Source organism: Myotis myotis, unplaced genomic scaffold (assembly GCF_014108235.1).
Source record: "Myotis myotis isolate mMyoMyo1 unplaced genomic scaffold, mMyoMyo1.p scaffold_m19_p_6, whole genome shotgun sequence".
Classification (NCBI taxonomy): Eukaryota; Metazoa; Chordata; class Mammalia; order Chiroptera; family Vespertilionidae; genus Myotis; species Myotis myotis.
The window spans coordinates 34,929,071-35,206,000 of record NW_023416368.1 but is presented as its reverse complement, the minus strand read 5'-3'; the positions used below and the strand labels follow the sequence as shown (position 1 = coordinate 35,206,000).

General features: G+C 43.6%; 8 protein-coding genes and 2 pseudogenes across 24 annotated transcripts; 4 read left to right on the top strand and 6 right to left on the bottom strand.

The window, feature by feature from the left end:
• Positions 1 to 6,843: 6,843 nt before the first annotated feature.
• Positions 6,844 to 49,717, bottom strand: KIF3A (kinesin family member 3A). 3 transcript variants are annotated; one of them, XM_036313703.1, is made up of 19 exons: positions 49,545 to 49,716; positions 46,446 to 46,719; positions 39,103 to 39,247; positions 38,874 to 38,958; positions 37,912 to 38,017; positions 31,801 to 31,940; positions 31,205 to 31,402; positions 30,475 to 30,649; positions 24,950 to 25,048; positions 22,750 to 22,821; positions 20,666 to 20,674; positions 16,800 to 16,956; positions 16,216 to 16,396; positions 15,770 to 15,880; positions 15,094 to 15,219; positions 13,337 to 13,390; positions 12,918 to 12,986; positions 12,257 to 12,381; positions 6,844 to 9,792 (listed from the first exon to the last, which is right to left on the bottom strand). In XM_036313703.1, the coding sequence occupies exons 1-19, from the start codon at positions 49,548 to 49,550 to the stop codon at positions 9,744 to 9,746; spliced, it is 2,181 nt and encodes a 726-aa protein (XP_036169596.1). In that variant the 5' UTR covers positions 49,551 to 49,716; the 3' UTR covers positions 6,844 to 9,743. The 3 variants fall into 3 exon arrangements, with proteins under 3 accessions (XP_036169596.1, XP_036169597.1, XP_036169598.1); XM_036313704.1 differs by lacking the exon at positions 12,918 to 12,986 and having other exon boundaries at positions 49,545 to 49,717; XM_036313705.1 differs by lacking the exons at positions 20,666 to 20,674; positions 22,750 to 22,821 and having other exon boundaries at positions 49,545 to 49,715.
• A 6,800-nt stretch (positions 49,718 to 56,517) lies between these two features.
• SEPTIN8 (septin 8) lies at positions 56,518 to 82,733 on the bottom strand. 8 transcript variants are annotated; one of them, XM_036312410.1, is made up of 11 exons: positions 82,537 to 82,733; positions 70,697 to 70,820; positions 69,483 to 69,678; positions 69,022 to 69,208; positions 67,708 to 67,869; positions 67,104 to 67,200; positions 66,729 to 66,897; positions 66,383 to 66,515; positions 66,111 to 66,298; positions 60,427 to 60,429; positions 56,518 to 57,381 (listed from the first exon to the last, which is right to left on the bottom strand). In XM_036312410.1, exons 1-11 carry the CDS (start codon positions 82,564 to 82,566, stop codon positions 57,216 to 57,218), a joined length of 1,455 nt encoding a protein of 484 aa, XP_036168303.1. In that variant the 5' UTR covers positions 82,567 to 82,733; the 3' UTR covers positions 56,518 to 57,215. The 8 variants fall into 8 exon arrangements, with proteins under 8 accessions (XP_036168303.1, XP_036168304.1, XP_036168302.1 ...); XM_036312411.1 differs by having other exon boundaries at positions 70,697 to 70,817; XM_036312409.1 differs by lacking the exon at positions 82,537 to 82,733 and having other exon boundaries at positions 69,022 to 69,202; positions 70,697 to 70,817.
• A 28,345-nt stretch (positions 82,734 to 111,078) lies between these two features.
• Positions 111,079 to 114,628, top strand: SOWAHA (sosondowah ankyrin repeat domain family member A). The gene has a single exon (XM_036314792.1). The coding sequence runs from the start codon at positions 111,455 to 111,457 to the stop codon at positions 113,081 to 113,083; it is 1,629 nt and encodes a 542-aa protein (XP_036170685.1). The 5' UTR covers positions 111,079 to 111,454; the 3' UTR covers positions 113,084 to 114,628.
• A 4,879-nt stretch (positions 114,629 to 119,507) lies between these two features.
• SHROOM1 (shroom family member 1) lies at positions 119,508 to 129,171 on the bottom strand. Of its 3 annotated transcripts, XM_036315491.1 has the most exons (9): positions 129,065 to 129,171; positions 128,499 to 128,657; positions 124,052 to 125,054; positions 123,906 to 123,958; positions 123,455 to 123,664; positions 122,719 to 123,258; positions 122,492 to 122,618; positions 122,113 to 122,385; positions 119,508 to 122,028 (listed from the first exon to the last, which is right to left on the bottom strand). In XM_036315491.1, the coding sequence occupies exons 3-9, from the start codon at positions 125,012 to 125,014 to the stop codon at positions 121,696 to 121,698; spliced, it is 2,499 nt and encodes an 832-aa protein (XP_036171384.1). In that variant the 5' UTR covers positions 125,015 to 125,054; positions 128,499 to 128,657; positions 129,065 to 129,171; the 3' UTR covers positions 119,508 to 121,695. The 3 variants fall into 3 exon arrangements, with proteins under 3 accessions (XP_036171384.1, XP_036171383.1, XP_036171385.1); XM_036315490.1 differs by lacking the exon at positions 129,065 to 129,171 and having other exon boundaries at positions 128,499 to 128,931; XM_036315492.1 differs by lacking the exons at positions 123,455 to 123,664; positions 129,065 to 129,171 and having other exon boundaries at positions 128,499 to 128,931.
• Positions 129,172 to 147,691: 18,520 nt separating this feature from the next.
• GDF9 (growth differentiation factor 9) lies at positions 147,692 to 154,284 on the bottom strand. Of its 4 annotated transcripts, XM_036314150.1 has the most exons (4): positions 153,863 to 154,284; positions 152,786 to 152,981; positions 151,316 to 151,514; positions 147,692 to 149,034 (listed from the first exon to the last, which is right to left on the bottom strand). In XM_036314150.1, exons 2-4 carry the CDS (start codon positions 152,795 to 152,797, stop codon positions 148,076 to 148,078), a joined length of 1,170 nt encoding a protein of 389 aa, XP_036170043.1. In that variant the 5' UTR covers positions 152,798 to 152,981; positions 153,863 to 154,284; the 3' UTR covers positions 147,692 to 148,075. The 4 variants fall into 4 exon arrangements, with proteins under 4 accessions (XP_036170043.1, XP_036170045.1, XP_036170044.1 ...); XM_036314152.1 differs by lacking the exon at positions 152,786 to 152,981 and having other exon boundaries at positions 153,945 to 154,284; XM_036314151.1 differs by lacking the exon at positions 152,786 to 152,981 and having other exon boundaries at positions 153,863 to 154,283.
• Positions 154,285 to 154,370: 86 nt separating this feature from the next.
• On the top strand, positions 154,371 to 155,982 carry LOC118658647 (cytochrome b-c1 complex subunit 8). 2 transcript variants are annotated; one of them, XM_036314154.1, is made up of 3 exons: positions 154,371 to 154,510; positions 154,677 to 154,844; positions 155,780 to 155,982. In XM_036314154.1, exons 2-3 carry the CDS (start codon positions 154,691 to 154,693, stop codon positions 155,872 to 155,874), a joined length of 249 nt encoding a protein of 82 aa, XP_036170047.1. In that variant the 5' UTR covers positions 154,371 to 154,510; positions 154,677 to 154,690; the 3' UTR covers positions 155,875 to 155,982. The 2 variants fall into 2 exon arrangements, with proteins under 2 accessions (XP_036170047.1, XP_036170046.1); XM_036314153.1 differs by having other exon boundaries at positions 154,374 to 154,519.
• Positions 155,983 to 158,298: 2,316 nt separating this feature from the next.
• On the bottom strand, positions 158,299 to 158,838 carry LOC118658318 (annotated as a pseudogene).
• A 3,732-nt stretch (positions 158,839 to 162,570) lies between these two features.
• On the top strand, positions 162,571 to 163,799 carry LEAP2 (liver enriched antimicrobial peptide 2). Its single transcript, XM_036313708.1, has 3 exons — positions 162,571 to 162,880; positions 163,068 to 163,207; positions 163,513 to 163,799. The coding sequence occupies exons 1-3, from the start codon at positions 162,824 to 162,826 to the stop codon at positions 163,547 to 163,549; spliced, it is 234 nt and encodes a 77-aa protein (XP_036169601.1). The 5' UTR covers positions 162,571 to 162,823; the 3' UTR covers positions 163,550 to 163,799.
• A 1,559-nt stretch (positions 163,800 to 165,358) lies between these two features.
• AFF4 (AF4/FMR2 family member 4) lies at positions 165,359 to 259,584 on the bottom strand. Of its 2 annotated transcripts, XM_036313706.1 has the most exons (22): positions 259,023 to 259,583; positions 231,082 to 231,173; positions 230,541 to 230,667; positions 227,398 to 228,192; positions 226,276 to 226,320; positions 222,392 to 222,478; positions 200,677 to 200,713; positions 198,410 to 198,458; positions 195,880 to 195,934; positions 195,043 to 195,080; positions 194,769 to 194,931; positions 193,199 to 194,116; positions 189,009 to 189,097; positions 188,167 to 188,407; positions 184,490 to 184,584; positions 183,848 to 183,911; positions 183,596 to 183,732; positions 182,470 to 182,541; positions 181,008 to 181,101; positions 177,642 to 177,685; positions 175,938 to 176,158; positions 165,359 to 171,155 (listed from the first exon to the last, which is right to left on the bottom strand). In XM_036313706.1, exons 3-22 carry the CDS (start codon positions 230,661 to 230,663, stop codon positions 171,028 to 171,030), a joined length of 3,495 nt encoding a protein of 1,164 aa, XP_036169599.1. In that variant the 5' UTR covers positions 230,664 to 230,667; positions 231,082 to 231,173; positions 259,023 to 259,583; the 3' UTR covers positions 165,359 to 171,027. The 2 variants fall into 2 exon arrangements, with proteins under 2 accessions (XP_036169599.1, XP_036169600.1); XM_036313707.1 differs by lacking the exon at positions 231,082 to 231,173 and having other exon boundaries at positions 259,023 to 259,584.
• Positions 259,585 to 260,839: 1,255 nt separating this feature from the next.
• Positions 260,840 to 268,900, top strand: LOC118657904 (annotated as a pseudogene).
• The last annotated feature ends 8,030 nt before the right edge of the window (positions 268,901 to 276,930 follow it).

Genomic DNA, 276,930 nt, shown 5'->3' with positions numbered 1-276,930 from the left:
TCTTTGTTAAATGGCATTTAAATATATAAAATAAATATCAAATATATAAATCTTTGTTTTACTGTGGTTGCAAATATCAAAAAATTTCTATATGTGACACGGCACCAGAGTTAAGTTAGGGTTTTCCAAAATGCTGACACGCCGAGCTCAAAAGGTTCGCCATCACTGCTATAGGGGAAAGTAATTCTATCACACTACATGACTCTGCAGTGAATCGTGTTTAAAGCTCTAATAGTGTAAATTATCTTGATTCTCAAGTCTTAGAATCAACAAAGCACAGGAGAATTATGGTTATAGAACAGATTGCAAATGCTACCAACCTGACACTCTAAAAGGTATAGCTGAATATGGAGAGGTAAAAGAGGAGGGAAAGAATGAGAGGTGGGCACCTAATATCCCTAGCCCACTCAGCGACGGGGTCCATTAAGCAATACTGTCTACGGTTGATGGAATGAGAACAAGAGATTTAAGTATTTATTCAAAATTGCAAAGGTGATAGTGTGCAGCGCCAGCACGGCCAAGGATGAGCCTGAGTGAGGGCGGCTGAAAGGCTTAGAAAAGACAGACAAGAGAATGAAAGCTGGGTCTCAGTGGGACGCTGCTTCTCTGAGAGACAGCGCCAACGCCCACAGCCATGCCTTTATTTTATAGCAGATGCCACGAAGCAAAGTAAGGGCGTGATCAAGATGTTTACAACATTCTCCTGGGTTTCAGCCCTACTCAACTACATGCACCTGAACTCTATCAAGCCTACATCACTCAGGCACATGGGGCCATGTGTTTGGACCATAAGTTCAAGCTTACAACCATAGCTGTTGGCTATAATTGTGCTGGGAGGGCCCTGCCCTTTAAGCTGGCCTTGCACATGGCAATGAGAGGACTGTGCCCTCTCATCAGTCCAAGGCTTGAACCTGTCCAAAACACTGTAGCGGCTTCCCACATAATAGAAGATCTAAAAATAATCTTCTCTCTATATAAAAGCCTAAGCAACAGTTACGCCCGAATGACCGGAAAAACCTAACAACTGGTCACTATGCCGTGCACTGACCATCAGGGGGTAGACGCTCAATGCAGGAGCTGCCCTCTGGTTGTCAGTGTGCTCCCACAGGGGAAATGCTGCTCAGCGAGAAGCTGGGCTAACAGCAGCGCTACCAAGAGGTGGTGAACACGAGTGGCAAGGCACCTGGCCCCAGCTTGGGCTCCTCCCTGGCCACCTGCCACTTGCGCACTGCTGCATCCCCTGAGGAATTCCGGACTGCGAGAGGGCACAGGCCAAGCTGAGGGACACCCCGCCCGCCCTGCACAAATCCATGCACCGGGCCTCTAGTTTACTATAAAACATTTGGAACAGTAAATTAGTGAGGCAAACCCTCACTTTCCAATAAGGAAACCAACACATACTAGTATCTGAAATTGATAAATCAAAAAATAGTTGGCAAGAGTGATCATGAGTTGATTGTGGTAGCTAGAGATGGGTACATGGGGGTTAATTGTACCACCCTGCTTTTATACATGTTTGAAAGTTCTTATAAAAAGTGGGGGGGGGGGATCAATAGTGAGTGAATAAAGAGATTATTGGTATTATCATGGTAGCCAAAGAAAAACTAAATACAAAAAAGGGAAGGAGTTTGTTGGGAATGGGACTTGGGTAAGGGAGGAGGCGGATGGCTTTCTATTTTAAATCTGTGTGTGACCCTGTACACAAATGATAACATGTTTTTAAACATTAAAAAAAAACTAAAGTTAAAAAGACAGATGATCACAAACATTGGCGAAGATGTGGGAAAATCGGGGTTCTCAGGCATTGCTGGTGTGACTGGAAAATGGTACAGGCACTTTGGGAAACTGCAGCAGCTCCTCAAAAGGCTAAACTTAGTTACTACGGGACCGGCAATTCCAACCCTAGGCCTCTATCCAGGAGAATGGAGAGCACACGCCCACACACACCTCTACCCAAATGCTCACAGCAGCATTACTCATAATAACAAAAAATCAGAAACAACCCAACGGTCAATCGACGGATGAATGGACAGACAACAGGTGGTATATCCACACCACAAAATATTACCGGGCGATAATGAATGAGGTGCACGTGCTACAATGTGGGTGAACCTTGGAAACATGATGCTAAGTGGAAGAAGCCAGACACAAAAGGCCACATAGAGTACGATCCCATTTATATGAAATGTCCAGGAGAGGCAAATCCACAGAGGCAAAATGGAGAATACTGGCTGCTCATATACATCTCAATAAAGCCGTTATTTTAAAAAATTAAAGGAAGAAAATAAGTGTCAAGTCACGGAAACTTGCCTTTTGAAGACGTGTTCTCTGCAAGAATATGGATCTAAAACAGTGAATGAGCATTCTTTTCATCTTCCCTTACACGTGATAAAAATTAATACTCGTACTAAAATTATACCAACACATGTAACATCTTTTTAACTCTTTCAAAATAAGGGAACAAATCAAAAGCTTAAAGTCTCACCCTGACCACAGCCAGTTTCACCCTGCCCACATAAAATACCAGCATGCCCAGGGCAACCAGGAACTAAGTCATGGAGCCTTTAAGGCCCCACTGAAATGTGAGTTTCCCTTCTTCTTTGATTGAGGCACATTTGCATTCAATGGCTAATGTGAGCTGTAGTCTGCCACAGGATATGAGCTGTGGGCTGCAGTTTGTGTGTGAGGCCAGGGTGGTAGAGAAGGGCTGAGGGGAAGAGGTGTTCTAGATGGGCCACAGCAAGGACAGAGGCGGGCTCCAGGCAGGCCTGTCATAAGATAAGCTTCAATGGTTACGATGCAACTAACTCTCTACTTACTTCCTGACAAGTGATGCTGGGCTCTGGGTGGAAACACTCAACAATAAGCCCTTGTTTACCAAGGGAGTGAGACAACATGAATTGAGGCCACACATCAAAAGTATGAGTGAAGGAACTTTAGGATTAAGTGAAAGTTGAGATGCTTGTCATTTAAGCACATTCACTTAGGAAACTTAGCCACAGCCCATGCCTGCTTCATGTAACATGCCTCTTGCCATGGAATGGGTGACGGTGACAGCGAAGGTTGAACCCCTTCCTCCCGCTAGCAGCTACCTCCTACCTTTTACCTGTGAATATACTATATCTCTAACTGGCATTATTAGATAATAAATACCTATTGAACAAATAAGTGAAAGAAAAAAACATTTCCATTTCACTTATATGTGGAATCTAAAGAAAATAAATGAACAAAATTGAAACAGACTCATAGATACAGAGAACAAACTGAAGGGTGCCAGAGGGGAGGTGGGTGAGGGTGTGGGTGAAAAAGGTGAAGGGATTAAGAAGTACAAATTGGTAGTTACAGTCACGGAGATGGAAAGTACAGCATAGGGAATATAGTCAATAATATTGTAATAACTATGTATGTTGCCAGGTGGGTACTGGAAATATCAGGGGGATCACTTTGCAAAGTAAATGTCTGTCTCCCGCGGTTCTCAACCTGTGGGTTGCGACCCTTTCACAGGGGTCACCTAAGACCATTGGAAAACACATATATAATTACATATTGTTTTTGTGATTAATCACTATGCTAAATTATGTTCAATTTGTAACAATGAAATTGGGGCTCACCACAACATGAGGAACGGTATTAAAGGGTCACGGCATTAGGAAGGTTGAGAACCACTAAACACTATGCTGTACCCCTGAAACTAACAGAAAATAATACTGAATATAAACTGTAATTTTTAAAAAAACCATGCCACCTAATAAGAGAAAAAACAAGTTTCACTCAATCTATGGCTGACTGACGTTTACTGAGACATTCTTGGCCCAATTAGAAATGTTGGCCTCGATAAAATGCATCAGGGGCTCTCTTGCTGCTGCTATTGATGGATGTGTCCATCCGGTTAACTGGCCGTTTTCCCCCCACCTTTCCCCACATCATGTCCCTCGGCCTCTCAGGACGCCCGACCATCTAAGACTGAGGAAGCCTGCTGCAGTGTGTGCACAGCTGTCTCAGGGAACAGGGCGCCGCGGCCTCTTAGCATGCAGGGTGGGCTCCCGTTCCTACCAGCTTCCCCAGAGGTGGAGCAAGCACTTATTCTAGTCCAGTGGCTCTCAACTGTGGCTGCACATTAGAATCACCTGGGAATCTTTTTAAAATCCTGATTTCTGGGCCTCATCCTCCGGAAATTCTGTTTCTTTCTTATGGGGTGAGGCCACAACATAAGTAACAAAGAAACAGAATTTCCAGAGGATGAGGCCCAGAAATCAGGATTTTAAGAAGATTCCCAGGTGATTCTAATGTGCAGCCAAGGTTGAGAACCGCTGCTCTCGGGGCTGATTCATTGGTTCAACTTGCAGCTCATTAGGGCTCCCATTCCCAGGTGGAAACTCCTGTTCCTGTCATGCCTAGTATTTCCTGAACGGTCTCTGCCCCAAGCACTCCGACATTCTCTCTTCAGCTCTCTGAAGTGTTTATCTTCTAATGCGTCCTTCCTGGCCACTTCTTCCTAGTTCGACTTCCAGTCTCCAAGCAGTCTATCCCTTTCTTGTTTCCAATAGCCAGTGTAAGCCCAAACACAAGCATGTACTGGTGTCTTGTGTGCTGACCGCACACTGGTAACTGCTAGGCAATGTGAGTAAAGAGAAGTGAAGGTGCAGGTGTTGGTCATCGAGGTACCAGCCGAGCGCAAGAGAGCCAGCGGAGGAGGGGGAGGTTGGCTCCTCTGGCTCACAGCCAGTGCAGTCTCCAGCACACAGTGTGACATCATCTGCTCTCCCAGCGCCCCACCTAATCCTTCACCGTCTTTCCAGCAGTACTTTCTGTAAAACACAATGCGAGTGATCACTTAAAATCCCCCGTGGCTTCCCGCTGCTTACAGAAAACTCACAGCAGGAGCCTGCCTCTCCTTCCTGTTCAGGCTCCATTGTCCCACCCCTTTTGCCCAACTTACCACCGAGGCACAGGGCATCAGGATTCAGGCCTGGACTGCCTTTCTCTGCATGTTGGACTGCCTCCCACCTCTCACAGCCGTTCCCTGGAAGAACAGCCTTCTGGCCTTTTGGTCAGGCAGTGTGCTAGGCGCCGTGTTAGCTGCTAGGGAAGAATGCCACGCCTGGCAGCTCCCCCTTCACCCTCCTTTACGACAGCCCTCAACATGCGCTGTCATTCTCCATTTACGTGGCCACAGCGCAGGGTGGGTACACGGTAAATCCAGAAGACACCTGGTGACTGAGCAGCATAACTCAGGACGGAGGAGAAATCAAGGTCAGCACAGTATTTCTGTAATGACTCTGTACTTTTAGGTTGAGTTAGGCAATATCCTCTTGCTAAGATTGGTATCAACTCTGAGACACATTGTATTTACTTGTAAAGTCCCAGTTAAATTCCTTTGTACAACTGGAGAAATAAAGCCTTTGATTAAAAACTAAAATTTCCCCCACCCTCAAAACAGGGATGGGGGAGGGGAGCAGGTGTGGAAGGATGTCTGATCTGCCATATTCTTTGGTGAGGGCCCTAAACGTGTTTGGGTAAGAAAAGTGATGTTCTGATCACGTTGATAAAAGCAGCTTGAAGATCGGGTCACAGGAAGCCCAAGATAAATGCTGAGAGGAAACTGGTTCTTTTTGAAGTAGCCTCTTCATAATCATTTTCCCACACGTTTGTTCAACTTCCGAAGGAGGACTGAGTATCTGATTTGCTTTGCAAATGACACGGCTGAAGAATGCGACATTCAGATAATGTTGTAACAAATGTGTTCAGAGGGAGGGCTTGGCTGGCTGTAAGTTGTGGCTTCAGAGCCCTGTCACTGCTCCCCTAGGCACAGGCTACTGAGGTCCCTTAGGCTGATACTGGGGTTTTTGCTTTGATTTCTGGGGGTTTTCATGAGAAGATGGGATGGACAACATGTTGCTGACGCCAGGGCAGGTCTTTAATTTTATCTTCATGTTCTACACACATATTAGAGTTTTACATAAGCTAGCAGTCGGGACAAGGAAGAGAGCAAGCCCTGAAATGTCTCCTCTCCTCTGCAAAAAGCACACAAGTTCTTTGAAACTTGCCAACAAATCAGAACTTCTGGACCCCTTTGTAACGATCAGGCTCTAGCATGGTGCTTGGTAATCATTAAGTAGTTATCAAAAGAACCCATGATTAATACTAACCCAGGCAATGATATTGTTTTTGGAGATATTTTAATCTCATTAAAATTGTGAAGAGATCATGATATTGCCACCACTCAAAAATGTCTCCTTTTACCTTTTAGTGAGATACATTCTGCACACATACTTATTTACATTTCTGTTCTCAACACTAATGAAAAGAATAACAAAACTTGGATAAAAATATTTTTGGTGAAAACTAATTTTATCCATGAGAAGCACATTTAAAAATCTCTCTTCCTATTTTCTGTTAAAGACTCACACCAGCATGACAGTTTCTGGGTGTGAAATTAAATAGGTGTGTTTCTCTCTCTCCCTCTCCCTCTCTCTCTCTCTCTCTATCTCTATCTCTCTCGTTTATCTTCACCCAAGGATTTTTTTTTCATTGATTTTTAGAGAGAGTGGAAGGTAGGGGAGAGACTGAGAGAAACATCAATGTGAGAGACACACACTGATTGAATGCTTGCCACGCATGCTCTCCGACCGAGGCTGCAACCAAGGTATGTGCCCTTGACCAGAATCGAACCCGGGACCCTTTTGTCCACAGGCCGACGCGCTAACCACAGAGCTAAACTGGCTAGGGCTAAACAGGCCTCTCTTAAACACATGAAACTGAGATGCCAAGTACAAAAAACTGCCTGTTAATATCAGGATGGACATAAACACAAAATAGTTCAATAAAGAAGCAGAACGCTACTACAGGCATTATGTAAACACTTTTATTTCTTATTTAACCATGCTGCACATGTATATACAATATCAATATGTACAACTTGAACAAATACAATTTATACATAAAATACAATGGAAGTGGGGCTTTTGAAATTAATGCAACAAATTTATTGTACAATTTGTAATTTAGACCAGTATACAGTATTATAGCAATGCTACTGAAGTTATTAATGATTTAAACTAGTCAGACTACAGTGTAAGTTCAAAGGCACTAGGAAGATCTATGTTTTGTTCTAGTATTTTAAATTAAAAATAGCTAAAAAGGAAAACAAATGCATATATTAAGAAATTGGGCAGACACTGGAGTGCTTAAATGTACACCCTACCAGTTCCTTAATTCACAGCCCTGTAGGAAAGAGAGGGACATTCCTTAAGAGTCAAGGGGAAAGACATTTTAAAAAGACTATGAAGAAACAAAACCCCAAAATCATAATTTTTCTAAAAATCTTACAGATGAAGTGGCACCCCCCCCCAATCCCAAGTGACCTTAAATCTCTTGCTGCAAAAAGAAAGGTCCCCTTTTCCTAGAAAGTAGATCAAATGGATTCTATTTGTGGGGTAAACACATGGATTCAGACCTCCCTCCTTGAGTAATCTTATACTTTAATACAAGCACCTAAACAAAAATGAGGACTACGATGATATTTTAATATCCTAACTATCAGTATATATAATTACAGGGCTTATTAAAGAATATACCACAACCAATAACATTCTACCAAGGCTCCTTTTAATAAATAAATAATGCTTTTTAAAACTAAAGAGAAAAGAAAATACCCATTCAAAAACCTATTTATATGTGCCACTCATTTTAAGTCCGTCTATTTCATATAATGAGCAAGTTTGCTTATCTATATCCTTATATGAAATTAACATTGAAGTTACAAAATATTTTATTTGTGCACAAAGACACAGTAAGTGTGAAGAAACCACAGAACTGCTGCTATGATTGGAGCTAAGAGAATCGCTGTCAAGTCAGTGTCCCATGTTTTCATACGGATGAGTCAGGCCTGCCTAAATATATAATTTTGGTATTTCATAAGATGAACAACTATTGTCCATCTGGTATAATAAGTTCTAATGTAAATACTTTTAAAAAACTGCTAAGGTAGCCTATTTTTTAAAAAATTTTTAATGCTTTGACTTTTTATAGGTTTCTTTTTGTTATTATAGTGGAGTGGAATAGAAAACAATCTAACATACTGGCTTAAGTTTTCTGTGCTGTTTTAGAGCTTAATGTAAAAGCTATTCCTTTCTTATTAACTAGATAGTTAAAGGAGATAAACATGAACTTCTAAAAAGAAGAAGTATTCATCTTTTCTTTCTATTGGTAAAATTAAGATTTCCATAGAGTAATTACTAACAGTTAAATGTGCATCTACAATTGCCAAAATATTCTGCTCACACAAAGCTCTTACAAGACACGGATCTACCTCAAGTCTTCACAGTACGTAAACAGTTGCCTCACAGAGTAAAGTTATAAACGTCTATCTTACATACTACAAAGAAAACGCTACCAGTTAAATGCAATTCTTATTACCTAGAAAATATGCACCATACCCAGGGCATTCAGTACACACCTTTGTCACGTACTTTAAATTTATGGACACAGTTTTACTACCACCTCACAAGTACACCACCTTTACTCACCCCACTCTATACATGGCTTTGTAATTATAAACCATTTAACCAAGCTTCTTAAACTAACGTTAACTTAATACTAATTTATTTTAAAATTCACAAAAGATATATTAAGTGGTGTAACATAACATTAAAAAATAAAAACAAAAATTTTGTAAGCAGCCAAAAAGGAAAACACAATTCTATATGTTACAAGTTATTTTACTATAAAATAAATATTATTTTTATTTTTAGAGGAAGATGGTCTGACTGGATTTGTCAATGGAAGAAATTTAGGGAAGAATATTTCATTTAATAAACTATAAAGAAAAAACAAAATAAAGTATTTTAAAGGTAGAGGATTAAAAGCTATTTTTCTTGCTTTAGTTGTACTTTCTGGGAAATGGAGACTCAATTTTCATCACAATTTACAACTTAAAAGGAAGCATCCATTAATCACACTTCAAAATAAATTTTAAAAAATATACACATACAGCAAAGACTAGTGACCAGTATTTAGCTTAATTTCCTGCAACTGTGACTCCTTTATAATTAGGTACATACTCAATGTTTTAAGAGAACATGAAACCAGAACAAAAGTATATTTGATTTAAACTCTAAATGGCAAAAAAGGTCAAGAGAGGTACAGTTCAAACATATTTTCTACGTGTTCTTGTAAAGATTGACTGTAAATTATAAATTTTCTACAGGTCATCTAATACTTAAAATGCAATAAAGATAACACAAAAATGAGAACATATTTAAACAGGCAGGGCGGGCGTTAGGATTGAATCATTTCTTAGATACGCAGCTCAAACATTCATATATAACAGCAAAACATAGGACAATTAGAACCGCTGTCTATGTGCAAGACAGGACCTACATTTTATTCTATTTTGAACATCCAGTTATGTAAATACACAGAAGTTGAGCAAATTACTAGCAGATTTATGAATACATTTCGACAGCAACTCTCTATAGTAGGAGCTGCTCCCCCAACTTCCCTGCATAGTATAAAATGAAGAGTAATATGACTATTTGAACAATTACCAGTTGTGCAATTTCAATGTTATATTGGCATATATAGACTAAAAATTATTAGAGAAATTACTACTTCCAGTCTCACTCCATGACTTACAGCTTTCATTACTTGAAATTACACAAAAGTCTTCAGTGTTTTAATTAAATATTTTGTCCAGGCATGAGGATAGTGATATTTTTATTGAGACTTTAAGTCTGTAACATTTACTGAAGTAAAGAGTCAATTACAGTTTCAGGCTTTGCAGAACGCTTTCTGTTTGGAGAAGAGAAAAAGAAAACATGAAGACTTTCCTAAAAGACTGAAATGCAAACACTTTACATTATGTAGAAGATAAAACAAGGGGGCATAGAGTCTAGAACCAGGCCAAGGTTTGACCATGTTAAGAGATCAATTCATGCCCATTTTTTCAGGCTAGGGAAAGGTCACCAAGAATAGGTGCAAGATCATGGCACTCCACCCTCCACCCAGACAGGTGAGAAATTGAGTGGATGATAATTTCCAAAACTGGACTAGACAACACAGCCAGGCCAAGTGGCTGCATGCTTGCCAGATTGAACCTGCTGATGATCTCTTCCAGGGTAGGCTAAAGGTGCGGGTTTATTCAGAGACAACATCATCTGAGGCAATACAGTACAGATGCACATGTAGGGACTGATGTAAATGCTACATTAATGTACCATGTTTATTGCAATTTTGCTCAGCATATTGCACTATGCATTTCTAATGAGAAACATACATTGAACATTATCATGTAATATAATATCAATAAACCATTTAATGTGTATATTTGTCTGTGTTTAAGGCCATCTATTGTTTTCATAATACAGCAGGCTAATTCTGATGCACAGAGATGGTGGGTTTGGCTAATGTAATGTTGGCTCACATGTTTGTTTTGTTTTGTTCGTTTAACAAAAAGGTACATATTTTTAAATGAGTATTCTGAAAACTGTATCCAAATAACATTAAATTGTTTGTTTGCTTTAGGTCCACATCGTTCTTAAAAAGTGACTAAAAATGGAGAGATCTCATTTAAATAATTTGATTTCTGGCTTCTTCTTTGAAACAAGAGGCGTTGGAAACAATGGGCCCTCTAGTCCCAAAACTAACTAGGAGCAAGGTAGCAGCCACTCATTTCAAACAGACTACTCTCCATTTTGTCCCCTCCCCACTGCTGCCTATTTTTCACCTACACTGAAGCCAATTGTCTTACCATTTATCATCACACTTACATTGTTAGTTTTCTTACTAACTTCAGAGTTAAGAGGAAAGTATCTCTATTAAAAGTGGTAAAGTGAAAGGTCTAAAGAGATTCATGTTTCTTTGAACTGCTATGCTTCATTCATTAATGCATGGCTTCTGCTGACAGATGAAGAGTTTTTAACCCCTAGCACATAAATGCTAAAGAATGTAAAATTTGTGCACTTTTAATATGGTACTGATTCCTCCTCCTTGAGTTCAACTATCCCAAATTTATAAACGTTAGGTCATGTCTATGAGATCATGCAACAAGAAAATATTAAACCCATACAACCTCACCTTACATGTAACTCAAAAATCCAAGTGCTCAAAGCAGGGGGTATAATAAGCTTACTATTCCCTCTCATTTCAGGAGCCCCAAAGTCTCACAATCAGTTTAAATAAGCTCAACAGCACTTGATGGAGGGCAGAGGGAGAAGAATAAGCTCCAGCCTCTCACGTCCTGGTTCCCTGGGCTTATGTGGTGGCACATACAGACTACTCAACAGCCAAACCAGCCCCCAAAGGAGAAGAAAAGATGGTCAGAGAAGTTTTAATTGGTGGCTGAGGACATCAGGTGATTGGGACAATGTTTATGATAGAAAAACAAATCAGCTGAATGTAATACTTAAGAGTCTAACCAGGCAAATTAATTAGCGTCTCACTAGAAGAATTAGTGTAAGAATTAAGGAATTAAGATAGTAGATATCTTGGAAAGAACGAAATACATTAAAAATAAAATCTAGCCCTGACCAGTTTGGCTCAGTGGATAGAGCATTGGCCTGTGAACTGAAGGGTCCCAGGTTCGATTCCGGTCAAGGGCATGTACCTTGGTTGCAGGCACATTCCCAGTGGGGGGTGTGCAGGAGGCAGCTAATCGATGTTTCTAACTCTCTATCCCTCTCCCTTCCTCTCTGTAAAAAATCAATAAAAATAGATTTCAAAAAAATAAATAAATAAAAAATAAAATAAAATAAAATCTATTACTCAATACAACTAAAGACGTTGGAAGACCTTAATTCTTCAGCAAGATGTTATTTACTCAAATCATAACTAATAAGAACATTTGTGTGTGTGTCAATCCTCACCAGAGGATATTCTTTCCATTGATTTTCAGAGACTGGAAGGGGGAGGGGAGGAGGAGACAGACAAAGAGAAAGCAAAGAGAGGAGAGAGAGAGAGAAAGAGAGAGACATTGATGAGAGAGAGAGACACATCGACAGGTTGCCTCCTGCACACAGACCAACCAGGGTTGGGGATGGAACCTGAAACCGAGTATGTGCCCTTGACCAGGAATAGAGCCCGAGACCCTTCAGTGCAGGGGTGGGCACTCTAACCATTGAACAATGCAGGTCAGGGCAAGAATTGTGATATTTAAATGTATCAGCCAAAATATTTATCATCTTAACTAAATTTCCTTTAAATATATCTAATTAGCATCTCACTGCCTTGATTTCGTGGGACTCTAAGACAGTCTTACCTTCTCCCTGTCTTTGGCCTTGCTTTCCCCTTTGAAGTCCTTGGCCTCTCCAATTTCATCAGGGACTGTCGCAGGCTCTCCTCGGTGTAGGCAAGATACACGTGGGAAAGGTCCACTTCAAAGGGCTTAAGTAAAGGAAACCAGCACCAGACAAATCAGATTTGGGGGAAGATTTAAAGCCCTGAACAAACTCTAGAAAAAAGCCACAGAAGACAAGACGAAACAAGTATCTAAAGACATCTTCTTTAACTCCACTGATCTCAAATGTATTCAGCCAGGGTTGGTGAGTGAGCCCTGACACACCATAAACTCCTTAGCAGCAAAGCAGAACTGTTGCTGCTTTCCCTAAAGCTGCTATCTCCTCCTGTGGGCCCAAGACTAAGACTAGCTTTGAAAAGGACATTCTGGTTGCTAAACACATCCCCATGACCCAGAAAGGTGGTGAAAAGAGGGAGTCCAGAGAAGATTCCATGCCACTCTTTGGAGGAGGAACTCCGCCTGCCATCAAAACTGTCCTAACAACCGCCCCATCCAAGAGCCTCTACTCCCCAAAATCTACTTGTTTTAGCACATCTGACTGATTCCATGTTGATCACATAACTTAGTGACCCACAGCCCTGTAAATATTTTACACTGTAATTTTTTTTAAAAGCACTCTTACATCTTTCTCTTTTTTATCAGGAATTGGAGTTTGCTTCCTCATGTTATTTCCTGTGTAGGCAACACATTTCTTGAGGGGGGGAAAAAGAGACAGAGGAGAATTGTTTTAATTAGCCATTAATACTGTGAATTAGCAAATTATTGTGAGATCTACTGATGTTACACTCATGAAACATAATTTGAATGCTGGAACAGAAAGGGACCTGGAAGTCCTTTGGTACTATGTAGCCCTGCCCATGCCATTTCCACTGAATATTCTGTGTATTATAATATAGTTAATTAGAAAAACATCTCCACCCTACTGCAGTCTCATCTGATTCATCCTATGGACCACCTCTCCCCCCACTGGAGCCAGCAAAATTCCTAGACTACAGGTAGTACTCCACAAGGATTCCATGAAAGGATGAAGGTAATACTCACTAGCTGCCATTCTCCTATGTCTTCATTCCAATGGACATAGTTTTCAATCATTTCCTTTTAAGAGTCAAAGATAGTCTACTTTTAATATTTAATAATACTTAAAACACTGAAAAATATTCATGAAACTAAAATCTTAATAAATTATGGGGGAAATTTTGTCTCAATTATGTACTGCATGATACACTTGTTATAAATTTAAAAATATATGCTTTTAAGAAATATATGTAGATGCAATTAAACTATATAAAAATAAAAAGCAAGGAGATGAAGAACATGATTCAGAATGAAAGTTACCTTGAGTTGGAAGAGGCAAAGGGAGGGAAGAGGAAGAGGGAATCATTTGATTGGAAGTAGGTTACTATATGGTCCTAGCTTTTGTTTTGAGGTGATGAGTTCACTACAAAATAACAAATTAAATCAAAGGAGGCCTTCCAGGGCCAATAAGGAGGGTGTACCAAGAACCAAAGGTTAATTCTATACACTTGATGTTCAAAGGAAAAAATACTACGGCTTATTTTTAGACAAACTGCTTACAGCTGTATAGAGATTCAAAGTAAATTTTTAAAAAATCAATATGTTAAAGTTTACTAAAATGTACTAGAAAGATGAATATTTTGAGTAAAGAGGCTGAGCTTCTCAAATTATATTAGTATTAAGGATTAGCATCTGTCTGGAAATGGAAAATAATGACGGTTGTACAACATTATGAGTATACTTAATGTCAGTGAATTGTACTCTTAAAAATACTTAAAATGGTACATTTCATGTTATGTATATTTTACCCCCACAACCACACACAGAGAATTAGCATCCATAAGCAGGGAGAAAAAGTTCCAACAGGAGTTCTGCTTATTTTATTCATAGGATAAAGGACACTGAATGAATAAACAGCAGCTATATCTTGATTCTGACTGTGACTACATTAAGTCCTCACTTAAGGTTTTGTTCGGTTCTTAGAAGCTGTGACGTTAAGGTAAATGATGTATATAATAAAGCCAATTTTATCATAGGCTAACTGATATAAACAAGAGTTAAGTGTCTATATTTCTGGTCACAAAAACATTACCAAACTTCTAAATAAAGACCCCAAACTACTAATATTAAACACTGAAATAAATGTGATAATTATATATATATGAAAGATTAAGATCATTATTTTCCAATTGGCTCATCCAGTTCAGGGAAAAATATTCACTGGCTGTTGGAGCTTGTCCAAGCAGCTGAGAGCACGAGGTGAAAGCCAGCCCTGTTCAGGATGCCCTTCCATCACAGGGCACACCACACACACACACTCACTCAGACTGGGGCAATGTAGACATGCCATTCACTTCACGTGCACATCTTTGGGATGTGGGAGAAAACCTGAAGGCCCAGAGAAAACCCATACAAACATGAGGTAAACATGCCAACTCCATACAGACAGTGGCCCTGGCTGGGAATCAATTTTTTTATTCTTCTCATCAATGATATAACAACGATGACAGAAACAATGTTATTTAAGCACCTTCTATAAATGAATCTGGATTTCTCTAAAGGACTGAGAAGTTCTTATTTAGATACTTAGATACTCAAACAGAGTTATGTACTAAGAAAAGTTAATAGCTAAAGTGAAATGTTATGGCATTGGTTCAAGAAAATTATATCGTCAACAACTGAAATGTAAGTATTTACCACCAATTAAATGACAAATTGTATTTCCTTATTTCTTAACCCCAGCCAAGTGACCTAATATCTAGGTCAGAGAACTTTCTTCTTACCTGGTAATCCTGAGGTATAAAGTTATCAATAACAAGCATCTGAAGCCGAAGCTCCCGGCTAAGTTGTCGAATGTTCTCCAATAGACCTTCAATTTCCCTCTGATGTTCTTGTTGGAGATCAGCCATCTATGAGAAAATCAATGAAAATATTAAGGACAAACAAGATTTTAAATACAAAATAGTTCAATCTGACATAGAAACCCTGTAAGGGCTTACCCAGTTCTTTCACTAAAACAATGGACAGAATGACACTAACAATGTCTTATTTTATTGTATTTTATTCGAGAGAGAGAGAGAGAGAGAGAGAGAGAGGGAGAGAGAGAGAGAGAGAGAGAGAGAGAGAGAGAAACATCGATGTGAGAGAAACATCAACCAGTTGTCTCTTGTACGCACCCTGACAGGGAATCAAACCCACCACCTTTTGATATACAGGACGATGCTCCAACCAACTGAACCACATTGGCCAGGGCCTCACAATGTCTTTTTCACATTATTAGTTAAGGTCAGAAATTTAATTTAAGAGCTAAAATTAAAAACTGCACATCAAGGATAAATTTTTATTTCTTTAAAATTGTAAGCACACATGATTCCTTTCGGATTCTTAATCATACTTAATAAAATAATTATTTTTTTAAAATTCAGAACTACATTAGTAAGTAATTTCTAAGAGACCAACCTCTGACTTTGCAGCCATCAGCATAGTCCAAACTTTCTTTAATTTTTTGGTCTTTCCCTGTGCTTCCTCTTGCAAACTGGTATATTTTTCTTCAATATCCAAGCGTTCTTGCTATGAGAAAAATTTATAAACTTCAGAATAATTTATTCTTTAAATCACAAATTTATTTTTAAAATTTTATTGTTTAAGGTATTACAAATAGTACATATGTCTCTTCCCCCCCCCACTTACTTCCCCCCCGGCCTCCCCACCCCCACCCCGGCGCTTGCCCTCGCCTCCTCGCCCCCAGTGTCTTGCGTCTGTTGGTTGTGCATATATGCATATTTAACAAATAATATGTTTAGCAGCCATCTTCAAAGCAACCCACGGGTCTGCTGTAAAATGTTATTAAAATTATATTTAGCTTTTCTCTAGAAAAAAAATGTCAACCAGAACCAAAAAGATACCTCTTTTTCCTCCAATTCTCTTCGAAGTTGCTCTGCTCTTTTCCTCCTTTCTTCCAGTTCCATATTAGATTCTTCAAGAAGTTTCTCTTGTTCCTCAGCTTTCGCCAATAAATCAACACCACCAACAATTACCTTCTTCTCCAGTGCGGATAATTTCTCTAGCAAAGACTGATGCTCTTGTCTGTTGATTAAAATGAGAATACTCTATATTCATCAATTATCTACTATTGTACCAATATCATTTACCAAAATTTAATGAGTTTGGATGCAAAATTTCATAATAGGAATATGGTTATGCAACATCTCTATCAAATAATACCATTGGATAATTCATTACTGTATGATTTGATCTATAACTAATTCAAATTCACTTAAAATTTTTCCTCCCACAAAGAGAGGAAATAATCAAAACATGTAATTTTCAGAAATCAACATACACAATGAAACCGTCTATCCAAAAATAGCTACACTGGAGATAAAAATCAAGCTTTTAATTATTATTCAATTTTTTTCCTTATACATAAGTCCTCGGAAAAATACAATAAATTTAAAACACAAATCTACATCAATTCAGTACTACTCACTGGGCCTTAAGAAGATCCTTTTCCCGTTTCTCTAATTCAGCCCTAGCCTTGTTTCTTTCTTCTTCTTCCATGTCAAGCTTTGTTTCAAGTGCTTTTCTCTCTTCATCAATTTTTGCTTGCATTTCAACCATCTTATCAGGGGAAACTTTCTTTTTACCTGTTTGAGTCATTCAATTATCCAACAATCACTTTAGAGTCAATGTTTCAGACCAGTATACTAGTAGATTCTCTTCATTTTTAAAAAAGGTACATTCCTCAGTAATATAAGATCAAATATTAACATTTTAAGGAAATCAAATGAATAATTTATGTTCTTAGAAGAACTTTTAAACTAATTGCTAAATTCAAACTGTTTTCCAATTGTGCAATGATTAGGACAAAAGTAAGTAAAAGAGGAGCAAAACAGATGAGCAGAAAAAAAAAAGAGAAAGATTAACAGGAAAGCCAAAGCAAACAAACAAAAAAACACAGATCTGTGTGTCCCAAAATAACATATATGGTGGGAAAAGCAATATGATTATTTAGTTACTTTTTTCTGATAACCAGGTACAAAATAAAGTGGCTTCCCAAAATACTTCCCTATAATTTATTTAAATAAATAAGTAAAAGCCACATATATGTATAAAATGAACAGATAAAAATATCAGTCAGAACTTATACCAAGTAGTTTTTAGTATATATCTTCAGAGTACTTATAAAATTTTGTTTAATAAAATTACTGGAAAGTATTTTATTTCATGGTATGCTTTTAAAGGAAAAAAGTCTATACTAATTATATAATAGTTACATAATAATTAACCAGGCATTTTATAGTTGCTGAGCTGTCATGATGTCATATTTTAAATGAAAAACTAAAATAACTCATTATTATATCAAACACAGGACCCTAAATCTGTCACATTAAGTACAAATATTAACTATAAGTAGAAATATTACAAAATAATCAAGCTGGAAACACAGTTTCCAATTGATTACTTTGATTATAATTCTAGTAAGTAGAGTGCTTAATATACAAATAATAGTGTGAATAAAAGTGCTAAATTGAGTGTTATAAATATTCAATAAAAGTTTATTGAATGAGCCCTAGACTGTTTGGCTCAGTGGATAGAGTGTTGGCTCTGGGGCTGAAGGGTGCCCAGTGCGATTCGTCAAGGGAACATACCTCAGTTGTAGGCTCCACCCGGCCCTGGTTGGGGCCATGCAGGAGGCAATCAATCAACATGTCTCTCACATCGATGTTTCTCTCTCCCCCTCCCTTCCACTGCCTCTAAAAATCAATGGAAAAATATCCTCGGGTGACGATTAACAACAACAAAAGTTTATTGAAAGAATTTCAAAATCATGAGGTTGAAATGCAAAATCAAAGAGAGAAAATAAAACTAGCATATTAAGCTGCTTATGAAACTGAGTCAAAGATCTTTCATTTCTGGTAATAAATATACTTTCTTTGAAACACACTTTCCTTCAGAAAAATGATCAAACTTTTCATAGAATTGGCCTGAGGCTCTCCTGAGAGCTTTCTGTATTTTTTAACTTCTTTCCCAAGGACCACAGAAGAGTATAAACCAGAAGACTTTCTCAGTTGTTAATGTCTCCACCCAAAAGCTAACCCCTCCTCCTAAGAAGGAAAAGGAACTGAAAAATAATGATGATGGAGATAGATATTATCTGAATATATTCTTTCGGAAACCATGAGACAAAGAATCATGCATAGGCTTCAATTCTTTAGGATAAAACTATAGTAAAAAACCCAAGGGTTTAATTTAAAATATATTACCCTTCATTTCTAAATAAATATACGTCTGAAGCAAACTTAAGCCATGAAACAAATAAGTTAAATAAAAGATTAAATAAAAGCACTGATCCAAATTCATGCTCTGGTATGGTGTGATTCATTGCATTCCAAAAGTCAGGATGTAGACCTGATTCTATTGGCTTCTTTGGCACAGTCACCTGTATTGAATGTTCTGAATAACACTATTAAAAGATAATTTAGAAAAGTGATCTAATCCCTATTCCCAAAGAATTTCCTATTGATAGTACTATTTCTTAGAAATTTGAGGGGGAAAAGTGTAGGTTCAGGTATAATGTAAGTGGCATGCATAATAAATTATAGCTTCCTTTCTACCTCAGAATTTCAAATATTTAAAGAAAAAAACCCAGCAAATATGTTAAGGGGAGAAAACAACAATCCTGTATGTGTGAAGACATGGATATTAATGGTATAAAAGAAATGATCTGGTCAATATATGTACATTAATTTTTTTACGCTTCCAGGCTTCTAATTGTCAATAGTTAAAGGCATATAGTTTCCACCCTTGCCGGTTTGGCTCAGTGGAGAAGAGCATCAGCCTGCAGACTGAGGATCCCAGTATGAATCCTGTCAAGGGCACATGCCCGAGTTGCAGGCCAATCCCCAGTAGGGGGCATGCAGGAGGCAGCTGATCAATGATTCTCTCTCATCATTGATGTTTCTCTCCCCCCGCCCCCTTCCTTTCTGAAATCAATAATAATATGTTAAAAAAAACACACACACACACTAAACCACCATATAGTTTCCAAGACCATTAAGAGGCAATAGAATAAAAAGATTTTATATTTAGCCCTAACCGGTTTGGCTCAATGGATAGAGCATCGGCTTGCGGACTGAAGGGTCCCAGGTTCGATTCCAGTCAAGGGCATGTACCTTGGTTGTGGGCACATCCCCAGTAAGGGGTGTGCAGGAGGCAGCTGATCAATGTTTCTCTCTCATTGATGTTTCTAACTCTCTAACCCTCTCCCTTCCTCTCTGTAAAAAATCAATAAAATAAAGATTTTATATTTAGAAATACAAAAGCACATGCCTACTGATGAATTACTACTATAATTAAATTGCATTAGTTATTAAAAATCACTCAGGTAATATTTTCAAACTGATGTTTTAGCAACAAAGATCTTATTGTGCTCTTGTAACATTTTCACAAAAATAAGCATGTATATATAGCTAGGTTCAGTTTCAAAAATCTAGTATTTCGCAATATATTATTGCCAGAATTACTCCAATAAATCATTATATTTCTCTTCAAATAATATTTAAAGCTAAATGTAGATATGTACCAACTCTTATAACCAGGCACTTGAAAACATGAAATCACTAAAAGTCATTTTTACATTAATTTTTTAAAATTTCATTCAACAAAACCAACCAAACAAAAAAATGCTTCTAATACTGCATAACAGAATTCAGCACAAACTTTCAGATAAATATATTTTTAATTGCCCTGTGCCATGTGCTCTATCCAAAACTGTGAAGGGGGACACTGGCAAGGTACAGTTAAAGGGAAGAATCTCAGAAAAGTGTTAATTGAATTTCATTTTCACTATATGAACACCCATGGGCATAAGTAACCAAGCATCTGATTCCTCACTAAAAAAAAAAAAAAAAAATGCCTGAAATCATTTATATTTGTATTTCCAAAATTTGGCTTAATGGGTCTTAAAATTTTAGGAAAAAAGATTATGCCATCTAGTTCTGATGATACATTATTTTTGTCTCTGCTGTTAATTAGGTCTAGCACATCCTGTGTGTCTGTCACTGTCAATCTAATACTTCTGAATTGTTCTGCTAAAAAGATCTTTTGGAAATAAAAAAATGTTCCTAATATTTAAGTCAATAACAAGGGAAATAAATTTTTAAAAAATTATTTAGAAAAAAATGGAAGTTTTTTTTTTAAGCTAAAGTTGAAAGATTTTTTAAATACAAAAGGTGGATACTTACCTTGTTAAAAAATCATTAAATTTTTTTAAAAATGTAATATAGTTAAATGACAAAGTTCTTTATAGTTTAAATAATTGTACCATGGGGAGTGCAAATCAATCACACCAACCTGCTTGATCTTTCAATAAGAAGTAGTAAGCAAATCGTAGACAGGAAGCATATGCACAGAGATGAAGAGGAAAAAAAGAAAAACATTATTTCTTATGTAAAACAAAGAAAAATGTATAATAGCATTTATTTATAGTATAAGTATAGAAAAAATCAAATCACTATCAAAACTGAAAGAGCAGTTTTATGTAAAAAGTAAAGCATATTCAACACAATCAGAGATGTAATTTAAGCAAAGATAATAGGAAGATTAATTTCGTCTAATATTACAATTCAATTCAATGTCAAGAGCTCACAGACTCCCAAACTCCTGCAAATATAACAGTTCAGCACCATGTGGGTATAATAACAGTAGACATGGAATTGGGAAACTGCTAAGACCTGAGAAGTAGTCTAAAAGAGCAAAGCAGAAAATTAAGCCAATTTAAGAAGTTAAAAGCAGCAAAATTCACACTGTCCATTTTCAAAATTTCCCAATTCAATGTTCTTCCAATGTAAGGAACTGTTACAGGTGTGCCTCCCTTTAAGAAAATTCAACCCCAAATTAGATTATAGCAATTTGCAATAATGATTTAATTAACAAAAGGATTTAATGAAGAATTCTTTTAAAAAACAAGATCTCTCTCAATACATCTGATTTCCCAACTTGATTTAAGGGCAATTTTTTCAGGAAAAGAAACATACATACCAAAAACATTTATTACATAAAGTGAAGTACACCTGTAAATAACAAACTTGCATTCAATCTATTAGTGGCCCATTAAGGATAATTACAATGATTCTATAGAAGTAAATAATCAATTGATGATTCAAGCAAAGAACACCTAAATAAAAAGGCCATTCATATTTTTTAAAGGGAAAGTACATACAAGTTACACATAGCAATCATGCTGGGACAACCATCTCTGTACTTCATCAGCACACCCACATCACAAAAAAAGAACTTAATGTTATGTGCCAGGTGCACAAACCGCTTGAATTGAACAAAGTACAACTCATTTCATAATAGACTTTCATATAACTAGTCTTTAAGGATTAAGGTAAATTTTAAAACAGAAAATTAATGCCTCCCACTCAGATATTTTCTTGTATTTCAGAGTTTATAATACAAAATAATACCTCTATATGGTTTCTAAAGCAATGTCATGTATTTTATGTTATCCTCTGAAATTAACTGTTTTTGGTAAAATTTAAGAATTGTCAATAGAGAATACAATTCCTAATATTCTTGGAATTCTTTCTCTAGAAAGCTCAAGGCATAAGAACAATAATCAAATGTTTCTGCTATTGGTTTCTAAAGGTAAATATATAGATAATGCTTTAAAAGACAGTAAGCTGAAAGCTAGTACAAGAAAGCATCAATTCCCTTTTCTTCTGAAAATGAAATATAAATAATTAAGGTTTAAGAAAAAGTCTTTAGGTTTGAAATAAATCAACAGATAATGCATAAACAATTTCTTGTGGATTTGATTTCTATAATCATACATTAGAAAATTTCTTAAAATCAATCAGGTAATTTAGATATAAATGGCCATTTGATATAAAATACTAGTACTATTCAATTTATCTTCACTTGCTTCAAATTTTACTTTTTATTTATTTATTTGGGCGCTTTCACTCTTAAGCTACCCTAAGATTAAAACACCAAAGCCTAAAACCTTTATAAACAGTAAGACATGTTATAATTGGCACTGTATTTCATCCTGAGTTTTAGAAAGTCAGGATTTGTTACTACATGTCCATTATACTGACAAGGATTAGAAATTTGTCATGAAGCCATGAAACATGAAAAGGAACCGTAAGAAGTATTCTTTTATACAGCTTACTAGCTCTCTTTACATTATCTCAATTGCAAAAGCATGAATCTCTCTTCCATCGTCTTGAACATAAATTTAAGTGTATGTTTTAACAATTACAGGTTACTGGAAGCAATGAAGGGGGAGGTTATCACATGCTTTGTTTACTGGGAAGTCCAACATGTATTCTTTAGGTCATGACAGGGAGCAGTGCAGCATTCCTCAAATGAAGCCCACGGGTTATGAAAAAGCCAAAGCTCCGTTAGAGAACTTAAGAGCTACCACTCACTAGGCAAGAACTTATCCAGAGGTTTCTCTATGACAGAACATGTGGAGTCTGAACTACTGCTGCTGCTACTGCCTGGAAGACAAAGAGATGAGCCCAACGGGAACCAAAGAAAAAGGAAACAAGAAAAGGAATACATACACAGAAAAATTCAGTTCCAGAGAGAGAATTGTAAAAGACAATCAAGCTTTGTATTAAAGAACCAAAACTTACTTTCCCTCAAAACCAGTCTTGGGAGTCTAGCCAATATGCTCTACTATCAAAGCCATGCAGAATTAGAAACTGTATTCCTTTAAGCATCTACTGTGGGCAAACCCCACTATTCACCTAAAACACAGTAATTCAGAGGGTTGGAATGACAAGAATAAAAAAATCAGTAAGTCATTTGGTGACATTTAAGTTTATTTAAACTATTTAGGTTGATAAGTTAAAGGAACTGAGTTTTAAGATTTGAAGTCATGCATAATTAAACTTATAAAATGATAAATTGCCTTACATTATAGACAGGTTGGTTTGTCTCCAATTTCTTTAAAACATCACACTATTAGATATAGATATAATTATGTATGTTTTAAGGTTTCATGGTCAAACTTTGAAAAGCTCACTGAACATTTTAAAATTTCTAAGCCTGAAAGGAAGGTATTTTACTATTAAATATTTTTTTGCTATTTAAAATTTTATTTTTAATAAATCTATTATCTGCTTTAGCTTTGAATAATTTATTTTGTGAAAAACAGGTATGGTCTGGTCAGTGGGGCTCAGTTGTTAGAGCCCTGTCTTGTGCACCAAAAGGTCCTGGTTCAATTCCCTGTCAGGGTACATGCCCAGGTTGCAGGTTCAATTACTGGTCGGGAGATGTTAGGGAGGCAAGGGATTCACATTTCTGTCTCACACAGACGTTTCTCTGTTTCTTTTCTTTTCTTTTCTTTTCTTTTCTTTTCTTTTCTTTTCTTTTCTTTTCTTTTCTTTCTTTCTTTCTTTTCTTTCTCTCTCTCTCTCTCTCTCTCTCTCTCTCTCTCTCTCTCTCTCTCTCTCTCTCTCTCTCATCAATAAATAAGAAATAGGTATGCACACAAAAGTGATTCTCTAAGTCAGGGTTTGGCAAACATTTTCTGTAAAGGTACAGATAATAAGTGTTTAGATTTTGAGAGCCATACAGTCCCATGTGAAAGCAGCCAGTCATAGACAACATATAAATAAATAGGCATGGCTGTTTAATAAAATTTCATTTACAAAAACATGTGGTAGGCTGAATTTAGCCAGCAGACTATATTTTGCCAACTCCTGCTCTAAATCATGCTTTTCCTGTCTTTTGAAGTTATAAAATCTTTATCATTTGTGAATTTTGGAGTCCTGATCAAGCAGTAACGGGTTTATTTTCAGCAAGATCATTTATTTTTCAATGTTAAGTTTACTTTAATGACCCCCATCTCCCTAAAGGGTGGGTGCAGGCAACTAGGCAATGGCAAAAGATGTGCACTTGAACATCTTGCCCTGATTACGATAATTTTAATAAGACAAGCAAAATATGCACCAGCTTGAAAACAATGACCCATGTTAATGGAAGAGAGTTCCAAAATAAATAAACATTTACGGTAAAAATTTTTTAATGTAGGCCATTTAACATGTCTCTCTCTTTTGCATGTTATCCATATCTTTATCACAATAAACAATGTTAATTTGTACTTAGCAATAAATGGCACATAACAGGGTGAGAATGAAAGTACATTTTATAAAGAAAAAATCAAATTGAAAAATTAGAATCCTTATACAAATTTATTAAAAAATTCAATGACTTCGAAAGCCTAATTATGCTTGAGAAAAACTCCACATTATCCTAAGTTCCTAAAAAGTTTATTTTCATAACGTACATAAAAGTCCCCATATAAAATTGAAACCTTACGTGAAATTATAAAATAGTATAAAATAGTATATCCACTATCACTGACTTACAATTCTAAATTTTAAAATAAAAACAGAACATATGGTATTCTAATTCAGCTATAAACAGAGAAGTACAAGAGGAAAAATAATACAGAAAATAATAATAAAAAGTTAACCAGGTATATGTCATACTTCCTGTTTGACTTGCTACCGTAACTAAAAATGGCAAAATAAAAGGCATGCACTCAACTTCCTTGAGAATGTTAAGCAATCATTAAGTAGCAATCTAAGGTAATTTCTAGAACTAAAAAGAACTTACCCCTTCTTTTTTTCCTTTTCTCTCCATCTTCTCCAACCTCACCCTCTTCATCATCATCCTCTTCTGACCCACTGATATCAGAGCCTGATATTTCTTCCCCTTGAATACAAATTTATTACAATGATTTTTATTCTGCACCAGGTCATTGGCTATATAGAAAATCCCTACATCACTTATTCCATTAAGTTTTTGTTGCTCTAAACAAACCTTGCATTAAAATTCCTAAACAGCATATCAGATATGCTAACTTCAGAAATAGATATGATATACACACAGACTTTATTTTTAAATTTCCTAAAGAGTAGTTAAGTTCTTATCCATTTAAATAATAAAGTACAGTTCTAAATATATATAAAATTACATGTTACAATTATTTCAGTCTTTTAAAAATGTGATCACTTTGAGGGAGCATTTTCTCTTCAGTTTTCTGTTTAAGATTTTAAATAATTCACTCAACCTGCATATTTCTTAAGAGCCATAAACTATCATCTAACATAGTGATTCCACTTTTAGAACTACATCACAATAAATATTTCAAAAAGACTCATTTGTACAAAGATTTTGTTAACTTAAAAAAACCCAAAAATCAAATAAAAGGGAATAATCAAACTAATATTAATGAAGGTCAATACTATATTACAGTCAAAATAGTTATTTAAAAATACCACTATCGCCGAAACCGGTTTGGCTCAGTGGATAGAGCGTCGGCCTGCGGACTGAAAGGTCCCGGGTTCGATTCCGGTCAAGGGCATGTACCTGGGCTGCGGGCATATCCCCAGTGGGGGATGTGCAGGAAGCAGCTGATAGAGAGTTAGAAACATTGATGAGAGAGAAACATCTATCTCTCTCCCTTCCTCTGTAAAAAATCAATAAAATATATTTTAAAAAAAAATACCACTATCCATATATGAAATGTCTAAGAAAACAAAAGTAATTGGAACAAAAAGTAAAATATACACTAATCACAATAATATAATACTTGAACCTGTAAATAAAGGATGGAAAGAGATCACAGAGTCTTCGGAGAAGGAATTCATTAAAAAATATTTTGGCCCTAGCTGGTTTGGTTCACTGGATAGAGCGCCGGCCTGGGGACTGAAGGGTCCCAGGTTCGATTCTGGTCAAGGGCTTGTACCTTGGTTGCAGGCACATCCCCAGTAGGGGATGTGCAGGAGGCAGCTGATCGATGCTTCTCTCTCATTGATGTTTCTAACTCTCTCTCTCCCTCCCTTCCTCTCTGTAAAAAATCAATGAAATATGTATTTTTTATAAAAATGTTTTGTTCTTTGGGCCCAGAAACAATGACACCTCAGTAGCAATGAACACACCTAATACTGACATTTTGGTTTCTAAATACCATTCTCCAATGAAAGGAACCAGGGAGAAATAGCTGATTTTTAGGCTGGGATAGAGAAAATACAAAATGAGCGCAAAACACCTGTGGTGCCAGAAAATAAGGAAGTGCTAAGTAAACAAAAAAACTAATGGGAGCGTACTGAAAGGATATAGGAACAACTCTGTAGGAGTTCCTAATGGCCAAAGCTGGAACAATTTGAGCAATAAGATACATATTATTACTGTATCATAAACCACAAATGTCCATACTGACATCCTATATAATAAAGAGGTAATATGCAAATGGTCAGCAGGAGGGGAGGGCAGTGAGCTACGAGCGGCGGAGAGCTACAGGAGGGCGATGCAGCAGGCGAAGAGCAGCAGTGGGCAGGGCAGCCAGCTGAGGCAAGCAGCAGCGAGCTACTCTCGCACAGATTCGTGCACAGGGCCACTAGCATATAAATCACTGAATAAATAGTGAAGGAGAAGGGAGCGCTCTTCCATACAACAGAATTCCAAACACTAAACATCAGAAGAAATGATGGAAAGAGAGTCACCAATGACCAAATGCCACAGAGTTACTGTTTCAGGCAAGAACCCTTGATGGATGCTAAAATCAGTGGGAGAAAGTGTAAGAATCAGGAGCTTCGTATAGTCTCAAAGTGGCTCCCCACAGATGCATATTAGTTATAAAGGAGAAAATAAAGTAAGTAATAGATTTATAGTATAGAAACCTTGCAGAATAATTATCAGAGAACTACTGACAATCCCAAATTGAGGAACATTTTACAAATATATGACCAGTACTTTTCGAAAGTGTTAAGAGCATGAAAGACAAAAAGAGACTGAGGAACTGGAGACTGGATGAAATTAAAAAGACAACTAAATGCACAGTGTGATCCTAGATTAGATACTGGACTAGAGAAAAAGGGCATGAGAGGGAAAACTGTCAAAATTTAAATAAGATCTTCACATAAATGACTATTTTAAAATGAAATAAAACTGTTTTACTGGTAGGGCCTAAAATATTTTAAGATCTTTAGATTAGTTAAGTTTGTATCAATGTAAATTACCTTGTTTCATTAACTGTTCTATGATTATGTAAGACTAGAGGCCAGGTGGATGGATTCATGCACATTGAAATTAATTAGAAGAAGTATTTTAGAGGATAGGGAGGTTACTGGGAGACTGGCCTCCTGGGGAGGAACCAAGGGAAGGCTCTAAGACGTGTGAAGCAAGCTAACCTACTGGTTGGAGCGCCTGCCCCCTGGTGGTCAGTGCGTGTCATAGCGACTGGTCGAATGAGCGGTTGGACACTAAGCATATTAGGCTTTTATTATATAGGATATTAACATCAGGGGAAGCTGGGTGATGGGTATTTGGAACTTTCACTATATTTGCAAGTTTTCTATAAGTCTAAAATTATTTCAAAATAAAAAGTTAAAAAAATAATTTTTAAATATTTTTGCCTACTTTTTATTGTTCTTATGATCAATTCTATTAACCAGATTATAAACCTCTGTCAACTGTTCTACAAAAACAAATGACCTAGGAGCACAAATAAAATGAAATGTGTTAAAAATAAAATTAGCATTTCCATATGATCCAGCAATTCCAATTCTGAGTGTATGCCCAAAAAAATTGAAATCAGGACTTGAACAGGTATTTGTATACCCACATTCATAACAGCATTATCCACAACAGTCAAAAGTCAGAAGCTAACCAGTGCCCATCGACAGATAAATGAATAAACAAAATGTGGAATAGCCCTAGCGGGTGAAGCTCAGATGATTGAGCATATTTCCATGCACCAAAAGGTCTCCAGTTTGATTCCCAGTCAGGGCACATGCCCAGGTTTCGGGTTTGATCCCAGGTTGGGGTGCATACAGAAGGCAACTGATCAATGTTTCTCTCACATCAATGTTTCTCCCTCTCCCTCTCCCTCTCCCTTTAAAAAAAAATCAAAACATTTTTTTTTAAATGTGGTATATACATACAACAGAATATTATTCAGCCTTAAAAAGGAAGGAAATTCTGATACATGCTACAATATGGATGAACCTTGAGGATATCGTGCTAAATAAAATAAGCCTGACACAAAAGGACACATATTGTATGATTTTACTTATATGAGGTACCTAGAATAGTCAATTCAGAGATAGAAAGTAAAATAGTGGCTACCAGGTGCTGAGGGAGAAAAGGTGATGGGGAGTTAGTGTTTAATGGGGATGACATTTTGGGATGACTATAAAGTTAGAGATGGATGATGGTAATGGTTGCAGAACAATGTGAACTTATTTAATATACTTAAAAATAATTAAAATGGTAAATTTTATGTTATGTATATTTTTCCACAATAAATAAATGTAAATAAAGATAAGTCAGCAAAATAAAGATATACTCAACATTAACAAATCTAAGAAATTTAAAAATTTTAAAATATACTGACTATAAATACCACCTAGTGGTCACACTTAAAACACCAAATTTCATTATCCTAAGAGGCAGGTCAATTACAACTGCTTTTCCTCAATAATCTTACTCAAGTGTAATGAATCAGCACCTTCTCCAAACATTTGTGATATTGGCATCTCTTGATTTCACATCTGATCTAACCAGTTTTCCCACAGACTGAAAAGAGGCAGTTTCAAAGCCCTCTGGTGTACCTGGTATGCAAAGGAGCCCTACGCCAATTGGTGCTTAGCATGAAGGTACAGGAAGTCACTGGGCACTTAGAGATGGTAAATAACTCAACCGCATGAATAAGGTCTTCAAACTAGCTAACCTTCTAATATTATCGTTAGGAAAGAATTTACAAAAGAGAACCTCATGTTCAAATTTAAGTATGAAAGCTATGTGAAGACTATGCAGTGAATTTTACTTACAGTAAACTTGCTGATGGCTTTCTGTACTTCAAACAACAGTGACTGATATCTATCACAAGGAACTCTGGTCATAGTCATCTAAATATATGGTATAGAGAGCCACAGCAGAGGCTGAGGAGGTCCCTGGGAAGGTGAGGCGCGCTCTTCCTGCCTCACCTCTGCTCCGTCGAGGCCTTCGGGTGGGTGACCCTGCCCCGGCGCCTGCTGAGCCCTGGCACCCAGGACCCAGGGCCGAGGTGCTCTATGGGCGGGAAGGGCCCAAAAGGACAGCGCCTGAGAGCACGGATGGGCACCTTGGGCTCGATGAAATTCTATGATCTTGCTTATTTCTATCTTGGGAAGTCCTTCCCAATGTCTACCCAAGATCTGTACTGCTGACGCACCAGTTCTCTGACCCTTGGCTTGACCTGACTGATTTGAAAGGTTTTAAAGCTCTTGGAGAAGTGAACTGTGGGGGCCTCCAAGCTGCTGGCTCCCAGCCCCAGATGGGGCAGAAAAGGACTGACCCCCACAGCTGTGTGTCGGACTCCTGGTTTCTGGCAGCCCTTCATTGTACCCTTTCCCGGGCACAGCTCCCCACACCCCAGGAAGGAAGGAACTGGCCTTGATCAGGCACCTACTTGCCTGTACCAAAAAGGAGAACCTGTTTCACCAGTTGGTCTGGGTTTCCTCTAAGAAGCCTTCCTGGATTGACTGAAAGATGAGGCTAAATTCTACTCTAAGTTGGCTGCCTCCTCCACAAAGCCTTTGAGGGGGATGGAAGTGGGGAGACCCCAGCCTCCAGCCTCCAGCCCGCACAGCCCACTGCACCCAGAACCCCTGGGATAACACTTGGCTTCGCCCTTGCTCCCGTCCCATCCCATCCCGGTTCCTCCTGTGTCGTCTGAGCTAAGATTCCTCTGAGATGGAAGTCCCACCTCCTGTCTAATAAAGACTCTTGACTACTGAACAAAAATAAATAAATAAATAAATATATGGTAGAATTTGCTCTTATACAGAGACAAATAAAAATTAATTATTTAATAAGTGGTCATATAAAATCTACAAAAGGTCATTGGGATTAAGATAGAGGTTTAAATTAAGTAAAGTTTTTAAATCACATATACAAACATTATATACATTTACTTGAGCTTACTTAATATGAAAATGCTAAAGTATGTATCAAGTGAGCAAACAGAAATATTCCTTTAAATATCAATGTTAGAGGTGCAAAGAATTTTTAATAGGTGGTTTTTATTAGTACACTTAGTGGTAAAGCAACATATTTTTAGCCAACATTAAGATTAACATTTGGGGAAAAGTTACCTTCCTCAAGCTTTTTTTTCAGTTCTTCTATTTCTTTCTGAAACTGACGAAGTAAAGCATCCTTTGGATCTTCATTAATTCTAGCTTTATTTTTAATATTCTTAGCACGGTTAGCGTACCGTAATGTACTAATAGTTTCATCATAATTGTAATCTGCTGGCCCAATATTTGCACACTGTTGAATTAGGAATACAAAACAAAACATTGTAACACCTGATACAGTTAAAATTAATACCATTACGAAGATAACTAAAATAATTTCTAAGCATACTTCTACTCTCATCTTCTTGAAAAAGAGAATAAGACCCTAGCTGGTTTGGCTCAGTGGATAGAATGTCAGCCTGTGGACTGAAGGGTCCCAGATTCGATTCCTGTCAGGGGCACATGCCTGGGTTGCAGGCTTGATCCCCAGTAGGGGATGTGCAGTAGGCAGCCAATCAATGATTCTCTCTCATCATTGATGTTTCTATCTCTCTTTCCCTCTCCCTTCTTCTCTGAAATCAATAAGATATATTTTAAAAAAGAAAGAGAGAGTAAGTATAACCACATGTATTTCCAAGTAACACAGTATGGGCTTGTATACATGGTATACTAGAAAAAGAATAACCACAAAATCAAATAAAGTAAAAAAATCAATAGTTTAAAAAATGTTATGCATATCTATTATAGGGATAAACAGGAATCTAAAAGTTGCCTGATGATAACTATAATATTATCAATTAAGTCTTACCATCATGGTCTTTGAATTTCCTCCTAAGGAATCCTGAAGAAGACGAGTCAATTTAGAATTACGATAAGGCACATGAGTGCTTTTTCCATCAACCAAGGCAGAAATTACATTACCAAGGGTGGAAAGCGAAAGATTGATTTTTGTAGCTTCCTTGAGGCGCTGTCCAGTAGCTCCAGTTTTTGCCTGTCTTTCTGAACCCTAGCAATAAACAGACACAGAAATAAAGCTAAAATAAAAAATACAGAATATTGTTTCTAAAGCTTAATAAAAAGTAATTTAAAAGGAAAGAAATCTGATATAGTATCTGGAATTCACATCAGAATAATACCGGAAGAGAAGTGGGGAATGGTAGAGATGAAACAGGACTGGCCATGAACCAGTAATTGTTGAAGTGGGTGATGGTTACATGGAAGATCATTACATTATTCTATCTACTTTTGTACAGGTTCGAAATATTCCATAGTAAACAAAACACATACACAAGTTAACAACTTAAAAATCATATATAAATCACACCTTTTCACTTGAATTTTTATTTATTTATAAAATAAAAAAATTACAAGAGTTATTCTTTAAAGTAGTAGCCTATTACTTACAGCAAGATCTACAAGATGGAGCTTCCCCATCCTGACGTGCATGTTACCATCAACGCCTTTTTCACTGCATTCTATGGTAATTGTAAAGATGGCATGGGAACGGGAACTATGCTCATTCATATTAGTGGCACCAACAGAACCTTGAATAAAGGAAGGAAATTCTTAAAAAGTATAATAACAGGGAGTACCTTTAAAAATTAACTATCCAGAATGGTTTATAATACTTAATTTTACCAGAGCCAAAAATCAAACAGCCTGGCTAAACCATAAAAGCATAGATGTGTTTAGCCATTATTAGCAGTTTCTGACAATTTATGTTGATAACAAAATAATTTGTAGTATTTCTTATACTAAAGAGGTAATTTTAGGACAAAGTAATTAATTTTAACCCGAAGTATTACTGGCTACAAAAATAACTAATTTACATAAAAATACATGGTAAATAATTCAAAAAAATATTGCTGTTTCAGCTATCTCTAAAAAAACATTATGTTCTGCAAATCTAAATCACAGAAATACTTGTATACATGCATTAGATGATGCCAGGATATTCGGCGCAGCATTTCACAACAGCAAGAGATCAGAAACAACCACAGGACAGTGGTTAATCCATTACAGACTAGTCATAATATGGAGTTAAAAAAATAAGGTAGCCCTAGCCAGTTTGGCTCAGTGGATAGAGCATCAGCCTGCGGACCAAAGGGTCCCAGGTTCGATTCTGGTCAAGGGCACATGCCTACATTGTGGACTTGATCCCTAGGAGGGGGCATGTAGGAGGCAGCCAATCAATGATTCTCTCTCATTATTGATGTTTCTATGTCTCTTTCCCTCTCCCTTCCTCTCTGAAATCAATAAATATATATATATTTTTTAAAAAGGTATAACATGAAAAGATATCCATAACATATGGCTGGGAAACAAAAAGAGAGGAATACAGTGGGGCCTTGACTTACGAGTGTCCCGACTAACAAGTTTTTTTGAGATACGAGCCGTCTCTCGGCCCATTTTTTGCTTTGAGTTGCAAGCTCAAAAAAATTCGGGTTACGAGCCAGCTTCAGATACCCCACCGCTAGTTGGCGCAGCGAACGTCACAGTGATTTGACATACGAGTAATTTGAGTTATGAGCTCCGTCACAGTACGAATTAAACTCGTAAGTAAAGGCCCCACTGTATATAGTATAATCCCTCTTCTATAAAACAAAAGCATCCATTCCAAGTACTGTGTGGGTATAAATATTTTACATGAATATATTCTGTAAACAAAGAAAAAGGTGGTGTTTTGTTTTTTATAATACACATGTATTATTTTTTTCCTTAAATTCCTACGTATTTTAAAAGCATTAGGTTAATTTTACCCAATTTCAAATTATCTTCCTACTATATATTCATGCAGAATTTATCCACACAAGCTTTGATTTTAGAATTTAAACATTAAAATATAAACATTATTAATTATTAACATGGCTGTTCTGAAGTCAGATAACTGGAATGTAAATTGCACTAATACAAAAAACGAAAGCCTAGCGCAGCCTGCGTGGCTCAGTGGTTGAGTGTCAACCTATGAACCAGGATGTCACAGTTGGATTCCCGGTCAGGACACATGCTCGGGTTGCGGGTTCCATCTCCACTGTGGGGCGTGCAAGAGGCAGCCAGCCGATCAACGGTTCTCTCTCATCATTGGTGTTTCTCTCTCTCTGTCTCTCCCTCTCCCTTCCTGTCTGAAATCAATAAAAATGTATCTTTTTTAAAAAGAAAAAAAAGTAAAGCCTAAATAAGTCAGTCAGCGAAAGACAAATATCATATGATTTCACTTATATGTGAAATCTAAAGAACAAAATAAATGAACAAACAAAATTGAAACTGGTTCAGATACAGAGAGCAGACTGGTGGCTGCCAGAGGGAGGGGAGTGGGAGACTGGGAGAAAGATGAGAAGGAATTAAATACAAATTGCTAGTTACAAAATAGTCACAGGGATGTACAGCATAGGGAATATAGTCAATAATATTGTGATAACTATGTATGTGCCAGTTGGGTACTGGAAATATGGGGGGGGGCAAAGGGGAGAACTATGTAAAGTATATGATTGTCTAACCATGCGCTGTACAACTGGAAACCAATATATAATACTGAAAGTAAACTGTAATTGAAAAAAAGAAAAAGTAAAGCCTGTCAAAAGAAGGTAAAGAAAAAATTAGGGGGAAAAAAAAAAGCGAAGACTTGTGACTTCATACTACATTTTTCTATTTTCTTTTAAATCAAATTATGAATTTCTTCAAAAAACATAGAGAACTATTAAACCTTGATTTTGCTGTTCCCTTATTGAGAGATACTAGTATTTGGAATGGTTTCCCACTTTAGGTCCTCATAAGGAACACAAAATGAGCGTCTCTGAGCAGATACCTCTCTCTCTCTTTAGTATTATTTCCATGGGATGTATTTTCCAAACTGGAATTACCAGGTAAAGAGTAGAAATCGTTTTATAGCTATGTGGTATCAAATCACACTATAGCAGTATTTTCCAATTTGGATGAAGAGAGAACATGTAATTTGAAAAAATCTTATTAATACCTATTGTTTTTACAATATAAGTAAAACAAGCTATTTATGATTGTAATTTTTCTGCATATCTGGTTATAAAAACCAAGAAATGCAACAGACATGCTGTTAAATGTGACCTATGTTGAGCTTTACAATCCCTGGGAGAGAAGAGCTTGCAGCAGAGAAGTAGGCTCAATGCTCCAAACAGTGACATGTCATAACGGAAATAAAACAAAAAACATTTCCATAGCTTTAATTTTTATCCAGTATTTATTTGGAATAAAAAAATTTGTTTTTATGCTTTTCAAGAGGATATGAAAAAATGTATCCTATAAATATGACTGCATGTGTATAAACTCATGTATATGTAAGAATATTTAATGCAGTATTGCTCAGAAAAAAGATTGAAAACAACCCAAAAGTCCATCAGTAAAAGATTAGATAAATTATGTAGATTCATGCAATGAAATACTACATCATTCTTTTAAAAATGCTTATATATGTACTAGAGCCCCAATGCTCGAATTGGTGCACGGGTGGGGTCCAGCTGGCCTGCCCCATTGGGGCCAACTGGGCTGGGCTGGCTGGGGGAGGAGCCTCGGGCGGTTGGCAGGGCTGGCCCCGCCTCCTGGTCAAACTCCCAGTTGAGGGGACAATTTCCATATTAGCCTTTTATTATATAGGATAAGTATGAGTTAATGTGAAATGATCTCTAAGATAATATTGTTAAGTGAATAAAGTAAGAGGACAAGCTCTCTTTAAAAACACATAGACTACATCAGAAAGGGTACATTAGAAACTAACAGAAGTTGCCACCAGGAATGGGAACCAGGTGACTGAGACACAAGGGTAGGAGAGAGACTTGTTTTTCAGTGAATACTTTTGTGCCTTTTGAATTTTACCTTATATGTATGAATTACTTATTCAAAAATATAATTTTTAAGAAAAGGAATTTGGTGTAAAGGCTGAAAACACTGCTCTACAAAAATATTAACCAATTTACAAGGATGCCCACATGTAAATATACTGAAATAATTTAAATTTGCATTTTAGTTGCTAGGCAGGCTGTTTGTGAGATGACTTATTTTCTTAAGTATAAAATTAACTATTTCTATACTATGACCATCTGTAAAAAATGGAATTAAGTTTATATTTGTATTGATTCTTTTATTTATAATAGCGTCTTTTATTGTCCCATATTCCTCTTCTGCTATTTCCCTCTTGATAGTTATTTTACTATATTTCAATATGATAAAGTTTATATTTTTATGTTGGAACTTTTGTGCTAAACATTTGTACTAAATATTCAATTCTTGGACTCTATTTATTAAGAGTATTTTCCTCTCTGCTATCTTAGGTTTTCAAATCCCTTTATCTTTATTTCATTTTATTAAACTAATTCTCAGGTACTTAATGGGAGCTTTTGGTCACTACTATAAATGAAATCTTATGTTAAAAATTTTTTAAATTAAATAAGCAGTACATGAACATATTCCTGGGACAAAAAATTTTAAAGTATATTTTTAAAAAGCAATGAAAGCTCCCAACATCCCTTTTTTCCAATCTTACTTCCCCTTTCCTAAAAGTAACCCCTATTAAATGTCCTTTCATTTCTATTTTACATGCACACATGTGAACATACAGACACACACACATACACACACACACTATCCAAACACATAGTTTAATAATTTGGCTTTTTTACAAATATATTAATGGGATGATGTAGTAATACTATTCTGAAATTTGCTGTTCACTTAATAATACATATATCTTGAAAATATTCCAGGTCTCTACAAGGAGATTAAACTCACTGTGATTTTTCTCAGAGCTTCATTATAGTCTACAGTATTTTTGTACCATAATTTATATAACCAATGTTTTGTTTATAGTTATTTAGATTGTGTCAAACTTTTTATCACAAATAATGTCTCAATAGAAATTTGTTATACTTAAATATATTTTTCTAGAATATATATCTAGAATTAGAAACACTATGTCAAAAGAAATACATTTTTTAAAATTTCAACAGTTACTGTTATACTGCCCTTCAAAAAACCGTACTATTTTATAATCTCATCACCAGTACAGCCTCACCAACCTGTATAACCCTTCATCCAAACTGATGGGTAAAATATCTCCCACTGTTGTTTTAATATCCATTTTCCTAATTATTTGTGAAGTTGCTACAAAGTAAGTGCTCAATAAATGTTACCAAATATTAACATCCTTTCACATGCGTATTGCTGTGTACAGTTCTGTGAATAACATATTTGTACATATCGTTTGCTCATTTTCCTGTTAAAATTTGGTCTTTTTCTACGACTTGGTTTTTAAGAATGCAATTGATTTTTTAAATATGTTTTTATTGATTTCGGAGAATAAGGGATAGGGAGAGAAAATCAGAAACATCAATGATGGGAGAGAATCATTGATCGGCTGTCCCCTGTACACCCCACACTGGGGATCAAGCCGGCAATCCAGGCATGTGCCCTGAGCGGGAATCAACCATGACCTCCTGGTTCATAGGTTGACATTCAACCACTGAGCCATGCTGGCTGGCTGGGCTGCAACTGATTTTTTAAATATTTGTTTAATTTCCTTGATTTTTAGTCTAGTCATAAAAAACTTTGAAACGTGTTTACTTCCTATGTTCTAATCTTTCATCTCTAATCTTTAATTGCTATTAGCAACATCACCAGTATGAGGCCTGGGGCATCTGTGTATTAAATATTGCTAAAGTTCTTTATTATTTAGACAAAACCTGAAACAATTACTAAAAAAAATACCACTTTGGTTTGATTTCTGGTGAAAACATATGCCAGGGTTGGGCCCGATCCCCAGTGTGGGGCACGCAGGAGGCAGCTGATCAATGATTCTCTCTCATCTTTGATGTTTCTATCTCTCTCTCCCACTCCCTTCCTCTCTGAAATGAATAAAAATATACATTTTTAAAATACCACTTTAATTTTGTTTTGCTTTTCCTGTCATTAAAAGGGTGGCAGTATAATGCCTGGTTATACTGATTCATGGTTAGATTAAAATATTCATTCTGCCACTTATTAAGTAGTATATAACCTTGGACAAGCTATTTAAAGTAAGTCTTGGTTTCCTCAATCATAAAATAGGAATTTAATACTGTCATAGTCTACTGTGAAGATTAAAAGAGACCATTCTGGACACATATGTAATACCCTTTGTATTACTTTAAGCAATAAAAAAAAAAAAAGAAAAAAAAAAAAAGAGACCATTCTAATAAATCACTTAGAACAAGCACTTCCTACATTGTAAGTGCTCAATAAATGTTACCAAATATTACTGTAGCTAACAAATAAACAGTTATATAAAATATAGCACCAGTACTAAGAAACAAAATTTTGGTCAGCACAGAAAGTAATTTGTGATATCTTTCATCCATATGTGCTCTCTACCTAGTAAATAATCAAAGAGAAAGGATTTTCAAGAAACTTAAAAATCCAGTCTTTGTGGAACAAAATGTCACACCAGTTTTTGCTTCTAAACCAGCCTACTCAACACATAAATGTTTAATCAAAATTATGAATTACACTTACGATTTTTGTGGCCCAGTGTCATAATTCTATCCATATCATCAGCATTATTTACCACATAAGCTGATAAATCTTTGATATAAACTCCCACATCAGGTCTTTCTTTAACCTAAGAAAAATAATCATAAGACTTAACACATATTCCAAAATTCTTTCACATCTATTCATTGAACATCTATGTGTTATTTATTGAACATTGAACATCCACTACATATAATGTGTAAATAAATGTGTTACTTAACACAATTATTTATTAAACATCTGTGAGACACTGCTTGATATTGAGTATACAGTGATAAAGAAGGTAGACAGTCTCTACACTTGTGGAATTGAAAATCTATAGGGAGAACATACAAATAATTACACACAAAAATTATTTTATTTCCATTGTGATAATGCCATGAATTAAAAAAGTATAAGACAATATAAGAATACATTAGCCGGAACCGGTTTGGCTCAGTGGATAGAGCGTCAGCCTGCGGACTGAAGGGTCCCGGGTTCGATTCTGGTCAAGGGCATGTACCTGGGTTGTGGGCACATCCCCAGTAGGGGGTTTGCAGGAGGCAGCTGATCGATGTTTCTCTCTCATCGATGTTTCTAACTCTCTATCTCTCTCCCTTCCTCTCTGTAAAAAAATCAATAAAATATATTTAAAAAAAAAAAAAAAGAATACATTAGAGAGACTTATGCTGGTGAAGCAGGGACAGAATAAGTTTCCCTAAGATGATGTAAGCTAAGACTTAAAGAAACAGGAAGTAGCCAATCTGGGTTGGGGTAGGAGGAAAAGAATAAATGTAAGGATTCTGAAATAAGAATAAAGTAGGCTGGAAAGAATAGGAAGCAGGACAGGGGTGGGAGTAGGATAGGGTGGCGAGAGTGTAGGATATCTGGCTATAGAGGTAGGCAGAGATAAGGTGAAGCTATTACTGGTCTTTGGGAAGCACTCCAATTTCAATTATCCTTACCTCTAGCCTCTGTGTTTGATCCTTGCCCAAGAGGTCACGAACCTCTTCATTATATATTTCCAAGTAAGACACTCGGACCAAAAACCTATAAACAAAACATCACTTTAAAAACATAAAACAGTGAAATATTTATAAGAACAGTTTTAAAGTGTGTTTATGAAATTTGTACCTATATGCCTTTCTTAAGTTTGTACTTCTTAATATTGGAAAAATAAAAGAATTATTTTACCTTGTATCACCCTCTGCTTTTGCAATATGACCAAATATATGAGCAAATGAATTTGGAATGATTCCTCTCAGTTCAGGAACAGCTCGAACACCTTCCATAGTAAAAGTTTTGCCTGTTCCAGTTTGTCCATATGCAAAAATAGTCCCTGAAAATAAAGAGAATCAATGTCTTTTTAGAGTATAAGTCTGTAGAACAACAGCTCTTGAAATTAATTCCTTTGACACTGTGATGCAATTTCTTCTCTGAATTCTAGTACAAGTTTCACTTTTATTGACAATAATTACAATATGTATGTACTCTATGCCTCATGAGCAAAGCACTATTAAAGTACTACAGTCAGTGAGATATTTCTAATTATTAATAAAAAGAACTCCAAACCATAAATGTAAAATCTTACATTTAAAAACATTTCTTGTAATGTGTACAGTAATTACGTAATATGGAAATTAAGTTGGAAAAGATAGTGTAATTACAGCAAAAGAATACAGGTTCTAGATCAGAAAGACCTCAGTGTGAATCACATATCTGCCACTTTTTATCCACTTGACCTTAAGCAAGTTTCTATCCAGACATAGTCTCCTCAAAGGTAAAATGGGAATAAAAATTTAGCTACTCTACATTAATAGTGAGGACCAAATGAAACACTTCAAGTGACCAACATGACGTCTGGTAGGGTACAAGTAAATGGTAGTTATTTTCTTCATAATCCTAAAGTAACTGCATCCCAGAACAAAGCTCATAAATATTCATAGAAATGAAAAAATGTCTAAGACCCAAGGTAAAATTCACAGTCTAGCATCAAACAAAAAAACTGCCAAGCTTGCAAAAAAGCAAAAATATATGACTCATAATTAAGAAATCAATCAACAATCAAAACCAACTCAGAACTGACAGTAATGTTAGAATTAGCAGACAAGGACATTAAAACTGTTATAAAAATTGTATTCTGTATGTTAAAAAGTTCAGTGGAAACTTTGGAAGAACTTGGATGGAAGACATAACAAGATCAAAATCAAACCTCGAGAGATGAAATCTACAATGTGTGAGATGAAAAACACAATGACAGGGTTAATGGTAGAGCAGACATTGCAAAAGAAAACATACAAAAAACCCATCATAAAGAAAGAGAAAAATTTTTGAAAAAAACCAGTAAGTTGTGGGACAATTTCAAGTAGTCTAATATATACATCAGTGTAGTCCCCCAAATAGTAGAGAGAGGGGAGAGAAAAAATGCTTTAAGAAATAATGTCTTAAATTTCTCCAAATTTGATGAAAACTACAATCCTACAAGTCCAAGGAACTTAATGAACTGTAAGCACAGAAGCATGAAGAAAAACATACCAAAAAAAAAGGAAAAACATATCAAGACACATCATAATCAATTGCTCTAAGAAGAAAATGTCAAAACAACCAGAGAAAAGAAAGACATTATATATAGAAGAACCAAGATAAGAATGAAAGCAGATTTCTGGTCATAAAAAAAATACGAATGAGAAGACTACAGTAATATCGTTCAAGTATTAAAAGAAGAAACTAAGAACCTATACTATATCTGAAAATACTTTCAAAAATAAAAACAAAATGAATACTTTTTTAGACTATAAATGCAGAAGAATTCATCACAGTAGACCTCCCCTCTAAGAAATGCTAAAGGAAGTTCTACAATGCAGAAGGAAAGTGAAACTAGATGGAAATGTGAATCTACATAAAGCAATAAAGAGTACCAGAAATGGTAACTACATGGCTTAAATAAATATGTAAGATTTTTCTCTCATTATTTAAATCTCTTTAAAAGGTAACTGATGATTTAAACAAATGTAATAACAATGTGGATTGGAGTTTATAACATGTAGAAGTAAAATATATGACAACAATAGCACAAAGCCTAGGAGGACAGAAACGGGAGTATAGTGTAAAATGTTTATATTATACATAAACTTGCATATCACTTGAAGATAAACTGTGATATATTAAATATTTATACTATGAACGTTAAAGCAAACACTAAAATACAACAAAGATGTATTGATGGAATAATAAACATAATTAATCCAAAAGAAGGCATAAAAAGAGGAAGAGGTGAACAAAGAACAAAGGGGACAAAAATAAATAGCAAGATGATAGATTTACACCTACCCATATAATCATATTAAATGTATCTATTAAAGAAAATGAACCTGTAGTTAAAAGCCTTCTCACCAAAATAAAACCCCACAAGACAAACAAAAACTCCAGGCCCAGTCAACTTAACTGGTGAATTCTTAGGGAAGATATAATACTAACTCTAGACCAGTGGTTCTCAACTTAGGCTGCACATTAGAATCACCTGGGAATTTTTTTAAAATCCTGATTTGTGGGCCTCATCCTCCAGAAATTCTGTTTCTTTATTATGGGGTGGGGCCACAACATTAGTAACAAAGAAACAGAATTTCCGGAGGATGAGGCCCAAAATTCAGGATTTTAAAAAGATTCCCAGGTGATTCTAATGTGCAGCCAAGGTTGAGAACCACTGCTCTAGACAATTTTTTTTCAGATAATTAAAAAGGAGGGAATATTTCCCAACTCATTCTATGAAATTAGAACTATCCTGATAACAAAACCCTATAAAGACATTACAGGAAAACTATACACTTATGTTCCTCATGAAGAGAGATGCAAAAAATGTAAACAAAATTTTAGGGAATCAAATCTAACAATATATAAAAGGATAATACGCTATGACCAGGTGGCATGGCTGGTTTCATATTTTAAAATCAATCAATGCAATTGACCATATTAACAGACTTTTTTAAAAGATCATTTAAATAAGTGCAGAAAAAATTGCATTTGACAAAATATACCAGTGATAGCAAACCTATGACACGCGTGTCAGAAGTGACACGCGAACTCATTTTTTTGGTTGATTTTTCTTTGTTAAATGGCATTTAAATATATAAAATAAATATAAAAAATACAAGTCCTTGTTTTACTATGGTTGCAAATATCAAAAATTTTCTATATGTGGCACGGCACCAGAGTTAAATTAGGGTTTTTCAAAATGTTGACACGCCAAGCTCAAAAGGTTCGCCAACACTGAAATATACATTCCTGAAAAAACTCTCAGCAAACTAAGAACGGAGGGAAACATCCTCAATCTGATAAAGGATGTCTATGAAAAATCTACAAATAGAAATAAGCCAATCAGAGAAAGCTAAATATCACATGATCTCACTCATATGTGGAATATAATGATCAACATAATTTGATGAACAAGAATAGATCCAGCCCTAACCGGTTTGGCTCAGTGGCTAGAACGTCAGCCTGCGGACTGAAAGGTCCCAGGTTCAATTCCGGTCAAGGGCATGTACCTTGGTTGTGGACACATCCCCGGTAGGAGGTGTGCAGGAGGCAGCTGATCAATGTTTCTCTCTCATTGATGTTTCTAACTCTCTAACCATCTCTCTTCCTCTCTGTAAAAAATCAATAAAATATATTTAAAAAAAAAAAAAAAAAAAATAGATCCAGAGACAAATGGGGGGTGGGGGGGAGTGTTAGAGAACAATCAAAGGACTTGTATGCATGCATATTAGCATAACCAATAAACACAGACACTGGGACAGTGGGGGCTTGCCCTGGGTGGGAATGGCTGGAGTGGCGAGGGGGAGCGTCAACTGGGGAAAAAGGAGACCTATGTAAAACTTTAGACTAGTGGTTCTCAACCTTCTGGCCCTTTAAATACAGTTCCTCATGTTGTGACCCAACCATAAAATTATTTTTGTTGCTACTTCATAACTGTAATGTTGCTACTTTTATGAATCATAATGTAAATATCTGATATGCAGGATGGTCTTAGGCGACCCCTGTGAAAGGGTCATTCGACCGCCAAAAGGGTCGCGACCCATAGGTTGAGAACCACTGCTTTAGACGATAAAACAAAACAAAAAAGAAAGAAAAACATCTACAAATCACATCATATTTACAACAATGAATGCTTTCTCTCTAAGATCAGGAACAAGACAAAATGTCCACTATCACCACTACTACACTGTACTGTAGGTTCTAGCCAGTGCAATTCAGGTAACAGAAAGAAATTATGAAACTATAGTGCAATTCAAGTAATAAAAGAATAGGGAAGAGCCGTGACTGGTTTGGCTCAGTGGATAGGGCATCGGCCTGCGGACTGAAGGATCCCGGGTTTGATTCTAGTCAAGGGCATGTACTTTGGTTGCGGACACATCCCCAGTGGGAGGTGTGCAGGAGGCAGCTGATTGATGTTTCTCTCTCATCGATATTTCTAACTCTCTATTCCTCTCCCTTCCTCTCTGTAAAAAATCAATAAAATATATTTTTAAAAAAAGAATAGGAAAGAAATTGGTTGAACTATCTTTATTTGCAAACAACATGCTCTTGTGTCTGTAGAATATCCTAAGGAATTTACATAAATATAATAAAATAATAATAGTAATGATAGTCTACTAGAAATAATAAGTTTAGCAAGGTTGCAGTATACAATAGTTTTTAAAAAATAAACTGCAAAATACAATGAGATACCACTTCATAATATTAGCATGGCTACAATAAAAAAGACAAATAACAAGTTTTGTCAAAGATGTGGAGAAATTAGGAACCTCATACATTGTTGGTGGGTACATAAATGGTGCAGCCACTATGGAAAAGTCTGGCAGTTAACTTTTTGACCCAGCAATTCCACTCCAGGTAACATATACATAAAAGAACTGAAAACATGTTCACACAAAAACTTGTACAAGAATGTTCATAGTAATATTCTTCATAATAGCCAAAAAATGAAAATAATTGTTCATCAACTGATAAATGAATATACAAAATATACTATATCCGTACAATGGAATATTATTTTGCCATAAAAAGAATGAAGTACTGATACATACAATAAGGATGAACACTGAAAACATGCTAAGGAGTCAGACACAAAAGACGATGTAGTGTGTGATTCTATTTATATGAAATGCCCAGAACAGGCAAACTCATACACACAGAAAGTAATAAGTTGTTGCAGAGTAGGAGAGAGCAGAATTAGATGTAACTACTAATACGGATAAAAGTTTCTTTTTTGGGGGGTAATGAAAATGTCTGGAAACTGATAATGGTAACAATTGCACAACACTATGAAGGTGCTGAAAACCTGACTTGTACACTGTAAAGTGGTTAAAGTAGTAAATTTTATGTTATTTGAATTGTTATCTCAATAAAAAAAAAACCCTACTAAAATAATCAAGTGCATTTCTATACATTCACAATGCATAATTCCAAAAATGAAATTATAAGAACAGTTCTATTCACAAAAGTATCAAAAAAATAATTAAAAACAAATTTATTAAAACTATAAAAATACTGATATAAGAAATTAAACAAGACATAATAAATGGACAAATATATCATGTTCCTGGACCAGAAGACTACAACATTGTCAGAATAACAATTCAACAAAATCCCAGGTTACTTTGGTAGAATTTGACAAGGTGATCCTAAAATTTATATGAAAATGCAAAGGACACCAGAAAAAACACACAATAATTTTGAAAAAGAATAAAGTTAGAGATCATATATTACCTAATTTCAAAACATTATAAAGCTGCAGTAATCAAAAGAGGATATACGTGGAATAGAATAGACAATCCAACATAAGCCCACACATTTGTGGTCCCTTCATTTTTACCAAAAGAACCAAGTTAGTTCCAAAGGAAAGGATGGCCTTTTCAACAAATGGTGCTGGAACAACTGGATATCCACAGGCAAGAAGGAAAAAAATAGGGAAAGAACTAGACTCTTACTTCACATCACATACAAAAACTCAAAATGGATGACAGACCTAAATGTAAGACCTAAAATGTTTACAACTTGTAGATAAAAACATAGGAGAATCTCACTCACAGGGAAGGAAGAGCCAGGGTCCTTTCTCCAGCCTATAATACCCACATGAGCTGCTCTGCCCATTTACCGCTCTGACCTTGTCTAACACACTTGGGTTTGTTCACTTGATGCCAAATCCTCTGGCCTCTTCTCATTCCTGGAACACACCAAGCACATTTCTGCTTATGGGGCTTTGTGCTTGTTTGTTCCTCTGCTTAGAATGTACTTCTCTCAGCTATCCACGTGGGTAGATTCCTACTTTCTTCGGCTCTGCTTTTATGGCACTTGGTTGAGCGTCGACCTATGAACCAGGAGGTCACAGTTCGATCCCCAGTCAGGGCACATGCCCGGGTTGTGGGCTCGATCCCCAGTGTGGGGCGTGCAGAAGGCAGCCCATCAATGATTCTCTCTCACCACTGATGTTTCTATCTCTCTCTCCCTCTCCCTTCTTCTCTGAAATCAATAAAAATATTTAAAAAAAAAAAAGAAATGAAGGATACACTAACTGATCTGAAGAACAAACAAACAAGCAGAACTGAAACAGACTCACTGATACTCACAGAGAACTAAACAGACTCACAGAGAACATTTTGACAGTTGCCAGATGGACAGGGGGTTAAGGGGATAGGTGAAAAAAGGGATTAAGAAGTACAAATTGGTTGTTACAGAATAGTCACGGGTATGTATAAAATACAGCATAGGGAATATAGTCAATAATATTCTAATAACTATGTATGATGTCACTGGGTACTAAATTTATGAGGGTGATCACTTAGTAAGTTATGTAATGTCTAATCATTGGGGCGCACACCTGAAGCTAACATAATAATGTATGTCAACTGTAATTGAAAAATAAAAAAATTTTAATGGGAAAAAATTGGCCAAACAAGTTGTTACTACTCTCCCAATTAATTATAATACAGACTTCATAAAAATAAAATAAATATACATTAACCATACAACCCAGCAATTCCACTCCTAGGTATCTACCCAAGAAAAACCTTAAAATGTATCTGTACAAAGCCTTAAAAGGAATGCTCATAGCAGCATTTTATATAATAGCCAAAAAATTGGAATCCAGATTTCCATCAAAGATCATAAAAGGTGATATATTCAGCAATAAAAAAGAGCCAAACTACTGATAGATGCTACAACATGAATGACCCTCAAAAAAAGTATGCCAAATAAAAGAAAATAGATAAGAAAGATGACAGTGTAGGGTTTGATTTATATGACATTCTGAGTAAAGGTGAAACCATAAATAGAAAGCAAGTCAATTGCTACCTGGGGGTGGGACTGTAAATGAATATAAAGGAACTTTTGGGGGTGATAAATTGAATTGTGTGCTAGTTTCACAACTGTATGTGTTCACTACAACTCATCAAACTATAATTGCAATAAGTGAATTTATGGGTTACTAATAATACCAAAATAAAGTTGTTTTTAAAGAAAGAACTATACAAAGTACTCACCATTGTAGCCTTCAAGAACAGAATCAATAATAGGCCTTGCAGTTAAGTTATAAACATCAAGTTGTTTACTCTCTGGTCCAAAAACTGTATCAAAAGTAAATGTCTTTGGAGGTTCATTGGAAGAATCGGTCTTATGTACAGTGATAGTTCCCCTCATTTCATCCACACTGACAGCCTGTCTGTAGCACATGGACTTCTCTCTCTCATTGAGGGGTCGGCACCTCACAACCACCTTCACATTATCACAGCTTTCTGGCTTCTCTGACTTATTGATCTGGTGGAGAAAATATTTACATGAAAAGAACATTTACATTTACCTTCAACAGATTAAGTTTAAAATTTGAAAAAGGTGACTATGCCATCTCAGTGCCTTGCACATGTAAGTACTCCATAAACATCTGTTAAATGCAGTTCAACATCTTACAGCTAATAGAAAAAGTGTACTTAAAAATGTGAAAAAGAAAAGTTTCTTTTACAATACAAATGAGCGGAGGGAAAATAAACTTTACATTTATAGTAAATGCTACTCAAGCAGAAATGAATCAGTATGTTATTGTCATTCTGCACAAAAGTCCCGGAATTCCTGAGTTTCCTACCTGTAGGAAACACATGTGAACAAAATGAACAACTTTAATCATCAAGAATATAGTAGGTAGCAGGTCTTCTGTTCTCCTGAGACTTTTATTTTTTTATAATGAATTAGTAAAATGTTTTTTATCATATAATACATCCATATATAGTCTATTTTCTTTATAGAAGACGACAATAAATGAAAGACAAAAGGGGGAAAATGGCAGCAGAGAAAAATGTTTTAGTATGACTACTATTTGATACTCTTCGATGCACTAGAGAAGCAATCTACTTAAAACTCTTCAATGGTTTCCCACAAATCTTAGGATAAAAATAAAAATCCTTGCCGAAACCGGTTTGGCTCAGTGGATAGAGCATCGGCCTTTAGACTGAAAAGTCCCAGGTTTGATTCCGGTCAAGGGCATGTATCTGGGTTGCGGGCATATCCCCAGTAGGAGATGTGCAGGAGGCAGCTTATCGATGTTTCTCTCTCATCGATGTTTCTAACTCTCTATTTCTCTCCCTTCCTCTCTGTAAAAAATCAATAAAATATATTTTTTAAAAATCCTTAAGGTAAGATCTGGCTCTGGCCCATGTCTACCTCTCCTATCTTCTTTCACAAGTTACCGTGCTTGGCTCTCTTAGCCACAGCCACAGTGGCTTTCTTTTAGGCCTTTTATTGTCACCATGGTCCCTCTCACCACAGACCTTTTTACGTGTAGTTCCTTCTGTCTAGAACATCCCTCACTCCCCTCTTCATTTATACTGCAGGTCTCAGCTCAAAAGTCACTTCACCTGGGCAGACTTCTGAGTAGGTCAAATCCTTGTACAGGCATACCTCAGCGATACTGCAAGTTCAATACCAAACCACAATAATAAATGGAGTAATGTAATAAAGAGAGTAATGCAATAGGAGTCATCATCTTTTTGCTGGTGGAAGGTCTTGCCTTCAATTTGTAAAAACACAAAACATCTGTGAAACGCAATAAACAGCAATAACACAAGGCATGCCTGTGTAGGCCCTGAGAGCACTTCTCACTTTTGCATCCGGTTACAATTACACTTTTGATTACTCATTATTTAATTAGTGTCTGTTTTTCTCTGCCTACACCAGAGGTTGCAAACAGGTCGTCAAGGGGCTGAATTCAACCCACAGATGTCTTTTGTTTGGCTCATAGTATATTTAAAAAATCTCTCGGCCCGGCCAGTGTGGCTCAGTGGTTGAGAGTCAACCTATGAACCAGGAGGTCACGGTTCAATGTCCAGTCCATGCCAGGTCCATTGTGGAGTGTGCAGGAGGCAGCCGATCAATGATTCTCTCTCATCATTGATATTTCTATCTCTCCCTCTCCTTTCCTTTCTGAAACTAATAAAAATATTAATTTTTATTTCGTTGCTAAAAGTTAAAAATTGAAAAATTTCACAAAATAACAATTACAGATTCTCTTGAAAAAAAAAAAATAGATGATCTGACATCTGTAAGCCAGCATTCCTACATAGCAACACTTAATCAATCAGAACCTACTTCTATTGTATGCCACCAACTGACTTCATTAATGTTAAGTGGCTTGTCTCTATAAACATGTATGGTTTTGACCTCCGCCCAAGAAGACAAGCTTCTCTCTTTCCAAGGTCAAGAACCAGGCTGGTTTTGCTCAATATCGCATCTCTGGTGCCCACCATGTGGTTGGTGCCCAATATTTATTCAACGGATTGATAAACAATTTGAAAGCAACAAGGAACAAATATTGAGTATTTAATGCTAAGTGGCAAGCACTGTCCTTTATTTCTCCTGAGCAGTATCTTATTTCATCCTGATAACAACCCCATGAGGAAAAGTAAAATTATGTGGGAACTAAGGGCTCAGAAAGATTAAATTGTCCAAGGCCTCGTAACAATCAAATAACCGGCCATGGCTCAGGTGTTCTGATCCTATACTGGACTACGGTCACCCCTTTCCTAAGTGCACAAGACAAGGGTACCACCCCCCACCCCCTCACACACAAAGACACCTAGGGGTTACATTCTTGCACTGTAAGCCAAGGCGCCCCAAGAGAAATGACAGCTCGATTCAGGGGCCTGGAGTAGGGGCAGGCAGCCCTCGCTCTGCTGCCTTCCGGAGCCTGGCTCCGCGGTGGAGATCCTATGGTGTGCGGAGCATCCAAAACCGACTCTCTGTGGCCGCTCCCAGATGCCCAACCCAGCGGGCAGAGCTGAAAGCCAGAGCGCATCCTCTGGCACAGCGCCTCCATTCCAGCAGCGCAGGCCCCGCGGGATGCAGCAGCGACAAAGGTAGCAGAGCTGGCCCCGGTCCCTCCCAAGGGCAGGAGGAGGCCCGCGCAGCCCAGGCCCACCCACCAGGCTCCCCAACCGCCCGGGACCCGGGACCCGGGACCTGGGGCTGGGCCGGGCCTGCCCCGCCCCACCCCGGCCGCCCGCCAGCCTGCTCCGCGCCTCCATGGCAACGGCCGCACCCCCGGGCCAGGCCGCGGAGCTGAAGAACCACAGCGGCTGAGCCATTCTCCTCACCGGCATTGTGGCTCTCTCCCCTGCCCGTGGACGTCCGGCCCAGGGTGCAGTCCAACGACGCGGGGTTCCCGGGACCGGCTGGCCGAAGATGACTGAAAAACCGCCTTGGCGCTCCCGAGACTGCGGCTCCGGGCGAGAGTGCGCTGTGCGCAGGCGCACCCCGGGCTCGCCCCGCCCGATTCCCTGGCCTCGGGCTTCCTCCGCCGCTTGAATTACGCCTGCGCAGAGGCTTTCCAGTCCGTCTCCTAGGACGCCAGACAGACTGCGCCTGCGCAATGCGGCCATTCCGCAGCGCTACAATTCTGGCTCGTTTCGGGGCGGGGATGGCTGGCTGTCACTAGTTGGGAAAAGGAGGCGTTTCCAACCCAAGCCCCATCTTCTGGCTCTTGCAATACTCCAATATTTAAAAAAACACTAGCAGCCCTGGCCGGTTTGGCCCAGTGTTTGGAGCGTCGGCCCGCAGACCGAAGGGTCGTGGGTTCAATTCCCGATAAAGGGCACGTACCTCGGTTGCAATTCCCGGCCCCCTGTTCACATCTCTCTCTCTCTCTCTCTCTCTCTCTCTCTCTCTCTCTCTCTCTCTCTCTCTCTCTCTCTTCTCTCTTTCTTCTCTCTCTCTCTCTTCTCTCTCTTTCTTCTCTGTCTCTCTCTCTCTCTCTCTCTCTGTCTCTCTCTCTCTCTCTCCTCTCTCTCGATCAATGGGAGGAATATCCTCTGGTGAGGATTTTTTTAAAAAACACGAAAAGAAAAACCCCAATAGCAATTGTACATTGTGCCCCCATCTGAAGAGCTAAAGACTTTAGATACATTACTGCGATTGATTGATGACTTGTTTATGATCTCTCACCATTAGAAGGTGAGGTCGTGAGGTGTTTTGTCAACATCCTCACTAGTATCTCCAAAACTTAGAATGGGACCTAGAATAGGACCTGGCACAGGGTAGGTTTTCAATATATTTTTATTAACGAATTAATGATCCACCTATCATCTTTCTTATTTGAACCTCTCCCCTGAACACCACTCCCCTTGGATATGTAATAGGCATTTCAAATTTATTGTGTCCAAAATTGAAAGGTTGACTTCCATCCCTCCCCGAGTATGCATCCCTACCACTCCTACCTGCCTCCCACCAAACGTCAGAGAACTTACCTCATCACAAATGTAACCAGAATTCTGACAGTTGTTTGGGTCAAAACCAGTCTCTTTCTCTCATGCCCAATATCCAGAGCTTGTTGTCTGTATCTTCAAAGGTAGAACCAGAGTCTGACCATCTTTCACCACTGGCACCATTGCTCATCTGTATTGCTACAACGGCTCAGAAACTGCTTTCCTTGCATGCATTCTTATCCCCTCTTAGTCTGTTTTCAACACAGGAGCCAGAGCGATAATCTTAAAACATGAATCAGATAGTGTCTTTCCTCTGTTCAAAACCTGTCAATGACTTTCCATCTCACAGTGTAAATGTTACAAACCTTCTTCCCATGTCCTACAATCTTCCCCTTGCTCAGTGTCTGCACCAGTCCCACCTGGCCTCCTTGATTCATGTCATCACAGGCATGCTTTGCTTCTACCTTAGAATACAAGGGCTTTTGCACTTGCAGTAGGAACTAATAAAAATAGCTATGAAGCATTATATTTCGTGCCAGTGTACTGTTCTAATTACTTTACTTTCTTTTAAAAAATTAATTTAATTCACATAATAACCTTTTGAACTAGGTATACTGGTTATTTTTAAAGAAAATGGGAATAGCTATTTTACAGATAAAGAAACTGAGGCACAGCGCCAAGTAAGTAATTTGTCCAAGGTTATACATACGGGCAGCGACAAAGCTCAGATCCAAACGGAGGCCCTGAAAAGCTCTCCCCCTGGATATCTGCCTGACCCCGTAACCTCCTTCAGAATATCTGCTCACACATCACCTCAGTGAGCCCTACTACCATCTATTTTAAAATTCCAACCTTCCACTCCAGTCTTATCTCCCCTTCCGGCTCTTCCCATAGTACTTACATCATCTGACACACTATATATATATCTCCAGCTTTATTGAGAATATCATCACATATCACATAATTCATCTATTTAAATTGTACAACTCCATAGTTTATGCTATATAGAGAGTTGTGCAACCATAACCACAATCAATTTTAAACATTTCCATCACCCTAAAAAGAAACTCTATACTCATAGCAGTTACCCTCACTTGCCCTGCCCCCCTCACCAACATCCCAGCCCTAGGCAAATACCAATCTACTTTCTGTCTATAAATTTGCCTATTCTGGATATTTCATATAAGTGATATTATAGAGTTTGTGGCCTTTTATGAATGGCTTCTACCACTTAGAATGTTTTCAAGCTCCGTCCCTATTGTAGCATGTATCAGTCATTATTTTTTAAAAAGTACATTTTATTGATTTTTTTACAGAGAGGAAGGGAGAGGGATAGAGAGTTAGAAACATCAATGAGAGAAACATCGATCAGCTGCCTCCTGCACGCCCCCTACTGGGAATGTGCCCGCAACCAAGGTACATGCCTTTGATCGGAATCGAACCCGGGACCCTTCAGTCCGCAGGCCAATGCTCTATCCACTGAGCCAAACTGGTTAGGGCTCAGTCATTATTTTTTATGGCTGAATAATATTCCATTGTATGGATATACCATTGTGTGAATAGGCCACAATTTATCTGATTCAACTATTGATGAACATTTGGGTTGTATCAGTTTGGGGCTATTACAAATAGTGCTGCTCTGAACATTAGCGGGTGTCTTTTGTGCACACATGTGCATCTCTGTTGGGCATATCCTTGGGAGTGAGACTGTGCGGCTTCCATGTATTCTCTGTATTTCCGGACTACAGTCTACGCGGGCATGTCTATTTTATTCATTGTTATGGCCCAGCGCCTAAGATACTGTAGGTGTTAAATAAATATTGCTCAACGGGAAACTGGGATGCATGAATGAACGATTTTGTAAGGGAGATCATCGCTTTTTGTGGGGGCGGGGGGGGGGGAGAGAGGTGGTCGAGGCTCTGGGAGGTCAAGTCGCTTGCACGAGGTCACACTATGAGTCAGAACTCCTCGCAAGCCTGTCTAAGGAAAGAAGCAGGTATGTGGCCGGCGTCCTTCTCCCGGGCCCGCGGGGTCACCAGCTGCCCCATCCCGGCTGGAGACAGCGTGGGGCAGGGGCTTCGGGCGGGAAGAGGCGCGCCCGGTCCGGCCGGGTCCCCGGTGGGCGTCCCTCGCCGCAGGAGCCCGTGCCAAGGAGGGGCGGGCTCCGCACCCGCCGCGCCAGGTGAGGCTGCGCTGGGCCCGCTGAGCCCGCCTGCCCCGGGCAGCCAGGGCGCCGCGTGATAAAAGGCCGGGGCAGCCGCTCCGGACCGAGGACTCGCGCTCGCGATGGCTTCGGGCGCACGGTCCCCGCCGTCGGAGGAGCCGCCGGACGGGCGTCCGATCTCATTGGCCGCTAGGCTCCGTCCCCCGCCGCCTCGGAGAAGGAAGGTTCCCCGCGCCGTCCAGGGGGAGGCCCGGGGGGCGGGCTGCGCGGACCCCGCGAGCCGCAGGCCCCGCCGCCGCCCCCACGGCACCGCCGGAGTCCCCGCGCTCGCTGCGGCTGAGCGACTCGGTGGGCCCCCGGAGCGAGCGCCGGCTGGTCGCCCACCTCCACCTGGCCCTGGGCCTGTGGCGGGGCGGCCACCCCCAGGTCCCGGTCCCCGCGACGGGGCCCTCCCGGGAGCACGCGCATCCCCCGCTTCACGCGCGCTCGGGACGCGGCCGGCCCCACCTGCACCCGCGCTCAGGTGAGCCGCGCCCGGGAGGCCGGGCAGAGCCCCGGGTGGTCCCCGCACGAGGCCCGAGGCGGGACTCACTGGTTCTCTCCCTGGGGGTTGCCCAGCGAGTAGAGTAGGTGCTTGAACGGCCTGTGGGTGGGGAGCTCTGCCCCGGACGGGAACCGGGCGCGGGGAGGGGCCGCAACGCTGGGCCGCAGGGAGGCGCTTCCCCCTCCACGATTTTTTCTCCTTCTTTTCTTTATTGATTAAGTTATCACATATGTGTCCTTATCTCATTAAGGCGAAGGGGCTGCTCACCTTAAGCAGGCGGCTCCTGCCACAGGTGGGCGGGCCCAGCCGCCACCCACCTTCCCTGCCATCCCCATCCCCGCTTTGAGCCGGTGGAGCTCCGTGGCGCTTTGCAGGAAGTCGTGCTGCAGCTCGGGAGGCTGCGGGACTTCTTCCCCTTCTCCCACACCACTTCCAACCTGGCGCTCACCACCTGCCGCCGCCTCCTGGCTTCAGTGACGGTAGGGAGCCCTGGGAGGGATGGTGAGGGGACCTCCCCATGCTGGGCTCTAAGTACCTGGCTGCAAGAGGGAGGCCTAGCATCCGACCCTCTCCGCACCCGCCTGTGCCTGCGGCTTAGTGCTGTGTGCTCGTCAGGGGGGCTTGGAGTCGGGAGGACCTCGCTGAGAAGGGACCTGCTGTGCCATAAGGTCGGCTGTGCTTGTCTGGACCTGTCCAGCTCGGCCGAGCCAGGATGGGGCTTCGGGTTCCCTGAGAAGGTGTCCATTCCCCCTTCCAGTCAGTCCCCTAGTGAGGAAAGGAGGACTGACTAGGCATCGGTCCTTACTGATACCAGGAGCAATGCCACTGGTCAAATCTAAAGCTGCCACTAACTTGTTTATGGAGGAATACAATCAGTCTTTTAAAAAGGAGGTTGGGGGTGGGGGCTTAATTTCTTTAAAAAAAAAAATCACAAGTGCTTCACAGTTTGTTTCTGACATCCATCTTCTACTCACTGGTTTGTTCCACACTGCACATAAGGGAGAGCTTACTCCCCATTGTCACCATCACCTGCTGGAGACTCGCTGCGAAGGCCAGTGAAGAAGAGGAGGTACGCACCCTGGAGTCCACTCTGGACCGCGCTTGGAGGCCTCAGGGTGTAACACTGGAGCACTCAAGTTTCCTGTGTACTTGGGAGTGGTGGGCATTTTGCTTTTGTTTTAAATATATTTTATTGATTACAGAGAGGGAAACGTCAGTGATGAGAGAGAATTATTGATCGGCTTTTCCTGCAGGCTCCACACTGGGGATGGAGCCTGCGACCCCAGGCATATGCCCTGACCAGGAATCAAACTGTGACTTCCTGGTTCATAGGTCGGTGCTCAACCACTGAGCCACACCAGCTGGGCAATGGTGGACATTTTGAAAAAGTTATTAACTCCCCACGATATCTGCTGTCCTTTTTAAAAAAATATTTTATTTATTTATTTTTAGGTGCCCTCAACGAGAATCGAACGGGTGACCTTTTGGTGCACAGAACGATGCTCAATCAACTGAGCCACACTGGCCAGGGCTCTGCTGTCCTTCTTAGGCTTGTCGGACTCTGGGAGCCCACAAATGGAGAATCAGAACAGCTTCATCTCCTGGCCCCGCAAACCTGAGCTCCTGGCAAATAGATCTTGCCTCATTGGTTGATGCCAGATGCCACCTCCCACTAAGCAGAGGCATCTGCTGTTGAGCTAAGAAAATGGCCTCACAAACCATGTGGCCTAATGTCCACGCCTGGACACTACATCTAAGAAAGGTGCTTGAGACAATAAGATGTGACTGTGCCCATGAAACTGGTCCTCAGGGACTCTTGGGCCCCTTTGGAGAGGAGCAGGGGTGGAGGAGAAGCCTCCACAAGAGCTCCAGGCTTGCTTCACTTCTACCAGAAGATCCTCTCCCAATGCCCTTCCCAGACCTCCCTCCCTCCCCTTTGGGTATACTGGCACCACTGCCACTTCCACCGGGTCTCCCTTAGCTGATCTCAGGGTCTGAGGGGATAGAAGTCACTTGTGTCCAGTTCCAAACCTTCAATGAAAATACTTTTAATTTTTGTTTAATATAATTTATGCCCCCAAAAGTTACTCTGCCCAACTAAAAATCAAGTAAGTGACCTTTAAAAGAAAGATTTCTAAAGGTTATAGTAATACTTTATCTAAAAAATCAAAACCAAGTCTTTAATGTACTTGGTACTTGAATGTTTACATAGAGACAAGCCTTATTAGTCCGGGGGGGAGGGAGGGGGGATCAAAGTCTTTCCAAAACTGAACTGCCTTAAAACAAGGCTAAGGGGAATGTGTTTGCAGCTATGGTGTTGCCAAAACTGAGGCTGTCTGGTGCAAACCACGGAACTCAAAAGCCTACTTTTTCTCTCTACCACAAGCAATCCTGGTAGGGCTCAGGAACAGGTCCTGGAGAGCTTTGGGTGAGTTCCTACCGCTGAACAGAGAAGATGGCATAGCCCCTGTCTCCAAAGCACCTTTGGGTGTGAGCTGAAGTGCAGGTGGGACTCAAAAGCTGTTTGCAGGGGGTGACCATGTGATATTCACTACACGTTGTAACAGCTACCGAGGGACTGGACAATCTAGATCTGGGTTGGGTTTTCCCTCAGAAGTATTTTCTGTCAGGTCACTTGAAGACAGTTCTATTTGGCTCACGGATGTCCAGCCCCATGGATAAGAAAACAAAAGCTACCATGCCGTGTTACAGGGCTTTGGCCTCTTTATTGTCTTTTTACAGTTAATTCCACGCATAAAGGACTTCATCGAGTACTGTGGCTCTGACTATACCCCAAGTGAGGTGCTAAGGATGGAGCTGGCTATTTTGGACAAACTGCACTGGGATCTCTGTATTGGGACGCCGCTGGACTTCTTGAACATCGTGAGTACAGGGAGTTTGCAGAGTCTACCCTAGACTCATCTGTGCCTTTGGAACAGCTCACAACAAAGGACGGCCAAGCACACGCGTGCACACGTCCTTGCACATGCACCACAAAAAGGTGACCCACAAGGCTCATGACACATGGAGCAGTGAAAATGTATCTTAAATCCAACACGGTTCCACCAGACTTCCACTTCTAAAGGACATTAGAGTAACTTTACAAAGAGTTTTAGACGGCACTATTATGGTGAGTTTCTCTTAAATACACATTGCAAAAATATTTAACTTTCCATTCTATGAATACTGTACATAAAAAGCTGTCTGCTCTTGTTACACTTTACACACATTCACTTAGCTGTCTTGATTCACCTACACACAATCCTTATTGAGGCTTTAGACCATATTGATCTGGCACTTAAAAATATCATATTAGTCGGTATTTGTGTTAGTTAGGGAGTGATGGTCCTCTTCAAGGATATGATTCTGTTAGTAAGGCAAAATTATGCAGTGTGGAAATGTCATGGGGTTTTGGTTTGTTATGAGGCATGAAGATTATATCACCAAGGGCTGTTTCATTATGAAAACTGGCCACTGTTGCCAAGTTGCAGTTTCTTCTCATATCAGGCAGATACACGTAACTTTTCTGCTACTTTTCAGCATTGAAACATTGTTATCTGGGTACTTTGGGCCTCTTAAGGCCACGTGAGAAAGCAGACTGCCTTTTCTCTCCAAGGTTGAAACTCAGCTTGACCACAGAATGGGCATGAAGCCTCGAGCTCCTTGTGGGGCCGTGAATGGAAGTGAAAGGGACTGGGCAACATTTGATGCTCCCTGATGAAAATTTAAGTTGTTTGCACTTTTGGTCATTGATATATGAAAAGTATGGGGTTTTCTGTTCTAACATTAAAAACCACAATCTCCAGTTCCACGCCCTGGTGGTCGTGGGCTGGCCCCACGTGGTGGAGCTGCTGCCTCAGAGGAATCCTTCCCTCCACGTCGCGTCCCTGACCAAGCAGCCGCAGCACTGCATGGCGGGCCACCAACTGCTGCAGTTCAAGGGCTCCACACTGGCCTTGGTCATCATCACCTTAGAGTTGGAGAGGCTCATGCCCGACTGGTGTGCTCCTATATCTGATCTGCTAAAGAAAGCACAGGTAGACATCAACTTTGCCCCCAGACCAAGCTCTCAGTTTTGTTCCCTGAGCTGCCACGCTCTGTCTCCAAAAGGGGACCCATGGCCCTGCTTGGCCCTCGGCCCAAGATGCTCTGGCCATGATGACTCTGTGAAGAGTCTGCCGGAGGGTGAGGCTCTCCGCACTCTGCATGCCGTCTGGACGTGGGTATGGGATACACGCTCTCCTCACTGGGCCAGTTGGTGGGTTTCTCTGACGGTGAGAAAAGCTTTATCTCGGTGGCAGCCCTTGTAGCCAAGAGGAGGGGGGCCATGGTGTCCAGTTCAGAAGGAAGCAACCCAGAGCTTAATACTGAGGAGTGTACATTTCAGACCTCTCACCATCTATATGAGTCTATGATCCCAGGCACTGGCGGGGGGGGGAGGGGGGCGGGCGCGGGTGTCAGAATCTCTCAGGATGGACAGAGTAGGGTGGAATGGATAGTTAGACTCATGACAGTTTTACTGGGGTTGGAGATGGGTGTCCCTGAGGTGGTAAGGTTAATGTGCTTAAGTTTTGTGATTGGACCCCTTTCTGAAATTGCTCCCTGCTAACATCTGGACGCTCACCGCTCATTCCTTAGACTGTAAAGTGGTTCCGCACCAAGATGACCACTCTGTTTTAATTACAGGTCGGCACTGAGCAGTCTGTCCACTGCAGGATATTGGTAAAGCTGCAGCTGACAAGTGTTTAGTCCTCCTCCTGCACAGACAACTTTTTCTTTCACCTGCCGGCCTGCGCTCCTACCCCAGTGCCCTTCAGAGCATAATGGCAACCTCTGTTGGCCGCCTCTGAATTCTAGGCTGTATGGATTTTGTAACAAGAAAGGGAACAAGTCCTAGAAGAACAACTGAGAAAAAAGTTCCTGGGTCCTTAGAAGAAAATAAAGGGAAAAAAGGTTGGGGTCACTAGAGATAAGGACCTTTTCCCAGGGAGAATGAATGAGCGCTTATGCTGCAGCTTGGTTTTCCTTCCCCAGCAAAGGCTGGTATCAGCCCCAAGCGAGCTGGAGTATGAAGCCAGAGGAAGGCCTTGCTCAGGGCTGAAGGGCTGGGCTGGTTGTTTTTCGTTTTGTTTTGTGTGTTTTTTGTTTTAGGGCCAGGCTGGTTTTGACTGATCAGGTTTTGCTGCTCTACCCCCCAGAGCTGGCCCAGGTCCTTCCGGCCTCCCAGGCTCATAGCAAGCACATGTGCAGCACCTCAAGCCCCAGCCAGCCTGCCTGCCACTGCAAAAATAGGACAGTCCCTCCAGATACAGTTACCCTGATATGGCCATGACTTATGTCTTCTCTTCCCAAGGACTGTATTATAAAGTACGCTTTGTTTAATGTATGATAATTTGATCAAGCTTTAAGAATATTTGCCCTTACTCTTAAGCAATGTCGTTGATCGGCATAACTAGAGAAATTTTTACGCTGAAGAATATTACAAGGTGTGACCCCTGTGATGGGAGGTGCAGCTCCAAGAGCTTTTGTTGAGATGAGCAGGTTCTGAGGCCGAGCCTGCTCCAACCACAGTGCTGCCAGAGGAGGAAGAGGAGGAGGAGGAGGTGATTGGCATGGCTGTGAGGGAGACGCCAGCTGCCTCTCTGAAGCTGGGACACTATAGAGCCATTTTTTAAGCAGTGGAGTCCAGCTGGCAGAGATGCCAGCTGGAGCTGTGTAAGTAGTGTTGGGATGTGAATGACTGAGCCACACATTTAGAGGTGGTTTGTGAAGTCTTTCCAATGTGAACAGTTTTTGTAAATGTGCTAAGCCATGGGATGTATGACCTGCTACTGGGTGCAAAGTGCTCAAGGCCCAGATCGTCTATAATAGTTGTCTGCACTGTAGTCAGTACCAATCCTGACCTTTTCTTGAAAAAATGTGCTTGTTGGAGCTTTTGTTAAAATAAACTTTAAGTCCTTGCAACCCTGTCTGAATATTTTACATATAGTGGGTACCATGCACTTAGACTTGCTAGAGTCAGGCACCGTTGGAATACCATCTCCTGGGCCCCATCAATAATTGTCCTCAGCACAGATGGAGATGCCAGGAGCAGCATGTAGCTCATGGTCACACCTCTCATCAGTGGCCAAGACTGTCCTCTGCCTCCTCCCCTCCACTGTCAGTGGGCACCGCAGTGGGTGGAGTGGGGCTCACCATGAGCGCCCACACCAGCTCAGGCTACCTTTGACTTTGGGGAACTGGTGGGAGGTATCTGGACCTCTTAGATGGGTAGCTCTGGATGTAAGCTGAGTCCTTAGAGTGAATCCAACTCTGAATTTCAAAAGAGAAGGTAGATCTGTGAAGCCCAGTATTGGGCTAAAGGACAGCCTTGTGGCTCCATCTTTCTGTAAATAAAATTCCTCTTCTTTGGGGAAGCAAACTTCTATATTGCCTAAGTACCATTTATAAGTTAAAAATTTTTTTTTGATGCTATTCAATATTGAGCTGGGGTCCCATCTACTCTCCTCTAACATTTCCTTCTTTTCTTTCTTTCTCTCCCTCTCTCTCTCTCTTTTTTTTTAAATTAGGAACTCATATTCCACCTCAGATCAGAGATTGGGAATCATTGTGGTGGGAGAAATATGGACACAATCCATCTTCCTTTTTTCACCCAACACAGAAGGACTGTGGCTGCAGAAAATGGAGAGGGGAGAAGGCTCAGACGGGCTAAGGGAAGTGCAGGGTTGGTGGGCATCATGTACCTATCTTAAACTTGTCCAAATATTTCTTCCCTCTAATGGGTGAGCCGAGTTGTACAGTGCTGTCCCCTTCACCAACAAGGCCCTTCTCCCCTGGCTTCGAGGAGAATCTGTCATTCAAATCTCGGTGAAGACTTTCCTCCCTGCTCCTTGCCTCCCGGGGGTGGAGTTGAGCTGTACCTTCATTAGGGGTGTCTGCATACCAGTCTCCCTGCTGGGCTGTCAGCTCCCCAGACTTTAGTCCCAACCTCATTTTGGTCTTCACAGAGATTAGTCTAGTGCCCAACAGAGAAAACTCAACAAACGGACCCATGCGCTTGTCATCACTTCCTTCAACCACAAAACTACCTTCCTTAACCAAATATCTGCCTGCCTACCACGGCATCCCACCTCTACAAAACCATCTCAGGCCCATCCACCCACACTCAGACTGAACACTTTCATACTGGCTGCATTTCCACTGTTCTCCCAGCATTCATAAGGTTGCCAAAGAGCAGCTACAGCTCACGAATTAAGGGTATAGGTTACCAATACTCCAATCCCAATACCTCCAAGTTATTAGCTGTGTGACCTTGGGTAATTAATTAACCTCTCTGTGCTTAGGTATGAAATGGGGGAAATGGTACTTAGTCATAAAATTATAAGTTTAGAGGGATTAATGCATGTCATGTACTTTGGAGCAACGCCTGGCACACAATAAGAACTCAGGTATTAGCGGTCCCATGTCAAGCCTCTTCCACAAGGGTGTAAACTCTTCAAGGGCAGGGTTTGCCTTCTTCGTGTCCTGCATAATCCCTGTCATTCCTATAGAAGCTGATCCACCCCACAACGTTCACAGAAAAGACAAGCTGTATTTTACCACAGTGGTAGCAGATTAATAGGCTAGAAAACTTGTTAAATCAGAAAAGCTACAGCCCAAAAAAGACACCACAAAAAAAAAACTCAAAATAAATGCAAAATTTAATGGGGGGAGAAAACAAGTACAAAGTGAATGGAAAGGAACAAAAACAGTCAATGAATGAAGGAGTAAATGAATTGACAAGGGGAGCGTTTTAGAAAAGCATGTTAACGTAACAGACTAGCAAGCCACACTTCCCTCAGGCCCCTTATCCAGTAATGTGAGCCCCACTTAACAGGGAACCCACACAGAGGCATGAAAACATCCATGCAGTCAGTCTGCACCATTACAAACCACCTAGGCTCCGGTTCCCCATAACTGGGGTGACCAGACTTCCCGGTTTGCCTGAGATAGTTCTGGCTTACGCCTGTTGAGCTGGAATAATTAACAGCATCTCCTTTCACTCTGAAACCTCTCCGTTTGGACAATAAATTATATGGTGATTCTCCCCCAAACCAACTTGATTCTTGAAAGACAAATGCCAGCATGATCCCACTGACAGCCCAAATAATGCCAATCAATGATACTGAGAAACAAGAGGAGAGGGAAACAGACTCTGCGGGCAGGGGCCACATTCCATGAGGGGTAGCCAGTTAAATAATGGCAAGTTTTAAACTCACCTTGTGCACCAAGGATTAATTTGGTCTCAGCTAATGATGACAAAATTCCAAACACACAGCGCAGGGAAAGAAGTGTAGTGAGGTTCGCCAAAGCTAATGAAACCTGTGGAGGCAGCTCAGACCCCAGAAAGTGCAATTGGAACCAGCCACCATCTGGCCTTCCAGCATGCCCCGGGAGTGGCCCGCCGGCCATGGTGAATGGGTGGCAGAATCTGCCCACTCGAGTCCCCAAATGGGCTCATAAACCAGGAGTCCTCATTTCTTATAAAACGAGTGAATCCACTGGGTCATCGAGGATGAGTCCTCAGAAATACATTAGCTGACAGCGGCTATATCTTCAGGTCATACTTCTGCCCAAGTTATACTTTCACATACTGACTCTAAAGACAAGCCACATCTGCCTTAGATATGCTAACTTTGCCTGTTTGGATACCCACATGATCACAACCAGAGGTGGATGTCCTGGGAGGCTAATGAAGCCCAGTCCTCAAGGCCCCGTACCTAATTGTGTGTTCATGTTCTTCTTGAAGAAGGCTTCTCCAATAGTTCAGGTTCCTACCCCTTCAAAATCTGGATCCACCATGGTCATGGCATAACACTGGGAGAACTTACACTTTGAGCACCAATAACACCTGCTCTGCTCCTGGCACGTGGAGCCCCTCAGGTGCAAAGGCTGCCTTTTTCTGGCCATGCCTCAGTGGACACAGGTGGCTCACCCCTCCTCCCCACTCTGAATGGAGCACCATCTCAGAAGGGCAGGAGGAAGCCAAGACATGGTCCTGCAAATCAATAAAGCAGGCAATGGGGGGCTCAGGGGGAGGAAGAGGACATGAAAAACAAACTATCAACCCCAAATCAATCAGCACGGCTGCCGAAGCTTCCAGCCCGGGAGTGCACTAGGCTGATGTCCTCGAGAGGTGGGCTGCGTGTTACTCTGGAGCCCGTGCCCAGCACAGTGCTTCATCAACATTCAACAGAATCCTTCCCTCCTTTCATTCATTTCTTGTCTCCCATTTTATCAGCCATATTGTCAACCCTGATCCTCTGGGTGGCTTGCCAACCAACAGGAACATAGAAGAATCAATGATGCTAGTACTTTCTTAAAACAACCCCCTTAAGAATGCAGCTGAAAGGGAAAAGCTCTTTGCTGGTAGTTTTTTCTTAAACTGTCCACAGACATCAGACACCTTCATCTTTTGCCCTGTGACTCAGCCAGGAAAAAAGGAAAGAAGGACCTTGAGATAAAAAACCTCTTCCCGGCTGAGCACTTTGTGCCTTAGGAACACGCAGGACTGGTTTGGGAGTCTTAGTCCGAATAAAATACACTTAACACACACGGAGTTGGTCCCTGTTTACAGGTAGCACCTCAGGGGCACAGACAAGGGCTTGGGGCTGCTGTTCCATTTACATTCACAGTGAAAACTCTGGACGTGGTCTTGTTCATGTTCCACTTTCATCCGTAAAGAAATTCCAAACACCGTCATTACAGGATGTTTATTACCACCTCTCCCTATATATTATAGGGATACTTTTACATAAAAAAAGGCTGAGATATTTTTAGTTTTTAAAAATCGGGGTATCTGTGTTACGTATGAAAATAATGGGAGAGGGTATTATTTGTCTTTACGCTTGTGACAAAATAAAAATTTAGAAGTGTTTTAAAAGTTGTTATTGAAATTAAACTCTAGGTTAGAAAAATTAAAACAAAGTGAATCGGGCAAATTTTTGCAGCATGTATACCACACCACACGGCCACACCTAAGGCACCACATGAGTTGCCATCTTGACGCTGAACAATTAGGCCGAGCATCGCCTTTGCTACAGCGGCACATAACTGCTCCGTCAAGGAATAGTGACACTGTAAATGGAAGACCAGCCACTGGCTCTGAAAAAAATAAACCTCGTCAGTTTGGGATTCCAGCATTCGTATGGCTTTGTCATGTTTGCATAGAGAGGGGGGTGGCCTGCCAGGCCCAGACAGCCTGGGGCGGGGGTGGGGACAGAGCAAGGCTGTAAACACTGGAGTCTGTACCGGCTCCCAGTCCGTCCTCACACCATGTTATGGGAGAAGGGTCACAAGGTGTAACTCAAGCAACTTAACACATGAAAGTCTAAAGTCCGCTCTTGACATGTAAGTCTGTGCGTGCGTTAACTGAAAAATAAAAATAAAACAAACAGAACAAAAACAGACACATTAAAAGATACGCAGACGACCAAATCAAACAGAATCAAAAGACAGCAAGATGGACACTGGGAAAGGGCAGTCAGTTTGGCATTTTGTCACGAGTAAAGCAGAGAATTCGCTTCAGTTTGTGTAGTCCCAGGCTGAGGGTCAAGATCTGATTGGGAAATAATTTTGCAAAATATGGATTAAAATTTAAAGAATAAATACAACCAATCAAAGCCATTTAACTAAATGGTCATAAGTGCCCCCTCCCTCCCCCACAAAGGCACTCCTGACTCACCCCGCTCCCCTGACCAGGGCGGGAGGGAAGGGTGCTCCCAGCCACCCCACCTATACCACTCCTGGCCTCCACAAGGCCAGCCCGGGAGGAGAGCTCTCTCTCCCAGAGGCCAAACTGACTGAAGCTTTCTGGCATGTCCAGTAAACAGAAAAGACTTGTTTTTCAGGCCCAGGCCACACGGGATAAGCAAGGACCTGGCACCAGTGTCCAGCCCCCACCCTGAGAGCTGTGCCGGTCCCATGCAGGCAGCCTGCGCCCACTCACTGGTCCTCAGACCCTGACCTGGCCACAGGTCCTTGTCTTCGTTTCTGAGTGGTTTCTCCATCGCTTATTTTCTAGGGGGACTCTGCCTGACTTTTCTCTATGGCCTGGGCCACGCTGGCAGGGAGCGGGACAAAGTCACTTTGGGTGTCAGCACCTGAGTCATAGACCTGTGTACCCCCTTCCAGGAAAAAACAGATTTCTGAGCCACTAGCTTGTAATCCACACAGATTCCAATTAACAGAGTCCCCACACCCATCAAGCCAAGAGCTGGACAGGGAATGAGGGCTGCAAGCAAAAGCCAAGCAGAGGGGAAATCCATGTGGCTGAGGGGAGTGTGGGGCTGTGTGCTCCCTGGGGCCAGGCAGGGGCTCATGAGTCCCAGCAGTTGGGATGGGACCACCAGTCAGCCGGATGGGGGAGGCAATGGAAGAGAGGAGGGTCCGTTCCAATGCAGAGAGCAGGCCTTAGGAATGAGAACTGGCACCCAATTCCTAAATGCCTGGCTTTGTCCCCCTCGTCTCCCCCAGGGAGAAACTCTCCCAGTTTCATTTCCTTAGATGTGTCTGTGCTTCTGTGCATGCGTGTCTGGGGATGGGGTGTATTGGCAGGTATGTGCCTGAGCCTGTGTATGTGATGAGGCAGGAGAGAAAGATAGTGTACGCGTACATGTATGTGTGTTCATGGGGGCGTGTTTTGGGGAATGTAATAAAGCTATGCACTGCATGGCCTTCATCATGGGGCTCCACTGCCACCAAGAAAGGAAGGGCCTGGTACACACACTCCCAAACATTTCAGGAGGAAACAGGATACCTGCTTAGTTCCTAGGTTGGCAAGGAAGGAAGGTGCCTGACACAGGCCAGGGGCTGGGAGATGCAGGGATGGGCGAGATCCCCACAGTGTGATGTGGTGGGGGGCACTGAGTGAAGTGAGTGGGGGAGGGAGATTCCCAGGAGCCAGGGCATCTGGACTCCAACTGAAAGGGTGGAAACAGGCCATGAAAAAAAAAAATACCAAGGAAAGGGGGCTCCGAGATGCCTGCACCTGGCCAACCTGTTGACTGACTCCTGGAGGCTGGGAAAAGTCCCCTCGCCATCCCCCCTTCTTCTTTCTCTCTGAGTCTACTCTCAGGAGAAAGACCTCCAGCCTCTACTTGAGGGGCGGCCCCTTCCCCACCCGGGAGCTTCTGTCCTTCCTTCAGCCAGGAAGTGATCATGGGGTTCAGGGGGGTCAGTGCTGGCTGGGATCAAGTCTCCGCTGTTCTCAGTCACCACCTGCCAGCCAGGGGTGGGGGAAGGGGAAAGCACCACAGCTGTCCAAGCAGAAACCACAGGAGCTTTTGGAATCTGTCAGGAAATGCTGACCTTCCCAGGCCCTGTCTTCTGGCCTGAAAGACCTGCCCTGAGACCCCTACACACTCTCTGGGGCCACTCCCTGCCTGTGTGGCCCAGCCTTCACCACCCCAGCTCTGTGGAGGCTGCAGGAAAATGAGACGAGGGAGGGAGGGAGGGAGGGGAGGAGGGAGAGAGAAAGAGAGACATTTGTGCAAGAGTGCGCAAATACCTGATATCTTGAGATATCGAGATCACTAGTGAAAAAGAAAGGTGAGCAAGAAGGAGGTGAAAGGGCAAGTGGAAATGAGAGGGAAATGGTAAAACAAGCAAGAGTAAGTGAGAATGAAAGTCAGCGTGAAGGAGCGGAGGGAGGGACAGGGTGCGAGCCCAGGAGAGAGCGAGAGCCAGGGCAGCGCAGGGGGCCCACACCTACTTCTTGTCCTTGTCCTTCCGCAGAGGCTGCTGCAAGGCGGTGTGCAAGGCCTGAGGCCGCAGGGCCTCCAGGGCGGCCCGCCTGCGGTGGAAGGCGTTGGTCTCCTCCTCCAGCTCCCGGCGCTTCCCCTCCACCTTGCGTTTCTCCTCCTGGTGGACCCGCTTGAGGTGCTCAAACTTCTCGTGGAGCTGGAGCAGAAGCGGGGAGTCGGGCGTCCGTGTGGGCCGCCCAGCCAGGCCCGGCCTCACCCCGGAACCCAGCCCGACACTCACCTCCCTTTCCTTTTCCTTCAGCTCCAGCTCTGTCTCCTTCACTTTGTTGACGAACATCTGCCTCATCTCCTCCTCCTTCCTCTGCAGCTCACTCAGGAACTCCTTCCTTTTGGCCTCGTATGTTTCCTGCAGGCTGTGGAGACCCAGAGAAAAGAGACCGGGGTGGGATTAAAGCGGGGTGGGGCGGCAGAGCCCGAGAAGCCGAATCATGTGAGCGCTGGGGGCGGGAGGGTGCGGGATCCCGACAGCCTCACTCCCTGGCTCACGAGACCCCAGAAGCAGATGCCAGCACGGCAAGTGTGGCTGAGGCTGGGAAGACAGGTCCGCTCTGTGTTCAGGACGTCACCTGAAGGGCTGGCTGTCCCCATCGCTGTCCTGGAAGCCCATCTCCTCCAACTTGCAGCGCCGGTAGAGCTCGTAGTGCCGACTGTGGGTCTGCTCGCGGAGGTCCTCCATGTTCACCCGGATCAGCATCTCCCGCAGCTTCACAAAGTCGCAGTGATTCTCGTTCTCCACTGCAAGCAGAGGGCACACGGGCGTCAGGCTGGCACGTGGATGGGCACAGGAGGACAGGGCACAGGACAGCAGCAGACTCCAGAGGCAGGACAGGCAACAGGGGGGCACAGGGAGGGCACAGGACGGGGGCTACAGGCAGCAGGCAGGACAGGGGACTAAGTTTGGGCCCCCAGCTGGGGATGTGCTCTCCCCCCACAACACTCACCCTGCACCACTCCCCACGGGTACTGCCGTGCTCGGACCAGCTTGTTCCCCACCTTCACCTCCTCGGTGCTGCCCACCACGGCGAAGGGCAGGTGTGCCTGGAAAGGGGCCCAAGGACATGTGAGCTGAACAAGGTCTGGCCAGATGCTCACTTTCCGGCTATCTTTTTTATAAGTATCCTGGGACCTCCAAACAAGGGACCGGGCTAAACCCACAAACCTCCTTCCTCGTGTTCTAGGGTGTTCTTTCAGCCCTTGGGCTCCCCAGGGGCCATTAGAAGCTCCCTCAGAGGGCTGTGGGCCTTGCTCTTCCTTAAGTTCCCAGCACTGGCATCCTGCCTGCTCACTCCTACAGGTTTCAGGTCCCCACCCTGACTCCCTATCTTGTGAAACTCAACTCTGGGGAAGCCCCAGTACCAGCCCAATACCCAACTCCTCCTGTCCCTTGTCCACAGGACTTGGCCAGCTCCCAGATGCCCACCCACCTCTCCTGGAGAAGGAGAGGCTGAAATCCTGGGGAAGAAGTCCCCCAGGGCTGTGTCCGAGATCTGTGCTGCCTGCAGGCCCTCTGGCCCCACAGTCCTGAGGCCCTTGCCCAACACTCACATTCATGACTGCATTAATCTCTGCAACTGCCTCGTCATCAGTGGGAAACTGGTAGATCTGGACCCCATTGCTGACCAACTCGCCCATGATCTTGATCTTGAACTTGTGGAGCTCACTCTTGGAGATGGTGTCAGCCTTGGCAATGATGGGAATAATGTTAACCTGCCAGGATCAGGCGAGAGGGGGCAGCATGTTAGTTATTCCCTGACTGTGGACAGCCCTGCGCAGGCCACAACCCTGGGCAGAGGGCAGGAAGCAAGAGAGATAGAGCTGCTCCATGGGGAGGCCCGGCCTGCACCCAGCCACCTGGGGCCATACTGATGGGTTGTAGCAGCACTTCTTAGAGCCCCTATTCCCCCAAACCCACCCCCAAATTAGTCTCCTGGGCATACTCAGCTTTGACCCAGAGTTCTCTAAAGGTCTTAACGGGCCTGGGACATGATACAAGCAGCGGTGGAGGGCTGAGCTCCCACCTAAGCAGGTAAGATGACCCATCAGCAGTAGCCACAGGAAGACCTCAAAATCTCGAGGGCTACAGTTACCCCATTTTCACAGTGAAAATGAACTCCTGAGATGGGAGGGCAGTCACGTTGCTGACAGTGGACGTCTTCAAGGGCCAAAGCCCTTCCCATCGTCCCCATGAAGCTGCCCTCTTAGTCCTCACTCAATTCTGGGCCTTAACTCTCCTCTCCCGAGTGGGCTCAGGAGACCCAAGGGAAATCCATGGCAGGAAAGACAGGGGAAGTGAAGGGAACAGAGGAACTAGGAGTTGAGAGAGAGGAAATGAGCAGAGAATTGGGATGCTCTGGGGAGAGGGTCAGAGGGTCGAGGACGGAGAGGAGGCCAGGAGCCAGCAGGCTGAGAATAAGAATTTAGCCGGCATATAAGCATAACCAATGGACACAAACACGAGGGGAGTAAGGGCCTGTGCTGGGGGGCAGGAGCGGATGGGGAGAGGTCAATGGGGAGAAAGGGGGACATATATAATACTTTCAACAATAAAGAATTTAAATTAAAAAAAAAAAAAAGGAATTCAGCTGGAAGGAAGGGGCTGAGGGCCAGACCCGGGGGACAGAGCTCTGGAGAAAAAACCCAAAGCAGGGTGTGCCCACCGGAGGAGTAGGGACAAAGAGAAAAGAGAGAGGACCGAGTCAAGGGGGCTATCTGCTGCAGGCCTCCAAGCCGCAGAGCCCTGGGGACTGTGATGGACAGTCACACGGCAGCCGGCACACCCAACCCCAGCGGAGGACTGTGGAGCCCAGGGAACAAGTTGGGGGGCGGGGGCGGGGGCGGGGGGCCAGTGGTGAAGCACACCTTGCTGTCTAGCTTCTTCATGGTCACCAGATCCAGGGACTTGAGGGAGTGGCCGGTGGGCGTGATGAAGTAGAGGCACACGTGGATCCTCGTGTCATGGTAGTCGAAGAGCGAGCGGCGGATCTTCAGCTCCTCCTGCAGGTAATTTTCAAACTGCGCATCGATGTAGTCGACGATGGGCCTGTAACTACAGACAGCTCCATCACCTAGGAGGCAGGCAGCTGAGCCTCACCGCGGGGGCTTGGAGCTCCGTCTGGACCCCTTCTCCTGATTCTTAAAGGGTCCCCAGGACTTCCGCGATTCCCCGACAGGCCCTCCCCTGGCCCCCGTGGGGTGTGGGGCTTGGTTATTCACATGGGGACAGATGGCAGTGAGGAGTGCTCGGGCAGAGGGTTAGAGCCACGGCCAACAAGGGTGGGACAGGGGATGAGGTTGGGGGAGCCGCCCTTCCCGCCTCTTGCCTCTCATCCTTATTGATCTGATCCCCGAAGCCCACAGCATCCACGATGGTCAGCTTGAGGTGCACGTTGCTCTCTTGGAGGTCGTAGGTCTGGGGCCGCAGGCGCACACATTCCTCGTGGTGACTGGCTTCCTCGGTCTCGAAGGTCGTGTTGAAGAGCGTGTTCATCAGTGTGGACTTGCCGATGCCGGTCTCCCCTGGGAGTGGGCGGTGGAGGGGAAGGGAGGTCAGAGGCCGGAACTGGGGCTGCCCCTGGCTGTTGGCTAGGCTGGGTGGGGCTCAGGCATCCTCAGCCTCCACAGAAGAGAAAGGGGCTGGCCTCCCACTGCATCCCTCACTGACCCTGTCCCCAGGAACCATCCCTTCTCCGTGGCCTCAGAAATAACGTGTGGAAGGAAGAGTCATAGGCTGACGTGGACATGACATGTGGCTGTGCGGAATGTAAGATGTTTCCTCAGGGAGGGGGAGAGGCAGAGCCAGGCAGCTGTGACGCTGCTGGACACTGACCTTTGCTGGCCTCAAGGGGACCCAGTCACCTGTTCTGCATGCCATCCCTTCCAGAGCCAGGATGGTCCTGGGGCCAGCAGGGCCTGGGTCTGAAGCCCAAGGAGACTTGGCCCGGCTGCTCTGGGCGGCCCCCGCACCGTTGGCTTTAAGTGGGGTTGAGGAAAGCTGCTTCCCAAGGGGCACCCACAGCCCGGCAGATGCTAAGGCTTAGGCACCCGTGATCTGGCCGAGCGCTTTGTGCCTCTGGGAGTTCCCATGCCCGGAGGCGCGTGGCCTCCCCCAGAGCCTCCCCGTTTGGGGCTGTACTTGTTCAGATGTGTGTGGGAGCTCTCAGTGCATGATGCTAGGATGGGGGAGAGTCTTGTTCGCCATGGAGTCCTAGACACATAGTGGGAACAAGTCAATGTGTTTTAAGTAAACAAACCACCTAAATCTCTGTGATAAATACTCCGTTTACAAAGCACCTTCACATGCCCAATCCTGTTTACTCTTCAAGGCAACTCTGAGTCAGGCCTGGGCTCCAACTCTGTCCTTGATCGTGGCAGAGGCACCAACCAAAACCTCATTCTGAACTCCCAAAGTGTGACTCTGCCTGGGAGGTCCCCTTGCAGCTCAACAGGTGGCCAGGGCAGCAGTACCCATCTCCCAGAAGGCCCTCGTCTGTCCTCTGTCTGAGGCTGCCCCCTGGCCAGACCATGATACACTTACCCACACAGAGGATGTTGAAGCTGAAGCCCTGAGTGACCGACTTGCTGACCAGCTGGTCGGGGAGGCTGTCGAAGCCCACATGGCCGCCCAGGGAGAGGCTCCGGGGCTCTGGCTCTGCGTTCTGCTGAGAGAGAAACAGAGCGAGGCAGTGAGCCCACTGGGGACGTGGGGACAAGCTGGGTGAGGATAAACCTGAGTTAGAACCCCCATCTGAATTCTCAGCAAATCTCAGGACACAACACAAGTACACCAGAGCTCCGATTCCAGGCCAGGTTCCCACAGAGAGAGCCCAAGGGTCCTCAAGGCCCCTGAATCCGTCTCAGAAAAGGCCCTTAAACCCATGGTTCTGCTCCACCTGGGCTGGCAAGGGATGCTGGGGCCTAGGGCATCTCCTAGCTACTGCCTCTGAGGGCTTACCCGTCCTTCTGCCCAGAAGGAGGCCCCAGAAGGTCCCTGATTCTTAAATAAAGATTTTAGCCGTAACCGGTTTGGCTCAGTAGACAGAGCATCGGCCTGCGGACTGAAAGGTCCCAGGTTCGATTCTGGCTAAGGGCATGTATCTTGGTTGCGGGCACATTCCCAGTGGGGCGTGTGCAGGAGGCAGTGATCGGTGTTTCTCTCTCATCGATGTTTCTGACTCTCTATCCCTCTCCCTTCCTCTCTGTAAAAAATCAATAAAATATATTATTTAAAAAAAAATAAAGGCCGTAACCGGTTTGGCTCAGTGGATAGAGCGTCGGCCTGCGGACTGAAGGGTCCCAGTTTCAATTCCGGTCAAGGGCATGTACCTTGGTTGCGGGCACATCCCTGGCGGGAGGTGTGCAGGAGGCAGCTGATCGATGTTTCTCTCTCATCGATGTTTCTAGCTCTCTATCTCTCTCCCTTCCTCTCTGTAAAAAATCAATAAAATATATTTTAAAAAAGAAAAAAAAAAAGATTTTAAGAGGCCAAGACTGAAGAGTATTATGTTCTTGGGGTCCCCTCTCAGACCTTCTAGACCAGCGGTTCTCAACCTTCCTAATGCCGCGACCCTTTAATACAGTTCCTCATGTTGTGGTCACCCCCAAGTTCATTGTTACAAATTGAACATAGTTAAAGCATAGTGATTATCACAAAAACAATATGTAATTATATATGTGTTTTCCGATGGTCTTAGGCCACCCCTGTGAAAGGGTCGTTCGACCCCCAAAGGGGTCGCGACCCACAGGTTAAGAACTGCTGTTCTAGACCCTCCTACTCAAGTAGGACTAAAGCAGAGGCAGGTCTGGCTCTAACCCTCACTCAAGCTCCATGTAGGGACCTCTACGTACACCCCTTGTTTCTGATACACCCAAGTGTGGAATGCACACATGGGCCCTGCTAAAGGGGCTGGTGCTCACTCGGACCCACCACGGGATCTCAGAGCCAGTCTCCAAGGCATCATGGCCCTGAGGCCTCCTCCTCTTGCCTCAGTGGGGTTCTCTAGGGACCCTCAGGCTCTGGTTCATGCCACCCTCTCCCCCCACCTCACCTCTGGTTGTTTAGGAAAAGATTCGGATGAGAATGTGGAGACCTGGCCTTAGCAGAGAGGCAGGCGGCAGGTCCCAAGTAGCCTGGGGCCACGAGAGCAGGCCCACACACTGTAAAAAGAAACCACCACAACCCAAAGCAGAGAGTCAAGGTCAGACTCCAATTCGCATGGCTACCCTGGGAATGGGGGCAAATGCTGTCTCCCGAGAGGAAATTCCCAGGCTCAGCCTTCCTGGGTTTGGCCCCTCTGGAGGGCAGGCCCCAGGCAGCTCCATGGTGGGCAGAAACACGCCTCCTCCATGCCCAGCCGCCCTGCCCTGACTGCCCGCTTCAAAGAACAAGACAGGAAAGGGCAGTGGTCGGAGTCCCATCCTGCCATCCTGCCATCCTGCCCACAACACTAGAGGGGAGGAAACAGGCCCAACTGAGAGCAGCCCCAGGCGCTACTGATTAGGACAATGGCAGCCCTTATGCAAAGCAGATACAGGCACAGTGGCAGAGGGGCCCTGGCTCCCTGCCCTCCCGCAGAGGGGTGGCCCCAGCACCTGAGCTCTCCCTGACCTCTCTGCAGCCCAACCTGTTGCCTCAGCCAGAAGCCTTCCAACCATTCTTTCCTCTCAACCAGAACCCCCTGGCACTCACACCAACCTTCTCTTCTCCACTAATTATGTCCCCCCACCCCCCAATCTCACCCCAGCTAAGTCACTGTAGCCCTGCATCGATGACTCCCAAGTGTGTGTGTTGCCAGCCCAAACCCATGTGGCCCCCTCTGGGCAGTTATACTGTCCTCTCTAAAAGTCAGGGTTACCCCTAAACCTGCTCTCTCCAATGACCCTTTCTCAACTGGCCTCTATTCTTGTAGCTGGCCCTTTTCCCTATCCCCTGTCCCCAGTGACCATGTCACAACCTCCCCACTCAAGCCCAGGTCCCCAAACATAACCCAACAAAGAGGCCCCAAGGCAGATTCCCATCACTAGTGCCCACATCAAATACAGTAAATGGAGCATGGGATGTGCTGGGTCAGGACCAAACCCCCTAGCATGGCATTCCGGCCCTTCACACAGTCTGAAGCCTTTCTCATGAGCTCAGTTCCGCCCAGCTGGTTACCTCTGAGTTCACTTTCCAAACTCGGCCCCTTCCCTAGGCTCCAGAGTTCACTCTACCTTTTCCCTGGCACGTGCTCTGACCTGGCCCCTAAGAACTTACATTCCTGACCCCTCGCTTGGCAGTGACACCATTTCCTTGCACTGTTAGCTGTCCTTTTTCTGTTGTTGTTAATGCATCCTGGTTCTCCATCTCTTCAATAAACTCCTTGAACTTGGCTGCAGGCTGGGGGAGTCAGGTTTTCCATCCTCCCCCCCCCCCACTATGCCCAGCATGCTAGACAACCCGACCATTTATAAATTAGACAACGCAGTCCTCAACCGCTACAACATGAGGGCTGTCTGCCCACCTCACACCGAGCTGCACTATCTAGTCTCTGTTCTACCTGCTCGTGGCAGCCTGAGGGTCGAATGGAGGACAGAACAGTTCGTCTAGAGCTTTTTTCTTTTCAGGCGAGACTGAAGGCGTGCTGTGCTTGCAGTATTTATTCATCCTTTCATTCCAAGGGTGACACAATCAGGATGCAATCCAACATCCTATAGTCTGCCGTCAAAACTCCCGGTCATGTGTCTGGGAACCACAGGTGTGCGCATACACTCTGAGGCAGAGTGCCTGCACAGAACCAGAGGCCACCCTGTTCCTGGGTGTCCCCTCATTCTCACAGTTCCAGGCTCCAGACGCTAAAAGCAAGGCAGTTACCACATGAGCCATCTCTCCACGCTCAGCAAGCCTGGCTGTCCTCACTCACATAGCGTAGTTCCCTCTGGGGACGCATGTGGAGTGCAGGGAGGTCTTCATCCCCAACTTGTCCCGGCTGCACCCTGTCACTCCAGGGCCCACAGCCCTGGGGCAATCAATGCCTGCCCAGGCGCCTCAGGGACCATGGGAGTGCCCATCTCCAGAGCCTGCATGTACACACACACACACACACACACACACACACACACAGAAGAATGGCCACTGGCCCTGACGGAGACTGAGTGCTAATCCCTGGTTTCAGAAGACCGATCTGACCTCCCTGCTCGGTAATTCGCTAATGCCAACCTCCCTGATCCTATATTTGGCATCAATAACATCTGATCCAAGGTGCCCCGCTTGTTCTGACACCCCAGGTGTCTCTGCTGACCTTTGTGGGATCCCAGTCTAGGAGGAGCCAGCAGCTTCCAATGCGTCACTGGCACATCTCAGCTGGCACAACTCAGAAAGAACCTTCATGTCCCCCACTGGCTACCTGGCTATCAGCCCTGCACTCTGGCAGGTAAGACCAGTTCCAACTCTGGGGGTGGGGCCTAATAGTCCTGAGCTAATCAGCATAATTCTACAATTGGTTCAGGAACAGGCACATGACCCAAGTTCATGACCATCTTGTGACCACTAGAGGAGCTAGCCTAAAGCTGAAGCCCACTCAGAGGATGGCTGATTCCAGAAAATCCCAGAGGAGAGAGCCAGTGTCTTCCCTCCCTGTGGGCATGTCCCTTGACCCCTGGCCATATCTCCCCTTTACTGCTTAAGCTAGCTGAGTAGGGCTATCTATGTCTTACAACTGAAAGCATCTTGACTGCTACAGTCTCCAAATGAAACTCTTTGAATGGCGAAGGATGGGGGGCGGGCAGAGTGTGAAAAGTAAAATGTCTCAGGGTTTACAACCAAAAGAAGAAACATCAAATGATGACACCACCACCTCGCTGAGGACCACTTGTGAAAATAAGCCAAGCGATCTTACAGTCTCCTACACAGTCCACTCCATCCTGTGTGGCAAACACTTACTATCCCCATTTATAGGTAAGGAAACTGAGGTACACAGAAGCTGGAGAACTAGTCAGGGCAGAGCAGGGGTGTGAGAGCAGCCAAGCCCTTGCCACAAACCACTCGGCGATACTGACTCTCCCAACTCATTCATTCAGTCACTCAACACACGCTCACTAGGCACACCCGCCGTGTGCCAAACTCCAGGATGGCTGCCAATGAAAAGATGAGGACAGCGGATTCTTGACCTCAGAGGCCCAATCTAAGTCAGTCTAAACTCAAAAGGCTATAGAGGCCACACAGGTGATGTAAATGGGTGAAAGGGAACCGTACAGTAAAAACAACATCAGCTAACAGTTATCGAGTGCTTACCATGCATGACTCTAATCTCTTTTAGTCCATACATCGGCCCGATGAGGTAGGCTGCAATATTATCACTATTGTACAGATGAGACCATTGAGCCACCAAGAGATTAAGCAATTTTCCCAAGACCACACTGCTCAGAAAGGTGCAGCCAGGATCTGAATGGACCCACACCTCCAGCCACATAACTCCACTGCTGACATAGCAGAGTGTGGGGTCCCCCAGGGAAAGGTGGGAACAGTGGGGAACGGCAGAGCCTCTGCTCAGTCCACACCGGCCATGATTCTGCAACTCCAGCCAAATGTGGGAATGCAGACCTTGTATTGCCATATCTTCCAATTTTTCATGAGAATCCAGATATCTAGATTTTTTTAAAAAACTAATATGACTTTTAGGCCCTCTTAGTTTTTTTTTTTTTAAATATATTTTATTGATTTTTTACAGAGAGGAAGGGAAAGGGATAGTTAGAAACATCAATGAGAGAGAAACATCGATCAGCTGCCTCCTGCACACCTCCTACTGGGGATGTGCCCGCAACCAAGGTACATACCCTTGACCGGAATCGAACCTGGGACCCTTCAGTCCTCAGGCCGACACTCTATCCACTGAGCCAAACCGGTTAGGGCCAGAAATCTAGATTTTTAAGTGGAACCTCTAATTTTTATTTTATTATAGTTTCGTTTTTTAATTTATTTAAATTCTTTATTGTTTAAAGAATTACATAAGTCTCCTCCCCCCCCCATTAACCTCTCCCCAGCTGCTCCCTCCCCCTCTAATTTTTAAATTAGTTGAAAACTAATACAAATTGAGAATACCATGAGAGCACAACACAGCATGTCTGGGGGTTGTACCTGGCCCATGGCCTGACAGTCTGCAACCTCATCTACCTGGTCTCGTAGGGAGGGACAATATACTCCGTCTCCCTGCGTGGGGCATGGAGACCCACAGGAGACTGCTCCACGGGAGGAACCTTTGGGCTGGACAACTGAGCTTGGCTCCAAGGAGAGGCGGAGCCAGCTGCTTCTGCCACTTTCACACACCCAGCTCCCCGGGGTGCTGGCTCAGGGGGCTCCAACTGTCTCCGCAAAGCTCCAGGACAGAGAGCTGGCAGCGCAGTGGGAAACCCCACTGGGCCATTATCCCCTCTCTAATCACTCACAAGCTTTTGGCTCCCAGGCCAGGCTCCAGGCTTCTATGTCATCATTTCTTTGGCACATCAAAGACAACAACCAAAATAATAACTGCCCGGGCCAGCTGCGTTCCTCCGTGCCCGGCCGTCCAGAACGAAGTGGAGAATGGCATTTTGTTCTGCAGCCCAATGGATAACTAGGACATCCTTTTCCTAACCAGGAAGTGCTCTGTCTGGGCCTCCGGAGCAGCCCGAATCACCAGCGAGAGAAGCTGCCTCTTGTACCAAGAAGAGAAGTAGAATGCGGGGAGAAGCCATGTCTCACAGCTTGCCCACACAAAAACAGGTTTTTACGCAGAAGGAACTGGAAATCTGCTGAATGTCTGAACCGACAGGATCAAGGAAGCTGTGAGTGAATAAATACCTCGGAGATCAAACCTCCCAAACTAGACTGGTTGTTGGGGTGGGAGAAGAGGTGCCACCGCACCGTAAGTGTCCTTGGCCCCTGAATCCAGGACAAAGAGCAGCCCCTACCCCAGGCCTTCCACAGAGGTTTCTTCTCTGGTGCCTTGGACTTCTCTCCACCCCCATCCCCCAGGCTCCCATGCTTGGCACCCACTGGCCTGAGCACCCTGCCAGGCAGGCAGGAAGTCCACTCCCAGGAGAGCTATCAAGTCCTGCAATGGACCCAGGAGTCACTCTGCCACTGGGAGCTTCTCCACTCATGTTTCTGGCACAAACCACCGACCCCCCACTCCAGCTACTCTTAGCAGCCTGGGCCGTAAATAGCCAGAGCAGAGGCCTCTGGCCAGAACCCATGGTCACAGCACAACTGTCCTTGAGTCTGATAGGAATCCTAGGAATTTTCCCAGGAAAGGCTTAGGCTCTGGTCCCAGGATTCCACAGCCAGCCACTAAGCTGAGGTCAAAGGTTACGGGAAATAACCAAGGGGATATATGTGGGAGGAGTCAGGGTGAAAATGCTGCTAACCTGGCCCAGGAAAGAAGAACAGAGACAGGATATACCTGTCCCAAAGCAAGAGGCCACCTGGGAACCAAAAATGTCAACGAGTAGGGATCAACCTTCATGGCGCCAACACAGACAGCCAGGGCTGCGGCTTAGTAATTTGGGGTGGCTTGTTTCACATTTCTCATTTCAAAATCAGGTTTCTAAGAAGCCAAGAGCACAGTTATTGGTTTCTGGGTCCACCCACCCCACGCTAGGCCAAGGACACACTCACATTCCTGGGCTTTGCTGTGTGGCCTGAGAGGGAGTGATCCATCCCACCAGGGAGCTGGGGGGGGGGGGGGGGAGGAGGGGGGTGCTTTGGGCCTTGGAAGGTACTGGAACCCCAGACAATCGTACTTTCCTACCTGGCTCAGGGACTCCAGTGGCAGCCCTCAAGGCCTTGCAGCAGGGAAAGCCACAAGTGGTCCGGACATTGCTGGAAGGGGGCATCTGTGCTCCACAGTGAATGGGATCCCACCCTTGGAAAGGGGAATGGGGGCAGCAAAGGTGACCCTGACACCTCCAACCCCAGGATGGATGCTGGTGCTGGGAGGGGACAGAGGAATGCATGGGCACCAATATGGGCCAGCGGCAGCTCAGGTCAGCACTGCTATACTTCTCTATTGCTTGCCCCATTCACCCCAGCACCAGACAGAGTGTTAGACTAACACCCAGGCCCCACAGTCTGGTCTAATAAGTGCACTTGGGTCCATGTCCACAGCCCCTCCTGAACCCTAGGCTCCAGGTTCCCCAAGCCCAGGAGACCCCTCACAGAGTAGCCACTTCCTGAAATCTGAAATAGGCCCTTATTCCCTTCTCCCCTGGTTCTGTCCCTCTAATGACGCCTCCAGGATAGGGACCAAGGACCACCTGGAAGCCATATGTTTTGAGGAAGAGAAGATCTAATTTGGCCCAAGACCACTCAGGGCAACTGATGTTACAGTGAAGATGCCCCTTGCGCTGTACTCCACCACCTCTTCCCAGCCATGGTTCCTCACACAAGCCATGAGGAAGCACATGGCTCCAGCAAAAAACACCCCAGCTCTATCACAAGGGCATGCTGACCTTGGGAGGCATCCTTTCCCCAGGCAGATGTGTCTCTCTCCTGCCTGCACAGCTCCACATCTGGTTGTCTGGCAAAGCTCATGCCCTGGGGGCCATGCCTGGGGATCCTGTTCCCTAGCTAGCAGCACAGAGGCAGGAAGGCTGACCTGGCTACAAGGGACACACGGAGGCCAGCCAGCCCTCGGGCCCTTTGCTCTGTCATCCTGCAGCTACTTGCTTCCAGTAGCTGGACTCAAGCCACAGAGGAATTCATGGTAGGTACCGCCCCAAATAGGCACCTTCACCTAGCCCACCCTGAGGGCTCAAAACTCAGAGGGGCCCACCCTCTCTGCCATCTCAAGGGATACCAGTGTGGGCTTGGGTCTCAGTCTCAAACTTGTCAATGACCAGTCTGCATCCTTACCAACTACAGGCTGCTGGTATCAACGAGGTGATGGACACAAAGCCTCCAGTGCCCTCCCTGCCATTCAACTTTTGACAAACATCAGGCCCTGCGGTCCCAGCCTCAATCCATTCTCCCATCGCCTTGGCATTGTGATCAGTCTCCTTCTTGCTACCCTCCCTGTTCCTAGCCTGGTTGGTTCCTTGTCATGTGCTCCTTTGGGTCACAAATGCCTCCCACCAGCCTCCCTGCTCTGACCCGTCAAGATCCCAGGCAGAACTTACTAACATGAGCACCCATAGCATGGCACCATGCCCATGAGGGAGGGAGGGCAGGACAGACCCACTTCCCAGGGGAAGGTGGGGCTCATGTATGACCCCTCAACACCATCAGGCACTGAGAGCTACACAGACGTCTCTTGCTCAGCTCTCATTTCTCCTTTGGGACAGCTCAGCAAGGTAACTGGCCATTTTTACAGGACAAGGAGATACCACTCTGTGACAGAGTCCCATGTGGGTGAGAAGGCTGCCTCCCACTGTCCCTTCCCCCCAGCTCTAGCTTCAGGGAGGGAATAGGCACTCCCTAGATAGTCTGCTTCTTGGGGAAGTGTCAAGATTACAGGGGTGACAACAGGAAGTGACAGATGGTGCTGGGGATAGAGCTGAGATGGGAGGGGGGAGTGACGGGCTGGGAGGAATGCCAGGTGTGAGGCTGCCATACTGCAGCTTCTTCCCTCTCCCTCTCATATCTCTACTTGCCCCTACCCTACCACCACCTCCCACCCTTCCAACCCCACCCTGAAGCCTCCCTCACCATAGTGTGGGAACCTGCCCCATGAGATTCTAACAGGAGATGGCCCTCAAAGGCAAGACAGGGTAAGCCCTGGGACTGGGACCCAGTAAGGAGGAGGAGCAGAGCAAGAGTGGATAGAAATCTGATTGCCTAAGGAAGGCTAGAGGCAACGGAAATCTTCTGATGGCTGTCTCAGGCGCACTAGTCCAGGAGATATTGACTGTAACCGCGGCTGATCTAGGGTTGAGCAGGACCAAGCCAACATGTAAAGGCTGCTGAGCCTGTGGTGTTTACATCACGCCATGTGGGGGACGGGAACTCAGCACTCATTGGCCGCAAAGTACAACTCTGCATGCTCATCTAAGCTCCAAGTTAGGAGTTCCCAGCCCTCCAGGGCTGATCTGACCACTGACCCAGCCTGAAAGGCAGTATAGACCTACCAAAGCTCAATTAGATCAGAGCCTCATGGCCACTGCTTAACACCAAAGTCAGCCCTGGGGCTGGAGAGACACCTAAGCATATTTCTGAACATGCCATAGACTGCAATTAACCTTCAATGAACTCTGAAGAATATTGGTAGGGTTGTGCCCATTTTACAGCAAGATAAAGGAAGAAATTATTTTCCCAGGATGACAAGCCAGGAGAGGTGAGTGGAGTCCAGACTCCTAAATTCAGTCCCAAACCCCACCCAAGGTCTCCACTTAAATTCAACCCTCTCCAAGTCCTCCCAGGAGTCTGATGGCCCAGAGTGCAGAGGGCATGGATGGCATCCATCCATCCAGCTGAACCTGGCACAGTCACCCAGTCCCCAGAGCTCATACTGTACACCCTCACCAGAGCCAGTCCCCTCTCTGTGCCTCAGCTCACCATGGGGGTAACACCCAAGCTCCTCCCAGAGAGCAAACCTAGGAATCTGAAGGAAAGGGCCTTTCCAGCCTCTCAGCCCAACCCCTGAGGACAATCTCTGGACAGGCAGTGATGGGAGCCCCTCGGAAGGGTGCCATATAACAGCCAACGCGTTCTCTGCTGCCTTCTTACACAGGGCCAGTCTTCACACCCACATGGGCTCTGGGTATCATTTCTCATGTATTGTGACTTACCATGTGCCAGACATTGCTCTGAGCACCTCACCTGGATCCTCTCATTGGATCCTCACAATAACCCTCTTAGGGACGTAATATTTTCATCCTATTATTCAGATGAAAACACTGGGGGGTTAAATAACTTGCCCGACATGGCCAGCAAGTCAGGTGGTCCGACTTTGGTTACTCTACATACCACTCCCACCTGCAAGACCAACTGTTGGAGCAACCTCTGGCCACAGACAGACAAGCCTCAGACATAACTTTCTGGTCAGCTGGGCAGAGAATGCACACAGACTCACACTCCCAGGTCTCCGGCCTCCCGCTAACCCGCAGGTCTGCTAGGACCCAGGCACTGCCCTCCTTGGGGACATAAATTCTGATGTGCAGTGCAGAGGTAAGGAGAATCTCGGATTTATCCAACCTCTGACTCTCTCCTCCTGTACCTACACTTACTTAACTGACACAGTGCCCTCCCCAGTGGAAACAAAACACCCCGGTCTAGAAGTTATGAAACCAAGAGCTCCTGCTTTAGTTATGCCTATTTCCAAAGTAGACCAACAAATGTATTTTCAGGTTAAAGGGAAAATTTACATAGATAAATTCAGATGACTGTATTTATAGCCGTAATTACATAAGTCCTGGCTCCCTTATTTAGCCCTAGGACCGATTCCTTATCAGTCACATATTCAGCATTCCCCCTACTCTCTCCCCACAACCGCCCAGGGCTCTCCCTCCCCCTGCTCCTGCCACCAGGGCTCACAGGCAGGCAAGAGGACACAGCTTCCTCCACTGTCACAGCCCAGCCTCCCAGACACACCCAGATCCTGCCTAGACACCAGGGCACATGCAGACACAACCCCCAGAAGGGCCCCTTCCCCCAGCCCCCGCTGAATTAGAAAAACCTTTCGGAAGTTGGCCATTGGAAGGCTCAGGCCCAGAGCCCCCTGGGGAGCCCTGAGTCCTGCAGAAAGCATACCCGAACTGGGGCCCAGACAAACACCCACTGGGCCGAGTCTGGAACCGCTCCAGTTCCTGGGGAACGGCAGCCTCAGACCAGACCACTGAGCCCGATCCTGCCTGGAATCGCACCCAGGATTCCGCCGCTTGTTGTGGGGTGGGGGTGTGGAGGGGGGAGGAAAAGCAGGCGCAGGGTCTTCAGGACCCGGTCTGCCACTGCCCTGAGCTCGTTTGGGGTCCCCCTGGGATCCCTAGGGCTTCATCCTCACTGGTGGTGCCCATCCAACAGCACCTGCGAGGCCAAGATTCTCCCCAGCAGCGCAGAGAGAAATGCCGAGGCAAATGGGGTTGCGGAGTATCGGGGAGCCCCCCTCCCGCCCCCGGGGTCCCGGTCTGCACTCGCACCTGGCCGGAGCCAGGCGGGTGGGTACAGGCTCCTTCCCGCGAAAGGGGCCTGCCTCTCCTGCGCCCCAGGAGGGCGACCCTGCCAGCTGCCTGGCGAGGAGCCCCCGCCGACGCCCCAGGACCCCCGGCTGACGCTGCGGAGAGCCCGCTCCGGTGCCCCCAAGCCCGCGGGGCGTCGAGGCCCGCCGCGCGGCGCTGACAGCCCGGCTCGCGCCCGGGCAGCTGCAGGGCGGCCCCTCCTCGCGCCCCGCGCCCCCGGCCCCCGCGCGCGCCGCGGCCCAGCCCGGCCCTCACCGAGAAGCGCTCCAGGTCCGTGGCCGCCATGGCGAGCTCCGCGGGGGCGGGCGGGCGGGAAGAGCAGCCGGGCCGCGACGGGGACGAGCCGGCTGCGGGACGCGCTCCGCCCGGCGGCTGCGGCTGAATGGATCCAATATGGCCACTTCCTGGAAACTCCCCTCGGCGGCGGCGGCGGCGGCGGCGAGAGCAGCGGAGCCGCCCCCACCCCGCCCGCGGGACCGGCCCCCCCGCCCGGCCCCGCCAAGAGCGCAGCCCGAGCCCTGCCGCTGGGACGCCGGGGGTCTCCGCGGCGAGGCGGGAGGTGCAGGCTGCGCGGGCTGCTGGGACTTGTAGTCTGCGAGTTGGGGGGCCGGAGAGGGCAGTGCTGGGGGGCCAGTGCCCGCCGGCCTGCCGCGTGTCCCTGGGCCGAGCCCGTGGGAGTGCTGCGCCCGCGCCCTAGGAAGCCGGTTCCGTGGGAGGAGAGTGGGGTGCTGCGTGCGCCCCAGGGGTCTCCCCCACCAAGCCGCCTTCACCACGTCGGAGCCTGCAAAGGCACTGGGACACCAGCCAACGTGTCGGTGCGCTGGCTGCGCCGCCTCCGCCTCAAGCCGGTGCCCTGACCCCCACCTGATGCTCCGGTCGAAGCCAGGGCGGGACCCAGGGCGGGACCCGCGCGTCCGGCCCGGCGGCCTTCCTGGGCCAGGCACCAGCCTTCAGCGCCTTGCGCAATGGGAATGCGCGGGAGGCGCAGTTCAGGCCCGGGATTGGAGCAATAGAGAAGGCGAGCTCGATGGTCAAGACATCAGATGGCAAGTGGCCATCACCCTACCTGCCCCCAAGGGCTTAGCCTTAGGGCAACGTCTTAATGGAGTCTGGGCAAAGAGGACCACCGCTCCCATGCGTGTGCATTCTCTGCTAATCTCACTACCCAAATCGTGCACAAAACTCAGAAAGCTAACACCGCTGCCCAGGCGGAAGTTGTCAGGGGGCTCTCATCCTTTTCGCCGACTATCCCTGTGACATCCAGCTCCCAAGCCTCGGAAACCCACCTTTTCTTTTCTCTTCCCTCTGCTTTTCTGTTCAGCCTTTGAGAACGTGGCCAGCCCTGCCTCCTGTTCCTTGTCCGGCCTCATTCACCACACACACACACACACACACACACACACACACACACACCTGGCTCCCCAATATCTTCCTGAGAAACAACTGGCCTGCCCTCCTATTCAGAAAGTGTGCTGGCTGGAGATGCCTGAAGACCACATCTGCACTCGGCACACCTGGCTTTCAGAGGGTGTCCTGGTCCTTCCGCCGGCTGGTGTTTCCACCAGCTTTCAGGCAGTTGGCCTTCTCACCCTGAAATGGCTTTCCTCTCCCTTCTCTCCCAGGCAACCAAAGCTGGTCCCTCAGGTGAACTCACATCCCCCTGGGCCTTTCTGACTCTGTTTTCATTTCGTTCCCCTCGAAATCATGGTGTTCCACGTGCTGCATTATGTATCTGCAAAAAATGGGCAGAGCAGTGGGGAAGGGAGCTGGACTTACGGCAAACCACCTGGGTTGGAATCCTGTCTCCATCCCTTGCTAGCTTTTAACCGTAGCAGTTTAGTTAAGGGTGCCTCCCTTTCCTCCTCCCCAAAATGAGAATAATTATAGTACTTATGTCAGAGGATTAAATGAGATAAAATAAGTAAAGGGCTTAAAACTATACTTGAAATAAAATGTTTAATAAAACCTCCCTCTCTAGACTACACAGGCCTTACTGTTGAGTTGACCATCTCAGGCCCTATCTTTTGTTTCCTTTTCTTTTCATATAACTGGTAAGGAATCTGTCCCAATTGCCATTTTCTGCATCACAAAGCCCTGGGATTTGCCCTAAAGTATCTTTAAAATGGTCTTTTTTACCCCTAGTTGGGCATATTTCAAAATATCTGCTCCTAGCAGCCCAGCTGATGGCCATGAGAACTAAACACTCAGATTACAGCTGACTTCCTTCCATAGGCTATGTTCACTTTACCACGATAATTTATACCTACTCCCCAAACCCCAAATTTCTTTTTATTTCCCTTCTTTTTCCTCTTTTTCTCCTCCTTCTTCCTCCCCCTCCTCCTGCCTCTTCTACCTTTTCCTCTCCCCCCCTACTCCCTCTCCCATTCAATACTACTGCTGATCAGAGCTACTGAAGGAGTATATCACCTGTGGGGACCTAAAGGTAAACGCAACAATCATTTTGCATGAGTCAAAGTGTTATTTCTTATGGCATCATTTCTAAGTGTCCCTTATACACCCAGGAGAAGGTCGCAGATGATACATACACGCCCAGAGTGGTCCCACAGTTAAATAACTACATGTATGGAATGCTGAGTTCCACACAGAAGAAGATTTCCGTAGAAGGCCTCAGAGATTTTGATAAGCTGCTATGCAGTATCACTGTGTTACAGTGGAAGGGAATATGCAGCTCTCCTCAAACTTAGCTGATCACTCCTCTGACCCCACCCCATACACACCCAGCACTCACTGAGCTTGAATATGACAGGCTTCACTGTTGTTTGTCTTTTACTTTTGGTTATAGTTTCTTTTCATACAAAAGTTTAAAATGTTGATGTAATATTTTTCTGTTATTTCCTTTATGGTTTTCCCTATAATGCCACTTAAATAAAATAAAATAAAATAAAATAAAAAACCTTTCCCCTATCTCAAACTCATAAAGATATTCTCTTCGTATTTTCTTATAAACATTAAAAACATTTTTGTCACATTCAGGTCCATCAGTGATTTGTTTATGTGTGTGCCAAGCCAATCGTTCCATTTTCCCCAGCGATCTACAACGCAAATAGTACCACAGACTAAATTTCTAACATGTGTGGCAGTCTGTAGATGTTTTAGGACTATGTCCATTTGCCTCAAAAAGACAGAAATGCCTTTTTTTCTCATGTTACCCAGACAGGTAGTCCAGGGCATGTGACATTCTACACACACCTTCTATATTGCTTTGCTTTAAAGGGGCTTGACCTCTTGGTCCCATAGAATGACTTTTGCATTCCAAGCAGCAGGAGGAAATAACGGTAATGAAGAGAAAATGAGTAAACACTCTCCAATGATTCCAGAAGCTGCCACATGGCATGTCTGCTTACATCCTCTTGGCCAGGGCTGGGAAATGGGTCTTCATTCTAGCCATCATGTGTGCAGCTAAGAATTCCATACGATGTGAGCAGGGTCACCGTTGAGAGATAGCAGCAATCTCTGCCAAATCTGTTTCTGGACTATGTATCTGTTCCAATGAGATGCCTGAAAACATTTTTTCTAATATTTAAAAATTTTTGTTCATTTATTGGAATATTAAAATATTTAAAAATGACAAGCAAGAAAATATAACCAGCTGTATGCCACCTTTGAGAATCAACTACAGAATGACTATTCTATTTTATTTTTAAATCATAAAAGAAAGCTTTCTAGGCTTGTTTGCAGATCGGAGGAAATTTCATTAGGGATATTTTTATAAGAATTGGACCATAATACATATGCTATTTCAATAAAAAGTATTAAATTTACTTTTACTTGAATTTAAAAGAAGTTGAAGTGAAACTGAAGGAAGAGTTGAACTTCAAATAATGTGTCTTGACCACAAGAGATATTACTTCCTAAAAGATACCTCTGAGGTTAAACAGAAATTGTGAAAAACATTAAGAGATTGGAGTCATTTTTTAAAATATATTTTATTGACTTCAGAGAGGAAAAGAGAGGGAGAGAGAGATAGAAACATCAATGATGAGAATGATTGGTCAGTTGCCTCCTGTACGCCCCCCTACTGGGGATTGAGCCTGAAACCCAGGCATGTGCCCTGATGGAAATTGAACCGGGACCTACTGGTTCATAGGTGCTCAACCACTGAGCCACACAGGCCAGGCTGGAGTCATTTTTTAATTACACATTTCAATTATGTGCGTGTATTATTAGCTCCCATGATTCTTCCCATCTTTCCATCTCCTTTGACCCTGCCTCCTGACTTTTATTTCTTATACTATCTATAATAATAAAAGCATAAAATGCTAATTAGACCGGACGGCCTTCCGGATGAAGCCAGGGCTGCGAGGGAAGCCCGGGTCCTGGGTGCCAGAGGGAAGTTGGTGCCAGCAGCCAGGGGAAGGAAGGAAGGCCTACTCTTGTACGAATTTCATGCATCGGGCCTCTAGTTATCTTTATATTATCCAGGTTAATGATAGTCATTTTATGTTCTGTAAAAACATAATTGCATAGTTATGCAATTGCATTGTAATAATGGGGAAAATGGAATAAGCATTACTAAGAGAGTCACTTAAACATTAATCAGGCCCTGGCCAGTGTGGCTCAATACACCAGAAGGAGTGTTGTCCTGTACACCAGAAGGTGGCAGGTTTGATTCCCTGTCAGGGCACATACCCAGGTTGCAGGTTCTCTCTCTCTCTCTCTCTCTCTCTCTCTCTCTCTCTCTCTCTCTCTCTCTCTCTTTCCCCCTCTTCCCCCCACCCCCTTCCTCTCCCTGGAAATCAATGGAAACGTGTCCTTGGGTAAGGATTTTTTAAAAATTGAGTCAGGAGGCTGTTAGGTTACTGGGGCCTTGGCAGCCTATGCATGGATTGTGCCTCAGTGGCTAAACTGTTGTTAAACTCAGCTCAAGGCTGAGTCATAAACACTCTGGAACTGCTGCATGGACACTTATGAACTTTACATCCTTCTTGTAGTTTTCACTTCCCTCGTTTGCATATCGGAACTAACCAATCCCTGTTAACCTAGTCAGCAACCCCCATTTGCATGAAATAATTACACTTTGTGATTTTTGCCTTTATAAAACCAACCCTTCTTTGTTCTCTCCCCAGAGCAGTTTGGATTGTTACCTATATCTGTGTCTCCTGGGCTGCACCTTATTTTTGCTCAAATAACTGCTTTTTATTCGTTATTACAGCCTAAACTTTTTGGGTGACACTTGGAATACAGTGTAGATTCAAATGACTTCAATACTCTCCACTGGTCTTTTGATCGAGGCTTCCCCATTGGCAAGTGGTTTCAATTCATCTCTTAATAGACTGAATTTCATTCTTAAGCTGTTTTTTGTTTTTGTTTTTGTTTTTTCAAGAAGGGTTTTGGTTATTAAAGAATGTCTTTCTGTTGCCATTACACTAGGACCACCTTGACTGCATGCAGTATTTTTTTATCTCAATTTCTTTCCCGTTGAATGTGGTAGGTTTAGCTCCTTTTTCTTCTGGGAAGAGGCCTGAGGCCAGCCTGAACTTCCCCCTCATGGGTGACTTTTGCCCCTGCTTGTATTCCTAAAGACGTCGCTCTTCTTCTTCTTAACTAAGGGATGCCTTGGTGTTAAACATTTTGAGTCAAGCTTGTCTGGGACATTACATGTCTCTCAATCTGCAGTGTTAGTCTCTCTTTTTTCTGCATTAGACATGCTCTTTTGTCTCTATTTTTGATTTCTCTTCTTTAGGGATAAAATACTCCTTATATGGGGTCATCTTCGCCCGCGTTCCGTTCCTATTCATTCTGATTTCTTACATCTCTTTACCTTGTTTACATGCCCCGACTCAGTAATTTGAGTCTCAGTGGGTCAGTTCTCTTTCCTATTAGTCCTAATGCATTTATTTGTTCTGTAATCATATTTTTTGTTCTCAATGTGTTTCCTTTCCATCAATTTCCTTCCTTTATCATCCAACCTGTCAGCTTCCAATTTATTAAATTCATGTTCTTATTAAGTCATTTTATATGTGAAGCAGTGGTGAAGATTTTCCTTTTGTGGGGTGGTGGTGGGGGTGGTGGTGGGTGGAGCCCTTGTCTTTTTCCTACTGTCTTCCCTCTATTTATTTCCCTCTGATAATTTGCTGCCGTGTGTTTGCACCCATTGCTTGTCATCTTGGCTTGGTCGCTCTGTCCAGAACTTTTTGATGCTGCTGTAACATGATAGGAGAGGGGGGCGTACTGACCATCTCCCCACTGTTGGAGACCAGTGTGTTTTTCCCTTGCAGCAAAGTGAGAGGCTGGGTATTTGGATTCTGTACACTCTTTGGTCGTCTGGAGGGAGGAGGGGAGGGGAGAGCTCAGCAGGAGCAGAGTGCAGTCTCTGCTGGAATCGCGAGCGAGCGCCTGTCCGAGGGTTCTGATTCGTGTCCTGCACAGGCTCGTGCCACCCGACTGGGGCTGGAGAGGAGGACACTATCCCCAAGGAAGGGGGGTAACCCAGGCTTTAGCTCCGTTTCTCAAGCCGGAGTGTTGCTCTGGATTCTTTATTTCCATCGGCTGAGTCAGTGCAGTCGATCATGTTCCCTGCTTCCCCTATTCCTCCCCACGCTCATTTCAACGCTGCTCATTCAGAAGAGGAAGAATATAAGGGCACAACTCACATCTGTTTCCTTTCCTAGTCGGGCGCTAGGGAAATGTTCAGGATTTTGTCAATGTCTGGGCGTCGAGGACAGGGTGGGGAGCGGAGATATGCTGTGCCACTCCTCACCCCCCAAAGCCTTTTGGATCTTTCTTCGGGGGCCAAGTTTGAAGTTTATTGCATTGGTTGCTCACAGTACGTTTCCCCTGTGTCTTATCTACGTATTTCCTCTATTTTGTTGGGAATTAAGAAAGAGCAGCTCTGGGGGACGCTTGAACTCACGGCCTGGGTTGGGTGCTCGCTGTCTCTGCTTTCATGCCTGGCCTGTATCAACGCCTGTGAAACCATACAGAGCAGGAGCAGACCCGCGGAGTCTGCTCGGTCCTAGGCCTGGGTCACACGTCCCTGAGATGCTCCAGCCAGGCAGGCAATCCTGCCCATCTGGCGAGATTTAGGGGTTCCAGTGACATGGCGGCCCTGCCAGGCTGAGGCTGAGCCCAGCATCCTGGTCTGGTGGAAAGCTGTTCCAGAGAGAAGCAACCATTGTCTGACTCCTCCTCCAGGACATCTGGCCAGAGTCTGCACCAAGACTGTATGTGGAGCCCTGGGGGGGCGGGGACAGCCAGCAGAAAGCAGCCTCCCTGGCCTCCCGGTTTCTGCCTGTCCCGCCTCAGAGTTCCACAGCAGATACTGCGTGGATGGGCTGGGAAGCCTGTCAAAACTTCGTCCTTGCTGCCTTCCGCCAGAGCACCTGGCATGGACGCCCGGTACACAGAGCACTAGAGATGGCTCGGGAAGTCCTGGGGATGAGAATCTTTGCCTGTTTTCTCAGAAGAGGCTCCTTTAACACGCAGATCCCTGGGTCCCCTGGGAGAGCCCCGAGACCAGACTTCCCAGGGACACATCCAGGTTTTGTGGGGCCTGGAGTTTATAGAATCTGGAAGGCTTTCTTTGAGAAAAAGAATACACAATTATACATACAAGATTAGGGATGGAAGTAATTAGTCCTTCAGGATGAGAAAAGAACAGGACCAGGAAGGGACTCCATGCCAGGGAAAACGTGAGCTTCCTCTGTTGCAGGATGCCCTCAGGTAATGGGCCACAGAGATGCTCACGGGTCCTGGTCCTGGAGTCTACAGGGCCTCCTGAGGCAACCCCTGTGGTCCAGAGCTGCCGGCTGGGGAGGGAACCCCACTCCAAACCTGGCGGTGGGCTCGAGGACAGGGGTGGACACCAACTTTACAAGGGACTCCATGGGACTTGTCAGAAGCTCTTGCTCATGGCTCTGCCCCATCCCCAACAGGCACATTGACACCTGGGCCTCCCTGAGGTGGGAGCGTTTCTGCTCCTCCAAAGTAGTTGTGACCAAAAAGAATTCTCTGGAAAAAGTAGGTCAACTGCCCGGTAACCAGAGAGCTCTGCTCTGAGTGGAGAGGCCAGGTGATGTGCAGCTGGCTGGCCAGCCCATTTCAGCATGGCCTCCATCCCTGCAGCCATGGACAGGTGGGACACAAGCAGGTGAGAGGAAGCCCCACATGGCAACACATGAGGCAGAGACGGGGATGTTAACACGTTGTGCTTTGGGGGTAAATGTGACCTCCAAAGAGCATGAGCTGAGTGAAGAGAGAAAAAATGCTCATGTTGGCAGAGCCAATAGGAAAAGAGACAGTTAACTGAGGAGAAGCCAATGGGCAAGGCCAGGCTTCAAGTGGGCAGGGCCTGGTCTTCAAACGGGGCCCAGAGGGGGTCTGGGAAGAGTGGGCAGCGGAGGGGCCCGGCTGGGGGTGCGGGCTCTACCCCTCCCCAACGGCTCCATTCCATCTGCTTTATATATTAGGCTTTCATTTCAACCAAGGTTCTTCTGCAGCTAAAAATAAGTCTGAAAACCACATCTCTGCGGGGAATTTATTCAGACAGACAAAACGGGTCTGGAAAAGGCTGCTGCTGGGAGGAATCCAGGGAAACCACTGAGTTGGAGTCAAGATGGCCGAGAGGTAGAGTTTTACCTGGAACCACGGGGTAGGGAGATTGGAAGAAGAAACTCAGGGGAGCTGAGAGAAATTATTCTAACGTGAATTAGGAGCAGAATAAAAGTAAATTGTCACTACAGGGCGTGCGCGTGTGCGCGCGCGCACGCGCACACACACACACACACACAAACACGCGCGCGGATGGGGCCAGCTGACCGACGAATGAACAGAGAACTAAGAACCTGACCAATGTATACAACCCAATCTAGATGAATGAATGCACACACACCAAGGCCCATAACTCCCCTGTTTGGTTCACACTACTGGTTTGCTAAGTATTCCTCCTCTGCTTGGGGTAGGTGGGGATGTACGTGGGGGAGGGGAGAACAAGCCAGAAACCTTTAGGAAAGCAGGCAAAGGTCTGAGCAGACAGGCCTCCATTCCTTGATGTGGGACAGAGCTTGGGCCCTGTTGGTCCAGGACCTGGCGAGGTACAGGATACTGGACCGGCACAGGCAGGATGGTGTGGTAGTCAGAATAACGACCTCCCAAGATGTCCTCGTCCTAATCCCCAGAACCGGCAGACATGTTCCCTTACACAGCAAAAGGGATTTTGCAGATGTGGTTAAGTTAAGAATCTTGAGATGGAGAAATTATCCAGGGGACCCAGTGGAAACACACAAGTCTTCATACGAGGGAAGCCGGAGTGGCAGAGAAGAGAATGTGACAACGGAAGCAGAGCCCAGTGATGCAGGCACAAGGCAAGTGATTCAAAAATAAGAACTGGAGCCCTGGCCAGTGCAGTTGGTTGAGAGTCAGCCTGTGCCCCAAGAGAGGTCGCATGCAGGCTTGCAGCCTCAATCCCAGTGGGGGGTGGGGGAGGGTGCAAGAGGCAGCCAATCATTGTTTCTCTCTCATCATTGATGTTTCTGTCTCTCTCTTCCTCTCCCTCTCTCTCTCTAAAATCAAAGAAAACATGTTCTTAAGAAGAAAGAAAAAAAGGAAGGAAGGAAGGAAGGAAGGAAGGAAGGAAGGAAGGAAGGAAGGAAGGAAGGAAGGAAGGAAGGAAATGGTGAGGTACAGTGTTCTACCCCACAGCCTGCAGAAGATGGCAGGCCTGCCAGCACCTTCATGTTAGCCCTGTGTTGGACTGCTGACCTCCAGAACTGGAAGAGAACAAGTCTGTGTTGTTTAAAGCTACAGAGTATGTGGTAATTTGTTACAAACAGATGGCATCGTGTCAATGTGGTGCTCTCTGAACTCTCCGTACAGATTCAAACTCCAGGCCACCACTCGCCAGCCGAGTGACTTCAGGTAAGCTGCCTGATATTCTGTGCCTCAGTCCCTCACATGCAAAGTGAGGATAATCACCACTTCCACCGTATACGGTTATTGTGGGAATGAACCATTTCTGACACAGAATGAACTTTCAAGAAATGTCAGCTGTTATTATTATTATTTATTATTATTATTATTATTATTAAATCATCATCATAAGATTCTTTTCTCCGTCCTGCTCTCACTTTCCCAACTCTGGACTTAGAAACGAAGCTTAATCAGAAGAGGAAGCATGACTTGAAACCACAGATGTAAGGCTGGACACCAGCATTACTCGCTCACTTATTCAACCAGCTATTTGTTGGGTGTCGATGACATGCCAGCCATTGTTTCAGTGATGAAGCGATAGGAAGGGAGGAAGGGAGGAAGGAGGACAAAGGACTTTTTCCTCGCATTGCTCTTGTCTTTTATCAAGGAGGAAAATCTTTCCCAGATGTCCCCTAAAATCTTCCCCTGGGGTCTCATTGACCAGAAATGAGTCTTAGACCACATAGAAGTTTCGGGATTGCCAAAGGTTGGCCCAGGCTAATGTAATGTGTGTTGCCTATATTATGGGGAATATTTAGATTTGCTGTAGAAGGCAAGAAAAATGAAAAACAGGCAAAATGTCTATGACGTGTTAAGTATTGATAGTAAGTTGGTAACTTGCGAGACATGCTAGACTAGAACAAATGAAACATATGGACGTGGAGTCTAGATAAAAATGATACAGGAAGGAAGACAAGAGTGTTACCTGTAGATGGAAAGGGACGGATAACCCAAGTTATAAGGTAAAGGCCATGCTAATTCCAGATTGACAGCTGTCACCCTCAAATCAGCCACCTTGGTGACCCCCATTATGGTCCCATTCTGGCCCCTCGTGTGCTCTTCTCTAGCTGTCCATAGGGTCACCCCCGTGCCGTGGCTGTAGCCGGGGCACTTGCCCTGTGTTCTTCCATAGAGTGTGTGTTGGCTCCAGGCAGCATCTGTTTGTTGAGCCTCTTTGTTCTGTCTCGGTTCTGGTTCTCATAATCACACTGTCAGGGTGATGGGGGTGGAGGGGGGGGGGGGGTGAGAGAGGGAGGAGGAAAGGGAGGGAAGAAAGAACACAGATTTCAGCCAGGGTGCTCCTTCCACACTTGCACACCTTACCCTACGTGGGTTCACCTACCCCAATTATTTCCCCTTGCTTCTCACTGCAAGCTTTAAATTACAACATTAAGTAGGGCAATCTTAAACTGGCCTATGAGTCCTTCAGCACATGACCTCTGGCCGGCTGGCTCAGTCAAGTACTTGGAAGTTTACAGATAATTTCCCACACAACAAACAATAATGATTCGGCCCCTAAGCGGGGCACATTGCTAGAAAGAAGAAGAGAATGGCTGTGGGTAGGTGCCTGAAGTCGGATGAGTTCACTTAGCCTGCTCTTCTGACTACAGGTCAGATACGTTGAGTTCATTTCAGGTAAGAGTTCATTTTTCTGATAACTTGCAGATGTGGGGCCATTAGAATTTGTTTCATCTGTGAAGTCCCTCTTGGAGGGAAGGGAAAGGACAGGCTCACTTCTCAGGATCCTGCTGGACCAGGCTATTACGATAATAAAAGTTCTTGGACTGACGAAACACTGAGGCCATTTGGTCATTCACGCCACCAAGATTCATCGAGCACTTACCGTGTGCCATGGGCATGGGGATGATAAGGCATGGTCACCGCCCCTCAAACTTCAGGGGTCAACAGGAAAGCAACCATAAATGTTATTAATTATGCCCGGCTCATATTGCTCAACGGTTGAGTGCCGACCTGTGACCCAGGAGATCACGGTTCGATTCCAGTCAGGGCCCATGCCTCAGTTGCAGGTTCCATCCCCAGCAGGAGGCAGCTAATCATGACTCTCTCTTATCATTGATGTTTCTATCCTCTTTGAAATCAAGAAAAATATATTTTAAAAAATTTAAAAATATATTATTAATTATAATCATTTACTTGTCTACTCACCCCCCTTTAAGAACCTTCCCTCAGCAAAGCAACATGTGTTGGGAGTCAAATAGAAGGGCCCGTGCCCCAGCAATACTTAGCACAAGTCCTGAGCCAACTTGTGCCAGCAACCTGCTCCAGCCTTCACTGCCCGCCTCCACCTGCTCCCCTCACATCTGCCTCCTTCACCGGGCCTGCCCGTGTGCCCTGGACTTTGGTTCTCTATGGGCCTCCAGAACCCCGTGTCCTGACGAGCACTCTCCTAGGCTCAGCAACCCCACCGGTCCTGCTGGTGGAGCCTGATGGCTCAACCTGGCTTCTGACCTCCCAGTATGTGCCCTGTCCTGGCAGCTCCTGTACCCCCAGCCCAGGCTTCCTAGTGGGACTCGCCACACTCCCTGCCTGGGATCCAGGGGAGGGAGAGGCAGCAGAGGCTTCCCTGGGGGTGACATTTGGACTGAGGCTAACGCACTAATTTGCTCTGGTCACAGCGGCTACCAGCACAAAGGATGAGCCCACCCAAGGCAAGAACACTCTCTAGGAATGAAGCCAGGGCCTCGGGGAGCTACACGAACTCCTCCAGGCCTCCGCTGGGAGGATGACAGCAGGTCAACTCGCAGTACAAAACCCCATCTGCTTTCCCGGCACGCTCCTGCAGGCCGGCGCTGTGTGAGAGAAAAATACCACCAGCCCCGCTGCCTGACAGCATGACCTCCTGACGGAGCCTTGCTCAGCAGACAGAGCAGAGCCGAGCCGCTTGGAAATCCTGCACTGGCTCCTAATCACCACCCTGTCCCATTCCCATGGCAGCTGCTCCAGAGTAGTCACTCCCCCGACTCCATCCCTCTTCACTCTCAGCTGAGGCCTGGGCCTCCTTTTCACAAATAAAATCCGTCCACTCAGCCAGCAAGCATTAACTGAAGGCCTACTGTGTGCTAGAGCCAAGGGGATAGATACATCAGGCCTGGTTCCTGCCCTCACAGTCTAGCAGAGGGTCCGAAAAGTACCGACAGGAGAGCTGTGGGGCAAACAGGCCACACTGTCACTGAAGCTGCTGGGCGTGGGTCAGCTTCTAAAGCCCTTAACCCCACCGTCCACCACTCACCCAGCCCAACACGGTGTCCGAGAGTGCCGCCTGGACCACCCTCCCTCTGGGCTCCGAGAAAGTCGTCCCCCAACTCTTCCCCAGGGCATTTCCTTCCTTTTCTCATAACTTAAATCTCTCCCTCCCTCCTTCCCCTACCCTCTTATCTGGCCAATATCCTCAAGTCTCCTCCATCTAAAAAGCCTTTCTTTTTCTTCTTTTTTTTTAAATATATTTTTATTGATTTCAGAGAGGAAGGGAGAGGGGGAGAGAGATAGAAACATCAATGATGAGAATCATTGATTGGCTGCCTCTAGCACGTCCCTACTGGGGATCGAGCTCACAACCCAGGCATGTGCCCTTGACCAGAATGGAACCTGGGACTCTTCAGTCCACAGGCTGACGCTTTATCCACTGAGCCAAACCGGCTAGGGCTAAAAAGCCTTTCTTGACCCCCTTCCCTCTTGTGCCCCCTCCTTATCTCTCTCTCCCTCCCTTTCCTGTCTGACTTCTTGAAAGAGCAGTCTACTTTTTAACTCACTCATGTGTCGTGTCTTTAACAATCTGTCCTTTGTCTCCACAGCTCCAAGGAAATTGTTCTTGTTGACATCGCCTCTTAATGGATCAACCTAGTGGCTTCTTTTTAAAACTGCTTCTATCTGCCCACCCTGCCCTAGGCTCCTGTTACTTTCTCTGTGATTTGTGTGTACTCATGGAGAGAAAGAGCGACATATCTCAAAAGGACATAAAAAGAAGGGGACACCCCTGCCCCAGCCTCCCACTCCACTCCCTGGGTGGATGCGTATCTTTTAAAATATTTATCCAGAAATAAACAAAGTAGAATTCATGCAGAGTTTGGATTTCAAAATTTGTTAGAGCACGAAAAACTACAACTCATTCTACAGGCTCCGTCCCACCACCTGATTTCCCGGGTGGGTCTGGCTCCAGGCCCCACCTGGTGAGGAGTATTTTTAGCTCTTGGATAACAAGATCACAGGAGCCCAACTCCAGGATATCTCCACTGTGACTGAGTCTCTGAATTTACGTTCTGCTCTGGTCCACAGAAATGCCTATCGTGTTTGAGTGTACCGCTGACTTCTGAATGTTCTCCTTCTGTGCTTTGTCTATCAGTGCCTTGGGCCTTCAGAGCATGAACTTTCAATGGCAATTCTCTTGCTCAGTGAGTGATTCTGTTGAAGCACGGTCAGCTCCTGTTAGTCCCATGCTCATAAGCCTGCAATGGCTCCCACCTCCCACAGAGTAAAAAACCTCAGTTCTCATCATAGCCTGCAAGGTTGTACATGATAGGAGCCCTCTGACCTCTCTCCACTCGTCACACTGACTCCTTGCCATCCCTGAGCACTCCTGGCCCATGCCTTTCCCTTCCTGGCACGCTCCTCCCCCAGATATCCACATGGCTTGCTTCCTCACTCTGCGTCTTTTCTCAAAAGTCATCTTCTCAGTGTGGCCTTCCCTGGGCCACCCTGTATGACACTGCAACTCTCCTACACTTCCTATGCCTCTTCCCGGCTTTGTTTTTCTCTTTAGCACTTGTCACCTTCTAACACACTGTGTATTTCATTTCCCTTATTTGTCATCTGTGTTCGCCACTGTAATGTGAGCTCCATGAGGACAGGGGTTAGAGGCTGTCTGGCTCACTAATGAATCCCCAGTGCCTGGACACTCAGTAGGTACTCCATTAATATTGGTTGCATGAATCAAGTTGCTGGGTTCATTTAGCAAATACCATAGCCTGCACTTTGATTCTTGTCAGTACCTACAGCTCTTCTCATTCATGCTCCAAAGGAATGGCCATGTCACAATTTAGCCATTTCCCTATGTCCTTATTTCTTAACACTCTTTCCTCCCCCGGCTTTCCTGCCTCTCCATGCACGCCTTCCTTTTTCCCTCCATGCCTTATTCCTTCACCTGCCCCTACAGGACTGGGATTCCCCAGGCTCATACTGCCCCTTCCTGCCCTTCTATACCTCCTCCCTAGACGGGCTCACCCGCACCCTCATGTCCTCCACCATCCAGAAGTTCATAACTCCCATAGCTCCGGCCCCGACGTCTCTCTTGAGCTCTAGATCCTCATTTGCAGCTACCTCCCTGGTGACCCACCACTTAACTTGTCCAAACTCAGCTTGAACCTTTCCTTTCTTCAATCTTTCTACCTCAGCAAACAGCAACCCTGTTTTCCTCTTCTCATAAGACAGACACTGTGGAATTATCTTTGAATACTCATATTCCCTCATCACTACATGACTAGTAAAGGTCACCAAATCCTGATTGTGTCCTCAGAGACAACCAGGCTCTCTTCTCCGCCCTCCTGCCACTGCCCTAGTCCAGGGCCCTCTCATCTCCTGTGGACTCCAGCAATAGTGTTCTCATCAGTCTCCATGACATAGCTCTCTGCAGCTCATCACCCACATTGCCCCCCGCATGGACTGGTGGCTGCTCGCTGAGACGTCTTTGAAGCAGGACGATAGCCCTGAACAAGGAAGATGAGATCCCGATGTCCAGGAGCTCCGAGTCTGAAAACAGAGACTGAACAAGCAATGGCGGGAGATGGAGACGCGTGGCGACAGGGAAAGCACAGAATGTGAGGGAACAAGTAAAAGGGGACCTGACTTAGTGGAGGATCAGAGACGCTTCCTCGAGGAAGAGGCACAGACTGGAAGATGAGCAGAGAGTCGGTGTGGGTGGAGGTAGAGAAGGAGAAAAGTTCCAAGATGAAGAAATTGAATTTAGAGAAAATAAGACCCATTCCAGGAACTGAGAAGAGCTGCAGGGCAGGGGAGAGTGCTGAGGGGCAAGGCCGAGATTCCCAGTTCACATTTACCTCCTCTCTTTTCAAGATTCCTTTACAAAGATTGTCAGGGAAAATTTTAAAGTACCTTTACTCACAGAGGGGTTGCATCCCCTGTCCAGACACCCCTCCCAGGCCCTGGACTCCTAAGGCCACAAAAGCCATGGAGGCATCAAGACAGGAGCTAAAAGCCCGAGGCCAATCGATCTCTTGTATACGGAATACTTTTCCCCCATCCACCTTCCCAAGCAAATGTGGATCAAGTTAATTTAAAAAGACCCACACCTAGACATGTCATAGTGGGATTTCAGAATGGTAAAGACCAGATCCTAAAAGCTCCCCTAAACTGAAAAGAAAAAAAAGGCCACATACAAGAAAAACGTTTGAATGGCACTATACTTCTCATTAGCAACATTGCTTGCTTAGCAGAAAACAGAGCAATGTCTTCAAAGTTTTCAGGGAAAACTGTTTTCAACCCAGAACTCTCTACACCAAGCCAGGCTGTCAATTCAGTATAAGGGAGACTAAGGAAATGTTCATACATTTATCTCATGTTGGGTGTGGGCGAAAGGAGATACAGGATCTAGGAGGTTAAGTAAAAACCCTTAGTCTTCAACATGATTCAGATGCTTAGCACAAATGTATGATGTATTTCCCCTTTAAAAAATGTGTATCTAGCCCAGTCGGCATGGCTCAGTGGTTGAACATCCACCTATGAATGAGGAGGAGATGGTTTGATTCCCCGTCAGGACACATGCTGGGTTGTGGGCTTAATCCCCAGGAGAGGCGTGCAGGAGGCAGCCGATAAGAAATTCTCTCTCATCATTGATGTTTCTATCTCTCTCTCCCACTTCCTTCCTCTCTGAAATCAATAAAAATATATTTTTAAAAAATGTATTTCTAGCCAAAACCGGTTTGGCTCAGTGGATAGAGCATCGGCTTGAGGACTGAAAGGTCCCAGGTTCGATTCCGGTCAAGGGCATGTACCTGGGTTTCGGGCACATCCCCAGTGGAGGGTGTGCAGGAGGCAGCTGATCGATGTTTCTCTCTCATCGATGTTTCTAACTCTCTATCTCTCTCCCTTCATCTCTGTAAAAAATCAATAAAATATATTTTAAAAAAAATGTATTTCTAGTTGTCTACTGAAAAGGCCTAGACAAATGATCAAACCAGTATTGAGACATGGTTTATCCCAAGTTCATTATATTACTTTGTCTCCTTTTATACGTGTCTGAGGTCTTTCATAATAAAAAGGGTAAAAAAAAAATAAATTACCCTCTAAGCATCTTTTCTTAGGCAGTTACTTGATAGCATGCTTCAGCAATTGCCAAGAGAAGGGATAGATAGGACATTCAGACACAGTTCATCCAACCCAGGAGAGCAGTAAGGGGAGTGCCCGGAGGCATGCTGGGAGCAGTGCAGCACGCCTGGACAGCCACCAGGACAGACTGACCTGAGGGCTCTTGGAGAGAGCTGGGACCTGGGAGAGGAGGGAAGTCAATAGAAGAGATAGTATGAGTGATGGCTTCAGAAACTCACAGAATGCAAAAGAAGGAGAAGGAGAAGAGAAAGGAAGTTACACTCTCAGACTTTTTTAAAAAAAAGTAGATGAAAAGGCAGGGGTCAAAGGTGCATCAAACTGAAACACAGCACGGAGGTGAACTGCAGTGAACACCTATGGAAAGTTTCACTATGGTTAAATGGAATGCAAACATCATCAAACTGCATAATGTGTACGTCAAGGTGCGGGCAAGGAGTGGTTGGGGTGTGGAGGGTGAATGGCTGGATGGGAGCTCTAACATTCCCTTCTTACAAAGTGGTAAGTCAGTGGTCTGCCCAAGATTGAGGAAGCAAGACATTAAGGTTTAAGTATATATTTTGTGGTTTCCAAACAGACCTGAGGAGGAACTAGGAATACTCCGAGGCTGGATAAGAGAGATAAAAGGCAATAAAAGCCAACTGGACCCTTATTTATTGCACTAGGATATTCAAGATTGATAAGTCAAGAAACTCCAGTATAAGCATAATACTGGGATGTGGAGGCAACCAGCAGCAGCGCCCAAACCCAAAAGTGGTTCTGCAGGGAGAAAGACTGCGGATGGGGAATGTCAGGGCACGACTGCTTTCCGTATAAGCTCCTCTGTGCTTGTGTTGTTGTTTTTTATCCGAAGCCAAATTATAGAGGGTCTTGTGAGCCATTTAAAATAGAGTTTCACACAGACAGTGATATGAGTAGATCCATGTTCTAAATGGATCACTGGCTGCAGGTAAGAATGGAGGGGAGGCAGTCACACTGGGACAAGAAGATTGGGTGTGAAGGGGGGGCGGGCAGGGAAGGACCACGGCAGATGTCCAGGCTGGAGATGATGATGGCCTGGCGCAGGAATGGAGAGAGCTGGATGGATTCAGGAGGCAATGAAGAGGGTGAGGAAGAATCACGCCCGGAGCGCAGGTCCCTGCCAGCCAGGTGGGTGCTGATCCCTTCCAGGAGCTGCAGCCCCTGCGGGAGAAGGGGGCGGGGGGCTGGGAAAGACAGCCCGTTGAGTTTGGACATGTTTCGTTTGAGTCATCAGGGATGTGTGTGGCCCTTAATAGCCTGGCACCACCCACCTCCTCCAACCTGTTTCTGCACTTACTCCCATCCTCACTCCTGTCTCTCATGACCCTGAACTTCTTGCTGTTCTACAAACCCATTATGTGCCTTTGCTCGTGCCGATGCCTCTGCCAGAAGCCTCTCCCCGTCCTCCTCAGTCATTACTCACCTTGAATATCTTGTCTCAGAAGTTTCCAGTCTCCCAGGGAGAAGTGCTGCCTCCTCTGGGCTCCCCAGCACACAACACATCTCTGTCTAGTCCTAAGCACACCCTCCCATAGCTCTGTTGCTGCGTCCATCTTCCCCACCAGGTGATTGCTTTATAGTCTACTACAGAGGACGGGAACAGTCACCTATGGTTCTTTACACTGGAAGTCTGAGATATTTCATCTTGTCTGTCAACTCTTTCGGCCTGGGGATGACTACCTGTAATGCCCTGTTTCGGATGGTTCCAGGGAGATGCAGGCAGTGCAGGTGGTGGTGGGTTCTGGGAAAGTGAGCCTGTCATGGGTGGAGTAGGAGTCAGGGACCTGCAATTCAGAGAATGAACTAACAAGAAACACTCCCCCCCCCCCCCCCCCCACCAGGCGGAGTACAAGTGCTGGCTGACCTGCCATCTCATCGCATCAAATACCTGCTAGAATGAGGAGCCTGCCTCTGGGTCTAGACACCTTTACACCAGTGGTTCCCAACCTTTTTTTTGACCAGGCCCCACCTAAGCATCTCAAAAATCCTGATGCCCCCTTCCCGTGACATATAATTCTTATTATTCAAGAAAGTGAACTCCTATTCATGTGGAGGAAGCCTAAAAGGCCATTAACTTGGTCTAAACAAGCTTCCAAAGAACATGGCATCCATGAAAGAGAAAAATAAAAAAAACGAAAGGACAGTTGAAGTACTGAGGAAGAAATCACTAAGAAATTGTTAAAAAATAATCTATAATAATAAAAGTGTAACATGCTAATTAGACCAGATAGCCGAACGACCTTCCGGACATCATTCTGGATGTCTTTCCTAATGAAGCTGCGGCGGCGGGGGCCAAGGCAGAGGCGGTTAGGGGCGATGAGGCAGGCAAGCAGAGTGGTTAGGGGCAATGAGGCAGGCAGGCAGAGTGGTTAGGGGTGATCAGGCAGGCACACAAGCAGTTAGGGGAGATCAGGCAGGCAGGCAGAGTGGTTAGGGGCGATCAGGCAGGCAGGCAATTGGTTAGGCAAGTAGGCGAGTGGTTAGGGGCAATGAGGCAAGCAGGCAGAGTGGTTAGGGGCGATCAGGCAGGCAGGTAGGCGAGTGGTTATGAGCCAGTGGTCCCATATTGTGAGAGGGATGTCCGACTGCCAGTTTAGGCCCAATCCCGTAGGGGGGTCCTGGATTACAAGAGGGTGCAGGCTGGGTTGAGGGACACCCACCCTGTGCACAAATTTTGTGCACTGGGCTTCTAGTAATAATATGAAATATGAAAAAATAGCAAATTAAGTTTCAAATCATACAATAGAGAACTGAAATGCATAAAGTTACTATATTTATATACTGTATATGAGGCCCCTAGAACCATAAGAAATGCAAAAATTTCACTGTTAATAACTCATTCTAGAATTGCTCCCCTTAAAAATCAAATTGCCCCCCTGAGGGGCATGTGCCCCATATTGGGAACCACTGCGTTATACCATCAGGGGACTTTTGCTCCTGAAATTTGGCCTACACATCAGGACTCTCCACCACAGTCACACCACGGGTTTGAGTTGAGCTATGCCTGATCTTCACAGCCCTGGGCCATCTAGTCCTAGGACCTCAGGAAAGCCACTTCAGGATGGAATCCTCCAGTTTGGTGAGATTTGGATAAATCCCCCAACATTCTTCATTACTTTCCTATATCTACCTTAACAAATTACCACAAACTGGGTAGCTTAAAACAACAGGAATTTGTTCTCTCAGAGTTCTGGAGGCCGGAAGTCCAAAATCAAGGTGTCAGCTGACCAAGGGCCCAGAAGAGAACCCTTCCTTGCTCTTTGGTTTCTGGTGGCTCCAGGGCCTCTCGGCTACCTCGGCAGCATTGCTCCAGTCTCTGCCTCCATCTTCACATGGCGCTCTCCCTTTCTGTGTCTTATCCTCTCCTGTTTCTCAGAAGGACACCTGTCATCGGATTTATCACCCACCTGGATCCTCCAAGCTGGGTTCATCTTAAGACCCTTAATGTAACTATATCTGCAAAGATCCTTTTTCTAGGTAAGGTCACATTCTCGACATAGAGATATCTTTGGGGGGGGGGGGGGCACCATTCAACCCACTACACCTTCTGGAGCAAAATGGTAATAGGACACGGGATTTGTTACCTTTGAGACATAAATAATTCCTCTTAGTGGAGACATAAGCACTGCCCTTTAAAAATTTAGACTGGACTACCACGAAGAAGCAGCAGGAAAAAACCCCAGCCCTAACCAACAACATTAGCATGATTGTCTTGGTCTTTGCTGTCACAGACACACAGAAGGCTCTGTGCAGACTGTGGTCGTATTGTCTCTCCCCTGGAAAGTTTCTAAGGCCCAGTTATGTTGAGCTCAAAGGACATTAGGACATTGTGACATTTTGACAAAATTTTCCAGTTAAAAAAGAAAGGATTATTTTGCCCAGTAAATTCTGTCATCATTGTGAAAGAAGAGGAAGATTGGGGAAGGAAGAAGAGAGGAAGGAACAGGGTGCCACACATCATGAGCCACCCTGCAGCCTCTATCCTCTTTCCAATAAGACAGAAGCCCTCGATGGTTTGTCTTTTAGACACGGTGGGGGGGGGGGGGGGGAGCCTTTCCTCTTGCGAGCGCCACAAGCACCTCTGTATTTTTGTTCCTTGCTCTTCCTCCAGCCATTCTATCTGGAACTGATGTCCTGCAGGACTTAGCGCAGATGTTTGCGTTGCTAACTGTGCTATGCTCACTTCCATTCAATCCACATCTAAGAAGGTAACCAGGAGTTTACATCCAGAAAAGCGGAGAAAAGCAGCCCTCTCCATGGCCACACTCCTGGCTTTAAAAATTCTCGAACTACGTACCCTTATTGTAACATAACCAAGTTGTTCACTGACTCAGATGAGAGGTGTGTAGACAGAAAACTCTGACCCTGTTTTATTTTTTATCTTTTTGGGGTTTTTTTCCTGTTTCTTATATTTTTTATGACCCCATTTTAAAAAAGAACCAAGTGGTGAGACTCACTATCATGTGACAAATTGTTACTATTTTATCATTATCAATAGTTGCTGAACATACTGCATAACTATTGAAGGTATTGACAACAGTGCCCTGTGACCCCATTCTAAAAAAAGAAAACTCAAAGCTATGAAAGTCATTCTTATGTAACAAGTTGCCATTTCATCATTATCAATCTTTACTGAACATTTAGAACAATATCCCAACTGATGAGGACACAGCACCTTGCTCCTGGGAGCTCGAGCCACCTTGGGGATAGGTACCTGAGAAGAGACCTACATTATCCCTGTTTTCCTTTTGAACTGCTAGTATTTCAATGAAGCTAAGACAAGTAAGTCAAACCAGTACTGTTAGGGACTTCTTCCCCAGGCCCCACCACCTCAGAGGCAGAATTCATCCTCCTGTTTCTTGCTCATTGTTCAATGTCACAAATGATTACTGAGGGCTGTTCCTAAAACTGTTTGCTATTTACTAGGCTGATAGTCTCAACCAGCAAGCAAGTGCTTATCTTCTGAGACTAGCCTTTTGGCTGCCTGCCCACCTCATTCGTTCCCCCAGTTACCCCAACTTCAGCTTGACTCCTCCCCCAACCCATCCCATCTAAAAGGGAGGATCTCAATCTACATTCATACAACTTTCAGTCTCTTTCAGTCTTTTAGTCTAACTTATTTTAAATAATTTTATTTTGAGCTCTCTGTTAATGAACTCTAAGAACTATTGACTAGGAAGCTGGAGAATTGATGTGTAAGGACTATTTCTACTTTTACCCATGTTACTAAACAGAAGGCAAGCTAAACCTACAAGTATACTAGTATAAGAGTTTAGGGAAGAGTTGAGCTATTTCTTAGCTGTCTATCTGTAAAGCCAGATGCTGTTGGTGGAACTCTATTTCCAGACATTCAGTGCTGTCATCTCCAAGCCCAGCTGAGTGGAATACCCAAATGGGTTCCTGATTTGTCCATCTTGCCCCAAGCAGGTGCTCCACTCTACAATGAAAGGAATGGTTAAAATAGGACTTTGCAGGCCTTTCAAACTAAGCTCTCCTAATTTAGATACCGACCAATGTGAAAGGAAAATGGAGCCCCAAAATGTCCCTCGCGGGGCAGAAGAAAAAAAACTTTTAAGTCAAAACTCACCTATAAGAACAAAGCATGCGTCACTGAGGGCAGCAAAGGGCAAGGTCTGCTCCTGATCTCCCAGCCAGGACACAGCCTTCCGAGTCTTTGCGGACCAGGCCTACTGGTTCCCTGCCTAACAGCCAAGCAAGTCTGAGGAATCAGATCAGCGGCCTGAAAAGTCAACCACAGACACAAAAACTCAGTTTACAACAGAGGCCAAGGATCTGACATTTGTCACTGAGGCTTAGAAATAAACTCCCTTTGACCTCAGAAAAGACTGGGCTTAAAAAGTCGCAGGCATGAGAAAGAAAAGGCCCGTCTTGTTCCCCTACGCTGGTTAGCAGGAGCAAACATGATTCCTTCCAGAAGTCCTGACTGCAAAACTTGGTTATCTGGGCAAAGTCCCTTTACTGCCACTCTGAGGAAGCCACCCCACCTCATGTCCCTGAAGCTCCTGCCTACTGGGACCCCTGACACTCATGGTGATACTTCGGTGAGACACCAGGGGGCAGAGGAGCCAGACTGTGGTGGACGAAGCCTAATGGAAGAGAGCAACTCATGCTGTCTGAGAGGACAAGACATGACAAGCACCCACAGAAAACATCCACTACGGCTCCCTGTGGGGCTCACAGGGTAGTGTGGGTTGGAATAGGCACTGCAATATAACATAATATAACTTAATATAACATAGCATAATATAATATAATGCAGGTTATGGATGGTTTTTGATTTTATATTTATTTAATAATGTGATTTTTAAAAATATGAAGTGCTTTCTATCCTGACTGCCTCCAAATTTAAGATACTGAACTAGGAACAAATGGCCTCCTACTTGTGTTCACCTATATTCAAGACACATTGCAGACTTTCATCCTTGATAGAAATAGACATTAAAAAATATTTTTATTGATTTCAGAGAGGAAGGGAGAGGGAGCGGGAGAGAGAGAAACATCAATGATGATGGAGAATCATTGATTGGCTGCCTCGTGCACACCCCCACTGGGGATTGAGCCTGCAAATAAGGCATGTGCCCTGACCTGGAAATGACCTGGGACCTCCTGGTTCATAGGTCAATGCTCAACCACTGAGACACGCCAGCTGGGCTAGAAATATACATTTTGTATTTGATTTTCCCAGTGTTTCCGGGCAAACGGCTGGTCACTGGAAGAACTGATTCCATGGCCTCAATGACAGCAGGGTACCGAAAATTAAAAGCCGCCTGAGGAACTCAATGTCATTGGCATCCTTGCTCTAATGTTTGCTCAAACTATATATAGACCCATCACTGAAAACGCTAAAGCAGAGTATGTCCAGATGCCCACGTACAAAGGTTTAAGCTAAATTTCGACTTGAGGAGTTCCCCCTTATATTTGTTAACAGTCAGAACATTGATTTTAAGTGATCGGTGGCCTAATTTTACACAGTAAATGAGCACAAGCTTTGGAATCAGCCTGGGGTCCAAGTTTGGGTTCAGCCAATTAACTGTGACCTTGGGCATGATTCTTTGTATAGCTCAGGGCCTGGAGCCGGTTAAGCACTGTCAATGAACTTGCTTGTACCAGCAATTCCTGTTCAATCAGTACTTAATCCCTCGTCTATTCTTAGTGATCACAGTCAAAATGAGTTCACATAAATCAATAATGATCTTGAACCGGGGACGCTTCTCCCTCCTCCCAGTGGAGAGAGGAGGCAGGAACAAAATTCCAACTTGATTGAGGCTCCACTACCAATGAGGTCATGGAAACTATTTTTCCAAGGGAACCGGCAATTAGTCCCAAAAAGGCTAAGAAAAGAAAATATAAAAAGTGGCTATTGAAATGAAAATTGCAATGAAGGAAATGTGACTGTGAAAATGAAAACAGGCAATATAATACAAGTTCTGTTTCTGAACTGTCTTTGGCAGCCATCGCTGTCTTTCTGCCCTCACTGCCCTAGCGTGATGACCCTCAGCAGCTCTCCCAGGGAGCCTGCCATCAGCTCCTGCAGGGCCCCCCCTTCCATTCACACCAGCATTGGCACAGCAGGCAGTAAAGAAGCACGGGTGATGAAACAATGTGCAGTCCCATTCCATCTGTGTAGACTGCATATGTGGCTGTGTTTATATCTCTGGATGTATACAGGAAACCTCCCACAGTAAACCACAAATATTAAGAGTGGTTTTCATCCCAGCTAGTTTGGCTCAGTGGATAGAGCATGGTCCTGCGAACTGAAGGTCCCAGGTTCAATTCCGGTCAAGGGCACAAGCCTGGGTTTCGGGCTCAATCCCCAGTGGGAGCATGCAAGAGGCAGCCAATCAATGATTCTCTCTCATCATTGATGTTTCTATTTCTCTCTCCCTCTTCCTTCCTCTCTGAAATCAATAAAAATATATATATACATATTTAAAAAGACATAAATTGCATGGAAATTTTTATGCATAGAAACTTCCATTCCTCTTCTTTTTTAAAAAAAACACATGAGAATTATTTGATTCGTTTTTTTAAAATATATTTTTATTGATTTCAGAGAAGAAAGGAGAGGGAGAAATAGAAACATCAGTAATGAGAGAGAATCATTGATTGGCCGCTGCCTTCTGCTCAATCCCCACATGTCCCCCATGGGGCAAGTGCCCTGACTGGAAATTGAACTGTAACCTCCTGGATCATAGGTCGACCCTCAGCCACTGAGCGACGCCGGCTATTCTTATGGAAGGTAGCCATAGTGGATGATAAAATTATTCAAATGCTGATAGAAACTACAAACACCACCCCATCCACAAGTGCACTGCTTTTTGAAAACAGTAACAGTGTTCAACAATGTTAATAATTCCATCGTCTTGTGTTTCTGTATAAAGATTTAGGAACAGGATGGATATGAGAGAGGATTCTCTACTGATGGGCTATCCACTCCCTTCCTCCATAGAAGGGGAATCAGAGGCGAAAGCCACTGCAGTTTTGAGCAAGCCACAGGCTGTGTGCATGTCAGGAGTGGGCAGCAAGACAGCTCAGCAGCCATGGGGGAGCCTGGATCCATCATGAGGACAAACCAGCCTTCTCTGGTGAGTACAGATTTCCTATCAGCAGCCAGACTTTCCATTGTATATTTTTCCTTTTGTGAAACCTCGGGAAATTAGTAGACTGTTGCTGTTAAATCAAGAAAGTGTCTTAACGCCATTTCTTAGGTGATAACGTTTAAGTAATGTTCAAAGTCTTGTACTTTTTTGTACATAAAACTTCCTTGGGTTAATAGGCCTGATGTATTTGTTTGTTTTGTCCTGGCTTTGTGTTTTATTGGTTGATTTTTTTTTTTTTTTTTTTTTTGAAAGAGAGGAGAGTGAGATCAATTGGTTGCCTCCCATTGCAGGGACTGAATCCAGAACCGAGATATGTGTCCTGACCGGGAATGGAACCCACAAACTTCGGTGTGTAGGACCATGCTCCACCAACCGGACCACATCAGCCAGGGTGGTTTTGCTTTGTATTTTTTGTTGTTATTATTTTAAATATATATTTGTATTGATTTCAGAGAGGAAGGGAGAGGGAGAGTGTTGGCCCAGGTTCCATTCCAGTCACGGGCACATGCCCAGATTGCGGGCTCGACCCCCAGTAGGGCTAGCAGAAGGCAGCCAATCAATGATTCTCTTTCATAATTGATGTTTCTATCTCTCATTCTCCCTTCCTCTCTGAAATCAATAAAATATGTATTTTTTTTAAAAAAAAGAAACATTTGACAAATTACCCCACCTATTTTTACCTCTGTAGACCTATTTGTGTAATTAAAATTAAGTATAAACGTTTAATTTCACAGAAAACTTCACTATGTATTACAGTAGTTTTAAACATATGCTGAATAGATCTAGTAAATGAATGTCACCTTGAGCATTGGCCTGTAGGCCTTAAAACGGCTGCAGAAAGTCAGTCCAGGGGACAATAGCCCAATTACCTCCCGTGATGCAGTGTGATCACATGCTAATCATTCTCTGAACACTGTTGACCAGCAGTGACTTTTGGATTTAAATATGAAGACTATAGTTGTAGACATGTAATATTTATTTATGTTGGTAAAATTGCTACAGTGTTTTTTCCAACCTTTGGCTTATTCACTAAAATTTGTTAAAAATAACAGTGGCCCAGTCTGCGTGGCTCAGTGGTCGACTTGTGAACCAGGAGGTCACGGTTCGGTTCCCAGTTTGGGGCCTGGGTTGTGGGCTTTATCCCCAGTGTAGGGTGTGCAGGAGGCAGCTGATCAATGATTCTCTCTCATCATTGATGTTTCTATCTCTCTCTCTCCTTCTCCCTTCCTCTCTGAAATCAATAAAAATATATTTTTTAAAAAATCATTTGTAGCCGAAACCGGTTTGGCTCAGTGGATAGAGCGTCGGCTTGCGGACTGAAGCGTCCCAGGTTCGATTCCGGTCAGGGGCATGTACCTGGGTTGCGGGCACATCCCCAGTAGGAGATGTGCAGGAGGCAGCTGATCGATGTTCCTCTCTCATCGATGTTTCTAACTCTCTATCTCTCTCCCTTCTTCTCTGTGAAAAATCAATAAAATATATTTAAAAAAAAAAAAAAAATCATTTGTAAAGAATATTGTCATTGGGGAAAATACCCGCAATAAAATATAACGTGAGGGGAAAACAATTAATCATGCATTCTGGAAATCACATGCATTCTAAAGACTGAAATGGGCTTTGGGGATTAGAGAAAGGGGGATCTTTCTCATGTTACTGTTCTCTTTTTCTTTTCAACAAGTAGTAATAATAGTGGCTACACTACTGACAATAATCGGAATGTCTACTGGGGGCCAAGCATTGTTTTATGTTTATTTTCTCACTTACTCTTCACAACAGCCTAATGAGGTAAGCACTATACTATTAGTCACCCCCCTTTACAGATAAGAAAACTGAGGTCAAGCAAGTAGCTTAAGGTAGAGCTAGGATTCAAGTGTGGAATTTTGACTCCAGAGTCTTCCTCTCTCTAATTATAGTACTAAGGCATGGTGCCTCTGGTTTTATTTGTAGTATTCTTTTTTTTAAAATATAGTTTGATTTTTTTACAGAGAGGAAGGGAGAGAGAATGAGAAACATCGATGAGAGAGAAACATCAATCAGCTGCCTCCTGCACATGTCCCACTGGGGATGTGCCCGCAACTAAGGTACATGCCCTTGACCGGAATCGAACCTGGGACCCTTCAGTCCACAGGCTGACACTCTATCCACTGAGCCAAACCAGTGCTGGCTACTTGTAGTATTCTATTTGTAAATTAAGAAATTGACCCCACCTTTGCCCTGTTGGTTCCTTCTTCTGCCACCTAACTAGTGAACTTCCCCATCACTTCAAGTCCTTGCTTAATTGCAACCTGCCCCTCCTCTGTTTTACTCCGTTGTTTCCATAGTATTTGTCTCGCATATTATACAATTTCCAGATTCATCATATGACTTCTGTTCCCCAGCCCCACCACCACGTGAGCTGCACTAGGTCAGGGGTTTTATCTGTCTTGCTAACTGAGGTATCACAACCCGAAAAGGTGCTGGCACATACAAGGTGCTCAACAAAGATTTGTGGATTAAATGAAGTTTTTAAAACGCAGCATATTTTCAATTTCACATTCTTACTTTAAAGCATAAACATGTATATACGTATATGGGGAGAATAAAAATATTTCAAAATGTTAATGGTGATTTCGAGGGATATTTTTTACTCAGTATGTTTTCCTGTGGTTTTATTCCCCAAAATCCGATGTGAAAATGTATTATTTCTTCATCAGAAAATTGCTTTTTTAAAAAACATCTCCTCTAAACCTCGTGTAACATACATTGCCACGCACAGCGAATTGTCTTTGCTGCCAATTGCATGAAGCCAGTATGAATGCCATTCGACTACTGGAGAGCACTGATGGTCTTTGAAGAAAGGGCTGCTTTTAAATCATCGCCCGGCATTTTGTGGTAAATATTCCTTAAAGGAATAAAATCCTAAGCTCCCTGTGGGTCGACTGCGGCATTCCTGGGAAACACACCACCTAGCAACCGGAGACGAGCGGCCGCAGGGCCCTGCGCCTTTAATTTCTGGGGTGTGTGTATGGAATTGGGGGGCGGGGGGGGGGAGCGGTGGTGGAGAATTTCCGCTCCCTGGTGGCAGCTGTCACCTGTAAAGCGAGCACCAAACGCGGGGGATGGAGCCCGGCGCCCATTGGACAGAATATAAAGGCAGAAACCTACCCGAAGACGCGGGGCGCGGCGGGGCGGCGGTGGCGGGCGCGCGCGGGGGCCCCCAGCGCCTGTCTCCCGGAGACACCCGGGCTCTGCGGCGCGGGCGTGGGCGTGGGCGTGACCGCGATCCAGCTTCGGGGCGCGCCCGTTCGGCCTCGGTGGACACGGGCCGGTGAGCCCGGCGAGGCGGACCTGACTCCCGGAACCCCGACTCCCGGAACCCCGGCTCCGGCGCGTCCAGCAGGCGCCGCGACGCCCACCTGCCGCAGCCACCGGGAACCGCGGCCGCCGGACGAGGGCAGCCAGGCTTCCCGGCCGGGCGGGGACCGGCCATGGCGCTCGCCGCGGCCGCGGCCGCTGCCGCTGCGGCCGCCGGGGTGAGCCCGGCGGCGGTGCTGGGCTTCCTGCACGAGCACGGCGGGAAGGTGCGCAGCTCCGAGCTGCTGAGCCGCTTCAAGCCGCTGCTGGACGCGGGCGACCCGCGCGGTCGCGCCGCCCGCAGGGACCGCTTCAAGCAGCTCGTCAACGACGTGGCGGTGGTGAAGGAGCTCGACGGCGTCAAGTTCGTGGTGCTGAGGAAGAAGCTGCGGCCCCGGGAGGCGCCGGAGCCCCCGCCCTCCAGCGCCCCCGAGCCCGAGAGCACGTCCATCCCACCGGTGGGCACCGCTGCCTCGGGGGCTTCCACCGCCGGCTGCGCGGAGGCCAAGGATGGAGCCCCCGAGGACCCGGACCCGCCGTCAGCGCCCCCGAACACGCCGACTGGGGAGCTGTGGCTAAGCCCCGCGACCCCGCAGTCCGGGGGGCCCTTGGAGCCGGCCCAGCCCTCCGAGGGCCTCTCTGCAGACGTGGCCCCACCGGCTAGGGCACCGTCCGAGGCGGCCTCGCCCCACGCAGAGCCCCCAGACCTGGCACCCGGGCCCGGGGCGACGCCAGGGCCGCCGCCACCGCCTCGGCGCGCGCCTCCCCAGAAGCCCTGCATGTTGCCGGTGCGCTGTGTCCCGGGCCCCGCCGCGTTCCGGATCCGAGCCGAAGAGCAGGGCCTGCGCCGGCAGCTGTCGGAGGAGCCGAGCCCGCGGAGCTCCCCGCTGCTGCGGCGGCGGCTGTCGGTGGAGGAGTCTGGCCTGGGCCCCGGCCGCTCCCCGCACCTGCGGCGCCTGTCCCGCGCCGGCCCGCGCCTGCTGAGCCCCGACACGGAGGAGGTGCCCTTCGCGCCGCCGCCGTCGGCCGTGCCCCTGGAGCCGGCCGAGCACGAGTGGCTGGTGCGGGCGGCCGCCGGCCGCTGGAACCACCAGCTGCACGGCCTCCTGCTGCGCGATCGCGGCCTGGCCGCCAAGCGCGACTTCATGTCTGGGTTCACGGCCCTGCATTGGGCCGCCAAGAGCGGCGACCGCGAGATGGTGCTGCAGCTGGTGGAGGTGGCGCGGCTCGGGGGCGCGCCGGTCGACGTGAACGCGCGCTCGCACGGCGGCTACACGGCCCTGCACCTGGCGGCTCTGCACGGCCGCGAGGATGTGGCGGTGCTGCTGGTGGGCCTGGGCGCGCAGGTGCACGTGCGCGACCACAGCGGGCGGCGGGCCCACCAGTACCTGCGGCCGGGCGCCTCGTATGCGCTGCGCCGGCTACTTGGCGACCCTGGCCTGCAAGGCTCTTCAGAACCCGATGGGACCGGTGGTGTGAATGGCAGCCTTGTGGTCCGGCGCCCGGTGCAGATGGCCGCCACCATCCTCAGTTCCACCACCAGCGCGTTTCTGGGCGTCCTGGCCGACGACCTGATGCTCCAGGACCTGGCTCGAGGCTTGAAGAAGTCGGGCTCCTTCAGCAAGTTCTTGGGTGCCTCGCCCATCGCTCCTCGTAAAAAGACAAAGACCCGCAGTGGCCTGCCGGCCTTTTCAGAAATCTCTCGGGGATCCATTCCAGGGCCTTTCGCTGGTCTCATGCCCAGCCTGCCCCCCACAACCTGACAGTCCTGAGGCTACTGCGCTGACCTAATCCGGCCTGCCCCTCCGGCTAAGCCTGCGCATGACCGCGGCCCAACACCTTCGGCTCCATCTGGTTTCCAACTTTGTCCACCACAGCGTTTTACCCCGGTGGGCTTATGCCTCCAGCTTCTGTCTGTAGCTTGACCTGCCTTCAGAGATGGGATTCCTGGTCTCAGTGGGAGCTTCCTATGAAAAATGCCAGAAGGCAGGCTTAAACTATGGAGGAGACTTGAAATTTAGGATCAAAGGTTAAGGGGCAGCAGCTGGTCTGGTCCCTTCACGAGTTAACCCAGTGCCTCTGCATCTACACATTCCCAAGCCAGAACACGTTGCAAGGGTCTCTAAGTGTTGTGTGAGGGGGGGTGGTTTGTCAGCTGTCAGATACTGGTGATTTTGTAATTTGATGCTTTTAGCCCGTTTTTTAAATTGAAATGAGGTGAAACAATTTTCATAATAACCTTTTGAAATTATATTTTTTCCATTTTTAGGCAAAATGCTTACACATTGTTGATCTTTGGTAAAGATTTTGGAATTCTATTTAAAAACGTAATTACCGAGATCTAAAGGAAATTAGTCCCAACCAACAAAAATCTTAAACGTTTATCTACCTCGTTTTAGGCAATCAAGAGTTCAGAGAGTCTTGAACACAGAATATGACCATTGCATATGTAATTAATTTCACTTGTACTGTGAATGCTAAATATTAGGAAGCAAGTGTGTCTTGGGAGTAAAGGTGATTTACTAATAAGAAAAGAGACTTTTGGACAAATACTTTTAATTTGTGGTTATCTTTATGGTGAAATAAACACATGTGTTTGGCACTGGTGGGTGGCTATTTTGATTTGGCATGAATATTTAATTAAATGTGATTTATGTGAATTGCCCTGTTTTACCATATTTCTCATTCTGTGGTTTTTAAAATCTGGCTGAGACTTTCAGTGCAGTAGGTGACTATTCAAAGTTGGGCTGCCATTCAAAATATATATATATATATATATATATATATATATATCAGAAAAATAACTGGTTAAATAGTAATGAATACAATTAAGGACCAACTATTTTACATGAAAGTTCTGTAAAAATAGAAAGTACGTGACATCCATTTCTGAAAGCACCTGAGGAAGCAAACAACTTAATCCAAAATAACAAATGTGAAGTCTGTTCAGTAACCTCAGGGCAGTGACTTGATGTCTCTGGACCTTTGCTCCTTTCTATAACTGAGGTTGGTAGGTATAGCCAAGATCTCCCAGGTTCAAGACAGTGTCATTATAACGGCTTTTTTGGTTTGTCTTAAAGATGTGGAATCTATTTGCTCAACCTTTTTTATATCATATGGTGGTAATACTCTGCTTTTGCAAATTGTGTTTGCATGTCACTAGTTGTATCAAATAGCTTTTGTGGCACAAGGTGGGGCTCCTCTCCCACACAGACATATTTCAGTGAGGCTTCTGAAATTATTTAAGGCAGTCCTTCGTGGAATGTTTTGATTTAAGCAATGAAATAAACAGTCTCCTATTTTCTTTCTGCTTGTGTGATGATGTACTTCCCTTAAACCGTTTACAGCTCTTCCCACTGTAGTTTTCTTTCCTTCTCCTTTTATCTACTTAATCTCTCCCTTTTCTCCTCATCCTTCTTCTGCCACTTTATCATTGAAAGAGTTTGAATTGCTCTGCAAAATAAAAGGAGTCAACCCCACATGGTTATGGTAGCCAAAACTGTAGATAAATGTAAGCTCTGATCTGCCCTTCCTACCTTCCTTGCAAGAACTCTAGCTAAGCTGCATAAATTATTTTTAAATGCAGATGAAATCTACCTCTGCAGGAAAATTGTGGGAGGCGGTAATTATAGCAATCTGAGTGGCTGAAGGTCTAGAAGGCAATAAAATATTAGAGATTTTCCATGGTCAAAGAGAGGCTTGAGTGGACTAAAATAGGGTAGCAAAGGTCACAAACACAACTATGACCCACCTTGAGAAAGATAAAAATCTAAACCCGCAGGGTAGTAATAATAATAACTAATGTTTATTGCACACTCACATTAGAGGAGGGTTACTCAAACTGCCAGGAGAATCTTCATGTTTCAAAAGAGTGTGCTGCAATCTCTCTAAACGAGGTAAAACAGCCCTAGCTGGTTTGGCTCAGTGAATAGAGCTTTGGCCTTCGGACGGACGGACGGACGGAAGGATCCCAGGTTCAATTCTGGTCAAGGGCACATGCCGAGGTTGCGGACTTGATATCCAGTAGGGAGCATGCAGCAGGTAGCCAATCAATGATTCTCATCATTGATGTCTCTATTTTTCTCTCCTTCTCCCCTCCTCTCTGAAACCAATAAAAATATATTTAAAAATAAATAAAAATAAATGAGGTAAAACATTTGACAAGAGTTTCAGATCACTAAGCCTAAAACTCCGGTGTTAGACACCACTCCTTTTCCTTGCAGGCCAACACTTTCTGAAATGATAAGGTAAATCATTAGGAAATTATGGTTTGACGTGCCTATGGAACGTTTTCAAGAACTATATATTGCCTAGCAAGGAGGTACACTGGCGGAAGGGTATTTCCAGCGGACACACACAAAAATAATTGTGTATAAGTTAAGGCAATGTAGCTGGTGAGAATTACTAGAGGGAAGAGAATCACTCCTTTTAAAAGGGAGAATTGTTGATGGAGATGCATGTGAGTCACATCCAGAGCAAGCTTTTTAATAAAGTTTTTATTTCTTTTATAGAAGGTTGGAGGTTGTCTTTGAGCATGCCTCACCTAACCAATGGAGACCAGGGTGAGGGCAATACACATAAGGCCTGTGTTTATTACGTGCCAGGGACAGCGCTAAACACTTTGCGGACACTAACTGCAACCTTAAAGGTGTGTGCTATTAGTATGCGTTTTTAAAGTGAGGACCTAGAGAAGTTGCAAGTGGCTTGTTCAGGCCCCACAGCCAGGTAAGTATCAGTGGGCTGGCAGCTGTGCTTTTCCCATTACAATATCCTCTTGCAGAAAAGCAAGGTGGCCTCAATCTCAGCTCTTTACCCATTTAGTGACCTTAGGAAAGTCACCCAATTTTCCAAGCTCCATGTCCCTTTTCTGTGGGACATAAGACTGGCAGTATCTACCCTACCAGCTATAGTGGGAGGAGCATAGGAAATGAGAGGGTAGAGTCCTTTGGGAACTACAAACCAACCTGAAATATTACCAGGGTGCCAAGCTGGTCCCACGGGGATATCTAGCGGCACTCCCAAATAGCTCTGATTGGTGGCTGTGCGTCACATGATCACCACTGTTTGCCCTGTTAGTGATTGTACACATAAATAACAATCAAGCCCCGGCCAGCTTGCTTAGTGGTTAGAGCAGGGGTCCTCAAACTTTTCAAACGGGGCCAGTTCACTGTCCCTCAGACCATTGAAGGGCCGGACTATAGTTTAAAAAAAAAACTATGAACAAATTCCTATGCACACTGCGCATGTCTTATTTTGAAGTAAAAAAACAAAACGGGAACAAATACAATATTTGTATTTGCATGTGGCCCGCGGGCCATAGTTTGAGGACCCCTGGGTTAGAGTGTCAGCCTGAAAACTGGAGGGTCTTGGGGTTCGATTCCCGGTCAAGGGCACATACCTGAATTGCAGGTTTGTCCCCAATCCTGGTCAGGTCATATGCGGGAGGCAACCAATTGATATGTTTTTCTCACATCAATGCTTATCTCTCTCTCTCCCCCACCCCTACTCTTTCCCTCCCTTCCACTCTCTCTAAAAAGCAAAGGAAAAAATCCTCTGGTTAGAAATAACAAAAATAAATAAATACCAATGGACTTTGTTAGAAAAAATGTATTCCACAAAAGGGAACTTATTCCATACTCTCTATGTAATATTGATTTAATTAAGAGACATAACAATGTCTTTCTTAATTCATATTTCTCTAGAATCCCTACCCCAACCTTCCAGAACTAGACAATTGTCATTCAGCCCTCAACACACAGTCATAAAGCTAGGCACAACTAGTGTTATTGTTATATTGTAAATCAGCGAGCTGAACATAAGACACCTTAAGAAGCCAAATTAATTAGGAGTCTTTATTATGCCTTCGGGCTCAGAGGAATATTGTTTCCAGAGTCTGAGCAAAAAACATGGAGGAAGCTTTCCCTTTTTATATTTTCTAGGTCTCTGTATCCCAAATATGGAATGAGACTTCCGGACCTTTCGTAGGCTTTAAAAAAAATAAATAAAGGAAGCCCTGTGTGCTGGGATGGGAGGACAGTGGGCTTAGTCCAGGGGTGGGCAAACTTTTTGACTCGAGGGCCACAATGGGTTCTTAAACTGGACCGGAGGGCCGGAACAAAAGCATGGATGGAGTGTTTGTGTGAACTAATATAAATTCAAAGTAAACGTCATTCCATAAAAGGGTACGGTCTTTTTTTTTTAGTCACGGCTGGCTTAGTAACTATCTTGCAGGGAGCTTATGGCCTTGAGCACAGCACAATTCAGATATAACCAGAAGATACCTGGCATGGGAAGAACCAGACCCTTACTTTAGCAGAGATTCGAGCAAGCATGTTTAAAGAAGCCAAAATAGCAAAATTAATGAACAGAACAAGGGACCATCTGTTTTTTGTGGAAAATTTTAAACGGCAGATTTTACAACATAGAGGCCACTGGAACAAGATGGCCCACGCTTCACTGTAGGCAGTTAGACATGAGCAGAGCAGGGACGATGGGCCAGGTACAGGTCACCAGGGCAGAAAGCCCTGGGTGCCTGCAAGGGGCAAAACTGGGAAAACAAGAACCTCACCCCAGGGTAACATTTCCACCCTAGCATATTGCTGGTCCTGTGGTTTAGACTACCCCCCAGACCTTTTCCTCCTTAAAGATAACATCTAGGCATCAGTTGTATTTCAGCTCCAGGCCCCAAATAGCAGCAAAACCAGACAGGCGACTCCATGGCTGCCTCAGGACCAGCTGCATTGACTAATGACCCCCTGCCCTGGGCCCAGACCAAGCAGTGGAGACTGTGACCCTGAAAGAACACACCGGAAAAGCGGACGGACATTCTATTGAGACCCTCCCCTGAGCTTCCCACCCGACAGAGTGAGATAAATACCCTCAACACAAAGGACCCAGCCTGTGCTCTCCCTCTGAGGAGCACCCACCCCCCATTCCCTTTCCCACCTTCTCCCCCCACAGGCATGCTAAACTCTAATCTCCTACATTCTAAAGAACCCCATGAGGCTGGGACCAGGGAGCAATGGGCAGTGGCAGCTCCTCCCAGGCTATTCCCTGAACCTGTCCCCAGGCCCCCTTTTCTCTGACTTCCCAGAGAGCTATGGCAGCCGGCCTAGGCTCTCCTGTTGCTTCTTTGTTAAGCCCTTCCTTGTCTTACTGTCTCCAGCTTTAATAAATGTTCCCTCAGAGTCACCTGGACTCATGCTGTGAAATACCCCCTCCCCCCAGCACACTACTGCTGGTCCCCTTTCCAGTAACACCAGGACATGCATTCTCCCCTCGTTTGGGCCTTTCCCTTTAATAAATTATTTGACCTTTTAAAATGTTTGCATAAATAAACAAACTCTATTCCTCTCCAGGTAGCTCTTTGCCTTCAACCTCTGCCCTGGCCTCACCATTCCAGAACTGCCACACCTCTGGACTTGAACCTTGAAGCAGAAGTAGCCTCAGGTGTGGCTACAGGGAAGTGGAAAGAAGGGGAAGGAGAAGGAGGGGGAGGGAGGGAGGGGGAGAGAGAGAGAGAAAGAGAGAGAGAGGCGACAGACCTCTCCAGCGTGGGGGTGGGGGGGGGGGGGGGGGGGAGGAAGTGCTCCTAGTAGGAAGTTGATGCCGATTGAAATTTCAAAGACATGGGGTAAGCACCTGTTGTGATAATGACACTGCAGGGTCGTAGAGAAGATTGCGTTATAACAATTGCCTCCCACCGCCCCCACACTCCCCGTTCACCTCCCCTCTCTGCGGTTCTCAACCACAATTGATCTAAATCCCCTTTTAAACTTCTGATTTACAAGCAAGGATTCCCGAGGTTTTCGCCAGCCGCTCGCCGAGGTACGTGGCGTGCGGAGCCGGCTGTGCAAGGCAGATTGGCACCGCTTTGGGGCACGCGAACACTGCTTCCCTATTCCGTTTCCAATCTGCAGTCTGAAGGTAAAAGTACACGAATAACACCCATATTAGGAGCAGCAGCGAGAGCGGGAGGAGGCGAGCCGGGGAGGCGATCGCTGGGCTGCCTGTTGCTCAGCAACAATCCCAGCTGCAGCCGCCCTGGCAGAGCCCGGAGGCACCACGGCGGGCAGCGGGGGTGGAGGCGGGGGCGGGAAGGCTGGGGGGCGGGGGGGCGGGAAGGGTGGGAAGTGGGCAACGTCAAGGGGTGGGACCAGAAGCCCTCACAGACCTAAGAGACCCTGTTCCACCCTGGGGGACTTTTTTTTTATACTGATACTCGAGATCAAAACCCCCGGCTTCCCTCCTCTTCACTTCTCATTAACCAACAGCTAAGGAAAGCGAGACAGCCTTCCCAAGGGCTGCCGGGCCAGAACTGCTTTCCGACAGAAGCAAAATAGCCTAACCCCAGCCTCCAGGCCCAGCAGGGACGCTGCTCCCCCGCGGCTGGCCCAGGGGCCTGGGAGCTGGGAGGCTGCAGGTGGTCCAGTGAGGGTAGCAGCTTCCATCGCAAGGAGAACAGTGCCCTCTGCTGGCAGCGTCCTGGGGGTGAAAGTCACCCGGCTCCTGGCCCTTCAAGGCTGGGTTTGTGATACCAACACTGCGCACCCATGGTGAGCTCATTCTTGCTCTCTGAAAGAATAACGGTGTGGGCGGGAGAATAACTGGGGCAGGAGGGAGACGGGGACAACATGAAAAGCCGGGCGCTGTTGGTGTCCACCTACTTTGGTGGCTCCCCCGATCTGTAGGGAAAAACAGAGAAGCCTTGTACTGCCCCATGGGGAACCGCAACACAGAACCAAAGTGCAATTTAACTGGACAATGGCAGACGCTGCTCCCCAGGCCCATTCCACCCATTCCGGCCATTCCGGCCTGGGAGTGCTTTCTCTGAAATACTCAATTTCCACTGGTCTAACGGACCCTTTAAGTGTGTTTCTAAGAATGTCACAATGGGATAGTGCAATGGGGCCTGTACAGGGCAAAAGACAGAAATAAGCAGATCCCATCCAGAACGCGTCTAGAAGCCAGCTGCCCTGCTAGGCTGAGCCGGGGCTCCGCAGTGTTCAAAGCATAATGTTAGAACCCGCAACTGCCTCTGCAGGAGCCCCATATGTTTTTTATAAAAAGGCACAATGTGAGCTTTGTTCTGTGCTCAATAGCGCCACTGTTGTCACTAAGGCTTCTGCTATGAATGCCACCATTTAAAATGCCCACCCAGTTGCACTTTGTGACAATAGGCATCAGAAAACAAGCCCAGCAGCAGCGATTTCTCACTTTGGGGTCCGTGGCTTTAAATACACATGCTTTCTAATGTGCCCGGCTTCCAAAAATACACAGAGTTTGCATGAACCATGCTCTGAATCTCCCTGGTGTTTGCAGCTACAAAGGCTGAAGCAGACTTTCACAGGTGTATTTGAGAACCTAACACCGATTCTGGGTACACTGGGCCGATGCTCACATGGAGGAGAGTGCCTGTCCTGTTTCAGCCCCTCCAACCCCAGCCCACCCCCAAGTCCGAGTCTCTAGCACACAGATGAGCTGCCTCCCCGGGGCCTCAGCTCTCACAGGTAGGTCTCCAGGTCTCCCCATGCCTCACCTTCTGCTCCCACCCCTAACTGCCTCCTCAAGCCTGGCTGACCCAGGGGAGTCTCCGTAGGAGAGTGGGATAAAGTCAATGTTGATAACATAATTGGAAGAGGAAGAAAGCTCTTGGAATGAATGTCCCCAAATTTCCAAGTGTACTGGGCATTTGTCAGGGTTCTTAGGCAGCAAAACATTGGAAAACATGGGGGACTTTAAGCCATATCCATGGAGTCTTGAAGGGAGGCAGTACCCCACTTCCACGACTGAGGTTGGGGACTTGGGTAAAACCAGCAAAGGAGACCTGACTCAGGCAGTCAGGCCTCGGCTTTGGTAGTGATACCGTTACCAGAACAGTTAGGGTTTACTGGCCCCTCCTGTTTTCAAACCTGGTTCTCGTCTTCCTGATTCTCAGACCTCCCTGATATCCTCCAACAATTCCCTCTTCTGCTCTGGTCAGGTAAGGGGCTGTCTGTAATCAGTCAATAAGACCCTTCCCCCAAGCCATGCTCAGCTGGCGTCACACTTCTCACATCCATGTTTATTGAGGAGAAAAAGGCTGTTTTGCATCTTAAGTTGAGACTCTGACTTGTCTCCTCACCCTCCACCCAACCCTGACCAAGCCCATCTCTCATCACAGAAAGGGGGAATACTGCAGTTTGTAAAATCCATAAGTTAATTACCACATAATCACACGGCTTGGGTGAGGCCACATGACAATACTCTGAAGTATCCTGGGAGGGCCTGGCTGGGTCACCCCCACCCCACGGGAAAAGCACCGAATAAACCAGCGTCACCCCCGGCCTCGTGAGCGAAAGGCAGGGGCCAAGCTCCCCACCGCCACCGCTGACAACTAAATAAGCAGAGGGGAGAAGGGAGGTTTATCCGGAGGACGGGTCCCGGGGGAAGAGGCCAGCCTGGGAGATGGGGGTTGGTGGCCTAGGCCGCTCCTGACGGCCTCCAGTTGGTCCTGAAGGAGCCGGACCCGCTCGTCCAAGCTGCGCTGCTGGGCCAAGACGGCGGCCTTGCCGGCCAGGAGGGCGCAGTAGGCGCGCAGCTCCCCGGCAGGCAGCGCCCGCACCAACACTTCCCGGAGGGCCCGCTCGCGCCGCGCCACGTGCTCCTTCAGCTCCCTGGCGTCCTCCTGCTGCCGCTGCAGGAGCCCGAGGCGCTGCAACAGAGAGGCCTGGGGCCGCAGGCAGAGGGTACGGTGAGCGGGGCAAGTGCGCTTCGCCTGCCCCCTGCTCTCCCGCAGCCTGAACCCCTTTACCTGCTCCTCGGGGTCGCCGTGTGCTCCCGTTCGAGCCAGGGCACGGCGCACGCGAGCCAGGCGACTGCCCAGTAGCAGCAGGAGGCCAAGCACACGCTCTAGGTCGGCCATGAACCGGCTGAACCGCTCTAGCTCGCGGGGTGCACAGGCCTGGCCTACCGCGGCCTCCAGCGCAGCCCCACGCCTGGCCCAGGTCTGGGCTGTCCCCTGCAGCTGCTCCTGCTCCGCTTGAAGGCTCCGCAGCATCTTTTGCAGGAGGTCCGCGAGCTCCACCTGCAGGGAAGGCGTGGCTACTGAAGGCTGCGGCCAGGCCGGGACATCTCAGGCCGAACTCAGGTCTCTTGTCCCACCCAGCTTCCAGCCACCCCACCACACTCACTTTCTTAGCTTGGATGCTGCTGTTTGGCTCAGGCAGACCCTGGCTACATGGCATTTCAGACACAGGGGGAGGGGTAAGGTTTTCAGGCCTTGCTTCCTCCTGAGAAGTTGGCAGGACCTGGGTGGAACTAGATAGATGGGACACGGGGATAAAGGGAGCTCCCTGGGTTGTCCTGCCCCAGACTGCAGGGGCTTAGAATCCCTGAGTCCCCGGTGCCCCTCACTCACCCTGGCTCAGAAATACCAGCAGCCTCCTCTCCAGCCTTGCCACCGGCTGGTCTCATTGCAGCCCAGACCTCAGCTAAAGGAATCAGCCCATCCAGCAGATCCAGAGGTGGCTCTGGGCTGGGATAGGATGTGAGAGTGTCACTCAGAGAGGGATCCAGTCTGGCAAGCTCCTGAACCAGCTGCTCCAGGCGTGGATTTGGCCATGTCGGCTTAGAATCAGGCTGGACAGGGCCCCAAGCCCAGGCAGTGTCATCGGGAGGCCCTTGGGTGTCACTGCCTGGAGGTCCCAGGGCATCGACTGGGAGAGGTTTGAGGGAGTCACGCTCTACAGCTGCAGGGAAGTCTGTCGTCAGCAGTCCAGTGCAGTCGTGGGTTGGGACATCACCATTTGCAGGCCCAGGGGAACCACAGCATGTGGGCCAGCAGTCACCTGTCCCTGCAGTCTCTAGGCACTCAAGCAGGGGGTGCTCTGGGGAAACTGTAGCCCTGCCAGGCCTTTGGCCCAAGCCAGCTCCATGTTGTGGGTCAGAAGCATGGACACTGGAAATGGAAGAAACACTGAATCAGAAAAAGTTATGGCTGAAGACCAGTGGTGGTCTCCAAGGGACACCTGCCACCACCCCATCACCCAGACTCCCAGGCTCCAGCTAGGGGCGGGTTCCCGGTCCCTCTGGCCTTGTGTAGCTATGTATGCGAAGGGATGTCTCACTCTGCTTAGAAGCGAGAGAGAATTCACCTGGCTGGGAGCCGGGGCGGGGCATGGGAGTCTGGAGGTGCTCTCATTCTGACCAGCGGGACTTCTTCCAGGAAGACATCATCATCAGGAAGGGAAGGGAGCCGGGCACACACAATGTGGGTCTCTGGGACTCTGAGCTCACAGTCAATGGGCCTGCTCTGGGGACCCTCTGCAGGACACACCACTGCAGCTTCCTTCTGAGTCAGGAACCTGGAGGCAGAGACCCCACAGTGACCAGGAAGGAAACTCTGGGTCTGCACCAGAGAGACAGTAAAGTGTTGGGGATGGGGATTGGCTGAGGTGGTGAGAGGGGGGCGGGGGAGTTGGGGATTTGGTTTGCTAAATACAAGAGCCCCCGAGGCTCAGACTGAGGGTAGGTGGGAGGCCTTCTCTTTTCTGGGGCAAGAGCTATGAGAGCTGCTTCCTCCCAAGAGTGATCCATGTCTCTCACCTGGTATGTGTGGTCTGAAACAAGGGTCTGGGTTCTGCTCCTTGAGGAACAGCCTGGAAAGGCAAACAGGTTAGATGTCATGTGGCTCAAGTTTTCGGTCTCCCAGCTGTGCCCCACCCCGAGCCTGCAGCCCTTCTCTTCCCTACCTGGAGGATGGGCACGGCCCCTCCTGGGCCTCCCCAGGCACCCAAAGCTTCCCCTGCCGCGCTCTGACTCCGAGCAGGCCTGTAGACGTCGTCGTGGAGCTTCAAGGACAGGGGTTCGCGGTCCTCTGTGCCTCTCAGCCACCTGATCTGGTGACCTTCAAACGCCGCCACCGCCTGATGCTGCAATCCCTGGGTCTCACGCCTGGCGAAGCCAAAGCCGGAGCAGGCCCCACCCGAGCATTCCCCCGCCATCCCGACGCCCCGACCCAGGCCATCCAGCTTCCCTGGCTCCGAGAAGCACCACTGCTGCGGCTGGTTGGCGAGGCGGCCCGGGCCGGCTGTTCCAGGCGCGGGAGCCCCTGAGCGCGCCGGCTCCCCTTCCCCGCCCGGGTGGCCGAGCGAGGCGGAGCGCGGGTGCGCCGCCGGGGGCCGCCCGGGGGTCGCGGGCCGCAGGCGGGCGGGCAGACTCATGCGGAGCTCCTTGCGCTGGAAGGACGTCTCCCGGAGGACTCGCCGCTGAGCGCCTTGCAGCCGCTGTCGGTAGGCGGCCCTCGAGGCCGGCGGGCTGGGCGGTTCGGCGGCCCGCGCTGCGGCCTCCGCCTCGGCCGCCAGCGCGAACAGCAGCGGGGTGGCCTGCCTGCTGAGCGGCCCCGGCGCCCCCTGGACCTGCGGGGCGCGCAGCCCGTTGCGCGCGGCGGCCGCGGGCCGGGGCTGCGGGGAGGCGCGCAGGGCGGCGGCGGCCGAGGTGGGGGCCGGGCCGCCCCACACCACGCGCACGTAGTCCCAGTCTAGGTAGGGAAGAAGATCGGGCTCCGGAGACGGCGTGCGCGGCTCGGCGCCGCCCGAGGCTGCGGAGAAGGAGCTGTAGGCCGAGTCGGCGCGCACCGACAGCCGCCGCAGGTCCAGGCTGCGCGTGGATGAGGCGGGGGAGACGCGGTCGCCCCCAGGACCCAGGGCCTCCATGGCTGCGCGGGTGAGCGCTGGCCAGCTAGCTCCGTAGGGCCTGGAAGAACATAGATGGTGCGTGATGGGGCTCCGGGTGCTTACCAGTCCCCTCTCTAGTCACACTGTCTCAAGAGCTGGCATTACCTCCAGGTTAAGAATGGCATGGGCAACCCTAGCTGGTTTGGCTCAGTGGGTAAAGCCTTGGCCTTCGGACTCAAGGGTCCCGGGTTCCATCCTGGTCAAGGGCACATGCAGGGGGGGGGGGGTTGCAGGCTCCATCCCCAGTGGGGGGCTGGGGGAGGCAGCGGAGCAGTGATTCTCTCTCATCATTGATGTTTCTGTCTCTGTCTCTCCCTCTCCCTTCCTCTCTGGAGAAAGAAAAAGAAGAATGGCGTGGGCAGTAGGCCCAACGCTAGGAAGCAACTCTGGAGGTTGAGGGTCTCAGCCCAGGGAAAGGAATTGGCCCCTGGCCCATTCCCTGCAGGGGCGCTCCTGGCTGGTACCTCCGGGAGCCCTGAGAATGCACCCATGCTTCTTCCCTCCCCGCCCTGCCCCACCCGCCAGCTTCCTGGCACTTTGTTAGCTTCTCCGAGTGCTCTTTCCCTGATAAACAATGGTCAAGAATGTTCTGGGGGACAAGAAAGAGACTGGAAGGCCCAGGTCAGGTGGCAGGGCAACTTCACAGCCGTCCTCCCTCCCCCCTGCCAGTTATGTTCCAGGTGCTTTATATAAATATTTATCTTGCTCTTCCCAACTGCTCTCTGCATTTTACAGATGAAGACACTGAGGTTCTAAGGGGGAAATCATTTGCCCAGGGGCACACAGCTGGTAAGAGGCCGAGCCCTGCCTGGAATCTGGGCCTGCCTCCAAGCTTACTGCATCCAGATCAATTTCCTAGAAGCAAACCCTGCTGAAAGCCAGTTCCCCCCACCCCCCGGCTGCCTGAAGCCTCCAACACAGCCCAGACTCCAGACTCCACGGTGGGAAAGTTCCCCCACCTTCCCTCAAACCACTGGCAGATTCCCTGCTTCTGGAGACTGCCTTGTGTCTAGTAATGACAGGCTCACCCCCTCTTGTCCTGCTATTCTTGTACCTCCAAGGGGGCTCAGCTTAGAGGTCTCCCGGCCGTTTGGGATCTCAGTGTCCTGACCTCCGCCCACTGCGGCACTCATCACCCTGTGCTGTAACTGTTGGCTTGCCTGTGCTTCCTTCTTCCCATCCCCACCCGGCGCCTCCTAAGACAGGCGCTGTGTACACATCTCTGGACCCCCAAACCCAGCATGGAATCGATGTTAAGGAAACATTTGTTGAATGGCAAGGTAAGGAGCCAACTTGTAAGGAGTAGAGGGAGGCGAAGGAAGAGGGCTCCTCTGCTTCTGTTCCCTCTTCTTTCCTCCCTAGCACTCTTTTCTGGGGCACACTGGGTGAGGCAGTTGCCACCATGGACACTGACCAGGTTACTCATGCTTTATGAGGAACCCGAAAAGCAGGCAAGCACAGCTTGGAGCAGAACTGGCCAGAAATCTATACCTCCCAGTGCTGGCGTAGAGGGGGTGGGGGGGGGGGGGCTATGCCTTGGTCAGGGGTAAAAGCAGCTTTGAGTCTTGGGAAACTGGGGCTCCTTATGGGCTATGGACTTGGAGGGAGGGCTTGCCTTCCCTGAGCTGCTTGGTGGGGAGTGCAGAAGAGGGTGGCCCCCATCTGGTGTAGGAACTGGAAAGGCAAGCTCATCTGAGCCTCCTAGACACTATTTGGAGCTCAGGCTCACTCTCCTACCCCCCCTCCCTGAGACCCCAGGTGCTACAGAATGCCGGTCAGGGTCAGGAGGGAGGTTAGTGGTGGGAGGATATGCTGTTTCCTACCAGGGAGTTGCAATACCTGCAATAATCCCAGGAGGGGTTCTCAGCTGACATCTCAGGACCAGACCATCTTGATGTCACTCACCTGCAGGCATCGTGATGCCCACTCAGGCCAGCCCTGCAGGCTGGGCTTCACACTCAGGAGTGGGGACCTCTTCTGCAAAGGGTTTCCACTCTCTGGACTTCAGGAAGACAAGCAGCTACTCTGAGCAGCAGCCCTGCCCTGGGAGGACAGTCGCCTCCTCTAGGAAACCCATCCTCGCTGCCCAGACACTAGCCCTCTCTCTTCCTACCCTTTGGGCCCAGCTTGGGAGCACCCTGGCTCATGCCACCCCTGCCTGCCCATGTTGGCTTGCTGAATCTACAGGCATGGTGACTGTTCAAATACAAAGATGTTTCCTCAACAAAGGCCTTGAAAATTCTTATTTGTGAATCACTTTGTTGACAAACTCTGAGTTCACTAAATAAAAACAGCTTGACTGGATAATAGAAATGTGGGTACAGATCTATTTTCTTATTGCTCTTAACTTGTGTCAAGGATGCTTTTGCAGTGGTGGCCCCACAGGCTGATACCCATGCAGGACGCTCACACCTTTGCAGAACCTGCTATGCCAGGAGGGTCCAGCTCCTTTTGTGTGTTTTGGGGCCTCAGCACAAAGAGTAAGGACTCCTCACACATGTCTGGCTGCAGGGAGCCTCTTGCAGTCCCTGTGGCTGGAGGTGGCCCAGCTCAGGAGCCCCTGCATCAGTGTTAGTGTGAGTTGTGGGCTGGGCTGCAGAGCCAGTGCCTGCAGCAAAGTCCAGGAGCTGTAGCTCAAAGAGCTCTTCCGCCAAGCCTCGCCAGAGCAGGGGAGCCGCATGGACTCCCCGCTAGAAAACCCCCAGACTGGGGTCCTGTGGCGGGTGGAGGAGGCATTTGCAATGTACTTATCACCTAAACAAACGAGCAAGAGAGGAAGGAGAGAAAGACCACTTCAGCATGCAGAGCTGGGGGCCTGGAAGATGCAGGTGCCAAGCTCAGAAAGGAGAAAGCTGAGATGGGGGTTGGCCAAGGGGTCCAGTGCTCATTCGGTTTGAGGCCTGCGGGCTTTAAAGTGTTTGTGGCAAGTCTGGCAGTTGAGAAGTTGGGATATGGGTCAGAACCTCAGTGGAGAGGTTGGGCCAGGCCAGCAGGCTGACCCAGGTTTTTAGTTAGAGGTTGTTGGGGAAATAAACGAAGACAGCTTCCAGGGGGTAAAACCATACCAAGCCCATGGGAGCAGATCCAGATCAGGTGACCAGAAAGGCGGACAGGCTCACATGACCAACAATGGTCAGGATTAAGTGGTACCTCTCTCAACGACCACCTCACCTCGGACCTTGGAGAGGTCTTCCCCCAGTACTAGGCTCACGGAGTGTCACCGAGGGGACACTCCTGCAAGGCAGTCTCCCTGCCAGGCTGAGTTTCTGGGTCCCAGGCATGGTCTTGCATTCAAGCACCCCAGAGTAGGTCTGGCCTGGCAGTCATTCTGGGAAGTCCCAGGGCTCTCCCAGTCCCCAGCGCCCCTCCCCCACTCTCCCCGAGACTCGCCCCGCGCGGCGCAGGAAATGCGGGATGCTGCGGACCCCTGGAGGAGGCGGCGGGGTGTGGTCGGATCACATACCTGAGTCTTCAAGCTCTGAGAGTCCAGACACGCGAGAGAGGAGAGGCACGGGCCTGCGACCGCAGGGGGCGGCAGAGTCACGTGGCGTGGCGGCAGAGCGGGGTCCCCGGGACGCCGGGGCGGCAGATGGCCGCGGGCCGGCTCCTGTCGCGGCCTTTCCTGTTGAATTCGCCGTCAGGGAGGGATGGCTCAGAGCGCAAGCGGGGGGCAGCGCGATCGTGGACGGGAGAAACCTAGACTTTCCCGCGGCGCCGCGGCCGAGGGGCGGGAGCGGGGGGTGGTGGAGTGAGACGCTCTGGGGGCTTTGGCCACCAGATTGCCCCCGCCGCTCCGATCGGCCGGTCTCGCCCCCGCCCCCCAGCCTTCTGCGAAGAGCACGACTCGCAGGGCCCCCCTGGACTCGCGCGACCCACACCTCCTTATCCAAGGCGCACCGGCTGCTCCGCGGCCCGCAGACACCCCGCCCCGCCCCCGCCCCTTCCCGCCGTGGGGTCCCCCACCCGCCTTCTCCCGGGAAGCGCGTGGCGGACCCGGCCGCGCGATCGGCCGCCCGGACTCCCGCGGACCTGAGCTCCAGCCGGAGTGGTGCTGGGCGCCCGCGGCGCGCGGTGACCTCAGAGCGCGGGCTCGGGCTCCGGCTCCGGCTCCGGACCCCACCTCCAGGCTCCGGCCGCCGCGGGGGAGGCGCCACGTCCGGCCACCGGGGCGGGAGCGCTGAGCGGCGGCGCTGCCCCGGGAGCTGCCCGCCCCTTCGTAGGTCCGAGTAGTGGCCTAGCCCCAGGCCCGGGGGATGGACGCTAGTTCCCCGTCTGGCCTCTTGCTCTGGGCTGTGTCATATACGGTTTCCAGTGGTTTATTGTAAAGGGCTTGTAAAAACATTTCTTCCCATAGGTATTTTTTCAGGAGATTCTGCACCTTATTTTTTTAAATCCTCATCTGAGAATACATCTTCACCAATTTCAAAGAAAGCGGAAGGGGCGGGCGGGGGGGGGGGGAGAAGGAAAAGAATAAGGGAGAGGGAGAAACATTGATTGGCTGCCTCCCATATGCACCCCAATCAAACCCTCAATCTAGGTATGTGCCCTGATAGGGAAGAAAATCCGCAACCCTTGGGGGTACCCGACAATGCTCCAACCAACTGAGCCACCAGCCAGGGTTGATTTTTTTTGTTTGAAATTATATCTTGGGGCTCATTCAATATCAGTTCATAGAACTGTATCATTCTTTTTAACAGGTGCAGTTATTTATTGCATGGACACAGATTGAGTTATTTCACCCAATCCCCTATTGATGGGCATTTAGGTTAATCTAGTCTTTTTCTATTACTAATTCTGGAATGAATATCCTTGGTCACTATTTTGCTCACATTTGTAGGATAAATTCCTAAAAGATGAATTGGAAGTGAATTCTTCAGTGTCAGCCACCCCAGCTGCCACCATATATGGATCTAAGAAGAACTAGCCTTTCCTCAAGTTCTGGCCCTCAAAATCATAAGCAAAATCATTGTAAATGTGCAAGCCTCTTAGTTTTGGAGTAATTTGTTACACAGTAACAGAGTAGGTAAATTTCCAATTTGGTTGATATTATCAAATTTCATACAAAGAAGTTTACCAATTACATTTCCATTAGTATATGAGAATGCCTATTTTCCTACATCCTCATTAACACAGTACATTATCAAACTTTTTAAAAAATATATTTTATTGATTTTTTACAGAGAGGAAGGGGGAGAGATAGTTAGAAACATCGATGAGAGAGAAACATCGATCAGCTGCCTCCTGCACATCTCCCACTGGGGATGTGCCCGCAACCTAGGTACACGCCCTTGGCCGGAATCAAACCCGGGACCCTTTAGTCTGCAGGCCGATGCTCTATCCACTGAGCCAAACCGGTTTCGGCCATTATCAAACTTTTGATCTCTGAAATCTGAAAGGTTAAAATAGTATCTCACTGTTTTAATTTCCTTTTTAAAAAATAAATGAAGATTTCCAGGGGGAGAACCAAGATGGCGGCATAGGTTCACGCCGGAGTTTGCTGCCTTGAACAACTACTTCAAAAGTGAAACCAAAAAACGGAAGGGACATCACCCAGAACCACAGGAACGCTGGCTGAGTGGAAGTCCTACAACTAGGAGGAAAGAGAAACGCATACGGACACTCAGAGGAGGCGCAGTGCTGAAGTCAAATTCTGAGGTGCGGAGTGTGCGGAGCGGGCTGGCAGGGGAGGGCACGGTTGTCGTTTTCAATCGGGAGGGAGTCGCAGACTCTGAGCTCCAGATACAGGCGAGTCTTTAGGGACCCAGACTCAAACGGGAGAAACGGGACTGTCTGGCTTCAGTCAGAGCGAGTGCAGCTTTCTCTCTGAGCTTTGCAGCGGGTGCTGGGACTCAGAGAGGCAGAGCCCCTGGGGACAGGACTGAGAGCCGCCATAACTGCTCTCTCCGGCCCACCCTGTTGATCCCGTGCGACCCGCCCCGCCCAAGCCCTGCACAGAGGCATTTGCCGGATAGCCTCAGGCAAATGCCAGATGAGCACCTCCCTAGAGGACAGAAGTTCTCTCACTGCAGACACAGCTGATTCTCATAGCCACTTGGCCTGGAGGTCAAACCCTCCCTGGAATTAGCTACAACAATCAAGATTTAACTATAAGACTGCAAACAAAGACCACTAGGGGGTGCACCAAGGAAGCATAACAAAATGCGGAGACAAAGAAACAGGACAAAATTGTCAATGGAAGATATAGAGTTCAGAACCACACTTTTAAGGTCTCTCAAGAACTGTTTAGAAGCCGCCGATAAACTTAATGAGATCTACAAGAAAACTAATGAGACCCTCGATCTTATATTGGGGAACCAACTAGAAATTAAGCATACACGGACTGAAATAACGAATATTATACAGACTCCCGACAGCAGACCAGAGCAGCGCAAGAATCAAGTCAATGATTTGAAATGCGAGGAAGCAAAAAACACCCAACCGGAAAAGCAAAATGAAAAAAGAATCCAAAAATGCGAGGATAGTGTAAGGAGCCTCTGGGACAGCTTCAAGCGTACCAACATCAGAATTATAGGGGTGCCAGAAGATGAGAGAGAGCAAGATATTGAAAACCTATTTGAAGAAATAATGACAGAAAACTTCCCCCACCTGGTGAAAGAAATGGACTTACAGGTCCAAGAAGCGCGGAGAACCCCAAACAAAAGGAATCCAAAGAGGACCACACCAAGACACATCATCATTAAAATGCCAAGAGCAAAAGATAAAGAGAGAATCTTAAAAACAGCAAGAGAAAGAAACTCGGTTACCTACAAGGGAATACCCATACGACTGTCAGCTGATTTCTCAACAGAAACTTTGCAGGCCAGAAGGGAGTGGCAAGAAATATTCAAAGTGATGAATAGCAAGAACCTACAACCAAGATTACTTTATCCAGCAAAGCTATCATTCAGAATTGAAGGTCAGATAAAGAGCTTCACAGATAAGGAAAAGCTAAAGAAGTTCATCACCACCAAACCAGGATTATATGAAATGCTGAAAGGTATCCTTTAAGAAGAGGAAGAGGAAGAAAAAGGTAAAGATACAAATTATGAACAACAAATATGCATCTATCAACAAGTGAATCTAAGAATCAAGTGAATAAATAATCTGATGAACAGAATGAACTGTTGATTATAATAGAATCAGGGACATAGAAAGGGAATGGACTGACTATTCTTCGGGGGGAAAGGGGTGTGGGAGATTCGGGAAGAGACTGGACAAAAATTGTGCACCTATGGATGAGGACAGTGGGTGGGGAGTGAGGGCGGAGGGTGGGGCGGGAACTGGGAGGAGGGGAGTTATGGGGGGAAAAAAAAGGAACAAATGTAATAATCTGAACAATAAAGATTTAATTTAAAAAAAATAAATAAATAAAATAAAATGAATTCAGCCCTGATTCCTCCTATTGGAGAATGACATTAGAAACCAAAAAATAAATAAATAAATAAATAAATAAATAAATAAATAAAGCCGAGGCCGGTTTGGCTCAGTGGATAGAGCGTTGGCCTGTGGACTGAAGGGTCCCGGGTTCGATTCCGGTCAAGGGCATGTGCCTTGGTTGCGGGCATATCCCCAGTGGGAGATGTGCAGGAGTTGGCTGATCGATGTTTCTCTCTCATCGATGTTTCTAACTCTCTATCTCTCTCCCTTCCTCTCTGTAAAAAGTCAATAAAATATATTTTAAAAAATAAATAAATAAATGAAATTGCACATCATTTTGTACATTTAAAAGCAATTTGTATTACCTTCTGTGATCTCTCCATTTCCTCTGCTCATTTTTCTATTGGATTATTAGTCTTTTTCTTATTGATTTGTAAAATCTCTTTATATATTAAGGCAATTAACATTTTTTTCCTACTTGTGGCAAATATCTTCCCAAGTTTATGCCTTTTAAAAGTACATATGTTTTTATTGATTTCAGAGAGGAAGGGAGAGGGAGAGAGAGATAGAAACATCAATGATGAGAGAGAATCATTGATCGGCTGCCTCCTGCCATTCTGATGGGGAATCGAACTGTAACCTCCTGGTTCATAGGTCGACAATCAACCACTGAGCCACGCTGGCCAGACACCAGGTTTATGTCTTTTGAGTTTGTCTGTGGTAGCAGTGAATCTATAATCCATGGTTGAAGTAGATGAATCTCTCTTTTAGATAGCAGCTACTTAGCTGTCTTGATTCAGAGATGGTCATGTATTGGTTAAAGTACATTAGAGGCAGAAATCTCTCAATGCAATCATTTCTGTTTTTAGAAATACAACAAAGCATGAATCATTGCTTATACACAAATGTCTACTTAAATTGTTAAATGTTCCCTTGGGGCAAGTTTGTTTGCTTTTTAATTATGCACTGAATTCACCACATTCGTCCTAAGAAAGGGCTTTACAGAAAGGCAGCCACAGAGGAAAGCACAGGGAACATGGAGCTCACCCTCTCTGTAGGGGCTTCTGACAGGCAAGATCTGTAGGGGAGGTTGAATAGGGACTGGTTGTCCCAGGGATTGAAACAAAGTTCCCTTTCAGATCAGTAGTTCCTGGAAAGGAATGTTGGGCGGTCACCCTCCTATTGGGTACACATATATCACCTTTTCCCTACAGACACTGGGTGATACCCCTGCCTCTGTTTTGCTTTGGTCATAATAACTCAGCTTTTCTCCTCCAGCCTCTGGCCACAAGGCCCAGGCCCAGGCCCATTCCCTCCTCCCGGTCTACTTGCATTCAGATGTTACCTACCCATCTTAGACGAGAGGATAAATGAGATAGATGGATACAGGCTCTCTCCTGCCTACTCCTATGGACCCAGGACAGATAAGTGGTAGTTAGGTGAGCTTTTCTTTGTTATTCTGGTCTCCTGGTACCCAAATGAAAAGTGTCTCTATGCTTTATTTTGGTCTGAAAGCATATAAATTAACTCAGATTCTGAACTAGACTCCCACCCCCCAACACACACACACACACACACACACACACACACACACACACACACACACCATTGTCCAGAGAGGGCAACAGCTGGCTCAAGGCCCGGAATGAACAGACTGCCCCTTCATTGTTCAGGCCTGTGCATATGGTCTCCAAAATGCCCTGCTCCTAAAAGTGCCCTTCCGTTTGAGCTAAACCTCCCAGGTCTCTGTTTGCTAAGGAGTCACCTACTTAGCCTTTTCAGTGGGAGAACAATTCAATTCTAGAGCTCCAGGCCCAGGGCTGTGCAAAGAAGCTGTGTACTAGACGTGGGGCCGAACTGGCTCACAGCATGCCACGTGCACGTGGGATGAATTTTTTGGCCATTGGCTCTGGAAACAAATAATGCATGTCCTTAATGTTCACCTAGAAAACCTTGGTGATTTTAACCGACCTGTCTGGTCAGGTACTCACATGGAGGAGACTTTGTTCTACAACCTCTGGGTGCGTATGTCTGGTATCCATCATGGTCTGTTTGTTTTTAGGACCCTGCCTAAATGTGACCCCCCCCCCCCCCCCCCCACACACACACACACGCACGCACACACACAATCTAGCTGGCAGTTCTTTGGACTTCAGGGAAGCATCAAGATAAATTAAAATAACAACAAAATAGAAAGTTACTTCTAAAAGAATTATTTGTTGATTTTTAGGGAGAGGGAGAGAAACATCGATTTGTTGTTCCACTTATTAATGCACTCATTGGTTGAATCTTGTATGTGCCCTGACCGGGGATCAAACCCACAACCTTGGCATATCAGGATGGTGCACTAATCAACTGAGCTACCCAACAAGGGCCTTAGAAAATTACTTTTGACTTCCCTAGCAAAGCACATGACAAGAGGAAAGCAGGCTATGTATATTAGCTGGGTGACACCAATGGAATTTGGGGGCAAAGAGCAGCTAGTAGCAATTGCCTGGAAGGGGCAGAGATGGATTCACACAACCTTGTTGGCCATCCTGTCACTTCTCACCATGGAACCGTATCCTGGGGAAAGGGAAACCAGCGTATGGAGAGAGTATGAGCCCAACACCTGGCAGGCCTAAGTGTGAATGCCGGTAGCTGCGGGACCCTGGAGAAAGCCCGCCCTTCCTGAACCTCCATCGCCCCATGGGTAAAGCCGCCAGGGTACGACTGCATGCTCGCCAGGTAGTCACACGTATTCAGCTCCTGGGAGGCCATCCGTAAATGAGGTCAGTTATTATCATTCCTCACCTCAGCATCCCCTGTGGGGAATATAATCTTGACTAAATCTCAGCCCCATTTTATCTCTAAGGATTGCCTTGCATACCAGGGATCTCCCACGAGTGTTGTCCCTGCTGTTGGTAGTCCTGCTCCTAAACTCAGCTCACTCCTCCCACAGACAGGGTGCAGTGGTCATCTGAACACTTCCTTGGGGGGTGGGGAGCTCCCATACTGTGTGGGAGAGATAGGGCCTTCCTCGCACGTTGAAGGTCAGCACAGCCCCCGAGCAGGTGTGAGGCCTAGACTTGATGCTTCTGCCAGGGACTGGCATTCTCAAGTGAGGGGCACAGGGGCAGGGCCAGGTGAGACAGTATCAAGTCCTTACCTCAGTGGTGCTCCTAACATGTGTCCTGCTCTTGCTGCCCAGCCTCCTGCCTATTTTCATAGCCTAGTCCTGCTGCCTTCTAGTCCAGCCGTGGGCAAACTACGGCCCGCGGGCCGGATCCGGCCCGTTTGAAATGAATAAAACTAAAAAAAAAAAAAAGACCGTACCCTTTTATGTAATGATGTTTACTTTGAATTTATATTAGTTCACACAAACACTCCATCCATGCTTTTGTTCCAGCCCTCCGGTCCAGTTTAAGAACCCATTGTGGCCCTCGAGTCAAAAAGTTTGCCCACCCCTGTTCTAGTCAGTTCTGTGAACCGCCAGACCTCCTTCCAATACATTCCTTTTGGAGTGACTCAGGCACAGCTGATTGCTGTTATTTAAAGCTAAGAAGTTTCATATATAGAACCTATTCATATTGAGATGGCAGTGTTAGGCAGGAGGGAAATCTAGCCAGATTTGGGTTCCAGAGCTACTCTTCCTTAGAGGAAGCAACCGCCAGGCCAGAGGGCAAGAGAGCTCTCCCATAGCTGCCCTGACTTGGATGCGGCTGGCTACCCTCGAACAAGTCTTACGCAGTCTCAAAACCAGCGACGCAGGAAACAGGATAAAGCAGTGCAGGGGAACACAAGGAGGCAAGTTCCTGGTTCAAAGTCAGAAACATTGCTGTGAAAACAAAAACAAGATTTCCTTAGCTAAACATAAAATCAAACGTTAGACAATTTAGAGATTGGTTGCTTTTTCCTATTCCTGCACCAAAGAGGGTTGGCCGGTTCTACCTGGTTTTTTCACACCAGCATTGGCCAAGAGACTCAGCGGGGGTTCAGGCCAAGGTGGGCCGGCCTGCCTGGAGACCCAGAAGCAGAGGCTCCTACCCATAGCTAGCTGCCCCTCGGAGAGGTTGGCCATACGCTGAAGTTGCCTCTTTCTTCCCTCTCCCACTAGCAGATGTCCTTAGCAAAGGACCCATCGTGGTCCTGTTACACAACCCTGAGCCAAGGATCACCTCCTCGGGGAAGCCTTTCTTGATCTCCCCGGGCAGAGTTTATTTGTTCCCCGTTCTGCCTAGTGCTACACACTGTACAATATACGGTTATTTACTGTTCTCTGTGCCCCATTAGACACACTGTGAGCTCCTGAAGGACAGGACCAAACCTGGCGTACCAGGCTCAGGACTCCCATCAGTGCTGTTGAGTGAGGGCAGGTGGAGCCCTGAGCTCCGGGGAACAGCTGTGCATTCCTCCAGTCTGTGAGTTCACCGTTGATAGCAACATTCTAAGGATGGCCTTGGTCTCCCTGTGCCAGTGATGTGTGTATGTGTGTGGGGCGGGGGGGGGGGGGGGGGGGCGGTAAGAGGGAGTCTATACGAACAGCATTCTAGACACCAAGTGGCCCTCCTACAGAAGTGCTGTGTAAGAGGAATCATGTAATCAGCAAGCAATTATTGCGTGTCCATGTGCCAGTCTCCCCACAGCTTAAGATGAGAGACAAAGGACACATATCCTAAAGGCCAAGAGTTGCAGGGAAATCAGCAGCACCCTTCCCTTCCTGCTGCTGCTGGCAGCAGTCGCCCTGGAGGGCCTGGTGGCTCTGCCCATGGTCAGACTCCTGTCAGCCTTCACCGGGAAAACAAGTTTAGAGCAATATTAGATCCTGCACTGCTCATCTCCTCCAGGTCTCTACAGTTCTTTTTTCACTTTCTCCTTCGGGTGGTTTTAACGAAAAGGTGTGACTTACCATGCTAGAAGGGGCTACTCTCTTTTCAGAAGAGATGGCTTCAGTCACTTCCCGGGGTACAGCAAACAGAGGCCTGGGGAACTGCTGCCATGGATGCGAGCAAGGATTTCCAAGAGGGTTCATCTGGATTTCCAAATCCTCAGCTTTGGTTCTGAGGAGTAATCGTCTTTATTAGCGATGGCCGTAGGTTCTAGTTCATAGTCTGTGACCACGGGTTCTTTTCAAAAGGCTTGTAAGTGCTAGAAAAGAACTGAAAGCAAAGTCAGCATTGCCCAGTGAGGCTCGGTTGGCTGGGTGTTGTCCTGTGCACCAAGATGTTGCTGGTTCAATCCCCAGGCAGGGCACATGCCTGGTTTGTGGGCTCAGTCCCCGGTAGTGGGTATGTAGGAGGCAGCCGGGTGATGTTCTGCTCTTACATCAGTGTTTCTCTCCCTCTCTCCCTCTCCCTTCCTCTCTCTAAAAATCAAGAAAAAATCTTTAAAAAAACACACAACAAAGTCAAACTGCAACCTTCTTATCTTTCTAGAGCAGTGACTGCTTTATTTAAATTAGATTCAACTTAATATGCTATACAGCTTACAGCTCAACAATAAAAAGGCAAATAATCTATTTTTAATGGTCAAGGGAACTAGAATAGACATTTCTCCTATGAAGATGTACAAATGGCCAATAAGCACATGAGAAGATACTCAATATCAAATGCAAATCAAAACCATAATGGGGGGGGGGTTGTGTGGGGAGAGATTAACCAAAGAACGTATATGAATACTAGTATATGCATAGCCCATGGACACAGACAATAGTACGGAGAAGGCCTGGGGTGGGGTGGAAGCCGGGTTAAGGGGGGAAGAGAGGGACGTGGGGGACATGTGTAATACTCTCAACAATAAAAATTTTAAATTTTAAAAATAAAAACCACAATAATTGGGGGGTGGTGAGCACACAGTACAATATTCAGATGATATATTATAGAATTGTCCATCTGAAACCTATATATAATTTTGTTAACCAATATCACCCAATAAAGTCAATAAAAAACCATAATGAGATACTACTTTACACCCACTTGCATATCTATAATAAAAAGGCAGACAGTGTTTGTAAGGATGTAGAGGAACCAATCTTCATGCACCCCTGGCGGGAATGTAAAATGGAGCAGCTGCTTTGGAAACAGTTTGTCAGTTCATCAAACAATTAAACTGAGTTGTCATGTGACCTAACCATTCCACTCTTAGGTAAATAACCAAGAGAACTGAAAACATATGTTCATGCAAAACTTGTAAGTGCATGCGTATAGCACCGTTATTCATAATGGCCAGAAAGTGGAAACAACCCACATGGCCATCAACAGATGAATAAACAAAATGTCACATTTCCATACTATGGAATATTATTCAGTCATAAAAAGAAATTAAGTGCAGAGGGGGAGAGGATAAATGATGATGGAAAAAATAAAATAAATTCTTAAAAAATTAAATACTGATACATGCTACTACAACCTGGACGAATCTTGAAACCAGACAAAAAGACCACATGTCATATGATTTGATTTATATGAAATGTTCAGAATCAGCAAATCCATAGAGACAGAAAGCAGGTTAGTAGTTGCCAGGGGCTGGGAGAAGGGGGAATGGGGAGTGAGTAACTGGCATGAAGTTTCTTTTTGGGATGATGGAAATGTTCTAGAATTAGATAGTGGTACACAACTTTGTGATCTGTGCTAAAAATTACTAAATAATCAATGTTTCTCTCTCACACTCTATCTCCCTCTCTCCCTTCTTTCCTTCCTTCCACTCTCTCTAAAAATTAATGAAAAAAAATATCCCCGGGTGAAGATTAACAAAACAAAACAAACAAAAATTACTAAATACTGAAGATCACTAAGTTGTACATTTTTAAATGGTAAATGTAATGGTGTGCCTTTCTCTCTCTGTGTGTGTATGATGGAGACACATGCTGACATTGGCCCATTCTTGAAGATCTTCACATACAAAGCAAGAGGTGGCCTCCAAGGACTCTAATCAGCCTGACATTCTAAGTGTATGTTTCTAAATGCAGAAAGACAGCTCACGTAACCTCACGCTCATTTACTCATTAGCTTAGAGCACCATGTGCCCACAGACCTAAAAGCATCTTTCAAGCCACATGATCTGTTTTACCTGTGAGCCGTATTTTTCTGATATGCACATGGGTCACACGACTTTTGAAAAATTATTGAGCTCTGGCCTGTGTGGCTCAGTTGGTCTGAACATCATCCCATGCACTGGAGGGTTGTGGGTTCAATTCCCAGTCGGGGCACATACCTAGGTTTTAGGTTCGATCCCCAGTTGGGGCATGTTTGGGAGACAACCGATAGATGTATCTCTCTTTTTTTTTTTTTTTTTTTAATATATTTTATTGATTTTTTTACAGAGAGGAAGGGAGAGATAGTTAGAAACATCGATGAGAGAGAATCATCGACCAGCTGCCTCCTGCACATCTCCTACTGGGGATGTGCCCACAACCCAGGTACATGCCCTTGACCGGAATCGAACCCGGGACCTTTCAGTCCGCAGGCCGACGCTCTATCCACTGAGCCAAACCGGTTTTGGCAGATGTATCTCTCTTATGCTGATATTTCTTTCTCTCTCTCTCTCTCTCTCTCTCTCTCTCTCTCTCCCTCCCTCCCTCCCTCTTCCTCCCTCTAAAATCAATTTTAAAAAAATTACTATTGAGGGTGAATTTATGTCTACTAATTATTTTAAAAATAACATTCTTTAGCAGCAATGCAAATGGAGTCCATTCAAAGGTATATAGCATAGTGCTACCTGTTAACCAATTTCGATCTGACTTGAAATCATAAGTAGAACACATAAATTACTCTCAGGACCCATCATGTCAAGACATAGCCAATCCTGACACCACCTGTGTATCTACATGGTAGTTCTCAACTTCATGGGTGTAATTGTGTGAAAGATAAAGAATTTGGGCAGAATTGGGCTGTGCCTTCCTGGTGGCAGAGTTCTCTGTTCTATCAGTTCCTTCCACCTGAGTGAGCAGATAATCTGCAGCGCCCCCGAGAACTACACTCCGAAGGCAGCGACCGCGTATTACAGGCTGTTTCACTTCCATCCCAGTCTGCGCCTCACTCCTCCAGCGCGAGCCGGTTTGTCTTACCATCAGCGGCGCCACGTGCTCGGACAGCGCAATAGTGGGAAAGAGTGCGGTGGAGTGCCGCTGCTCAAAAGAGAAAGCTGCCGCGCCGGGGAGGGGCCGGGTCAGATGAAGTAATAAATATATAATGTGTGCCCTTTAGCAGTGTCGCGAGCGCTGCCTGGGGGGGGGGGGGGGCAATATCAGGGTGAAGTTTAGAGCGAACTCATATGAGGAAGAGACATTTATGCTGTCCAGCAGGAGTATAATGTAAGCCACACATGAAGTTTTAAATTAGAGACTATATTACATATGTAGTCTCCAATGTACCAGAATATGACTTCAACATGTAATCAATATGACAAAATGAGATCTTTTATTCTTTTTTTCATACTCAGCCTTTGAGATCTGGTGTATGTTATATTTTACATTCACAGCTTTGACCCAGTTTTAGAGAGAGGAAGGGAGAGAGTTTTGACCAGCCACATTTTACATGCTCTATCGCCACTTGTAACTAGCGGCTACTGTATTGGAGAGCACAGCTTCAGAGAATCTTCGTTAAGGTAATCATTATGAAAGCAGCACTTACTGAATCTATTTGCTAGACTTTGTTCTAAGCTCTTTACATGTATTAACTCACTTAATCCTCACAACAACCCTAAGAAATAGATTCTATTGTCAGCCCCATTTTACAGATGAGGACACTCACTTGCCCAAAGTTACAGACAGGGTGGTTCCTGAGCTCATGCTTTTAGTTATTCTGTTCCTTAGGTCAGTGGTGGCGAACCTTTTGAGCTCGGCGTGTCAGCATTTTGAAAAACCCTAACTTAACTCTGGTGCCGTGTCACATATAGGAATTTTTTGATATTTGCAACCATAGTAAAACAAAGATTTATATTTTTGATACTTATTTTATATATTTAAATGCCATTTAACAAAGAAAAATCAACCAAAAAAACGAGTTCGCGTGTCAGAGGTGTCACAGGTTCGCCATCACTGCCTTAGGCTGTGCCTACAGTTTCTCTCTAGTATGATCTCGATGAGTGGTAATAAGCCAATGCTGCTCCACTGGGGATTTCCCCCCACCTCATTTGCATGTAGTTTTGTTGCAAAAGGATCCAAGTGAGCTGAAGCCACGAACCCTTTAGATCCAGGAAGCAGTCGCTGTGTGGCATCAACTCACCTCTCCGAGATCCCTTAACCTCCACGACCCTGCTCTAGCCCTTTACAAATATTTCACAAACTGGTAATGTCAAGGGCATGAACACAATGAAAACCTGTGCTCCTGGTCACTTCTTCTCGAATCATGCAATGATTTGCAAAGTTCACAGCACACACTTTCCTGGCAAATGATGCAATGGAAGCTGGGCACATTAACCTTTATTTTGACTTTAATAAACTGTTAAGCCTGTTTATCCCTTTTCTAAAGGTAACAACTGAACTCAGTTTTCCTACATTGAGGCAAAACTTCAGGTTACTTATTGGCAAGCAGTTTGGTCCTGCTAGTTAAGACTATCTAATGAGGTACTTTTTTATGTTAAATGTGGTATGCAATCCAGACCCTGGATGTGCTCCTGCCTTAGATAGTTCTACCTTTCTTACCCCAGACTGACTGGGCAAGGATGACACGGAGAAGTTAAGGAAGCTATCAAACAGAGAGCATGTTGAAAGTTCTTTGAGATCACAAACGGTTACAATTTGCTATAGGCTTTTCTTACCCATTTTCTCTAAGCAGAGGTTTGAACAAGGACTTTCCATGGTGCTATTAGCAGTACCTCTTTTTGACTTGGAGAACTGAACATAAATTTATCTCTACTTCCTCCCATTAACATTAGAACAAGTGAATATCAAATATACCCATAGGGGCAAAGAACAGGTGATGAGAGCATAGACTCCTGGGAAAGCTCAGGAAATGAAGATGCCATGTACCCTGGGAGGCAGCGGTGCCAGCTAGGACTGTCAGTGGGTATTGGCTGAGTCTGTCGATGAAACCATTGTACCCCAATGTACACCCCCCCATCTCAAGCCACCGGGTGACCACCCCTCCCCCAGCCCAGCAGGAGACTAGTGGTTGTTTCTGTGGAGAAGTTGAACAGACAAGTGAACTCCAGGTGTGGTGGAGGTTGGGGGCTAAGAGGTGCAATACTGAGGTCGAAAGGGATTGATTAAGGCAAAGCGCACAGCTCCTGTACTGCTGAGCTCTAAGACCACCAGCAGCTAAGTGTGTATCTTTGTCCCCTCCTCCTCCCACCAGAAGATTGGATAATAGTTCTGTGGAGAAACCTATAGATACTGATAGAAACCTCAAACCAAAGAGCCTGTTAATTAATACATCCCACCCCCTCACGCACAGCTTCCAACAGCTTTGTAGGCCTTACACGTTTAGATGGACAACGAAAGATAATTGAGAAGAGCCTCCAACATGAAAGGCAACGACCAGAAACAAAACAGAAAAGAACAAACAGAACAAAGAAATGTGATGGCTCAGTGATTGAGCATGAACCTATGAACCAAGAGATTACCAGTTCGATGCCTCGGTTGTGGATTCAATCCCCAGTAGGGGATGTGCAGAAAGCAGCCAATCGATGTTTCTCTCTCCCTTCCTCTCTCTAAAAAAAAAAAAAAAATCAATAAAAACATTAAAAAAATAAAAATGATGATTAAGAAGCACCTCACGTAGGTGGAAATATGAAACCGGGAAATGAGATGTGTTATCCTTTCCTTTCACCATAAGAACCTGAGTTTCTTCTCTTAGTAGAAGGTGGCCGTTCTACAACCTCAGAGGCACAGGCCAAGGAACAGAGAAGAGCCACAAAAAGAAATCCCAAGTTCACTTCTCTGCATCCCCATCCCCATGTCATCGTCCACGACAGCATCATCTCTTAACTGGACCACGAGAAGAGCCCCCGAAAACAGTCTCCCTGTTTCAGACTAGTCTCTACCAAACAACTCTACAAAGAACACTCAGAGTGACCTTAAAAAATATCCAATCATTTCAGGCCCCTGATTCAACATTTTCAGTGGCTTCCTATTGATCTTGGCATAAAATCCAATCCCCTCACACTGGCCAATAAGGCCTTGTATCATCTTGTCTGTCTGCTTCTTCAACTTCATCTCCTCCCGCCCCACTTGCCATTCCGCTTATTCCTTCTCCTTTCCCACTTGCCAGTCATACCCAGGACTTTCTGATGTCAGACGACGAGTTTGTTCTGCCGAGAGGCCCCTGTACATGGCTGCTCATGTTGTTGACTTGTTCATTGTCTCTCCCCGCACTGGAACATGAGCTCCATGACAGCAAGTGCCTGTCTCCCTTATTTGTCACTATTACACCAGCCTCTAGCGCAGCAGCTCTCAACCTTCTGGCCCTTTAAATACAGTTCCTCATGTTGTGACCCAACCATAAAATTATTTTCATTGCTACTTCATAACTGTAATGTCGCTACTGTTATGAGTCGTAATGTAAATATCTGATATGCAGGATGGTCTCAGGCGACCCCTGTGAAAGGGTCGTTAGACCGCCAAAGGGGTCGCGACCCACAGGTTGAGAACCACTGCTCTAGAGGAATACCTGGCATGTAGTATGTGCCCAATAAACATTTATTGAATAAATAAATTTGTAGTTTCAAAGACTCCAAGTTTCCAGGGTAGAGGTGAAGTGGTAGAAGATGAAAAATACTGAACCATTAATTTCATCAGGAGATATCAAAACTTTATGGATGTTAAGATCAGCATTTCCCGTGACCCAACTGAGTTTCGATGTGAAAAATTCTTATCTATTGTATCAATGTCAGTAAAGAGTATGCTATGCTTTTGCACGATGTTATCATTGAGGGGACTGGATAAAGGCTACACGAGAGCTATTATTTCTTACAATTGTATGTGAATCTGCAGTTATCTTAAAACATTTAATTAAAAAATTCTAATCTAAAGGTAAAATAATTTAGTATTTATTCAGCCTGCTTATATAGTACTCACCCCAAAATGTATTCCTCCACAGAATACTCTGTGATGACAGATGCTCACGGACAGAACTTAGGCTACCAAAGGAGGCACCATTTCTGGGAGGCGCTATCTCTTTCCTGGAGCCGAGAACATTAGACTCTGTTCTTAACCTCACACGGCACCTGGCCCATAGTCAGTGTTCAATAAATATTTATTCAGTGAGCTAATTATTTCTGAGAAAGCCAAAATGGCATCCAGGTACAGCCTGTGAACTGCCCATCATAGCATTCCAACCTGGCAAGACACCAGCACCAAAGGCAGGTCTATAAATAACTCTGTAAACCACTCACAAAGCATTTAAGATGTCCAAAACGTACAGTTGATCTTGTTCGCACATATCTAATCACTCAATTCTCCCATGAATACCACATTACACAGTAAGGTAGGACAGGAATACTGTTAGGCCACCTATAAAAATCGTTTTTTCTGTTTTTAAGAAAATATATTTCTTTATTGATTTCAGAGAGGAAGGGAAGAGGGAGAGAAAGAAACATAAATGATGAGAATCATTGATCAGCTGCCTCCTGCACGCCCCCTACTGGGGACCAAACCCAAAACCCGGCATGTGCTCTTGGCTGGAATAGAACCCGGGACCTTCAGTCTGCAGGCTGGTGCTCTATCCACTGCGCCGAACTGGCTAGGGCTATAAAATCATTTTTTAAATGGATACTGAAATAGTCCTGGTCTAATTAACCATGGCCCCTTCCAAAAACTGAGCAGTAAATCAGTGGTTTGGGGACAGTTACACGTGGAGAACCTATCTGACGTGTCAGTTCTGGTAAAGGATGAAGAATCAATCTCCTGGTTGTGGCTGTTTTTCCTTCTAATTAGACAACAGTTAATGGACAGAAGAGCATACTTTTCTATTGTATCAACCCATTCAGCCAACCTCTATACTTAAGGCATGTTTCCGGGACTAACATCCTCTAAAAGAATATTTACATGTTAACATTCCACTTCACTTATTAGAAGTTACAATCACGCCAAAGTTACAAATTATCACTGACTAAGGTTTGACATAAACTAAGTTCTTCTATCCGAGCACTTTTCTTTTCTCACTTATGTAACCAGGAATACTTCCTCCATGAAAGAGCAACTGTGTTTCCCCCCAGACTGTCTACACTGAGCTCTAAACAAAGTCCAAGCGGCTACTGCGCTTGAAACCGATTAGTAAAACACAAAGTATTCAGCGTAACACAGGAGTTGATTTAAACCGATAAAAAGCAGGAAACTCAGAGCTGAAGGTAAAACCAGCTCCTGACATGCCCCATTGTTCCCTGGCACACTAAGACACTCAGCACATTAGGTGGCCTCGTATCTCATCTGGACTAAATACCAAAGCTGAATGCATCTATTTAAGGCAGATGTGGCCTCATCCTTAAATTTCCAGATTTAAATCACTGCTGTCCTTTGTCATTTATTTTCTAAAGTGGCAGCTTTTGTAAGAGTAACCCAAGAAAAAGGTTTTATATGGAGGAGGCAGTTGGAAGACTGGTATATGCTCCTCAATTGTGTAGAAGAGAATCTTTGAAGTTTAAATTTAGCAGCCACATCAGCCCTGAATATTAACACTGTCTTATGAATGAGAGAAACTAGATTTACAAATAAAACCTTAAAAAAGTTATTCAAGCTAATTTTTAAGTAAATCCATTTTAGAACTTACTTGTAAGGATGAACTATTTTTTCTGTTCCTAATTCTGGCACTGACCGTGATATTTAATGTCCATCAGAACTACCTCTAGATTGCAGAGCACATTCCACACTCCGTCACAGAACGAAGCCATGAAAAAAAAAAACCAAAAAAAACAAACAACAAAACAAAGTTCTGTTTCAGAGAAACAAAAATTAAATTACTTGAAGGTAACTGAGGAACTATAAGGAATTCCTTGAGTTTATATTTCATGTGGTCCATTTGAAAACAGCCATATCTAAGGGAGACTTACTTTCAAATAAGTTCAGTTGTACGTTGCCACCCTTACTCATGGCCTTTCCATTCTAGGTATGTTTTATTCCTAAGAATGACAGAAGTAACCCCTGAAAAACCATTTATCTCTTAGGCTTGCAGCCTCCTTTACCAAAGAATAATAATGCCTTCAAAGCTACACAACAAGATGGTAAAGTTATTTGGAAACTGGGCCACCTAAAATTTCTCCCTCCGTTTCAGTACCTCTTTTCCGAAATGTTTTCAAGGGGAAAAAAACATGAGCAGAAAACAGAGCATTTATGTCAGTATGTGCAGGTTTGTAATGTGTATGCATGACAGCACCAGGCAACAACTCCAAAATAAAATAAACAATTCCATTCATAACATCAAAAGGAATAAAATTCTTAGAAATAAATTTAACAAAAGATGCAAAACTTACTCAAAAACTACAAAACATTTTTGAGGAAGAAAAAAAAAGACCTAAATAAAGGGGAAAACATCCCATATTCATGGATAGCATTAAGATGGCAATACTCCCCAATCTGATCTGCAGATTCAACACCATTATATCAAAATCCAAGCTGACTTCTTTAGTCAGACATTATGCACTAAGAAAACATCATTTACAAGAATGGTTAAATACTTCTTGTACCTAGGAATTACTTCTGGTTTGTAGATGAAGGTTTTAGAAACTCTGAAACAGAAATCAACTGCATCAGCCCTCCATGCCCGTAGGACTCTCTTAAGGTAAATTGATTGAAAACCCACATATAAGCCCTCATATCCAAACAAGGCCCCCTCTGTAATATAACCTCCACACTGCCAGCTTGGATCAGTGGAACAGTCCAAAGTCCACCTGAAAAAAATATGCGGGGGTGCAGTGATGGGAGCTAAGGGAAACTGGAAACAAACAAACAAAAAATGCTCCTTGACTTCCTCCCATAGCGTCAGAGATCTAAATACATAAAGAAGAAAATGCATTTTAAAAATCTTTAACCCTGCAATTTCTTGGGAAAAAATCTGCAAGGCAATTTCCTTTAAATAAATGGAACAAATATTATATTGTTTGATGTGAATCAATTTATACAAGTCATCTAACGAGCAGAATTAGTATATTGTGTACCAGTCACATTAATGCAATAGAAATGTTGCATACACTCCAGACCTAGTGAACCTCACTTCATCAGGATGTAGGTAAAGAAGTTAGCCTCTCTTTTACTCTGAAAGAGATCAAAGGTTGAGCCAAGACGAACTTTCAGACATGCTTCCTCTGCCTCCCAAATCACCATATAAAAGCAACCTTTATTTAATAAACACACATATAGAAAATTTATGCCACTGACAGGAATTTATTCTTCCATTAAATAAGACTACAACAATCTGAATTGTCTACTTAGAGCTGCAATCCCATTCAAAATTAATGCTCTTTAAGTTTTTAACATTAAAAAAAAGACTTATGAAAAGAAAAAAATAACTGCTTAGGGGGGGAAAAATGGAAAGTCCACCAAAATAATTACACTCATTTACATTTGTGAATAAAAAAGGCAGATGTCCCTTTACACTGACTGGTACCACAGAATGTGCTAATCTACACAGACTCCTCCTTATACAAGACACGCTGCATTATATTTAGAGATTCGACACATGAAGGCACAGCTGGGCGCAGGGCATTCACCTTGCCAAAGAGGCCCAAGGTTTTCATTTAGAGGATCATCTGTTAACGACAGGTGCACTGAGTGGCTATCATATCTTCATATTCTTTATAAGCTATTGAGCCATCAGGCTCAATGGTCAGCACACTCAAAGGGCTGTATTTGCCAGGCACACACGATGGTCTTGGCACTGAGGAGTCAAGCTGCTTCTCATAGATGATGTTCTGCACCATGGTGTGAACTGGAGAGCCATACCGATGCCCAACTGCCCTTGGACAGTCCCCTTTACAGTACCGGGGGTTATATCTGTGCGGGGCCACAATCCAGTTGTCCCACTTCAGCTGACTAAAGCTAAGTCTAAAGTCATGGAGCTCACACTCGTTTTGGGGGAAAAGGAACTGTTTGAAGTATTCACTCAGGTTGAAAGAAGCTGGAACCAGAGGCTTCTTCAATCCTGAGCTGACAGTTTCCTGTCCTCTCCGGTGACGGGGAGATCTCACTCCCTTCGCAGCCTCTTCTCCTATAGGACAGGCAGGCAGACCTCCCTGGTCAGGAACCTGTGAAGGGCTCCCTTTAGAGTGGAGGGAATACCACCTGTGATGAGCCTGCGCACTGGTGTCGTTCAGGTACAGAAGCAGTGAGGGGCGTGCCAGGTTGAGGCGACTGTCCTGTGCTGAGGGGTGCTGCCGCTGGTCTTTCACGCATGTCAAGGTCACAGACATGTGAACACTTCTCTTGTCGGAGGCCACTAGAGGCTGCAGCAGGGCAGTCACATCAACCTCAACCCATTTGTATTTCTTTTTTAATTCAAACTGTGGCTTAAAGGTAACGGAGTGTGGAGCTCTAGGGGGTGTCTTGCTGGAACCAGGCGCTGGCTCTTTCAGCACCAGGTGGCACACACAGTTAGCAGCGGAGGGGAAAGAAACTGAGGTGTTCAAAGTATATAGCAAGACTGACTTGAGTAGGCGTTCCACAGCAGTAACTCGATCCAGGTTAAACAGCAGGTCCACTGACGGCACGGCTCCTGGGGAGAAAAAAGTCACCAATCGTGCCTGAATACGCTCCAACAGAACAGGAAGTCAAATCAAGGAATTAGTACTTTTGAATGTGCCTTCTCCCTTCTCTTTTCCCATTTCCTCAAACCTCAAAAAATGGAAAAATGGGGAGGAGGGGGAGGGCGTATACAGAAAATACAGGTAATTGGGGCTATAAGTAATTCCCAGCAATTACAAGTGCATATTTTCTCACCAGAAAGTCAAAACAGCTTTGGTGGTGAATTGAAATAACAGGGAATTATAAGACAGTTTAATTTTTAGAATCTTAATAATTTGTTCCAAACAGAGGACGATAAATAAGGAAAATACTATTTTTCTCTTGGGGAGTCTCTAGAGGGAAAACTAATAAAAAAATACTAGGTTTGCCGAAACCGGTTTGGCTCAATGGACAGAGCATTGGCCTGCGGACTGAAGGGTCCCAGGTTCGATTCCAGTCGGGGGCATGTACCTGGGTTGCGGGCGCATCCCCAGTGGGGAGTGTGCAGGAGGCAGCTGATCGATGTTTCTCTCTCATCGATGTTTCTAACTCTCTATCTCTCTCTCTTCCTCTCTGTAAAAAATCAATAAAATATATTAAAAAAAAAAATACTAGGTTTGGCCCTAGCCGGTTTGGCTCAATGGATAGAGCATCAGCCCGCCGACTGAAGGGTCCTGGCTTCGATTCTAGTCAAGGGCACGTACCCTGGTTGCAGTTTTCCTGGCCCTGGTCTAGGTGCATGCAGGAGGCAACCAATGGATTTTTTTTCTCTCTCTCTTCCACTCTCTTTAAAAATCAATGTAAAATTTCCTCAGGTGAGGATTAACAAAAAAGCAAAACAAAATAAAAAGCCCCACTAGGTTTGTTAAGCAGACATTCTAAGCCAGTGACGGCGAACCTATGACACACGTGTCAGAGGTGATACGCGAACTCATTTTTTTGGTTGATTTTTCTTTGTTAAATGGCACTTAAATATATAAAATAAATATCAAAAATATAAATCTTTGTTTTCCTATGGTTGCAAATATCAAAAAAATTCTTTATGTGACACAGCACCAGAGTTAAGTTAGGGTTTTTCAAAATGCTGACACGCCGAGCTCAAAAGGTTCGCCATCACTGTTCTAAGCCTTAATGCAGTGGTTCTCAACCTTGGCTGCACATTAGAATCACCTGGAAATCTTTTTAAAATCCTGATTTCTGGGCCTCATCCTCCAGAAATTCTGTTTCTTTGTTACTAATGTTGTGGCCCCACCCCATAACAAAGAAACAGAATTTCTGGAGGATGAGGCCCAGAAATCAGGATTTTAAAAAGATTCCCAGGTGATTCTAATGTGCAGCCAAGGTTGAGAACCACTGCCTTAATCAGGGGTCCTCAAACTACGGCCCGCGGGCCACATGCGGCCCACCGAAATCATTTATCCAGCCCGCCGGGTGTTTTTGCTGCCGCTGCCTGTTGCTTAGCAGCCGACTAGTTTTTTTTTTAAACTATAGTCCGGCCCTCCAACGGCCCTCCAACCGTCTGAGGAACAGTGAACTGGCCCCCTGTTTAAAAAGTTTGAGGACCCCTGGACTTAATGGATGGCGTCAATAAAGAAAGCTTAATTATCTAAGTTAATTTGGAACACTTGAGATAGACAACAAATAAATAATCCCAAACCACCAAAATAAAATAGGACAGCAAGAAAGGAGGGTTTGAAACAGCCACCTCTGGCCTTTTGGGTTAAAACCATGACCTAGTGAATGTAGATTTTTTAAAGCATTGCTCCTTTCATACACATTCACCAAAGTGCTGAGTCAAACTGATGACTGTTCTTGTGAGGACCTACTATTCCACATCGGCACTTACGCTTTCCTCTCACAGAAAGCAACAAACAAGGGGAAAACAGCATGTGTGACAAAGCATACCAATAGCTATGAGGTATCTTAGGCACATTTTCAGGCCAGTATTGGAGAATGGAAAGAATAAGCAACTGGAAGTCAAAATACCGGGTTTCCAGTTTGATTTTGTGACCTTCTCCAGCAGCACTTTCCTCAGCCTTCAGAGCCATTACGTCTCTTCTAGCTCTAACATTCTAACATATCAGCCCCCCTAAACCCACGAGGGCACTGGAAGAAACAGCAAGACCAAGTACCAGATTTGTTTGAATTTGGAAACTGAGTATCATGAGAAGTAAAATGCAATTCAAGAAGCAAGGCCCCGCTCTTTCTGTAACTGAAGTGCAGCCCGGTCTCTCATCTTCCCTCCCCCCATTGACCAATCTGCTCCCACACACCTGTCATCTGGTCCACAGAAGCCTGCTTGTCGTGCTGGACATGAGGGGTGAAGAGCCGAACGGTGTTGTAGAGGTGACTTCTGTTGGATTTAGGGATCCCCTCCTTGGTAGCACAGGCCTTATAGAGCCTCTTCATGTAGCGCAAAGCTCTGGAGTCTGGCTGCAGCCTAGGGACCCCACCTTGCCCATCACACAGAACCTTGAAGAGAGGGGAAAGGAGGCCAGATCTGTCCCTCCCATCTAGAGGCTGCAGCAAGGACCAAGGCTCAGCCTCAGGTTCCAATTCAGCACTGGCTGCAATCTGAGCCTCTCCCCTAGAAGCCAGAGAACCAAGGCTACTAGGAAAACACAGCCAGGAAAGGCAGCCAAACCATAAAAAGAACGTGCTGGGAAGCGCCATGGCTTGGAAGAACTAGCAAGGAACCCAGCCATACCAGTCTTCTTCCTAAAAGCCAGGAAGAACCTAGGTTGATCTCTTAAATCAATTTTAGGTGTGTAGGCGGGTAAGGTCACTTCTGTAATCAGACCTCAAGGATGCCTAGCTGAAGATAATTTTTATCAGCTGTATGTCAAACAGCTGATAACATCCTACTTTTATCCTCATTAGACACGGATTTATTTGGGTGTTTTTTGTTTGTTTTGCTTTCCTCTTCCTTTCTTCTGGCATTTATTTAAAAACCTCTTGCCCTGACCGGTTTGGCTCAGCAGATAGAGCGTTGGCCTGCGGACTCAAGGGTCTCAGGTTCGATTCCGGTCAAGGGCATGTACCTTGGTTGCGGGCACATCCCCAGTAGGAAGTGTGCAGGAGGCAGCTGGTCGATGTTTCTCTCTCATCGATGTTTCTAACTCTCTATCCCTCTTCCTTCCTCTCTGTAAAAAATCAATAAAATATATATTATTAAAAAAAAAAAAAACCTCTTAAAGTTATTGTTGTACGAATGCACCAGCTATGTAGCTGAAAGGCTAAGAGAAATTGAGAAATTATCTTAAAATAATCCCCCCCCCCTTTTTTTTAAAGCGATTCGGGTTCTTAAAATGTTCCTTAGGTGCTTGCTGAAACTTCCAATGCACGTGAAAAAACTAATTATTCATGATGATACAAAGATCTGTTGATATGCAATTTATGGTATTAGTTTACTCTTCCTGCCTCTCCCACTTTCAGGTGCTTAGGATAATTATTTATCACAGTTGATTTGGAGGGTGAGAGAAAGTCCCAGCTGGTATTGGAATTCTAGAGAGCAGAGAACTGTTAGGCTGCCCACATCTTCCAGGCGGCTTCCATAGAATATGCACTTGGAAGACAGCACCATGCTTAAAAAAGGAGGACGTCACCTTTAACCTTGACTCATTTTTAGATATAATGTCCTGATGTCTTTGCTCTGTCTGCACATTCATCGGTACATATTTTGGTTGAAAGGTTTAGAAATGTTTGCAGGTGCTAGAAAATACATGGAAGTTTTATGCACTCACTGTTTCATTCATCACTCAAATGGTGGTAGAATTTCCGAGGCCCTAGCTTATTATGGTTCTTAGCTGTTATGTCCTTGCCTTGGAGCTGAGACCGGGCTAGTGGTCACGTTTTGGGAAAATGAGACAAAGGTGCGCCACGAGTAGCCGAAATGAGGGGCTATCCAGCCGTAGTCCGGCCCGTTTGAAATGAATAAAACTAAAAAAAAAAAAAAAGACCGTACCCTTTTATGTAATGACGTTTACTTTGAATTTATATTAGTTCACACAAACACTCCATCCATGCTTTTGTTCCGGCCCTCCGGTCCAGTTTAAGAACCCATTGTGGCCCTCGAGTCAAAAAGTGTGCCCACCCCTGGTCCAGTGCCACTCCTAAGGAGACTCTGTGCTGGCCAAAAGGCAAACACAGCCCTAACCGGTTTGGCTCAGGGCGTCGGCCTGCGGACTGAAAGGTCCCAGGTTCGATTCCAGTCAAGGCCATGTACCTTGGTTGCGGGCACATCCCCAGTAGGGGGTGTGCAGGAGGCAGCTGATCGATGTTTCTAACTCTCTACCCTCTCCTTTCCTCTCTGTAAAAAGTCAATAAAATATATTTTTTTAAAAAGGCAAACACATTCCTGGTACAGGATGCAAAACCAGTCCGTGCAGTATTCAGGATGACAACACGGAGGTGTGTTTGCAAATGTAAGTTCCTTGCCTGCCAAGCCTCCCTAGCGTGTGGCTAGGCAGCAGGGTTATAAAACGCACCCAAACGGTTGAACGAGGCCTTGGTCTATATATTGACCACATGGCCAGCAATCCCATGAACAGAACATTTGCAACACCGCAGCCAGAAGCCAGACGGCTGCACAGGGAGCGGCATCCGCCAGTAGAAAGCACCTCCCAAACACACGGCAACGCCTCTCAGCCAACGTCCCTCGCCTCTCCTCCAGGAAAGCGGAGGGGAGGATGTGGGCATCGCCATCGTGCCCCACGCCCTACCCCCGCCAGACCTTCTCGGGGTGGAGGGAACGGTGTGTGTGTGGTGGGGTGGGGGGCCTGTGCTGGATGCCCTAGGGGTGGCCCCCCCTTCCCTCTTACCACCACTTAACAGCCCTCGATCAATTGCTTGACAACTATTGGGGGCCCTGTGGCAGCATCTCCGGAATGTTTTTATTCTAACCCAGGAAAGTCTACATCCTGCCAGCAGATTCTCAGGCGGCGGTGGCCGAGAGGAGCCGGGATCTGAGTCCCGGGTTTGGTGCTGGGGCCGAGCCGGTGTCCGCTGCGACGCCAGGCGGCGTGGGGCCGCGTTCGCTGCCGCGCGGCGGCTCCATCGGCCTCGGGGCGCTCTCCACCGGTGCAGGGCGGGCGGGCAGGTCGGCGCGCGGCCGGCGCGGCCCTCCAGATCTCCTGCCCCTTTCTCGTCACCTCCTGGTTCTCCCGGGCACCCAGCCGCTTCCTGCGGCTCCACCCAAGGCGGAGCGCAAAGGGGAAGCGTCAGCGCACGGGGGGCGCCCCGAGGCCCGCACTAGGGTCACACGCCCGACCCCGGCCCAGGCCCCGCCCACCCGCCGGCACCCGGCCAGGCCACTTCTCTCCAGAACGAAGGGGGAGACAGAGGCTCCTCCCGAGACAGCGGGAAAATGGTACTCCCCGGAAGTGACTTCAAGGCCTCCTAGACCGGCTTCCGGTCCTGCCGGAAGTGGCGGACGGAGACCGGTGGATCCCGCGACTGTGGAGGGCGAGGTGACCCCGGTGCGGGAGTGGGGCCCGGTGGCGGGGTCCTGGTGGCCGCTGGGAGGGTGGGGGCGCCGCCTGGGCGGGGGAGGACGAGGAGCGCCGGGAGGGCCTGCGGGGTGCGGGTGGCGCGGCCCGAGACTGAGCCCGGCGCCTGTCCCCCTCGGCCCCGCAGGCGCCGCCGCCACCATGGGCCGCGAGTTTGGGAAGCTGACCCGGGTGCGGCACGTGATCACCTACAGCTTGTCGCCCTTCGAGCAGCGCGCCTTCCCGCACTACTTCAGCAAGGGCATCCCCAACGTGCTGCGCCGCATCCAGGCCTCCATCCTGCGCGTCGCGCCGCGTGAGTGCCCCGGCCCGGGCGGGGGGCGGCGGGCGGGGGGCGGACTCCGAGCCCGGCGGGAACGCCCGCGGTCGGCAGGCGCCCCGCAACTCGCCATGCACACCCGTTCTTCTCATTGAAAATACCGCAAGGCCCCTGAACTGTCATGTCCTCGTCTCCTGTTACGGACGAGGAACCTAAGTCACAGAGAACTTGAATGGGCGGCCCAAGGTCACTAGTGTGACTCCGTCTTCCTCTGAGGTCACTTCGCCCGCTACTTGCTTGGCGGCAACTGCTTTGCGTTACAGTGAAGCAGATAGGATAGTTGCACAACATCGCGAGTTTGGTTAAATGGTGAAGTTTATGCTGTTAATTTTATTGATTTTTTACAGAGAGGAAGGGAGAGGGATAGAGAGCTAGAAACATCGATGAGAGAGAAACATCGATCAGCTGCCTCCTGCACACCCCCCGCTGGGGATGTGCCTGCAACCAAGGTACATGCCCTTGACCGGAATCGAACCTGGGACCCTTGAGTCCGCAGGCCGACGCTCTATCCACTGAGCCAAACCGGTCAGGGCAGACCCTTTTCTTTTGGTCACTTATCAAATGGGTATGTAATGTCACCCTTCTTCTGTTTAAATCCGCACCTGATGATGTGTTCGTTGGTTTTTAGGGAGGGAGAGAAGGAAATACCGATGTGGGCAACATCGGTCGGTTGCCTCCTATAGGTGACCCGACCGGGACTCCGACCGCACCCTTTGGGGGTTCGGGGACTGCGCCCGCCTCCCGATCCGCCGGCCAGGGCTGGCGTCACCCTGCTGGGCCGTCTGGTTTAAAAGGGTTTGTTGGAAACTAGAAACAGGAGGGCAGAATCTGTTGTGATGCAGAAAAGAGGATGGGGACTCCGTTGTCTCATATGTGCTCACTGCTTTTTCTCTCGCTTTTGATTTTTAAAGCATTTGTCGCATTTTATCTTGTCTACACATGGGGGACTGAGGAGTTTGAGAAATCCAGGAGGAAGAATCCAGCCACCTATGAAAATGACCAATGAGCAGCTCATCTGGAGGATGGTTCCTGGTCTCTGAAAGACCCTTCTCTGGGAGAGGAGTCTGCAGTGTGTAGTGTCTTGAGGACACAATAAACTTCTTATGGGCTGCCATGTTGTGATTTTGCATTTTTGTGAGCAGAGTCCTTGGTGTGACTTGCTAACCTTCAAGTTAATGAACTCCCTTCCCCAGAAGAGCCCTGACCCGTTTGGGCTAGTCTGGGAATTCGGTGAAGGAGTGGGGCTCACCCCTTGTTCTACAGTATGATCTCCAAGAAAGTAGCTGCAGCTACTCTCGCAGGCTGGCCAGCTGTGGGTGGCATGGACTGTGGGGAGTGTTGGTTCCCCTCCCTCTGATCCTCTAACAATAATAAAACCTGACTATGTTGTAATTTCTGTGTCAGGCACTCTTCTTAGTCCTTTACACAAATGAGCTTTTAAACCTCACAACTACCTTTGAAATATTATTACACTCATTTTGCAGATGAGGACACAGGCACAGGGAGGGTTAACAATTTGGCCAAAATTATATAGATAGTGAAATGGTGGAGTCTGGCATTATAGTTTATGTTCTTAAAGTTACACTGTACTGCCTTTTCTCCTAAGGCAGGCCTTCCATAGTTAGCCTGAGGGGAAGTCAGCTATAAAAGGAGGGGTGAGGTGACCCCTTGACCTCTAGAGCTGGGGCAACACCCTGGCTATTTGTACCAGATTGCTCACAGTGGTTATTAACCATATATGCCCCATAAAGCCTAAAATATTTACTCTCTGGCCTTTTATGGAAAAAGTTTACTCCTGGAGCCTTTGAATATATATTTTGGTAGAAAGTTTTATTTTTTTATTTATTTATTTTTTTAAAATATATTTTATTGATTTTTTACAGAGAGGAAGGGAGAGAGACAGAGAGTTAGAAACATCGATGAGAGAGAAACATCGATCAGCTGCCTCCTGCACATCTCCTACTGGGGATGTGCCCGCAACCCAGGTACATGCCCCTGACCGGAATCGAACCTGGGACCCTTCAGTCCGCAGGCCGACGCTCCATCCACTGAGCCAAACCGGTTTCGGCGAAAGTTTTATTTTTTTAACAAAATGTACTAAATATATTCATCACTGGGGCCAAACCGGCGACAACTGAAATAAACAACAAATATGACACCACAGCTAAAGATGGAGTCCTATACAGAAATAAGTCAAGGACAGAAAATCTGAGGAAAAAGGAAAAAGTACAGGTCCTGGCCAGGTAGCTCAATCGGTTAGAGCAGCAGTTCACATCCTGTGGGTGGCGACCCCTTTGGGAGTTGAATGACCCTTTCACAGGGGTCACCTAAGACCATTGGAAAACACGTATATAATTACATATTGTTTTTGTGATTAATCACTATGCTTTATGTTCAATTTGTAACAAAATACATCCTGTATATCAGATATTTACATTACGATTCATAACAAAAATTAGTTCTGAAGTAGCAACGAAAATAATTTTATGGTTGGGGGGTTGCCACAACATGAGGAATTATTAAAGGGTTGTGGCATTAGGAAGGTTGAGAACCACTGGGTTAGAGTAAGCATGTCAAACTCAAAGGCTAACACGGGCCAAATAAACAAGGTTTAAGTTTATGTGGGCTGCAAAAAAAATACAAGCTTCAATTTTCATAGAAACGTAGGTTTATTTCAATAGAGATGCTGAATACAAAGGGCTGAAATGAGTAATCATTAACAAAATAATACATTTTAATAAAAATATATATTTTTTAAAGACATCTTTATTGATTTCAGAGAGGAAGGGAGAGGGAGATAGAAACATCAATGATGAGAGAATCATGGATCAGCTGCCTCCTGCACTCCCCACACTGGGGATCAAGCCCACAACCCGGGCACGTTCCCTTGACTGAAATTGAACCCAGGACCCTTCAGTCCACAGGCCGACACTCTATCCACTGAGCCAAACCAGCCAGGGCAAAATATTTTTTCTTGAAATTAACTTAGCAGACATTGAATAACTGCACAAATTAATAAGCATAACGCAAATAAACCTATTCTCCGGAAGCAAAATATTTCCTGTTGCGCATACCAAACAAGTCAGTACAAGACTAATGACGTGGCAATCAGCTGCTAAAACATTCCCAGCTAATATTAGTGAAGTAAAATGGTGTGCCTGCGCATAAGGTGCGTAAGGGAAATGAATGCAACATGATTATACTAATCAGTCATTAGCAAACCTAGCTCAATAATTATGTATAACAGGATGTTGTAAAAATTGAGGTTTCTATTAAAATGTTTCTTGCATACCATTATATTGGCTGGACCGCAAAAATATTCATTGTGGGCTGCATGCAGCCTGCAGGCTGTGAGTTTGACATGCTTGGCTTAGAGCATCCTCCCGATATACCAGGGTTGTGGGTTCTATCCTCGGTCAGGGCACATACAAGAATCAACCAGTGAATGCATGAATAAGTGGAATAACATGAATGTTTCTCTAAAATCAATAAAATATTTACAATAATGTTTATTTTAGAAAGCACAAGGAGAGAGACTGGACAGCCAGCTCAGGGCTCTTGACTGGAGACCTGCTTTGCATAGGTTTCTTGCAGGCACTTACAGACTGTGAGGTTTTTCCAGAGCTTGGCCATATGTGTGTTCAACAGGCTGTCCATGTTGGGTTCTCCTAGCAGGCTCTGGACGGGGAGCAGGATGGTCCTGATGTCGTACAGGGCAGACCACAGATCCTTCGGGACGTCCAGGCAGATGTTACCCTGGGTGTCCGCATCAGCATGGTAGCAGGGATAGGAACTTTGCCACAGGTTGGCCACTGGGGAGCTCTAGGGAGAGCTGGTACCTCATGTCTTCATAGACTGTGCCAGCTGCTCCATGGCTGGTCCTCACCCATTTGAAAAGGTGGTCTGATTCAGGGAAGGCAGAAATTCCTTTGTTGCCAGACATCATGGGGTCATCAGCTCCTGTAACCTCCACACCATGCACCTCTTGCCCACGGGGCCCTCCACTGGGCTCACTCCTTCGCCGCAGCAGCGAAGCTGGCAGCAGCTGGGTTGCGGTTCTGGGAAGTGCTGGGAGGGACACAGGAACTCGGAGACCACCACTGTAACTCTAAAAGGAATCTTTTTCCTTCCGACAGCAGTTAGTGTGGTAAGGGTTGGCAGTTTTATGCTTATGCTTCCCTGCTCCGCTTCTAGAAATTTCCTAAGTACACTTGTTGCTGATCCAGAACGGCAACTTTCACTGCAGTTCAGCTTCTCTCTCAGGCTGCATCTTTCCTTCTTATTCTCATGATTGTTCTTGCCTTTTAGGAACCAAAGTTAAAATACTTCCAAATCTAAAAATAAAAAATTGGTAAGGTAAGCTGCATTCATTGTGAGGCAGGATAAGGAGGAATGGCTGAGTGACAGACTTGGGCCCATACCCTTTTACTGTTGCTTCCTTCCTGTGATATAGGCAAGAAAACTGCATTCCTGAGCTTTGAACTTGCTGCCCATAAAACAGATGTGTTAATAATTTTCCTGTTTGGCTCTTTGTCCAAATTTATTCTCAGGGCTTGCCTGAGATGTAACATATTTGGGTTGTGGACTTTTTTGAGAATGATGAGAGCTGTGGACCTGAAGATGTAAATATACCCATCCATAACTTTGCATCGTTTCAACAGATGCATGCACCAGGGGAGGACCACTGCCGTTCATGAATCTCTCTCCCTCTCTGGTTTTAGCCCCAAGCTTCCTAGGGGAGATGGCCACCCTTTCCCACCTTCTGGGCTTCATTTTTTAAAAATATGTTTTTATTTTAGAGAGAGGAAAGGAGAGGGAGAAGAGAAACATCAATGAGAGAAACAATTGGCTGCTTCCTGCACGCCCCTACCAGGTATGGAGCCTGCAACCTGGGCATATGCCCCTACTGAGAATCAAACTGGCAACCTCTGGGTGCATGGGACGATGCTCAACCAAGTGAGCCACACCAGTCAAGGCATTCTTGGCTTCATTTTACCCTAAGACTTTCTTTGACTCCTTTGGAGGTACCAGCTCAAATCAAGCTTGCCCTTTCCCAGCACTGAGCCTGTTGGTCTGAATCCTTTTTATCTCAGGAGTACCCTAAGAAGCCCTTGCTGTAAGCCCTATGTAGGCTGAGCTTCTGCTTTTAGATAAAGCTGTGAAAGGCTGCTTTTAAGCCCGTCTCTTATTAAAGAGCTGCCTCTCTAAACTTGGAGGCACAAAGCTCTGCAGCAGGGCGCTGGGGTGGTGGTGGCTGAATGTGGTGAGTTGTCATAGCTCAGTGCTCCTGTACATGATTTGGGATCTGGGATCATTTTAAGGACTACTTGTAGAAATCCATAAAGAAAAGGAAAACTTGGGTAAAGTATCTTAAGGAAGAGGAACCACTACTGTGGGCCTCAGTATCTATAACCCACCCACCTGTCCCCTCCAGCCTTCGTGCAGCTCCTTCACCTGCCGCTGGGGGCACAGCCAGTTAGTTGTTCATTTTGCCCTTCTTTCCCCCAGCAGTGCTCCTACCCCCAACAAAGGCATTCATTTCTGGGCAGCAGAATGGGAACTCTTCAGTTGGCCAACAACAGTCCTGGAGATACAGGTTTGCCTAGTGCAGGCACAGAACTCTGCCAATTCCAGCCAGCAAAAAAGCGAATACATTTTGACCCTTTGTTGAAATTTCACCTAGAAAAGTTTTTCTGTTTCAGGAAAGTCGTTTTTTATTAGGCCCCTCCTGCTCGGGGACAGCACAAAAGTTTCCAGTTACTGTTAAGGCCTAATGATCTCTCCTCCTAAGATGTTCAAACATCTGTTTGTGTCCTACACCCTCTTCCTCGTTTCATCCCAGGCGCCTACCTCCAAAGCAGGAAATCCCTGGGAGCTGTGTTCAGAGTTATCCATGCTATAAACGATCAATGCTTCAGTCTCAATTTCTTCTTGTAAATTAATCACACGAACCCCCAAATGTCAGTGCCTGAGAGGCCTCAGGGATCTCCTCCCATCTCATGGACAGAACAAGAGACTAAAGCCCAAAGAGGGGCTGGGCTGGCCTGTGGTCCGTTACCCTACCGAGACCCCACTCCTGCCTCCCAGCCAAGCACTCTTCTTACAGCTGAAATTGTTAGAGGCTGCTTAAGCCTTTCCCTGGAGGGAGGAACATGTAGTTATGTACTTTATTCAGCGAAATACTTGATTGCAGGGAGCCTGTGACATTTAAAAATTTTTTAAATTTTTTAATTTGATTTTGCTTGGAGTACAGGAAGGCAGAAATGGAGGATTAGGAGAAAGTACCCATCTTTGGAATGAGCAGGTTCCAAATCCCATTTGGCACATCACTCCAGGCTGATAAAGGGGAGCCTGGCACTGAGTCCACAGACCCGACTGGCTCTAGGACATCACGTTGCTCAGTCTTTTGCTTATCTAATCACATTTGTTCTTACCCAATGTTCACTAGGTCACCACGTAGCCTCTTCCCCACCCTACAAAGTTCCTAGTTAAGCCCCTACCTGAGGTCACCCAGAGTAAAGGGAAGGAGCAGCTAACTGGTCACAAACTCGCAGAACTGGTTAGCTGAGTTTAGCAGAGATCTGCTTCTCAGTGTTTCTGAAAGTACAAGCAGTGGTGTCTCCTTCTAGGCCTGGAACCAGGACAGACAGCTGTGGTCACAGCCTGCCCCACCCAGCTTTGAGGTCCACCATACCACCCTCCGCTCCCTTGGCAAGAGGATTGGCGACCTTCTGTTTCACCTTCAGCTGTGCCGCATCTCCTCCTCTTTTCCTCGGAGAACAGGAAGGTTCTTACCAAATATCCAACCTCTGAAGATGAGAAGGGCCTTGGAAACAGATACCAGCAAACTTTTCACAAAGACACCAGGCAGAGAAGAAATCTTATTGCATTTGTCTTGTTGGCTAACCTTTCTAGGTCTCATGTAAATCTAAAGTCCTACCAATCTCTTTACTCAGAATTCACATCTTGGCCCCCAAATGTATTAAAATGCCCATGTCATTTAATGAATACCCATAGCTACTCATGGTTGCCCCGAGAAGCCAGCAGCAGTTCCTACTTTGGGCTTTGGAGACAGCTCAGCTTAGACCTGCTTCCCTGAGGCTGCAAGAAGGACATGCTCTTTAGGAGGCCCCAGTGGCCTCTTGGGAGGGAAGTCCATAACTCAAGGCTTTGCAGTGTGATTTATCACCACCACACAAGTTTAGGAGCCCTCGCTCCCAACTCATTCACAGAATAAACAAGACATCAACCTATACTCATTCATTCGAGTCACCTGTGGTTCGCATAAGTCCCACATCAGTCCTGATGGCCTTACCCCCAGGCGAGGGCAGGTAGACAAGATTTTGAACTTTCCATAGCTGGGTCTCTATTCTTCCGGGAAGATGATCTGGAGCAGAGAATTAGGGTGACAGTCAATCTACATAAATGAGGGACTGCGGCACTGTAGACCCTGCTTGCCAAAGCATCCTCCCACAGTAGGGAGATGGGGGCATTATCCAATTGCCTATAACACAATAGCTCAGTGCCTCTTTCCTAGACAAGACTGAAAGGGGTCAGCGCTATTTCTGAAGACCTCATTATTAGAATTCTATTTTGATATAAATGATCTCACTGAGCTATTTCGGAATCAAAATATGGCTAGGTGCCTGGCCTCCCTCAATGTCTTCACGTGGCTTTCACAGGGAAGGGTAGTGCTGACTTTTGCTAAAATGGGTGAAAGGGTCCAAGCAGCCAACATAATCACTCAAAGTCCAGATGAGAGATCAGTAAATACAACGTGCCTGAAAGGCAGGCCTTGAGCACATTCCTCTGGTAGACATTAACTTATTAAATCGATCCTGATTGCAACAATAAACTTTGCCCCCATCCCACCTGGCATCCATAAACGAGGCACATTTCAGTCTATAAAGGTGGGAACTGTCCCTGGCTTTCAGGCTCCAACACTCCGTGTCAAGATGTGGCACCTTAAACTCTTTGCAGTGCTCATGATCTGCCTGTTACTGTTGGGCCAGGTAAGGATACGAATGTGGGCGTGCAGGGACGGTGGCACTGTAAGCAGAGCCCAAGATCCAGACTCCATCCTGAGGAATGATTCTTCTGCACTCAGTCTGCAGCATCCTGGGAATGACAATTCCTCCAAGATGTTCAGCAGGGTGTCAACCCTTCCACACCTGAGGTGAATTTGTCTTTGCCCCACAGATAGATGGCTCCCCAATATCGGAACTGAGTTCAGCAAAGAGAAGGCTGCGGAGAATGACACCATTTTGGAGAGGGGTTTCCCTCAGGCCCATTGGAGCCTCTTGCCGGGATGATTCCGAGTGCATCACCAGGCTATGCAGGTACGCCACAAACTTGGGAGCAGGGCTGAGCCAAAGAGGCCTGGGAAGCTGGGCAGAGATCAGCACAATCACAGACCTAAGAATAAAGTTGGGATGGAGGACTTGAGGCTGGGAGCTCCTTGGCGAATCCCTCAGGAGTTAAGAGCCAAGGACAGTTACACAGGTGCCATGAAAGAGCGGTGCCTTTCCTCTCTGCAGTCCTCCCTGAGCTTGGATAGCTCAAACCAGAGGAAGGAAACAGAATTGGCTCTGGGCACTGCTATCTTTATTCTTTATCTTAAAAACCACCTTTTGTTTTCCCTTAGAAAGAGACGCTGTTCCCTAAGTGTGGCCCAGGAATGATGGACATACCAGGGAAAAAGAGGAACAGCACTCACCTACAATGCTCCGTTCTATGGAATATTGATTGACTGCATATTGGCTGGAGACACTTTAGGGAAGCAATCTTGTGTTTTTAATATTTAAAGACAGATTATGCTTTAAATTCGTCTCCGTTTCTTCTTAGAATGTTATTTAGATGAGCATAACTAAACTTGTCAATTTAGAGTTTATTTTTCTATGTATATTATTAAAGGTCTCAAATTTGAAAATTTGGCAGTCTGAAATTTAAGCCTTTGAGTGGAAGAAGGGTCACTTTGTATACTCTAGAAAAAATACCCCAGCATTGCCTAATAATCATGTGTTGTTACTGTTCACACTTGATCTTAACCAAAAAGCTGAGAAGTGATGATGTGTTACTTCTCAACCCTGAAAGTTAACAGTGAGTAGCAACAGAAGTAGTGAGAGTTAACCTTTTTTCAAGAAATAAAGAACATGCCTTGGCCAGCGTGGCTCATTGGTTGAGTGTCAACCATGCACTAAAAGGTCACAATTCCTGGTCAGGGCATATGCCCAGGTTGCAGGTTCGATCCCCAGTTGGGGTGCATGCAAGAGACAGCGAGTGATGTTGTTCTCTCACACTGATGTTTCTTTCTCTCCCTCTAAAAAACACAAAAACAAATAAAAAACCCCAAAATGAACAAGGTGGCAAGCTACAGGCACCAGATTAGTAATAGCTATGTGATCAGCAAGTTCCCAAGCTGTGGTCCTGGATCCTAGCCCTTCATTCCCTGTACAAGAACTCTTCAGTAAGGTGCCAAAAATGGGCAATGCTGGCACTGGCTACCTGATGATGTGCCCAAGTTTGTGACTGAACAGAAGGCAGAAATGAAAGAAAATCTAGCTAAATCCTATATAATAAAAGGCTAATATGCAAATAGACTGAACGGTGGAACAATCAAACAACCGGTCACTATGACATGCGCTGACCACCAAGGAGTGTGCGTGGAACATGGCAGGCATTGGCTGTGACGGGATGGTGAGGCAGGTAAGTGAGGGTGCCAGACCAAGGTGGGGTACAGTCACTGTCATCGGGGAGTGCCTCTGGTGGTTACTGAAAATTCTTTGCGCCCATGTGCCGCAATCCCACCCAGCACTCTCACCTGCTGCTGGCACCGGCCCCGCTTGCACTGCAGCAAGCGCCAAAGCTGCCACTCATACTTGGCACCAGTCCTGATTGCTTGGGGCTATCAGCGGGTGGAAGTGGCGCGGCCCTGATCGCCCCTGAGGGCTTCTCCACCTCCCCCTGCTCCTGAGGGGTGATTGGGGCAGCAGCTGCCGCTCTCACCCACTGATAGGGCTGGCCCCCTCCCACCCACTGCTGGCACTGGCCCCAATCACTCGATGCTGTTAGCGGGTGCAAGCCAGGCCGGTGCCATCAGCAAGTGGGAGCTGCGGCAGTGGAAGCAGGACTGCCAGCAGATAGGGGATCAGGGGCCTGGCAAGGGTGCGGAGGATGGGCCAAGACCAGCCCCTATGCCCACTGCAGCCTCGTGGCCCACAGTTCCTTTCAAGGTGCATGAATTCGTGCACTGAGCCGCTAGTAAAACAATAAAAGTCCAAGGCACAGAAACAGCAAAAAGGGTTTGTCTGAGATTTCTGTTAGTGCAAGGTGAATTCTGATCTATGCAAAGGGACCCATGGCTAGCAAAAGTGCAGAATTTCTGTAATGAGAAAATGAGACCTGGACTAATAGAACCAGACTTTTAAAGAAAAGTAGTACTGGGCCCTAAAACACAAAACAGAAATTACATATAAAGGGTAAACTGAGAATTGACAGTTTATAAACTTTAATACAGAAAATCTATTTGATATTTATTAAACTTAGTTTCTCCAGCTATGGTTTGGCATTATACAAAGCATCTTAATGACACAGTAGAGTTAAAAAGATCTTTACAAATTGAAATGTGATACCCTTGTCTCCAAATATTTTAATTGCCATAAATTTGTTTAAAAATACACATTAAACGCATGTTTGACACTCTAAACTTTCTATAATCTCAATACCACAAAATACATATAATATACTATACAGATGTGGAAAAATCTAGTTAGTATATAATACTTTGCTCACCATTAACAGCTTTATTATGTGAAATGCACATACTGACTTAGAAATCCTAGCTTTTGAACCCCAAAGTACCTCTGAAATTTTGACATATTGCAACAAATAAAAATCACAGTATATAATTGAAATTTTGGTTGAAAATGTCAGATGCCTAAATATTTTGGATAAAAGAAATGTAAAACAAAGATCTGGTTCATGTACAAAACAACGGCATCCAACAGACACTAACAGTACCTTTCTGTAGAATCAACAAGCCTTCTAATTTTATCAGCGGCAACACCTCCCCTCCAAAACCCTCCCTGGATATCAAACCATTATTAGCCAAATAATTTTAATTTCAAATAAGATAAAAGGACTTTCAATAAATATATAAGCATTTCTATCCTCCATATATAAAATTTCTTAAAACCATTCTAACGGAGGCTAGAGGCTAGATAGAATTTTTCCTAACTGTGCTTACCACCCCACATCTGGTCAACAGTGGTGCCTTTTCAGGCACTGCCACTTGGGCCAGCTCTGTTGGTGAGCCCCACCCTAACCCAACCCCAGTACTGTTGAATGCTCATGTCAATGATTTGCCAGGTGTGTGCATAAAACTGTAAAACAGGGACACTTCTTGAACAGCTATAACAAACTCAACAGTATGAATAATTATGGCATTGATTTGAAAGGCAGCATTTCCAAAGAGATATTTTCCTAGAGAGAAATATAAGCAGGTAGAAAATTCCAATGGTTAAAAGCTGAAAAGAAACTCCACGTGGAAGCAGATAGAGGTCAAAACTCAATTATTTCTAGAATTTCTGGGAGTTCCAGCCCCCACTCCCTCCCCGCTTTGCTCATTTAGAGAGCTCTTTTGTTTCTTTTTAAGAATGGCAATGGCAATTTACGCTTAGCTGAGCAATGGTGGCAAGGAGAGGTCAGTGGCAACATTCCCGAAAGTCAACTTCCATTACAAGATGATGATTTAGGCTGCTATTTTATGATGCTGAAGATCTACAAGACTTGGTTCAGATTTGATTCTGATGCCTTATTCTGTGACCAAATCTATCAAAAAGAAGAGACTTAAATATCATTTCCTTTCCCTTTTCTGGAGACAGTAAGTTCTTTTTAATTAACCACAGGGTTCGACTGAATAGAATCAGCACCTGCTTTACCAACTATTAATAACTTGCTTCCTGTCACTTACCAGCTTGGTTCTAGGGTCCAGGGTGTCTAAAGTGAATTTCTCCTTCAGTGAGTATGTGAAAGATATACTCACAAACATGACCAATTTGGTCTCTCGTCACTACATATTCCAAGTCATTCCATATTTCTCTCTTCTATTTATCTTATGGAATAGCAACCTTAAATGTGCAATATTATTTATTATTGGAAAAAAATCAGCCTCTCCAACACATTGATATATGACCTGAAATGAAATCTGTGTTCCACATTAATTAGGGAACACGAGTTATAGGAGTCTATATGGATTTGAAATGCTTTCCCAATTTTCTTAGGTTTTGTTGTTTTTAAAAAAACATCACCACAATCTGCCTAAAATCAGTCATTCCAAGTAGATGTTCCTGAGACCCAGAAGCAAACTACTATAATTCAAAATACATGAGGCCATTCTGTCCAATTAGCAACTGGAAAATTAAAATCCTTCCCACCCTGTAAGAGCCCTATTATACTACAAAGGGCTCTATATATTTTAAAAGTTAATTTACTACAAATCATAGTAATTAAGTTTTAAGATCTAAAAGGAATACACATTGCACCCTTGAACATTATTCAAGGTGTCAACAAGAAAGTGTCTTAGATCAATTTAATAAATAATGTGGAAATAGTTGCACTAAGCTAAAATACTAAACACACAATTTTTGACAAACTAAGTTCATGTTTTCATACATACATACATACATATATATAAAGTGTGTATGTGTACATAGTTTTAAAATCCAAAGTTGCAGACCCTCACACCTAAAAGAGTGCACAGCTACCTCTCCTCTGCACACAGGCATCTCGGACTGGAGAGACCACTGGCCGCTCTGAAACTCTATGGAGTCAAAACATTAATTTAGAACAGGTGCCTTTTGCAAGCACTTGCTTCACAATGCAAGCTCATTCAAAAAAAAGGTAACTTCGCAAAGTTTCTGTCATAAAACACGAAATGATGCTATCTGAGCTGATTAAACCTTTCTTTACTCAAAAGAAACAACAATGAAAAACAACAACAGTGAATCTAATAAAGTCACAAGTGTATCAAAGTGCAGCCCAGATGCCTAAGGAGCCATCAGTGCGAAAGCTCCTCAGCGCACAGGCGTGTATGGACAAGTACACACGTTACTCTACATTGCTTTTTACTTTGGAGAATTAAATTAGTGATGGTCAACCTTCTCCACTCTTCAGCAACTATAATTGTAAATTTATTGGAAGTACTCATTACTTTTAAAGTCAGTTCTTGGCTACTTGCCCAGAAAAAGGTGGCACTGAGGCAAGAAGCGGGCAAAATGCTCTCCAGCAAGACTGGGCCTAGGCTGGACTGTAGAAGTTTGAGAATCAGCTGGAGGGAAGTGCTCCCCATAGCCCAACCCAGACTGACCAAGGCTATTATGCAACAACTTCATCCACTGCAATCTGCTGGTTGGTTGCCTACAGAGAGTCCAATGGTATAGGCTGCTAACTCATACAAGTGTGGTCACAAAGAGCAGTCAACAGAGTAGTTTTTAAATAGTTGCTATTTCTAGAATTAACTATATATTAAGTACAAGTTTCAGACTACTAAGTAAGTTTTTAGTCACTTGTCAAATACCGTTTTAAATGGTTGGAGAACACTGAAGACACCTACTGAGGAAGGAGGAATGGTCACCTGTAAAGGAGTCCGAAGTATGTGCTGGAGCAGATGAAGACGCAGACAGAACTTCTGAGGTGGGCTCAGGAGAGGAGTGGTGTTTCCAGAGAACATTACCTTAAAGATTCAATTCTTTAGGATAGGATTTTGATCCACTGCCCATTACTACCTGGTGGGAAAAACCCACCACAGTGAAAAGCTTGACAAACTCACTCTCCCAGAATTGACACAGTTTTTAGAGAAAGAGTATCTTAGAGCAGCACCATAAAACATGCAGGAAACTCTGCTTTAACCAAACGCTGGTGTGACCCTAGAAACGCTCCTGCTGCCTCTCAGGACACAGAAGAGATTAGAACATACTGGAACTCAGAGGTGCCCACAGGCCCCTATTGCTGACTATCTAAAAGCTCAGAGGATACCTTTTCCATTTCTAGGACATCACTGCAAATAAAGGAATCAGGGTCAGAGAAGTCAGAAGGTCAGGACCTATGTCTACTGGATTAACAGTGGCAAAGTTTCCCACTGAATAACTACCATGCTCACTGAGACGTTGTCCTCTTAAAGAAAACTGTTCCTAAAATATTAAGATATCAGAGGCAATTTCTCCAAGGGAAAAAGGTGGTCAACGCAATTTATAGATATCATTCTTCAAGGATGTGCAGAAACAACTTGAGGTACAAAACAGTTAAGCAGCTCTAGAAATATGAAGCCACAGGACAATGAAAGTTCTCTAGCTTCAGAAATAAGTGTAAAAGAGACTCGAAAACAGAATTCACTGCACCACTGGGCTTGGAGATTTTCTATCCCTTCTTTCCCATTTCAAGCCTTAGCAATTATCTATAAATATCAGGATAATCCTTTTTTTCTGACTGGGTGGATTCATTTTTAGAATGGGGAGAAGGACAAACTATTTTTTGAAACAGCATTACCCAATAGGTTTGACTAAGTCATGTACAAAAGCATTAGCTTTTCTGAAATAATTAATCCTTTATGTGACCCTAAAGGTGTAAAAGAAGAGAGAATTTAACATGGTTACTGCAGGTGATCAACCATATGGGTGATCTGGTCCTAGTATAAAACTTCATCTGTAAACAGTCCAGAGTCTTCATTTAAAGGTAAGATTTAAGGCACACCAGACATGATAGGGGCACTAAAACAAGATAGAGGAAATATTTCTCACCTTTGACTCTTATATGCACCTTATAGGAAAAGGTACAACTCTTATAGAGCTGGCTTCTTAAGCAATACCCCTACTCCCCACCCCTTCCCAAGAGCTCACATTGAACCAAGTTAGGTACTTTTCTAGTGTGAATTTTCTGATCCTATCAGAAACATATATAATTGAAGAGGGCCTTCATAATACAAAGGGACTAATTACAAAACAGGTTTAAAAGGAGAAATTCATCATCTCTACATCAGGCATTAGAACTCTAAGTTGTATAACAAAAGCACAGACACCAAAGCTCTAGCCCATTCCTGTATCAGTCACTGCATGCTCCTATCAGAGCATCACAATCTAGTGTGGAAGAATATTTATATAAGAATTCCGAGAGAGATTTTACCCTTTAAATATCATTAATGAAAAAGATATAGGCAGCAACTTTCAGGAGTTGGATCATCCTTTGCTCAACAGTAACTTACACTATTTAAATTTTAATAATTAGCACAAAAAAACAAAAAAACCCACCACCACCACCACATGGTTTTAGTAAAATCCATAAAGTTCAAGATTGTCCTTTTATAAAACCCTTCATTTGATATGCTTCTCCTAGAAAGTCTGCCTGCCCTCTTCTGTAATGCATTAAATGCAAGTTGTAGTCACCTTGTGATTATTAGTGTTATCAACACATGTTCACAGTTCTTGAAATAATGCATACCAAATCAGACATATTTTACACCCATGTAGAATGCTATCTTCTCATATTTAAGTGATTTTCATATGTAGAATATCCTTAATATTAAGTATAAATTCTGCATTAATAAAATTGTAGTTAATATTTGAAATATTATCAGGTAGTAGGTATAGAAAGAACATGTCCATATTTTAGATGAACCAACTGTTACTCTTAGAAGAGCGACCACAAAAAGACATTAATTGGTAACAAAGCTCCCAAAGTATATAAATAAAAATGCCTACATTACATTTATGCTAAATATTTAACAGGATAAATTTATAGGCAGAAATAATGAAGTTTTAAACTAGCCCCAATGTGGGATCTTAAATTAAAAAAATTAAAATAAATAAAATTTCGATTACTTAAGAATTGCAATTGGAATTTCAATCTTATTAATAAAGATCACCGAAACCATCTTATCAATATGCTGCAGATTTAAAAGCATTTAAATAATTTTTCATATTGGGAATATTGACAGGGTCAACTGGCATGATGGCTTTGGGCTATAAAAAACAATAACACATGAACAAGGGAGGAGAACACCATTCCTCATTCTTAGTGTTGACTAGGTGGCATGTTATGGCAGTTTTCCTTCATGATGTAACACAGTGTTGTGGAGAGAATCAGAGGCAACAAGAATGTGTTCAGTTCAAGATATCAACTTGGCATCCTGGCGAAGCCAGTGCAGTCCCTGCCGGGTGTAACGAACTAGGTCTGTCATGATGCTTGCGTTAAAGATGAGAGGGCCCATTACTTTATCCAGTTCAGCAAAGAATTCTAGAAAATGAAAAACACTCATTAAATGATGTACATTGCTTTAAAATTTTTAGTCTAGACTGTAAAATAGTATTCATATGAAGTAAAAAAACACACCCTCTTAACACATTGTATGCGGGAAACGTATTTATACGTTTTACGTATTTATACATTCTACCAGTGTAGTAGAGCATGGGACACGTATTAATATGTTTTTTATAGACTAGCGGTAGAATGCGGGTAACGTATAAATACGTAAACTAAAGTTATCGTAATTTTACTGAATGTTGCCATTTGTGCAAAAAATTAGCAAAAATGGCCCGCGCCACCTGTTAGCGCGCGATAAAAAACTACCCGCAAACAATGTGTTAAACTAAAATAACTCTCCGTGTCTTAGAACAAGCCATCCCATAGTCTCAAGTTATATTTCCCCTAAGTCACAAAATATTTCAAAGAACTATATGATCAGGAATTAAGTGTTATATAAGTAAGCAGAATTTCACTGATGGAAATTATAAATTGTTAGTATGCAGTAAACATTATTAAAATAGAGACCTAGTACCACAATGTGCTATTATTACTCAAAAACAATCTCTGTGTACTGTTTTTGTATAAGAAGCATGTTTCCCGGTAAGAGCTCCTGTGAAGCTTATTTATTTTTATTTTTATTTTGTTAATCCTCACCCAAGGAAATTTTTCCATTGATTTTTAGAGAGAGTGGAAGGGAGGGGGAGAGGCAGAGAGAGAGATAAATACCAATGTCACATTGATTGGCTGCCTCCTAGACCAGGGCCGAGGATCAAGCCTGCAACCGAGGTACGTGCCCTTGACTGGAATCAAACCCGGAATCCTTCAGTCCGAAGGCTGATGCTCTATCTACTGAGCCAAACTGGCTAGGGCGCCACGTAAGGTTTAGACACTTTTGACAGCCTGTATCCAACCTTTCTGCTGTAATCATATGCCATGCAACATCCCATGTTATAGACAGTAGTTTAAAAATATAAGGGACAGAAATAAAAGAATTCTTCCTAAGTGAACAAATACAGGCTGATGTACATGTGAGGTGGGTGTAGAGAGGAGGAGAGTAAAACAGTATCCTAACATTTGATCCCAATGCAATTTTGGGAGAAGATAAAGGGATGTAGGACTCAGACAACAAAGACAGTTGATATACATGCACAGAAAAAGGGGTCATTCTCACGATAAAGCTCTCAGCCTACTTAAATAAGGCAAGAAGTAATTAAATAGTTGAGAAGAAAAGGGTCCTCTTTATAGAATTCCAGCTAATTAATGTAGCAGGAATATCAGAACAGAAAATTCCTGATGCATTTTAATAAATATAAGTAGTGATCATGAATGAGTGCTAAAAGCATGAAGTTAAAGATTAATAGGGAATCTTACATTAAACTGAGTCAGGCTGATACCATATAAATGAATCAATAGTCAGATCTTATTATCACTAGAAAAGAGATAATCATTGCACACCTTATACTATGATGTAATAGAAAATCTAGAGTGCCAACTATGAAACATTCTTATCTAAAATAATAAACTCAAAATAAAATAATAAACTCAAGTCTAACTAATCAAGCCTCAAGATATAACTATCAGCCCTGGCCAATGTGTTGAGCATCATTGGTTGAGCATCATCCTATGTAGGTCGCAGGTTCAATTCCCTGTGAGGGTACATAGCCAGGTTGTGGATTTGATCCCCGCTTAGGGCACATGCAGGAGGCAACTGATCGATGTTTCTCTCACACCGATGTTTCTCACTCACTATCTCTCCTACTCCCTTCCACTCTCTTTAAAATCAATGTGAACATATCCTTGGGTGAGGATTAGGAAAAAGAAAAAAAACAGATGTAACTATCAGTATGAAGGAAATAAAGGGGACAGAGAAGAGCAAACTAAATGATACCATAAGAAAGCAATCAGTCAAATCCAGAATATGATATAGTCTATGGCCCAGTTTCTCCTTGACATCAATGACATGACCAAAAACCAAAACAAAATACTTGAGACTGATCAATGAATGTTTAGATCCTGCCTAAACCAAATCCCATTGTTAAAAAAGGGGCATATTTGAGATAACAGAAAAATCTGATGGTAGACTAGATAGATGATGATTTAAAGTAATTATTATTAATTTGGGTGGCTGTGATAAAGGCATGGTGATCATGTTTTTGAAAAGTCTATCACCTAAAGATATATATCAAAGTATTTAGGTGCAATGTCATAACTGGATATGCCAGAAACCAATTCCAGCATGACAGCAGGGCTGCATCTGGGAATGGCTGAGGGCATTTCCCCAAACCTGAAAAGGGATTATTGCTTGGCTGCCAGACAGCTAAAGGGCATCTTAATCTACATGTTATTGCCTCCTACTGGCCAAACACCTGAACAGCTGTAGGCTAATTCCCCCATTCTGACAATGGACTCTGTATGAAACCCTGACCTTTTGAAGTGTATATCTCTGCCTCACCTCAGGACAATTTGTATTAATAAAAAGCATGGGGTCCTGAGACAAGGAGACCTTTTAGACCTTAGACTTTAAGAACTTAGACCTTAGATCTTAGTTTCCTTTAAGCTAAGCTCCTCTGACTCCCAAATGCCTTTCAAAATTATGCTTGTCTCTGGACTCTTGATACTGGAACAAGAACCCCGGCATGGGTATTTGCTTTAAAATACTCCAGGAAAAGAATGAGTGGCAAGGAAAGATGGAACATGGTTAGCAAAATGTTGTGTTGTTGAAGCTGTTTCCTTTAGTCCGGCGGTTCTCAACCTGTGGGTCGCGAGCCCTTTGGGGGTTGAACGACCTTTTCACAGGGGTCGCCCATCGGAAAACACATATATAATTACATATTGTTTTTGTGATTAATCACTATGCTTTAATTATGTTCAATTTGTAACAATGAAATTGGGGGTCACCACAACATGAGGAACTGTATTAAAGGGTTGCGGCATTAGGAAGGTTGAGAACCACTGCTTTAGTCAATGGTGGAAAACTACCATGCAAAAAGGGGAAAAAGGAAGAAAAGAAAAGGAAGAAAGAGGCTACAAACTCACATCAGGGAGAAGAACAGAAAGTAAAGCTGGGGTGCCAGCCGGCATGGCTCAGTGGTTGAGTGTTGACCTAAGAACAGGAGGTCACGGTTCGATTACCGGCCAGGGCACATGCCTGGGTTACGGGTTCAATCCCATGCAGAAGGCAGCCGATCCATCATTGATGTTTCTATCTCTCTCTCCCTCTCCCTTCCTCTCTGAAATCAATAAAAATATATTTTTTTAAAAAAGTAAAGTAGGGGTGTGACTGAAAAATTTCAGATTTGTAACCTTTCCTGAGCAGTACTGACAATATTTAAAATATTAGAAACACATTAAAAACACAACTTTGTTAAATATTGAGGTTCCCCTTCCATTGATCTGTCACACCCCTCTTTAGGGATAGGAATCTTTCATTTTCATCTGATTATCTGTTCATACTATCAGTATTCAAATGTACGTTGTGACAAAAGGACACCTGATTGACTACTTTAGTATTTCTTTTTTTAAAAAAATATATTTTATTGATTTTTTTTACAGAGAGGAAGGAAGAGGGATAGAGAGTTAGAAACATCGATGAGAGAGAAACATCGATCAACTGCCTCCCACACACCCCCTACTGGGGATGTGCCCGCAACCAAGGTACATGCCCTTGACCAGAATCAAACCTGGGACCCTTCAGTCCGCAGGCCGACACTCTTATCCACTGAGCCAACCGGTTACGGCTCTTTTTCTTTTTCTTTTCTTTTTTAATATATTTTTATTGATTTCAGAAAGGAAGGGAGAGGGAGAGAGAGACAGAAACACCAATGATGAGAGAGAATCATTCATTGGCTGCCTCCTGCATGCCCCCTACTGGGGATTGAGCCTGCAACCTGGGCATGTGCCCTTCACTTGAACCCGATGCTCTATCCAATGAGCCAAACCCGCTAGGGCTACTTTAGTGTTTCTTTACAAAGGATCTATCTGAATAGATGCCACACACACATACATACTAATAAAATCTACTAAAATAACATGGTATTTATATAGTACTTTTTCTTAAGGTCTTTAAATTCTTTATAATTCTCATTGTTTTTAATTTGGGAGATAAACTTGAAGTGCAAGCCTCAAATGATCTAATATTATAAAATGCTAGATGCCCTGGCTGGGTTGCTCAATAGTTAGAGTGTCGGCCCAAGCACCAAGGGTCTTAGATTCAATTCCCAGTCAAAGGCACATAACCTGGGTTGCAGGTTCAGTCTCTGCCCTGATCGGGGCTCGTGCAGGAGGCAACCAATCGATGCGTCTCTCTCTCAATGTTTCTTTCTCTCCCCTCCACCCCCCTCTACACTCTCTCCAAAAAAAAAAAGGGGGAAAAATATCCTCATGTGAAGATTGAAAATTAAATTCAAAAGAAATGCTAGAAATCTATTCTTTTTGTAGTCTCTTTCATCACATGAAGTTTCTTACAATATACCTAAAAATCTAATACAAACATGCTTTCTTATAATATCCAATATGTATACGTTGTCTGGATGTGATCCTATCCTATAGCTAATTTTACTGTTAATCATCCTAGAACAGAACATCCTGTTTTATTACTTTTATAGTACGAACAACATTTAATATATCAGAACAAAGGCAAACTGGTTATCATTAACTCTACACTAATAAACTAGATGATAAACTAAAAATGCAGACCAGACACTTACTTAACTGGGCCATAAAAGTTCCTTTTAACAATTCCACCCCTCAAAGTTTCTCCAGAGACCATCCTACCTTTTTGTTCTTTGGAAAGCTGCTCAGCTTGGTCCCAAATTTCTGTGGCATAGAGGAAATTAGATGTAACCTGAACATAGCTGGCTGCCATCTGGTGGATCCTGTGTGGAATGGTCACTGAAGAACCACTTGCTGAAGCACTACTGGCCCCAGAAGAATAATTTCCTGAATTGCCTGGCGACAGCTTTGGAGAAACAGGGGAAGGCATCCCAACAGCTTTGCTACACATAAAGAAACAGGAAATTTATTCATATGGTTATAGTGAACATGACAAAATCAATGTAATACGGGCTTTTAGGAAGAGCCCATATGAAGGTTTTTAAAATTTAAAGATTCTTTCAAACTTGAAGGGTTCCCAGGGAAGTATAATTTCTTTTAAATAAGTACTTCACTCACTAAAGACCACTGTGAATTATCATTTTATCTGGATGCTTTGTTTTAATAAATGGCAACAGAACAAGAGATGGGAAAGAAATGCTAGTACTATAGTTCATAAGTTAGATTGCCTCACTCCCAGTCCGACACTTTCAATGGGATTATATATTTAGGTACTTTTCAAACTGTTTTGTGAAAAGTTGGGTGGAATGAATAATTTAGCACCCAAAAGAAAAAAATTGCAGTAGTAAATGGGAACATCTTATTTTTAATTCCATAATTTCTGGTACTTTTGTAGTTTAACCAAGTTATTCAGAGCTGACAAAGAGACAGCTTTCCTAATCAACTGTAATCATCTCAAGATTCTGTCAATTAAATATTTTTTAGAAAACACATGTTGAAAGCTGGCAGGTTCATTTTAGTACTAAAATTTGTGAAAATGCCCAAGATCATAAATAAAAAAAGAAAAGTCAAACAAAAGTTGGAGGTGGTGGTGGGGGGAGCTATTTGTTAAGAATATTTTTATCTAGCCCTGGTGTGGCTCAGTTAGTTGAACATCATTCCGAAACCAATAGGTTGTGGTTCAATTCCCGATTCAGGGCACATATTTGGGTTGTAGGTTCATTCCCCAATTGGGGCACACCCCATATAGAAGACAACAGATAGATGTTTCTCTCTCATCTTGATTCTCTCAGATTGATGTTTCTCTCTCTCCCTTCCCCTCTCTCTCAAATAGATAAAAACATATCCTCAGGTGAGAACTTTAAAAAATTGTTTAAAAAAAAGAAAAATTTTTACCTGCACTTTTGGCACTATAATTTGGTTACGATAATACATAAGGGCAGAGATAAAATGTCAATTAACACAAACATACTAAGTGAATAAACTTATCCCCAAAAAAGATGATTTATATATTTTTCCCCTTTTGGGGGGAGAGTGGGATAAAGTGATGTGGAGGTGGAGGAGAAACCACAATCATGCCTCGATTATTAAATTCTGGCATTGTTGAGAATTTAGTAAAGATAAACCCACTGTGATATAAACCCAAGTAGTTACAGAAATCAACCTGTGAGAAGAGTTAAAGTGCTGTAAAATAACTCAGATTTCTGCAGGTGAAATGTCCCCTCCTCTCTAATCTTTGTAAGATTATGTTTATTATCTTATTTCAATTTATAAAAAAGATAAAATATTTAAAAATACTTAGAGATAGTTTTCATTTTTTAAAAGGTTGTCATCTTATCATTTTTGGAAATTAGACCCTAACCATTCCACTTTTATATAAAAATAAACTTGTCACAAATAATATTTTATAGAATAAAATAGACCTACCTTCCCAAGCCAGGTGATGGTGCTTGAGAATTATTATAAGAATTCTGTGGAGAAAATAAAATGTACTTAACAAAAATTTAAAAAACAACAACACTACTTATAAAGTACTAAATATATTCAAGCACTGGGCCAGAACTGATCTTAAGAAGCCTTGGAGAAAACTAGGCTTAAGAGAACCAAGATGGCGGCATAGGTTAACGCCGGAGTTTGCTGCTTTGAACAACTACTTTAAAAGTGAAACTAAAGACGGAAGGGACATCACCCAAAACCACAGGACCGCTGGCTGAGTGGAAGTCCTACAACTAGGAGGAAAGAGAAACGCATACGGACACTCAGAGGAGGCGCAGTGCTGAAGTCAAATTCTGAGGTGCGGAGTGTGCGAAGCGGGCTGGCAGCGGAGGGCACGGTTGGCGTTTTCAATTGGGAGGGAGTCGCAGACTCTGAGCTCCAGATACAGGCGAGTCTTTAGGAACCCAGACTCAAGCAGGAGAAGCGGGACTGTCTGGCTTCGGTCAGAGCGAGTGCAGCTTTCTCTCTGAGCTTTGCAGTGGGTGCTGCGACTCAGAGAGGCAGAGCCCCTGGGGACAGGACTGAGAGCCGCCATAACTGCTCTCTCCGGCCCACCCTGTTGATCCTGTGCGACCTGCCCCGCCCAAGCCCTGCACAGAGGCATTTGCCGGATAGCCTCAGGCAAAGGCTAGATTAGTACCTCCCTAGAGGACAGAAGTTCTCTCACTGCTGACACAGCTGATTCTCATAGCCACTTGGCCTGGAGGTCAAACCCTCCCTGGTATTAGCTACAACAATCAAGATTTAACAATAAGACTGCGAACAAAGACCACTAGGGGGTGCACCAAGGAAGCATAACAAAATGCGGAGACAAAGAAACAGGACAAAATTGTCAATGGAGGATATAGAGTTCAGAACCACACTTTTAAGGTCTCTCAAGAACTGTTTAGAAGCCGCCGATAAACTTAATGAGATCTACAAGAAAACTAATGAGACCCTCGATCTTATATTGGGGAACCAACTAGAAATTAAGCATACACGGACTGAAATAACGAATATTATACAGACTCCCGACAGCAGACCAGAGGAGCGCAAGAATCAAGTCAATGATTTGAAATGCGAGGAAGCAAAAAACACCTAACCGGAAAAGCAAAATGAAAAAAGAATCCAAAAATGCGAGGATAGTGTAAGGAGCCTCTGGGACAGCATCAAGCGTACCAACATCAGAATTATAGGGGTGCCAGAAGATGAGAGAGAGAGCAAGATATTGAAAACCTATTTGAAGAAATAATGACAGAAAACTTCCCCCACCTGGTGAAAGAAATGGACTTACAGGTCCAAGAAGCGCGGAGAACCCCAAACAAAAGGAATCCAAAGAGGACCACACCAAGACACATCATCATTAAAATGCCAAGAGCAAAAGATAAAGAGAGAATCTTAAAAACAGCAAGAGAAAGAAACTCGGTTACCTACAAGGGAATACCCATACGACTGTCAGTGGATTTCTCAACAGAAACTTTGCAGGCCAGAAGGGAGTGGCAAGAAATATTCAAAGTGATGAATACCAAGAACCTACAACCAAGATTACTTTATCCAGCAAAGCTATCTTTCAGAATTGAAGGTCAGATAAAGAGCTTCACAGATAAGGAAAAGCTAAAGGAGTTCATCACCACCAAACCAGGATTATATGAAATGCTGAAAGGTATCCTTTAAGAAGAGGAAGAGGAAGAAAAAGGTAAAGATACAAATTATGAACAACAAATATGCATCTATCAACAAGTGAATCTAAGAATCAAATGAATAAATAATCTGATGAACAGAATGAACTGGTGATTATAATAGAATCAGGGACATAGAAAGGGAATGGACTGACTATTCTTGGGGGGGAAAGGGGTGTGGGAGATGCGGGAAGAGACTGGACAAAAATCATGCACCTATGGATGAGGACAGTGGGTGGGAGTGAGGGCGGAGGGTGGGGCGGGAACTGGGAGCAGGGGAGTTATGGGGGGGAAAAAAGAGGAACAAATGTAATAATCTGAACAACAAAGATTTAATTAAAAAAAAAATAAAAAATTAAAAATTAAAAATTAAAAAAAAAAAAAAAAAGAAGCCTTGGAAATTAAAAACCAAAATGTGTGTGTGTGTTGCCGGGGTCCAACCCCAGCAGGTCCAGGGGTTCCCAAAGGCGTAGACGGAGTCGGCGAAGAAGGAAGGACACGGAGACAGTGTTCAGTTGATCAGCAGCCTAGCCAGGATCTCCAGCCAAGTTCTGGTCTGGATCTCCAGAGAGGTTCTGCTGTTTATTGTCTTGTTACATCCGTATTTATACCAGTTGATTTTAATCCTGTCAATTTCTATTACAAAGGTTAGGACGTTTCTTATCTCCATTCCAGGGAGTAAAGATTATGTAGCTTAAGCATGATTGTAGTTAAAGTGATTAACTACCCGCCTGGCACTTAGTTAAGGAGTTTCATCCCCTCCCTAACTTCAGGGAAAAATCCCTACCTGGGGAAACAACCTTTCTCGGAGAGGTGACCTTGGTTAAAACACACAGCGCTAAGGGGAGCAAACATATTAAGAACAGTATGCTATATACGCCAGGTCCCTTGAAACATATGCTGTGCAGATGTTTCTATCCTGCAGCGACTGTGTCAAGCAGCAAGGATGGACCGGCTTCCGGCAGTGTGTGTGTAAATGTCAATAGAAAGAAGTTATAGGTAAGAGCTGGAGTGTTCTGCAGGACTTACGTGAGACACAACGAACGAGTAAGAGACTGACAAAGAAGAAGGGAGAAGGGAGTCATTACACATGCAAAGGCTGCAGAAAAGATAATGTATGAGACCCATAAAGTTAACCTGGAGCACAGGTTTAGATGAGGAACAAGAGAGAGAAAGATCTTGAGGACCTTATACGTCAGGTAAAAAACTTGGGCTTGATCCTGTAGGCAATGGTAAGCTACTGAAGGGTTCCAAATCATAATTAGGGCAGAATTTGAGGAAGATTTATGTGTTTCTAGTAAAGGAAATAACGAAGACATTTTAGAAAACTATAAGTCGTCTAAGGAAAGATGGTAGTAAAAACAAGAGACCATTTTACAAGTATAAATTAGGTTTCATGATAAAAATAGGCTACATCTAATGAAATGTTAAGAGCTACTGAATAATGCTACATAGGTTCTACAATCAGATATATGTGCATTTAAAAACTTACAAGAAACCTCAAACTTATTTGGAAGTTCCCAAACAGTAGCTCCTCCCTTGCCATGGCAGGTAAAACATGAGGGCACTTCTGGAGTAGGGATAGAAGACTATAAATTTTGTCTCCTGGCAAATGGACCCTCCTCTTTGGCACACTTACCTTCAGGTGCTCTGTCAATGTCTTTGAGTACTTCAGAGCATTTTCCTTCTTCAGTTTGAATAGCCTCAGGTACAGCAGAGACTGGCATCTCAGGCTAATCAATGGAAAAGGGCAGTTTATTTACAGGACAATACACTCTGGCCTCATCTGTACAAGTTTTGAATCATGTGCAAGAGTATAGAATTGGCTCATATGAGCAGACCAAGGCATAAAGTCAACAGCACTAACTCTTAGGCAAAACCAAAAGATAGTTTTGACACATGCCCTCGAGAGGAGAAGGAAGGGAAAGATACCTAGGGCTAGCTTCCTATTTGCTGACATTCAAAAATTAAAACCTCACCCACAGGACCCAACATGTCATTGTAACATATGCACTTAAAAATTGAGGGGCAGACTCAATAGATCAAATTCTAAGTAATCTAAAATTAAACAACAAAAACTAGGAAACTCAACTATAAATATTACAACTCTGAGGAAATACATATAAGCCTTAACATGGCTTCAGTCACTTTCACTTCTCACTGGTCTTCTTTTTGTTTGTTTGTTAATCCTCACCCAAGGATAGTTTTCCATTGATTTTTAGAGAGTAGAAGGGAGGGGGAGAGACAGAAAGAGAGAAACATCAATGTGAGAGAGACATATCAATTAGTTGCCTCCCACATGTGCCCCGAACAAGGGCCAGGGAATCGAGCCTGCAACCAAGGTATATGCCCTTGACTGGAATCAAACCCAGGATCCTTCAGTTGCAGGCCTACATTCTATCCCCTGAGTGAAACCAGCTAAGGCTCACTGGTCTTCTTTTGCTTCTTCTATAGTTTCCAGTTTCTTTCCACTATTCAGCCCTTACATATGTTCCCTCTACCTAAAGACTAGGTCTCCCTATACTCTATTCTTTCCATTACATATACTTTTCTTTCAAACTACTTAATTCATATAGTTGTGATTATCTGATTAATGTCTGTCTCCTCACAGTAGACAGACACTATGATAAAGAGGACCATGTCAGTTCCATACACAGCTACATTCCCAGCTGTTAAACATAGTGCCAGATAAATAACTATAACAAATGAACTGCTACATCTCCCTGAAATAAAAGCAAACAAACCACTTTCTTTATTCTGAGAAAACTAAACATTTGCTTCCCGAGGAAAGGTATATGTGAATGGAGAGAGAGGATATAAAAAAAAAAGAGCCTGGAAAAGTAACCATTTAAGACAATTAGAGTTCGTATTAATCCCACTCTCCCAAGACTTTTATCAAGAGGGCAATGGATCAGAGACTGACAACTATTAAAACCTTTCAATAGGAATATTGAGTTATTTTCTACCTTACCCATCAAGAATAGATTTATGACTGGGTTATAGAATGTTGATTCAAGGATAATTTTCAGAAGCACATACACAGCACAGTCTACTAGAGAGCTGCCTGACATTCAGCAGAGGTTAGAATACACAACACTTACCAAAGTACTGTGAGTCTTTTATCTGCAGCTGTAGCATCTGGTGCCAAGTAATTCTTTAGCTTCATAGTGTATCTGTGAGTTAAAATAACAAACAAGTGACACAGTATTTTAACTTAATCTTCTGACTACCTTAGTCCTTAAAACATTAGACTCTAACCTACATAAAGGCAAAAATACCCATTGAAGTATCTAATTCTCCTTATCCAAGGACAATAAAGGATTAAGCATCTTCCTTAGCTCTATTATATATAGTCATGCTGCTTAACGACAGGGATATGTTCATGTTGTTAGGCGATTTCATCATGTGGGAACACCACAGTGCTCACTTACACAAACCTAGATAGTATAGCCTACCACAGACCTAGGCTACATGGTGTAGCCTATTGTTCCTAGGCTACAAGTCTGTACAGCAGCATGTTACTGTACAAAATAACACAAGATTAAATCAAGTGCAAGAGAAAACAATGCAATCAAAAGATGGGGTAAACATAAGACATATAACACGTCATACTGTTTGTTTTACAGTAAATTTTTTTTAATGTAAGTAGAACGAGTATACTTTAAAATAACGATAAGAAGTAAACACATAAACCAGTAACATTGCCATCATTAAGTAATATGTATATGGTATACTTTTATACAAGATGGGCAAGTGCAGTAGGTTTGCTTACACCAGCATCACTATAAACAAATAAGGCATTGTGCTGTGACATTATCACAGATGCACAATGCTAGGTGATAAAAACTTTTCAGTCCCATTATAATCTTTTTTTTTTAAAATATATTTTATTGATTTTTTTACAGAGAGAAAGGGAGAGAGAGAGTTAGAAACATCGATGAGAGAGAAACATCGATCAGCTGCCTCCTGCACATCTCCTACTGGGGATGTGCCCACAACCCAGGTACATGCATGCCCTTGACCGGAATCGAACCTGGGACCTTTCAGTCCGCAGGCCGACGCTCTATCCACTGAGCCAAACCGGTTTCGGCCCCATTATAATCTTATGTGGTCTATCACTGACCAAAATGTTGGTATGCAGTGCATGACTGTATAGTTATATCAACCCCTTCCTAGATAGACCAGAGAAATAATATTGCCAATGATATGGCAAGTTTTCCCACTTACTTGATGAGCTCCACTGTCTCCGAATACATAGGAAATGGGGATTTGGATTCCTGAGCATTTTTCTCTAATGCATTCCCACATTCAATGAAAGATACCACAGCATCAAGATAGTATACAGCTTTCTCAAACCTGTCAGACTGAAGAAAGAAGAAAAAAATAATGAGAGCAGCACTGATGTGGCATGGAAACAAACAAGTGAAGATTTAATTAAATCTAATTAAATATATAAATGTGAAGAGAATGTTTACATACCAATGCATCTGCATTATGCTTTAGCTTTTTTGCTTCTTGTAAATAATGGTCTGCTGAATAACTTCTGCAATGTAAATTTTTATTGTAAATAATGTGGTAAATTTTTCATAAGATGGCAATAGTTCATTTAAATCTCTAGCATCCCTCAGTTTTCATGTCCTCAAGAAAATGAGCAATTACTAAAACATTTGATTCACTATTTTCCTGATGTTTACACTGAGCATAAATAGTATTGGCCAACTCATGGCAAAACAGAAATCAAGCTCCCTAATATTAACTTACCCAAGTTGTTTGAGAACTTTAGAGTAAATAAAAGATTAAATACGAGAAATAATCTCTTATCAAAATGGAGGGGAAAACCCAACATTATTCTTACATATTTAAGAAAGCCCTTATTTTAAACAGTCATATCAGCAGCAATAAGGTTCTACCAGAAGACACATCATTCACATTCCCAACTAGAGTCATAGAGTTAACTCAGAGGAACAATACTTGGGGCTAGTGGGTGCCTTTCAAATTAAAAGCCAATTATTCTGTAGATCACAGTATGAATTCTTCTAGTCAATGACAGAAATTAAAATGAATTTCTTATATGCTGACTGGCCTGATTTCTTGCATAAAAAAAATCTTAATTTATCTCACCTGTCATCAAAGGTAAGCTTTGTTCTCCGAGGCTTTGAAGCTTCAGGATTTGGTGTAGATGTCGGACAGTTAGAGGAGCTATTTGAAGCCTTTTCCTGACCAAAAAAATATATAACTTATGTTTTAAATTGTGAGGAGATTGGACAGCTTTTAGATTTATAGTGCCTAACTTCAGATTTATTGAAGGAAAACTGAAGGAAAATTAAAAAAAAAAAATTTTTCCAGATATTTCAACACTTTCTTTTTTTCTTTTTTTTATATTTTTTATTGATTTTTTTTACAGAGAGGAAGGGAGAGAGATAGAGAGTTAGAAACATCGATGAGAGAGAAACATCGATCAGCTGCCTCCTGCACATCTCCCACTGGAGAAGTGCCCACAACCCAGGTACATGCCCTTGACCGGAATCGAACCTGGGACCTCTCAGTCCGCAAGCCGACGTTCTATCCACTGAGCCAAACCGGTTTCGGCAACACTTTCTTATGTAAAAATTATGTGTGTGTGATATATAAAATCGCTGTATGGTGACGGATGCTAACTAGACTTACTGTAGTTATCATTTAAAAAAATACACATGTATCAAATCATCTAAAACTGATATAATATTATGTATAAAACATATGTAAATTAAAAAAATGATAAAACTATAAGAAATAGACAAATCCTATATATTTGTAGAAATAACATAAGTAAAACACAACTCTCTCAGTAAACAATAACAGAACTGGTAAAATATCAATCAGCATAGAAAAGGTTTGAAAACATGATTAATCTAATTAAATTATATAGATCCCTGTCCCCAATATATGTAGATGCTTCTTTTTAACCTCTAGAGTGCTGGGGAGCGCGATCGCGCTCCTCCTGTCTTTCACCAAAAGTGCCGGGAGCGCTATCAAAGCTTCGAAATGGTGTCCAGTTCTAAATTTGCTTTTATTAGTGATGATGATATTGCTAAATATGTCAATGTAGTAAAGGTTTCCTTAAGTTTTTGAATATGTAACTTCATTTCTTGTGATTCATAATTTTTTTCCTAAACTGCTGTAAAATCAGCAAAAATGCCTTGGCAATTTTAGCATAGTTCCTAGGATACTGGTTGGCACTCAAAGGGTTAAGCAAATATTTAATATTAGAAAAATCTTCCATGTACTTTAGAAATATAAAGCAAATCTTAACAAATTTTAAGACTGCTACCCTGCAGATCACTCTCCAGTTCCAATGCAATTAAGGTAGAAGGACTAAACAAAGGATAACTAGAAAATCTCTGTATGTTTGGAAATTGAGTAATGTACTTTTAAGTAACTCTTTGATCTAAGATGAAATCACAATGGAAATTATAAAACATTTTAAATTATGTTATAAAAACATTATATACCAAAACTTGTGCAATGCAGCTAAAGCAGTATTTAAAAGGAAATATATAGTCTAACTGCTCATATTGGGGGGGGCTTAAAATTAATTTAAAATTAATGAAATATTCATCTCTAAAAGTTAGTAAAAAGAATAATAAAACAAACAAAAAGAATAAAAAAGGAAATTATATAGATAAGAGTATGGTGTGACTCAGTGGTTGAGCATCGACCCATGAGCCAAGAAGTCCCCAGTTTGATTTCTGGTCAGGGCACATGCCTGGATTGCAGTCTCCATTCCCAATAGCCCCGGGGGCCTGCGAGAGGCAATCAATTAATGTTTCTCTCTCATCAGTTTCTATCTCTCTTTCCCTCTCCCTTCCTCTCTCTCTAAAATCAATTAAAAAACATTTTTTAAAAAAGAGTATAAATTAATGAAATAGAAAACAAAATAAATTACAGAGCATCAACAAAAACAAAGGCTATTTTTTGAAAAGACAAGTAAAATTGATAAGCTTCTGATGAGACTGATCAAGGGAAAAAGAGAGATGGCACACAGCTAATATTAAGAGCATGAGAGGAACATAAGTAGGGATGTTACAGATATTAAAAACATAAGGAGACACAATTGAATAGCTATTTGTCATTTAAAAAATTTGATATGAGCAAAAAAATCTAGAAAAAAACAAAATAAAAATTATATGAAATCTTGGTCTGTCATATTAATTTTTCTTTAGTTGATATAAGAAATAGCATGTTTTCTAACTAAATTAAAGATTTTCCTTTCATAAATCTATACGTAATTGTTTAAACTGGAAATTGCCAAGACCAACAGTAATTTTAACAAATGCCATAAGATCTTAAAATTAAAGTGATCAGAGCCTCTATTTTATAGTTTGTCGATAACAACAGAGTACCAAATATCCCCATTTGATCCAACAAATATTTCTTGATTACCCAGTAAGTTCAACACTGGATAAAACACAAAACAAATAAGATACAAATCCCTGCTTTCAAGAAGCTAATGAACCAATAAGGAAGAGATACAGGCAGTGAGTTTTACCTATGAGATTAACAGAAGCCAAATGAGCAGGCAAGCTATTGAGTAAGTGCTTAAAAATAAAAAAATAAAAGATAATAGTTTTCACGAAATAAGCATATAGGCCTCAAATCCTACAATTAAAGGAGAAGAAAACAGAGAAAGAGCCAAAAAGCAGGTTAGTAGAGATCTAGAGCGGTGAAGGAAGCCAACAGGACACTCAAGTTCCAGAGGATACTAGGACCAACTCTAAACTACTACAGAAAGGTGTCCAGCTAGAGATGTCTGTAAATTTCCATTTGAGACACTTTGTTCACAATTAAAATTACCTCAATTTAAAAGACTTAATTACTACATTTAGTGAATAGGACTAACTGCTTTCATCTAATTTTCAACTCTCAAACCTTTGCTACTTAAGTTACAAATAATCCAGTGAATTATATTCTTAAAAATATAGGTATTTTCTTAATTTTGTCATAGAGTTTGCTCCTGGATCAGAACAATTTAGAAAGCAATGCAAATAAAGATTTTTATTTATTGCATTGAGGGTGATAGATCAAAGAAGCTTTTTCAAAACTGCACTAATTTCCATCCACATACATTAAGAATAGTCCCCTACATACGATCAGGATTTAGAAATAATTCCAGTGTTAGCTCAAAGAATGTTTTTCTTCTTCACAAATCAAAGCCAAATGGTTGCTTTGTCATTTTATGTAATATGACTTGCTTATGAAATCCAATTTTTAAAAATCTGGCCCTAACTGGTTTGGCTCAGTGGATAGAGCATCAGCCTGCAGACTGAAAGGTCCCAGGTTCGATTCCGGTCAAGGGCATGTACCTTGGTTGCAGGCACATTTCCAGTAGGAGGTGTGCAGGAGGCAGTTGATCGATGTTTCTCTCTCATCGATGTTTCTAACTCTCTATCCCTCTCCCTTCCTCTCTGTAAAAAAAAAAATCAATAGAAAAAAAAAAAATCTGAAGCCAATTTCAAACCATAGAGAAGCAATTGGAACTATTTATAATTCAATCATAATCAACTGTTCTCCCATAACCAACTCTTCCAATTATGGTTTTCTATCTTAATTACTAGGCATGTAGCCAGCTAACTTGCTGCTTTCATGGTCTTAGATCACTGCATTAGTTTATTATCAAGAACATGACATTTTAAGATTAAAAATGCACAGATTTAGAAATTTAATGAGATGTTTACAAAATTTTCAAAGTACAGCGTCACCTTGGAGAAGTCACATGGCAATGAAATTGATTTTCAAGACTAAGGCCCCCAGTTTCTTACCTTGGCCTCCTTAGAGCTACTGGAAGTCTTCCCTTCAGTTTTCTTCTGTTTTGACGTGGAGGAACTGTTTTTGCTGCTGCCACTATTCTCCTTGTTGCTGTTATTACTTGACTTTAAGGAAGAAGACTGACTAATGGTCCTCTTCCGAGAGCCATGCTCCGTTTTTGGATCTTTTGAAGGAACAGGCCCAGCAGGAGAAGGCAACAGATCTTTTTCTTTTGCCACACTCTGTTTAGATGACCTGCCAAACCAAACAAATGCCCTCATTTCTCCACACAGTCATAGGGGCAATGGAGTTTTTTCATCTCTCTTTGCTTTCAAGACAAATTTGCTGTTACCTATGATATAACTAGGACATATGGTTTTTGCAAAACAAATCTGTAAAGTTCATAATTGCGTGCATCTTGTCAGGCTTTCCCCTGCCATGGTTATACACCAATGCCTAACCCTTGGCCTGCCACACAACAAGTATTCATAAATACTAGTTGAATAACAACAAAAAGATGATGGTGAATGAAGATATTAATGCTCATAAATTAGCAATTAGTCTCTTGCAAGTTACAGATAAACTTATCTAGCCAGAAAGTTGTAAAGCTTTATTTTCTTACTGTACTCACCCCTAACTCCACCAAAACAAAAGCAGAGAAAAAAGGGACTAAACCTTAAATGCTTTCCAACCCTGTTAGCTAAAAGCAAAAGCCCCCACTATTTGGTGTATGTTATGTGTATACATGTATATGATATATACTTGCTAAAAGGAACATTCTAAGATAATGTTAGGAAGCCCAACAGAAAATTACAAACATATAGTAACACACATGTAACATGTTTTAGGTACATACTCTCTGTTGCTGGGTGGCTTGTGGCCTGCTAAGTTCTTTTCCTCTGTTTTGGGTTTCTTGCTGTCATTGGCTCGGTTATCATCTTCATTCTGGATGAAAACAGAAAGAGTTGCTAGGTTTGAACTTTATAAATTCCAGAACCAGTCATCCCCAAACAGTTTATCCCTGAAAAACTTCAGTAAGAGGACAAATGTGAAATAAAAGAATTCATTTAAACAATGCTTAGTGAAGAAGGTTTTAAGGCTGAGTAGAAGTCTCCTATTTTAGATAAACAGAGCCCAAATATTAAAACAAATTTCCTGTAGTCTTTTGGGGTGGGGGGAGGGTGTGTGAAATTAAAATTAAGATATAATTCACATACCATAAAATTCAATCTTTGAAAGGACACAGTTCAATGGCTTTTATTATATTCACAGAGTTGTACAACCAGGACAACAACCAATTTTAGACCATTTTCATCATCTTAAAAAAGTCACCCTATACCCATTAGTAGTCACTCCCTATTGTCTCCACCTCCAGACACTAGCAATCATTTATCTATACATTTTGTCTTTATGAATTTGCATATTCTAGACAGTTCATATAAATGAAACCATATACCGGTGCCATTTTGTATCTGGCTCCCTTAGCATAACATTTTTATTTTATTTTTATTTATTTTTAAATATATTTTTATTGATTTGAGAGAGGAAGGGGGAGAAAGGGTGAGCTAGAAACATCAATGATGAGAGAGAATAATAATAATAATAACTGATTGGCTGCCTTCTCCACAGCCCTACTGGGGATCAAGCCCACAACCGGGGCATGTGCCCTGACCTGGAATCGAACCAGCAACCCTTTGGTACACAGGACAACACCCTGAGCCACAGTGGCCAGGGCTGACTTACAAGTATTGATATAGAAAACTTGGGAGGAATATGTAAAAGTGAGATTTAAGGGAGGGGAGGAGATATGGGATACTCCTTTAGAGGAAGGGGGTATTTTCTTGTAAATAATACAGCTTTAAGCAAAAGAGTAAAAAAGGCTGATGTGGCTCAGTTGACTGAGTGTCCTCCCATACACCAAAAGGTTTCCAGTTCATCCAATTCCTTATCTGGGCACATACTCAGGTTTTGAGTTCAGTCCCGTCAGCATGCATATGGGAAGCAACTGATGGATGTTACTCTCCCTCTTTCTCTCTCTCCCTTCTCCTTTTTCTCTCTCTAAAATCAATAAAAACATATTTTAAAAAAGAATAAAAAGGACCTTCATTTTCTCTACTATATTTTAAACATTTGAAAATCTTATAAAGAACATGTATTATGTGCTAAGCATAAAAGGACCATATTTTTATTCAATATATTAGCTTTCTAAAAAGTAAAGCCTATCATATACAAGCTCTTATTTCATGTAATTCTATGAATTAAACCCATAATCATATCTAACAATTCAAGGCTATGGACTATAGAGGCCAGTAGCCCTAAACAGCTTACTAGTTGAATAAAGCTTCCCTACACTACAATAAGGGAAATCATTAGCTATACCGTAGTACTGAAATTCAAGTTTTCTAGAAATTCAAATTTTAAAATATCTTCACCTTATGAAGATACAAAAAAAGGAGACACAAGTATTATTCTAATTTGTCCAAATATATCTCATCATGCACATAGTACTGTGGTTTTTAGAAAAAAAAATAAAAATCTCTAACTCACTTCATTTTAAGAAAATGCAGGGGGTAGGGGAGGCCAGGGGAAGTTCAATGGGGGGGAAAAAGGAGACATACGTACTACTATTTGTAATACTTTAAACAATAAAATAAAATTTAAAAAAATATAAAATTATTTTAAAAAATTAAAAATTGAATGTTGGATACGGGAGAAAAAAAGAAAACGCTGTATTCTTCCTATCCTCCTACATGAAATTCTCAAAGTCAAGTGCGAATGGAGTATTGTTCTGAGACCATCTGGTACCTATCTGTTCACCTGTTCACGCTTTCAGTCTTTTATAATCATACTAGAGGCCCGATGCACAAAAATTTGTGTACTCGGGGGGGAGGGGGAGTCCCTCAACCCGGCCTTGCCCTCTCACAGTCTGGGACCCCTCAGGGGATGACCACCTGCTGGCTTAGGCCTGCTCCCCAGGGGATTGGGCCTAAGATGGCAATCAGACATCCCTCCGGCAGCCCGGAAGCCCTCAGGGGATGTCCACTTGCCAGCGGGGAGCAGGCCTAAACTGCCGTCGGACATCCTTAGCGCTGCTGAGGAGGCAGGAGGGGCTCCCACCACCACCACTGTACTGGCAGCCATCAGCCTGGCTGTGGCTGAGCAGAGCTCCTCCCATGTGAGCTCGCCCTGACCACCAGAGGGCAGCTCCTGCATTCAGCGTCTGCCCCCTGGTGGTCAGTGTGTGTCATAGTGACCAGTCATTCCCAGTCTTTCTGCTGTTAGGGTCAGTTTGCATATTACCCTTTTACTATATAGGATAGAGGCCTGGTGCATGGGTGGGGGCCGGCTGGTTTGCCCTGAAGGGTGTCCTGGATCAGGGTGGGGGTCCCGCTTGGGTGCCTGGCCAGCCTGGATGAGGGGGGATGATGGCTGTTTGCAGCTGGTCACACCCCCTTCAGGGTGGGGGTCCCCACTGAGGTGCCTGGCCAGTCTGGGTGAGGGGCTGAGGGCAGTTTTCAGGCTGGCGGGTGACTGAAGCTCCCAACCTCTCTTTTTCTTTTTTATTCTGGGATTTATTTACCTTCTATGGCTGTCACTGGAGCTGAGAGCCGGCTTTAGCTCTGAGGCTCAGCTCCAGCTCTGAGACCTCAGCTGCTGAAAGCAGGTATCTGGGCTTTGTTTAGCTTCTATAATTGAAACACTGTTGCAACTCAAGCTCTGAGGCCCGGCTGGCTGAAAGCAGGTTTCTGGGGATTGTTTAGCTTCTATAATTGCAACATAGTTGCTTAGAGTGCAGCTCAGAGCTGGGCGGTGGCAGGCGGGGAACCTTGGCTTCCTCCATCACTGGAGCAAGCAAGCCTCCTGTTCGCTTCAGCTATGTGGCTGCCGGCCGCCATCTTGGTTGGCAGTTATTTTGCATATTGCCCCGATTAGCCAATGGGAAGCATGTCGGAGGAACGGTTAATTACCATGTTTGTCTATTATTAGATAGGATTCACATCTATGTTCAGGAAATTACACTATTCTTCAAAACAGATTATTAAAATTTACTTTCCTCTAAAAATTCCTAACTAGAACTGAAAAATTCCTCACAAGAACTGAAAAGATTAGGCTGTTTTTCTCAAAGAACCTCCATTAAATATGTAAGTTGTTCAACTCTCTATATGTCTATTATATGTCTACTAGAGGCCCGATGCACGAAATTTGTGCAACAGTAGGCCTTTTTTCCCTGGCTGTGGGCACTGGCTTCCCTCTGGCACCTGGGACCCAGGCTTCCCTCCCAGCACCGACTTCGTCTGGAAGGACATCCAGTCTAATTAGCATATTGTGCTTTTATTATTATAGATTATCCTCCCATTATATATCTATTATATATCTATTATCCTCCAATCATAGACATTGTGAGCTTTCACATTTCCTGGGTCTAAAAAAAGCTGACCTTAAATATATACACCAAGCTTCATTTCTAAATCCAAATTATCTTGGAAGTATTTAGAGAGCTATGTGCCAGCAGAAGTTTTAGTTCTGAACTTGCAGATATGGGTGTTTGAAAAGAGAAAAGAGCTGGGCAGAGTTATGTACAATGGATTGGTGAAATTCTTAAGGATGTGTCAAAATCGGTGAGACAATTTTTTAGCTGGAATTAGTAATTTAAAAGATGCAACTTAGTTTGCGTATAAAAGAGAAGTGTGACAACCTCGAGAATACATATCCCAACTAAAGACATTTCAAACCAAAATCTGAAGGACCCTGTGAAGGCGTTTACAATCTCTGCTTCTCTCTCACCTCTACACTGTCCAGCACACTCTCTGGACAGAAGCACTGGCTCATTTCTGACCTAATTAGAAACTATGCTGCTTTACAAAAGGAGACAGGCAGAGGTACAGTGGTCTTTAGAAGACTGTTCTATCTGAAGCCACAACTGGGCCTTGGGTTAACCTCTATTTCTCTCATAGCTATGACTCAACTAGTTATTTTTGGCTGAGATTTCCACTGCATTTCAGATTTTGATGTTGAAAAATAAAAACAACAAAACTCTTTACAAACCTTATGTTTCCTCTTGCCTTTATTGGAAACTTTTTCTGAGGCTTGTTTCTGAGCCTCTCTTGTGTGCTTCTCTGGCACATTTTTCTTTTCCCCCTTCGGTGGCTCTGTTTCTTTGTAAGGCTTTCCTGGTATTCTAGTCAAGAGATTCAGGTCAATCTTCACAATAAGTGGATACCTATCATCAGGCTCACTGAGGGGTGAAAGAAGTTCCTTCTCTTCCATAGGAGAGAACATTCGTTGCCGAAAAAAGCTATCTTCTTCCTCCACTGAGGAAGGTTTAACGGGAGTCCTATTACTCTCAGGGTACTTAGGAGTTTGTGAGGAAGGAGGAAGGCTCTCGCTTTCATCTGAATCTGAGGATGAGGTATCTGTTTCTATGATTTCCCTTGACTTCTGGGAAGATTTACTTGTTGACTTGTATTTCTTTTTCTCTGCTGAAGGGCGAGGGGAAGATTTGGACTCCTTTTTTATGTTGGGTTTCCTTGAGCCTTTGGTGGCTGCTTTGTGTCTGCTGGAGGGCATGCTGGTAGCCATGTCTACGGGAGTTTCACTTTCTATCTTCAAGCCTCCTCGGGGCTCTTCAGCAGCTGTCTTCTCGGTCTTTTTGGGTTGTTTTTTGCCTACAGTTCTCCTCTGTGTTGTACTGTCACTCTGTGCAGGAGACTTCTGCCTCCCACGCCCACTTTCTGATCCCTTTTGAGCAGTTTTAGAGTCTCGTCCAGGAGTAGCAGAACTTGTTTCTTTAGACCCACCTGGGTCAGTGTAGCTATTCCCAGTGCCCTGTTCTCGGCCTTCCTTTTTATAGCCTTGAGATGATGGGATATTACTGTCCACAGAAGAAGCTGGTGACACTTTATGTGGGTTCACTTTATTCAACCAGTTATCAAGTTGCCATTTGTTTGTTGGTGGTGGTTCAGGCTGAAAAACAGAGAAATAAGTATGCTTTTTTTCTACACTGAAGCTTTCTCCCTCCTTTACAATCTCAGGAAGAGGAAAAACACAATGCCTAATGCCTCAAAGGTTATTTGTTTTTTCATAGTTCTGTGTGAACCAAGGTATAGGGCTGAATATTGCCTATCACACCTAAATACTTGAATGAGAAGATATAAGCTGAATTATTAAGTATTCCTATCAGGAATCCATCTTTAAAGGCAAAATTTTAAAAGATCATATAGTAACCAGAAAGTAAACAAATGATGTAGGTACCAACAGAGATTTTTAATCACATTATATCAACCTACAATAAAATTATACTATAAGAGTCTTTTTATCTACAATGACTACAATAACATAAATTAACATGTTAAGACACAAAAATAAAGACCAAACCAAAAAAATCCAATATTTTCATGACCTGAAATATGACCTCAAGTAGTTCCTAACTAGACCAAATGTTTGTTCAAATAAAAAGAAAAATGAAGTACCTAGTTTTCCTACAAGATAGTTCAATTTCTTTTTGTCAAAATATGTAACCTACTTTCCGTCACCTTTTATATTTGAGTCAGGTTTCAACAGGCATCACCAGGGGCTTTGAGAGGGCCTATGGAAAATACCCCTGCCTCCCTCTCACCTCAGGAGATGCACTCTGAGATGGCTCATTTGCCTCACTGTCACTGGAACTACTTTCACTCTCTGAGTCAGATCCAGAGCTGCTTTCAGATCCACTGTGGCTGCTAGAATCATCCCTGGAGTTATCTGCTCCTTCACTATTATGGTGTGAAGGTTCAGAGTTACTAAAAGAGATAAAACACATAAATGACCAAACATTTCTTTTCCTTTTTACAATGACAACAGGAAAACATTCAAATCTGACAACCAATTTTAAGAAATAAAAGAATGCCTACCTTCCTGGTGTACTCCTTGGCATTGTCTTGTCACAATCCTAAAATTAAAACATGAGAAGAAATCCATGAATGAAAAAAATGGCACTCCATCTACTTAATATGAACAATATCTGAACGTTTCATAAAAAAAAACTGGTTGCTCTAATGTATGCATCAATGTTTACTTAACACAACATACTGTTTTAAGTTAAAGAATAACTAATTACAGTGGGTCCTTGACTTACGAGTGTCCCGACTAAGGAGTTTTTTGAGATACCAGCTGTCTCTCTGCTGATTTTTTGCATTGAGTTGACAGAGTAATTTGATTTAACGAGCTCTTTAACGAGCTCAGTCTCGGAACAAATTAAACTCAATTAAACTCGTAAGTCAAGGCCCCACTGTACCAGGATAAGAGGAAAAGCTTTGTTAACAGTTCTGATCAGCAATCTCATGCTTCATGAGTATGTTCTGATCCCTGATAAGTATTAAGAAAAAGCCAAGTTTTTGCCCTGGCCGGGTGGTTCCGTTTGTTGGAATGTGGTCTCACACACCAAAAGGTTTCAGATTTGATTCCTGGTCAGAGCACATGCCTAGGTTTCAGGTTTGATCCCAGGTTGGGGAGCGTATGGGAAGGCAATGGATGGATGTTTCTCCCTCTAAAATTATTAAAAATATATCCTTGGGAGAGAATTAAACAGCAACAAAATTTTTTTAATGGAGGTGTAAAGACAGAGCAGAAAAGTATAACATTCCAAGGTTAGAAAGCAGAATGTATTCTTAAATTAGAATTCTTATTAAAAAAAACAATGAAAACAAATACTGTATGAGACTGGCAAAATCATGTAGTAGTAGACACACCTGTTCCCCATCACTGTCTTCACTGCTGCTTAGCTTTAAGTCATCTTTTAACATACTAAAGGGAAAAGGCAAGAGGGTTATTATTTTTTGAACAGTTTATCATGGCATACCAGAGTATTAAATATCTACTAAGAATTCTACAAATAATCACTGTGGTAGCCAAATAGTCAATTGAAAAACAAAGAAAAGAATCAGTAAGTCTTATTCTTTCTGGTTTGGTTCATATTCAGAGTAATAATTGAGAAATAAGTAATTTAAAATTTCAGAAACTCCAACTTTTCCAAAAGTAATATATTCATTTTTCTTTTCTAATTAAATCAAAGCCACCTTCTAGAAACTCTTATACTCACTTTTGTTGACTCTAATTTTTCTCTAATTGCATATACACACACACATTATTTATTAAAACAAATTATCATATTCATACCCAACAGTCCACTAGAGAGATATAGCTACTAAAAAGAAGGAAGATAAAATAGAAGCACCAGCAATTCTCTTTCATTGTCCATAATGTTCCATAAAGAGATTTGTACAATTGGGTAATTGTGTAAACCAGAACACAAAAGTCAAAGTTCTAGTTCATAAATGCTTCACTATGAAAGATGAGTGTCCTGTATAAGAAGTAACGATTATGGGTAAGAAACTTGGCTATACCATAAAAATGACCATGTATATGTTAAAAATAAACTCTAGGTTCCAAATCTTCCTTGATCAAAATTCAAATAAATTTAGAAAACAAACAGACATATTTTTTCTTAAGGCCATAACATCAAAATTAAAATCTGAGCCCAGTTGGCATAATTCAGTGGTTGAGCATTGACCTATGAACCAGGTCACGGTTTGATTCCCAGTCAGGGCACATGACCGGGTTGCAGGCTTGATCCCTAGTGTGAGGTGTGCAATAGTTAGCTGATCTATGATTCTCATCATTGATGTTTCTATCTCTCTCCCTCTCTCTTCCTCTCTGAAATCAATATATTAAAAAAAAATTAAAACGTGAGAAAACTCCTTGTCTTTTTACAGAAGAGGAAAAATTAATACAAAGATTAGGGAGAACTACAACTGGAAAAAAGTTTTAATTTTTCATTACTAGTAGTTCCATTACTTTTCTTAAAATTTTATGGCAGTCTCCAATCAGTGGGAGAAAAATTTTTTACTCTAATAACTACTTACACTTTCCCCTCAAAGCTTAACCTGAGTTTCTAAATCTGACCCCAAATTCTGATTATCACATAAAAAAATAGAAACAAAGTTAGCAGATGATAATAGAATTAAGTGTTTTAAGACTGGCCCAATTAAATGGGACAGAAAAAAAGTTTTCTTTTGGACAAGGGCTTAGTGCATTTCTATGACTGATTTCCTCTAAGCAAATAACTTACTTTGAATTCTCCTCAGCCTTTTATAATTTAATAATGCAGCTCAATGAACCTATTCACATGTGAATATGTCATAGTTTTTACCAGACTACTCAAGGTCACGCTTGCTTTTCCCTCAGTAACCCAAAGTGACATGCACATATATGGTAAGCCCCCATTAGTTCTTTGCATATAAAAAGGTATGATAAATAGGAATATAATTTGAATTCTTCAGCAGTGAGGTGGGACTTGTTGCATTCATATATTTTCATTCTCACTCAAGTCTCATCATGGTCATCTGAAGAGGCTGAGATTATTAATATAAATTGTGGTTATGGCATAGAGCTGACACTATTTCTGGCCAAAGTTTCTTTAGAACTTTTTTTTATTCACACAAATGACTTGTAGTCTCAGGAATTCATTTTTTTCAATTTAAATTCTTTATTGTTTAAAGTAGTACGTAAGTCACCTTTCCCCCCCATTGACCTCTACCCAGCCACTCCCATCCCCCAGCACATGCCCTCACCCCGCTACTATCTGCGTCTATTGGAGGAGTTCATTCTGGAATTTATTATCACCTAATACACTACCCTATTAAATTTTGATGTTTTCTCCAGGTTCTGCCTACAAAATGAAAGTAGGGAAACTTAACAGTTCAAACTACGTTGTTTTAATATTCTACATTTAGAGGTTAAATGGAGGGCCTACTAAGAAGAATCCTGTCTTTTTTAATGTCTTCTTTATTAAAAACAAATTATCAGCACACACTCAGCACAATACACATATGCCTAAGAGATGGAAATAAAATCTGTAATCTCAGAGGTGATTAGAGCAGAGGTAAGCAAACTATGGCCCACAAACCAAATCCAGACCACCACCTGTTTATAAAGAAAGGTTTATAGAATGCAGCCATGGACTATGTTCATAAACACCCATGATCTGTGGCAACTTTCATGCTATGATGGCAGAGTTGAATAGCTGACATGGAGACCATCTGGACCTTAAAACCTAAATGCCTAAATATTTCACTCTCTGGCCCTTTACATAAAAGTTTGCCAAACCCTGCCTTAAAAGATTAAGTACATATTTCTAAGTATTGTTCTAAATATCCAGATACTACATGCAGACGTTTAGCAAAAAAGACAAACATTAAACTTATTAAGCAATAAACTTACGATTTAGACTGATGCCCATTTGAGGTTTTAGAAGAAGGATTATATCTTTCTAGAATAAAAAGAAGGCAAAAATCAGCAACTGAACTAGGGCTATTTAGATTATAAAGTATCAAAATACCCTCAAGGAAATATAAATCAAAATAACAAGATATAATTCTTCATTCATCAAATTTGTAACACTTTAAAGTCCAATAATATGAGATACTAGTGGAAATAGGCATGCTCATATGCTGTTGGTAGAACTATAAACTCATGCAATCTTTTTGGAGGGTAATCTGGTAATATTATCTAATCAATACTGTTAAATGCACATATCCACTGACTTAGCAATTATGATAAAAGAAATTTACCTTGCACGTATATCTGGAGGAATACATAAACATAAACACATACATGGATGTTTATTACAGTATAGTTTGTAACAGCAAAATCTGGAAACAAATGTCCCTCAAGAAGGGACTAGTTAAACAAATTATGGTACTTTCATACAATATAAACACAATTTTAATGCTAAAAAGAATGAACTAGAGCTTTATACTGATACAAAAACAGCTCTAAAATAAATTAAGTGAACAACACAGATGATAAAGAGTAGGTGCAGCTTATGATCCCATTTGCCAATAGTTAGCTTTGGGGAGAGACAATGGGGGTTGGGGGTAGAACTAAGAATGAGATATTCTTAAAAGATTTTAAGAGAGAAAATGTAAATTCTCTGCTCTATTTTCTATATAATCACAATGTCAGGTCCCTTTTTCCTATAACTACAGCTTTAACACTGAAGAAATAGATACATAAACTTTGTTAACATTAAAAGGGATATTCTTCTAGTTTTGACTTTAAGATCACTAAAGATAACACAATAAGTATCAAAAGTTCCATATTTTTAGCTCCCAAAATAGCTTATGACTAGTATAAATCTATCTTACTTAAGAAGGTATTGCTCTTGACAAAAAGAATCTTTGTTTTGTTACAGAACTATATAATGAAGCCTAGACATGTGCTACAGTTCGTGACTTTACCCTAACCTTATCACCAGCCATCAGATCTTGGGACCATGCTTGAATTCCCGAAGGCAGGGGTGGGCAACCTCTGGCACGCGTGCCAAACATGGCACTCCAGTAACTTTTGCTGGCCTGCGAAACCCTCTCTTAAAATCTTGTTTATAATTTTTTTCTTAATATCGACTTTTTTATTTTTCAGATAAATTCAGTGTGGGTGCATCTTAGATAAATAAATAATTTTACATAACAAGTTATCTTAAAGACCATAGACATGGATTGACGAGAGAGGGGAAGAGCAATTTCTATGCCTCTGCCTTAACTCTCCCTGCCTTCCTAATCCGACCAGTGTTTTGGTTTCATCCACATACGCTTGTGAATCTTTGTTCTCAGTGATGAATTTTGTTAAGTTTCGTAATAGGAGTAGCCTGACGGATGAAAGTAGTAGCTCGTGCATATCTCTGAAGGTCACGAAATATAAACCTGATGTAAAATCTCTGTCATCAGTGATGCAGCAGCAAAAGTCCCACTGATAATATCAAACGGAGCCATAAAGTTTTCTGTCAGACTATCAGTGTACCTGTATACATTAAAAAATAAATGTATTTTTCATTATCATATACTGTGTTTTTGTTGCTCGAATGAATTTTATTATTTCTTCAAGGTTCTTCACATACGAACACTTTAAGAGATATCAAGTAGGCGTAACATGTTCTCAAAAAATTAGGGTTGGCACGCAGAAGAATTTTGAGTCAGAGATTTCGCTGGTTTTGGCACGCACTCACAAAAAGGTTGCCCACCCCTGCCCTAAGGCTATCTTCCTCTCAAGTTCCTCTGAGAGGCCAAGAAAAAGTAGGTGGAGGGGGACTGTGTAGCAGACCGCAGACTTTATTCCCAGACAAAAAGAATGAATAAAAATACAAATAGAAGAGCCATTATAAGCTACAGTGACCCTATGGAATTTTGCTATCATAGAACCAAGTATCTTCATGAAGAAAATGGAAAGACAGAATGGCTCTTGGTTTTATAAGGTGCCAATCAAATTGAATTCATGAACTTTGTAGTTCAAGTACTTAGTAATAAAAAGTTTTGATCTCCAATGAGCCATAATGCTTCATTTTTTTAAGCATATCAAGATTCAGTTGAACCCATTACTAATCATCAGATGATAAAATTGGGATAAGATATGCAAAAAATTATTAAAGCAATATATGCTGTACCATGAGAAAGGAAAAGTTCAAGAAAACCAAAAGTAAAAGAAATACTCACTTTGTTCTCCAGGGCCAAAGTTGGATTGCTGAGTCTCCTATAATAAATGGGATATAAATTATATAGTAACATTATATGAAAAAGTTTCGTTAAGTGAAAAATGCTTCAAATTAAATTATTCAATTCCAGCTAATTCAATGAAAAAGTATGAATACATAAAAGAAACACAAAAGAATTTAATGATTCCACCTGATCAGCCTCAGCAATTTTGTAGTCAATAATGAACTTGCCCAGAGCTTAATACAGAAAGCAACCTAATAAGTGTTTCTTTAGCATTCATTTCTTTTCAGCAGCATCCATGATACCCATATCCTAATTTAGAGGTCTGGAAAAGCAAATGATTTAAATTTAAGATTCTTGATCTTAAGAAAGTGTTTATTTCTTTTTCTTTTTAAAAAGGTAATACCAAAGACTGTATACTAGGGTGAAAATAGCTATACAACCTATACAATCTCAAAATATACCACTTTTACAGACTAAAACACCCTACATGGTATTCCCATGTAATTTTACTCCCTTCCCCTCTCTGCTTCCAGAATCTTACAATTAGCAACTTGAAGAAACTGTCACATACTTATTTATATGCCCTATACTCACATAGTACCAAGTACTCAGGATGCACCAGTAAAAAGGAAGCCAAAATGTCACTGTCATTGAAACATGAGTTTCCAAACTCAACTTTCACGATCAGAATAGCTGTCTCACATGTGTAAATTATCCATTTTTCTAGATTAAGTCTGGGGTACACCATATAGTGCTGAAATCACATAAACATCCCTAAATGCCTATTTAAAATAAGCACAATTGCCCGGCTGGTGTGGCTAAGTGGTTGAACATCAACTTATGAACCAGGAGATCACAGCTCGATTCCTGGTTGGAGCACACAGGTTGTGGGCTCAATCCCCAATAGGGGGGTGTGTAGGAGGCAGCTGATCAGTGATTCTCTCTCATCATTGATGTTTCTATATCTCTCTCTGCCTCCCTGCCTATCTCTGAAATCAATAAAAACATATCTTTAAAAAAAATAAATTAAATAAGCACAATCTTCCTTTAATGACATAATTATCTGTGAAATAAAAATCTAAATGGTATGAAACCTAAAATATAGTTTTGCTATTAAAAAAAAGTTATAAACCTACATCTGTGGTCAACTTAGTCAAGAAGGGTACCAAGACCACCTAATAGTGAAAGAAGAATCTTTTCAACAAATGGTACTGGGACAACTGAACAGTCATATGCAAAAGAATGAAGTAGGATGCTTACTTCAGATAAAATTTTTAAAAAATAAATTAAATCAAAGATCTAAATTTAAAAGCTAAAACTACAAAACTCTTAGAAGATAATGTAGTGCCAAATCTTAATGGCTTTAGATTTGGCAAAGAATTCTTATACATGATACCAAAAGCACAAGACACAAACCAGATAAATTAGACTTCATCAAAATTAAGAACTTTTGTGCTTCAAAAGACACTATCAAGAAAGTACAAGACAACTCACAGAATGGGGAGAAAAGATTTGCAAATCATATTATCTGATGAGACTGACATCTACAATATATAGAGCTCTTACCATTTAATGGTAAAAATACAAATAATCTAACTCTCTTGGGTCCTCACTTCCGAGATGACCAAGAATAGAAGGAACAACAGTCATGCCAAAAAAGGACACAGGCATGTGCAGCCTATTCATGGCATTAACTGCACCTGATACATGCCTAAGGACCAGGCCATTAAGAAGTTCGTCATTCAGTCAGGATGACTCAGCAGTTGAGCATCAACCTATGAAACAAGAGGTCATGGTTCGATTCCCAGTCAGGGAATATGCCCGAGTGGTGGGCTTGATCTCCACTGTGGGTGTGCAGGAGGGAGCTGATCAATGATTCTCTATCACAGATGTACTCTCTCTCTCTTCCTCTCTGAAATCAAAAATATATTTAAAAAATTAATTAAATTTAAAAGAAGTTAGTCATTCAAAATACAGTAGAGGCCATAGCTGTTAGGGACATTTCCAAAGCGAATGTCTTTGATGCCTAGTAGTATGTGCTTCCCAAGCTGTATGTAAAACTACATTACTGTGTGAATTATGCCATTCACAGCAAGGTAATCAGGAATCAGTCTCATGAAACCCAGAAGAACCAAACACCCTCACCCCAATTTAGACTTGCGAGTGCTGCCCCGCGACCTCCACCAAGGCCCACATATGGAGCTAAGCCCTTAAGGAATAAAGAAAAGTTATCTAGGAAAAAATAAAATGGAAATTATATGTATAAAAAAAAAAAAAAAGGACAACTCAATTGAAAAATGGGCAAAGGATCTGAATATGTATTTCCCCAAGAAAGATACACAGATGGCCAGTAAGCACATGAAAAGATGTTGTTTGACATCATTTCTCATCAGGAGAAATACAAATCAAACCCACAATGCGATAGATACCACTTCATACTCAGTAGGATGACTAGAATAATAAAGACAGATAAGTGTTGTCAAGGATATGGAGAAATTGAAAGCCTAGTGGGAATGTAAAACGGTGTAGCTAGCTGCTTTGGGAAACATTCTGGCAGTTCCTTAAATGATTAAATATAGAGTTACTATATGAACAAGCAAAATGAAAACATGACCACGCAAAAGCTTGTACCCAAATGTTTACAGTAACATTATTCATAATAGCCTAAAGCTTGAAACAACCCAGATGTCCTTCAACTGATGAATGTATACAAATCGTGATATATATTATACAATAAAATATTATTTGGCCATAAAAAGGAATGAAGTACTGATACAAGTTACAACTTGGAAGAACCTTGAAAACATTTTGCTAGGTGAAAGAATCCAGGTGCAAAAGACCACATATGGTATAATTCCATTTATATGAAATGTCCAGAAAAGGAAAATCTTGAGGTAGAGTAGATTAGTGCTTGTGTAGGGCTGGCAGGGGACAGAAGAAAAGGAGGTAATAGCTAAAGAGTAGAGAATTTTTTTTTAATTAAATCTTTATTGTTCAGATTATTACATTTGTTCCTCTTTTTTTCCCCCCATTAACTCCCCTCCTCCCAGTTCCCGCCCCACCCTCCGCCCTCACTCCCCACCCACTGTCCTCTTCCATAGGTGCACGATTTTTGTCCAGTCTCTTTCCGCATCTCCCACACCCCTTTCCCCCCCAAGAATAGTCAGTCCATTCCCTTTCTATGTCCCTGATTCTATTATGATCACCAGATTATTTATTCACTTGATTCTTAGATTCACTTGTTGATAGATGCATATTTGTTGTTCATAATTTGTATCTTTACCTTTTTCTTCTTCTTCCTGTTCTTAAAGGATACCTTTCAGCATTTCATATAATACTGGTTTGGTGGTGATGAACTCCTTTAGTTTTTCCTTATCTGTGAAGCTCTTTATCTGACCTTCAATTCTGAATGACAGCTTTGCTGGATAAAGTAATCTTGGTTGTAGGTTCTTGGTATTCATCACTTTGAATATTTCTTGCCACTCCCTTCTGGCCTGCAAAGTTTCTGTTGAGAAATCAGCTGACAGTCGTATGGGTATTCCCTTGTAGGTAACTGGGTTTCTTTCTCTTGCTGCTTTTAAGATTCTCTCTTTGTCTTTTGCTCTTGGCATTTTAATTATGATGTGTCTTGGTGTGGTCCTCTTTGGATTCCTTTTGTTTGGGGTTCTCTGCGCTTCCTGGACCTGTAAGTCTATTTCTTTCACCAGGTGGGGGAAGTTTTCTGTCATTATTTCTTCAAATAGGTTTTCAATATCTTGCTCTCTCTCATCTTCTGGCACCCCTATAATTCTGATGTTAGTACGCTTGAAGCTGTCCCAGAGGCTCCTTACACTATCTTCGTATTTTCGGATTCTTTTTTCATTTTGCTTTTCCAGTTGGGTGTTTTTTGCTTCTTTGTGTTTTGAATCTTTGACTTGATTCTTGTGCTCCTCTGGTCTGCTGTTGGGTGTCTGTATAATATTCTTTATTTCAGTCAGTGTATGCTTAATTTCTAGTTGGTTCTTTATCATAACATCGAGGGTCTCATTAGATTTCTTGAGGATCTCACTACATTTATCGGCAGTCTCACCAGTCTTTTCGAGGGCCTTACTAAGTTTATCGGCAGCTTCTAGACAGTTCTTGAGAGACCTTAAAAGTGTGGTTTTGAGCTCTATATCTTCCATTTCTGACATTTGCGTCCTGTTTCTTTGTCTCCGCATTTTTTATCTTTTCTTGGTGCACCCCCTAGTGGTCTTTGTGCGCAGTCTTGTAGTTAAGCCTTGATTGTTGTCGGTAATACCAGGGGTGATTTGGCCTCCAGGCTAACTGGCTATGAGAGTCCAGAATTTCTTTTTTGGGTGATGAAAATGTTCTGAAATTGTAGTGATGGCTGTAGCACATGTCTATAAATATACTCAAAACCATTTAATTGTATACTTCAAACGGGCGAATTGTATGGTATGTGAATTATATCTCAATAAAGTTATAAAAACTTATAAATAAAGCAGTGTCCAGAAGGTTACTCCTGTGAACTGCGTCAAAAATGAAAAGAATTGTCCAACCAGTGTGGCTAAGTGGTTGAGTGTTAACCTATGAACCAGGAGGTCACAGTTCAATTCAATTCCTAGTTAGGGCACAAGCCCAGGTTGTGGACTTGGTCCCTGGAGATGTGCATGCAGGAGGCAGCTGATCAATGATTTTCTCTCACCATTGATGTTTCTATCTCTCCTTCTCACTTCCTCTCTGAAATCAATAAAAATATACATTTTAAAAAATGAAAAGAATCCTCCATTCCCTTGAACTGTTAATTTACCTAAGTGGTCTAAAAATTAATAGCCCAAGCTTTTAAGTAATTTCTGACTCCTTTTCCTCACGACCCACAATAGCTAATCAGTTACCAAGTGCTACTAGATTCTATCTTCAAAACATCTACTAAGTGTAACACTATCTCCTCTCCATGCAAAGATTTCATTCAGGTCCTCATCTACAATGGCTACCTAATGCATCTACCTGACTCCAGTCTGTCTTCTTTTCTTCTTCAGTCAACTACAGCCTCTAGCTAACCTTTCTAAAGTTCAAGTCTTTGTATGTGACATCATTACTCTCCTATTTTTCCTTTTATTTTTTAATTTTTTTTATTTTTCCTTTTTTAAAAAATTGATTTGAGGGACGGAGAGGAGAGAGGGAGGGAGGTAAGGAGGGAGGGAGGGAGGAGGGGGAAAGGAAGGGAGGGAGGGAAGATCTGTTGCTCCACTCATTCATGCATTTACCGGTGGATTCCTGCACATGCCCTGACCAGGGATAGAACTCGCAACCCTGACACATAGGGATGAGGTTTCACCCGAGCCACCCAGCCAAGGCTCTCCTATTTTTCATAGAGCCTCTAATGCAAAGGTGAGGAATCTATTCTTTGCCAAGGGCCATTTGGATATTTATAACATCATCTGCAAGCCATACAAAATTATCAACTTAAAAATTAGCCTGCTGTATTTGGTCAAACATTTAATTAACTCACCCCTAATGCCTTGGCAGGTCCAGATCAAATGATTTCGTGGGCCTTATACGGTCTGCAGGCAGGATGTTCCCCACCCCTGCTCTAATGGATGAAACACAAACTCTCTGGCACGACATTCACTCACATCTAAGTACTGGAAAAATAGAATGATAAGCAAAAACAAACAAGGGCCTTGTCCTCATGGAGCTTAACACCCATCTGAATGTCAATGACTATCTTTGCAACTACTCATGAAAATATAGGTAAATTAGAAATTATGAAAGCATAAGGAAGGGCAAATACAAACACATTATTAGTCCAGAAGGAAGAGTGGTGAGAAATGAGACTCAAGACCCGAGAAGCTGGATTATATAGCTTGTAGATGTTACAGATCATATTGAAGATTTGTGGGTGTGCATTTTCTAATAAGCAGAAGAATTATACAATGACAAATGCATGCTGTGAAGATCAGTCTTGCTATTAAGAAGTGGAGAATAGCTTTGGAAAAACTAGAATTAAGTAATGATATTAGGAGATTACTCCAGTGGTCCAAGTAGATGATTACAACTTAAACAAATTGGTATTCAAGCTTTTTTGTTCATGCACTCCCCATCACTAAGAAATTTTTGCATTTTTATCTCCAAAATATGTACAGTTGATCCTTGAATAACATGGGTTTGAAGTATATGCATCCACTTAATAGGCAGATTGAAAAAAAATCCTCATATAAGGATCAACTGTACATTTTATTATTAATTTTGATATATATAACTAAAATATTGAAATTTTAAAGGGCTCAGAAAAAAAGAATAAATAATATTTTAGATTAACTTTAAAATTATACTTATTAATGGCAATAATACTTTTCCTACACACACAAATAGTACTTCAAAGGTGTAACACTAACATTGGCTTATTGAGGGGTGGAGGTAGGTAGATAGGTAAAAGAGGATAAAAGGTGGATAAATGGCGATTGATGGAAGGAGACCTGACTTTGGGTGTTGAACACACAATACAATGATGTATTATAGAAACCCACACTTGAAACCTGTAGGAAGCGGCTATAGGGTTAAGCCTCGGACAGGCTTGACCTTATGACTCTCCCCAGATCTTATCTGGGTAGTTAATGGGCTGAGGGAGATGTAGCAAGTGCTGCAAAAACAAGTGAAACTCACAAGAACATTAAAACTAAGGTGACCACTACCTTGTTTACCTCTGGCTATAAAAAAAGGGCTCAGCTTGCTGTCTGGATCTCTCTCTGTGGCCTCAGCCAGGCACAGGAAAATCCACCAGACCCAGCTTATTCTCTTTGTCTGTCTTTTCTACATCCTTCACCGCCGCCCCTCAGGCTCACCAAACCCTTGGCTGTGCTGGCCGGGCACAGAAACCTATGTAATTTTATTAATCAATGTAACTTTAATAAACATTTTTTATTATTATTATTAGTTAAGGTATTACAAATGTGTCCTCATCCCCCCATTTTAATAAACATTTTTAAATGGCTTATTTTGATGTTTGGCTTCATTGGATATTGCAAAGACACTGTACACAAATAAAAGAATTGCAAAAGTAAAATAAACTAATTGCTACACTTACTAAGTCATGATACCAAATTTCAATCTTATACCTTAATTATGCAAAAGTTTCTATTGAAATTAAGCATCAGATTACCAATGTTTACTGATATAAATACTTTTAGAGAAAATAAAAAGATTCCATTTTAATATTTTTAGCAAATAGGTTCAAAATCCACTGAAATTAGAAAATTACGTTTCCAAGTCTTGAAAGTTTGCACATATGAAGTCATAATAGTTTCTGTCAACAATAAAAAATATATAGTAATGACATTCATTGTTAAAACATCATCTCTACCCTGAAAGGACAAGAGGGTTTATTATTTTTTAAAAATGTTATGAAAAGATTTAGCATATTTGGGACTTCTGTGTGAGGGAAAGAAGAGAAAGGGGGGTAGAAGGGGGAGGCAGGGAAGGTAGGGAGAGGGAGAAGGGGAGAGAAAAAGAGAGAGAGGTGTTAACTCATTTTTAAGTGAGATAACTAGGGTAAAAAATAACCAGTGAACTTCTTCCACTTCTAAAAAATATTCAGAAGTGTCACATAGATTCTCCATGAAAAAAGGAGACAGGAGTGGGGAGGAAGGAAAAGAAATTATACTTTAGGATTTGTTTTTCTAATATATTTGATTTCAGAGGGGAAGGGAGGAGAGAGATAGAAACATTAATGAGAGAAAAATCACTGACCAGCTGCCACTTGCATGGCCCCTACTGGTGATCAATCCTGCAACCTGAACATATGCCATTCATAGGTGGATGCTAAATCTCTAAGCCATGCGGGCCGGGCTATTTTTCTGTTTTATCTTTCCTTGAGTGGTGCACAAAATAGTACCTGGCTCTTCAAGTATTTTATAACTGAAAAAAAATCTAACAAATATCATAAAGAGACTAACATAAGCACCTGTATTGCCATCCATTATAGCTAACTGTACACTGCATAATTTATTTCAATATATGTGTCCTGAAGCTTCAGCTCTGCTTTTTTTTTTTTTAATATATTTTATTTTTTACAGAGAGGAAGGGAGAGGGATAGAGAGTTAGAAACATCAATGAGAGAGAAACATCGATCAGCTGCCTCCTGCACACCTCCCACTGGGGATGTGCCCGCAACCAAGGTACATGCCCTTGACTGGAATTGAACGTAGGGCCTTTCAGTCTGCAGGCTGATGCTCTATCCACTGAACCAAACCGTTAGGGCTCAGCTCTGCTTATTAAGCTTCTTTCAATAGTTTCCTGACAAAGAAATGCATTTTAATATATTCTGTTTTCTCTCTGAACATGATTTCAGTCATTTTCACAGAAGCAGAAAGACCAAATTTTTGGACAAAGGTATAGACAGTGGCTCTCAACCTTCCTAATGCCGCCACCCTTTAATTCAGTTCCTCATGTTGTGGTGACCCCCAACCATAAAATTATTTTCGTTGCTACTTCATAACTGTAATTTTGCTACTGTAAACAATATGTAATTATATATGTGTTTTCCGATGGTCTTTAGGCGACCCCTGTGAAAGGGTCATTCGACCCCCAAAGGGATCGCGACCCACAGGTTGAGAACTGCTGGTATAGAACATTGGGGGCAACCTCAAAAGAGATTTTAATAAAATTTTACTAAACTTTGATGTATAAGAACAGAACTGAATTATCACATAACTCAAAATATTACTGAGTATAAATTGTGATGCCTGCATAATTTCATTACAATTTTGTAAGTACATTATACACAAAAAGCAAGGTTAGAGATATAAATGCATATTCATATTGATAATGTAGGTCTGTTTATGGCATACTTGTTTCTGCTTTGTACCATAGCAGATAAAGAGTTCATAGTAGGAGAAAGAAAATAAAAACGCTGCCATTTTCTTGTTTGCATTTTTCATTCAATTGTTTCACTGTAGTTATTTTTTAAGCCATGTGTGCATTAGTGAAGACTATTGAATTAAGACCAGTTAATGTAATTTGTAAATAATCTTAACCAAGCCACACTTAAAATTGCAATATGCCACAGCTAATAGCAAATGAATGTGAGCAATTCTATCAACTTTTCCATATTGAGAAGGCCTAAACTCTTGGAATACCTCACATGCCAGAAATAACACAACACATACTAAACACTTTGTGAGTTGCAGATAAAACATTATTTAGGAAGAAAATTATAACACTAAAAGCATATATTAGAAAGTGAGAAAGATCTCAAATCAATGACGTTAGTTTCTGCTTTAAGAATTTTTTTTAATACAGCACACTGAACCAAAAGAAAACAAAACAAAAAGGTGATAAATATCAGAGTGGAAATCAATGCAATAAAAGAGAAAAACAATGGAGATAAAAAAATAAAAGTTTTTAAAGATCTATAAAACTGACAAATCCCTAACCAGAGGAAAAAGAGAGAAGAAATAAATTACCAATAACCAGAATAAGAAATATAAAAAGTATAAGGGAATATTTTAAAAACCTACACCAATAAATTTGATGTCTTTGACAATCAGTAGATAAAATGGACAAATTCCTTGAAAGACAGAAACTACCAAAGCACATTCAAGGAGAAGGAGATAACGTGACTAGCTCTACATCTATCAAATAAATGTAATTTTTACTTAAAAACTGTCCTACGAAGAAAGCTCAACAGTCAAAGGGTTTCACTGGTGAATTTTAATAAATGGTCAAGGAAGAAGTAATATCAATTTTATACAAACTATTCCAGAAAATTGAGGAGAAAGTTATGTCCCAACTCACTCTATGACATCAGAATTACTCTGATACCAAAACCAGACACAGATATAACTACAACAAATTACAGACCAATATCCCTCAGGAATACAGATATAAAAATTCTTTTAAAAAAAAGTTTTTGAAAATCAAATTCAAAACTACATAAGGCAGAGTGAAGTTTTTTAACCAGAAATGTAATATTGATTTAAAATTTTTAAATAACTGAGGTAGCTCACGTTACAGATCAAAAATGGGAAACTCCTGCCCTAGCTGGTTTGGCTTAGTGGATAGAGCGTTGACCTGCGGACTAAAGGGTCACAGGTTCAATTCTGGTCAAGGGCTTGATCCCCAGGGGGAGCGTGCAGGAGGCAGCCAATCAATGATTTTCTTTCATCATTGATGTTTCTATCTCTCTCTCCCTCTTTCTTCCTCTCTGAAATTAAATATTTTAAAAAATGGGAAAATCCTTTTATGTCAATAGAGTCAACAAAACATTCAACAGACTCCAAAATTCATTCTTTTTAAAAAATAAGTTTTTATTGATTTTCAGAGAGAGGGAGGGAGAGGGATAGACAGAAACATCCATGACAGAGAATCATCTATTGGCTGCTTCCAACACGCCCCCTACTGGGGATCAAGCCGGAACCTGAGCATGTGCCCTGACCAGGAATTAATTATTCAACAAAGAACAAGTGTTGGCAAGAATGTGGAGAAAAGGGAAACATCATGCACTGTTGGTGGGAATGCAGATCCATACAGCCACTATGAAAAACAGTATGTAGGTCCTAAAAAATTTTTTAAATGGGACTGCCTTATGATCCAGCAATTCCACTTCTGGGTATATATCTGAAGAAACCAAAACACTAACTGGAAAGAGTACATGTACCCCTATGTTCATTACAGTTTTATTTACAGCCAAGATATGAAAGCAACCCAAGTGCCCATCAATAGACAAGTGGATATAAAAGCTGTGGTACGTATATAACAATGGAATATTACTCGGGCATATGAAAGAATGAAATCTCAGCATTTTTGAGAGCATGGATGGACCCAGAGAGCATTATGCTAAGTGAAATAAATCAGACATTGAAAGACAAATACATTGAAAGACATTGAAGTACAATATGGTAGTCAGTGGGTGCAATATGGTAGTAAAGTACAGCATAGGGAATATAGTCAATAATAGTGTAATAACTATGTAGATGGGCATATGAAATTCCAAGAGATCACTTTTTAAAGTGTATGATTGTCTAACCACTATGCTATACATCTAAAACTAATCTACACTAATAAAAAAAGAAAGATGCAAATCGACCATACCGTCACAACACCCCACAGCCAATCAGGAGTGAGTATGTAAATTAACACAACAAAGATGGCGGGTTAATCTGCATATGCAGGTGCCGAGTGGCCGGGGGCAGGGCGGCCACTTGCGTGCACGCCGGCACCAAGCGGCCTGGGTCCCGGGGACAGGCGTCCTCGGGACCCAGGCTGCTCTGAGCCTGTAGGCCCGCACATAGGCCCGTAGGGCCCAGGGTCCCAGAACGACCCCTGCCACTCTGGGCCTACGTGCGCAGGCGCTGAACAGCTGGGGGTGGGACAGGAACGTCCCCTGCAGTGAGTGAGCAGACAACAGGGCCCTGCTTGCCCCTGGCCGTGGCAGCAAGGGGCAAGCAGTCCCTCGCAGTGAGCGAGCTGACAGCAGGGACCTGCTTGCCCCTCGCTGTGGCATCAAGGGGCAAAGCAGTTCCCCACAGGGCCCCCACAAAGAGCAGACACCAGGGCCTGTGGTGGCATCAAGCAGGCAGGTCCGCAGAGAGCGGAGAACCACAGAAAGCAGGCCTAAGCCGTCAGTAGGACATCGCCTGAGAGCTCCCAGATTGGAGAGGGTGCAGGTCGGGCTGAGGGACCCTCCCCTCCCCCCATGCACCGGAATTTCGTGCACCGGACCCCTAGTATAAAATAATACTGAATGTAAACTACAATTGAAAAATAAAAAAGGAAAATACAATTTTTTTTTAAATATAGGAAATAATGTATTGTGAGGTTTATGACATACAATTAAGTAGCATGTATGATAAAAGCACAGGTAATAAAAGGAGGAAATTCAAGTTATACTGTTGTAAGGCATTAGGCTATATGTGAAATGACGCATTACTGAAAAGTAACTGTGGGTAATGTGGCCATGCAGCCTAGGGTACTGGATAGTAATTGCGATATGGTAAACCATAGAGCGATCACACAAAACAGTTCTGGAAAGCTCACATTTTCTGATTTCAAACTTACTACAAAGATGTAGTAATCAAGACAACAGTATTGGCATATAGACAAACAGATCAATGAAACAAAATTGAGAGTCCACAAAAACACACATTATGGTCAACTGATTATCCACAAGAGTGTAAAGATAATTCAATGGGGAAAGAATAGTGTTTTCAGCAAATGGTGGAGAGACAACTGGACATGCCCATGTAAAAGAATGAAGTTGGATCCCTGACACTAAACACTAAAACTAACTCAAAATGGATCGAAGACCTAAATGTAAGATTTAAAACTATAAAACTCTTAGAAGAAAATATGTGTAAATATTTGTTACCTTGGATCATACAATGGTTTCTTAGCTCTGACACCAAAAACACAAACAAAAAATTGATAAACTGGACTTCATCAAAATTAAAAATTTTTGTGCTTTAAAGAATATCATCAAGAAAGTAAAAAAAAAAAAAAAAAAAAAAAAAAGGAGAAAAGAAAGTAAAAATATCCCAAAGCATGGGAGAAAAACTTTGCAAATCATATGTATGATAAGGGACTGACTCTAAAATATATAAAGAAAAAAATTAAATAAATAAATATGTATATAAAGAACTCCTACAACTTAATAATAAAAAGACAACCCAATTTAAAAATCAGCAAAATATCTGGATACATCTCCAAATAAGATATACAAAGGGCAATAAGGCCATGAAAATACTTTCAGCATCATTAACCATCAGAGAAATAAATATTAATACCACAGTGACATACCAATTCTCACCTACTAAAATAGCTATAATCAAAAAGAAAGTAACAAGCTAGCTGGCCAGGATGTGGAGAAATTCAAACTCTCATCAACTGCTGGTGGGTTATGTAAAATGGACCAGCCACTTTGGAAAAATATCAGACAGTTCCTCATATATTAAACACAGAGTTACCATATGACCTAGCATTTCTACTCCCGGGTATATAAACAAGGGAATTAAAAACATGTCTACAAAAATACTTACGGCAGTATTTGCCTTAGTAGCAAAAAACTGAAAACAACCCAAATGTCAATTGAACAGTTAAACAAAATATGATATAGCCATACAATAAAATATACTCAGCCATAAAAAGAATGAAGTACTGACACATGCTATAACATACATGAGCCTTGAAAATATCATGCTAGGTGAAAGATCCAGTCACAAGACTATATATTGTATGATCTCATTTACATAAAATACCCAGAATAGATGAATCTATAGAACTATAATTTAAGATTAGTGGTTGCCTAGGGTTGGGGGATGAAGAATGGTTGTAGGCTATCGAAGGGTAACTGCTAACTCCCTTTAGTAGGGTTTCTTTTTGGGGTGATGAAAATGTTCTGAAATAATTGTCTTGATGGTTGCACAACTCTGAATATACTAAAAAACAGTAAATGGGACATCTTAAATGGATGAACTGCCCTCCTGCAGTGGTTGAGCACCGACCTATGAACCAGGAGGTCACTTTTTGATTCCCGGTTAGGGCACATGCCCAGATTGCAGGCTTGATCCCCAGCAGGGGGGTGTGCAGGAGGCAGGCGATCAATGATTCTCATCATTGATGTTTCTATCTCTCCCTCTCCCTTCCTCTTTGAAATCAATAAAAATATATTTAAATGGATGAACTGAATGGCATGTATACTGTATCTCAATAAAACTGTTATCCTCAAAAAAGAAAAAGTAGGAATTAACTATAACTATGAACTTATATTCAAAATCTTCTAATAAACTCAAGCTGTAATTTTATAATTAAAAGGAGGCATAGCTATTAAATAACACAAGAAATAGAAGAAAGCTGTAGTATCTATATGAATATTAAAATAGACTTTGAAAGACAGAACTTAGAAGACAGAACCTACACAGAACCTACACAGAACCTAGAGACAGAAGAACTTCGCTGGAGAGAACATGGCAAAAGATCCTGGACAGAAGCTGGAGACAGAACCTAGAGACAGAACCTAGCGAGAGAACATGGCAAAAGATCCTGGACAGAAACTGGCCACAGAACCTAGAGACAGAACCTAGCGAGAGAACCTGGCTACAGAACCTGGATAGAACATGGCAAGAGAACCTGACTAGAACATGGCTACAGAACCTGGCTGGAGAACCTAGCAAGAGAACATGGACACAGAACCTGGCTGGAGAACCTGGAGAACCTGGCTGGAGAACCTAGCAAGAGAACATGGACACAGAACCTGGCTGGAGACCCTAACCAGAACTTTGCTGGAGATCCTGACCAGAACTTCGCTGGAGATCCAGACCAGAACTTGGCTGGAGATCCTGGCTGGGCTGCTGATCAACTGAACGCTGTCTCCGTGTCATTCCTTCTTCGCCGACTCCGTCCACACCTTTGGGGACCCCTGGACCTGCTGGGGTTGGACCCCAGCAATACATTGTAAAGTTTCTTTGTGAGGGACATCCTTAATTAGCTGAATATCATAAAGCAAATCCACCCCCCCCCAAAAAAAAATAAAGTAGACTTTGAAACAAGCATTAATACCAAATATAAAGAGGCACATCTCATAATGTAAAAAAAGGATCAATTCATCAGAAAGACACAGCAATTCTAAATGTTACGTACTACTTGACAAAGCTGCAAAATACATGAACTAAAAACAGACAAAACAGAAAGAGGAAACAGATCAGCAAAAACAGATGAAGATGTCAACACTCTCCTAGCAGTAAAGAGTAGACAATAGTTAAATATAGATTACTTTATCTGATATATATAACCATATTGTATCTAGTGCACATGAAACAGTCACCAAGAAAGATCATATACTTGGCCATACACATTTAAATTTAAAAGGACTGAAATTATACAGCATATATTGTCTGAAAAGAATGTAAATAAATTATAAATCAATGAATAAAATGGTATCTGGAAAATTCTTAAGTATTTGAAAATAAAACCACATATTTCTGAATAACCCATGGGACAGAAAAGTCACAAAGGAAATATTTTGCAATGAATAATTAAAACGTAATATATCATAATTTGTGAGATACAACTAAAGCAGACCAGGAAAATTGGTAGTTTTAAATACTTAAAACAAGAAATGTTTACAATCTATGATCTAAGTTTCCACCTTAAGAAGTTAGAAGTGGCTCTCCCTCCTGGAGCATGCCCTTCCCCCGACCCCCCAGGCATGTTACCATTAGCTTCCAAACTCCCAAACTCCAAGGGCCCTGCCTTTACCTCCATAATTTGTCTCCTAAGCCCATTTCTTCTAGAAATTACATCTTCTACCTCTGCAATTTACCAAATAAAGGTTCTCTTACAGTTTGGGTCTTGGCTCTGAATTCTTTCCTAGTCAGAACTCAATTACCAAGGTTGCTGAAGCCAGGTTTGGTCTGACCCCACCAGTTCCTGTCGCTCTGCACGGTTCCTGTTGCACTGCACGTAACATAATGGTGTCTACTTGGATTGTTCTTACAGTGACTCAGATGGTTTCATCACTGTTGTATTTCAGCTCCAGGCCCAGATAAGCAACAAAACCAGCAACTGCTGACGTTAGGACCAGCTACTTTGAATAATTAACTCTTGACCTGGTGGCGGCCAATCAATCAGTGGAGACCACAACCCTGTAAAGACACACCTGGAAAGCTGCTTAATAGTCTATTAAGATCGTCCCTTAGAACAGTGGTTCTCAACCTTGGCTGCACATTAGAATCACCTGGGAATCTTTTTAAAATCCTGATTTCTGGGCCTCATCCTCCAGAAATTCTGTTTCTTTGTTATGGGGTGGGGCCACAACATTAGTAACAAAGAAACAATTTCCGGGGGATGAGGCCCAGAAATCAGGATTTTAAAAAGATTTCCAGGTGATTCTAATGTGCAGCCAAGGTTGAGAACCACTGCCTTAGGACTGCCTATAAAATCTTGACCCTTAAAACCTTTAGGAGGACCCAGTGAGCTCTCTTACCCACTCCACTCTCCCTCCCTGAGGCGCGTTACCATTAACTTCCTCACTCTCAAGCTTCAAGGGCCCTTCTTTTACCTCCATACTCATTTTCTAAGCCCATTTCTTCTAGAAATTACTTATTTTACCTCTGTGATTTACCAAAAAAAAGTCCTCCTAAAAAAAGTTAAAAGAAAAACAAAACCCATCATAAGTAGAAAGAATCACCATAAAAGCAAAATAAAAGAAATAGAAAACTGAAAGAACCTAAGATGATTCTTGGAAATGATTGATAAAAACTGATAAACCTCTAGCTAGAACAAGGGTGGGCAAACTTTTTGACTCGAGGGCCACAATGGGTTCTTAAACTGGACCGGAGGGCCGGAACAAAAGCATGGATGGAGTGTTTGTGTGAACTAATATAAATTCAAAGTAAACATCATTACATAAAAGGGTACAGTCTTTTTTTTTTTTTTTTAGTTTTATTCATTTCAAACGGTCCGGATCCGGCCCACGGGCTGTAGTTTGCCCACGGCTGAGCTAGAATGATCAAAGAAAACAGAAAGAGAGAAAATACAAATCACTAATATCAGGGGGGAAAAGGACTTCACTACAGATCCCATAGGCACTTAAAGAATAAATAAGTAAATGAATAAATAAATAAATAAATAAATAAAAAATAAATATATACACCCTAATATGCAAATAGACCAAATGGCAGAACAACCAAACAACCAGTAGCTATGACGTGAACTGACCACCCGGGGGCGCACATGGAACATTGCGGGCATCGGCCATGGGGGGATGGTGGAGCAGGTGAGCAGGGGTGCCAGACCAAGGTGGGGTGCCAGTCGCTGTCATCAGGGCGAGCCTCTGGTGGTTACTGAAAATTCTTTGTTCCCACATGCTGCAGTCCCACCCGGTGTTCGCACCTGCTGCCGGTGCCCGTCCCGATCACTAGACACTGTCAGTGGTTGCCCTGAGGGCTTCTCCTCTTCCCCCTGCTCCTAAAGGGCAGTGGCCGCTGCTCGCACCCATTGCTGGCACCGGCCCCAATTGCTCCGCACCGTCAGTGGGTGTAAGTGGGGCAGCACTGTCAGCATGTGGGAGCGGCAGCAGCAGGAGTGGGGCTGCTGGCAGACAGGGGACCAAGGGGTCGCGATAGGAGGGGCTGGGTGGGGGCACAGAGGACAGGCTGAGATCCACCTCTGTGCCCACCACAGCCTCATGGCCCACAGTTCCTTTCAAGGTGTGCGAATTACTGCACTGGGCCGCTAGTCATCATATCTAATAAAGTGGGAATATGCTAATTGACCCTCACACCATCACAAAGATGGCAGTGCCCACAGCCAATAGGAGGGAATATGCTAATTGACTGCTACTCCCTCAAAGATGGCAGTGCCACAGTCACAAGATGGTGGCACCCAGTCTCCTCAGCCCTGCCATGCGCCTGCCTCCAGAGTCTCCCAGTCCCCTCAAACCCCCCAGCCGCCAAGGTCTGACCCGAGGCATAGGCAAGCCTTGGATGGTGGCTGCCCAGCTGACCAGGGCCAACCCGAGGTGCAGGCAAGCGTCGGATAGCAGCTGCCCAGCCGCCTAGGGCCAGCCTGAGGCTCAGGTAACCAGGGCCAGCCAAGGCTTGCGCTGCCAGCAGTGGCAGAAGTAGAGGTGTGATGGGGCGTTGCCTTCCCCTGATCGCCAGGTCACCTCCCACCACTGAGGGCTCCCAGACTGTGAGGGGGGCAGGCCAGGCTGAGAGACCCCCCTCTTCGGTGCATGAATTTTCATGCACCGGGCCTCTAGTTATCAATAAATCTATGCCAATAAATTTGACTACTTAGGTAAAATAAAATTACCAAAACTCACATAAGGAAAAAAATCTGAATAGTTCTATATCTAACAAAAAAATTGAATTTGTAATTTATAAACTTCCAATAAAGAACTCTCCAGGTCAAGATAGTATCACTGTCGAACTATATTAAACATTCAAGGAAGAATTAATAATATTCCAAAATCTATTTAAGTAAAGATAAGGGAATACTTCCTTGCTCCTTTTAGGAAGCCAGTACTACCCTGATACCAAAACCAAAGACATTATAAGAAAAAAAAAACTACAAACATCTCCAACCCTGCCACCACCACCACACACCTAAAAGACAAATGATTTGAACTGACACTTCAAAAAAAAAGAATGGTTAATTCACTCGTGAAAAGAAGTTCAACATCATTCATCATCAGGGTAATACAAATTAAAACAAAAATGAGATATCTCTACATGCCCAGTAAAATGGTTAAACAGACTGACAATACCATATGTAGGCAAGGATGGAGAACAAAAACTACCATAACTGCTGGGGAATGGATGTGGGGAAAAATAGGTGTGTGATACGATCACTTTTGAAAATAGTTTTCAGTTTAGTATTAATTTAACATGCAATCATCAGATGACCCAGTAATTCTATTTTTTACCATATGACCCAGTATTTATCCATACAAAGAGTTGTAAATGAATGTTTATACTTAATTCTTAATAGCCCAAATCTGGAAAATGCTCAATTGTTTACCAAGAAGTGAATGGATAAGTTTTAGTATTTTCATACAACAGAAATAAAAAGTCAAAAATATAAAGGAACAAATCACTGATATATTCAAGAACATGGAAGCATTCCAAAAGTATATGCTGACCAAAAGTAGGTAACCCTATATACAAAATAAGTAAACAATGAATGGATTCCATTTAAATGAAATTCTAGAAACAGCAAAACTTATCTATAATTACATAAAACAAATCAGCAATTGTGTGGGGCCAGTTGTAGGAGTGAAGTGGACTGCAAAGGAACATGAGCGAACTTTGGGGGTGATGGAAATGTTCTAATTATTTTTCTTAAATATATTTTTATCGATTTCAGAGATGAAGGAAGAAAAAGAGAGGGAGATAGAAACTTCAGTGATGAGAGAGAATCATTGATCGGTTGCCACCTGGAAGCCCCCCACTGGGGATGGAGCCCAAAACCCAGGCATGTGCCCTGACCAGAATCAAACCGGGACCTCCTCGCTCATAGGTCTATGCTCAACCACTGAGTCACACAAGCCAGGCTTATTCTTGATTAGGGTGGTGGTTACAAAGGTGCATACATCTATCCAAACTCAAACTGTATATTAAAAACATGTGCAGATTTTTATGTAAAAGCTGATTTAAAAAGTAAAAGAGTGGCCCTAGCCAGTCTTGCTCAGTGGAGAGAGCATCAGTCTGTGGACTGAAGGATTCCAGTCAAGGGCACATGGCCAGGTTGCGGGCTTAGTCCCTGGTAAGAGGCATGTAGAAGGCAGCCAATCAATGATTCACTCTCATCATTGATGTTTCTCTCTCTCCCTCTCCTTTTATCTCTGAAATCAATCAATAAATATATATGTACACACAGATATATATGTGTGTGTGTGTATATAGAAAGAGAGAGAAAGAGAGAGAGAGAGAGAGAGAGAGAGAGAGAGAGAGAATCTTTCTTAAAAAAAAAAAAAAAAAAAAAAAAAGGAAAAAGAGTGCCCTGGCTCTAGCCAGTTTTGCTCAGTGAATACAGCAATGGCCTGCGGACCAAAGGGTCCCAGGTTCAATTTCAGTCCAGGGCACATACCACGGTTGCAGACCCCTCCCTGACCCGGGCACATGCAGGAGGCAACCAATCAATGTGTTTCTCTCACATCGATGTTTCTCTCCAGTCTTTCCCTCTCCCACTCTCTCTAAAAGATCAATGGGAAAATATCCTCCGGTGAGGATTATCAAAGAAAAAAAAAAGAGTGCCCTGACATTCAGTGGTTAGAATGTCAGCTCTCAGACCCAAAGATTGTGGGTTAGATTCCCGGTCAAGATTCCCTAGCCCCAGGAGAGGCATGTGTGGGAAGAAACCAATCTATGTGTCTGTCTCACATCAATGTTTCTCTCTCTCTCTCTCTCTCTCTCTCTCTCTCTCTCTCTCTCTTTCCCTCTCTTCGCTCCCTTACACTCTCTCTAGAAATCAATGGGAAAAATATCCTTGAGTGAAGATTAAAAAAAAAAGAGTGGTATGGCACATATATGGGCAGAAAGTTATATCTCTATGTAACATCATTCACAAAAATAAACTGGGCTAAATATAAACATAGAAAACAAAATTGCAATCACATTAAAAGAAAAATAAGAGGATATATTTATAATTCTAGGGAATGAATAGTGTTCTTTAAAAAGACATTAACAAGCAAAAGCTATAAGAAAGGTATATTTATTCATCAAAATTAAAACTTCTAGACCATAAAACTTAAAAGGACTCTGGGAAATACATCTGCAACATGTAGTAAAAGGAAATATTAGATTCCATAATTCAAACAAAACAACATAAAATAAAAAAAGAAATACTCCTAAAACTCAACATAGGTGAAAGATGCAACCCTAAGGGTAGAGGATGTGGGCAAATTCATCCATACAGAAATCAAATGGATGACAAATTTATAAAGATGAACTTTACTAGCAATCTAGGAAACGGAATGTCATTTTTCACCCAAAAGACTGGTGGTTAAAGTAACAAATGGGAGTGTGCATATGAGGAAAAATAGGGAATACAAGTGGGAGCACTGACTGATACAATCACTTCAGAGGGAATTTGAGAGTATATATTAATCATATACTTTCAATACTCAGTAATTCTACTTCTTGCTTTTTATCCAAAAGAAACTTCCATGCACAAAGATATCCACTATAGCAGTGGTTCTCAACCTTCTGGCCCTTTAAATACAGTTCCTCATGTTGTGACCCAACCATAAAATAATTTTCGTTGCTACTTCATAACTGTAATGTTGCTACTGTTATGAATCGTAATGTAAATATCTGATATGCAGGATGGTCTTAGGCGACCCCTGCGAAAGGGTCTTTCAACCGCCAAAGGGGTCGTGACCCACAGGTTGAGAACTGCTGCACTATAGCAATGTTTATAGAAATGAAAACTTCCCAACAACTTAAATAATAAAGGGAAATGGCTAAATAATAAGGTACATTTACACTATGGATGCAATTTTAAAAAGTGAAATACATCTATATGTAACATATTATCTATTTATAATCTATAGATAATACATATGTGTAATAACAAGGAAAAGTCTCTAAGACCTATTTCTGAGTGATTAAAAATACAAAGCAGTAATTCTGTAAAGAAATAATGAGAAAATGCTTATATGTAATATGATTACTAATATGCATGTGAATGCATATGAAAAGTCTTACAAAGCTATGTATGAAAGGAGCTCGAATGAGATGGAGGAGGCAGAACTGAGGAAGGCTATTATTAGAAGTCCTAATGAAACTATACTAGGAGAATGTATTCTTGTATAATTTGTATAAGTTAGATTTTAGTCGAGCTTGGGATTTTTGTCTGAGGAGCCTTTTTCCATACAACATAAATATGGTTTCTATGTCGTTTAGAAAGGAGTTTCTCAGACAATAGTTTAAGAAGACCTTACCGCCTGTAGCCTAGAATACCAAAAGAGTTTGCCAACAAACTTAATAGTTTCTTCCTCATATTGCCTTCAAAGCCTTTCAAGTACCTCTTAATTTAAATCACTCTTGATTCTACTATCTGGTTTTATTTCTTCATAGCAGTTATCACTAGCTGAACTTATCTGTTTATTCTCGTTTATTGTCTGACTCCCACTAGAATGGGAATGGCAAGACAATTTTGAATTCATATGATTTTAGTCAAGCCATTTAGAGTTTTCTTACAGTATCAAAGATACATTTTATTTACTTACCTTAGTTGGAAAAGGAAATTTGGAAGGTTCTGTTTTGCATGGTGTATGAATAGCCGTTAGAGGGGGAGGCCATGAATGCGTCATCTCCTGAAATGTAATTATTACAGTTTGTTTTCAACCAGGTCAAGGATAAAAATTACACAGCTAAAATCCAGATCTGTATTATAAAATGCTGGTTTCATGATTGTTCCTCCAAAGGTATACATATGTAATCAATAAATATTAATTAAGCACAACTGTGTGCAAGGCACTATCAGGTAGGTAATATGAAAATAAATAATATACACTCTCTGGCGTCAAGGAGCTTGGAATTAAGATGATATAACCTTGTGAATAGTTACAGAAATTAGCCCTGTAGTCAAATGCAAGGCACACAAGTAAAATGCTGCTGAGGAAGAGCTTGCTGCGGGAGTGGGAGGAAGGGGGTAATAATAAAAGTGGCTAACATTGTGTACCTGTAATGAGCCAGACATTTTGCTAAGTGTTTTACATGTCTATTACTCATATAGTGCTCACAATCACATTATGAGGTAGATACCATTATTATCCTAAGTCTATGTAGGATGAAATTGAAGTACAAAGATTAAGTTATTTATTCAAGATCACACATTTAGTAAGTAATGAACACAGAATTTCATCCTAGGATGTCTGGCCACAGAGCCTATTCATTGATAGGAAATATTGGTCAGGAAAATCAGAAAAGAGATATCAAAAGCACATGAGCAAGAAGACAAACAAGCAAGGCCATAAGTCTGATTTTGTTCAATACCTGCTGTCTAATCATATGCCAAGTATGTCCAAGTGGAGGTTTGGATAAGATCACAATGTGAATGTTAGGGGACCAGGGGAGAGAGAGGAATCAGACATGGAATAAGGAGGGAGTGTTTTATTCTGGCATTTAGCTCAAACTAAACCATCAGCTATACAGAGAAAATATAACGGTGGTATAAGTTTTAAGAATATAGCTTATACCCACATAGTTATGTAAAGACACATGTTCAAGCAGCTCACACTAAAAAAATGGAAGCAACCTAAATGTCCAATAACACAGGAATAATTAAATAAATTACCAGACATCAATACAATGGAACACCAAGCAGACAGTAAAATGAGAAATTTAAGTACTGACATGAAATGATGTCCACAGTATATTTCTAAGTAACAAACACAAATCATAGTCTATGTCCTATTAAATGTTTATATATGAAAAAAATCTCTGGAAGATAGTTAACAATAGCTACCTTAGGACAACAGAATGACAGAAGGGACAAAAGACAAGGGAATTTGATACAGTCTTTACTACTTGAACCTCTAGAATCACCACCTGCCCTGTAATTGCTCTTTACCTTCTTACAATGCTTTATTTTTTAATAGCATTTCACTTACTGAAATATTATATAATTGATTTCTTATATCCTGCTCTAGAATGTCAGCTCAAAGGATGCAACAGTATCATTATTATCACCACTGTATCCCCAGTGTTTGATACATAGTAGGTGTTCAATCAGTAAGACTTGAATTAATAAATCCTTTTTTTATAGTGAACACATATTGCTTTTAGATTACATTTTTTTTCTTTAAGTTTGTTCCTAGAAACAAACAGCATGACTACAAATATCAAGAAAACATGAAGGAAATTCAGACCTGAAGTTCCTTGCCCACTGCACATAGGGAAGGGGAAAGAAAACAGAAAATCATATACTCCAGGTTTTCAAGTGTTGGCATTTTATACCTCAACTACCAAAATATCCTCAATAGAAAATCCACCATCAAATGACTGAGCACTTATTACACCCAAGGCCATATGCCACCCTGAATATATAAAAATGCAGAATGACTTGTCAATAATATGAAAGGAATAATTAAATATAAAATATCTAAGATTTCTTCTAGGTATTAGAATGCCATACATTTTTGAGGATTTGGGGAAAGGATATATGCTCCCTTAGACTTTGGCAACTGAAAAATGAACGCTATGTGAGAAGCAAAGGAAAAAGCTTATTACTGTGGTCTCTGTTGGTCTGATAAAGGGGGAAGAAGAATTTCATTAGGATTCTAATAAAAAACAAGAAACTATATATAACTTAAGAGGAAGGAGAGACACATTCCATGAAAGTTTTCTTTAAAAAAGGTAAAAGAAAGAGAATATGTATGGCTTAGGGAAACCAGTTTGGTTAATCTGTAGTGGGAGAGGTTAGGACTGGCCTATGGAAGGTCTGGAATGTTAAATTTGGGCACTATTCTTTGTATGGGCCTTAGAGAGCCACTGAAAATTTCTAGGAAGTATATTAATTTATGAAGATAAAAGGATTGAGGCAAAGAACCTGGTAGCAATACAGAAGACAGATGAGCAGGGAGACTGAAGGCAGAAAGGCAGAGTGAGGACTGTACATTGCAATTATTGAAGCTCAAGGTGGCAGAAATGAAAATAAAGGAAATGAACATTTTCAATGAATTTTCAAAGTCTACATGTAGCTTGTGATTAAACAGAACATGAGAGAAAGAAATGAGAGGTTATTAGAATGCTATACTTATAAGCATGGGAGAATGGTGGTACTATTAATGGAAGGAAATCTAATAAATTTAGACATGTTGCATCTGAAGCAGGGAGAAATCTAAATGGAGAACCCGCTAAAAAAAACAATTAAGAAACATAAACCAAAACCTAAAGGAGACCAACGCAGAAGAGAAAGACTGAATAGCTGTCTAATATATAAAGCCAAAAAAAAGGAGAAAAGGACAACTAAATGAGCAAAATGAAGAGGAGAGGCTAGAAAATGCACCCATACTTAAAAGGTACGAGAGGACACAGGGTTCCCCAAAGGCAGAGAATGAGAGACAAGAAAAGTGTATGGGAAATAAAAACAATGAAGCATAACAACAGTCAAGGAAGAAAAAAATAAAAATTCTTTAAAACAGCTGAAAGAGCAGAGAACTCAAATGAAGTCCCCAATGACATTACAGAACAGATTCAGCAAAATGATAGAGATAAAAGAGAGATTATAGTGGACTAAAGGAAAGAAAGAGGGAATAAAGTGAAAGTGACCAATGCAAGTAATCTTTCAAAAGTATCCATATTGAAATGCTACTATAGACATAAAAATTTAGGAGCTTTTGCAAAAAGTACAAGTAATATGATTCTGACGGTTTTTCTCTACTGAGTCAAAAGCAGTCATTTTGTCACTCATAAGTATGAGTGACAAATAACTTTATATTTTTCAAAAGCTTTAAAATATCTTTCTGATACTTAGGTTAGAAATAATTTTTAAATGTAATTATTCAGGTGACCAGCTTGTCAAAAAATTCAAATATTTATATACAAAATATACCATGATACTGAGATACATCACTGGACTTCCTCTTTTTCTTTTCTCCATGGAGAAATACAGTTTTTGGTCATATGTCACTTTTAAACATTCTATTAAACACTCAAAATATGCAGTATTCAGAGGAGGTCTCTCAGTGTAGGATTTGATCAGTGTGTACAGATGAATTACAAAGCAAGCTATTTTCAATGTGATGGTTTGACTGATAACTATCGAGTTTTTTTAGTACTTCAAATTATTAACAGATAAACCAAAAAAGTACAGTTATATTTGGTTCCTTCCTCTTTTTAAGGCCAACAGTTAAGACTGAAATTTGTTTTACTTAAAAACAAAAACTGCTCTTTGAGGACAAATAGTAAACAAACCAAGTGATTTAGAACCTAAGTATGAATATAAGCATAATAAATAGAGTCAATTATTTTTTATGGACATAATCAAATCACACATGTGCAATCTGTTGCTTCAGATCCTTTGTGAAATAGAGGGGTAAATAGGGTAGGAGAGTGGCAGAGCGTAATAAGAGAGCTGAGCCTATTAAAAAGAAAACATACAACTTACTTTAAGAATTTCATCCACACAGCTCACATCACCAGAAGCAGATGCCTTAGGAAAGAAGAAATACACATTAGATTTGAAGTCATTACTATTAGAATTTTATCATTTATTGTACAAATTCAATAACATTATTAGAAACAAACCTTAAAGAAGTACTTTTGCTCCCTCTACTCCACATAAGAACACTTATTAGAATACTTGGACTACTTTTCTTAAATACAAAATTTCTCAAAAACTAAAAATATCTTAATCACCAAACTGTACACGACTTTAAAAACATTTTAGTTTTCAAAAACTTTAGAATATCTTTCTCATACTTAGATTAGAAATTATTTTTAAATGTAATTTTTCAGATAAACAATTTGCCAAAAAAATTTAAAACTCTAAGGATCATATTGTTTGAAGAAAGAACAAATTACCACTTTTTTTCTCTCCAGAGGAGTAATTAGAATGGCAACTGTCAAGAACAATGAATTTTTTAAGGCTACAGGAAAAATTTTTGAATGTTCCCGACATAGCATTTTACCTATACCTGACCCCCACCCCACTGTTTTAAGCTATGAGCTGTCATTTTTAGCTACAAACATTATCTTTATTTTTCTTTCTTTTTTATCCTCACCCAAGGTTATGTTTATTGATTTGAGGGAGAGAAGAGAGAGAGAAAGGAAGAGAGGGAGAGAGAAGGGAGAATAGGGGGAGAGGGGGAGAAAGAGAGAGAAACATCAATGTGAGAGAGATTTGTGTGCCCCGATCAGGGATAGAACCTCCCATTTAGGTATGTGCCCTGACCAGGAATGGAACTCACAACCTTTTGGTGTATGGGAAGATACTCTAACCAACCAGGCCACCTGGCCAGTAGGAAATCTAAAATATTCATAGATCATACTTTTATTCTATAACCAACTCATCATTTTAATGTTTGAAACATGAATGATATTTTCTCTACTGCACAAGAGGGCGAAGCTAACAGCTCTATGGATCTACTTGGAAGTCAATCACAAGTCTTCTTTTAAACTTTTACATTCCTTACTATTAAAACAAAGAAACAGTTCAAGTTCAACCATAATGTCATGGTAAACTGTTTCACAAAGTCACAATGTTAAAAGCTCTAAATGTGTGACTTACATCCAGTGGTTGGGAAGGTATTTTCAGCTTGGTGAGATGTGCTTTGCTGCTAGACTTCAATTCAGCCATGCTGTTGCCATGGGATTGACTGCTGTAGTGCTCAGAGGACAGCTTTGGTTCCATGGACTCCTGTCCGTCCATAGGCCGTACATAGGCAGTGGGTTTCTGTAACATTGAACTGGACTTTGACATCAATGAAGGTGGGAAAGACTGATTTGAGTGCTGCCCACTTGAAAAAGGTACACGGGAAGGAGAATCCCAGTTTGCATCAGGGTCCCGAGGTGATTTGGAACGCTGATGTTCCTTGCTATGGTGATCATTCCCGTGAGACCTGGAATGACTGGAGCTTAATGAAGAAACAGCCTGGGGTTTTCCAGGGCTGGAAGAGCGTGATTTGGAGTGTTCTGATCCATGCTGGCCTTTTTTCCGGCTACTGCTCCCACTACTGCTATATGAATCACGGTCATGCCGCTGGCTACTACTATTAGTGCCACCACTGCCACCTGCACTGGTCCGCTGGCTACTGTGTCCACTCTGTAAGCCTGAGGACCGTTTCTGAGACTGAGAAGTGCTGGGTGCAGGTCCTACAGGAGTCCATTTGCTACTCTGATGAGAGCTCCCATGTCTCTGTTCAAAGAAATTTGGGTTAGATTTTTCATCTGCTGTCGGTGGTGCTGCAGGCTTGGGAATTGCAACAAGCTTTGGTATAGATCTGTCTCCTATGAAATCCTTCATTTCATCGTAGTTTCCAAGCATACTCTGAATACGACTTGATAGCTTATCTTCTTTACTAGTCTACAAAGAAATGTAAAATATAATTATACAATTAGCATAACTTGAAATAAGAGATGCTTCTAAAGTGACTTTCCAAACTTCAAATGGAAAGGGTCTTTCATCATATCTTAAGGTTAACAACTCAAAGCAAACTCCAAATATATAACTTTTAAGTGAAAACAATGCACTGAAAGTGAAAAACATTCATGCTAACACACTAATATATTCTATAGGACACTGAGAAGTATATATAATAGGTTCAAGGAGGGGAAAAATACAAGTTTCACCAATAAATATACTGACACAGTACTGAAAATTTTTTCAAGAACAGGAAAAGTAATCTGCCTTTATGTAATTAAATTCCAGGTCATCAGATTAGTCATACACTGGCAGTCTAGAAAAACATTATATTCCTAATAATTCAAAAATTCAGTGAAACAAGTTATACCCAACTACTGTTTTTTAAATTTTAATTCCTCTGTTACTTTGACTCATCAAATTAAGAAAAGTACCAGCAACAAATTAAGCATAGAAAATCCACTGGTAAAAGTTTTAAATTCTCCCCAATAAATTTAATTTAAATGAATAAATAAGTAAGTTTTAAATCCTAACTACTAATTCTGACCAATAAATGCTCCACTATTTGAAGTCAATAGTACATACTTTAAACTTCAAGAATTATTCTTGGATAATAAGAAAGTCCAAGATATATCCAAGCTTTAGGACTCTTTCACATTCATACACAAGGAAGAAAGAAAGTCTACCAATTACATCACTAGTATTTTATTTTGTGGTTGGCATGAATCAATAAGGACTTCAAATCTTTGAAAATCAGTATGATCCCTACTAAACAAGAGAGTTAAATATACAGCAACTTATAGACAATATCAAGATTAGAAATAAAATCCAATTCATTATAGCGTAATTACAAAATAAATGGTAGTATGATTTTCATTACTAATTCAAATCTCAGGTTTTGTGTTATACTCATATAAATCATGTCAGTGTAACTGCCTTTATTAGAAAATCCTTAAAAGCTCTGAATGCATGGCTTTTATAGATCTCATATAATTTCCATAAACATTAAATGTTCTAAGGGTAAATCCAGGATATGCTGTTACATTTATTTATTTATTTGTTTATTTTTATTTTTTGCTGTTACATTTATATTTCATCAGAAAAAAGTCTAACACACTTCTCAATCTCATACTATGACAATAATGGTCATTTCTGCTGCTATACATTATATTATAGCTATTATATAAAATATGTCATTAAAATGTAAAAATAGTTCAAATGAAACCCAAAGCCAAATCAAATATTAGTGGCCACTACAGCTACATTAGAGTCATCAGAAGTGGTACCATTCAGTGTTTTATGTCATCCCAAATCAAGCACAATGGTAGTTATAAAAATAGCAATTGGTTCCATTTATTGAACAACTCTGACAATATGCTTTACTCTAAATCTGATATTGTTAATTAAGCATTAATACATTAGAAAGAATCAGAGAATTTAGTATGTGACAATAGCAAAAGAAACAGATTGATACTGAAAATACATTTATTCAAACATACTAATAAGTCACTGAAACTTAGTTAACCAAGTAACGGAATAGGCAGAAACAAAGAATCTATAAAATATACTCATTTTGATTGATGTTATACCCAAAGAACCTAGGAAACAGCAGACAATGAAGATTGATTCACAAAATTTTAACTTAATTTAAGGCTTAAAAAGGTGAAACACCTGCCCAAAGTTAGTAGTAGAGCCAGGAATACAGACATGAATGTTTGAGCTAATCCAGATCACATTTTCAAAATTATAGGATAGCAATTGGGGGGGAGATGGGCAATGACAATGACTTTAGGGCCCTCATAATACTCCATTTATTGATCTAGATAGTGATTATTATTAGGTTGTTCATGCTATGAAAATTCTTTTAGCTGTAACACAATTTGTATACTTTTCTGTATGCATGTTATACTCCAATAAAAGTACCCCAACAAATTACATTCCACTCAGAGGAAATGGTATACATGGTAACTCTTACCTAATACAAAAATTCAAGCTTAAACATTTTAAAAACAAAAATGTCATAGTATCACCCTAGCCGGTTTGGCTCAGTGAATAGAGCATCAGCCTGCGGACTGAAAGATCCCAGGTTCAATTCCGGTCAAGGGCACATGCCCAGGTTGCGGGCTTGATCCTCAGTGGGGAGCATGCAGGAGGCAGCCGATCAATGATTCTCTCATCATTGATGTTTTTCTCTCTCTCTCCCTCTCCCTTCCTCTCTGATTAAAAAATAATAATAAATTTTTTAAAATGTCATAGTATTGGGGGAAAACATTCAGAGAAGGACAACTTACAACTTTGTATGGCTCAGCAAAGAGAGGAGAGCTAGGTGGGAAGGCGTCTTCACCCTGCTGAATTTCCTGATTCCGCCTTTCCCGTTCTTTCATACGCAGCACATTCCGGTCTTCACGGTTCATGTTGCTATGGGGAAAAAACACAATCTTTATATCACAAAAAGGAAAAGGAAAAATTAAAACTTCTCTACTGATTTTGTCAGTTTAATGCTTCAAACGTAGATTCCCTTTCACCTTCCAAATAATAATAGGCATTAGTGCTGAAGCTGGGTTTTGGCAATGATTTTATCAATTAATACCACCCCATTGAAACACTTAACCTTATCAACTTTTAAAGTATTCTGCTAGCTAAAAGTCAGCTAAAACTTACACATTCAGAGGGAAGGTAATACTTAAACCCAAATCCTTAATGTTTCCTATAAGCCTTCCATGGCTTCCTCTTCAGAACTCTTAACTATTCTGTCATTAGAGGCATACAACCCACTCCCACCTACCACCCTCTCTCCCCAAGGTCCAGTGCTTGTCTCTACTTTACATCTACCTTATCTTGATTTCTTTTTGTCCCAAACACAGCTTCCTTGGTGTCCATCCTTATGGCAGTTTGACCTCAGCTTTGCTGTTGCTCTAGATTCCCTAAAAAACGACATTTCTGCTCTAAATACATTAATATTTCAATTAACACCTCAATAAATGGCAAAACTGAGGCTTTCAGCAATAGAATCTAAAATTAACTTGGGTTAGTAACAGTAGTTGAAATTGTGTTGGAAAAGAAAAAGACTTTTATGGTGAAGGGAAAAACAAGGGTGTCATTTCTATAATCATGACAGTACGGTGTCTTTTCACTAAGAATAGACTAAGGAAAATAGTTTATTTATAGCAGCAGGGATTTTGGTTAAATAGATAATGAAAAAGGTTTTCAAACCCTGGGACAAGGAATTACCAGGGACTCTGCAACACTCTTCCCTGGAGTTAGATTAAACCACCTGTCCTAGTTTTACTTATTTTTTAATTTTTATTGATTTCAGAGAGGAAGGGAGAGGGAGAGAGAGAAAGAAACATCAATGATGAGAGAGAATCACTTGACTGGCTGCCTCCTGCATGTCCCCTACTGGGGATCAAGCCCAAAACCCAGGCATGTGCAGCACTGACTGGTATCGAACCCAGGACCCTTCACTCCACAGACCAATGTGCTATGCACTGAGTCAAATCAGCTAGGGCTGTCCTGGTTTTGATTTAAAAAAAAAAAAAAAAAAAAAGTCCTGTTGGAAGCCAAAGGTAAAAATCAAGTTATACTATGTGCAGGATTTTTAGACTTATGATTTATAAATCAAACCTAATCGGAAAATTAAAGTCCATAAAGATTGGGGGAAATTTAATTGTAAAATTAGAGTGGACATACTCTTGAGGACTTGGTTAGAACAATACAATATTCAAAGATAAACCTTTCTGATTTGCATAATTAGTACCTTACATTTAATATTTTTAAAAGTATTCTAAGTGTTCCAAATGTATATTTAAGTTGTTTCTTATTTGTACAATTTTCTAATAAACTTAGAAAAGAATATAAGTTTTTCGAGGTATGGAAATAGTGTGTGCTTTGTTCGGTCTCCCTAGTATTTAGCACCATACAGAACCACAAAAAGTGTATGATAAATACCATGCAACATCTACACTTCAGTATTCAGAGAATAAAACCAAAGACCATATATTATCCTCCAGCTCACTTGAAACAACTAATAATTGTATATCACTAACAATCAAGTTTCAAATACTTGTAGACCTCTTAACCTATGGTGCTGGAACATACAAAGTTATTTGTATCTGAGAATTTAAGGGGCATGTTAACTAATGATTTCCTTACATTTTATAAATTCAATTCCTGAAAGATCAGAGAACAGAAATGCTTTCTTTAAACTATGATTTAATTTTATATATTCAACAGCACTGAAATAATCATGCAAGAAATACTTGTACATTTATGGCAAAAATGGGTACGATTTCCTAAATAAAATCCCTCCTATAGTTAAAAAAATCTTTGTTTTCTTTTCTTAAACAATGAAAGTCATCCAACTGAATATTTCCTCTTTTAACAAAATGCCAAGAAGCTCAGAACTGCCCAGCCGGTGTGGCTCAGTGGCTGAGCACTGACCTATGAACCAGGAGGTTATGGTTCAATCCCCAGTGTGGGGCATGCAGGAGGCAACCAATCAATGATTCTCTCATCATTGATGTTTCTATCTCTCTCTCCCTCTCCCTTAACTCTCTGAAATCAATAAAAATACATATTTTAAAAAAATATTTAAAAGAACTAATATCCCAGTTGTAGTTCTTCTTTTCTATTTTTTTTCTGATTTGACTTATTTTCACATCTAATTTATAGCCTCCATTTTTTCTCTCCTGTATTTTCACATCAATATCTCTGCCTAAGGTAAAATAAAGTTTTCCAAAAGCAATCATTCCAGTAATCTGAGCTCTCCTAAAAGTAACATAAAATTTAAATGAGTTAATTTAAAATATATCTTTGCAGTACAAAAACTATTTTATCGCATATCCCTCAGGATACATGCCAACTATTGTACTAAAATAGGATTGTTGTTGTTTTTTAATTAGCAAATTGCTATATCACAACAAAACCTATGGGACTTCTAGATAAAAGAATTTTGAAAAGAAAACTTGTCAGGCACAGGCACGCAGGTGGGAAGATTGCTGGGTTCAGAACTGTGGAACCTCTGGAGTATTACATCAGATTTTTAAAAGAGAATTCTCATCCTGATGGAAGAGAACTAGGCGAATTGAGAACCACAACTGTCAACATGAGTTCAGTTAGTACTGCAGATGGTTCTGTTTCAGTGAAGCTGGAAAATACTACAGAAATTTTCAGTATTTGCAGCACTACAAACAGATGCCCCTGATAAAGGGTATGCTATTCCTAATGTGGATCTACTACCTCTGTGTTCGAGATTTCGATCTGGACCTCCTCAAATCAAAGTGGTGGTTTAGTTATAAGCAAGGACTATTTGATAAGCTACATGGAGAGTGACAACCTTGCTAGTAAAAATTCTCAAACATAAAACATCTAGTAATCAAAAACCAACACAGGCAATTCTCTCTTAATTAACTTCTTAAATATCATAACAAAGTAATGTAAGTTCTAAACTTCAATTGAATTATAGTTGAGGTTCCAATTTAGAAAATGGGACAATTAAGGATAACTGACTTTTATTTCTGGTTATATAACACTAGTGGCCCAGTGCACGAATTCATGCACATTGAAAGGAAACTAATTAGAAGAAATATTTTAATATCACTATTCGCCCTTTTTCTATAATAGAAGTGTCAACCAAATTCACGATCAACAATGACAGATCGAAATACACGTGTGCAACTGGCACCAGCGAGAGCTTTATATGTATTGTGTATGCGTGAGTCAACTTAGCCTTTTATAGATAGAGAATAAACTTGCTTAATTAGACCTGCTTTCTGATGTAGCCAAACTTTTTCCAACCCAGTGAAGCACCCCAACTTCTCTTTCAGGTAATTGTCAGCAACACAGCAGTAAATATCAACAAGAAGCAGGTTATTATTGTAAATCATGCAGGGAGAACAAAGGACTTCAAATATTTTACAAAGGGTAAAATATCTAACTGCAGCAGTTTGACTATATACTGCACAGTGAGAAAACCTGAAGTCATTTTCAAGGTCCACCATTTCTTACTTCTTTTCAGTTGGGTCAAGTTTCTAAGCTTTCTAAATCTCCGTTTTCTGGCTAATGAAAAGAAAATAGGATTCCACTGAGTCTCCTATCTATCTACTCCAGGACTTCTGTGAGGATCAAATGAGATGAAGCACGGGAAAATGCTTCATAGACATTTGGTTAAAGTGTGAAATGTTCGAACTCAAGATGGCGGTGGAATAGGCAGACGCATCCCAAGGCTTGTCCCGGAGCAAATAGAATGAGCAGCTGAAACTAGTAACACCCACCCCGAATTGGTAAAGTATACTCAGCTGGTGAGACAGTTTGCAGCTGGGAAGGGCAGAATTCCCCTGGAAAGCAGACACGTGAGCAGCACGCTCTTGTCCAAGGAAGCATCAGCCCCGTGAGCAGCCTGCCTCAGGCCTAAGAGCAGCAGCCTCATGTGGCCTGCCCCTGTCCAAGGAGCAGCAGCTGTGTGAACGGCCAGCTTCCCCGTCCGAGGAGCAACAACCATGTAAGCAGTCCGACCTGTCCGAGAAGCAGCAGTCACACGAGCAGTCTACCTACATCTGAGGAGCAGCAGCCCTGCGCAGCCCGCCCCCATCCGAGGAGCAGCAGCTGTGCAAGCATCTTGCCCTCGTCTAAGCAGCAGCAGCCGCACGAGCAGCCTGCCCAATCCGAGGAACAGCAGCTGTGTGAGCAGCCTGCCCCCCATCTGAGGAGCAGCAGTTCTGCAAGCAGCTGGTCCCCATTCGAGGAGCAGCAGCAGCCCACCCCGGTCCGAGGAGCAGCAGCCACACGAGCAGACCGCCCACGTCCGAGGAGCGGCAGCCCTGCATAGCACTCACCGGTCTGAGGAGCAGAGCCACACACAGCCTGCACCTGTCCGACGAGCAGCAGCCGGGTGAGTGGCCCGTCCCCGTCCAAGGAGGAGCAGCCACACGTGCAGCTCACTCCTGTCCAAAGAGCAGCAGCCGCGCAAGCAGCCCACCCCAGTCTGAAGAGCAGCAGACTTGCAATCAACCTGTCCACGTCCAAGGAGCAGTAGCCCCACAAGCAGCCCACCACATCAGAGGAACAACATCAGCGTGCAGCCAGCCCCCCATTCAAGGAACAGCAGCCACGTGAGCAGTCCGCCCCAGTTCAAGGAGTAGCAGCTGTGTGTGTAGCCTGCCCCCATCCAAGGAACCGCAGCCTCGTGATCAGCACACCCTCTGTCTGAGGAACAGCAGCTGTGTGTGAAGCCTCCCCCCACCAGCCAGAGAAGCCACCATAGCTGTGAACAGCACCCACCAGAGGAGCTGCTGCCAACTGAGGAGCAGCTGCTACCACAACTGCCCGGTGAGCAACCACAGCCCGAGGAGCCACTGCCACCCAAGGAGCAGCCCTGAATGACTCAACATCTAGATATGTCGGTGAGATCAAACATGGGTAGACAAAGAAACCCTCAAAGGAAAGAAAAGGAGGACTCGCCAGAAAAGCAGCTAAGTGAAACAGAGGCATGCAACATGACAGAAAAAGAATTCACATTAAGGGTCTTAGAATGCATAAACCAGATGGAAAAATCAAAAACTTATGCAAGAATCAAGAAGAAATGGATGAAAAAATCAACAACTTATGTAAGAATCAAAAAGAAATGGATGAAAAAATCAATAAATTATGTAAGAAGAAATGAAGAGTGATATAGCTGCAATAAAAAACACCACTGAAAGTTTCAACAGTAGACTAGGAGAAGCGGAGGACCGAATTAGCGAATTAGAAGACAGGGAAGCAAAACACACCCAAACTGAACTGCAATTGGAGAAAAAAATTAAAAAACAGGAGAAGAGCCTAAGGGAGCTATGGGACAACATGAAACGAAACAATATACGAATAATAGGGGTGCCAGAACAACAGAAAGAGGAACAAGGGTTAGAAAACCTATTTGAAGAAACAATATCAGAAAACTTCCCTGAGGTGGGGAAAAAAAAAGTCACACAAGCCCAAAGTGTGAAATGTTTCCACCTGGCTATAAAGCAAGTCATCTTCCTGGGCTGAAGAAACTGCAAGGAGGCTGGTCGTCACTAGGGAGAGGAAGCCGGGCGTTGCTACATGATGTCATTATCCGGACGGTTAGACACTTAGCATATTAGCCTTTTATATATATAGACTAGAGGCCCGGTGCACAAAAATTTGTGCACTCGGGGGGAAGGGGGGGTCCCGCAGCCCGGCCTGTGCCCTCTCGCAGTCTGGGACCCCTTGGGAGATAACGGCCTGCTGGCTTAGGCCTGCTCCCGGGTGGCAGAGGGCAGACCTAATCCCTAGGTGCAGCCCCTGGTCGGGCTCAGAGCTGGGCCGATTGGGGAATTGGGGTGCCGCCCCCTGTCATGCACAGAGCAGGGCGGATTGGGAGGTTGCGATGCCACCCTCAGTCACACTCAGGGTAGGGCCGATTGGGGGGCTGGGGCACCGCCCCCTGTCACACTCAAGGCAGGGTCGATGGGGAGGTTGCGACGCCACCCCCTGTCACGCACAGAGCAGGGCCAATCAGGGGGTTGGGGCACTTCCCCCTGTCACGCACAGAGCAGGGCTGAACAGGGGGTTGGGGAGCCCCCCCCGTCACGCACAGAGCCGGGTCAATCAGGGGGTTGGGGAGCTCCCCCGTCACGCACAGAGCAGGGCCCATCAGGGGCTTGGGGCGCCGCCACTGTCACACTCAGGGCAGGGCCGATGGGGAGGTTATGGCTCTACCCCATCACACACAGAGTAGGGCCCGTGGGGTGGGGGGGTTGGGGCGCCGCCCTCTATCATCCACAGAGCAGGGCAGATCAGGGGTTGGGGCACCGCCACTGTCACACTCAGGGCAGGGCCAATGGGGAGGTTATGGCTCTACCCCGTCACACACAGAGCATGGCCTGTGGGGTGGGGGGGTTGGGGCACCGCACCCTGTCACACACACAGCCGCAGGGCAATCAGGAGGTTGGGGAGCTCCCCCCTATCAGGCACAGAGCAGGGCCGATCAGGGGGTTGGGGCGCCTTCCCCTGTCACGAACAGAGCAGGGCCGATAGGGAGGTTGTGGCCCCGCCCCCTGTCACACACAGAGCCACAGGGCGATCAGGGGGTTTGGACGCTGCCCCCTGTCATGCTGATCCCGGTGCCGGGAGACCTCGCGGCTCCGCTGATCCCGGTGCTGGGAGGCATATTACCCTTTTACTATATAGAATAGAGGCCTGGTGCATAGGTGGGGGCTGGCTGGTTTGCCCTGAAGGGTGTCCCGGATCAGGGTGGAGGTCCCCACTGGCGTGCCTGGCCAGCCTGGATGAGGGGATGATGGCTGTTTGCAGCTGGTCACACACCCTTCAGGGTGGCGGTCCCCACTGGGGTGCCTGGCCAGTCTGGGTGAGGGGCTGAGGGCTGTTTTCAGGCTGGGACTGAAGCTCCCAACTGCTCCTTTTTTTCTTTTTTTTTCTTTTTATTCTGAGCCAGCTTTAGCTCTGAGGCTCCAGCTCTTAGGCCTCCGCTCCTGAGAGCAGGTATCTGGTTTGTTTAGGTTCTACAATCGAAACTCTGTATCAACTCCAGGTCTGAGATCCCAGCTAGCTGAAAGCTGGTTTCTGGGGTTTTGTTTAGCTTGTACTTTTGTAACTATGTTTCAAACTGCCAGCTCAGAGGCCTGCAGCGGCAGGTGGGGAACGTTGGAGTCCTCCGTCACTGAAGCAAGCAAGCCTCATGTTCAGTTTAAGCTGCCTGGCTGCCGGCCGCCATCTTGGCTGGCAGTTAATTTGCATATCGCCCTGATTAGCCAATGGGAAGGGTAGTGGTCGTACGCCAATTACCATGTTTCTCTTTTATTAGATAGGATGGGAGATGGCGACGCAACCACAAAACGATGTACGTCGAGTCCAACATAACCCGAGGAGTGTCTGTATACAAGATTAAAGTGTAAAACAAAATGACTGCAAATGGGCACAAATCATTTTGGGGTGATGAAAATGTTCTACAATTAAAAGTGTGGTGTTAAGTTGCATTACTCTATAAACTGATTAAAAATCATTGAATTATACACTTAAAACAAGTGCACTTTATGGGCTGCAAATTATATCTCAATCAAGCTGTGTTTTTTTTTAACGGAATATTATCAACCTGAAAAGGATCCTTGATTACTACCATTTGTTAACTCTTCCTCTACATCCTGACCTTCCTGATGGGCTTCACACCAGTACATTCCCTTAAATAAGTGTAATGCTCCCCACTTTCTGCTTAAACCACCTGTTTCCCTATCAGAAACAACTGGGGGGGAAAGAAAACTGAGGTCTCACATCCTCCTCTTATACAATAAAAGCCTTAGATGAAAATTGTCCCTTCGACCAGGAGTTTGACCGCTTGCTATGATGTGCACTGACCACCGGGGACGGCGCAGAACATGGCGGGTTTCGGCGATGCAGAGCTGACAGCGGACGACAGTGGAGGCACTGCCAGCCCTGATGGGCCCTGATGACAGCAGGACTGTGGCGGGATAGTGAAGTGGGTGAGCGGGCGGTGCCAGGCCAAGGCAGATGCGGGCGGGGGCCCAATCGCCCCATCGATGGCACCACAGATGGCAACCAGCGGTGGCAGCAGGGGGTGGGGCTGCCACCCAGCTCTCAGGCACTGAGGGAGCCGGGTGGGGGCCCAGCCCCAACCAATCGCCCCACAGGTGGTGACCATCGGCCAGCAGGCCCTGATTGCCTAATTGGGGTTGGGCCCTGGGCTGGGATGGGGAACTGGGGGTGGGTGGTGGCGACCAACCTCCTGCAGCGCCCAGGGGGACACGGATGACAGAGACAGAAGTGTGGTGGAAAGGTGGGGTGTCTGCAGAGCTCGCTCTCACTCCCCCTGCTACTCTCCCTGGGACACCAGAGCTCACGCAGTGGGGAAGCTCCCAAGCTCAGGTGCCAGGCGCCCGTGAGGAGCCCGCCCCACACCGGCATGGCCTCTTCCAGGTGAGCCGGGCTGCAGCTGCCAGGACAGCAAGCGCCGGTTGGGCTCCCCGTGGGTTTGCGTAGGAGCCAGTCTAGAGTGCACTGCCCACCCGGCTTCCATGCAGTGCTGCTGGGTGGCCCAGAGGCCCACACTGCGCCCTGGCCCATAATGTCTGGCCGTGCTCACCGCATCTCCAGGTGTGGACTCGGGCGCCATGACTCAGGCAGAGGGAGGTGCGCGGGGCCTGGGGGCCCAGAGGTCAGCTGGGACCTGCCCTTCCATGCCAGACACTCGTGCTTTGATTGGCAGCCAGGCCTAGGGACTGCACCTGTGCACGGATTTTGTGCACCGGGTCTCTAGTTTAAATAATATGGTGCTATTCAAAAGATAAAAGATACGGATGGAACAAATATTAGAGTCTATCAGGATCTCATACAATGAATTTGAACAACACTATAATAAACTAAACCTAACAGTTAAGTATAGAACACTCCACTCATCAACAGCGGAATATACATTCTTCTCAAGTGCACGTGTAACATTCTCCAGGAAAAATTATTTGCTAGGCCCTAAAACAAGTCTAAATAAGTTTAAAAGGATTGAAATCATACAAAGTATGTTCTCAGATCACAATGGGATAAAATTAGAAAAGAAGAAAAATTGGGAAATTCACAAATATGTGGAAATTAAACTATATACTCCTAAATAACCAACTGATCAAAGAAAAAATCACAAGGGAAATTAGAAAGTCCTATCAAATAATAAAAACAAAACCCTATACTGAACCTTATCAGATCAATTAAAGCAGTAAAGAAAAACTTCCTATTAATAAAAGCCTAGTATGCTAAGTGTCCAGTCAGCCATTCAACCAAAGTGTAATATGCTAATGATATGCTAAGGCCACTCAACCGCTAGCTATGACGTGCACTGACCACCAGGGAACAGATGCTTCTACCGGTAGATTAGCTTGCTGCTGGGGTCCAGCAGATCGGAACTGAGTGAAATGGGCCAGACATGCCCTTGAGCCCTCCCATGGTCCCTCCCCAGCTGGCCAACCCCCTGCATCCCTCCTCAGTCCCAATCAGGCACCGGTGGGGTTCCTCAGCTTAGCCTATGCCCTCTCGCAACCCGGGATCCCTCGGGGGATGTCAGAGAGCAGTTTCAGCCCGATCCCGCAGGCCAGGCCAAGGGACCCCACTGGTACACGAATGCATGCACCAGGCCTCTAGTATAACTACTAGTATAAACACTGATATTAAACAAGGGGAAAGATTTGAAATAATAAAGATTAGAATAGAAATAAGTAAAATAAATAGAAATAAATAAATAAAAGAGAAACTATATAAAAACCTAAGCGACCGGCCAAGTGGCCAGTACCCATAATGTGCAATGACCACCAGGGGACAGACGCTCAATGCACAGACATGGAAACATGGAACAGACTGATGAATCTCAGAGGGAAGGGAGGAGGGGGAGGGCGGGAAGAGATTAACCAAAGATCTGATATGCATACTAGAGCCCTGGTGCACAAATTTGTGCATCAGTGGGATCCCTCAGCCTGGCCTGCAGGGATTGGTGGAAACCGATTCTCCGACATCCCCCAAGGGGTCCCAGATTGTGAGAAGGCGCAGGCCAGGCTGAGGGATCAGGACCTCTAATAGAAAAATAATAGAGAAAATAAACAAAACCAAAAATTGGTTCTTAGAAAAGACAAGAAAATTGACAAACCTTTAGTTACAATGACCAAGGAAGACTCAAATTACTGGGAACAACACTACCAACCTTACAGAAATAAAATTGGTTATAAGGGAATACAATTAAAAAAAAAACTTGTACACCAACAAGTTAAATAATCGAGATGAACAGAATTCCTAAAAACACACAAAATCATGTAATTTTAAATTTTAAAACAGTTTAAAGTGGTGTTCAGAGCCTGTTAAGAAGGTTTTCTTCAATGAGAAAGTCTGAAGAGGTCACAAGGCAGGGAAACAAAAATGTACATCTGGAAATCAAAACCAATAGTGAAACATCAGGTCCCAATACATGATTTTGCACAGAAAGACCTTTGCCCCAAAGTTTGTCATGAGACTTCTATGGCCTTCAGATTTAAAATGATGTAGTAAGAAACATGAAAGCAAAGGTAATTCCACACTATTTTTGCTTTTTTCATCATCTTTATATTATTTCAATTTCTCATAATCATGTTTCATAATCGCTCTCAACTAGGCCCTCAAAGTTTCCCAGAAAGTTTACTATCTTTTTCTTATTTCTCACAAGTATTTCATGGAGTCTATGACTCTCCCTCCTAATTTCCATTCCAAAAATGACTTGTCTTACTAGACAAAGATTAAAAACAAGACTAAAAATCAGAGAGAAATTGAGATATGTTGGTTAGATCATTTCTTTCTGCTGGTGGACACCACCGAGTAAGCAACGTTGAAGTCTCCCCTCCCAAAGTCATCATGTTTAAGTCATTCTTCCAAAGAGCTGGAACAGCTGGGGAAGCTCTTTATTAGAGGTTTGAACTTTGAAACAACAGATGGGAGTCTGAGGAGCCATCCTGAGCAAGAGGGAACACTCACTATGTGGTTATGAGTGACCCAAACACCAAGCACTCCAGAGGCTTTGGGTTTATCACGTGTGCCACTGTGGAGGAGGTGGCTGCAGCCATGAATACAAGGCCACACAAAGTGGATGGAAGTGCTGTGAAACCAGAGAGGGCTGTCTTAAAAGAAGATTCTCAAAGACATGGTGCCCACTTAACCGTGAAAAAGACTTGTCGGTGGTAATAAAGAAGACACTGAAGAACATCACCTAAGACAGTGGTTCTCAACCTTCTGGCCCTTTAAATACAGTTCCTCATGTTGTGACCCAACCATAAAATTATTTTTGTTGCTACTTCATAACTGTAATGTTGCTACTGTTATGAATCGTAATGTAAATATCTGGTATGCAGGATGGTCTTAGGTGACCCCTGTGAAAGGGTCGTTCGACCGCCAAAGGGGTCGCGACCCACAGGTTGAGAACCGCTGACCTAAGAGATTATTTTGAACAGTATGTGAAAAGCAAAGTGGCTGAAATCATGACTGATTGAGGCAAAAAAAGAGAGGCTTTGCTTTTGTAATCTTTGATGACCATGCCTCTGTAGACAAGACTGTCATTCAGAAATACCATACTGTATCGGGGGGTGGGGAGGAAGAGAACATATGTAATACTTTCAACAATAAAGATTTAATATTTTTAAAAGAAATACCATACTGTGAATAGCCACAACTGTGAAGTAAGGAAAGTCCTATTTAAGCAAGAGGTTTTGGTGGAAATGACTACTTTGATCATGGAGGAAACTTCAGTGGTCAAGATGGCTTTGGTAGTAGCCATGGTGGTGGTGGATATGGTGGCAGTGGGCATGGCTACAATGGTTTTGGTAATGATGGAAGCAATTTTGGAGGTGACATAAGCTACAATGATTTTGGCAATTACAACAATCACAAATTTTGGACCTATGAGAGGAGTAAACTTTGGAGGCAGAAGCTCTGGCCCCTATGGTAGTGGAGGCCAATACTTTGCCAAACCATAAAACTACGATGGCATGGCAGTTCCAGCAGCAGCAGTAGCTATATGGCAGTGGCAGGAGGTTTTAATTACTTCCAGGAAACAAAGCTTAGCAGGAGAGGAAAGCCAGAAAAGTGATAGGGAAGCTACAGGTTACAACAGATTTGTGAACTCAGCCTAGCACAATGGTGGCAGGATCTAGCTGCTACAAAGACATCCTATATAATAAAAGGCTAATATGCAAATTGACTGAGTGACGAAATGACCAATTGCTATGATGCGCACTGACCACAAGGGGGCAGATGCTCAATGCAGGAGCTGCCGCCTGGTGGTCAGTACACTCCTACAGGGGGAGCGCCACTCAGTCAGAAGCCCTGAGCCGGTGGCAGCACTAAGGATGCCCAGGGGAGCAGGCCTAAGCTGTCAGTTGGACATTCCCTGAGGGCTACTGGACTGCAAGAGGGCGCAGGTGAGGCTGAGGGACTCCCCCCACACTCAAGTGCACGAATTTCATGCACCAGGCCTCTAGTGATTTAGGTAATACTCATGTGAATGTGTAAAAAAAAACTTGAGGACTGTATTTGTGACTAACTGTATAACAGGTTATTTTACTTTCTGTTCTGTGGAAAGTGAAAAGAATTCCAACAAAGGTTTTTAATGTAGATTTTTTTTGTACCCATGCTGTTGACTACTAAATATAATAGTCTGATCATGACATTGAATAAATGTATCTTTTAAAAAAAAGAAAGAAATCCTCTCATCAACCAACCATCTACTTTCAAAGCACTAGCATCTGCATCCATTCTCTTCTTTCCCCTCATTATAAAAGTATCTTTTTCTATCAAAGAATAAGTATGCCCATTTTGCTCTTTTCCTAGACCTTACTGACTCCTCTCCAGCAACTTCAACTTCAGCCTCTCTAATGAATCCTTTCTATCAGCATTCAAACATATTCTTTTTAAAAAGAAAGCCTTGACCCTGTATTTCTCACCAGCTACCACTCACGCTATCTTCTCTATTCTTGTTCATGGCTTCTCAAGAGGATTCTTGGTGATTCTTCACTTCCTCTGAAATCATTCATTTTATAAAAAGTCCCCCCCAAAAAGGTGAAAGGAACAAAATGGTGAGCACTTGAGTTACCCACAAACCATCTTAGAAAATATGGCACTGCCATTAGAGTGGAAGTCTCCTGTGTACCCTTCCATAAGTACCTTTGTCCTTTTACTGTATATATGTGCATCCCTAAATAAGACATTGAATTGTTTTGTATGTTTTTCAACTGCTAAAATGGTATACTCTAAAGATTCTGAGCCTTTTTAATTCTCAGCATTATATTATGAGGTTAACTCATGTTCATTTATTTTCACTGTGAATCCACACAATTAACTTATCCATTCTCCAGTAGATAGATATTTAGGTAGTTTCCCATTTCTCTGCTACTACAAACAATGCTGTAATGATCACTTTTATACATATCTCTTTGTACCAATGAGTGAGAGTTTTTCTAGAATAGACACCTACAGATGGAATTGCTAGGTTGCAGGGTAGGAGCATCTTCAATTTTAGTAGATATAGACAAACTGTTTTCCAAAATGGATCCAATCACTATTCAACACTCTACTATTTTCAACTTCCTACACTCCACCCCTTTGCCAAGATCTCTAGTGATTTGCGAGTTGCTAAAGCCAACAGACATTCTATCATTTTAGTTGACCTACCATTCAACACATTCAGCCACTGAGTTCCTTAATACAGTACTTCTGAGTTCTATAACCCTGGTCTTCCCAATTTTCCCAGTAATTCTGGCTCCTCCCCTTCAACCTATCAGACTTCTTAAAAGTTGATGCTCCTCTGTACTCAGCCATGGGTCTTATTCTGATTCAGTCTACATTCTCTCCCACAATTTCATTGCTTGAAATACCATCTATATGCCTAGAATCCAAATACCTAAATAGTCTCCACATCAGATCTTTCTCTTCTGAGATACAGACCACATATCTAAGGACGTTGATCATGTTCTTTGAGGAATCTCAATCTTATTACATCCAAAAACTGATTTCTTGATCTGTTTTCCCCTGCCTCTACCAACTCCTAATCCAGTGATCCTCTCCTACCAAGCAACTGCTCTTGGTGAATCCTCCCTTCAACCTCTCTCCATATCCAATCCATAATTACAGCCTCCAACATATATTTTTAATTAATCTGTTCACTTCTTTCTCCACAGCCATTGTTCAAAACAAGCCATCATTTTATCTCCAACTTGGGAATGCTACAGCCTTCTAATTAAGGCTCCTAGTTCCCCTGGTCTCTCTCTACTCCACATTTCTTACTACAGCCAAAGTGATGTCTTTAAAACACAAACCAGATCATGTCATCAAACCCCTGCTTTAAATTTTTAAATAAGCTTTCCACTTATCTTAGGATAAGCCTTCAGGTCCTTAACATGGCTACAGAGCCCTGACCTGACTTTCTACCTGATCTGATTCCTGCCCATTTCATCAGATTCAAATTATACCTTACAACTCTTCCCTCCCAGCTCCCCACCAGGGGCCTTGTAGGGGGCTTCTTGAACTTGTGATGCTCTTTCTGGCTTCAGAAAATTGATGCATACATTCCCTTTTCCTTCAGAATACTTGATCACAATTAAGTATATATTTATTTTTATGTCCATTAATATTTCCTCTCTCACTAAACAATAATCAGGGAATGTGTTTGTTTTGTTCAGCATTGCATATCTATACAATAACCTAGTAGACAATCACCTGAATGAGTAAACTAATGAATTTCACAGCATGGTTAGAAAGAAGACATTATCGCACTTACTAGAAAATAATACACAGAGATCATGGTATTATTTACCTAATATCACGAAATACTAATATTTCAAAATAGAAATAATCAGTACTTCATATTACATTAAAATCAGACACCATCTGCAACAAATTTTAATTGAGCACTGTAACATTTGCATTTAATGATTTCAGATAGGCCAGAACTGAAATATTTACTTGTCAAGCTCTACAACTCTTTTCCTTTAACTATAATTCAATTCACTTCCTCCATGAAGCTTCTTGGATAAAGCAAAACTTTATTTCCTCATCTTAGAAGCCAAATAGTATCATTAAGTAGTGCTTATTATGTAGTTAAGCAGTTATTCCATTGTTCAATAAATAATTTGAAACAGTATTTGCCAGACTGATTACTGATAAACTGGTATGTTCTTTTAAAAATACTAGACAATGTAAAACCTCAATTCAAGAAATGTTTATTACATACACAAATGCTCACACTTAAGGGTAAGTCTAAGAATATATGAATATTCATATTACATGTAACCAGCTGCCTCCCTTTAGACAATGTTTCTCTCAGTAATACTAAATACTCTTTCCTCTTGTTGTCCTACAATTATATACCATGTACCTATTTCAGAACCAAAACCAAATCAAATTATACTTCTTTCATTAATATTTAGAAATGTGTAAACCAAATTTAACTAGTGTAAACTTACCTCAAAAATTGTTGCTACCATACCCTAAAAGCATATGAACAAAAAAAAAATCAGAGAAGCCTATATTTACCTTCAAAGATAAATAAATGAGTATAGAAAATGGTTAAAAGTAAAAATTTACAGTTCTTTTTATAGAAAAAAATCAATCTTTTGATTCAGAGTATTTTAAAGCATACAAATATCTAAAACCCAAAAAGGCATCTTATTGGAAACTTCTGTAATGTATGCACTAGTAATTACTTTTACATCTTTATAAAACAGAGCTAAGAGATTCTTTTTTTTTTTTTTCGCTGTTCTGTCTTCTTTACTATGATCTTCATTTTCTTTTTTTTTCTTTTTCTTTTTTTTTTTTTTATTGCTTAAAGTATTACAAAGGGTATTACATATGTGTCCATTTTATCCCCCCCGCCCTAGACAGTCCCCTAGCCTCCCCTATCCCCCAATGTCTTATGTCCACTGGTTATGCTTATATGCATGCATACAAGTCCTTTAGTTGATCTCTTACTCCCCTACCTTCTGCCCCGCAACCCTCCCCGGCCTTCCTGCTGCAGTTTGACAATCTGTTTGAGGCAGCTCTGCCTCTGTATCTATTATTGTTCAAAAGTTTATAATGGTCTCTATTATCCATGAATGAGTGAGATCATGTGGTATTTTTCCTTCATTGACTGGCTTATTTCACTTAGCATAATGCTCTCCAGTTCCATCCATGACGTTGCAAATGGTAAGAGTTCCTTCCTTTTTAGAGCAGCATAGTATTCCATCGTGTAGATGTACCACAGTTTTCTAATCCATTCATCTACTGATGGGCACTTAGGCTGTTTCCAGATCAGAGCTAAGAGATTCTTATGCAATAAAAGGATTTCAAGCTGTGTACAGTTCAATTCTTACCTATTTTTATAAAGCCTTCAGATTTTATCTGAGCCTGAAAATAACCTACATACATTCAGATCCAGATTTTTACTCAAATTGGCCTCTCTTAGTAGTCCCTTACTTCTCCCCATTTCTAAATTCATCTATTTCAAAGCTAACCACATATACCTTCTTCCAAAAAACCCTCCAAGCTTCCTCTGACTTTTTACTATAATGTTAATAAAAATATGTAAATATAAAATTAGGTATGCACTCATTATGTTTATAGCTCTTACATAACAGTAAAACTAAAACAACTTTAAAATCTAAATATAAAACAAAATTTTAAGTAACATGAATGTAACAGATTGTGTTGGTTTACAGAAACCATACCAATGACTATTCAATCCTGGAAATATGTAGTCTCAAATCTGGTTCTATATTTTTAAACCACTTCTATAACTTGACTTCAATAATACTAATACAGAAAATGCTTATAAATATGTTATACAAAATGGACTTAATAACTGTGCTTATTTGTTAGTTTGGGAAATACAACTTTATACACCAGACCAACTAGTAGTCCTTAAATGTCCACTTTAAAGAGGTCTCACTTGCTAACTCTGGCAATCTTGTTCATTTGTGTTTCCTACCTTATCAAAATCTACATTAAATATATATAAAGTATATAAACCACTGCTGAAGTTGGAAACACAACACCTACACTGCAAACTGTTTTGTGTTCATTAATTACAAAGATGGGGTCCACCAGAAACATCTCAAGGTGAAAATATGACACCACCTACTATGCCAGAGTTCTTTCAGATTTGGCCTGCCAATACTAACACATACTATGACATGGTCCAATTTTACTCTCCAACTTTCCCTTCTGAGCCATTCACTGCAGTATCATCTTAGTACAAGGGACTATAGCTTGGCACAAACACAATAGTAAACAAAATCTAAACACAGCAACAAACTCCCAAGCGAGTATTTGGCTATAAAGCAGTCCTTCAGAAGTTAACATAAAACTCATTAATGTCTAAGTATCCCCGAGTAGAAGAATACTACAGAAAATGGAACACTACTAAGGAGTTTAAAGTAACAAAATCAGATTTGCAGTTTCGAGGGAAAAATCATTCTGGTACAGGATATATAGTAGATCAGACTGGCAATAAGGAAACAAGTGAGAAGATTGTTGCAATAATCCAGGTGAGAGTTGAAAGCTTTGAATTAAGGCAGCAAATGCAGAGAAAGGGTTTGGATTCAAAGATGTTAAGGAAGTAGAATCTTGGGAAAGCCAGGTGTGAGAAGTAAAATAGAGGAGTCAAGGACAACTTGCATGTTTCTAGGAAAAGTGATGATAGTGGTACATTCTCCAAGACAAGAAAAAGAGCAGAATTGGAGGTGAGGGGATTGAGAAGTGGCAGAATAGTTAATCTGTACATAATGAATACTTATAGGGACTATCTGACCAGCTTCTAGCTTCACTTCACCCCAGATTTTCTGGAAATTCTCCCCCCCCATTTACATAGTTGTACTAAAGGCAACCATGTTACAATGTAACCGATAGTGTAATCCTCCTTTCGGGGTATAGAAGACCCCTCAAGTCTGATTCCCTAACTAAAGCTAGGCTAATGCCCAAATCCCACCTGTTTGTATATGTGTATTTGTATTTGTGTGTATACATGTATGTGTATTCTACAATAAAACAAAAACCCGTAACAACTACCACGGTAAATAGGGACATTATAACTAACTGTTCAACCCTAAGGCAATCCTCAGACCCAAATGTCCACTAAGACCCATTTGATCTGCTAAAACAGGAGTTAACAAACTTTTTAAAAGCCTCCTAGTGAATATTTTAGGCTTTGTAGGCCATACAGTCACAACTACTTAACTCTGCCTTTGCAGCAGCAAAAGCAGCTACAGATAACATATAAACAAATAGATGTATTTATGAACATTGAAATTTGAGCTTCCAAAAAAATTTGCATTTCCTATAATTTTCACATGCCACAAAATATTCTTTTGATTTCCCCCACCATTTAAAAATGTAAAACCATTCTTAGCTCACAGGCCATACAAAAGCACACAGCACTATGTCGACTAACCATAGTCTGCTGACCCTTGTAGTAGGCGACATAGATGTGTCCTCCCCTAACACTACTACCAAATGTCCTCTTAGTGGTAATCTTAACCTAAGACAAAAATCTTCCTAGTGGACAGAACTGAAAAATCTTCATTTGGCTAAAAAACTCACTCCATTTTCAAGGAAGACAACAAATGAAGGCCCCTATAATTTGCTGGTTCTATCATTTACCTTATACCATAGCTGTCCACCAAGATATGATGTAAGTTTTGCAACAATATCTTCCTCTGCCCTCCTCTCATAAGAGTTTTAGTTATTTTGTTTCCCAACCACTGTGTATCAGTTATGTTAAGGATGATTAAATTTAGTTTTTAGCCAAATTTTCAGACATGTGACAAAGCATATCTAGGCCTGATTAACAAGAGATCTCACCTTTAGAACCTGAACTCGGAGAACAATGACCTATGGGTGCTGTAGCCAGATGTGAATTTGGGTAGTCTCCATAAAAGAGATAAGGTTGTTTGCTGATATATATAAATTATGTTTATAAAATATTTAATATATATAAGGGGAAAAGTAGGACTGAATAGCCACGGGATGAATGAGGTGGCCCAACTAAGTTTATCTCTTCTTTTTTATTATTGATTTTAGAGAGAGAAGGAGGGAAGGAGGGAGGGAGGGAGGGAGAGAACATTATTGATTTGTTCTACTTATTTATGTATTCACTGATTGATTCTTGTATGTGCCCTCACCAGGGATGGAACCCACAACCTTGGTGTTATCAGGATGACGCTCTAATCAACTGAGCCTATCCAGCCAGGGCCCCAAATATTTTTTGTTTGTTTGCTTTTTAATATATTTTTATTGATTTCAGAGGGGAAGGGAGAAGGAGAGGGAGAGATAGAAACATCAATGATGAGAGAGAATCATTGATCGGCTGCCTCCTGCATGCCCATTGCGCCAGCAACCCTGACATGTGTCCTTGACCGGAATCGAACCCGAGATCTTAGTCCGCAGGCCAACACCCTATCCACTGAGCCAAACCAGCTAGGGCCCAACTATGTTTTAAGAGTACCCTTTAGCCGAAACCGGTTTGGCTCAGTGGATAGAGCGTCGGCTTGCGGACTGAAAGGTCCCAGGTTCGATTCCGGTCAAGGGCATGTACCTGGGTTGCGGGCACATCCCCAGTAGGAGGTGTGCAGGAGGCAGCTGATCGATGTTCCTCTCTCATCGATGTTTCTAACTCTCTATCTCTCTCCCTTCCTCTCTGTGAAAAATCAATAAAATATATTTAAAAAAAAAAAAAAAAAGAGTACCCTTTACTGCACTTCTCTCTGGGATAGTGCAGCCAGAGCACCTTAATACAATGTAGCCCCTCAGCCAAAGTTATGGTCTAGAGGTGGACACATAATCTAATGAGTCCCCTTTCCTAGCTAGGATTTGGGATTGAGACTCAGGTCAGTCTCTCTCTGTTAGCAGAAGATACAAGATTTCAAATTCAGAAGATATTAATTAGTAAGTGTTAAAATTGGTCTGCAGCAAGAGAACTAGCTGAATATGCAAAGAGCCCCTTGATCCAGCTGTTCCTGAGTTCTATCTTCCGCCTTTCTTGGAATTTGTGGGATACCTAATATGTTCCCAATAAATTCTTTTGGCTTAAGGTAAGTATATGCTACTTCCCTAAATAAAACAAAGTGCCTATTAGACAAACTAAAGGGGGATATTCAGTTGGATGAAAGAGTTCTGGTGCCCACAAAACACTTAGAGTGAAGAAGGAATGACAAGGCTAAAATCCAGAATACCAATCTCAAAGGATTACCAAGAATTAAAACTCTGCAAAAAAGCAGTTAGCAGGTAGAAAGGTAGTAAATGAACAGTCATCAAAGTAAGGAAGAAAACAATACCAAGGAAAAATGATTAACTATCAAGTACAAAAAGAGATGGTAAGCAATGATTACACAAGTTGGCAATATAAAAGACACAAGTGGCCTTGGTAAGAGCAATTTCACTGGCATGGTAGGAGGAGAAGTCAAGCTGAAGGTGCACACTACCTATAAAGTATTCTTGCCATTAAAAAAGTGTCAAGCATGATAGTCTAGCCCAGGGGTGGGCAAACTTTTTGACTGGAGGGCCACAATGGGTTCTTAAACTGGACCGGAGGGCCGGAACAAAAGCATGGATGGAGTGTTTGTGTGAACTAATATAAATTCAAAGTAAACATCATTACATAAAAGGGTACGGTCTTTTTTTTTTTTTTTCAAATGGGCCAGATCCGGCCCGCGGGCCGGAGTTTGCCCACGGCTGGTCTAGCCAGTGTGCTAAGTGGTTAGAGCCTCAGTCAGAGCACTTGGGTTCCATTCCTGGTCAAGAGCGTGTACCTCAGTTGCAGGTTTGATCCCTGGCCCTAGTCGGGGCAAGTTCGGGAGGCAACCAATCAATGTAGCTCTCTCACATCTCTCTCTCTCTCTTCTTCCCCATCCATCCCTTTTTTCCACTCTCTCTAAAAAGCAATGGAGAAAATAGCCTCAGGTGAGGAGGAAAAAAAATTTCAAGCCTGAATCAAATCAAGCTCCTAAATGTAACTACTAAAGGAAAAATAGGGGCAAAGGAACATCTATAATAATAAAAGCGTAATATACTAATTAGACCGGACAGCCGGACGACCTTCCAGACAAAGCCGGGGCTGCAAGGGCCAAGCCCCTTGCATGAATTTCGTGCATCAGGCCTCTAGATAAGTGTCTCTCCAACTGATAGCTATGACGCGCACTGAGCACCAGAGGGCAGACGCTCAATGCAGGAACTGCCAAGCTGCAGTGACTTGGCAGCGGCAGTTCTCGGGTGACGTACCCCGGAACCAGAGAGGAGGGAGCCCGATTCCTCGCAGGGCTACGCGATTCCACCTTTGGCCGTGGGTAATGTTGTTTCTCGGGCACTGTCAGCCCCAATTCTGGTTTACTGCACACTTGTGTTTGCATTATACACCCTGTACAACAGCAACTCTGTAGAGTGCCCTCTCACACTCCAGGACCCCCCAAGGGATGTTGGAGAGCTGGTTTCAGCCCGATCCCTGCAGGCCAGGCCGAGGGACCCCACCTGCCGGAGGGACCCGCTCACTCCACAGACGCCCTTTGAGCCACAGCACCACTCCAGGTGCAGCCGGACAGGGAGGGACCCCCGGGAGATTGGCTCCAGGGCGGGTCCAGCCCATCTCGCTCAGTCCCGCCCTGCCAGCCACCTTCTAATTAATTTTCTTTAAATGTGCATGAATCTGTGCACCAGGTCACTAGTATTACATGAAACCACAGCAATGCAATCAGCACAATCCAGACTGTGAGAAATCTCATAGGGTAAAAACCTGGTTTCTTTAACAAACCAATTGTATGGGAACAAGAACAAAAAGACAGCAACCAATAGAAGGAAGGGAAAAAAAAAGGAGGGTTGAGACACATACCCAATGTAATGTATGTCCCTTTATCTGGATTCTAACTCAAACTGTTAAAACAAAGTAAAGCCCAGTTGGTGTGGCTCAGTGATTGAGTGCTGACCTACGAACCAGGAGGTCACAGTTCGATTCCCAGTCAGGGCACATGCCTGGGTTTCAGGCTCAGTCCCCGGTGGCAGCCTATCAATGAGTCTCTCTCATCACTGATGTTTCTATCTCACTCTCCCTCTCCCTTCCTCTCTAAAATCAATAAAAACACACTTTTTTTAAAAAAGCAGAAACTGTAATCAAAGAAATCTGAACACTGACTGGGTATGCAGTGATAATAAAAAATTAGTGTTAATTTTTTAGTAAAATTTGATATTGGATTATTGTTTTACTCCTTATTTTTCAGAGATACACAATGTAATAGTGTCACAATTTTTATTTTACTAGTGTGTCTTCCCTAATACATTGTGTTCCATGTCACCCAGAGTTAGCTGCCTAACAATTAAGGGAGATACAAAGTGATAAAGGATTCCAAGGAGGTAGGTCACAATTGGAGTAGAGTGAAGAATTAAGCAAAACTTTAGGAATGCAATGGTATTTGCCCTGGGCCTTAAAAGATGGTAAAAATTTTTTTTTCCCACCACAATCCAATTTTATTATTTTTTTAAAATATATTTTTTATTGATTAAGATATTACATGTGTCCTTATCCCCAAGTTACTCCCTACCCCCCCTCCCCCGCTCATGCCCTCAACCCCCCCCCCCCCTGTTGTCCGTGTCCATTGGTTAGGCCTATATGCTTGCATATAAGTCCTTTGGTTGATCTTTCCCCCTTACCCCCACCCTCCCCTACCTTCCCTCCAAGGCCCGACAGTCCAATCAATGCCTCTCCGTCTCTGGACCAGTCCTTGTTCATCAGTTTATGTTGTTCATTGTATTCCACAAATGAGTGAGATCATGTGGTATTTATCCACTCTCCAGTTCCATCCATGCTGTGGCAAATGGTAAGAGTTCCTTTTTCTTCTTCCTCTTCTTAAAGAATACCTTTCAGCATTTCATATAATGCTGGTTTGGTGGTAATGAACTCCTTTAGCTTTTTCTTATCTGTGAAGCTCTTTATCTGACCTTCTATTCTGAATGATAGCTTTGCTGGATAAAGTAATCTTGGTTGTAGGTTCTTGCTATTGATCACTTTGAATATTTCTTGCCACTCCCTTCTGGCCTGCATGGTTTCTGTTGAGAAATCAGCTGACAGTCGTATGGGTACTCCCTTGTAGGTAACTGACTTTCTTTCTCTTGCTGCTTTTAAGATTCTCTCTTTGTCTTTTGCTCTTGGCATTTTAATTATGATGTGTCTTGGTGTGGTCCTCTTTGGATTCCTTTTGTTTGGGGTTCTCTGCACTTCCTGGACTTGTAAGTCTATTTCTTTGACCAGGTAGGGGAAGTTTTCTGTCATTATTTCTTCAAATAGGTTTTCAAGATCTTGCCCTCTCTCTTCTTCTGGTATCCCTATAATTCTGATGTTGGTACGCTTGAAGTTGTCCCAGAGGCTCCTTACACTATCTTCATATTTTTGGAATCTTTTTTCTTTTTTCTTTTTCGGTTGGATATTTTTTGTTTCTTTGTATTTCAAATCTTTGACTTGATTCTTAGGATCCTCTTGTCTGCTGTTGGATCTCTGTATATTATTCTTTATTTCAGTCAGTGTATGCTTAATTTCTAGTTGGTCCTTTTTCATATCCTCGAGGGTCTCACTAGATTTCTTGAGGGTCTCACTAAATTTATCAGCGGTTTCCATAAAATTCTTGAAAAACCTTATAAACGTGGTTTTGAACTCTATATCCAGTCGTTTGCTTTCCTCCATTTCTGTCATTTGTGACCTGTTTCTTTGTCTTCACATTTTTTTATGCTTCCCTGTGTTGGTAGAGTGGTTTTGTGTGCTAGGTGTCCTGTAGGGCCCAGTGGCTCAGCCTCCCCCGTTACCTGAGGTGGACACTCTTGGTGCACCCCCTTGTGGGCTTTGTGCACAGTCTTGTTGTAGTTATGCCTTGATTGTTGTAGGATCACTGGGAGGAATTGACCTCCAGGCCAATTGGCATTGAGAATCGGCTGTGTCTGCAGTGGGAGAACTTCTGTGCTGAAGACACCCTTCTGGGGCAAGACTTGCTTCAGTGGGGCTTTGGTGCTCACTAAGTCTGCCCCCTGGGTGTGTCCCTTATGGATCTGAGGAGTTGTAATCCAGATGGTCCCCCTCTGACCACTGGGTACACTGGCTCTTGGAGATTACCCAGCAGGATCTATGAAGAGAACTGCAGATTCCCCTTCCTTTTTTGGAGTTTGGAGGTGCCCTGATGAGGCCCAGCTGTGAAGCAATGCAAGCTGCTGTGGGGCCTTGGGCCTTCTCTTGGAAGTTCTGGGTCTGTGGCCCAGCTGCAGTTTGTTAGGTAATTTTCAGGTTGCAAAGGGCCTGGGCATTCATATGCAAAAGCCTCTGCCGCAGCCTGGGTGGGGCGGGGTCTCAGGGAATCAAAGGGCGGAGCAAGGAACTATGGCGGATTCTCAGCCCTGCCCTAAGGGGCCGTGCGCGTCTCAGTGTCCTGATAATTTAATTGCTGCAAGCACCTCTGAGGGAAAGCTGCCCTCGAGTTCCGAGTTCTGCCCACTGCTAGACAGTTCAGTTTCTCCCCGTATGAGTCCTGGGTCCCCAGAGACTTCCCAGAACCGGAGTTCAGAGCAGTCGGGAGCTTGTGACTCCCTCCCGATTCAAAAAGATAGCCGCGTCCTCAGGTACCAGCCCCTTTCCACGCACTCTCGATTCTCTGTACCTTTGCACTTTACTTCCGCAGCTCCTGACCCTCAATGTGCTTTTCTCTTTCCTTCTAGCTGTAGAATTTCCACTCCGCCAGCCCTCCTGTAAGTTCTGGATGATGTCCGTTCTGTACTTTTATTGTGTTTTGAAGTTGTTGTAGGAGACAGCAATTTCGGTGTTTCCCTATGCCGCCATCTTAGTTTCTCCCAAAAGATGGTGAAATTTTAACAGGTAAGGAACAAGAGAGAAAAGTGATATTCCTGATGGAAAAAATGAAAGCAAATGCAAAGAGGTGGGAAGGTCTTTCTATGCAGAGTATTCACCTGTACTCACCTCTCCATAAAACTATCCCTACCCTGATGAGACGAAAACAAAAACTTGAAGTGAAAAGTCGTAACTCACTAGGCAGCTCCAAATTGTTAAAATCATGGGAGACCCATTCAGGCTCCAAGCAGCCCAGGGGGAGTTCTTGTCCAGTCCCAGGACAGATCAAGACAATATCTGGATAGCCAAACCATACTGGCTGTCCAAGGCAATCTATTCTGTCAATCAATAACTGATTCCCACTCCCCCTCCCCACTTGCTGCCCCTCCCCCGCCGCCCCCCCCCCCCCCCCCACACACACACACTTTGGGAAAAGAAGCATGGAGTTCTTTTACCTATCCTAGGAAATAATGATCAAAATGAGTAATTTAAAACAGGACCCACTAAAAGCCATCACCATGGCTCATTAGAGAGATAAAAGTTATATGAAATGCCTTTCCTCAGGTTACAGATTTTTTTTTAATGATAGCTAGTGAAGCAAATATATTTTAAATAAGATCTTTTTCCTTCAAAAATAGAACAAGTAGTCCCCTAATTGAAATGTTTTTGGAATATTTTTGAAATGGATTCAGTGGTTCTAACATTTTCTACATGCCAGTATCATTAAAATTCTCAGGATATGTTGCCTGTGAAAATGAACATCAAGACAGATAGGAATGCACATGATTAGCCAAAACTCAGTAATTGGAATGCTTATTACTGCCCTCTTCTATGTACTGGAGTATCACTTCAAATAACCAATATAAGTGGGCGTAAGAGATACTAGAAGTAGGGATGCTTTTCTTAAACCAAAGTAAAAAGCAGCAAGGTAACAGGTCAGATTAGCTTTAAGCAGTTTTAAGTCATGACTACACCTTATTTCACAGTAACTGAGACTGGTATACATCCTCCCAGAAATCATATGTAATTATTCCAACTTATCAGAAGAAATTAAAAAAAGAAATGAGTAAAACATAATAATTGGGGGTTCAAAAACTGGGAAACCTTTATATTATATAGGAAAGATTGTGGTAAGGTATCTGTAGAATAGAGCTAAAATAAATAAAATTTAAGTCAATTTTTATAATTCACACTGGGTCATTGTGAAGGTGTGCCTTAAAAAATGCCTCTTTGATTTTCTGAAAAATACTACAAAGCGGACTCATATATTTTGGACTCCATTCTAAACCAGTAGATGGCCACAAAAGGAGAAATACCTGTTTTCTTTGTTCCTCTCAGGTATACATTAAACCATTACATTTACCTTAACTCTACAAAAAAGGTAAGATACATAATTTTTAGATGTCTTCATCTTCTGTAGCTGGCAGTCACTTTTTCCTCTACAAATACTGATCACTTGCTCATATAGCTTTCTTTACCTTTTTGTGAAATCACATTCAAATTCAATTTGAATTCAATCTACTAATTGTATAAAATATTGGGGAGGGTAGAGAGAGGTGTAAATAAAGTTCTTGCTCTAAAGACACTACAACAGACCTATAAGAAAATTGCAATGCAAAGCAGAAAGTATCAACTGTTACAAAGGCGATACAATAACTCAAGGAGCACAGAAAAGAGAATGTATGTCATCTGACAAGTAGAAAGTGAATCTGAATGAAAATATTTTTTTCTTTAAGAATTCTTAAGTACAAAGCTTCACCAAAAGCACTGTAATCACCTTTAACACCCCAGAATTGTAGACACTTTCCAATTAACACAGCTAAAAGCTCCTTTTTTTTTTTAATCAAACAGTAAAAGCTGGGTCATTCACAGACATCCTATCTTGTCCCCATTTGACACAAAATTTTATTTAAAGTAAAATCTGCCTACTGTTCCTGTAGAGCTAACAAACACCAGTCATCAGCCTGCAAGCCACCACAGACTGAATGAAACTGCTGGTATTAAAAAAATAAAAATAAAAATAAAAATACATTGATTGCTTCCAGTAAGTTAACTCTAAAGGATAATTAAAAACAAGTTACTGAGAATTTTTTTGTGTTTGGAAACTGAAAAACGCCATGTTGAATAAGAAAAATTAACCTGAGAAATTTAAGAAGCCAGCTCTGTTAAAAACCAAGGGGCCACTTGCCAATCCTTCTTTATGCACATATTGACCAAAGATGAGTCTAGGCAGATGCAGAGACCACAAAGGATCTTCACCAAATGCCAAGTTCAGACATTTCTCATAAATATTGCAATTTTTGTAATCTCATAAATACTGCAATTTTCGTAAGTTAAAGGCCAGTTAAATAAAAAGAAGCACTTTACAAAGCTTCGCAGGATGAAGATGGAAACAAAGCTTTGCGCTTTAAAAAAAAAAAACACACACCACCACACATTTCAAACGTGACGTTTGCAAATATCCTATCCACACGGGCGGCTACAGCTGAGATGCCTCCCGGAAAACTCCGGCCACGGGGCCAGGGGACGCCCCGCAGGACAGAAACCCCCCGACCCCGCACTGCAACTCGGCACAGGAACCCTCCGCGAGCCCGTCGTCTCGGCGTGAACTCCACACACCGGCGCCTCGGCTCTGTCCTTTCAACTCGATACAAATAACATCGCCGGCGGAAGAGCCGGCCGTCGGGATCCTCCGCCGGCTCCTCTGCCCCGCGACCCATCCTCGGGGAGTGGAAGGAGCAGCAAAGTGGCAGGAACAAAGCACTGACGTCAATTACGAGATGAACCCCGGGCACCGGCAGCTGGAGCCCGAGGCCTCCACATCCCCAGCCAGACGCCAGCCGCCGGGAACCCGCCGAGAGGCAGGCTCAGGAGTTCAGGGGGGGCTCGAGCACTGCGCCCCCACATTCCCATGTTTAGTTAACCCCCTCCGCTGCCCGAAGGCGGAGTGTTCCCCCCCCCTTTTTTTTTTTTTTTTTTGCAGAGGAGGAGGGTGACGGTGAGCAGGATCGCGAGAAGGAAAGCGAGAACTAGTTGGGTTCTGATCGCCAGAACCCAGGCCTATTTTCTCTTTGACTAGACATGGCTGGGAATCGGAGATTCAAAAGTCACCCAACAGCCGGCGGGGTTTCTGAGGGAAGGGGCGGGCTGAGGAACGACAGGGGCCGGAGGACACGGCGAGAGGATGGGTTTCTGGGGATTTTTGTTAGGATTAGGTTAGTGGATGTCTCTACGTGGGGGGAAGGGAGTGGAACGCGGGGGTGAGAGACGAAGGCGGATGGAGCAGCCCGGGCCCGGAGGGTGTCCCCGAGGCCCCCGGGGGACCCCGCGCCCCCGCACCCGCCCCTCCCCTCCCCTCCCCCGCGGCGCGGCCCGGCCCTCGGGCAGCCCCGCGGCTTCTCACCTCCAGTCCCGGCTCCGCTAGGCCCGAACCATCTCCCGGCGGCGGCGGCGGGACCGGGCCTGCACCTTCACCCGACGCGCATTCGAGCCCAGCCGGGGGGCGGCGACAGGCGGCCAAGGACGAGGGGCTCCCGGGGCGCCGAGGGCTCGCAAGGTCTCAAAAAGCGCCGGCGGCGGCGACGCGCCTCACACGGAACAGGCGGAGGTCCCGACCCGGCCCATGACGGTCGGGCCCAGCCTGGGACGGCCGGCAGCGGCGGCGGGGGCGGGCTGACGAGGACCTGGCGCCCGGATCTCCGCCCCGTCAGCTGGCGGCGGCGGAGACGACGGAGGCTCGACTCCCGCAGCCAGGATGACTGACGCAGCGGCCGTGCCACCATGTGACCAGGGCCGGCGGGCGAGGCGTCACGTGACGACGACGCGCCCCTCCCCGCCGGGGACGCGGGGGGCTGCGGGTAGTGGGGGCTGCGGTGCCGGTGCCGAGGGCGGGGACGTGCGCCGCGGGCGGGCCCGACGACCCCGGACGGGCCCAGCGCCGGCCCCGGTGGCGGAGGTCCGAGCCCGGAGCCCGGGCCCGGCGGCCGCGTTCGGAGGGCGGGGCGGGCAGGACCCGACCGGCACCGCCGACGCGCACCCTCCTGCGCGTAGCCGCTAGCGAGGTGCGGAGGGCGGCGCCGGGCCCGGCCGGATCTACCGGTTCTGGGGTTCAGGTGAAGGGCTCAGGCCATCGGCGCCCCCAAAGCCCCCAGGCCGGCTTCCCGTGCTGAGTCCGAGTCCGGGGCCTCAACAGGTCCCGCCGGAAAGGCGGTCTGCGGGGACTGTCCGCGGGGGTGCTCGCCGCCTCGCTTCAACTTCTCCGGAAGCCGAGACGGCACCCCACTTTGTTTTCGTCATCTAAACATTTTCTGCCACTAAACCTGTTCAGAATATCATTTTAAACCCTTTCCTTCACCTCAACATCCTGCCAGTCAGGGCAAACTATCATGTAATTGGGAGTCAAATAATAGTTATGGACCAGACGGACTTTTCAAAGGGTCTCATGGAAGCCAGTGCAGTAATTGTCCAGAGATCCTACCTCTGGCGCATCATTTGGAAAACACTTGGTAATCTGCCTCTCACTTGTTTTCTTTCCATGAAGGAACCCTTGGAGCTGGTGTGTGTGTGTGTGTGTGTGTTTAACTTTCTACTAATTTTGAAACATTTTAAAGATTGTTTTTAATAAAAGAGTTTTGTAATAAATTATTGTAAAGACTGTGCATATGAAAATGTTTCTATTAGCCCTAAAAGCTGGTAACTCGCCAGCATCTATAAGTACATATTTTTCCTAAGTTATTTAGCTGACTACCTATTATTTCTTTTAAGCTTCACTCTTTTTTATCTATATCTACATAGATTTCATCTATATATCTGTGTATAGAGAAATGTATTAATGCAAGCTCAAAATAGAATCCTGTATAATAAAATGCTAATATGCAAATACAGTGGGGCCTTGACTTACGAGTGTCCCGACTAACGAATTTTTCGTCTCTGGGCCGATTTTTTGCTTTGAGTTGCGAGCTAAAATTCGGGTTATGAGCCAGCTTCAGATACCCCACCACTAGTTGGCGCAGCAAACGTCACAGTGAACGCCACAACATCAGCCCAGCATCACGTCTCACTCGTTCACTTTATGATTTGACATACGAGTAATTTGAGTTACGAGCTCCGTCATGGAACAAATTAAACTCATAAGTCAAGGCCCCACTGTAGCCTGAAAGGGAGAACAACAGAACAACCAATTGTTATGACATGCACTGACCACCAGGGGGTGTGCACAATATGGCAGACATCGGCAGCAGACAGCAAAGCACAGAATATGGCTGGTGTCAGCCGCGGCGGGATGGTGGAGCAGGTGAGCAGAGGTGCCAGACCAAGGCGGGGTGCCAGTCGCTGTCATCAGGGCGAACCTCTGGTAGTTACTGAACATTCTTTGCTCCCATGTGCCACAGTCCCACCTGGCACTCAAACCTGTTGCCAGTGCTGGAGCCGCCACTTGCACCTGCTGCTGGCGCCCAGCGCTGGTCCTGATCGCTTGGCACCATCAGCAGGTGTGAGTGGGGCCAGCAAGGCTGCTGGCAGACAGGAGACCTGGGGCCACGGTGGGAGGGGCTGGGCGGGGTATGGAGGATGGGCTGAGACCTGCTCCTGTGCCCACCACAGCCTCACAGCCCACAGTTCCTTTCAAGGTGCACAAATTCGTGCACTGGGCCCATAGTCTATAATAATAAAAGTGTAATATGCTAATTAGATCAGACAGCCAAATGACCTTCCAAATATCCTTCCGGATGACATTCTGGACGAAGCCGCAGCTGTGAGGGCCGAGCCCCTTGCACAATTTCATGCATCAGGCCTCTAGTCCTATATAATAAAAGGCTAATATGCAAATCGACTGAGCAGCAGAATGACCAGCCACTATCATGTGCACTGACCAGCAGGGGGCAGATGCTCAATGCAGGAGCTGCCCCCTGGTGGTCAGTGCACTCCCACAGGGGGAGCGCTGCTCAGCCAGAAGCTCATGGCTGGTGAGCACAGCGGCGATAACGGGAGCCTTTCCCACCTCTGCGGCAGCGCTAAGGATGTCCAACTGCCCAGGGCAGCAGGCCTAAGCCAGCAGTGAGACATCTCCTAAGGGCTCCTGGACTGCAAGAGGGCGCAGGCCAGGCTGAGGAAACCTCTAGCATACATGAATTTTGTGCACTGGACCTCTAGAGAAAAAATAAGTGCTGCTCATATCCCTAACCCAGTTCAGCTGCCTGGTTGTCTATAGGCCTCACCCACTTCTCCCTCACTCATCCTCCCTTCTCCCCAAGAGATGTATAGCCTGGATTTTGAGCTCTGGATTTGAGAATTAGTTCTCCCATCTTCTCAAGCTAGGCCTTCTAGATCAATAAACCTTTCCATGCTCTAAAGTCTGATCTATTGAATATTGGCCTTTCTTTTGGAGCACTGGGCACACAAACTTTGTGCCTGTGACATTGGAGAGTATATTAGCGACCTATTGCTGTTGTACCAAATTGTCACAAATTTAGGGGTTTAAAACAACACAAATTTATCATCTTTCAATTCTGTAAGTCAGAAGTCTAAGCAAGTCTTCCTGGGTAAAGATCAAGGTGTGGGCAAGGCTACTCCTTTCTGGAGGCACTAGGGAGAAATCCCTTTCCTTGCCTCTTCCATCTTCTAGAACATTGGTTCTCAACCTTGGCTGCACATTAGAATCACCTGGGAATCTTTTTAAAATCCTGATTTCTGGGCCTCATCCTCCGGAAATTCTGTTTCTTTGTTACTAATGTTGTGGCCCCACCCCATAACAAAGAAACAGAATTTCCGGAGGATGAGGCCCAGAAATCAGGATTTTAAAAAGATTCCCAGGTGATTCTAATGTGCAGCCAAGGTTGAGAACCACTGTTGTAGACTGCCCACATGCCTAGGCTGTGCCACCGTCTTCCATCTTCCAAGTCAGAAACAGCTGGTTGAGTCCCTCTTAAATCACATTACTATGACCTTCTATTCTGCCTCCCTCTTCTAATTCTGAGTACCCTAATAATCATTGTGTGCCATTTTAGATAATCCAGAATAATCTCCCTATTTTAAGGTCAAATAAATTAACAACCTTAATTCTATCTGCCACTTTAATTCCCCTTTGCCATATACCAGTAACAGCATATTCAGAAGTTCCAAGGATTAGTACATGGGCATCTTTGGGGGGCCATTATTCTGCTTGCCATACAGCATAAGCAGTCATTTAAAGTCATCTACTGAAAAGTTGAGTTCAATGTTCATTTAAATGGGATTTTGAGAAATTCCTGAAAAGAACAATAAAGCTATTTATAATTTTTCTCTTTGTGGTCAAAATGTTCCTGGAATAGTAGTTACGTTGAAGATGACAATGAATTGATAAAATTATGTTAATGTTGACTGAAGGAACCAAAATTCTGCCACCCTGAAGCTGCTTTGGGAATATATATATATATATATATATATATATATATATTCACCCGAGGACATTTTTTCCATTTATTTTTAGATAGCGTAGAAAGGAGGAGGAGAGACAGAGAGAAATATCATGTGAGAGAGACACATCGACTGCTTGCGATTTGTTGCCTCCTACACGCACCCCAACCAGGGCTGGGTATTGAGCCTACAATGGACGTATGTGCCCTTGACCAGAATCGAATTCGAGACCCTTCAGTCCAAGGGCTGACACTCTAACCACTGAGCTACTGGGATATTAATTTTAAGCTGTTTATTAAGAAAACAGAGACTCAGAAAGAATCATTAACCCTCCCCCTTTTCCCAAAAGATTCAGACAGAGAAACTTGCTTCAGGAAGGAGATCTTAGGAGGCAGCCTTAGTCTAATTTGAATTAAGTGTGGTAAACAAGAGGCTTCCAGGCCTCCTGTTAGCTAGCTACCCCCGGGGCCCATTGTGTCTGAGTAGCCTAGCAAGGATTTTCCTGCCATGTGTGTTCCGTTCTTCCTCAACTACCTATAAATCAACCATCCCCATTTCTGAAAACTACTACCACATTCTCCCCTTTCTCCTTTGTCCAAATTTGTCTTATATAATCAATGTTGCCTCACTAATTTTGGAATTTTCATGGAATTACGATGCCTATGTGAATTCCCCGTGCACATGTATTAAACTTTAATTTTCTCCTGTTAATCTGTCTCTGTTAATTTGGTTATTAGCCCAGCCAGAAGAATTTAGAAGGTGGGAAGAAAAGTATTAATATGTTCTTAGCTCCCATAATTGTAATCTGTGTGGATGTAGATGGTTTCAATTCTCAGTGTTTCATCTGAGTCATTCTTCAGCCTGAGCTAGGGACCATTTACACTTGGGGCCATGATCAATCCAAATCTTCACTGTTATTAGAAGAGGGAGGCAGAACAGAAGGTCATAGGAATGTGATTTAAGAGGAAGGGAGAGAGAGGGAAAAAAACTTCGATCTGTTGACTTCCACACATGCCCCACCAGAGATTGCACCCCCAACCTGGGTATGTGCCCTGACTGGCACCTTTTGTTGTATAGGACGGCACTTCAACCAACTGAGCCACACCCGCCAGTACAGGTTTTTCCATTCTTAATCCTACTAGGGAACTCTGCAGAATAGATACTTTAGAGTAGGGGTGAGGAATATCCAGCCTGAGGGCAGTATAAGGCCCATGAAATCAGTTAGTCTGGCCCTGCCAAGGCATTGGGGTGAGTTAATGAAATGTTTGACCAAACACAGCAGGCCAAGATTTAAGCTGATAATTTCGTATGGCCCTCAAATGATGTGATAAGTGTCCAATGGCCCTTGGCAGAGAAAAAGTTTCCCCACCCCTGCTTTAGAGATAAGACTCATTATCCCTAGGTGAAAAGCAAGGGACTGGTGTATTTATGCAACTACTATGGTGAGAGGCCTGCTCCTGGGGATATTAATTCCTCAGCAGCTCCAGCCTGTTGCCTGTGAACAGAGCAGACTCCAGCAGCCAGAGAAGGTTCTCAGGCAAATAAAATCAGGAACATCTGCACAGTTAAAAGTCAGGCTGATATTCCTGAAATGGTAGCAATGAGGGATATGAACGGGCACCAACAGTGTCAGCTTCAATGATAATTACTGTACACAACTGTGTGCTAAGCACAGTACTAACCACTTTAGATGTCTTATTTGAATCTTCTCACCTTTTGACCTTTTCCTCTCTGTCTCGTCCTCTTCCACCATGCTGCTGAGACCACTCACGGAGATCACCAACAAGTCCCATGCTACCAAGTCCAAAAGCTGAATCTTTATTCCTACCTGAGTGGCATTTAACACAGTTGACCATTGTCTCTTGCTTGAAACACTTTCTTCTCTTTGTTTTGGAGATGCCGCTCTCTTGGAGTTTCCCTCCTACCTCCCTGGCGGCTGCTTTTCCGTCTCAGTTGCAGGAGATCCTTTATCTTTTCCTGACTCCTGTCCTTAGACTTGGTCTTCAGCTCTTTTCTCTTTTTCTCTCTGGATTTGGCAAACTTTTGCTGTAAATACCAAATAGTAAATGTTTTAGGTTTTGTAGGACAAGTGGCAAAATCAAAGATTTTTTGTAGGTACATAGTATTAAATTTTACCTTTTTTGCATAATTTTAAAATATATTTCTTTATTGATTTCAGAGAGGAAGAGAGAAGAGAGAGAGATAGAAACATCAATGATGAGAGAGAATCATTGGTCATCTGCCTCCTGCATACCCCCTACTGGGGATCAAGCCCGCAACCCAGGCATGTGCCCTTGGTCGGAATTGAACCTGGGACCCTTCAGTCCGCAGGCCGACGCTCTATCCACTGAGCCAAGCTGGCTAGGGTACATAATTTTTTTTTTTATGAAATCCAAAATATAGTAATTGAGTAAGTTTTATAATTCAAGTCCACTAATGAGAATAATAAATTTGTGTTTTTGGTGGGGAGTGGGGACATTTCACTTAACTGGGATTCCACATTAGTGTTTCCCATCATCAAAAGTGATTTCAGCCCTGGATGGTGTGGCTCAGTTGATTGAACGTGGTCCTATGGATTGAAAGTTTGTCAGTTGGATTCCCAGTCAGGGCACATGCCCAAAGTTGTGGGATCCATCCCCAGACAGATGCATACCAGAGGCAAATAGGTCAATCTTTCTCTCTCACTCCAATCTTTCTCTCTCCTTTTCCCTCCTCTCTCTCTAAAAAAAATCAATAAAAACATTTTTAAAATACGTTTTTATTTGAGAGAGAGAGAGGAAGGGAAGAGAGACACAGAAACATCAATGAGAGAGAAACATCGATTGGCTGCCTCTTGCATGCCCCCTACTGGGGACCCAGCCCACAACCTGGGCATGTTGAACTGGTGACCTCCTGGTTCATGGGTCGATGCTCAACCATTGAGCCCCACCAGCTGGGCAATAAAATAATTTAAAAAATGTATTTTTTTAAAAGTGATTTCAAATATTCCTCTGTTAATGCTGACCTATAATGAAACATTATATATCCCACTTTTGAAAACATCTTTTCACACCGATAAGTACTGGGAAACACTGCTATCATTCCACTGGCATGTGATATTAATATTATTCATTGCAAAGAGGATGGGCGCAACCATGGCACCGTGAGGCAGTGGGGGTGGGGATTGATCAGGGGAAGTCCTCGGCTTGTGGGTGGTCTCGGCCACCCCTCCTTTAGCCACTACTGCCACCACCCGGAGCACATCGTCCAATTGCACCAGCACCACGGTGGTGGCAGTGATGCTGCTCAGCTCCAGCAAGACCAAGATCAAGGAGAAGCATGTGAGCCAGAAACTGAAGCTATTCTGGCCAGTGAGCAGTTCCTCAGCATCCTGATGTGGGGGTGATCTACACAGTCAGTGAGGTAAGCAATGTCCCTGTCCCTGTCCCTGTCATGTGAATGCCAAATTGTTAGTTATTAATAAAGGAAGGGAGCAAATGGAATCAGATTAAGTCTAATAAACCAGGGCACCGAATTGGACATTACACCTGATTCACTAGGAAGCCATAGCATTCAGTCTCCCCGGGGAACAGCCACATCCTCTGTTGAGGGGACTTAACCCCCGAAGTGGGAAGGGAGAATCAGCTTTCTAATCCCCCCAGGGGGACAACCAGCCACTAGCCAGATGGAGGGGTAAAACAGCAGGGGAAATTCCTTTGCTGGAAGGATGCGTGGTAGAAACCAAGATGGCATAGGGAGAGGTTAGTGCCTACAGTAAAAACCCAATGAAGAGGCAAGACTCTGAGGCATGCACAGTTGGAGCCAAAATGGCAACATAAAGGGGTGGAATCTAGCCTGGGAAAAGGATGAGGTTAGATAAGGGACACCAAACCCCAGAAGATCCAGAAAAGGGATTGGTCAGGGGGAGTGCCCAGTATAAACCCAGGAGATTAGGAAAGAGATTGGTTAGTTTGAAAGAAAGCCTGCTCTCTCCCAAGCCCGAGATAATATAATCAAAGCTAACAAAGGCCCGTCATCTGGGAAGCACATGTGTGTTTGCCTGTTCCTTTCCTTGCCCTCTCTCTCTCTCTGTGGCTGCTGTACAGCTCCAAGCATGGGCCTGCGTGCGGCAGTGCAGTGCCAGCTGGAACACAGCCAGAAGCAGAGCCTATGCTGGACTTGCGGAGCCCAGGGCGATAGCATCACAGTGCTGGATCCTGACCCTCCTGGTGGGCACCAGGCCCAGGACTTCTTCCTCAGTGAGACGAAGCTAAACCACCTGGTCGTGGATGAGACAGTGGGCACCTGGGGGCAGTCCTTTGTTTTTACTCCAATAAATCTTACCACTACGTCGCATTTTCCTTTGTGTCGATCCCTGAAATGCTTTCCTCGTGACTGTGTGGAAGAGCTTTATTTCCACCGGCAACAAGATGACCTCAAAGCATACAGCAAGATCCAGGTGGACAATCATCTCTTCAAGAAGGAGAACCTTCCCAGGATCTTGAAGTTCAAGGAGTACTGTCCCATGTTGTTTCGAAATCTTCAGGAGAGATTTGGGATTGACGATCAGGATTACCAGAATACAGTGATACGCCCCTCCCAATAGTGACAGCCGGGGCCAACGCGGCACACGTTTCCTCACCACCTACGACTGGCACTTTGTCATTAAGACTGTGTTAAGTAAGGATGTGCCTGAGACGCACATCTTAAGCACCACCAGTTCATAGCGAGTGTCACAGCAACACCCTTTTGCCATAGTTCTTGAGCATGTGCTGCCTGACTATCGATGGTAGGGAAACCTACATGGTGCTCACTAGAAACATGTCCAGCCATCAGCTCACTATGCACTGCAAGTATGACCTCAAGGGTTCTACTGTTGCCAGAGAAGCGAGTGACAAGGAGAAGGGGTAAGAACTTGCCAACATTTAAAGACAATGATTTCCTCAGTGAAGGGCAGAAATGCAGACAGGAGAGGAGGGTAAAAAGAACTTCCTAGAGAAACTGAAATGGGACATGGAGTTTTTGGCTCAGCTAAAGATCATGGACTGTAGTTTGCTGCTGGGCATCCACAATGTGGACCAGGCAGAGCAGGAAAAGGTGGAGGTGGAGGAGTGGGTAGAGGTTGAGGAGTGTGAGGATAATGGAATGAGCAGCAACCTGCTCTGTTCCTACGGCACACCTCCAGACAGCCCGGCAGCCTCCTCAGCTTCCCTCGGTTCTTTGGTCCTGGAGAATTTGATCCTTCTGTTGAAGTTTGTGCCATGAAAAGCCATGAAAGTGCCCCCAAGAAGGAGGTCTATTTCGTGGCTGTCGATGATATATTCACACTATCTGATGCTAAGAAGAAAGCTGCACATGCTGCCAAAACGCTGAAAAATGGGGCAGGGTCCGAGTTCTAGACTGTGAATCCTGAGCAGTACTCCAAACACTTCAACAAGGTCATGTCCAACATCTTGAGGTAGAGCCAGAGAATGAGATCTGGGGACAGGGACAGGAAGAGGGAGAGGGTGTATTTCGGCTAGATGGGAGGAAAGGGAGCAGAGTGAGGGGTCAGGGAGGGCTTTAGCAGTGAGGCTGCAGCCGGTGACACTGAAAGAGATTCTAGGGAGGGGAGGATGTGCTGTGTGTGTACCTGCTCTCTGGGTGTAGCCTCACCTCCCGCTCTCTTTGATTTATTTTTCCCCATTTGACCCAGGTTTAAAGTGGTTTCCTTTTTGCTACCTTGCAATCTTTTAAAATACCTTGGAGGTAGAGGTAACTGTGGGTTTATTTGGGTTTTTCTGAAATTCCGTTGCTCCAGGTTTGCTACTTATAATGATGTGTCATCACCCTAGTCACCTTTCCCATCCCTGTCCTGAGTTTCCTTCTATGACAGGGGCACCCCATAGACTCAGCCAAGGGTCCTCTCAGAGCCAAGTGCTCTGGTGCCAGAGGAGAGGAGGTCAGACGCCTCATCCCTCCTGGATTAACTTTTCAATTTTATGAAGTATTGTGCACAACTTCCTTCCCCTTTCCTCCTTGGATCCAAGTGATTCTTCCATCTAAATGCTCTCTTCCTGAAGGAACACTCCAGATCAACATCAGTCATTTTGGATCAGAATCAAATATCTCCGAGGGGAGTGAGTTCAACCTCATGAAGTGGTGAGGGGTGGGGGTTGCCGCTGGGCTCTCAGACAGCTGGTTCTCAGAGAACCCCGTGACCATCATTCACACCCCTGGGCGCTCTCAGCTACAGGAGTTCTGATGTCTTCTCTATAAAGCCTGCCTCCCACTGGGTCAAGATGAACTAGAAAGGACCCTTGTGCCCTAACCGGTTTGGCTCAGTGGATAGAGCGTCAGCCTGCAAACTGAAAGGTCTCAGGTTCGATTCTGGTCAAGGGCATGTACCTTGGTTGCAGGCACATCCCCAGGAGGGGATGTGCAGGAGGCAGCTGATCGATGCTTCTCTCTCATCGATGTTTCAAACTCTCTATCCCTCTCCCTTCTTTTCTGTAAAAAATCAATAAAATATATATTTTTTAAAAAGCACCCTTGTGTTTAAATGGTTTTCCCTCCTTGCAGAAACCCCAGAGTGGATGAGCATCAAATGAAGGCTTGTGCCCTCCATCCATTTACTTTCTTCTGATCTTCTCCCAGGCACCCCACCTGAAGGTGAGCTTTTAGTTGGGAGCAGATCTCCCGGCACCTGGGGTACTCCTTGCAGAGATCTTCTTTGAACCCCAGGACGACCACGTAGGTCATCTGACTCCCTGTGCCTGTGGCTTGTCACCTAGACCTTACGACCATCGGGGAGTGATACCTCCCACCTTGGAGTGTGGTGCCCCAGCCTGATCTTGGTTCTGGATCACTTGAGGATGTGACCCAGGAAATCCACTTTGGAGCTTGATGTGGGATTGGACCAGGCCCCAGCCTCGGGGCTGTTTTTCCTAAAAGCCCACGTCTAGGCTTTTAGCAGATCTGACACCCACAGGCTTCCTCAGCAGGGATCCTGCAGCTTCCTTCAGGATCTCCACCCACCTCTGAGCCTTCTCTCCAGGCCTCAGAATTGAGCTGTGAGTCATTCTGTGATGACATCAGAGCAGTCTGGTCTGGCTGGGAGAGAAAACAGACGCCTCACCAGGAACTAGGGATTTGGGATGAGACATGATAAACTGTGTACAAAATACAAAAACAAAAGTTTGTGGAAGTGTTTTGGATGAATGGATTAGTTTTCTATGGCTCCCTCCAAACCTGGCCAAGCTCAGCTTCTGAAGCAGGAACCAGTACATGAAGGAATGGAGGCAGCATTCTTGGACTCCTCTTGGGATGCTGCGACCCTTCTGGGAGAGGCAGATGGGTCACACAATCGCCCTGGTCCCAGGAAGGGGCCATCAGTAGCTCTGAACATCAGCAGGAAGACCACAGCTGAAGAATTTGAAATCAAGTGGCTCATGGAGAAAAAAAGATTGACTTAGGAAGGGATTATATCAGCATAATGTTTGGACTTGATTTCCCTGCCTTCTTATCAAGTATGAAAATTTGAATCTGCTCATAGTCAGACCCAGCATCTCCCAAGCTTGGCAGGCTGTGTCCTCAAGCAGCCTCCACAGCCTCAGGCTCCCTGCATTTATTTGGTCTGCTGGTCATGTTGCCATAGTGTGTGTGAAACATGTAACATCAGTTAAAGATGAGCTCCCAGGCATCTAACTTCTTCTTTTTTTTTTTTTAATATATTTTATTGATTTTTTACAGAGAGGAAGGGAGAGAGAGAGAGAGAGTTAGAAACATCGATGAGAGAGAAACACCGATCAGCTGCCTCCTGCACATCTCCCACTGGGGATATGCCCGCAACCCAGGTACATGCCCTTGACCGGAATCGAACCTGTGACCTTTCAGTCCGCAGGCCGATGCTCTATCCACTGAGTCAAACCGGTTTTGGCCATCTAACTTCTTTAACATTGAGTTTTTATATTTTTGTGCATTTGTGTGTGTGTGTGTGTGTGTGTGTGTGTGTATTGATTACAGTTTAAGAGATAGTATCCTGTTTTAAATACTCTTGTGTTTCTGACAGTGTTGTTGATTGGGTCAGAACATTTGAGCTGTGGTTTGGTGAATTTTAGATTTTTTAAAATATATTTTTATTGATTTCAGAGAGGAAGGGAAAGGGAGAGAGAGAGATAGAAATATCAATGATGAGAGAGATTTCATTGATCGGCTGCCTCCTGCACGCCCCCTACTGGGGATCAAGCCTACAACCCGGACATGTGCTCTTGACCAGAATCCAACCCAGGACCCTTCAGTCCACAGGCCGATGCTCTATCCATTGAGCTAAACCAGCTGGGGCTTAGTTTGTTTTTTTTTTTAAAGGTAATTCTCTCCTGCCCTAGCCGGTTTGGCCCAGTGGATAGAGCATAGGCCCACGGACTGAAAGGTCCTGAGTTTGATTCCCATCAAGAGCAGGTGTAGGCTGGATCCATGCCTCCCCCCCGGCTTTGGGGCATGGGCGGGAGGCAATCAATTGGTGTCTCAAATCGATGTTTCTCTTTCTGTCTCTCCCCTTCCCTTCCATTCTCTCTAAAAAAAAAAAAAAAAAATCCATGGAAAAATATCCTCGAATGAGGATTAACCATCAAACAAAAGAAGGTCATTCTCCTCCGGGCTGGTGTGGTTCAATTGGTTGGGCATCGTCCCGTGCACCAAAGGGTTCCTGGATTCCCAGTCGGGGCACGTGTCTGGGTTGCGGGCTTAATCCCCATTGGGGGACATACAGGAGGCAGCTGTCTCCCTCTTCCTTCCTCTCTCTAAAAATCTATTTTTTAAAAATCTTAAAAGTTCATTATATATATTGATTTCAGAGAGGAAGGGGGAGAGAGAGAGAGAGAGAGAGAGAGAGAGAGAGAGAGAGAGAGAGAGAGAGAAACATCAATGATGAGAGAGAATCACTGATTAGCTGCCTCCTGCACACCCCCTACCAGGCACTAAGCCTGAAACCGTGCCCTTGACTGGAATGGAACCTGGGACCCTTCAGTCCGCTGCTCTCTATCCACTGAGCCAAACTAGCTAGGGCTTAAAAGGTCATTTTCTGTGCTATTTTCAAAACCTTGGCTTTGGCCCTCTAATTCTTTTGTCATTCAAATGTTTGAAAGCTATTTATCTTCCTTTATACAAGTTTTCTTTTTATAATGATGAAGATATATTTGGTTTACAGTCTGAATGCAGAGAAAGTGAACTGGTCTCAAGTTTTTGTCTGCCCCTGCTCCCCCACCTCGCTGCCCCCCCAACACCCCCTCTCTCCAGAATACCACATTCCCTTTCTGAGCAGTAGGAGGCATCCGAGGGGAAATAACTACCCTCAACCTTACTCTTTGGAGCCATGAAACCCAACAGCCTATGTCATTCTAGAATAATTTTGGATGTCTCAAGAACAAAGGGCCCAGCCAGTGTGGCTCAATCTATGAACCAGGAGATCACGGTTTGATTCCCAGTCAGGGCACATGCCTGGGTTGTGGGCTCAATTCCCAGTGTGGGACATGCAGGAGACAGCCAATCATTGATTCTCTCTCATCATTAATGTTTCTCTCTCTCTTTCCCTTCCTTTATGAAATCAATGAAAATATATTTTTTAAAAATAATAATCAAGAACAATCGTATAAGAATAGGACATGGCTGACTGGGCGAGGTCTAGAACGGGATAAGGGCAGGATTCACCTCCACCTACCAACTAACCAGTCACAGCTTCTCCCATTCCATCCCTTTTCTAAGTCTACAACTAGGAGACTATAGTCGCCCAGGTTTTCCAGCCAGGCGGAGGGGTTGCCTGAAAACCCCACTGAGACCTCTAGATGAAGGCTCTGGTCCTGGTTCCTGTCCATGAACCACTGAGTCTTGTCCTTCTAGTCTGGGCGCCTCCCTGTGCCAGCAGTTCCAGGAGCACACACCGAAGCAGTGCTCCATCCTTCCTCATCATGCTCAGGGGGTTCTGGTCTGTGGCAGGTGCCACAAGTTGTCCCTGTGGTCATTCTCAGTGGCATTCTCTAAACTCCCACCACGGGCAGCTCTTCCTGCTTCCCTTGTTTCCCCTGTCTGTGTTTTAGGCCTAGAGCAGGTCCCCTGGTAGTACTCAGGGATTTGAACTGAGTACTAACCGTCCCTAGTGACTTTGGCAGACTCCTCCCTAGTGACTTTCCCTTCTTCACAGTCTGCCAGGGCTGCCCTAGGGAGGTGGGTCAAAGACCCAGGACTTTTCTCGGTAGTCAGCCCTACCCCACAATTAACTTTTTACCAGTTCAATTTGGGAGAGAGAGAAAGCCTCAGCACTCCCCAGCATTTGAGCTTCTCAAGTGTTAGAGGCTGGAAGTGTTTAAAACCTTAAGCTCTGGCCTTAGACCTGTGGCTCCAAGTCTAGGGACTCAACCCTTTCTGGCAGACATGTGTGCAGGGGAAGTCCACTCTGAGCACAGGAATCAAGGGAAAACACGTTTAAATAAGTGCCCCCAAATGTACCAGCCAGCTGCAGAGGGCAGTGACCTGGCCCTCGCCTTCCTCTGAGACGTGCCACACATTTAGAGTGAGACTCAGCTTTCCCCAGAGGGTTGTGCCAAGACCCTTCAGAGGCTGCATAGGAATCTTCCACAGGAGCCCCTTCCCCTTGCTCAGAGCCATTGAGTGAGGAAGTAGGAACCTTTAGGGCAGTGGTTCTCAACCTTCTGGCCCTTTAATACAGTTCTTCATGTTGTGACCCAACCATAAAATTATTTTCGTTGCTACTTCATAACTGTAATGGTGCTACTGTTATGAATCGTAATGTAAATATCTGATATGCAGGATGGTCTTAGGCGACCCCTGTGAAAGGGTCATTTGACCGCCAAAGGGGTCGCGACCCACAGGTTGAGAACCACTGCTTTAGGGGACGGCCTGGTGCTGCTTAGCCCACCCAGGTATCAGGTTAGATCATTGTGATAAAAAAAAAAAATGTGAATTAAGTATAGATTCAGTTTTGGGGGGAGCAGGATAAACTATCACCCCACCATATGTGTGACTTCTCCATTACCCACCACTATTTCCATTTTTTTAAAAAATATATTTTATTGATTTTTCACAGAGAGGAAGGGAGAGAGATAGAGAGTTAGAAACATCGATGAGAGAGAAACATCGATCAGCCGCCTCCTGCACATCTCCTATTGGGGATGTGCCCCCAACCCAGGTACATGCCCCTGACCGGAATCGAACCTGGGACCCTTCAGTCCACAGGCCGACGCTCTATCCACTGAGCCAAACCGGTTTTGGCAATTTTCCATTTTTTAAATGGGAATTTCCAGCCCCCTGTACTTGTCTTTGTTTGCTGGGAACAGTTCAAGACCCTGCTGCTGTCTTAAGATGCATGCACGTTAAGATGAATCTCCAACCCAAGGGAAATAAACTCAAAAAGCTTTGTGTAAAAAAATTATTGCTTTAAAGAAATTTATACAATTTTATTAAATTATTCTCTTGATGTATGTCTTAGAACATATTACTTTGAAGATTAATAATCTCCAATTGAAGATGGAATGAGAGGTCCTCAGTTGTACAGTTAAATGGATTTTGAAATATGAAAATTTTTCTTTACATAGGAAGTAAAGTCCAAAAAACACTGTAGTTTGAGCTCAGAAAAGATATACACTGCAAGTTTGTGTCCTAATTGATGTTTTGCTTCTTCTTGTAATATTTAACAGCACAGGAAGTATTTAAAGCAACTTAACATTGTGATTCAAAAAAGTTATTGTTGCTAAAATGACTTTACTGCAGTAAAAGTTTCACATATAAACAGCTTGCCTTGTAATTTTAGGTTGAACACATTAAGAAGCATTATTGAGTGTTCAGTAAAAGTTAATTTCCAAACCATTTAGTGTTCAACAGTGGTTGAAGGAAGTTCTCACTCATAAAAAGTCCACCTTTCAACATTATTCATTACAGCAAAAAGGTGGAAGCAACCCAGTGTCCATCAATGGATGAATGAATAAGCAAAACGTACTATATCCATACAACAGAATATTATATAACCACTAGTACCCTGGTGCATGGATTCGTACACATTGAAAGGAAATTAATTAGAAGGTGGCTGGCGGGGCAAGACTGGGTGAGATGGGCTGGACACACCCTGGAACCAAGCTCCCTCGGTCCCTCCCTGGTCTGCTGCCCTAGGTGAGGCACCGCAGCTCAAAGGGAGTCTGTGGAGTGAGCAGGGTCCCTCTGGCAGGTGGGGTCCCTAGGCCTGGCCTGCAGGGATAGGGCCAAAATTGGCTCTCCGACATCCCCTGAGGGGTCCCAGATTGCGAGAGGGCAGTTCTCAGGTAACACACCCCGGAACTGGGCTCCTTCCTCTCTGGTTCGGGGTGCATCACTCGAGAACCACAGTTGCCAAGTCCCCGCAGCTTGGCAGCTCCTGCATTGAGCATCTGGCCCCTGGTGGTCAGTGCACATTATAACTACTGGTCTGAACGTCTGCCCCCTGGTGGTCATTGCACGTCCTACCGGTTGGCCAGTCGGATGGTCACTTAGCCTTTTATATATATAGATAAAAGGAAGAAAATTTTGATACATTCTATATTATGGATGAAGCTTGGGGACATAATGCCAGTCACAAAAATACTGTACTGTATGATTCCACTTATATGAGTAGTCAAATGTTTCTAGGGGCTGAGGGAGGGGAGCAATTATTGTTTAATTGAGTATAGTGTTTGTTTGTTTTAAAGATTTTTTATTGATTTTTAGAGAGAGAGAGAGATCCATGTGAGAGCAAAACATTGAGCGACTGCCTCCTGCATGCCTCCATCAGGAATGGAACCTGAAAACTGGGCATGTGCCCTGACCAGGAATCGAATCAGAAACCTTTTGGTGCATGGGACGATGCCCAACCAACTGAGCCACACTGGCCAGAGCTAGTGTTTCAGTTTTGCAAGATGAAACAAGATTTGGAAATGAATAGATAATTGTTGAAAGAATGAATAAATGAATGATAAATAAAACCTTTAATATTCACATTTGCCTTAATGGTATACTTGGATTTTAGTTGTGTGTGTGTGTGTGTCCACGCGTGCGCACATGAATACTGTGAGCATGTGTGAAATTGTACTACTTAATGTTTGCATTAGAATAATTACAACAAAACATTCTTTTTAATTAAATTTTTATTACAACAAAAACCTTTTAAAAGAAAGAATAATGTTCACACTTGCATTTTTTGTTGATTTATTTTACTTAAATGGGCATTGTGGTAGGCAGCCTCTAAAATGGCCCCCATGCCCTGGCCAGTATGGTTCATTTGGTGGAGCGCATCACATACACCGAAAGGTGGCAGGTTTGATTCGCCTTTAGGGCACATACCCAAGTTGGTGGTTTGATCCCCAGTCAGGGCAGGTGCGGGAGGCAACCTATTGATGTTTCTCTCTCACATGGATGTTCTCTCTCTCTCTCTTTCTCCCCCCACCCCCCACTTCCTTTCTCTGAAATCAATTTTAAAAAGAAAATAAAATGCCCCCCATTGACTCTTGACTCCTGTCATTCATGTTCTTTTACAGTCCCCTCCCACATTAAATAGAGCTGACTTGTGCAGCCAATAGTATATTACAGAAATGAATGTGACTTCTGAGGCTAGATCATAAAAGACATTGAAAAATTTAAGTGGCATATCTCCTTAACAGCTTAATTTCTTCACAACAATAAAAAATGAAAATGAGCCCTGGCCAGTTTGGCTCAGTGGATAGAGCGTTGGCCTGTGGACTGAAGGGTCCCAGGTTCGATTCTGGTCAGGGGCACATGCCCGGGTTGCGGGCTTGATCCCCAGTGTGGGGCGTGCAGGAGGCAGCCTATCCATGATTCTCTCTCATCATGGATGTTTCTATCTCTCTCTCCCTCTTCCTTCCTCTCTCTGCAATCAATAAAAATATATTTAAAAACACACACACACAAAAATGAGGCTGCAA

Excerpts from the sequence above, each read along its gene's own strand:
- KIF3A (XM_036313703.1), bottom strand. Across the intron at positions 15,220-15,769 it reads TGATGGCTGCAAAGTCAGAG|ATGGCTGATCTCCAACAAGA; the intron begins GTTGGTCTCTTA and ends ATTTTCTCATAG. Across the intron at positions 13,391-15,093 it reads TTATACCTCAGGATTACCAG|GAAATGATTGAAAACTATGT; the intron begins GTAAGAAGAAAG and ends GACTCTTAAAAG.
- SEPTIN8 (XM_036312410.1), bottom strand. The coding sequence starts at position 82,566 with ATGGCGGCCACGGACCTGGAGCGCTTCTCG. Across the intron at positions 69,679-70,696 it reads CTTCAACATCCTCTGTGTGG|GGGAGACCGGCATCGGCAAG; the intron begins GTAAGTGTATCA and ends GCCCACTCCCAG. Across the intron at positions 66,898-67,103 it reads CCCGTGGGGAGTGGTGCAGG|TGGAGAACGAGAATCACTGC; the intron begins GTGAGTGTTGTG and ends CTCTGCTTGCAG.
- SOWAHA (XM_036314792.1), top strand. The coding sequence starts at position 111,455 with ATGGCGCTCGCCGCGGCCGCGGCCGCTGCCGCTGCGGCCGCCGGGGTG.
- SHROOM1 (XM_036315491.1), bottom strand. The coding sequence starts at position 125,014 with ATGGAGGCCCTGGGTCCTGGGGGCGACCGCGTCTCCCCCGCCTCATCC. Across the intron at positions 123,665-123,905 it reads TTTCAGACCACACATACCAG|GTTCCTGACTCAGAAGGAAG; the intron begins GTGAGAGACATG and ends CTCTGCCTCCAG. Across the intron at positions 123,259-123,454 it reads CCGCCCCGGCTCCCAGCCAG|TGTCCATGCTTCTGACCCAC; the intron begins GTGAATTCTCTC and ends TTCCATTTCCAG.
- GDF9 (XM_036314149.1), bottom strand. The coding sequence starts at position 151,715 with ATGGCGCTTCCCAGCACGTTCTTTTTATGGTTTGGCTGCCTTTCCTGG. Across the intron at positions 149,035-151,315 it reads TTCTGTGGACCAGATGACAG|GAGCCGTGCCGTCAGTGGAC; the intron begins GTGTGTGGGAGC and ends TTTTCTCCCCAG.
- LOC118658647 (XM_036314154.1), top strand. The coding sequence starts at position 154,691 with ATGGGCCGCGAGTTTGGGAAGCTGACCCGGGTGCGGCACGTGATCACC. Across the intron at positions 154,845-155,779 it reads CATCCTGCGCGTCGCGCCGC|CATTTGTCGCATTTTATCTT; the intron begins GTGAGTGCCCCG and ends TGATTTTTAAAG.
- LEAP2 (XM_036313708.1), top strand. The coding sequence starts at position 162,824 with ATGTGGCACCTTAAACTCTTTGCAGTGCTCATGATCTGCCTGTTACTG. Across the intron at positions 162,881-163,067 it reads GCCTGTTACTGTTGGGCCAG|ATAGATGGCTCCCCAATATC; the intron begins GTAAGGATACGA and ends TTTGCCCCACAG. Across the intron at positions 163,208-163,512 it reads TGCATCACCAGGCTATGCAG|AAAGAGACGCTGTTCCCTAA; the intron begins GTACGCCACAAA and ends GTTTTCCCTTAG.
- AFF4 (XM_036313707.1), bottom strand. The coding sequence starts at position 230,663 with ATGAACCGTGAAGACCGGAATGTGCTGCGTATGAAAGAACGGGAAAGG. Across the intron at positions 228,193-230,540 it reads TTGCTGAGCCATACAAAGTT|ACTAGTAAAGAAGATAAGCT; the intron begins GTAAGTTGTCCT and ends ATTTCTTTGTAG. Across the intron at positions 195,935-198,409 it reads AATGGGCATCAGTCTAAATC|TATGTTAAAAGATGACTTAA; the intron begins GTAAGTTTATTG and ends TTTTCCCTTTAG.